Source organism: Rhododendron vialii, chromosome 7a, assembly GCF_030253575.1.
Source record: "Rhododendron vialii isolate Sample 1 chromosome 7a, ASM3025357v1".
Taxonomy (NCBI): Eukaryota; Viridiplantae; Streptophyta; class Magnoliopsida; order Ericales; family Ericaceae; genus Rhododendron; species Rhododendron vialii.
The window spans coordinates 38,918,395-39,172,500 of NC_080563.1; the positions used below are offsets into that span (position 1 = coordinate 38,918,395).

Sequence of the window (254,106 nt, forward strand, 5' to 3'; positions counted from 1 at the left end):
CAAAATTCAATGTGAATGACAAATCAAAAACAAAATTTAATGTGAATGGTGCCCAAAGGTACGGTTCATATTTGAGGGGAGATTTGTTTGGACATGGATGAATGTTATAATTTTGGACTTTATCTTGAATATTTCAAAAAATATTTTGCAAGAGATGAAAGAGAGGGTTGAAGGAGAGCCTTTCATTTTGGTGCCAAACCATGTCTCAGAAAGCGTGGAAAAGCGAAATTGATTGAGAAATTATAGAATAAGGAGGAGTGAGTGAACCGTTCATCGTCTCCTTTGACGAGTTAGTGTAGATTATGTACAACTTTGGGTCAAGTCTAGTGCAAAGCAATTTATGTGACTTCTGTTAGTATTTAAGTAGCTTGATTAGGATGCTCCAAGGCTAGTAAAAGTGAGAAATTTATGGGACTTTGTTGCGATTTGGTATTGCGACCGGAAGCGATCGACGCCGTATTTACTAACAGTAACTGCAGCAAAACCGAATCCGGTAAGCAATTTAGGTAGGAGCACTAGTTGGTGATTTAAAAAGAAGAAGAAGCTAGGACTGCTCCAAGGAGGATATCATAAAAAGTGGAGATATATACTCAATGTTTTGAAAGTCTTTAATAATTTGTTTGAAATCAATTGCTTGAGCAATTAAACCAAGTGTAAACAGATTTGTTAAACTCGATAAGTTTTTAAATCAAGTACTGTCACAAGCTACACAGGTTTAAAGACGAGAGCAAAACGGGTGAGTTTTGAGCATCTTGTCCGGATTGGAGTGACGTCCGTCCAGGGTCGGCCCTGGAATAAGCTCCACAAGTCCCCAGGCTTGAACAACCCCCCACCACGGGGCAACCAAAAAAAAAAAAAAATCCCGCAAGTATGTAATAAAATTTTTATTTGGCGCTATTATTACTTTCTTTGTCCCAGTGGAAAGGATTTGTGTGTCCATATAGAGTGTGCAGGTTCAAGTCACAATGTGGGCAGAGTCCTTATTTGTCTTTTTCATCCTCCAAGTCCCAATGGAGCTCCCCCTCCCCCCCCCCCCCCTCCTATTCTTTTTGGTCAACAAACTATAGGATCATCTCTTCTTCTTTTTTTGCTTCTTATGCCTCATATAGTCTTACTATTACTTCTTTTCCTTTTATTTTTTCATGTGACATCTACTATTAAAAAGTTAAAGGGTTTAATTATTTGGTAAATAAACTTTCCTGTAATATATCTTCTTTTGTTCTGGTCAAACTATTTTGCTTTTATATTTCTTTTGATTACAATAACTGATATAGACGTTAAAATATTTATATTGGTAAATATTACTCACTTAATTTTAACCTTATATAGTAGGGTGTTTTTTTGCTAAAAATGATTTGTAAAAACAGTTGCTTCGGCAAAGAGCAGTTTTCCTTAGTTGAAGTCACATAAAAATTTACATTTAAACTACTATGTCATACGAGAGATTAAGTGGATCGGCTATGATCTTAATTGAAAATGAGTACATCATTAAGCTTAAGTACAATAACTTAATTGAAGATTTTACTTCAAGAGATGCAAGAAGAAGTTGTTTTCTTTAAATTAGATTGTGGTAGTCAAAAATAATATAACCGGAGTTACATTTTTTAAAATTATTTTGATGTAATTCAAGCTAAAATCACAATGTAACATTGATTTTTTTTTTTACTTATATGTTTTTTATTTGTTTTTCACTGACTTAATAGTATGTGGGCAATCAAGCTTGGGGTCGGGCTTGGGCAATCCAAACATCGGGGCCGGCCCTGCGTCCGTCCAAACTGCCACCAGCTAGCCAGACTCCTGGACATATGCTGACGGTGGTCACGGCCGGTCCTGATGGTCGGGTCCGTTCTCTTGCATTTTATTACTAAGCTATTGTCGTAGACTATACAAATAAAACCTAGCTCTTTGTTTATGGTTCTAAAATATTTTTTGAGATACAAAGAGGCTAGAGAAGAAGAGAAACAAAGAAAACGGAGAGAATGGGTCAAAGAACAATGGTTTCCAGTTCCACCGTCTACTCCGAGATGATCAACTCCATAATGAGCGGCTAAACTCTCCGGCTAGGGTAACGAGGATGCTTCTCCGAATAGTATGATTGTATAGATTTTTAGTGTAATGATTCATGGAGTAGTGGTTATAAAAGTATTCATTCTTTCGATCTATCTTTCGTGTTTGTATTCGTGATCGATATCAAGTACTGTGATACGATAGTTTTCAATGCTTTCGGATAGTCTATGAGATAGACTACACAACATAAGACGGATCATGCTATTAAACAATGCACTTTGAGAGGGGTTGTTCCGATATGTTGAGAAAGTCTTTACGAAGTATGAGTCTTGTGAATCGGAAATTATTGGTAGGGATCACAACCCTTATGGTGGTAATTTTTTATGTTGAATGTTAACCCGAGGTTTAATGTCAACCATACTATGAGGGGAGGTTGAATCGAAACTCTCTACTAACTACACTTAGTGAAGTGACAAATCAATGTACAATACAAACTCATAACATATAAAAATACTTGCGTAGTTGAATAAAGCTCTATATGATAATACGGTTTAAAATATCAATAAATTGACCCTTCACCTACCCACTCCAAACAGAAAAATGAATATCAATTGATTTGCCAAATTATGAGAGAAATGTGCTGATGTTGTTTTCTTTGTTTTTTTCCGTTGGCTTTTGGCCTCTTCTGTACCTACAACTCCGAAATTGCTCGATAAATGTGCTCATCTACTCACAGTTTTTTTTTTTTTGTTGGCTTTCGCCTCTTGTACGTGTACATAAAACTCAATACAACAAACTGCAAAGCTAATTGAACCAAAGTGAAGGGTTAGCTTCAGCAAGCACAGAAAAACAATAGTCTCCACAATCCCATTTTACAATGAATCCTCCAATTGTTCAAACCATCTCAGAGTGCTTCATCAAACCACAATATCCAGTAGAAGAGACAAAGCCTCCGATCTTCTTGACCGCATGGGACATAACCATGCTCTCACTCAATTACATCCAAAAGGGTCTTCTGTTCATTAAGCCCCAAACAACAACAAATGATCAAGAAAACCTAGTCAAATCCCTCCTAGATAGGCTCAAGGATTCCCTCTCTCTCACCCTTGTTCATTTCTATCCCCTCGCCGGTCGACTCGCGACCCTGAAACAAGAAAACCCGCCTTCGTACTCCGTATACATCGATTTCAACAACAGTCCTGGAGCAAAATTTATCTATGCAACTGCAGATTTAACTATCGCGGACATTCTTTCCCCTGTTGATGTTCCTGTGGTTGTTCAATCCTTCTTTGATCACGACAGGGCGATCAATCACGATGGGCACTCGATGTCGCTGTTGTCGATTCAAGTCACGGAGTTAATCGATGGGATATTCATCGGTTGTTCAGCCAACCACGCGGTTGTTGATGGGACATCTTATTGGCAGTTCTTCAACAGTTTATCTCAAACCTTCAGTGCACAAGAAAAGAATCCTGGAATTTCTCGACCTCCAATTCTTGAACGCTGGTTCCCTAACGGGCACAGTCCTATGCACAACCTCCCTTTCTCTCACCATGATCAGTTTATTAGGCGATTTGAACCACCCCCGCTAAGAGAGAGATTCTTCCACTTCTCGTCGGAATCCGTAGCCAAACTCAAAGCAAAGGCTAATTCTGAAAGCAAATCGACCAAGATTTCCTCGTTCCAATCTGTATCCGCGCTTGTCTGGAGGTGTGTGATCCGGGCCCGTCGTCTTCCACGCGACCCGGAAAGCAATTTCAGCTGCAGTGTAAATAACCGGAGCCGAATAAACCCGCCGTTGCCGAACGAGTATTTCGGGAATTCGGTGAACTTTTTGACGGCAAAAGCCACCGTTGGCGAATTGCTTGATCACGGATTGGGGTGGGCGGCGTGGCGGTTGCACGAGACGGTGGAGGCCCACACCGATGCGGCGGTGCAACAGTGGGTGGAGAAGTGGATAGAGGATCCAGTTATAAGCACACGTGGGCCTGCTCTGTATAACCCGTACGGTGTATTGGAATCGAGCTCGCCGCGGTTTAGGATGTACGAGAATGAGTTTGGGATGGGGAAAGCGGTGGCGATTCGGAGCGGTTATGCCAATAAAATGGACGGGAAAGTGATGTTTTACCCTGGGTACGAAGGCGGCGGGAGCATGGATTTGGAGGTTAACCTCCCGCCGGAAACAATGGCCGCGCTTGAATCTGACGAGGAGTTTATGGATGGCCTCAATGGCAAGTGCTGAAGGGCACATTATCAACATTTAGAAGAATAAAAATTCATGTAGCAGGATGCTATTGATTGTGACATGTAAAAAAATAAAATTATGTAGCAGAACGCTATTGATTGTGACACAAAGCTGGATTTGGATTAGGATTGGTTTGGTTCATATTTTTGTATCACTTGAATTTTGATTTGTAATCTCTTAAAAATGTCAGTGCCACTCACTCTCTCGTTGTCTTTCTCAATGCTATCCAATTGTGGTGCGTGTGTTCGTGAATAAGCATAGCTCGAAGACAATAAAATATCAAGAGAGTTTGGATACAATGGAACCAAAATGCAACGTGAATGACTTATTAAAAATATAAACAGTAGTGCTATAGGGATCGACGGTCTCCATATCGAAATTGTACCGACGGCCGCGCCGGGCCAGCTCCGGCCACCGGACGGCCGATCTGAGCCGTTCAAAAATTTTTTTTTTAAAAAATGAGGGGAATTGCGAGAGAATCAACGGCATCTGATGTGTATAGGGTGTTTGATCCAAATACCATATTTTTCGTGTATATATTTATATACGAAAAAATGGGGTATTTGGATCGAGCTTGCACTTACGCATGTCGGATGCCGTTGATTCCTACGAGGGCCCACTCGATTTTTTTTTTTAGAATTTTGGACAGCTCGGATCGGCCGGCACGGCCGTCGGTATGATATTAGACGGTACCAATATCATTACTTAAAAAAAAATCAATGTGAATTGGAGCCCAAAATTATGGTTCACATCTGAATGGATATTTGTTAGGACATGGGTGAATGTTAAGTCTCATATCAGATAAATATGTAAAAGTTAATTCTTAACTTAATACTACTATAATTTCCAAGCGGTTGGCCCTGATCTGAACCATAGTGCTCCAAAAATTATTCAAATAAGAAACCCCAAAATTATGGAAGAGAGTCCATCCACCCCAACGATATACGAACCCATGCTTTTGAGGAAGACAGTTGATGATCCTTTTCTCTGTCTCTCTGCTGGGAACCATGCATAAGGCGATCCACAGTGGTATAATCAAAAAAGGATAATCAAAAGTTGACACATCAGTTTTTGATTATTTACTTAAGATGTTGTTAAGCTTTATAATGTTGAGCTTCACAATGGTCACTTCTAGTCCACAATCAAAATAAGGGTCCACTCAATTTCACTCTCTCTCCCTCTCTGTTTCTTGCCATTTACTTCCCTCCATTTACATTTTTTTTTTGGCAAAAATATATCGATTCCCTCTCTTAATTTTGGGGAAAAATCGGTGACTTTCTTCCCTCCTATTATGAATTTTTATTGGGAACAAAAAATAGAAATGGGAAAGAAGAGTGAAATACCTTAATCCGGCGATGATGGGTTGAATTGTAAATGATCGAGAGATATAAGCTTCCCTTTTTGAGGGAAAGAAATAGAAATAGTTTGTGGGTAAAGTGAAGGAGATATAAAGTAGGCGAAGAAGAGAAGAAAAAAAATACAAATTGAAACATGCGTGTATACAAAATTTGGAACTAGTTAACTTATGTGGTGTGGAGTCCACAAATTTTGATTATTGAAAAAGGTTGCTAGTTTTGGTTATCCAAACCCCAAAATTTGATTATTTCTAAGGATGTTGCTAAGTTTGATTATACCATTGTGAGCCATCTTTTGTACCAACATTGTTAACTTTAAAAATAATTGGCTTTTGATTATACCACCGTGGATGACCTAACAACCCATGTTTTTCTTTGATCAGAAAAGGCAATTTGTAAAATGGAGGGAAAAAAGCTTTGTATACCATAAATGCAACATTAACTAAGGCTATCTACAATGGTATAATCAAAAGTCAATTGTTATTAAAGTTAACAAATTGTTGCCGCAAAAGATGGCTCACAATATATGGTATAGTCAAACTTAGCAACACCCTTAGAAATAATCAAATTTTGGGCTTGGATAACCAAAACTAACAATTTTTTTTAATAATCAAAATTTGTGAACCCCAAACCATAAAAGTTAACTGGTTCCAAAATTTATGTGCATGCATGTTTTAACTAGTATTTTTATTCTTCGTCTGCTCTATATATTCTTCACATTACCCACAAATTGTTTCTCTTTCTTTCCCTCCAAAAGTGAAGCTCATATCTCTCGATCACAATTCAACCCATCGTTGCCAGATTACGGTATTTCACTCTTCTTCTTATTTCTATTTTATTCCTTTTTTGTTCTTCTACCTGTTGTTGAGTACATGAAGAACATTGCATTCATTTCAAAATTCAAGAACACATCTGATTGTTTTTGGTAGATTAAAAGAGTGGTGAATTTGTGATATTAGTTTGGTTAGATAGGCTACACGAATAGCGAAAAAAAAGTTTCGGTGTTGTTTTGATAGAGAACACTAGGAAGAACACCATATGTTCGACATATTTTTTCCCAAAAAACGTAATAGAGGAAAGTGAATGGCGGAAAACAGAGGGGGAGAGAGAGAGAGAGAGAGAGAGAGAGAGAGAGAGAGAGAGAGAGAGAGAGTGTGTGTGTGTGTGTGTGTGTGTGTGAAATTGTAATGGACACATTATTTTGGTTATGGACTAAAAATGATCATTGTGGACCTCAGGTTCTCAACAGTGTTAAGCTTTTAAAAACCTCTTAAATGAATAATCAAAAGCTGATGTATCTATTTTTGATTATCTATTTTTGATTGTACACTGTGAGCCATCTTTTCCAATTGACTGAACGAAAGTAAATTAAGGAGAGAGCAAGGGGGGGGGGGGGAGGAGGAGAGAGAGAGAGAAAGAGAGGAAAGATTGAACGAGAGCAAATTGGGAAGTGAGAAACGTGAAAACGTGGGGAGGAGGTGTGAATATGGACTATAAATCATCCTAGCAGGTAATGGCCTTTTCACCGGTTCCCCGTGTAGGGCTTCTTTTTGGAGGGTTGGCACGCTGTAGTTTCCACCTCATATCATTTTACCGGTCAAGAAAACAAAAAATCCAATCTATTGTGCACCATTCTTCAGCCCTCTTCTTAAGGTACATACAGGCGTTCCGGCCAATTCCTTTGTTTCGTGCTCCTAAATCATTGCATATATTTTTGTTCATGTATATCCTGTAAATTTGTTTCTCATTAATATATAACAGCTGTGGTATAATACATACGCACATATTGTGTATTGGTCTTCTTTTATTTGATTCCAATTTATTTCCCATGTATGTGATTCAGCCTTTTAGTCTTTATAAGGTCGAATAATGATCGAGCAATAAAAATGCATGATTTTCATGCAAAATGTCTTCATGATCGAATATTGATTGATCTCGCCTCGCATATTTTATGAAGTTATGAGGTGCAATATAGCATTTATTAACATGTTTAGATGTTTCATTCAAACTGAAAGAAGCATAAAACATACACAAAACTTGATCCTTAGATCCAACCAAATAGAGTCCGTCGAAACTTATATCTGTTTTTAATCTACAAAATAAAAAAACCAATAAAGTGTCAGGAATAATAAGCCGAATTCCCACAAGTATAAACCACGAAGGCATGAAAAAACTTCATCGAAATGCACAAAACCGGCCACAAGAGAGTGAGACACAAGCAATTTTACGTGATTCTCCCAAATTTGAGGTACATCTACGGGATCGGAGTCTAATTCCACTATCAACAAAAATTTTTACAAATGGGTTCATAAGAAATTCAAGGATCTCACAAACACGGTTGGAGCCTGCGGTTTTCATTGACAGAAGCAACAGCTGATGCGTCGGCTTTGGCAGTTGTTTGAGGTGAAAGCAGAAAATATATAGGGTCCTGTAAATAAATGAGTTTTTTTTTTTTTTTTTTTTATAGGCAACAAAATTTATTAGAGTGTTGATAGTCTTACCTAATGAGTCGTAATCAAAACTCCTTCAATTTCATCATTTTTGTTTTTGGCCGTTGTTTTCTATTTTACACGAACGGAGTTTTTTTTCACCCTAATTGTTCTTTTGCCTTCTGTTTGCTTGGGAATGACAACGACGACGACGAGGATGCAAACTGCTAATAGCTGCTCTTTCGTTATCTGTAACTTCCGATCTTTTATTTTTTTAGCCAAACTTCAAAATCTAAACTACTGGGAAGCTTGTTCGATTTCTTGACCCTGGTTTATACACTTATTGAGTTAGGAAAACTTTAATACTCCATCTGAAAGCTCAATAAAATTCAAGCAACTGCTTGGCTCGAATCAGTTCGTGTATCTGTATTTGTTGGTTCCGGTTTTATTTTGCAAATTAAAACGGAGATAGGTTTCCACGGCTCTATTTGGTTGGATCTAAGGATCAAGTTTTGTGTATGTTTTATGCTTCTTTCAATTTGAATGAAACATCCAATCATGTTCATAAATGCTATATTGCGCCTCATAGTTTCATAAAATATGCGAGCGAAAATCAATCAATATTCGTTCACGAAGACATTTTCAAGAAAATCATGCATTTTTATTGCTCGATCATTATTCAATCTTAGAAAGACTAGAAGGCTGAATCACATACATGCGAAATAAATTGGAATCAAATAATAGAAGACCAACACACAATACGTGCGTATATATTATACCACACCTGTTTTATATTAATGAGAAATAAATTTCCAGGATATATGGAATGATTTAGGAGCATGAAACAAAGGAATTGGCCAGAACGTATGTACGTACCTTAAGAAGAGGACTGGAGAATGGCGCACAAGAGACTTGATTTTTTGTATTTTGTTTTTCTATTTTTTTTATCGGTAGAATGATAGGAGGAGGAAACTATAGCGTGCTCCCTCCAAAAAGAAGTCCTACACGGGGAACTGGTGAAAAGGCCGTTACCAGCAAGGATAATTTATACTCCATATTCACATCTCCTCCCCACATCTCCACATATCTCTCTCCCCAATTTACTCGCGTTCAGTCTTTCCTCCCTATGTTTCTCTCCTCACGTCTCCATGTTTCTCTCTCCTCAATTTACTCTTGCTCACAACGGTTCAACGGATTTTTGAAGCAGCCCTACGGATAAATATGGATTGTCGGTTGATCCGGACAAAACTTTTTCTCAAATACTATTCGATGTTAATGCAGTTGGAGAAAATATATGCGATAGGCCTCCTATTGCACAAGGTTGAATGGTACTCCTTCCTCAAGATATATTGACCTTCAAGTTCTCTTCTGTGCAGTGAATTGAACTCACGAACCATATAGTTTCCCGACACTCGAAATCCAAATAAAATGTTGTAGCAAATATAATCTATATCGATCGGAAAATGATGGCTGAATGTATTTAATCAGAACAAAAGCAGTACGTAGGAAATATGTGATAATCATTCTGTATGTTTTTAAAGCAGGATAGAGACAGAGATATTGATAAGAGTTTTTCACCAGTGTGTTTCAGCCGAAAAGAGGGATTAGATTTATATACAGTTTAAGCAATCAACTTTTCTGATATATAGGAGAAGAAATAGGAGATAATCAAGCTAAATTGGGTTTACTCAACAATATGCTACTAATAATTAGGAGAAAAACAAGGAGACCAATTCAAAAGTATTCCCACTCCTTTATCTCTAACTGTATATATTACTACCTCCTTTACAAAACCCACGTGATTAAAATTAAATTAAAGTAAAATATTAAATTAAACCAACAAATGCTACAGATGCGTACGGCCCAATCAAAGTGAAGTTGCAAGTGTAGGTAGGCAGGAGTTTCCTATATAGCAGAAAGATGAGTTACTGCATACTGGGAAACCAATCCATTAACTTCTTGTATAGTATAGAATTTGCAAGAAAGATGGCTCACAAGGAGTAAAGAGACAAAAGGGGGTAAATTTATTACAGTAAGCTAATATTTTGTGTATCTCATTTTTCAAATGATCTGCCGGCTACAATCTTTAAAAAAAAAAAAAGAGAGTAAAATAATTGGATAGTAGAGATGCTTTCGTATATATGATTTGACATTTTGCAAAAAATTGCTTTATTAGTTGAGTTCTCCTAAACTTAAAAAAAAAAAAAAAAAAAAGTTATTTTGTCCTTATTTGAATTTTTTTTGTAATTGTTAGTTTTGCCCCTAACTTTTGTGTATTATGAATTCGTCTCGACGAGGGGAATAGGAAAAGTGAAATTTTTTTTAATTTTATCCAAGTATTTTGAGAAATAACCATTTTTTAGCAGAATAAGTGAAATAAGTTGACTTGTTTTTCTAAAAAGTGGTTATTTCCCAAAATACTTTGGTAAAAATAAATAAAATTACTTTTTCGATTCCTTTCGTCGAGACGAATCAATAATTCACAAAAATGTGACGCAAAACTAACAAATGCGAAAAAAAATTAAATAAGGAGAAAACCAACTTAAAATTTTTTAAGTTTAGGAGTGAGTCCATCACTTTTTTTTGAACAACAAAGAAGATTTTTATTAAAAGAGAGAGAGAAGAGTACAAGAGGGAAAACCAAGAACAAACCAAACAAAAATAGCATCACAAGCACAAATGACACATTCCAACGAGGTTGGCACCTATCCCAGCTCCAATCAGCTGCTCGAGAGTCCAAACAATGCTTAAAATTTTAAATGCGTTTGAGGTCTATGTAGGCAGTGGCAAAACAATGTACAATACGAACTCACTGGAGGAGGTTTCACGGGGACACCCCCGTAGTTACACTCGGAGAGAAAAAGAAGGCTAGCAACTAAAACGAAAAATAAATGTAATGGTCATGGCACCAAGAAATGAAGTTGTGGCATTAACCCTACCCTTGACATTTCCATAACATATATATATTTAAGAAAGGGGCCTATACGCGTATAAATGTAGGTTAACTACTGATTTTACTAAGCTGATTAAAAAAATAGTGATTTTATTGAAAGCGGTACAAGAAATATAATTTTTATATCACATTATGGGTAAATTTGATTCACCAAATCAGATAAACTAATAATTGCATAATTTTGACACATGGTACCGCTTAATTGGTCACATAACTTGACGAGATTTAATCGGCAAATACCGTTTCTCATCTATTAAGCCTTACAACACGTGACGATTTCTGATAGACTTGAAATATCTAAATCTCAAATATGTTAAAATTTTACTAGTAACAAATAGATATCAATTCTCAATATGGAATACATATTTATAAATTTGTCAAATCGACCATTCGTCAACTACCCACTCATCCTCCCTTTCCCCGAAATTGCTTGGGAAAATCCTATTAGCGGAATTTCTGGGTCAAGCGAATCTCTTTCCTTGGTAGCTCAGAACTTTTAACTCCACAGGCTTGGCTTAAAACTCAATACAACATAGCTAATCTTCAATTAAACCAAGGTGAAGGTTTAGCTTCATCAAGCACTGAAAAGAAAATTCTCCACAATATCCCATTAAAATGAGCCCTCCAATTGTTCAAACCATCTCAGAGTGCTTCATCAAACCCCAATATCCAGTAGAAGAGGTAAAGCTTCCAATCCACTTGGCCTCATGGGACACATTCATGCTCTCAGCGAATCACATCCAAAAGGGTCTTCTGTTCATTAAGCCTCAAACAACAACTGATCAAGAAAATCCAGTAAAATCCCTCCTAAATAGGCTCAAGGATTCCCTCTCTCTCACCCTTGTTCATTTCTGTCCCCTCACCGGTCGACTCGCTGTTTGCTCCATAACTGTGATTTTCTTTTTATTCATCAATTGAACGACATGTGGCAAGGGCAAAATTGGAAAGATAAAGGGTGACTTTGGGTCACTGTAATAAAGTAAGTTTGAATTGAATAAACTGATTAATGTCAATAAAACTATAGTAAAGTTTTAAGGATTATTTACCCGTCGAGTGGCCAGTAAATGGTATGATTCCTTTATTAATTGAATATTATATGAATTATTTCTTTCGTCGATCAAGTGACAGATGTCAGAAGGGAGTATATCCAACTTTCCCATGATCAAAGGAACAGTTAACCACGATCAAAAAGGCAATTTTCCAAACATGGATTTCTCATTGTTCGTGGAAATTATTTGCCAGAGTTTGAAAGGAGGTTCAACTGCCGCCTTGGGGGGAAGATTCAAATTCAAACTTAAGAGAGCCTCTATTTATGATCGAGATCAAGACAGTTTGAAGGACACACAATCAACGCCCACAGGCCTTTATTTTTTTATTTTCTATGAGTAGTTATAACTTGTAATTGTTCGCTCGATTATCTTAATCGGTTGTTCTTCTACTTTGGAGATTAATAAAGTCCATTTTATTATTCTTCTTCCACAATCCATCAACTTCATTGTTTGTTTCCAAAAAAGTCCTGAAAACGGCAAGGAACCAAACTCCACTTTTCACATCCACATTCCAGCAAATCACAATATAGTTTCTCCGTCGATTTCCCGTCGATTGGATAGAAATCAAAAAATTAGGTAACACTCGCGACCCTGAAACAAGAAAACCCGCCTTCTTACTCTGTGTGTATCGATTGCAACAATAGTCATGGAGCAAAATTTATCTATGCAACTGTGGATTTAACTATCCTGACATTCTTTCGACTGTTGATGTTCCTGTCGTCGTCCAATCCTTCTTTGATCATGACAGGGCAATTAATCACGATGGGCATTTGATGCGCCTGGAACCTAGCTAAATCTTTGCCATTTTGTGATTCGTTCAAATCTCTTATCTTAAGGGTATAAAAGCCTATTAAAAAAAAATCACAAAACGTTGTTATTGCATGTGAGATTTGTTCAAATATAGTAAAATATGTGCTTACGAACCAAAGTGTCGACCTATTTATAAATTAATTAAGCATTAGCCATTATTACGTAGCAGTAGTTGATGAATGGTGACTCAGAAAAGGAAGATATCATAAAAGTCTATAAAAAAAAAAAAAACAAAAACAAATCACAAAACGTTGCCATTGTGAGATTCGTTCAAATATAATAAAAGATGGGCTTGCGAACCAAAGCGTCAACTTATTTATAAATTAATTAAGCATTAGCCATTATAAGGTAGCAGTAGTTGATGAATGGTGACTAAGAAAAGGAAGATATCATAAAGTCTATAAAATAAAAATAAAAAATAAAAAATAAAAACATATCACAAAACGTTGCCATTGTGAGATTCGTTCAAATATAGTAAAAGATGTGCTTACGAACCAAAGCGTCGACTTATTTATAAATTAATTAAGCATTAGCCATTAGGTAGCAGTGGTTGATGAATGGTGACTAAGAAAAGGAGCCCACATAAGCTAGCTTCCTTATTTAAACACAACAGAGTTTCAACTAAGAGTGCTGCTTCATAAAACCACAATATCCCACTAACCATGAACCCTCCAATTGTTCAAACCATCTCAGAGTGCTTCATAAAACCACATTATCCAGCAGAAGAGATTAAGCCTCCAATCTACTTGGCCGCATGGGACATAACCAAGCTCTCAATCAATTACATCCAAAAGGGTCTTCTGTTCATTAAGCCCCAAACAACAACAAATGATCAAGAAAACCCAGTCAAATCCCTCCTAGATAGGCTCAAGGATTCCCTCTCTCTCACCCTTGTTCATTTCTATCCCCTTGCCGGTCGACTCGCGACCCTGAAGCAAGAAATTCCGCCTTTGTACTCCGTGTACATCGATTGCAACAACAGTCCCGGAGCAAAATTTATCTATGCAACCGTGGATTTAACCATCGCGGACATTCTTTCGCCAGTTGATGTTCCCGTGGTTGTTCAATCCTTCTTCGATCACGACAGGGCGACTAATCACGATGGGCACTCGATGTCCCTGCTGTCGATTCAAGTCACGGAGTTAATCGATGGTATATTCATCGGTTGTTCGGCCAACCACGCGGTTGTTGATGGAACATCTTATTGGCAGTTCTTCAACAGTTTATCACAAACCTTCCGCGCACAAGAAAAGAATCCTGGAATTTCTCCACCCCCAATTATTGAACGCTGGTTCCCTAAGGAGCACGGTCCTATGCACAACCTCCCTTTCTCTCACCATGATCAGTTTATTAGGAGATTTGAACCACCCCCGCTAAAAGAGAGATTCTTCCACTTCTCGTCGGAATCAATAGCCAAACTGAAAGCAAAGGCTAATTCTGAAAGCAAATCAACCAAGATTTCCTCGTTCCAATCCGTATCCGCGCTTGTCTGGAGGTGTGTGATCCGGGCCCGTCGTCTTCCACGCGACCCGGAAACCAATTTCAGCTGCGCTGTAAATAACCGGAGCCGAATAAACCCGCCGTTGCCGAACGAGTATTTCGGGAATTCGGTGGACTTGTTGACGGGAAAAGCCACCGTTGGCGAATTGCTTGATCACGGATTGGGGTGGGCCGCGTGGCGGTTGCACGAGGCGGTGGAGGCCCACACCGATGCAGCGGTGCAACAGTGGGCGGAGAAGTGGATAGAGGATCCTGTTATAAGAACACGTGGGCCTGCTCTGTATAACCCGTATGGTGTATTGGCATCGAGCTCGCCGCGGTTTAGGGTGTACGAGAATGAGTTTGGGATGGGGAAAGCGGTGGCTATTCGGAGCGGTTATGCCAATAAGATAGACGGGAAAGTGATGTTTTACCCTGGGTACGAAGGCGGCGGGAGCATGGACTTGGAGGTTAACCTCCCGCCGGAAACAATGGCGGCGCTTGAATCTGACGAGGAGTTTATGGATGGCCTCATTGGCAAGTGCTGAAGTGCACATTGTCAACATTTAGAAGAATAAAAATTATGTAGCAGAACGCTAGTGATTGTGACACAAAGTTGGATTTGGATTGGTTTGATTTGGTTTGGGTCATATTTTTGTTTCACTTGAATTTCGATTTGTAATCTCTTAATGCTATCCAATTGTGGTGTGTGTGTTCGTGAATAAGCATAGCTCGAAGACAATAAAATATCAAGAGAGTTTGGATTCAATGGAACCAAAATGCAACGTGAATGACTTATTAAAAAAATAAACAGTAGTGCTATAGGGATCGACGGTCTCCATATCGAAATTGTACCGACGGCCGCGCCAGGCCATCTCTGGCCACCGGACGGCCGATCCAAGCTGTTCAAAATTTTTTTTTTCTAAAAATGAGGGGAATTGCGACGGAATGAACGGCATCTGATGTGTATAGGGTGTTTGATCCAAATACCATATTTTTCGTGTATATATGTATATACGAAAAATGGGGAATTTGGATCGAGCATGCACTTACGCACGTCGGATGCCGTTAATTCCTACGAGGGCCCACTCGATTTTTTCACTTCTATTCCACAATCAAAATAAGGGTTCACTACAATTTCACTCTCTCTCCCCCTCTGTTTCTTGCCATTCACTTACCTCCATTTACATTTTTTTTTTGGCAAAAATATATCGATTCCCTCTCTTAATTTTGGGAAAAAATCGGTGACTTTCTTCCCTCCTATTATGAATTTTTATTGGGAACAAAAAATAGAAATGGGAAAGAAAAGTGAAATACCTTAATCCGGCGATGATGGGTTGAATTGTAGATGATCGAGAGATATAAGCTTCACTTTTTGAGGGAAATAAATAGAAATAGTTTGTGGGTAAAGTGAAGAAGATATAAAGTAGGCGAAGAAGAGAAGAAAAAAAATACCAATTGAAACATGCGTGTATACAAAATTTGAAACTAGTTAACTTATATGGTGTGGAATCCACAAATTTTGATTATTGAAAAAGGTTGCTAGTTTTGGTTATCCAAACCCCAAAATTTGATTATTTCTAAGGATGTTGCTAAGTTTGATTATACCATTGTGAGCCATCTTTTGTAACAACATTGTTAACTTTAAAAATAATTAGCTTTTAATTATACCACTGTGGATGACCTAACAACCCATGTTTTTCTTTGATCAGAAAAGGCAATTTGTAAAATGGAGAGAAAAAAGCTTTGTATACCATAAATTCAACATTAACTAAGGCTACTCTACAATGGTATAATCAAAAGTCAATTGTTATTAAAGTTAACAAATTGTTGCTGCAAAAGATGGCTCACAATATATGGTATAGTCAAACTTAGCAACACCATTAGAAATAATCAAATTTTGGGCTTGGATAACCAAAACTAACAATTTTTTTTAATAATCAAAATTTGTGAACCCCAAACCATAAAAGTTAACCGGTTCCAAAATTTATGTACATGCATGTATTAACTAGTATTTTTATTCTTCGTCTGCTCTATATATTCTTCACATTACCCACAAATTGTTTTTCTTTCTTTCCCTCTAAAAGTGAAGCTCATATCTCTCGATCACAATTCAACCCATCGTTGCCAGATTACGGTATTTCACTCTTCTTTCTTATTTCTATTTTATTCCTTTTTCGTTCTTCCCCCTGTTGTTGAGTACATGAAGAACCTTGCATTCATTTTCAAATTCAAGAACACATCTGATTGTTTTTGGTAGATTAAAAGAGTGGTGAATTTGTGATATTAGTTTGGTTAGATAGGCTACACGAATAGGGAAAAAAAGTTTCGGTGTTGTTTTGATAGAGAACACTAGGAAGAATACCATATGTTCGACATATTTTTTTCCAAAAAACGTAATAGAGGAAAGTGAATGGCGGAAAACAGAAGGGGGGGGGGGGGGGGGGGGGAGAGAGAGAGAGAGAGTGAGTGAGTGAAATTGTAATAGACACATTATTTTGGTTGTGGACTAGAAGTGATCATTGTGGACCTCAGGTCCTCAACAATGTTAAGCTTTTAAAAACCTCTTAAATGAATAATCAAAAGTTGATATATCTATTTTTTATTGTACACTGTGAGCCATCTTTTCCAAATGACTGAACGAAAGTAAATTAGGGAGAAAGAAACGTAGAGGGGGGAGAGGAGGAGAGAGAGAAAGAGAGGAAAGATTGAACGAGAGTAAATTGGGAAGTGAGAAACGTGAAAATGTGGGGAGGAGGTGTGAATATGGACTATAAATCATCCTAGCAGGTAATGGCCTTTTCACCGGTTCCCCGTGTAGGGCTTCTTTTTGGAGGGTTGGCACGCTGTAGTTTCCACCTCATATCATTTTACCGGTCAGAAAAACAAAAAACAAAAAATCCAATCTATTGTGCACCATTCTTCAGCCCTCTTCTTAAGGTACATACAGGCATTCTAGCCAATTCCTTTGTTTCGTGTTTCTAAATCATTGCATACATTTTTGTTCATGTATATCCTGTAAATTTATTTCTCATTAATATATAACAGCTGTGGTATAATATATACGCACGTATTGTGTGTTGATCTTCTTTTATTTGATTCCAATTTATTTCGCATGTATGTGATTCAGCCTTTTAGTCTTTATAAGATCGAATATTGATTGATGTCGCCTCGCATATTTTGTAACGCCCCACTATTTCTTAAAAATAAACTCTAAAATATATTTTATTCAAACACTTCTAGGCCATATTTTCTCCATAGATAAATTACATCACCACAATAATCTTAAGCCGCCTTCTAAATAATCTTCTACATGCTCCAAAATTATCAACTCTTCCAAGACCTCTTCAAATTAATCCTTATATGCTCCGATTCAATTTCCATTAATCCGGCTCCACTCCTGAAAAGAAATTATCCGGGAAGTATAAGATACAACAGAATAACAAAGCTCATAAGTGGAATCAATAAACGATAATCGACCATCAAGTCGAAGCAACAATCACAAGGGACCTCATACCATGTCCTTCTCAGTACATGACCAGTGACACTTCCCCAATACCTTCCTCACCGAGTCATCCTCGACCCATTTTGGCTATTGGATAGGCTATTGGTGCATGAGTTCACTCGATTCCTGTACTAAATAATTCTACAGTACTCAGCCAACAACATCATATTCGATACCAATTATTCCACTTTTCAACAATATTCCACAGGAGTGTACAAATACCATGAGATAATCAAAATGAGTACGAAATTGAGAGTGAAGAAAGGATTCCGGAAGTAGGAAGCATATCGTATACTCCTCGGATTACCTCAAATATGACCGGCCATTTTGTTCATGAATCAATGCCTTAAAAATATTTTTCCATACCAATATCCACCCTTCAAAACATCACTAACTATTTATAAACTAAACTCTCAAGGTTTTTTCTCTCTTTTATCTCTCTCTCTCTCTCTCTCTCTCTCTAAGCTAACAATTAGAATGAGAAGTGAGATGTGTGGAATGGTGTAACGCCCCGATTTTCGGAAATAAAATCGAAGGCATTAAATATTAATTTTTGAAAATTCTTTAAATTAAATTCAAAATCCAAAACGGATAATTCATCCTAAAGATTCATCTATTACAAATCATAGTAAAAGTACTGAAATTAATCTTTGTAGTATTAAACTAAACAAAATAATCGAGCCGTCTTCTAGGTTCGATACGGATCCCAAGCATATTCTGGCTCGATTCCCACCTCTGGATTCTCCTCTGCATAGAATTGCTCACCTTCGGGATTTGGTGTCTCTTCCTGATTTTCTGCAAAATCTGGCACGGAAGCCAGGCAATCCGTACCTGAGTGAAAGAGTTCACCCCGTAGTATATATAATCCAACCCAACTACCCCTCTTACTTTACAGATAGCAAGCAGCAGGATAAATATAGTACGAAGAAGTAAAACAGAGTTTGTTCCACATAAACCAGTTCATTACTATCCATTAACTTGACGTGAAATCTAAGATCTCCTCCGCGGGATCTTTCCTCCCCAACCGCTAGTCATGCTCGGTCCCATGAGATCACTTCCCTTTGCTGTCGCAGATACACCTAAGTTATGTACCGAGTATGTATCCCAATAACTACAACAAGGGGGAAAGCTTATCATGCCTGAATCACAACTAGGGTTCGCCTATCTTATATACCTCCTCACAAATCACTTCGCAATCATCACTGGACACCCGTCAGTCTATCAATTTATCACTGGACACCCGCCAGTTTTATTTTCATCAATTTATCACATGTGTTTTATCACTGGACACCCGCCAGTTTTATTTTCATCACAAATCTCAGGTGTTTTATCACTGGACACCCGCCAGTTTTATTTTCATCACAAATCTCATCACAATCATCCAAAATCCACCTGCAGGCAATCTAAAAATAAAAACTTTCCAGTTTATCCATTATCTAGCATCGTCTAGATGAATTCTAATTCGCAATACCACCCCATGTCTCTAGGGTCCAATCTAACATCCAAGTCAAGTATCGGCACAATATGCAATTAATCAATAATAATTAAAACAATTAATAGATAATGAAATCACGCAACTTATTATGAACGGGCCGTTGCCCTTAATCTTGTATAATCACAATGTCAATAATAAAGTTAGAGTTTTAAAAGGAATTAAAAGGAAAATTTTCTGGGCTCTTATTAATTAATTCTAAGATAATAGATTAATTAAAAATTAATTAAATACATGAATTAGGTAAAAATATTGAAATATTTATCATGACCTTAATAAGAGTCCTAAAGGTCCTATACAATCAATTGGGTGCCAAAAGTTGGGTTTGGAGGGCTGCGGGATTATTTTAAATAAAGGGATTAACAAAAGTTATCGAAAGTAAAATAAATAGATAATAAATTATTTAATAAATAAGATAGGTCGAAATTAACAAAGTTTCATCTTTGGAAGGTAAGGAGTCTAAATAAAATTATTCGAGAATTTATAATAAGGTTTATAGGTCGTAAGGTAATTTTAATTGGAAGCACTGTTAAAATAATAATAAATAGTAAATCAAATAAAAAAATATGAAATTAACAAGATAACATCTTTGAGGTGTGAGGAATCTAGGAAAAATAGTTTGGGTGTTAAAAATATTATTTGGAAGGTCGCAAATATTTTTCGTTTACAAAATCTTGAAAGATAACGAATAAATAATTAATAAATATCTAAATAAATAAATAAATTATGAAATTAACAAGGTATGATCTTTGAGGTGTTAAAAACAATGTTCGGAAGGTCGAAAAGTCGATTCGAAACGAAACAGGTCAAACCGCAAGGTTGGAGCAGTTTGACCTTGCGGCTGGAACCTCTGCCCCAAACTCGGCACTGGTTCTTGCCGCCCGCACCTTGCGACCGCAAGGTTCGACGCAGATTTGGTTTTTTTGGTTTTTCGTCACGGTTTTGATGCATGAGTTCGTTCGAGCTATTGGGTTACGCATAAAAACACTTAATATACTTAGAGGAGTGTTTGGAAGGGATTATAATACCTTGGTTTGGATCGAATTGATTTTTGAACAAAACTTGATTTTTGGAGAAGACGACTTCGGTTTTGGCGATCGGGGGACCTTGGGCTCGAATTGGATGATGCTTGGGGATGCTTGGGTTGAGGGAAGAGATTGGAATGATCAATTCGGGTCTCGGTTGGCTTTGGAATGCAAACCCACTTTTCTCTCTCTTTCTTTCTCTCTCTAGAACTCCATAGATTGGAGTTCGATTTTTCTCCGATTTCTCTCTCTCTCTGGACTGGTGGGGCGTGGGGAATTTTGTGGTATGCCCTAGGGTCGAATTAATGGGGTATATATAAGAGAATTTTTTTATAAAAGTTGATAAAATTGAGTTTTAATGGAATTCTAACTCTTGGCTTGAGGTGGACGAAAATAAGGATGGAGATACGATCAGGGAGAGGAGGTTGAGACAGAGTAGGAGAGGGAGAGATAGAAGGAATTGTATGCATACATGCAAGTAATTGAAAATAATTAAAATAGGATAATTCCTTTTTGTATTTTTCTTATCAAGAAAAGTAATTAATTTTATTATTAATAACACTAATTAAATGATATTATTAATAATAAAATTTTCGGGTTGTTACAAATGGAGGGAAAGAGTGAAGCCTATTTATACTAGTAGAAAGAAGATTCTAGATTATATCTAGATCAAATCAAATCAAATCATATCTTATATAATCATAACTATATCTTATAAAATCTAATAATATCTATATCAAATCTAAGAAAATCCAACTATATCTAATAATATCTAATCAAATCTTATATAATCTAACAATATCTTATATAATATCCAATAAAATCTATATAATATCTAATAAAATCCAATCTAATCTTATCCTAATCATAATTAATAAAATCCAATCTAATCTTATCCTAGATTTTTAGGATTATGAAGTAGGGCTATGGTTCTATAATAGTTGAGTACAAGAATATCAAGGTTCAAGCTATGAAAAGAATAGAAATAAAAATCCTATGATATCAAAAGGTTTTTAATGGCTAGCTCCTAAGGTTAAATTATAATACAATCACTTTAATAAATGATAAAATGATTTTTTGTAAAAGAATTATAATAAAATGTTTTTAAAAAAATTGACGTGAAAATTCGGGTCATTATATATTTTATGAAATTATGAGGCGCAATATAGCATTTATTTACATGTTTGGATGTTTCATTCAAACTGAAAGAAGCATGAAACATATACATGCAAAACTTGATCCTTAGATCCAACCAAATAGAGCCCGTCGAAACCTATATCCGTTTTTAATCTGCAAAATAAAACCCAAACCAACAAAGTGTTGGGGAATAATAGGCCGAATTCCCACAAGTATAAACCACGAAGGCATAAAAAACTGCATTGAAATGCGCAAAACCAAAAGCGAGCGAGACACAAGCAATTTTACGTGCTTCTTCCAAATTTGAGGTACATTTACGGGATCGGAGGCTGATTCCACTATCAACAAAAAATTTTACAAATGGGTTTATAAGTGATTCAAAGATCTCACAAACACGGCTGGGGCCTGCGATTTTCATTAACAGAAGCAACAGCTGATGCGTCGGCTTTGGTAGTTGTTTAAGGTGAAAGTAGAAAATATATAAGGTCTTGTAAATAAATGAGTTTTTTTTTTTTTTTATAAACAACAAAATTTTATTAGGGTGTTGATAGTCTAGCCTAATGAATCCTAATCAAAACTCCTTCAATTTCATTCTTTTTGTTTTTGGCCGTTGTTTTCTATTTTACACGGACGGAGTTTTTTTTCACCCTAATTGTTCTTTTGCCATCTCTTTGCTTGGGAATGACGACGACGACGAGGATGTAAATTGCTAATAGCTGCTCTTTCGTTATCTGTCACTTTCAATCTTTTATTTTTTTAGCCAAAATTCAAAATCCAAACTATTGGGAAGCTTGTTCGATTTCTTGACCTTGGTTTATACACTTATTGAGTTAGGAAAACTTTAATACTCCATCTGAAAGCTCAATAAAATTCAAGCAACTGCTTGGCTCGAACCAGTACGTGTATCTGTATTTGTTGGTTCAGGTTTTATTTTACAGATTAAAACGGAGATAGGTTTCCACGGGCTCTGTTTGGTTGGATCTAAGGATCAAGTTTTGTGTATGTTTTATGCTTCCTTCAGTTTGAATGAAACATCCAAACATCTTCATAAATGCTATATTGCGCCTCATAGTTTCATAAAATATGCGAGGCAAGATCAATCAATATTCGATCACGAAGACATTTTCATGAAAATCATGCATTTTTATTGCTTGATCATTATTCAATCTTAGAAAGACTAGAAGGCTAAATCACATACATGCGAAATAAATTGGAATCAAACAAAAGAAGACCAACACACAATACGTGCGTATATATTATACCACATCTGTTTTATATTAATGAGAAATAAATTTATAGGATATATGCAATGATTTAGGAGCATGAAACAAAGGAATTGGCCAAGACGTGTATACATACCTTAAGAAGAGGGCTGAGAATGGCGCACAAGAGACTTGATTTTTTGTATTTTGTTTTATTATTTTTTTTATCAGTAAAATGATAGGAGGAGGAAACTACCTATAGCGTGCCAACCCTCCAAAAAGAAGTCCTACACGGGGAACTGGTGAAAAGGTCGTTACCAGCAAGGATAATTTATACTCCATATTCACACCTCCTCCCCTCGTCTCCACATTTCTCTCCCCCCAATTTACTCTTGTTCAATCTTTCCTCCCCATGTATGTTTCTCTCTCTCTCTCTCTCTCTCTCTCTCTCTCTCTCTCTCCACACGTCTCCACGTTTCTCTCTCCTCAATTTACTCTTGCTCACAACAGTTCAACGGATTTTTGAAGCTGCCCTACGGATAAATATGGATTGCCGGTTGATCCGGACAAAACTTTTTCTCAAGTACTATTCAATGTTAATGCAGTTGGAGAAAATATATGTGATAAGAATTTTCTGATAGAATAATAATTCTAAATAATATTCATCGATCAAATTCACAAAGTTAAATAGATAGAGAAAGGAATAGAATAACCTGTGGGGGGGTCGAAACATGTGATAACGCTCTCCTAAGGAACGATATACCCCATATTGCACAGGATTGAATGATACTCCTTTCTCAAGATATATCGACCTTCAAGTTCTCTTCTGTGCAGTGAATTGAACTTACGAACCATATAGTTTCCCAACACTCGAAATTCAAATAAAATGTTGTAGAAAATATAATCTATATCGATCGGAAAAGGATGGCTGAATGTATTTAATCGGAACAAAAGCAATACGTAGGAAATATGTGTATGTTTTTAAAGCAGGGTAGAGACAGAGATATTGATAAGAGTTTTTCACCAGTGTGTTTCAGCCGGAAAGAGGGATTAGATTTATATACAGTTTTTTTTTTTTTTTTTTGGCCACAACGATATACATCAGCGGGGGTTAGTAGGTATGTTAGAGTTAGCACGGGAAACCAGAAGCTATCCATAGCCCTGACTCGCTAAAGGGCCTGCCCCCTGTGGAGCTCGAACCCAAGACCTTCCACAAAGGGCAGGCAATGACTGACCAACTGCAGTTTAAGCAACCAACTTTTCTGATATATAAGAGAAGAAATAAGAGATAATCAAGCTAAATTGGGTTTACTCAACAATATGCTACTAATAATTAGGAGTAAAACTAAGGAGACCAATTCAAAAGGTATTTTCACTCCTTTTATCTCTAATTGTATATATTACCTCCTTTACAAAACCCACGTGATTAAAATTCAATTAAAGCAAAATATTAAATTAAACCAACAAATGCTACAGATGCGTACGGCCCAATCAAAGTGAAGTTGCAAATATAGGAAGGCAGAAGTTTACTATATAGCAGAAAGATGAGTAACTGCATATTGGGAAGAGAATGATTTTTTACACCGCCGGTGTAAACATTTGTTTCCTCAAAATCAATTGCATTGCGACACGTGTCAAAATAGTGGTCCTATTTAATAAAACATGGCGACGTGGCGCAATACAATTGATTTGGAGGAAACAAATGTTTACACCGGCGGTGTAAGGAATTTATTCTCTATTGGAAAACCAATCCATTAACTTTTTGTATAATATAGAATTTGCAAAAGATGGCTCACAAGAAATAAAGAGACAGAAAGGGGTAAATTTATTACAGTAAGCTAATATTTTGTGCATCTCTTTTTTCAAATGATCTGGCGGCTATAATCTTTACCAAAAAAAAATAGTAGAATAATTGGATAGTAGAGTTCGCTTTCGTATATACTGACATTTTGCAAAATATTGCTTTATTTGTTGAGTTCTTCTAACTTAAAAATAATTAAGTTATTTTGTCCTTATTTGAATTTTTTTTGCATTTGTTAGTTTTGCCCCTAATTTTTGTGGATTATTGATTTGTCTCGACGAGAGGAATTGGAAAATTGATTTTTTTTTAAATTTTACCCAAGTATTTTGAGAAATAACCACTTTTTAGCAGAATAAGTGAAATAAGTTGACTTATTTTGCAAAAAAGTGGTTATTTCCCAAAATACTTTGGTAAAAATTAAAAAAAATTACTTTTTTGATTCCTCTCGCCGAGACAAGTCAATAATTCACAAAAATTTGGCGCAAAACTAACAAATGCGAAAAAAAATCAAATAAGGAGAAAACCAACTTAAATTTTTTTAAGTTTAGGAGTTAGTTTATCACTTTTTTTGGAAAAACAAAGAAGATTTTTATTTAAAGAGAGAAGAGTACAAAAGGGAAAACCAAGAACAAACCAAACAAAAATAGCATCAAAAGCAAAGGACACATCTCAACGAGGTTGGCACCCATCCCAACGCCAATTGTATGCTCGAGAGTCCAAACAATGCTTAAAATTTTAAATGGGTTTGAGGTCTATGTAGGCGGTGGCAAAACAATGTACAATATGAACTCACTGAAGGAGGTTTCACCGGGACACCCGAACCCCCGTAGTTACACTCGGAGAGAAAAAGAAGGCCAGCGACTAAAACAAAAAATAATGTAATGGTCGTGGCACCAAGAAATGAAGTTGTGGCATTAACCCTACCCTTGACATTTCCATAGCATATATATTTAAGAAAGGGGTCTATACGCGCATAAATGCAGGCTAACTACTGATTTTACTAAGCTGATTAAGAAAATAGTGATTTTATTGAAAGCAGTACAAGAAATATAATTTTTATATCACATTATGGGTAAATTTGATTCACCGAATCTGATAAACTAATAATTGCATATATAATTTTGACACATGGTATTGCTTAATTGGTCACATAGCTTTGACTTTTGACCTGTAAATACTTGACGAGATTTAATCGGCAAATACCGTTTCTCATCCATTAGGCCTTACAACATGTGACGATTTCTGATAGACTTGAAATATCTATATCTCAAATGTGTTAAAATTTTACCAATAACAAATAGATATCAATTCAAACCACCAAGGTGGTAGCCCAGTTGGTGAGAGTTACCACATCTCTTTAACAACTGCGTAGGTTTGAACCCCGAGAGGCATATGTGTGCAGGTACCCGGTGGTGCCATTAAAGACTTTGATTCGAACCCGTAGTTGGACTGAAGAGGGGGATTTCTCGCCACTATGCACCAAGTGGTGTTGTGGTGACGACCCGTCCCCCCGGATGGTAGCTATGGCTTGAACCAGATATTCCACGCCGGGTCGGGAGCCCCTACGGTCACGCCCAGAGAGGAGTTGCTATGCTGGTCGCCCCCTCCCACTCTTTTGATGATAAAAAAAAAAAATAGATTTCAATTCTCAATAAGGAATACATATTTATAAATCATAAATCAATGGTGCTAGTACCACACCGAAACTCACACCCACCACTCACATGAGTGATGGATCCTACACACACTACATGTTGAAAATTTACGAAATTTTGGATGAATGAAATTAGGGCTACCGGAGGGTCTTTCGAGGCAACTGTGCTGTCTCGAGTTCATTGTATCTGGATGCACCACAATCAATAGACGTATTGATATGTGGATCTTGTAACCCTCATAACCTAGCCTCATGATGGAGTATTCAATCTTGTAACCTCCCTATTCAATGGTAGAATTCATTCACCTGTTCATGGCAGCATTCATCTCCAAGAGTTACATAGGCCACCCTCACTCTATAAAAGGGGACTCACGTTTTGGAGAAGGTACAAGCAAATTCACAACATTCCAACATATTCTAATATTCGTTCTTGAGAGAGAGAGGCAGGCAGTAGTCAGTTCGCCAAGGTAGTCGAGGGTAATGTTCCGACGGTTTGCGGTTTAGCAGAGCCAACCCCGGGAGGAAGACGCCGAACAAAATCCAACAAAACCCATGGTAGGTGGCGAATCTTTCTTAAAGAGACTGTAGTATCAGACAAGACTCGGTTTGATATTCTGCAAATTCTGTTTGTATCTCGTTCTCTGTAATCTGTCTACTGCTTATGTAATCTGTAATTTGTTCAATCATGCAATTGTATTGCTATCAATGGAATTGTTCTTTGGAATTTTAAGTGATTGGCGAATTTTTCCCAACACTATACACTCTAGTGTGTGTATGGGATCCATCACTCATGTGAGTATGAGTGTGTGTTTGTGTTTGAGTTTGGATGTGTCACTAGAATTGTTGTTAATAAATTTGTCAAATCGACCATTCGTCAACTACCCACTCACTGCACCCATCCTCCCTTTCCACGAAACTGCATGGGAAAATCCTATTGGCGGAATTTCTGGGTCAAGCGAATCTCTTTCCTTGGTAGCTCAGAATTTTTAACTCCACAAGCTTGGCTTAAAACTCAATACAATATAGCTAATCTTCAATTAAACCAAAGTGAAGGTTTAGCTTCATCAAGCACTGAAAAGAAAATTCTCCACAATCCCATTAAAATGAGCCCTCCAATTGTTCAAACCATCTCAGAGTGCTTCATCAAATCACAATATCCAGTAGAAGAGGTAAAGCCTTCAATCCATTTGGCCTCATGGGACACATTCATGCTCTCAGCGAATTACATCCAAAAGGGTCTTCTGTTCATTAAGCCTCAAACAACAACTGATCAAGAAAATCCAGTAAAATCCCTCCTAAATAGGCTCAAGGATTCCCTCTCTCTCACCCTTGTTCATTTCTATCCCCTCACCGGTCGACTCGCGACCCTGAAACAAGAAAACCCGCCTTCTTACTCTGTGTGTATCGATTGCAACAATAGTCCCGGAGCAAAATTTATCTATGCAACTGCGGATTTAACTGTCGCTGACATTCTTTCGCCTGTTGATGTTCCTGTAGTCGTCCAATCCTTCTTCGATCACGACAGAGCGATTAATCACGACGGGCATTCGATGTCACTGCTGTCGATTCAAGTCACGGAGTTAATCGATGGGATTTTTATCGGTTGCTCGGCCAACCACGCGGTTATTGACGGAACATCTTATTGGCATTTCTTCGAGATTTTGTCGAACACTTTCAGTGCAGAGGATAAGAATCCTGGAATTTCTCGACCCCCATTTCTTAAACGCTGGTTCCCCAACGGGCACGGTCCTATCCACAACCTGCCTTTCTCTCACCGTGAGCAGTTTATTGGGAGATTTGGAACGCCCCCGCTGAGAGAGAGAATTTTCCATTTCTCGTCGGGATCCATAGCCAAACTGAAAGCAAAGGCTAATTCTGAAAGCAAATCAACCAAGATTTCCTCGTTCCAATCTGTATCCGCACTTGTCTGGAGGTGCGTGGTCCGGGCCCGCCGTCTTGCACACGATCCAGAAACCACTTGCACCATGACTGCAAATAGCCGAAGCAGAATGGACCCGCCATTGCCGAATGAGTACTTCGGGAATTTGGTGAGCAGATTGACGGGAAAAGCCTCCGTTGGCGAACTGCTTGATCACGGATTGGGGTGGGCGGCGTGGCGATTGCACGAGGCGGTGGAGGCCCACACCGGTAAGGCGGTGCAACAGTGGGTGGAGAAGTGGATGGAGGATCCAGCTATATACACGTGTGGGCATAACCCGTATGGGTTAGTATTGGCGGGCTCCCCGCGGTTTAGGATGTACGAGAATGAGTTTGGAATGGGAAAAGCCGTGGCGATTCGGAGCGGGTACGGGAATAAGTTCGACGGGAAAGTGATGTTTTACCCTGGGTATGAAGGCGGGGGAAGCATGGATTTGGAGGTTAACCTCCCGCCAGAAACAATGGCGGCGCTTGAATCTGATGGTGAGTTTATGGATGGCCTCAATGGATATTGCTGAAGGAAAATTATCAACATTTGTTCATCGTTATTGTAAAGGGGGACAAATTTACCAGCAATAGTCCAATTATCCTGGTTTGTACTACTTGAAGAAGACAATCCGGTGGTCAAGAGACCGCCAAGAAAGAAGAACGCCGACACCATCACCACCGATCGTCACCGTCGCCACAACGTCCTGCACCATCCCCAATCGTCACTGCCCCCTATTCATGGTTGTGTATTCAAGGCCACGAAATCAATTTCTTGCAGCAAATCAAGGATCACCTGAGGTGTATATATTGGGCATCTAATTCTTCATCTCATCATAAGTTCTACGAAATATACACTGTCCAGTCCAATATTATTCTTTTGTGAGAGAGAGGCAGATGTTCATTAAGTTTGCCAAGACAGCTTTCTAGTGGTTTTTCGATAGCCGTAGTCTAGCTATTCTATCCTCGGAGACAGACACCGGTCAACCTTCTACTCTCAACGGTACGGCGGTGAATCTATTTTAAAAAGACTAATTCAGGGGTCGATTCAATTTATGTATTCCAGTCCATTTGATATTCTGTCTATGTAACTTGTAATCTGTAATTCGAATTTATTGTTAATGAAATGTGTACTCTGGAATTCATCGATCATATTGTATTTTTTCCAACAATAGTTGGTGACTATGAAAAGAGCCAAGACTAGTAAAAGTTGACGTAGAGCACATCTTAACCCTTGGTTGAAAGCTTAATCGCATAGTTTATAAAAATATAATTTCGATACACTTTTGAAGGTTGTTTAACACATTAGAAAATTGTGTTTTTTGTCCTTTCCTGCCATGTTGACAGCCTAATTGATCAAGGAGTAAAAGCATAGACTGAGTCAGCATTGGAGGGATAGATGATTCTGCCTTGTTCTCTTCCCTTTTCAAAAAGAATTTTTCAAAAAATTCTCCCTACTTCCAACATTTTTTTCTCTATCTCTCTCCACTTATTATCCCTACTATTTTTCAAAACACAAACCAAACAAACAAGTCACACGAAACAGGACCACAATCTGATCAAGAAGTAAAAGCATTAATTTGAAATTAACATGCGTCCAAGGAAGATATGATCTTAAAAGCCTATAAATAAATAATAGGGAAAAAAACTGAAATGATCCCTATAGTTAAGTGTTTGTGTCAACTTGGTCCCCGTAATTGTAATTGGCTCGATTTACACTCTGTACTTTCCATTTTGTTTTAACTTGGTCCAATTACGAACTGCCGTTAGTCCGCCGTTAGTTCTTTTAACAGCAAAATCAAATGGCCCCTTTTTTGGGGTTAAAATAGTAATTCTCTCATTCCCCTCTTGCCCTAATATTAGGGGTGTGCACGGGTCGGGCGGTCGGGTTTGATACCCAACATGGCGGGTAACAAATGTTTTAAGCCCACAAACCGAACCGAAAATGGGTAAGAACCGTCCGCGAACCCGATTCTTTACGTCGGGTCAGGTTTGACCAAAAACTGAATTAATCTTTATGAATTGTTCTAGTCGGGTAAGAAACGCACCAACCCGGACCCCGAACCAAAATTTGATTTTTAATAGAAAATGAACCCGTGCCCGTCCGTAGCACATGTTCGACCCCATCCAGGACCCTTCGGGTCGGGTCGGGTCGCGGGTGGACGGGTTTTTTGCACAGACCTACCTAATATATTGAACCAAAACACAGCTCATTCTTCCATTCTCCATTGATAATGAGGCACTTGAGAAGAAATTTGGTTATAGTTTTCTGCAAAAAGTTGCCCTCTAATTCAGCATTTTCATGATCAGCCATGAGGCAACATAACAATTGGTATTGTCTATCTGTTCAACTTGTAGACAAATACTGAGATGCCTATTTTTCTGCATAGTACTGAAAATACATATAGAACCATGTCCAAAAGTCACAACATGACATAGATCCAAAAGTCACAACATGATAAAGAACTATGTCCAAAAGTCAGAATATTACATAAACTCAGGGGTTGTTCGGCTAAATAAGCCAAGTGGCTTCTTTTTTTTTGTTCTTATTCAATTTTTTTTGCATTTGTTAGTTTTTTTGTCAATTTTTTCGGGATTATTATTTCGTCATGACGAGAGGAACCTAAAAAGTAAAAAATTACCATCAAAATCCAATTTTTTTGAATAAATACCAAAAAATTGGCTTATTAGCTTAGTTTTATCTTTATTGGCTTATTTTTGTCTTTATTTAAAAGGACTAACGGCGGACTAACGGCAGTTAGTAATTGGACCAAATTGGAACAAAATGAAAAGTATAGAGTATAAATTGAGCCAATTACAACTACAGGGACCAAGTTGACACAAATATTTAACTACAGGGACCATTTCGGGTTTTTCCCCTAAATTAATTAAGCATTAGCCATTAGGTAGCAGTAGTTGATGAATGGTGACTAAGAAAAGGAGCCAGACCAGATACAGAAAATTGTACCTTAATTCTTATTAAGGTGCAACACTCTTTTTAATTACTATAAAGTCTAGATATGTGCTGGGAATGTTGTCAGAGTTGAGAACGTTCTCAGAACTAGGACCTTCTAAGAACGAATTACCACAAAGTCTAGGTATGTACTCAGAACGTTCTCAACTAGTATAAAATATCCATAGCTATCAGTATTACCAGGACAATTTTTTATCGTAAAAAAAGGAGCCCACAATTTTTCTTTATCGTAGCAGTAGTTGATGAATGGTGACTAAGAAAAGGAGCCCACATGTTTTTTTTTATCGTAACCTACCAGGACAATTTGATCACATGAATTATTGTTGGGTACCTTCAAATTTTCGATCTCCTACATAATAACTACATAAGCTAGCTTCCATATTAAAACACAACTGATTTTCAACTAAGAGCTTCATAAAACCACAATATCCCACTAACCATGAACCTTCCAATTGTTCAAACCATCTCGGAGTGCTTCATCAAACCACAATATCCTGCAGAAGAGGTGAAGCCTCCAATCCACTTGGCCTCATGGGACATAGCCATGCTCTCTGTGCATTACATCCAAAAGGGTCTCCTGTTCATTAAGCCCCAAACAACAACAAATCATCAAGAAAACCCAGTCGAATCTCTCCTAAACAGGCTCAAGGACTCCCTCTCCCGCACCCTCGTTCATTTCTACCCCCTCTCCGGTCGACTCGCAACCCTGAAACAAGAAAATCCGCCTTCTTACTCTATTTACATTGATTGTAACAATAGTCCCGGAGCAAAATTTATCTACGCAACTGCTGACTTAACTGTTTCTGACATACTTTCGCCCGTTGATGTTCCCGTGGTTGTTCAGTCCTTCTTTGACCACGACAGGGCGGTTAATCACGATGGACATTCGATGTCGCTGCTGTCAATTCAAGTCACGGAGTTAACCGATGGGGTTTTCATCGGTTGTTCGATAAACCACATGGTGGTTGACGGAACATCTTACTGGCATTTCTTTGAAATGCTGTCCCACGCCTTCCGTGCACGAGAAGAGAATCCCGAGATTCCCCGGCCCCCAGTTCTTACCCGCTGGTTTCCCGAGGGGTATGGCCCTGTTCTCAACCTCCCTTTCTCTCACCACGATCAGTTCATAAGCAGATTCAAACCACCCCCGCTTAAAGAGAGAATCTTCCACCTGTCATCAGTATCCGTAGCCAAACTCAAATCCAAGGCCAATTCCGAGTCCAAAACCAACAAGATTTCCTCGTTCCAGGCAGTATCCGCACTCGTTTGGAGGTGCGTTACGCGCGCCCGCCGCCTCCCGCACGACCAAGAAACAAGCTGCAGAATGGCTGCGAATAACCGAGCCCGGATAGCCGACCGAGTACTTCGGGAATTCAATGCAAACAGTGAGGGGAAAAGCCTCGGCAGGGGAACTGCTCGGGCACGGGTTCGGGTGGGCAGCGTGGCTGTTGCACGAGGAGGTGGCGGGCCATTGCGACGCGGCAGTAAGGGAGTGGGTGGGTAATTGGGTTAAGGACCCATTTATATACCAGTTTGCGCAGTTTTTCGACCCGTTTAGTTTGATGATGGGGAGCTCGCCACGGTTTGAGATGTACGGGAATGAGTTTGGGATGGGGAGAGCGGTGGCCGTTCGGAGTGGGTACGCAAATAAGTTCGACGGGAAAGTGACGTCGTATCCGGGGCATGAAGGCGGCGGAAGCATGGATTTGGAGGTTTGCCTCCCACCGGAAACAATGGCGGGGCTCGAATCTGATGGTGAGTTTATGGGTGCGGTCAGTTCTTATTAGTCACGTAATCTTTCAGTAGGACCTTTCGCTCGCGCTTGCAAAAATGGCTCTACGCTCGTCCTCGCAATCGTTAGTTTTAATACTCTTTCCTGTGAAATGCATAATATGCATTCATATGAGAATTTTCTGTTTTCTTTAACATTTTGTGCCCCTTCACCAACTTGTGTCGCCCAGCTTTCTTGCCTCATTCGGATCATCCAGTAAGAGGGGTGAAGTAACTTTTACTGGCACAGATGGTGGAATAGGATGATTAATTAGCAATAGGCATAATACAACGGACTCACATGTTCGGAGTGTGTCCAAACACAAATACAAGCACAAATGTGTTTAAAGTTATTCGATGAATATTGCTGAAGGACAAAATATCAACATTTGTTCATCTTTGTTGTAAAGGAGGACAAATTTACTCCCAATAGTCCAATTATCCTACTTTGTACTACTTGAATATTAATTTGCAAGCTCCTCTCTCTCTCTCTCTCTCTCTCTCTCTCTCTCATGAAGAGTTCTCAGCAAGCATCAGCCCTAAGCCCCTAGCATCGCTGACCTGAGGAATGGTGACAATCTCAGCACACTCCCTCTCTCTGAGTTTCGTAGTTTGAGTTTGTTTTCCTGCCCACACTGTGAGGTTCTGGTACTTTGAGTTCAATTATTAAATTAGTTAGATTAAAGTCTTGAAAAAAAAAACACTTTATTGTCTAGATCTTGGCAACCAAGCTAATCCAAGATAGGTGAATAGCAGAACAGATAAGAAAAACAGACTGAGATAGCAGTGAATGGAGAGATGACCAAGCAAACACACATGAAATCACTATCCGAAGAAGTAAGCATTTGAAATTAACATTCGTTCAAGGAAGATATTCCCATGCTGAACCTAGCTAAATCTTTGCCATTTTGTGATTCGTACAAAATTTCAAATCTCTTATCTTATGGGTATAAAAGATTTGTTTACGAAACAAATTGACGACTTGACTATCGGAAGGTCTCTTGACGTAATCGAAAGGCCTCCCGTTGATTCATTGTAACTGGACGAGGCTAGCAAACGAAAGACCTCTTGTTGATTCATTGTATCTGGACGAAACTCTTTAATTTCCAGTAGTTTTTAGCAGGTTAATACTCTCACCCCATGAAAAGTGGTTATGGCCGAATTAATTCACTCCACCTATTCAATTCCAGAGTTTTTCCCCTATTCTTTTTTTCGGTCCCGCTAATAAGGGTCCGTGGGGCAATAGTTTAAGTCATAATAAATATAGTATATTATAGTATTTAGGGGCCATTTCACTTTTGTAGAAAAAAGAACTTTTAAAAAAGAATGCAATTTCAAGTTCAAAAATTATGTATTTACGCAAATAATTTTCCCACCAATATGAATCTTATTTGATAGATCTCATTAAGATCTTTTAAACGGTGCAAAAAAAATTAAAAAAATATTTTTCATTTTCATTATATTTGAGTTTGAAATTACCTTCGTTTGAAAAAAAAAACTTTTTGGAAAAGTGGAACACCACCTTACTATACTCTACATTAACTGTTTTGTAATCAACAATAACCATTTGTTTAGGATAAATAAACAACATTAAATGCATCATTGATTGGAGTTCTTTTACTTTCCAATAGTACCCCAATACGCAAGTAAAATTTATTTCTTTTTATTCTTTTTAAAAGAAGATAAACTACATAAAACTAGAAAAGAAGAATAAAAATGTAATCAAACAATGGGATGACAACTACCACGTATCATCCTCCTCAACCTCACTGACAAAAAATGAGGTCAATGGAAAAACTTTATTAAAAACTAGTAATTCATTTTACAAATAGTTGCCCCCTTATATTACCCAAAAGTCATTCATCCTGAAAAATTACATAAACTTATTGTATTAAAAACTAGTAACGTTAAAGTTTATGCTTACATAAACTAGTAACGTTAAACTTTAACCATTTGCTGGACCAATGCCGGCAAAGCCTCGCCGGCGGGTGCTCAGCACGAAGCTGCACAACAGCTTCCCCCAGTCCTTCAATTAATTCATGTAGTTGGAGAACTCCTCATTTGCCAATGTAATTAATTACCAGCATAAGTTAAGATGGTGTTGTCCAACTTTTTAATATGCTCTAACTTATGCGCCAGGGCAGGGTCATCAACTAGCGTTTGCCTTCTTTTATTTCTCCAAAAGTTTAGGATTCCATTAATAACAACCTATATTCAATTCAGGAGTTTTTCTCCTATTCTTTCTTTTTTTTTTCCAAAAAGTTTAGGATTTTCATTGATGTGGGATGTAAAAATCCATCGGTAGGGGCGCGTTCCGCCTTAGATGGAAGCACCCGCGCGAGCAGTGATGGACGAAGCGGAAGCGAGAATGTCAGCTTGAGTAATGTAAACATTGGTGAGAATCCAATACCCCGAAAACCTAAGGGTTCCTCCGCAAGGTTCGTCCACGGAAGGTGAGTCAGGGCCTAAGATCAAGCCAAAAGGAGTAGTCGATGGGCAACAGGTGAATATTCCTGTACTACCCTTTGTTGGTCCCGAGGGACGGAGGAGGCTAGGTTACGAAGAGCTTAAAATATAGGGCTTATTCTTTTCGAGAGATAAAATAGCCGAATAGGCAAGTAGGCAATCCAAAGATCTACTCCTCCAAACCTCATACATGCATACACTACAAGAAAATCAAGATCTGCCAACGGTTTTGTTAGCGACGGTTCAAAAAACCGTTAGTAAAAATTGGGTGTAGTAACGGTTTCTAAAGCATTACTAGAACTGGGCATACAGTAACCGTTTTCAATGAACCGTTAGTAAAGCCCCACACTGTTGCCACGGCTTTCTATGGGCCGTTAGTATAACCTGTTCCTTTTTCCCCCGGCCCCAATTATTTGGGCGCGAAATAATTGGCCCGCTCCTGATTTTCCCCCAAATTAGCCCGCTCCTGATTTTCCCCCAAATTAGCCCTAAGTTTTTCCATCTATTCACTCTTTCTCACCAGCTTTAGCCACACCAAACACCGATTCAGAGAAGACGATCTAAGACAAACAGGTGGGTTACTCCCTCCTTCCTCTCGCTGTAACCTCTCTCTCTCTCTCTCTCTCTCTCTCTCTCTCTCTCTCTCTCTCTCTCTCTCTCTCTCTCTCTCCCTCCCCTCTAAACATTGTAAACATCGTTCTCTTGTTCCAGATTTTCCTTCTCTCGTTCTCTCACTAAACATCCATCTGTTTCTCCTCCACGCCACACCGCACCTGGAGAAGACGAAGACGACAGGTGTCTCTCTCTCTCTCTCTCTCTCTCTCTCTCTCTCTCTCTCTCTCTCTCTCTCTCTCTCTCTCTGTGTTCCAGATTTTTCATTGTTTGATCAATCGGTTCTCTCCCTTCGTATCTCTCTGAAATTTGAACCCTAAATCTTTCAGAGAAACTATTGGGTAATTTTTACTCTCCGACCTAGAGCAAGTTCAAAAGATGCCATGTGGGCTACAAAAATTCATTGTCTTGGTTTCTTTTGTCGATTTTAATCCACAAATCCTTCTCCCTATTTCTATGGTGAGTTGAGTTGTGTTTGCTCAACTTCAGATACAAACGCTATTTTGCTGATAAGATGACAACATATTGAAATACTGGTTGTATTTTACTAGCAACAAAATTGGTTGTATTCACTCTTTTAGCACATGCAACGCTATCATTATGCTCATTTTAGTGTCCCTTAATTTTAATGTCTTGCATTTTGGAAAGAGCAACCCAAAACGTGTTTCTAGTGGGAATCAGAGGGTTATGTAGAAGGGTTAGAGAAACTATTTGCTAATGGAGAAGGATTAAGGGCTCATATGATATTAGACTGCTGGCTCGGGATTGAAACATCAGCCCTAGGATTTTTGCCATGTAGCTGTTTTTTTCTCCTTATTTTGGTATCCATATATAGTAGTTTTGGAGACTTTCTGCTTAGTTGGATGTGTATTTTGTATGTTCTGATTATGGTATTGGAATTAGAAGTTACGAATGTTCTTATTCGAAGCTTTTGATTTTGTATGTTCTAAATGTAACAGTGATGTGATAAAATATTGAATGCCTTAGAACTACACTTTTGAAGTATATTAGAGGAACTAGTTATCTTGTCTCTTTTCTTACACTCGGAGTAGTAGTCTGCAAGCATAAAAAAAGCATAACCTCAATACGTAGTGGATTAGAAGTATTCTTGTAGTGAAAATTAAGTTGTAACGGACTCTCTGCTAACTTGTATATGATTATATTGATTTGACTGTAATGACCCAAGAGATAAAGTCCCTCTTTCTTGTTCTTGAGTGTGAATAATGATCTTAGTATATAAGTAGAGATAATGTGCCTTTCTTTTTGGTCTTTGCTTAAACAACTTTCACTGCCAATTTGCAGATAGATTTCAACAAAAGAGTTGGACTCGTGAAGATGTTACGAGGCAAAATTCTAAAGTGTCCCCATTGTTTGGGGGACGCAGTACAATAGGTTTTGGCAATGATTGTCCATTTTAAAAGTATTATACGTCATTGTTGTGAAAATATTACACGCCGTCATGTGGAATTTATAGGTTATGCCTAGTGTGGTTTTTTTTTTTTTTGGGTAAGGTAAAATTTTATTAGAAATCCACATTACACAAATTAGGGGCATACCCCACTCCAACAAAACTAAGGGGCATTCCCCAAAAAAAGCAACACGGCACAAGGCCAACCACTTACCTCATCAGAGCTAGAAAGAGGAAAAACAAACAAGTATTAAGAGTTTACAAAGACCCTGCTTGAAAAGTTCCAATTCAGGCTGAGCAACCTATTCACATCAGACTTCCTAATGTTCCTCAAAGAGCTCATATTGTCATGAATATTGGAGGCAACTGCACCAATAATCTGATTTGGAGTAGAACTCATGGCTTGGAAAATGTGCCTATTCCTCTCCCTCCACTAGTAGTATACAACTGAAGCACATGACAACTTTACCAATAGGCTTTGCAAGTTAGCACCACCCCTATGAACATTGATCCACTGAATCTCATTAAGCAAAAGGAAGCAAGGCCTGTGGATGCCATTTTTCACCAAAAAGTGCTGCCACACAGAAATGGTAAAAGGGCAACCAAGCAAGTGCTCATGGGACTCATCAGAATTTTTACAAAGCACACAAGTAGCACGGTCAAGTCAATAACTCCCCAGCTATGCAATCCATCCCTAGTGGCCAACCTCCCCAAGATACACAACCATTGGATTATAGCCCATCGAGGAATATGATGTTTAAACCAACCATTGTTGTTATGCTTTTTTTTTTTATAATCTGTGGTGATGTTATACCACTTTGTAGTCAAAGTTTACAGGTTAATTATATGTTAAGGCAGTTGCACTACAGCTGCTCCCAGAGTTTATAGGGGATACCTCAATGGATTCTTTATCCATGTGACCGTTCTTCGTTTGTACCAAAAGAAGAGTAGGATTGGTGTAAGATAGTAAACCTTTTTGTATATATTAAACAAGTGTATTATGCTTGTTTTCTTAATGAGGTAAATCTATGGAGTATATTGCGGGTTGCATATTTTGATTAAAGTTGTTGTAAGTTTCGGCTCTGTTTCGTATTTGCTTTAATCCAAATAGAGTTTCATGAAGTTTTCTGTTATATTCTTACTTCCACTTGGTAAAAATTGATGGTCATGGTTTAGTTACTATAGTTTGCTTTGAAGTCCCAGTTGAGGACTTGGTCAATATGACTTGCATTGCTTGTTTTTCAAGTATTTTGAAAGTTGATCAGTTGATCCAATAAGGTCGTCTTGGCTTCACATAAGCAGATTGCTCTTGCTCTCAGTAATTTTCTCTTGTTTGCCTTTCACTTCAATCTCTGTTAAACTGTGTTTGATGCGAGTAGAGTCTTGAGGTAGGTATTCAACAGCAAAAGTCTTTGTGGGTCATTACTCCGAAGCCATTTGATTCTAATAAAAGGACCAAGTTTCCTTGGACCAGAACTTGAAGAATGATTGCTTCATTTTTCGCTTTCCATTTATCGTTTGTTCTTGAATAAGGAAAGGTTATTGTGATGGGTAAGTCGAGTTTGGACCTTTTGTTTCTCCTTCTTTCTTGTATGCTCGGAAGTTTTCGCCTAAACACTGCTCAGATTCAGACGGGTATCAACACAGCCAATTTCACTAATAAAAGCGCATATTGGAGTAGAATGTTGGAAGCTAATTATTTTCCTTGTCTGAGGTGCTGGCTTTGGTTTTTTATTTTCTGCATAGTCTGCTGGTGTTGCTACTTTTATTTAATCTCGATATTGAATGCCTTTTAGAACTGTAATAAAAGCTGATTTAAATAGTATGCCTATGTTGTTTTTTAATTTTGACAGTCTTATTGGTCTTCATATTTTTAATTTCAAATGTTGTCTTTATCTATAGTTCATAGGTAGACAAAATGTCCAAAGGAAGAAAACTATGGCTCCAACCAAGTTTTATAGCAAATCAAGTCATACCCGATTATGAGAGAAAAAGAAATGAGAGAGTAAAGAGGAACAATGAGGTATTGAATTCTTACATCTCACATAACCCAATTCACACACACCAACACCAAAAAACAACACTCCCGAATGATGGGTGAGGAAGACTCCTAGGCCGATAGGAGAGAAACACTGGGGCAAAACAAACCAAACAAACAAACCAGAACAAACCCCAACAAAATCATACCCAACAATCAAAATGATCGGACGCCAAGAGACCACGTCGACCACGTCGCCTCTAAAAAGAATAAAGAGGACGATCGGTGGTCAAGAGACCGCCGAGGAAGAAGAACGCCGGCACCATCATTGATCGTCACTGTTGCCGCACCATCCAGCACCATCACCGCTCGTCATCGTCCCCTATTCATGGTTGTGTATTCAAGGCCACGAAATCAATTTCTAGCAACAAATCAAAGGTCACCTGAGGTGTATATATTGGGCATCCTGCTCTTCATCTCATCATAAATTCTAGTACGAAATATAGTCCAGTCTGATATTATTCTTTTGTGAGAGAGGCAGATGTTCGTTCAATTTGTCAAGGCGGTTTTCTAGTGGTGTTTCGATAGCCGTGATCTAGTTGTTATATCCTGAGATACAAACACCGGTCAACCTCGAACACTCAACGATAAGGCGGTGAATCTGCTTTAAGAAGATTAATTCAGGGCTCGATTCAGTTTATGTATTTCAGTCCATTTGGCATTCTGTCTATTTAACTTGCAATCTGTAATTCGAGTTTATCGTTAATGAAAAGTGTACTCTGGAATTCGTTGATCATATTGTATTTTTTTCAAAAATAGTTGGTAACTAAGAAAAAGAGCCAAGGGCCCAAGACTGGTAAAAGTTGATGTAGAGCACATCTTAACCTATGGTTGAAAGCTTAATCACATAGTTTATAAAAGGGTCCAGTTACTGGTACAGAAAAATTGATACAGATTTTGTACATAATTTTTTGTGGGGACCACTACGGGTCCCACACAAATGATCCAAGCCAATCATTAAATGTAGAATAGTTTTTCAAGGGCTTCTGCAAAAATTCAGCTCAATCCGCTACTTATAGGTGTTCAATCCAATCATCTAATTTTTCATTTAGATTTCAGGATATGAAAAAGTTAGATGATTAGATCGAATATCTATAAGTATCGGATTGAGCTTAATTTTTGCGAGGGCCCTTGAAAAAATATTTTACATTTAGTGAACGGCTCGGATCATTTGTATGGGACCCGTAGTGGGTCCCACAAAAAATCTATGTACAAAATCTGTACCAATTTTTCTATACCCATAGACTTTCTGTTTATAAAAACACAGTTTTTGATACAATTTTGAAGGTTCGTTAACACATTAGAAAATTGTGTTTTTTTTCCTTTTCTGCCTTATTGACAGCCCAACTGATCAAGAAGTAAAGGCGTAGACTGCGACAGCATTTGAGGGATAGATGAAATAAGCAAACACACACGAAACAGGACCACAATCTGATCAAGAAGTAAAAGCATTAAATTGAAATTAACAAATGCGTAGAAAGTCTTCAATACACACCTCTTTAAGATGTGTACCATATGTACCTATTGTGTGATTCATATTGTGCCACCTCATAAAAAATTACTTGTAGAACCGGTCATTCATAACATTTTATTCCGTATCGTAACTTTTATAGTAAAAATTCGTAACTTTTCATCAATATGATTTGTAACTTTTTAGTAATAGATTCATAATATTTTAGGAATCATAACATTTTGGTGTGTTTCAATGAGGGTGCATATGATACACACCTAAATAAAGGGTGTGCATTGTGGCACTTCCCTAACATGCGTCCAAGAAAGATATCATAAAAGCCTATAAATAAATAAATAAAACATATCACAAAATGTTGCCATTGTGAGATTCGTTCAAATATAGTAAAAGATGTGCTTACGATCCAAAGTGTCGAATTATTTATAAATTAATTAAGCAATAGCCATTACGTAGCAGTAGCAGGCCTGTCAATAGACCGAATAAATTCGAATCCGATAGGATTCAAATCTTATTCGAATCTGATAAAACTCGAATCCGAAAGTGGTAATCGGAATCCGAATTCTAAAAATCGGATTTGATCCGAAAACTTTTTTACTTCAAAAATTTTAGCAAAAAATATTTTTTTTCAAAAGAATACAATTATTTTACCAAAAAAATTTAAAAATTTAAAAAAATACAAGTTTAAAATAAAAATACAACTTCTTAAACATTTTTTTTTCAAATAAAAATTTGAAGTTTTTTTTTTAAAAATTCGGATCCAATTGATGACGGATTTAATCCAATCCGAATTCAATCCGATCCGTATTTGGATTATCGCATCGACGTTATCGGATTTGGATTGAATCCGGTTCATTGACAAACCTAAGCAGTAGTTGATGAATGGTGACTAAGGAAAGGAGCCAAGACCAGGTACAGAAAATTGAACATTAATTCTCATTAAGAAGCAACACTCTTTTTAATTACTATTAAGTCTAGACGTGTGCTGAGAACGTTCTCAGAGCTAAAAATGTTTGAGAACGTTGTCAAAGCTAAGAACTTTCTCAGAACTGAGAACTTCTCTAGGAATGAATTATATAAAGACCCGTAAATTCATAAAACTTATTTAAATGTTTTATAAGAGATGAAGGAGGAAATTGATTCAAAATTTCGAGAATTGGGGCTAATGTGATAAAGTATTATGCTTGAGGGGTGAATGTGTGATGTGTGTAAAGTGTATATGCATATATGTGTGTAGAGTGAGAGGCAGGGAATTTATTTCCCTTCTCTCCATCTCTCTTGTCCCCCCCCCCCCCCCCCCCCCCCCCCCCCCCCTTTCTCTCTCGGCTCCCATCTCTCACTCTCACTCTCACTCACACTCAAACTCCACCCAAATCACCCAAAACCTACACAAAACTACCTCCAATCTTTCATTCCTACGCGTATTGGAGCTCGTTTCTCATCGGATTAAGCTCGGTGGAGGCGTATCCCATTCGATTGCAAGCTTTGGAGCTCAGGCTTGGAAAATCATTTAAATTCGTTCTTCAATCTTGAGGTAGGGAGTTCTAACTTTCAATATATGTTTATGACTTGTTTCTTGTAGCTTGATTCTTACCATTGATTGTTGTTAATGTTGTTGTGGTTGTTGTTGTTGTTAAACTCATGAAAATCTGCTCGAAATGAATTGTTATCGATACCTTCACTACTGTTATCGATACCTTTGTGCTTCAAAACCCAGAAAATCACTTGTTATCGATATCATTCGTCATTGTTATCGATACCCTTGCGTTTGGAACCAATTTTGACCAAATGGTATTGATACCTTTGTGCTAGGTATCGATACCTGATGCTTATCTCCAGCTTTCACTATTTTGCTTCATTTTTCACCATTTTGATTTCTAATCACTTCCAACCTATCCAAACATTTCCCGAATGATCCCTTAACTCAATCACTTGTACCTAATGACTTCGTTGAATGTATCCATGACCATAATGCTCATTTGAACTTGATTTCACGAAAACTATTTTATATAAAACATTGGATTTGAATGGTACAAACATGACGATAGAGGGATTTTGAAACTTTACGAATACGGCGAGAACACTTCAGGACATCCCGATGGGTAAAGTGTCTGGCAGAGGACATCGAGGTACTTTAATTGGCCCGGCATGAGCTATATGCTCATATTTGATACTTCAGGACATCCTGAATGGGTAAAGTGCCTGGTAGAGGATATTGGGGTCCTCTAATTGGCCCAGTAAGAACTTTGGCTCATGACACATGTACGAGACACATCTTAACGTATAGTGTTTTCAAAGTTTGTTTAGTAAGACACATGATTAATTTTGAAAATGAAAGAATGGAGTCGGATTACTATTGTTGCCCCTTCCATTGGTTTTTGGTGGTCATCTTTCATCCTGTGATTGTTCCTACATTTCATTTGCATATAATGTTAGATTAGAGCTTTCTACTGGGCTAGTGTAGCTCAAACCTTATATCATATTTCAAGTACTAACCCTGGGCAGTAGTTGCATGCTTGGAGTGCTTGGGCGTAGACATGGTTTTGAAAACTAACTTGAAGAAGTTATATATCAATCTTCGTGAATCACTTTTTGGAAGATGCATTTGTAACTTCTTTTGATATTACTTTGATATGAGGATATTGTAAACCCTAATTCTTGAATACTTGGCACTTTTGTCGATTTCAGGGCCGTTGAGCCGATGATGTACCTTTTGTAAACATTTGGACTTTAAAGTGTAATTTATGGAAATGGACTTGTTAAATCCTTTTTGGGTTATTGTACGGATAATTATGAGGTTTTTATTAATGAAAATCTCTTATATATTTATGTTGAAAATCGAGTACGTGACAAATTACCACCAAGTCTAGGCATGTACTCAGAACGTTCTCAACTATGAAATATCCACAACTGTCAGTATTACACTGAAAACGTTCTCAAAGCTAAGAATATCTGAGAACTTTCTCAACGGTCAACGTCAGTTGTCAATGGTCAACGCCGATGATTTGTCAACAGTCAACAATAGTGGTTGAGGAGTATTTTTTTGGTATCTCCTTTGTCTCAATTTGTTTGTCCAATCTCGAAAATCTAATTTTTGTAGAGAACACAATGATTACCCCCCTAAAAAGTTACTGTACAACTTTCCACATTTACCCTCAACTTTTTTGAAAAAATTACTTTATTTCACTAAAGAAAGGGCCAAAAAGGAAAAATTGATTCAATTAGAAGTCAAATGGACAAATATTTTGGAATATTTAAAAATAAAAAAATGAATAAACAAATTGGGACGGAGGAAGTATAAAAATTTGACTTACCTGCGCGTACATTGCCCGACACATAGGTTGAGCCATTTCTTGATGCCCAAGGTAGATTCTTGTCAAATTTCGTCAAAGTTGGTCAAATTTCGTCAAAGTTGATCAAACGTGCCAAAGTAAAAACACGCAAATGGTGACATTTCCTATTTGTGCCAGGAAGTCAAGTAGAGCTTTTTTCCCTCCAATAATAATAACCCACTCATCCTCCCTTCCTCGAAATGGCTTATTGTTGGTACCTTCAAATTTTCTTCTACATAAGCTCCCATAAAGCTCCATTAAAACACAACTGAGTTTGATCAACTAAGAGTGCTTCAGAAAACCACAATATCCCACTAATTATGAACCCTCCAATTGTTCAAACCATCTCAGAGTGCTACATCAAACCACAATATCCAGCAGAAGAGGTAAAGCCTCCCTTCCACTTGGCCTCCTGGGACATAGCCATGCTCTCTGTGCATTACATCCAAAAGGGTCTTCTGTTCATTAAGCCCCAAATAACAAGTGATCAAGAAAACCCTGTTAAATCCCTCCTAAATAGGCTCAAGGATTCCCTCTCTCTCACCCTGGCTCATTTCTACCCCCTGGCCGGTCGATTCGCAACCGTAAAACAAGAAAACCCGGCTTCTTACTATGTGTACATCGATTGCAACAGTGGTCCCGGAGCAAAATTTATCTATGCAACTGCGGATTTGACTATCGCCGACATTCTTTCACCTGTTGATGTTCCTGTAGTTGTTCAATCCTTCTTTGATCACGACAGAACAGTTAATCACGATGGGCATTCGATGTCCCTGCTGTCAATTCAAGTCACGGAGTTAATCGATGGGATATTCATCGGTTGTTCAGCCAACCACGCGGTTGTTGATGGAACATCTTATTGGCATTTCTTCAACAGTTTGTCGCACACCTTCGGTGCAGAGGAAAAGAATCCTGGAATTCCTCGACCACCAATTCTTGAACGTTGGTTCCCTAACGGGCACGGTCCTATGCACAACCTCCCTTTCTCTCACCATGATCAGTTTATTAGAAGATTTGAAGCGCCACCGCTTAGAGAGAGAATATTCCACTTCTCGTCGGAATCCATAGCCAAACTCAAAGAAAAGGCCAATTCTGAAAGCAAATCTAGCAAGATTTCCTCGTTCCAATCTGTATCCGCGCTTGTCTGGAGGTGCGTGATCCGGGCCCGTCGTCTTCCACGCGACCCCGAAACCACTTGCACTATGGCCGCAAATAACCGAAGCCGAATTGACCCGCCATTGCCAAACGAGTACTTTGGGAATACGGTGCTCACATTGACAGGAAAAGCCACCGTTGGCGAGCTGCTTGATCAAGGGTTGGGGTGGGCGGCGTGGCGGTTGCACGAGGCCAGGGAGAGCCACTCCGATGCGGCGGTTCGAGAGTGGGTGGAAAAGTGGACGGAGAATCCTGTTATATACACGCGTGGGCATAACCCGTACGCATTATTGTTGGGGAGCTCGCCGCGGTTTCGGATGTATGAGAATGAGTTTGGAATGGGGAAAGCGGTGGCGATTCGGAGTGGGTATGGGAATAAGTTCGACGGGAAAGTGATGTTTTACCCTGGGTATGAAGGCGGGGGAAGCATGGATTTGGAGGTTAACCTCCCGCCAGAAACAATGGCGGCGCTTGAATCTGATGGTGAGTTTATGGATGGCCTCAATGGATATTGTTGATCGAAGGACAAGTATCAACATTTGTTCACGATGGAGGCCAATATTCTAATAATCTCAAAATCTAGGAAATTTATTTTATAATTTCAAATTTAGTATTTTAGTATAAAATTATATTTTAGTCAAGATTTGCTAGAAGTATTAAGTTTTCTAGTTTGTTTTGATATAATATTTCTGTTATGTAGGTTGCTTGGTCAACATTCAATATGGTTGATTTTATTTCCATATATTTTATTTTATTTTTACTTCTTCTGTCCCGCTTTGTTGTGCCTATTTTCATTTTTGGACGTCTTAAAAAATTGTTTACATCTCTCGATTTATAATATTTTATATATTTAATATGGATTTTGTTTGATAGTCTCAATTAATTCTTTTAAACAAAGTTTTCAAAATTGTAAAAAATATTATAAATTATGAGATATAGATAATTTTTTGTGAGTTGTCAAAAAGAAAACAAACACAACAAAGTTGAAAGGACGGAGTTTTAGTAATGCTACTATTATAAATTGTAATGTAAGCCTTATAGTAGGGTTAATTGTTATTAAATTAAAAAATAAGATTTATCTCATTATTGTGTGTTCGAAAATGGAATACCTCTAGTTTACTTCTTCTTTTTTTGGCAATCGATAGTAGAGATCATTACATGAGTACTTAAGAAAATTAATTGAAAGTCCCATTTCGTTAACTAAAATAAGTATAAGTACTCTTTTTTTTTTAATTTAGAATGTCGTATTATGACTTTATGAGAGAATGTTAGTCTTGTAAAATGAAACATAAGTACTTAAAAAATAAAAATAAGTATAAGCGAATGACGTATAAGTACAAGTACTTAATTGAAAGTCTCCTTTCGTTAACTAAAATAAGTATAAGTACTCACTTTTTAAATTTAAAATGACGTATTATGACTTTCTGAGAAAATGTTAGTCTCGTAAAATAAAACATAAGTATTTAAAAAATAAAAATATGTAACAGCAACATGGATGAATATAGTAGATCCATCATTTTTTTGAACAGAATAGTAGATCCATCATATCCATGTCAATATCTTACCTACTTGTTTGACCCAATCCCTCACCTACCCAACTCACCCTCGCTCCTAAAGTGGCAGATTTTTGGGTCCCGTTTCTTTTCTTGGAACCATCCTCTTTTCAACTCGACCACCCGAGCTTGACCCAAAGCTCCGTACATCACAGCTGAGCTGAGTTTCCGTTGAAATACTGAGAATCAAAGTGAAAGGGAAATCAGCTTCCATTGAAAACAATAGTCCCCACAATCCCATCTACAATAAACCATCTGTTTCTTCCGAAAATGTAAAAATTGGCCTAGAAACAGCGAGTAGTACAGTTTTAGGCCTGATGCGGGCGTGTCAGGACTGGATTGCAGTCCAAATTCGTGCTAAGGCCTGAATGCCTCAGATCTGACTTCGTATTGAGCGATTGCGTACGACCTAAGGGGTGAGGCCGTATGTGGTTCGTGGTTTGCCTTATCGGGATAAGGATTTAGAATTTTTTAATCGTGTAAAAAATGGAAAGAAAAGAAAACAAGACTGAACGATAAGGTAAATGAACTTCATTAACGGTTTAACGAAGTTTAAGTACAAGGAAATGAAAGGAAATAAAATCTAGACTGGGCTAGATTGGACTGAAAGATAAAATACTTTGCGGGAAAGTAAAGATAATTTGCATAAGCACTGGGCTTGTATGGTCGGGCACCGAAAGATAGAAGATAATTAAAAAATATATTTGCATAAGCCGTGGGCTTGATGGTCGGGGACCTTTTCCAAGGCCTTCAATTTTGGTATTTATAAGCAATGCTTCTTGAGTTGCTTGAGCTGCTTCCACAGGCCTTCATGCATGGCTGCTATGTGGCCTTCTAGCAGAGGCTTAGGCTTGAGCAGCTTCGAAATGCTCCAATGAGGGGTTGTTCTTGGACCAAAATGTGCTCTTCACTCCAAGAAAATTGCCAAAGCTTGAAAAATCCTCATTTTCTGCATAAAATTGAGTGAGCTACTTGTGTGCCGCTTGCTTAGGTCTGCATGAGTCATTCACCAACAGCTCCAAGGTCTGCATGTACGCCACTTGTCCCTGGCCTTGCATCATGCTGAAGAATGGGGTCCTACCAGTTTAGACCTTAAGCTGCTTGTAAGCAACTTACCTAGATCTGCCAAAACAAGAATATTTTAGGCCTTTGAGCTGCTTGTGAGCAGCTTGAGGCCTTTGAGCTGCTTGTGAGCATGAATGTTTATAAAAAAGGGATATTTGGGCCTACCAAAGCCAAAAACGCAGGCCTGATTGAGCTGCTTGTGAGTAGCTTATGTGATGTTAGATAGAGGCCTTTGAGCTGCTTGTCCAGGCCTAAGCTACTTGTGAGCTGCTTGGGATGTCTCCATGCATGGTTGCCACATGTCCCAAGCCTTGCTTCATGCTAAAGGATAGTAAAGACTCAGACCTTGAGCTGTTTGTAAGCAGCTTACCTAGATCTGCCCAGCAAGAACATTCTAGGCCTTTGAGTTGCTTGTGAGCTGCTTGAGACCTTTTTCCTGCCAACTGAAGGCCATAGGTGACGTTTTCTTTAAAAAGTAGGCCCATCTATTACTTGGGCCTGAACTTGAAGAGCGTCGCCTATTTTCTCTTTGTAAGCCATGCGAGCCCAAGTCCAGAAAGAAAACTTGGACTTTAACTGATTTAGGCTCACTTAGAAGGCTTATTATTTCTAAGAACTGGCCTGCGCCTGAATAAAACACTCAGATCTAGTGGGTCAACCCAAGTCTTTGGCCAATCTTGGGCTTGGGCTTGTGATAACGAAATCTTAGGCATAAATTTGGCCTAGGCCTTTAAAAACTCAACTCGATCAGTGGCATTCAAATCGGCCCGATTTCGTGGATGACTGATCATGAGGCTTTTCGAGGTCTGAGACCTTCATTCAAGGCCTTCTTCTAACCAACAAATTGATTTTCTGAATTTTGGCCAAAAATAGGTGTAAACACCATCCAACTGTTCAAATCATCGCAGAATGCTTCATCAAACCAGAAGAACAAAACCACCCCCCCTATCTACTTAGCCCAATGGGATCTAGCAATGCTCTCAGTCCATTACATCCAAACGGGTCTTCTATTCATCAAACCCCAAGCATCAACAACTGACCACCAAGAAAACCCTGTCGAATCTCTCCTAAACAGGCTCAAGGACTCCCTCTCTCGCACCCTCGTTCATTTCTACCCCTCTCCGGTCACCTCGCAACCCACAAACAAGAGAACCCACCTTCTTACTCCGTGTACATCGATTGCGACAACAGCCCCAGAGTGAAATTTATCTACGCAGCCGCCGACTTAACTGTTTCCGACATACTTTCGCCTATTGATGTTCCCGTGGTTGTTCAGTCCTTCTTCGACCACGACAGAGCGGTTAATCACGACGGACATTCGATGTCGCTGCTGTCGATTCAAGTCACGGAGCTAACCGATGGGGTTTTCATCGGTTGCTCGATAAACCACATGGTGGTTGACGGAACATCTTACTGGCATTTCTTTGAAATGTTGTCCCATGCCTTCCGTGCACAAGAAAAGAATCCCGAGATTCCTCGGCCCCCGGTTCTTACCCGCTGGTTTCCCGAGGGGTACGGCCCTGTTCTCAACCTCCCATTCTCTCACCACGATCAGTTCATAAGCAGATTCGAACCGCCCCCGCTTAGAGCAACTTTACCGGCTGAGATTAAATAGATTTATAGCCATTTTAGCTCATCAAAATAGGAAAAATAGTCCTGCACCAGAATAGCTAAACAAATAGCAAAAATAAGTTTGTGAACAGTGCTTCGGCACTTTTGGCTTATAACTGTTCATCAGGTATGTGATATACAACATTATTTTCTCTCTCCTCTCTCCATCCCTCTCTCTTTCTGTTTCTTTTTTTTTTTTAAACTGTACTTTGTTGTACTATTTGGGAAAGAAAAAAGTATATTTTAATAAATATAATAGAGAATATGTTAAATAGATAGTGTTGGTGTAGTGTTGAAAGGAATATGAGTAGATAAAATGAAAAATGTACACTGTTCATAAGGTTTTTTACCTAATTATTGATAAACTTGCTCTTAGAGAGAGAATCTTCCACTTGTCATCAGAATCCATAGCCAAACTCAAATCCAAGGCCAATTCCGAGTACAAAACCAACAAGATTTCCTCGTTCCAGGCGGTGTTTGCGCTCGTCTGGAGGTACAATTTTGTTTGTCCCAATTTGTTTGTACAACTTTGTTTGTCCCAATTTGTTTGTCCAACCAACAAGAATCTTCTATTTGTTCCAATTTGTTTGTCCAACCTCGAAAATCTAATTCTTTTAGAGAATACAATAATTACACCTAAAAAATTATGGTACAACTTTCCGTATTTACTCTCAACTTTTTTGAAAAAATTTCTTTATTTCACTAAAGAAAGGGCCAAAAAGAAAAAATTGGTTCAATTAGAAGTCAAATAGACAAATATTTTGGAATATTTAAAAGTAAAAAAATGAATAAACAAATTGGGACGGAGGAAGTATAAAAATTTGACTTACCTGCAAGTAAATTGCCCGACACATAGGTTGAGCCATTTCTTGATGCCCAAGGTAGATTCTTTTCAAATTTCGTCAAAGTTGATCAAACGTGCCAAAGTCAATTTTTGTTATCTTAACCTACCAGGACAATTTGATCACATGAATTATTTTAGGGAAATATATATATATATATATATAGTCCTCCTAGTTTCATCTGAGTCTTATTTTCATCCTCTAAGTATCAATTATAACTCTTTTGACCTTCAAATTTAGATTTCGTACCAAATTGGTCCAATCTATAATTTCTGTCAGCCAAATTAGACGGAAAAAATCAGATTGATAGCAGTTTGGACATTGCAGTTCTTACCAAGTTGGTCCAATTGATAACGTCTGCTCTCGATCTGATTTTTTCCGTCCAGTTTGGCTGACAGAAGTTATCAATTTGACCAACTTGGTACAAAATCTAAACTTGAAGGTCAAAAGAGTTGTAATTGATATTTGAATGACGAAAATGAGACTCAGGTGAAACTAGAATGACTATTTCAATAAATTTCCCATTATTTTATAGAGAAATTGAACAACAAAGTAAAAACACGCAAATGGTGACATTTCCAATCTGTGCCAGGAAGTCAAGTAGAGCTTTTTTACCTCCAATAATAACCCACTCATCCTCCCTTCCTCGAAATAGCGTATTGTTGGTACCTTCAAATTTTCTCCTACACAAGCTCCCATAAAGCTCCATTAAAACACAACTGAGTTTGATCAACTAAGAGCAAGTTTATCGATCGGTAGCTATACTACATTGTGAACAGTTCACAACTCTATTTTACCTATTAACTTTTTCTTTCACAACTACACCAACACTATTTATTTTACCTAAGTCCAATTAAAATATACATTTTTTTACCTCCTTTCACCAAAACCCAAATTGCAAATTGGGAGAGAGAGAGAGAGAGAGAGAGAGAGAGAGAAAAGGGGACGAAAAAGAATAGAAAATTGGAAACTTGATGAACAGTGCCACGGTAAAGGTACCGACGAACTGTTCATGGATGTATTTTACAGCCCCTTTTAGAGAATCTTGTGCAGCTCTCTTTTAGACCTTTTCCTAGTCAAAGTAGCTAATTTTGCATTTTGACTGTGCTGGTGTTGATGCTCTAAGAGTGCTTCAGAAAACCACAATATCCCACTAACCATGAACCATTCAATTGTCCAGACCATCTCAGAGTGCTACATCAAACCACTATATCCAGCAGAAGAGGTCAAGCCTCCCTTCCACTTGGCCTTCTGGGACATAGCCATGCTCTCTGTGCATTACATCCAAAAGGGTCATCTGTTCATTAAGCCCCAAATAACAAGTGATCAAGAAAACCCAGTTGAATCCCTCCTAAATAGGCTCAAGGATTCCCTCTCTCTCACCCTGGTTCATTTCTACCCCCTGGCCGGTCGATTCGCAACCGTAAAACAAGAAAACCTGCCGTCTTACTATGTGTACATCGATTGCAACACTAGTCCCGGAGCTAAATTTATCTATGCAACTGCGGATTTGACTATCGCCGATATTCTTTCACCTGTTGATGTTCCTGTAGTTGTTCAATCCTTCTTTGATCACGACAGGGCAGTTAATCACGATGGGCATTCGATGTCCCTGCTGTCAATTCAAGTCACAGAGTTAATCGATGGGATATTCATCGGTTGTTCAGCCAACCAAGCAGTTGTTGATGGAACATCTTTTGGTTATTCAATTTTGATTATTACATTGCAGATGCTCTTAGTAATGCTTCTATTATAAATTGAAATGTAAGCCTTAGAGTAGGGTTAGTTGTTATTGAAGTAAAAAATAAGTTTTATCTCATTATCATGTGTTCGAAGATGGAGTACCTCTAATTTATATACTATTTTTTATCAATCGGTAGGAGAGATCATTATATTAGTACTTAAGGAAATTAATTGAAAGTCCCGTTTCGCTAACTAAAATAAGTATCAGTACTCATTTTTTAAATTTAGAATGACGTATTATGAAAGAATGTTAATTTCGTACAATGAAACATAAGTAATTAAAAAATAAAAATTTCAGCGCCATCATGGAAGAATATAGCAGATCCATCGTATCCACCCTACTTGTTTGACCGAATCCCTCACCTACCCAACTCACCCTCGCTCCTAAAGTGGCAGATTTTTGGGTCCGGTTTCTTTTCTTGGAACCATCCTCTTTTCAACTACCCGAGCTTGGCTCAAAGCTCCATACATCACAGCTGAGCTGAGTTTCCGCTGAAATACTGAATCAAAGTGAAAGGGAATCAGCTTCCATTGAAAACAATAGTCCCCACAATCCCATCTACAATGAACCATCCAACTGTTCAAATCATCTCAGAATGCTTCATCAAACCAGAAGAACACAACCATCCCCCTATCTACTTAGCCCCATGGGATCTAGCAATGCTCTCAGTCCATTACATCCAAAAGGGTCTTCTCTTCATCAAACCCCAAGCACCAACAACTGACCACCAAGAAAACCCTGTCGAATCTCTCCTAAACAGGCTCAAGGACTCCCTCTCCCGCACCCTCGTTCATTTCTACCCCCTCTCCGGTCGCCTCGCCACCCACAAACAAGAGAACCCGCCTTCTTACTCCGTGTACATCGATTGCGACAACAGCCTCGGAGCGAAATTTATCTACGCAGCCGCCGACTTAACTGTTTCCGACATACTTTCACCCGTTGATGTTCCCGTGGTTGTTCAGTCCTTCTTCGACCACGACAGGGCGGTTAATCACGACGGGCATTCAATATCGCTGCTGTCGATTCAAGTCACGGAGCTAACCGATGGAGTTTTCATCGGTTGCTCGATAAACCACATGGTGGTTGACGGAACATCTTACTGGCATTTCTTTGAAATGTTGTCCCACGCCTTCCGTGCACAAGAAAAGAATCCCGAGATTCCTCGGCCCCCAGTTCTTACCCGCTGGTTTCCCGAGGGGTACGGCCCTGTTCTCAACCTCCCTTTCTCTCACCACGATCAATTCATAAGCAGATTCGAACCACCCCCGCTTAGAGAGAGAATCTTCCACTTGTCATCAGAATCCATAGCCAAACTCAAATCCAAGGCCAATTCCGAGTCCAAAACCAACAAGATTTCCTCGTTCCAGGCGGTGTCCGCGCTCGTCTGGAGGTGCGTTACGCGCGCCCGCCGCCTCCCGCACAACCAAGAAACAAGCTGCAGACTGGCTGCGAATAACCGACCCCGAATGGACACGCCGTTGCCGACCGAGTACTTCGGGAATTTGATGCAAACGGTGAGGGGAAAAGCCTCGGCAGGGGAACTGCTCGGGCACGGGTTCGGGTGGGCGGCGTGGCGGTTGCACGAGGCGGTGGCGGGCCATTGTGACTCGGCGGTGCGCGAGTGGGTGGGTAATTGGGTTAAGGACCCGTTCATATACCAGTTCGCGCAGTTTTTCGACCCGTTTAGTTTGATGATGGGGGGCTCGCCGAGGTTTGAGATGTACGGGAATGAGTTTGGGATGGGGAGAGCGGTGGCGGTTCGGAGTGGGTATGCGAATAAGTTCGACGGGAAAGTGACATCGTATCCGGGACATGAAGGCGGCGGAAGCATGGATTTGGAGGTTTGCCTCCCGCCGGAAACAATGGCGGTGCTTGAATCTGATGGGGAGTTCATGGGTGCGGTCTGTTCTTATTAGTCACGTAATCTTTCAATAGGACCTGTTGCTCGCGCTTGCAAAAATGTCTCTACGCTGGTCCTCGCAATCGTTAATTTTATCTATCTTTCCTATGAAATGCATTTCTTATGAGAATTTCTGTTTGTTCATCAACTTGTCTTGAACTTATCCCATCTTCCACCCGGCTTTCTTGCCTCATTCGGATCATCCAGTAAGGGGGGTGAAGTTGCTTTTACTGGCGCAGATGGTTGAATAGGATGATGAGCAATAGGCAATAAAATGGACTCACATGCCCGGACACAAATACAAGCACAAATGTGTTTAAAGTTGTTCGATGTGTATGAACAATATAAAATACTAATGAACTCACATGCAACAAACGACTCCAAATACATGAAATAATGGACTTCCATCAATCATCCTCCTCCGGATTGAATCCTCTTTCCTGGGGCTTGGCTAATTCAAGATTGGAAAGAATCAACCCATATATCCCCAAAGACTCCCATGCCTTTCTTGGTAAAACCAACCGACGTTTTTCTTTCGTCTTCCTAAATTGGGGAGCAAGAACAATTTGGATCTAGATTTACACATAAGCGTCTCCATCGTTTTTCTTAAAAATAGTGATGATAATTTCATCTAAAGCTGTGGGATTCTTTCAGAAAGGCAGGGCTGTTAAATAAACCAAGGTGCCAAAATAAAATAACTGGAATCGATTTCGATTGTGCAGGCCTAAAACAGGGGAGACGTACAATCAAAAAAGAATGCAAAAGAGAGCACCAAAGCTTTGAAAGGAGTAAAAAAAGAAGGCACGAATAATAAGAGAGGGCCGTGGACTTTTATAGACAAAGTCAACGTGTTCACATTTCACACCTTTTTTCTTAAGCAGCGCCAAATTGGTGTACCAGCAATCTCTATCTAATGAGTAATGATCAGTTCAGAAACAAAAAATAATGAGCAAGTAATAAGGGCGTGTTTGTTTGCTGAATAAAGAGGACGAGATTACTGAGATTGAAGTGTTGATTGAGGGTCACAAGTCTTGTGTTAAAATTGTCACTTTAAGGTTTATATCCTTAATTTGACTGTATTATTCACTGAGAGAATAACTTCTATACGGATCCTTCGTGTAGAAGCCATTGTCCACCAAGCCAATCAAAACAGGCCAATTCAGCACCAAACCCAGGAAGTCTGACCACCATTTCCACTGCTCAACAGTTTGGTGCAAAACGCCACCGTTTTCCTTCCCTTTTTTGGTGTTGAATAAATGGGCATGATTTTGTAGGATCCGTTTCGAGTCTCACAAAGATGATTCAAAATACAAATTATTCTTATAATATTTTGTTTATCAATTTCTAAAAAAATTAACTCAATCCGATATCGGTAAGGGATATTTCAGAATTTATACGATTCGTAAGGTGCAGTATGAATTCTGAAACAAGTTAAACAACCCTTACCTATATCAGATTGAGCTAATTTTTTTATAATGTTTTGATTGGCTTGGTGGACAATAGCTTCTACACGGAGGATCCGTGTCCACGTAGAAGTTATTCTCTCAAAGAGATAGTTGGACATCAAATTGGTTATTGTATCTAGGGATTAGACAGGATAGGTGGAAATCCCCTTCTGAGCAATTAGAGCAACGCAGAATTTGACCTCCCTCGACTCAAGAGAATCGGGGACAAGCAAGAACATACGCTAGCCGGATTAGTCTTATTCAACTATTACGGGGCTAGTTTATATGGGGCTTTGCAGATTTTAATCGAATTTTCCCCTAGCACATGGTGGAATTGAATCCATAAGAATTAGTCGAGTTGCACTAAACCAACAAGAACCCCCTGAGTAATCACCAGAAAAATACAAAAAAAAAGTTACACACTGCTTTGAGTTGGTAGATAGAGGAGCCTTGCTCATACTTGATCTCATTCGACAGCTGCACTTGCAATGCGGGGAGAAGGCTGATTTCGAGCTATTGTACCATACGACGTAGCTGAGTTTGATTGTTCCGACTTCTACAACAAGAGACTCTAAGGCACCTTTGTTATCACTCCGACTCGACGAGGGGAACTTGATTGTTCCGACTTCTACAACAAGAGACTCTAAGGCACCTTTGTTATCACTCCGACTCGACGAGGGAAACGATACAGAGAAGATTATGCAGGGCTCCTGAGGAGGGAAATTGTTTAGGCCGCCCCTAATGAAGGGAATTGTTAAGGGCTCGTTTTGATGCTCTCTCTAGTGTGTGGATTGGACTCTGAATTTTGTGGATCCACTAATCCATCTATTGATTGTACTTTTTGAGAAGATTCCGCTAATGTTTTTTTGTTTTTTCCCACTTCGAAGCATGTCATTTTTTCATAATACATAATTTTAAAATAAAAAAATAAATACTTATTTTTTTTAATGGAACGTGACTTAAAAGTTTTTCGCAGTACTCCAAAATCACCCAAAATGGAGTGATAAGCCGGGGGAGGGGGGGGCGGCTTTGAAAGGTTAGCCCCCGAATTAGCTCTAGTATCACATCATGGGACTTGGCTCCTGTCCAATATTGATTTGATTCCGTTTAGTCCGGTCAAATTTTGACAATTCGTTCACTTTTTAGAGCTTATCGATCAAATCGATCACGTCGAAAATTACGTTGATCGGATATCGTTTGATAAAATTTTAAAATGCATTAAGATTCAAGTAAATATGTTCAATGGATTGCAATCCAAAAATGTGCACCTTTTTTTGTTACAAGATTAATGTATTTCGAAACCATATCAAACATTATTCAATCATTGTTATTGACACAAAACGGCCTACAAAATGTCAAAACTGGACCAGATTGAATGGAATCAAAACTGGACGAGAGCCGAGTCCAGTTTTGAAATCTTGCAAAGGACACCCTCGAAATCTTGTTGGGTCACTTTAAAAAAAAAGGGACCGACCATTTGCAACCACAAATTTCCTAAACCTAGCATGTTCTAAACCTAACCCACAAATCTTTTAACAATTTTCTATATGCAACCTAACAAATATCTCTAAACTTCCAAAAATATCCCCCCACTCTCTCTCCTGGTTCTCTTTCTCTTCACGGCCAAAGCAACGCACCCGCATCCCCCCTTCACTCTCTCCTGGTTCTCTTTCTCTTCACGGCCAAAACAGCACACCCACACCCACCACCACCACACCTCACCCACACCCACCACCACCACACCTCCAGTACCGCCGCCTTCACCAAACATTCAAAGGTTGAAGACGACCACTGTAAAAATCCCCCGTAGCTTGCCTGTAACGGCATCCTGAGGATGGATCCACTATTACGGAGAGATTCTTTGAATTGAGACTGTACAATACAATTTCTGCAGTCGGAGTCTGCTGGGAAATCCGATGTCTGCGAAGGATGTCCGAATCAGGAAGTTTGTGCTACTGCTCCCAAAGGCCCTGACCTAGATTCATTCGTGCGGAACTCGCATTTCTTCGCCGACGAATTCAGTTCCATCGCGCATTAGCAAAATGCGTGATGTTAATCGTGCATTTCATGAATGCGTTACACGAAGCATGACGCATTCGGTTTTGCGTTTTTTGTATTTTTAATAGTCAGAATCTACGTTTTTAACAAAAAAAAAGAAGAAGACATGACGCATCTTCAAGATGCGTTATAAAGAGTTATAAAGTGTTCGGATATTAGAATCTGAAATTTGTAAACATTCTCAAGTTCTAAAATCCGAAATTGTCTTAAGAGTTGAAGAGGAGAGGTTGCTTACTAAAATCCGATTTTTTTAATGACATGTCAAAATAAACCTGGGCATCTACAACTTTATGGGTTTGGTTCTGGTTACCCTGTTCTTGTTCCACACCAGAGAAATCCCCAAAGTACCTAACAATGCTACATACAAACGAACAAAAGCAGTAGAAGAACTAATAACTCCATGAACGAATAACTTCGCCGCCGTGGGGCACCTGTCCGGCGGGCGGAATGAAGTCTTTGGGGCGGGGGACGAATATGTGGAGTTTGGTGGTGGAGTGGTTGTCTCTGCTCAGAAGAGAGGGTGGAGGTGGGTTGAATCTGTGGAAGAAGAAGAGATGGATCTATTCTAAACGACGTCATTTCAATGAGGGTGTTTTTGTCAAAATTTTTAAGGGCATTTTTGTCCAAAAGTAATTACATTTAAAACAGAATAAGCTTAGAAAATTTGTGATTGCAAATAGTTGACCCAAAAAAAGAATTAGTTTGTTGAGACTGTGTTTCTTTTTTTAAATTCTAGCTGTGTTACGATTGTGGTTGTCAAATGTCACTGACAACCACCGTGGAACACGACTTATTCAACCACCTTAATTCTCCTTATTCAACCGCCTCAATGCTCCTTCTTAAGTTAGAAGCTCTCGCTACAACGCCTGACCAATAAAAAAGAAGAAGTAAGTAGTCTGCTGGGTAAAAACATCTTGGTGTTCTATACTCCGTAGCTTTTAGATCAAACAATTCCTTACTCCTGGTTAGAAAACAAACACGCCTTAGATCCACAATCATATCCAGGATCTATGGAAATCTCTAACGTGGATATTCTTTATCCATAGATGTGGAAACAAAAGTCCACAAATAGACAGTCACAATTCGTAATAAACCCTTACACAAACTGAAAGTCATTACCATGTAATATCAGCGGGACCTCATTAAGCATATTTTTACAAGATAAATGGTTCAGAATATAACAATTACCGTAATGTAGAACCCACTTACTGTTAAAAGAGACCACATTTTCCACCGGTGGCCAGAATTTAATTCCATTTATGTTACTTCCTCACTGGTAGAAATCTGTCACCAACTCACTCACAATACAAGAGGCAAAATTACCAAAAGTACGGAAATGAGAGAGAGATGGGTTCAGTGATTGGCGTGAATCCGGAGGTGGGTTTTGGCTTTAGGAAAGAGAAAGAGAGAGAATTTGTAGAGAGAGACGGCGACAAGAGCCATTTGGTGAGCAGTCCAAGTGTCAAAAAGGACAAACTTTAGCTCAAATTTTTACTACTACTCCTATTATATTCAATTCTCTCTCTCTGTCTCTGTGTAAATGCTATGACTTTTTTAATTTCTCTCTCTGGGTTGTTTCTTAAATTAAAGATTTAACTGTTCCTTTAATCCACCACCTATCTCATTCTCATCTTCCCAACCCCTTTTCTCCCCCATTTGCTCTTTTGTGGTCTCCCATTTCTTCTCTTTCTGGAGAGAGGTGGTTTGGTTAATCGGCTTTGGGAATTCAGGTCCTGACCTTAGATCCACCTCCCAAATCTGTTTTCTTTTGGTGGGTAAGTTCACAAACTTGATTTTCTCTTCACCGATCACCGATTTCTGATCCTGTTCATGTTTTCCTTGAATATCTGTGTTTGGCTGTTCTTTTGTTTTGATGTTTGATTTTATCTGCCTTTTTTCTGGTTAGTATAAATTTAGATGAGCTGGAACAAAACTTTCCTTAAAATTTGTGTATTTTTTCTGTTTCTGTTACCATTTTCTGAGTTATATGTTCTTTTTTTCTTTGGTTGGATGGTTAAGGTTGTCTAGCCAGCTTACGCGCACCTCAACTAATCCCCTTCCCGGTCTGGACAAAGACATGAGAAATTACTTTCTTGCGAATTTGACTCGCTTGTTTATCCTTCTATCAATTATTAAACGTGCCTTGCTACCTTTTTGTCTTATTAACGTTCGTTAATTTTCTATGCACATACATAAACTTGATTTTTTTTATGTGAGATTTAAGAGTAGATTCATCGTAATTCATCTTTGCCAAATTTACTGTGACTAGGGTGGCTTTCGATGGCTATTTTAGTGCAATGCTCTTGACGGGTTTGTTAATGGTTGATTGTGTGTTTATTCTGTCAAAAGGTTGCATTTTTCAAATTCCAGAGTTCTAGATGCTAATGACTGATGTAACCCCTATATGACCATAGGCAGCTCTCCTATCTGGAGGAGCAGTGCGCATAATGGACTTGGATGGGTCCTGGGCTTGAAACTTGTTTCGATCATGATAAGCCTTAGAAACATTTCCATGATCGGTACACATTTGAGTAGGGGATTAGTTTCTCTTTTTGAATTGACCCATACAATGCGAATAATGATACATAATAGACCAACGCACCATAAAGCTTTTGAGCAAGTATTAGTCTCTTTTTGTTTGTTGTACACTACAGGGTTGAAGTTATTGGCTCATAAACAGCAGCATTTAGAAAGTACTCCCTCCATCCCTTTTTAAGTGTCCTACTTCGTAACTCCAACTTATTAAAAAGACATCATCATTACACCTTTCACATCAACTTTTTCCTTCACTTTCCCTACTTACCCATCATCATTACACTTTTACTCACTAACTTTTCAAAATAAAATCTACTTTTAGGGACAAAATAGACAATACACCAACTTTTACTCCCTTAACTTTACAAAATGGACACTTATTAAGGGACAGCCCAAAATGGAATACTGGACACAAAAAAAGGGACGGAGGGAGTAGCTTTTAAGCAGAAATGGTTGAGATGACAATGAGTCTGTGTGCGTGTGGAAGGACAAAGAAATGTAGGAGCAAAATTGCTAGGTCAAAATTGGAGGATTGTAGCGAATGCGTGAACATCTTATGTAACACATCACACAAGATATGAATATAGGACTATAGATAGGGGCTAAACTAGTGAAGTGGTGGCCAAAATGGCGTGAAGACTAGCTTTACGTCATTTGAGAATGATCTTGAGCTCACTCTCCGCCAACCTTCTCGTCCCAGAGGGCCTCCAAGTCCCTTTCAGATGAAGAATTTGCTGCTCCATTGAAGACTATGTCTCCAAAGTGTTGAGAGCAAGAAGATGCTCAAGGGGAGAATTGAAATCCTTTAGCTTGCTAGAGAAAAATATACCTATCTCTCTAACAAGCCTAAGAATCAGTGCTTAAAGCCTTCTAAGAAGTAGAAGGTAGTGGTTTCTGGGTTTTGAGTTTTTGTGCCTGCCCAGTTCTCAAATTGTGAGTTTCTAGGCTCAGTTTATGGTGTTTTGTAACTTCTGTTAATGTCTGCTCTATCATCATCTTGTTTTCTTGTGAAAGGTCCCAGCTAGTATTGTGCCTTATATAAGGCAAAGCTAGTAGCTGGATAAGACTTATAGCATATGGATTGATTGTTTTTTGACTCGCTTTTGTGAATTGTTATTTGGTAACCGATGGAGGTTTAGTATTCCCTGGAAATTATTCATTATACTTGTCTATTCACCTTTTCCATTTCCTATTCACGTATGATTTAGCTGGTTTTTTGTGGTTTCTACAATCTGTTGGTTCTGTTTTTCCCATGTCACTTATCCCAGCAAATGACGACACATCGTTTGGAACTGTTGGTATTCCTCTGGTGTGATGGAAGCCAATTTGACGGTACATAGAGGTCATTTATTCTACCCTAATAGCCTCTAATATCAATCAGTGCTCGCATATTTCCCCTTCAATGCTTGTTTGGTGGGAAGGATAGTTTTGGGACCCGACTGATTGTTAAGCCCATTGTTTAATAGTCAATTCCGTAACGTAGTTGTGGTTTAAGTACCTGTGATTTCTATTCTTGTGTTTTCATTCTTGGTCTTGTATCAGATAGGATTTCTGAGATTTGTGAGCATGCACAATTCTCTACTACCCGAGCTATGATCTTACTGTTTTCCCTCTAGTTCTACCAGTTATTATTACATGTCTGTATAAGTATGACTCAAAATGCCCTGAAAGAGGCACAACCTTTGTACAAAAACTCAAACCAAAAGAGCTTAACAGTCGAAAATTTGTGGGAATTTGTTGCAGAATATTTGAAGGAGATTGCATTATAGCCCTAATGCAAGGGCAGAGGAGTGGTATAGGATCCTTTCCTGGAGCTTTAAGCTATGAGCATGGATCTACATCAAGTGATGCGGGTATTGATCAGCAGATTCGCTGGAATACCATGCAGAGTTCTGCACAAAATATACAACCAAACTATATAAGTCTAGGACAGAACTTAAGTGGGTGGAATGCAGGTGAATCCAGTTCTAGTTGGACAGAAAATGTTAACAATCATCATGAACAAAAAGCAGAATACGGATGGTCTTCACAGATGATTGCTTGTGGAGCAGTTGGTCCAGTGTTAGAACAACAGCAATATGAACCAGATAATGTTCCTGCACTACACAATGCTAGCGTAAACCGTAGCAGCAATCTGATACCAAACACACCGTTATTTGTGCAAAATTTGAGTAATGCTATTTCTCAGGATCTGAACATGAGTGCAGGATTTGTAGGAGAAGGCAGTGATGATCTTCAGATGATGGACTGGTCGGATGAACCAGAAGTTTCGCAGTTCCCGTTTGCTAGTACTTCTGATTCTTTTCGGGCGCCATCTGAAAGAAATGCATTTTTTGTGGAAGAAGATGATGCAAGGCCTTCGCATTCCCTGGATGGTCGCCGCTCTTCCTGTAAGAGAAAGGTTATTGACCGAAATACTGGACAATCTTCTATAAGTGGAAGTTCGAGCTGCTTTCAGCAAGCAGAAAGTACCGGTAGGTATAATGCCGGAAGTGGCTTAAGTATATCTTCCCCATCAGGAAACATTGTTGCTGCTTCTGAAAGTCCTCTTGCTTTAAATCTGGCCAGAAGTGCAGAAAGGTCCCAGAGAAATTACCGTGGGCGAATAAGTCCGTCACGTCAACAAGATTCTGTACCTATTAATGTATTTCCAATGGGGAACACGGTCGGGCATTCTAATGTTGCGTCACAGCAGCAGTCGTCAAGACTTGTTCCCCTAAATAATTCTTTGCAAATGAGGCCACTATCTGCAGCAGACAACACTAGTTCTCAAATGCAATCTTCTGTTGTGCATGTTCCTGCTTTTCGGCCATTTCCCCGTTTATCTAGGTCGAACGGAGGTTTTCTTCCAAGTGGCAGCCATGCATCAGGTTCTGGAGATGCTGTGTCAAATGAGGAATCAAACTCAAGTAGTGTGCCGAGAAACGTTTCAGAACATCCTATGTTTATACCTGCAAATGATATGACAAATTCACCTGAAAATGCTACTAATTGGAGTTTATCTGCTGGAAATACAAGTATTGCTGGAAATGTTGCTTCTACTTCTCGAGTTGGTTCTGGTTCACGCTTTCATCAATTTTCTGGTCCTAATAGGGTTCCTCATCGCAACCCTCCTCAATATCCTAGGAGATTATCAGATTTAGTTCGGCGATCGTTGTTGTCTTCTGCTGATGCTGCATCTGGACTCCAAAGCAATAGTCATCCTTCCTTACAAGAAATGGAACTTTCATCTGGAGAGAGTAACCAAGGGCATTCTTTGTCTCGCTCTCGGGGAGCAATATCGTTGGATAGACAACTTGAAGGTGCTTTAGGAATGCCCCACTCTTTACGAACTTTGGCCGCTGCCAGTGAAGGAAGAAGCCGGCTTGTATCTGAGGTTTGTTTTAAATTTCATTATTGTCCATCTGTTATATTTCCTGACACAACTGTGCTATATGATTGTGGCATATCCTGAGAACAATGTCTGAAGATGAAATGATATTCCAGATTCATATTAGGCAATTGTATAATTGATAAAAGTTGGGTAATGGTAATTATAAACTGTCATATTTCGTTATTGTAGATATTGTAAATATTTCACTTTATCTGGTGGGGATTTCACTCCCAATTTGGACTTGTTCGCTTGAATATTTCAAAAGGGTTTCTCAAAGCTGACTTTGGTAATGCCAATTAATGATATTCCTGCTAGTGATAATAACGATTGGGTTGTTGACAACGAAAACGATTGTGTTTCCCCATGAACTTGACCATGGAAACACGAATGTCGAATTGCAGCCTTCATTATATTTACAGAAAAGACGTAAAAATGGGAGGTCAGATCACGCCCCCAGATTTTAGAGTTCTCTTGCTGTGGGTATGTTAAATTTGGTGTTCGAAAAAGATAGTTTTTGGCTAATCTCTCCACACCCTTTACATACTCCAGTTGAGAAAGGCATCAAAATAAGGTTAACTGTTTACTTTACTAGGGCAATATGTTTGGGGTATCATGCATGACATTCATTTTTGGTTTTTGTTGTTTTGAATAAGTCTATATATTGTATGATTGTTTTTTCATGAACTAGCAATTGACCTGTACAATGCACTGGATTAAATTTCTCAAAAAGGTTAATATACTAACTCCTAAGCTTTCTTGAAGGGGTATTTACTCTCTGAAATGAGAGATCAAATTTGTTTCGACGATTTTGTGTGTGGGTGGTTTTAGTTTTGGGGAATGGGTATGAAAAAAAAGTGTTAGCTATGGAAAATGAGAGTAATTATTCACCACTTTACAACCACGCGTTCCTGTGGGATCCATACACTTAGTGGTAGACCCCATAGGAATGTATGGTTGTAAAGTGGTCTAGAGTACCACGTGGCGGTACTCTCGAACTATTGTATAATTCCACATAAAATGAAGGGATAGTTGAGGCATTTAGTTAGAATAAGATTATAATTCTTATTGTGTTGTCGTTATTTTTACTATAGTTTTTATATATACATTTTTAAGGGGTGTTTTGAATTGATGTGTGCCACGATTATTTAATGTAATTGATTAGATAAACTCTGTTTGAAATTTGGATTTTTCTTAGTTGGCTTGGTTGGCGAGGTGCTCAACAACATGAAAATAATTCATTTAATTTGTGTAAAGAGCGCGTTGCTTCGTGCCTCAAACCCTAGTGTACAGATAATATGTGAATATTTTATTGAGTAACCTACAATAGATATACATCTCGTTGAGGTAATAACATTACTACCATAGTGGTACCTTCTGATTTGGCATTTAGAAAAATATAAGAACATAGAGAGCACCACTTAAAAAGTAAAAACCACATCTTTCCTTTTTATGTTTTTTTCTGCGACAGAGAAAACACAAGGGCGAATAAAATCTCCTTTTTTTCTTTCAGGATTTGTGGAATTTTGATGCATTGCTAAGATAATTAATACTACAACTGAAGCCCAATTGGGAAAATTTATTGATGATGACCATTTAAGAGTTTCTAAGTAATAGGAAAGGACAAGGGATGTATTCTTGGACTCTTAGGAAGTCTAAAAGAGCTGTATCAAATAATCACCCAAACATATTTCCTAGCGGAAACTTAGTAGCCTCTTCTTTTTACGTCTCCCTCTGGATCTTCAATACCTTCTTCCTCTGTGATCGCATAAAACCCATTTTGCTAATATCATCATTTTGCTACTCTCTCTCTCTCTCTCTCTCTCTCTCTCTCTCTCTCTCTCTGTGCTTTTAGTTTCTCACTCCTACAGCTTTTTGGTTGATCCGGTCTGACTGGAACGACGTGAAGCTAAATGAGGAGGAGAATGTAGAAGAAATATGTGCGTCTGGTTGTGATAGGGTTGATTGCATCGGCCGCTCCATACTTTTAGTTTTGCTTTTTCGTTGATTTTTGGTTGATCCTATGTAACTAGAACGAACCCAAGACTGGAAAATGAAAAGAAAAGAGTATTAAAAATGTGATTCTGATTTCAGATTGAGTTGATTGCATTGGGCTAGACATCTGTTTGGTGGGGGGTTTTGTGTGATGCATTTGTTTTCCAGGTTGAGCTAAATGAGCTCCAACCAAAACCCAATTTAATCCTAGTTTGATTTGCTATTGTGAGAGATTATGGTTCTATCATGTAATGTATTGCATGCCTAGAGGGCTCCGGATTGTAAAAACGTGGCCGTTTCAGATTTTCAATATTCTGCTGTTCCTCAATTTTCTGAGGGTAGAAATTATTGTGAAGGAAATTGTGTTCTGAGCTTTATTGTATGTACCATTTTTGTAATATTATTAGTTACCGAAGAAAATAAGAAAAAGAGTGGTGCATTTGGGGCCAAATGCCCAATGCTGTTTGTATTGTTACATAAATTACATCGTCATTCTTGTTTAATATAGAAACACTTTATTTTATTTTATTTTATTTTTTCTGGTAAGAATACAGAAACACAGTGGTTGTTAATGTATTTGTTTTTTACGATAGTTTGTATGATCCACGTATAGCGTCACTTATGGGTTGTTGACTTCCCATTTATCAATCCTCCTAGAATGTGGGAGTTAACATTCTGATTTTGTGTGGAGCAGATTCGCGGTGTCTTGGATCTTATGCACAGGGGCGAGGGCTTGCGATTTGAGGTTAGCTTTCTTGGACTTTTTCAGCATATGTATCAACCAGGACATGATTACAACTATTTGTGAAAACGAAAAATGAAGGAAACCATAAGTTAGAACAATTTAGCATTGGCATATGTAGACATGACACTCTGTCTGTTGGCTTACAGGCCCATATACTTCTTTGTTTACTCCATTCTTCTGTAAATAATTTATCGGTGGTGACTGGCGTGGTGTTAGAAATGGCTCAGAAGATTCGCAGTTGCTTTTTCTACCCTTCCCCTAAAGTTGATAACTATTCATAGCTACTACCTCGATACCTAACTATACATAGCTATTACCTTGATACCTAACTATTCATAGCTATTACCTTGATTCCAAATAAGAGTTCAGCACAGAATTTTTCTGGTTGATCCTGATTCAACATTAGAAGTATATTTGGTTTCACCCCACCCCATGACCAAATACTTTTACGTGTAAATAATGGATATTTGATTCCGTCAATCTCGGGTTGCTCCTTGTCCATCTGTGGTCGAACCTACTCAAGTTCGCTCCTTCTTGCTGGATACCAGGGTAGTGTATATACTTACACCATTGTGCAGTTGTGCTCCTATGGCTTGATTTAAGGGCTGACAGGCAGGCTTTTCTAAAAGGATAAAAAAAAAGTGCCGCTCACCATCCCGTATCTGTATTTTTCTTGGACCAATTGAATACAAACCAACAAAATGAGCAATCAATAGCATGATGAAACCACGTGATGGTAAGGCCTGTTGATTAGTCTGTTAGCTGAGATGCAACGGAGAAAGAAATTAAGGTTCCTAGAATACCGTTTGTGGCCGTAATCAAATTACTAGCCATATGAAGCTTGGTATTAATATTAATAGATAAGCCAATTTCATCTCTCTTTTTACTAACGGCTTTCTGACATCCAATGCTGATGCTATGTATTTTAGGATGTTATGATACTTGACCAGTCGGTCTTTTTTGGGATGGGCCATTCTCACGATAGGCACAGGGACATGCGGCTTGACGTCGATAACATGTCTTATGAGGTAAATGACGCAAAAAGTGTGTAACCCTCTTTCCCATACTGCAGAATAGTGTTTTCTTAATGTGATTTACTCGGTTTTCCAGGAATTATTGGCGCTGGGAGAGCGCATTGGTAATGTGAGCACCGGTTTGAGTGAAGAAAAGATTTTGAAAGGTCTTAAGCAACGGAAGTACTACTCCATCACACCGGTTTCACAGCTGGAGAGGGAACCATGCTGTGTATGTCAGGTATTGATCCATTTTCCCTGTATAGATTATTTATCACAAGAATGTTTTTTGGGTGGATTTGGAACTTGTGGGAAGAAAGAAAAACGGCAGGAGATAACTAGCAAAGAAATCCTAAAGAAGTTGGTTATTTTCCCATGGTTGTTCGAAAACATTGCGGTACTTTGTCTAGTTGTAAACGGGAAGATGAAAGAGTATAATACAGTAAAACGGCCTGCTCCTACTTCTATGGATATTGAGATGTACCGCGGAGAGAGAGCCATTATTCGACCCATCCAAAGAAGGAATATTAGGTGCCCCAACTAACAGATATTTGATATTTGTTGCAATAAAGGGATGCAAGCAGTCCCAGGAAATGCACCAATGGTTGATTATAGGAGATAGTACACAGGAGATGAGCAACCCTATTCGGGTACACACTACTCTTATGCCGAAGAAGGGCCCCTACTCTATCTCTATCTATTAGGCAGGGGAAGCCCGGCTCAGGGGGACCAGAAAAGGCCTTTTGTTTTCCCCCCTTTGTCGGCGCCTTCCTTAACAAGCCCTTGAGCCTCCTTTGCGCCGCCTTCCTCATAGAAGCCGCCGGGTTGACCACGAAGGCCGAATTCTATGGTAGAGAAGGCTTTAATAATAATTGGGCCATGAGAGACTTTATTAAGTATTGCAAAAGAAAGGGCCTGCTGATAGTGCTGGGCGGGGAGGCGATACTAGTTATCAGGTCAGTCGAGAGACGCCTGGCCCGTAAGCTGGCTCCCTTTAAAACCCATTACTTAATACAAGAAGCAAAAAGAGAAACAGGTAAAGAAAAACCAAGGAAACTGCGAAGAAAAATAATCTCTACTGATTTCTCGTCGTCTTGTTTTTTTTTCCCCTTTTCCTCTCAAAAGTGGGAACCAAACGTTAGAAGGAATTTTTTTTTCGTCGGTTCCTTTCCCTATGTTCCGAATATACCCTTAAAGTACCTTTTTCTTTTCCGTTCCCCTTTTCCTTCAGAGTTTTTGATTTGGCAATCGTTTTCGATGATTTGCAGGAGGAATACAACGAAGGAGAATACATTGGAACGCTGGGCTGCGGGCATGAATTCCATGCAACTTGCATAAAGCAATGGCTAATGCACAAGAACTTGTGCCCCATTTGTAAAACAACAGCCATGAATACCTGAAAGAAGAACAATTTTTCGGAGGCTATTCTATTACCCTCCTCCATCAAGAAGTAGACGGAGCTGTGGAAATAAGTTGTGTGACAGATTCTGTATTTCTCATTTACCTAATCTCTTTATGTTCATCTCCTTTGCGGAGAACTTATGAATTACTAAAGAAGTAGAACCAGCTTCTTTAAAATTTGCGTCAGATTACTTAGTTTATTGATTGACATCATTTGGCAGAATAAAGCGAGGTTTAAGATTAGTACCCTCCTGTCCAATTGGAACAGTCCAAATCTGGACCGTACATTTGTTGTAGTAATGAACGGTTTAGATTTGGACTATTTCGTTTGGTCCAAAACATGGACAGGAGAGGATCCAATTTATATCTAAATGCAAAATTGCTATAGAAAAAAACATGATTTATGCAATTGCGATACATTCATAATTTTTTCGATTTATAGATATTGAATCCACTCCAACTCCTCTCTTTTCCTCCTAAAATTTCCACGTCTCGTCGGCTGCCATTGCTGCCATCCGTTCGTTTTTACTAGTACTCATAGTTTACGTGCATGTAGATTAATTTTTTTAAAACTAATCTTATTGTCTACTAAGTGGAGACCCACTTAAAGTCGGGACCAAATCTCACATGGACTGATCCCATCTCTTTTCATCAAGAAGGTTACCAACGTCTATTCTAATTTCTCTCTCTAAGAACAACGTATGTCTAGATTGGAAAATTTATATGCAGAGTATGGCATAATTTCAGGCATAATTTCTTTCTTTCCACATGGGTTCACATGCTTCATGCCTGCTGTTATACCCACTTCCCACGTTCACTAACACAAATGCCATTTTTGTTTTTTCACCTTCAATTCTCACCTATTGTTTGCTTCCGAGAAATTACTTTCTACCTCAACATCCCCTGATCCACATCAAATTGCATTCTCTTCCATGGAAATCCTAGCCGTTCGTTCGACAATTTCGAGTCATTTATTATCGATGTGAAATCTGAACAATTGAATTGCCGAACAGATGGCTCGGAGGGTGCACAGCACCCACCCAATAGAGATGCTGGGTGGGTACCACATCACCTGGCCGACGTGGAGTCGAGCACTCACATTCGAGCCGTCTAAAAGTGTGTTGGACGAATTGAAGCACTATTTCTCCTTTTTCTATCTCCAAAACTGAAATGAATAGTCCGAATGTACTAAGCGGGCACCACGTGCCCCAAAATTGGCAGCAGTGTCGAGCGGCCGATTGGCTCAGATCTAGTCTAAGCACATAAAAATATGAACCGTCCATTACTCAAATTAAGATTCAAGCTATCAATTGACAAGATAAATGACCGAATCGACCGCTCGGCACCGCTGCTAAACACTCTCGCTTGGAAGCATCCCCGGGTATTATTAGCCTTAATTTTTTTGACTTTTTGAGTTAAGGAAGTTTCTAAAGTACAGTCAAAGTGTGTGCGCGTGGCACTTCTTCTTAGTTGTATCCTCGTGATTCCCAACTGTAAAGCAGCTGTCATCAGCTCCCCCATTCCATTCCTTCCCTCACGTAGTCTCCGCATCTTTACCCCTGTCGGTCTCAAACAACAGTCTACTCTACTCCATTCCACCACCGCCACCCCACCACCAAATCAAAACCTCAAACACCGCCACTCTATCACTCCTCAGAGACAGAGCAAAAACCCACATTAGGAGAGAGAGAACCCAGAAAAAATTTTAAAAATGCACATCCACGCCAAGACCGATTCAGAGGTGACAAGCCTGGCCACCTCCTCGCCCCCGAGATCCCCGCGCCGCCAACACTACTACGTCCAGAGCCCCTCGCGCGACTCGCACGACGGCGAGAAGGCCACCACGTCATTCCACTCCACCCCCATCATCAGCCCCGCCGGGTCCCCCCCGCACTCCCACTCCTCCGTCGGCCGCCACTCCCGCGAGTCCTCCTCCAGCCGATTCTCCGGCTCCCTCAAGCCTGGGTCCCGCAAGATTTCCCCCAACGACGCTGTCTCCGGCGGGAGACGGAAGGGGGAGAGGAAGGAGTGGAAGGATTTCGACGTGATCGAGGAGGAAGGGCTCTTGGATGATGAGGAGGCGAGGAGAGGCGGCCGGAGGCGGTGCTATTTGCTGGCTTTTGTTGTTGGGTTCTTTGTGCTGTTCTCTCTGTTTTCTCTCATCTTGTGGGGCGCTAGTAAGCCGCAAAAACCGAAGATCACCGTGAAGGTTTGATGTTCTAACTAGCATTGTTACGGATACAGATGTTTGACGATAATTGTCTGATCTGCAAAATGTGAGATTATAAAAATGAATTTTGGTTCAAAAAAATTCGAACCTTTTTTCTCAAGTTTCTAGATATGAACGAGTTTTTTATAATTTGGAAAAAAAAAGTTTAAATTTTTTCGAGTGAAATTATGTTTCTTTTGAAGTCTTTGTTTTAAGGACCGGATAGCGTATCTGAAATCATTCGATACATATGAGTTCCGCACGATATCTGCGTACATTTGCATTTGGATTGGACAATCATGGGTGGCTCCGGGATCTGTGTCGGGACGTCTGTGTTAAAGTCTCATAATAATTCGTGACTTTTGCGCGTTTTGAATGTAAATTGAGTCGATCATGACCTGATTGTGTGATGAAGTTGATTCAATTTTGCAGAGCATTACATTCGAGAATCTCCTGGTTCAGGCCGGTTCGGATTTCACGGGGGTGGCAACTGAAATGATCACGATGAACTCGACGGTGAAACTCAACTTCCGCAACACGGCTACGTTTTTCGGGGTTCATGTTTCATCAACACCTGTGGATCTGTCATATGATCAGATTACAATCGGATCTGGAACGGTAAGTCCCAATCTCATCTCGACAATTAATATCTCAATTAAGTGTTTTAGGATTATTATTCATCGGTTTCTTTATTTAAATTTGTTTAATTTGCATAGTTTTTGCCTTGTGTATTTAAGGATTACAATGCGTAGACATGATCAATATCTAGGGATTTTGGGTTATTGTAATGACCATTGAGGTCCGCTCAAATATAAAAAAATAAGTTAACCATTCATGTCTACATGCATCAAACCGCTTAGAATGCAATTCTGTTCAGAGTTGTGTTTGTAGACGTTTTGTTATTCATAACCCCTAATGTGAACTTGTGGTTTATCTGGAAAAATCCTAAACTAAGGTCTCATAGTCAAGGCTTTTGTAGCCGGGGTCGATTTGCCCCAATTTAAGTCATGTGAAAGGTTGCGGATTTGAGACCTATATGGGACGATTGAGGTGATCTCCGTCCCCTTTTTCTTAGATCAAGGCTAACGTTTGTTTGGCAAGTAAAATTACGTCAAACAAAATGATGTTAACAATCATACTAGCCATTAGTGATGTCCGATTACGTGTCTATTCCTATCCGATCAACTCGAATTAGGCTATTCCGATCAATATAGCTAGAGATGGAGGTCCCCCTCATTCCCCCTTGTGCCTATTCCCCTGTTCCGTGTGATCTCCTCAAGCTAGGTATTGTATGGTAGAAAAAAACGATTCATATATTTCTTTCTACAATACTATACTATCAAATCGGATTGAATATTGCCGATTCTAGTGGAATCCTAATTTTATGTGATAAAATTAATCAATTCGGATAGGGATACAAAAGAATAGTCCATTTTTTGCTCATTGCAATGATAGTATTTTCATCTTCAAAAAAATAATAACTTGCATTAGACATTACAATGAACTGTACAAGATGATACATTTCAGATCATAGGTGACCCTAAAATTCGGGCAATACAAACAGTGGCGGAACCACACTATGGCAAGCGGGGTCACGCGACCCCGCTGAGTTCCAAAATACCCCTAGAACAAGTATAGTTTTGAGGAGTATTTCGCAATTTTGCCCCAAAAGATAATATTTTTGCCCTGAAAATTCCAAAAAATTATGTGTAGTAGATATTTGACCCCACTGCAACCAAATTCTGGGTCCGCCCCTGAATTATACAAAGGCATTACAGTGCCCTTCAAATCCCAATTTCAGGGGTGTAAAGGTGAAATCATCGTACGCAGATGTGGTGCTTGAACAATAATCCTATCTCAGTCCGACGCAATTCTAATCCTTGTAACTCTAATATGTGAAACTGGGAATTGCAGATAAAGAAGTTTTACCAATCAAGGAAAAGCCAAAGATTGGTATCTGTCTCAGTGATGGGAAAAATGATTCCTCTGTACGGGAGCGGAGCGAGTTTGAGCAGTTCGTCGGGGATGACAACGTTGCCGGTGCCAGTAAAACTGAACTTCGTTGTTCAATCGAGAGGAAACGTTCTGGGTAAATTGGTCAGTCCAAAGTTCCACAAGGAGATCGAGTGCTCCATCAATTACGACCAGAAAAAGCTCAACGTTCCGATTTCTCTCAAGGATTCATGCACATACGATTAGCGAATACAGTTTTATTTGACGAACTGTCTCCTTTATTTCTTCAGTGAATAAAGAGTTCCATTCCCTGGTGTGTGGGAAAACAGGATGGATTTTGGTAGTGCCTTTTTGTGAGCCATTAGCTCCCCCAGAAACCATAGAGTGATAAATGTATTTTCTTGCTTAACACTGTAATTCATTTAATAGTTCATTACCTTATTTACAAGAAGAAACCAGCTTTGATTTCGCTATTTGGTTAAAACATTTTTCTGATGACAATATACGTTTCGCTATGGCGGCCAAATATTTCAAATCTTGAAGTCACTGGATGTTGTGTCTGGTGTTAAGGTGCGCGTAAGTTGGCTCGGAAATTCAATTAATTTAAAAACAAAAAAACAAAAGTGGTGTAGAGATTGTATAAAATAAAATAAAATAAAAGTAGAGAGAAGTGGAGTATATAGATTGTTGTAAAAACGCTTAATTACATCCATTATTTCTAACACAACCGGCTTAACAAAAATCTCTAATATGTGAAACCGGGAATTGCAGATAAAGAAGTTATACAGTACCAATCAAGGAAAAGCCAAAAATTCTCTTCTTTTCTATTCCTTTCCGCAATTTTCAAACAAAGCATTAAACAGTCCTTGAGCACCTCAAGGCTCAAGCCTTTGATTACTTCATGTAAGCCCAACACAAAGCATTAAACATACAATCGATTTGCCACATTAGCATATGAGCTCCACTTTCGTTTACTTGCTCAATTAGGACATGGAGGAACTGTTGGGACCGTGAGGGACACCATGAACACAATCCACGCAATGATTTCAGAGAAAAACTCCCTTTGATTATATATTCACACAATATACAATAAAGATGAAAAAACTCTTCATGAACCACACGCCGGTTCCTCTCCGGGAGGCCACAGACCGGCCCCCCCACGCTCGCCTCACCCTCTCCCTCACATTATGTCACACACTAACCCTAATAGGGTTTACAACTATATATAAGGGACTCCAAGGGTAAATACGCTCAACACCCAACACTAAGGGTGTTACACAAAATAACCCCACCACTATGGGTGGACCCCAACAATCACCCCCTCCACCCAGAGTGGGCAATTGTTGCATCTGTCCAGCCTCTCTAGCAAAGCGCCTGTGTCACTCCAAGTCTAGCTGCCAGCACCCCCTCACCGAAGTACTCCTGCCTGACTGAATGTCTCCTTGCAAGACTAGATCTTCCGAGGCTAAACCTGCAGCGCTGTCCGGCTGCAATACCGACATCTCAGCCAATATTTAGCACCCCCTCAATAGAGTGCTCGCACCCCCTTGACCGAAGTGCCCACATCCTTACCAGGATGCAATCTGTGACTTCATCTCTCCTTCTCATGCGGCCGCATACCATAGAGAGAATTCAATCACAAAATCCACAAAGGAAGAGATCCCAGCGATGCATCGTCTGGTCTCCATCTCCATCCCTCTGTCCAGAGCTCCCGTGAACATCTCCCAAACAACCAGTTGCCCGCCGTCTGCAGACTATTCCACACACAATCTGATTCAGTAACCGACACTCCTGTACATCTTAGGTCATGACTCCTCATACTCCAGTGCCCTTCCTGTGTGTCTCCGCAACTATTGCTTCATCTGTTCACTGTCACAAAAAACTCATACTACTTGTCTAGTACCAAACATCAGCTCTATCTGTCTGTACTCTCCATAAGCATGTATCAGCTGCCCATCATCATCCTCATGCAGTCCGAATCACAACTGCAACTCCCGATGATAGGTCTTCATCACATCTGCCACTCCCAGTGCATCCAACCACTCTCAGTCATTTCTCTCGGGTCTTCTCCTGCCACTCGGTTCATCCTCGTTCCACTCCAGGCTTTTCCTTGCAACCTTTGATCTCCGATTTGTCGTCCCTAATAAGTGCCTGTGTCATTACCAGACGAGCTCTCCAGCACCCCCCAAACTGGGATGCAACACTCGAAAGAATGTATCCTTACTCACTAGGTCTCCCACGACTGATCACGACCTCCCATGGCCGTCCGGAACCAATCCCTATGTTGCCCCAAGCCTCCTCACAACCCGAATTGTCTCTAAACTTCTGATTCCTGCTGACTGGACTGCCACGACATCATTGACTGGATGACGTGGACAGTTGATCGATGACGTGGCAGCCTCCAATGGACCCCCATTTGATGACGTGGCACTGCCACGTGTTCGCTGACATGGCGCTGCTGACTGGGCACTGAGTCAGCTTTGACCGCCCATGTGGCGTTGACCACACACGCCTGGCGTGTGCCAGCGTGTGCCAGCCAACTCCTGCCCGTGCAGCTCACGCGCTGCGTAGATCTGACTCGCGACCACGCGCCGCTGCTTCTGGCCGTGCGTGCGGCTTACTGCGGTGGACCCCGGCGACCACTCGACCGTCCCCGAGCTTGTCTCGACGAGACAAACACAGCCTCGTGCTCCAATCTTGCATCCGACCACTCCTTGTATGGGCCGCCCTTCAACCGCACCTCCGCCAACTCGCCGCCGCCTTCGACCGGCCATTGCCGCTATCTCCGAGCTCTTCCGGCGACGTGCTACCCCAATCCGTGATCGTCTCCTCAAGCTGAACACAACCCAATGCTCAAAACTTGTCTTTGATCATCCATGACCTCGGGCTTTTCAAAACAGCTTCTCTGCCCGTTGCCGACTCCGCCCACTGCAATCGAATGACCCGTGCGACCTCCTCGGGTGACAAAACATGAGGTTTGTGAGCAACTTTTTTTTAGAAATCGAACCCGTGGTTTTTTCGGTAACCCTCTTCTTCAACCCCGCTCTGATACCAATTGTTGGGACCGTGAGGGACACCATGAACACAATCCACGCAATGATTTCAGAGAAAAACTCCCTTTGATTATATATTCACACAATATACAATAAAGATGAAAAAACTCTTCATGAACCACACGCCGGTTCCTCTCCGGGAGGCCACAGACCGGCCCCCCCACGCTCGCCTCACCCTCTCCCTCACATTATGTCACACACTAACCCTAATAGGGTTTACAACTATATATAAGGGACTCCAAGGGTAAATACGCTCAACACCCAACACTAAGGGTGTTACACAAAATAACCCCACCACTATGGGTGGACCCCAACAGGAACAACCTATTTGACTTCTTTCTTCCGCCGTTGACCCATGATCAATGGCTGGACCGTGTTCTTATCTTTAGGCCCGCCCACTACCAACCTCGGGTTTTGGTATTTTAATTTATGCACTACCTAGTATTTATGTATTTGAATTGCCATGTCTTAGAATTGCTATAACGAGCCAATGTGTTTTGGACAAAGAGTAGTCTTGCGGGGAACGGGGTTTGGTGGTGGCTCTCCAAGAGTAGTCTTGCTGGGTGAGTTGCAAGGGGTTGAGGTGGGAAGAAAGCTGCTCGTGGATGGTGCCTGGAACAAAGACTCTTGGGAAGGTGCTGTAGCTTGGTGTTCGGTTAATAATAAGGGCCGAGTGAGGCCCGAAATGAGGGGAGGTAAGAGGTTTTTGCGAGTTCGGCCTTGATGGCGGAGGCCTTAGCTGTTTTGGTATGCTCTATGCTGGGCGTTTGATAGTGGGTGGTCGTCGGTTGATGTCTGTTCGGACTGCTTAGTTCTCGTGCATGGCTTTCACAAATTAATGGTTTGCATGCTTTGGTTGGAAGCATTTTGGCTGATATTAGCTATTTGGCTTGTAATTTTAATCATATTGTAATTTCTAAGGTTGTAAGGACTGAGGTTAGAGCAGCTCATGCTTCCAAACTTTCTTTTCATGCTCAAACATTCTATCATTAAAACATTTATATTTAATATTACATCATAAATAAAAAATGAGAGTTAAATAACATTAAAAAAAAAAAAACACATCATAAGTTCACACAAAGTGTACGTCATAAGTTTACTGGCAATATCAACATTATAAGTTTATGAAGTCTATCAATTCACAAAGGGAGCTTAAGTTTTTTTTTTTTTTGATCCGCACAAAGGGAGCTTAAGTTCAAACGTTCATCATCCATCAAAGAGCGCAAACAGAGCGCCTGCAGATAAATACATCACCCATATGCACACAACCCTTTGAACATCATCCTCGTTCTCAAAGATCGAACTCCAACAACAAACTGCAATTCCAACAAAAGAAAAGGGGATCAATTTATCAATTGCCGACCCTGGTCAACTGTGCCCAACAACATTTAATAAAAGCAAACTTAGCGAAATTGTAAGACAGAAAAGCAAAATCAAAAGGATATACAAACTTGAAACTTAAGTTTGGTAAAAGGATTCCTAACCACTGGGCTCTCTCGTAACTGTCCAGTGTCCACCAAGCCCTCTCATTAATATGCAATACAGGTGTTGGGTTACTGTCCACCAAGCCTTAAAAAGTCAAGACAAAGTTGCTTCATTGTTGCCAATGCGTCGTGGGGTTCCAAAAATGGAAAAGCACAATCCACACCCCACGATGAAAGACCAGCAAAAAAGCTACACGATGATAAGACCCAAAAGTGGCCACACCTGACAGACCTCAAACGCGGCTTCACGTGATGGGAGATGTTAAGGAAATAGAGTCCTACATTGCTTGGGAGTGGAATAGGTGATCACTTAATAACATTTGGGACCTCTTCACTCATTGCCAATTGGTTTTGAGATGGATATAAAGTTTCTACAGGGGTGTATCGTTGGCTGCCTCCTAGCGCCCAATGATGCCTAACACGTGCCTAAGTGCGTGTGCCGGATTATGCCATGTGCCATGCCAAGTGCCCCAAGTCCATATGTGTCAGCACCCCAGTGCTCATGTCAGCAGCGCGTACGCAACTAACACTGTGCTATGTTGAGATCCATGCACTTTTTGCTGCAAAATCTATGCACAAAATGATCACAAATAGATTGTAATACGTTGTAGTTGGTCCCTACTCCCTGCTTATTTCCTTGTATCTCGGTCAATTATGACTCCTCAAGCAGGGGGAATGTTTCCTCCTGTCAGAAAGGAAATGGCTCAGAATGCTATATTATTGGAGGGATAGTAACCAGCAGTTGTTCTACAAGTTGGTAGGTGCCTAGGCCTGAGCCGCCTAGAGATTTAGTCGGTTTTGTAGCACCGGAATGTTGACGGTGCTTCTGCTAGCACTGGTCCATAGCAGCACTCCGTAATGAGCTTGCAACTCTTCGGCAGGGCATGCAGGATATGAATAGCCGTAATACTATGTTGACACGTGCCGTTGTTGCAACAAGGAATGGCAACGGGGGCGGAGGCAACTCTAATGGGCATGCAGTGGTGACATTCAATGAACCCTGTGCTTATGGAGGTGCCCGTGATGCCAAAGAGTTGGAGTACTCACTTAGGGACAAGGGAGAATGCTCAAGGTCTGATAGCCAGTTCCGGCGACAACGATGAAGAGGAGACTTGTTACAGACGTTCTGGTCCAAGAGTGGGGCCTTCCACACGGAAAATGCCATGAAGAGGCAGACACCTAAGCCAGAAGCTGCAAAGGCAAGGTTGCTGCCTGAAAATTTGAAGCATGCTACATGAGCATATCCGATCTTGGACGTGTTTTGCTTCAGAATAGGCATCTTGTGGCCTATAAGAGTCGAAAGCTTAGTGATGAAGCGGAGGTACACAGCCCATGAGAAGGAGTTGGTTGTGATCCATTGCTTCATGTCTGGACTCTGGAGGCATTACCTGTTGGGCCAAAGGTTTCTGGTGAATAAAGACAACACAGTGGTGAGACACTTCTTGTCACAACCTGAGCTCAACGCGAGGCAAGCAAGGATGTGGCCTTTAGAGTATAAGGCCAGTGTCACCAATCATGTTACTGATGAGCTAAGCTAGAGGGTTGCGCTTGACTCATGCCAACGTGTTTCCACACCAACATGTTGAATGCTTGAGTGCATCCATGCCAATCTTGACAAGGAACCTATGACGCAAAACGTCATGAACCTTGTCGACGAGGGAAAGACTCATCATTCCTGCATACAAGACGGCTTGCTTGTGTCAAAGGGCAATCGATTCTTTTTATCTAAGGCCAGCGGCTTAAAGAAGGCACTATTGACAACGCACGATGTGGACGTGAACAAACCTTAACTCTCTTGGAGCAATGGTATTAATGGCCCTAGACGCATGATGATCTTACGTGCCAACCAGATAAGCCAGAGCATCCTAAGCAAGGAGGGTTCCTTGAGCCTCTATCTATTCCATCAAGGCCGTGGGAGAGTATATCTTTAGACTTTATCACTAATTTGCCCAAGGTTGGGGAGATTGGAGCAATTCTTTCTACCATCGATAAAATTCTCCAAGAATGCTACTTTTGTGTCTGCGCCTAAGTAATTTTCAGTGCTCTTCAAGCATATTGTCAAATATTGGGGCATACCAAAGTGTACTGTTAACGTCCGGGACACACTCTTTACCGGTGCCTTTAAGGGGACACCCCTGCCATGTCCCCTTAAAAATTAACTTAAATAACTTGACACACCACGTGGCATGGCGTGGCGTGTTGGACATGTATGTAGCCGTGTCTCCATGTAGGACACAATGATACCTCGACCTCTAAAGGTGTCGGTGCTACATAGTGAAAATGATGAGAAAGGAAGAGAAATTGTAATCTTTATAATTCCACTTTCAAATGGGGGGTTTGTTATTTATCCATTGGTTTCACACCATTTCTCATGGTGAGATTTAGCGGGAAACCTTTGTTCTTTCCTTTTCATCATTTCCTTCAATTCTAAGGGGTTGTAAGGGTGTTTTTTCAATTGTTTGGTTCTTCACATCCGCCATCTGCCACCAAGTGGTGTCACAACTTTATTGATCCTCTCCCTTGAGTGGTGGTTGTTACCCTCTTCGCCAACAAGAAGAAGCACTTATTAGTCGCTGATCCGACAGGGAGACCCATCATTCCCGTTGTTGGTTCCCACAACACCACTGTTCCATCAACATCACCATCTCACACCCCCCTAAATGCCACCACCACCTTCCCTCAAACAAGACGTGTTAAAGGCTGTGAACAACTAACTAGCTTCCTTTCCCCATGAACTCCTCAATCCTAGAAGGAAGTTGACTTTCTTGCCTCACGTTGCCGCTTCCTCGTCCGCTCATCTCAAAAAACCTGTAGACTCTAACCCTTAGAATCACTTCATTCATGGGTTTAAAAAGATTAAAAAGATTGTTTGGAGACTGGAGAGAGAAAAAGAGATGCTTCACCCTCACAAAGGTTAGGCAATTTCTGCAAGGAAAGACAACAACCAAACCCCAATCGCATTGGTCTCAACCTTGTAAAACTCAATTCATTAATCAACTCTGTTCCAAATGAAAGATTACATCCCAATTTATAATCTATGGAAAAGACTTCTCTAATTCCTAGAAGTCTAAAATGAAATGAACCTAATTAATGAACACATTTGACAAGATATTGAATGAACCTAGATATAAATGCATGCATTGAACCTACTAACATGTGTTTAATGCATCAAGATGAATACTAATGCAAGTACTAGATTCGTGGATGACCCTTGATCTATCAACCATTCTGCGATCCATGCTGCTCTTGATTAGAATCTCTGCAATTACCAAAATATCCTCATGTAGCAAAAAAAAAATTTCTTTGGTTATCCTCATCAATGTTAATGATTTTGTCACCTTATTTTGATTATGCCAGTGTAAGAGGTTCAGACGTAATGGTTTTAATCAGATGCTGAATTCAGCACAAAGATTGAGTTTTACCATTCCCTTGGTTAGCTATTGTTTTTTCTTTCCTTTTCAGGTCACTCGGCTACTGGTCGGTTTATGGTTGGGTATTTTCGATTGGCTATTTCTTGTTCAGTCCAGAAATAAATAGCTCCTCACTGAAAGAAAACCGCAGATCTGGGGATTCTGGGTAGATGATGAACGGGGAACGCGAACAGGAGCTTTTGGAGGGGTAAGAATATTACAGAGAGGGAAGAAATGTTTATGCCAAATGCTGTCGGTTGTGCCCAATCTGGATGTGAGTATGAGGAGTGGGAAGAGAACCTGTGGTTGCCCTCTGGGAATATGGTGGTTACTACGATGACTAAGAACCACAAGAGGTGGGGGAAGAGAAAGCTCAGGGCACCCAGAGAGAGAGAGATGGCAGTAGAGCATAGGTGTGTTAGGTGTGCCTTCACTGTGTATTGAATGCTTGAATTCAATGAGAGTTAATTTCTGTTTGTATAGGGCATAAGATCCTTGGAGAAGGAAGCGTGCCTCTCCTCGTTAATGTGCAATAGAGTACGGATTCCTCATTGAGTGTTATAATCAGAACCGAAGTTTTGTATCATGTAACTCTTAGAGACAGTCAGGTGATATATGGAGACCTGTACCACGTCCAAGTGGTACGTATGATACAAGCTCCCAAGTGTCAGCTTGTCAGCCGGGATGCTACAGAGATCTTCACACGTCAAATGACTTTGGTGAGCCTCTCTAGGGCCGGTCAAGCTATATCTCGCCTCTTGGAGGTCAGCCTTGACAATCCCTTTACTCTAACCTCCAAACCGCATTCCTTCTTAGGTCCCCAGTAAGGTACCTAGGCCCTGCTCCCGGCCTAGGATAACGTGAAGAGTTGTGGTGAGGTGAAAAGTCGTCGTGAGGTATTGTGAGCTCGTAAAGCTTTGGGAGGCAAGTGATGTAAATCCTTAGTGAGGTCGCCTCTTTATGTGGTATGTGACCCTGAGGATGGGTTTCAGTAGGTGGCGGTCATGGTGGCCGCCTTAATAGCTGAGGGATGAAGGATCCTCCTATGGCCTCTTAGAGGTGGAGGACCTCCATATACCCATACTAGACCTTTTACGTATATCTCTCTGTGCCGCTTGAGGAGTCTTTGAGTGCTCAAAAGAGACTTCCATCTTGAGAAGTTCGTGAGAGAAAAGAGGAAGAAAAGAATGAGGGATTTGAGTTTTTTGGAAGAGTGAAAGGAGAGAGAAGGAAGTAGTTCCGGGTAGCGGGCTGAGCTATGGCCAAGAGAGAGAAAGAGGGGGTGGTGGGTTTATCGATAATTGTGTAGCTTTTAGACGTTACACAATACAACTGTACAAGCGCAAAGCGTACAATGGATATGGAAAAAACAGAAAAAGAGGTTAAATTTAGCATTTGGAATCCACGCAAACATAAATTTGTTGACAGTAAAAGAAACATGAATTGACTACATATGCATACGAAATTTACATATGCTCATTAAACATCAGTTGGTTTGGGTTATTCGGACTGCAAAATCATCAGACCCGTGGTCCAAACCGAAAACTAAGTTTTTGTGACTTGTAACCCCGATTTCAACCGAAGTAATGGACATAACTATCCGCAACTCGACAAATCAGTTCGGGTTGGCCGGCTTGACCAGATCCTTGCTCAGACCTAGTTAGTGCATAACTGGCTAGTGATGATCAGGAAGGCACTTTGATGGTTAAGTCCTTTGTTGGAGAAGATAAAGTGCAGAGCGTTGATGTGAGTATATGCGGCGTACCTCTTAGGGTTAGGCCCCCTTTACCTTCTATATGACTCATTGACTTAACCCCCAAGTCACCTTGTGCTGGGGACATGCCCTAACCTCTCGCCATTAAGTCACGATGACGTGCCCAATCCCATATAGTTACGCGGCTTATGCCGAAGTGTCCAAGCAACACGTCCTGGCGATGTGGGTGATGTCATGGCTGACATACAGTCCCAAGGCGGTTATTATGTTGACGTGATCCAAGGATTTGTCCACAACATACATGGGTCTTCTAACTGTTGTTCAGGTCGGAGTTGATTCGGCCCAAGGAGGTTCTGTCCGGATCATAAAATGGGGAGGTACGTGCATGGGTGGTCTGAAGGCACTTGCCCGCCACATGCAGTTTGGCCCACACCTACAAGCCAGTTAGACCCGTGGACCGTCAGGCCTAAGCTGGCCAGGCCGGTTCAGCCCACTACAGGTTTCTTTTCTTTTGGTTGGTAATAGGTACAAGACATTCGCCGTCCTGCATCACCTGATTATCATAACCTAAAGGCATCAACTTATGAAACAAAACAAGTCTGAGACTACATCAAGGACGACAAACTCCCAAATATATCCCCAGTTGACACCGACACGCCTAAGTGGAACATGAATATGCCGGGGACATGAACAATTATCAAATTTTAAGAACGGGACACTTTGCTAAACAACGGGAACACACGTCTCTCAAGTTAGAGACGGATGGGACATGACTGAGGTGAATTGGATAATTCTAAAATTTTAGGAGTTATTTCTTGTTGGTTGTGATCTCTCTATGTTGGTATCTCTACTTTGTAATGCTTCATTGAAGTTTCCAATTTTTTTGATGTGTTTGTCATTTCTATTGATTATCTAACAATGTTATCTTCTTTGTTCGGTTGTGGATACAAAATCCACAAAAAAATATTTTCATTGTCCTATCCAGGCCGTGTCCTATTTTTTTGATATTGCCATGTCTTGTGTCTATGTCCGCATGCTTAGGTCATAGCATAAAGCTACACAATAATTTCTGAAGTTGTTTTACGCTATCAAGATTGAACATGAAGAGAATGCTTACTTAAGATGCTCCAGCGTAGTACAAACAAATAATTTAATCAGCGGTTTAGCTAAGAAATAGCGTCACTCAACTACCCCCTATGTTGACTTGGTTTCTGTAGATGCCAAAAGCACAAGCCATGTGGTAATGTCGTGTTTTCTATCCATATCGTACAAGCAGTAAGCCAATGAGTATTTAGTTTCCGTTCCAACTGTTGGATTGGCCCCCGAGAAGAGACATAATTATGCACTCTCTGGCCAGTCCTCAGAACTCTGGGGCCCAAAAAGAAAACCTAAAGTGGCAACTTGACATTATTAACAAATAAAAATAAATAGAAAAATGCACAACAAGAACTCAAATGGATAAAAAATATGGCGTTGTTATTCCAACAAATATTGAACTAGCACCAACAAGCATCACTTTGACACCGATTTCCCCTTCTCGCAATTTTTTTTTGGCAAAAGTACTAATTACGCTTGCATACCCAAACTTATTTGGAACACTCTAAGCAAAATTATTAATATAGTGTACCCTACTATTTTTTTTGCTATTTGAGCTAATTTTATTCTACCAGGACCATATATTCACATATATTCAATTTCTACCACCCAATCAAATTCGAAATGGGAACCAAACTTTATAAACATTTAAGAACACTATAAAGAACCAAAAAAAATTGGGTGTGGTAAGGACTTAAGTTATTACATGAGTAAGTCAATTCCATTATTTTGGGCCCTTCATCATGAAAATAGTTTTGGCTTCTGGCTTGGTATTTAGAACTGTACCTAGATTGGTTTCAGTAAAGTTAAAATCAAAGTAATTAGGGCCCGTCGTGTGATTGAGCTCAAAAAAAAAAAAAAAAAAAAGAGCTTTGTTCAAAGTCTATAACTTGGTTGGGGCATCTTTTTGGGTCACAATCTAGAGGTCCAAAAGCAGCAGCTTTGTCTCCATGCTCCCAGGACTGGCTCACAATGTAATGAAACAATGATTGGCTTTGGCCCCGTGTGGCAAACACCTCAACATCACTACAAAAACTACACACACAGACATCCAAAAACCAAAAAAAGCGGCTAAAAAAGGAGGTAACTCACATAGGCAATAAATAGAACTCAGTATTGAAGTTTGAAACTAAGTTACAAGAAAAACAAGCCTTATCAAAGGTAATCAGTGATACCTCCAAAGATGGCTCCACCAAGACTGAATCAGTTCTTCACCTCTTGATGAACCTTGCAATATAAGCAAGCTTCTCCCTTGACATATATTTTGCCGCATTCTGCACTATTACTTTTGTTCGGTTCTTCTTTACTTGAACATCCACTTTTGCAGAATACTGAGAACCAGAGATGGATTTTGCAATTTGATCTGCATTATTTGACTTCTCCATAGAGGATAAAACACCGGTTTTGAGAAAAAAAATTGAAGAAAAGTTGTTCTCGGTGTTCTATAGGCGTAACGGTCCTGTAACGGGGTGTAACGGCCATTACGCAATATGTAATGGCCGATACGCATGTAATTTTTTGCAAAGCTATTATTTTCACTAGTAACGGGATCAGGCCTTAAAATACCTGTTACGTAACGGCCGTTCATTAAAACCCTGCTGTCCACCAAGCCCTCTCTCTCATTACTATGTAACATGGGTGTTGGGTTACTGTCCACCAAGCCTTGGAGCCACAACAAAGTTGATTCATTGTTGCCAGTGCGTCATGGGGTTCCAAAATGGAAAAGCGCAAGGTGTATCTCTGGCCGCCTCCTAGCGCCCAATGATGCCTTAAAATGTGCCTAAGTGCGCGTGCCAGATTATGCCAAGTGCCCCAAATCCATATGTGTCAGCACCCCAGTGCCCATGTCAGCAGCGCGTCCGCAACTTCAACACCATGCTATGTTGAGATGCATGCACTTTTTGCCGGAAAACCTATGGAACAAATGATCACAAGTAGATTGTAATACGTTGTAGTTGGCCCCTAGCTTATTTCCTTGTATCTCGGTCAATTATGACTCCTCAAGCAAGGGGGATGTTCCCTCCTGTCAGAAAGGAAATGGCTCAGAATGCTATTATTGGAGGGATAGTAACCAGCAGTTGTTCTAAAAGTTGGAAGTCGCCTAGGCCCGAGGCGCATAGAGATTTAACCAGTTTTGTAGCACCGGAATGATGACAGTGCTTCTGCTAGCACTGGTCCATAGCAGCACTCCGTAATGAGCTTGCAACTCTTCAGCAGCGCATGGAGGCTATGAATAGCCGTAATACTGTGTTGACATGAGCCATTGTTGCCGTTGTTGCAACAAGGAATGGCAATGGGGGCGAAGGCAACTGTAATGGGCATGCGGCGAGGACATTCAATGAACCCTGTGCTTATGGAAGTGCCCGTGATGCCAAAGAGTTGGAGCTCTCTCTTTTTTATATGGAGAACTATTTCATAGCTGTCAAGGCTGAGGAGGGACAAAAGGTGTCAATGGCTACCAGGTACTTGACGGGGGATGCCAAGTTATGGTGAACAAAATATGATGAGACTAGACCGTGGGCTATGTACTATTGACGCTTGGGAGGACCTCAAGCATGAGCTCCAAGGCATGTTCTTTCCTGAGATTTGGAGTACAATGCCCATCATGCATCGCATGATCTTAGGCACACCGGCACAATCAGAGACTCTAGGAAAGCATTCTAAGAACTAATGCTTGATATCAAAGACATGCCATAGAAGGGCAAGCTGTTCTTTTCCTCAAAGGCTGCAAGCCATGGCCCCATCTTGAGTTGAACTGGTTGCGGATGCAAGACTTGAACGGAGCCATTGGAGCTGCAGCGTGTCTTGTTGACTATGCCACTGAACCACAGAAGCAAAAGGACAAGGAGTCGTCCAGAAAAAAAGGGGGATGGGGCAAGCCACAAGGACATAGCAACCCAAGAGAGGGGAAGCTGAAGGAGCTAGTCCGAACGGGGGACATAAGAACAACAGCAAGCACACAGGGAAGCACTATCATAAGGAGTCCAAGTCTAGGGGCGGTCTACTCTCTTGCTAGCTATGTCAAGGGCGGTGGGTCCCTCAAAATTCTCCCAAAACGTACAAAAAGTGAAGAAAAAAAGGAATAAATTACAAAATTTTCCCTCAATGTGTCACATCCATCCTCTATTTTGGAGGATTGGAGATGCCCTTAATTAGGGTTTTGTTGGGTTGTGAAGGGCAATTTAATGCTGTCAAATGAATAAAAACAAAAATGTGAGTACCATTGTATAAAAGTGCAATGATAAAATAGTTTCTCTATTTTCAAAAAGTATTTTTTTATGAGTGACAATTTTGACATTCTACTTCTCACCACACATCGTTGCGGAATTCTCACATTTAGTCTCGAGCCCCACAAAAAATGTGTGGTTAATTAAATAATTTTGAGAAATGATTTTGCCATTTTCCTTTTTACCCAATGGCACTGCCCTTTTGTCCTTAAATTGGATGAATTTATTAAATTACCCTTCAACGCAATAAATTTTCACAAAATGCATGAACTATTTTGTAAATTTATACACTACTCCCTCCATCTCAAATTCTTGGTCCTCTTTCACTATTTGTGTCACTCAAACAATTGATTATATCTTTTAATTTATAATATATAGATTTTGTTTGATAGATCTCCAATAATTTTATTAAACAAAGTTTTTGAAATCGTAAAAGATATTATAGATTGTGAGATATAGACAATTGTTTGAGATTAACAAAAAGTGAAAGATGAATAGAATTTGGGACGAAAGAAATTCAAGACAAAAAGGAAAGTGTCATTGGTAAAAATGGGGTTGCAAAATCCTTTCCCATAATTTTTCATGTTTCGGTATTTGTCCTCTCCCTCCTTCCTCTCTGTCTTCTCTTTCTCTCTCCTCTACTCTCCAACATAAATGACATGTTTGCAGCTCCCTTTCTCTCTCTTGCGAAAAAAATTACAGTGCCAAGCGGGTACCACGTGGTGCCCGCTCGCGCATCCGAGATATTTTATTTTTGAACGGCTCAAATTTGGAGAGAAAAGGAACGAGAAAGTGTTGGGGTGAAAAGAGAGAGGATTTCAATAGCCATCCAAAAGTGTATCGGACGGCTCGGATGCACCGAGCGGGTAACACGTGGGATATACCCGCTCTGCACTGAAAAATCAAGGGAGGGTGTTTTACGTAGTGCAATCCTTAAATTGTTTAAATGGAGTGCCCAAAAAAAAAAAAGAGGGAGAGAGAGTTTGTTATCCGAATTTTTTCGTACAAATCTGAGTGGATAGGGACAAAAAGCGTCCAATGCAAATGCTCTAGAGGTTACGACTGCGCGCTGTTTTTCGTTTCAGACAAGGTAGTGAAAATGGGACGGGGACTCAGAGCTCTCTCTCCCACTCTTCTTGTCCTTTCAGAAATTAGGATAAAACTATGATGCAGTTTTGTTGAGCCCTAACCTCCTCCTTCACTACCTTAAAACATGTTCTCTCTCTCTTTCTCCCTCCTCTACCGCTAACACTCTTGAGTGCACTACGTTGCATCGGCCACCGAGGTCCCGCGCTACGCCGGGCGATGTCTTTCATCCCTGGTACCATCACCATTCAGCCTCTGTCCAGGTATATATATATATACATTCCAACTTTTTTTGATCAGGTATATGTATCCATCCCAACTTCTTTTTATCGCATTTTCCATTTAGGCTCCAGTTTGTTTGGATACTTATTTTCCCTTGTTTGGTTGGACAAAAAATTGAAAAACATATTTAACAGAAAAATATTTTTCACAATCCAGCTGAAAATGATTTCCTTTCAAAACATTGGTAAGTTGTTTTACGGCACCAGCAAGCGAACGGATTCCTCCACTCAACTGAGGTGTCCATTGCTTTCACTCGATCAGATTGATTTGTATTTTCCGTTGTGTATTTGTGTGGCCTTTATCAAATGTAAACCAAACACCAAAAATTAAATTTGGGGAAAATAACTTTTGTAAAAATGTTTTACAATCGTAAAGATTTTACATCAAAACAAACGGAGCCTTACTGAAAGTTGGAAAAAAACAACTTCCGGCGTCCGCCAAAGGTCGATTACTCTATAGTTAGAATCGAACGTAGAAATACACAGCTATGGAAAACTTCGAAGAATGGGATGGTGAAATTTAGCTATGATGAATTTCTAGGATTTAAAAGCCTACATTTCTATTTGAAGCAGGCCCAAACTTGCAAGTTCATGGTCTAAACTGCAGGAATGCTTTGTTCAATCCCGTTCCTTCTGCCCATACCCGAAGCCCAGACTCGATTCGGGGGGCACCACGCCCAGAAAGCACCACCACCCCCAGACTGAATTCCAGCGGCTCAACTCGACCCTAGCCACCGTGCCGCCTCCATACATGCCACCTCCCGGTTGTGATTTTCGGCACTTGCTTGTTGTGATGCATGGGCCTGTAGGCGAACTCATCAGAGACGAGATCATCGACAGCTTCATTAAAACACTTGCAAAGTTTCTTGGGAGCTTCGAATTTAGCTCTTTCTTCCTCTCTTTTAGTATACTCTCTTTCAATTCAATCTTTCCATCATACGATGTCTCAATTAATGAAAGTAGTGCTCGAAACAACTCCATTACACCCATACTTGTGTTAACGAATCAGCTAATACTCGGCCTTGCCTTTTGCTAGGAAAATCATGATAATTAAGAAATTGCCTTTCTAAGATCCTTTAGAGAATTTTAATGTTCTTTATTATATACGTTTTGTTTCTTTATTTGTGAAAATTCTACAAGAACAAGAGGTGATATGTGCCTCTTTTTTTCCTTTCATAAATCTATTGGTTGCTATTGCTGAGTATTTATCTATTGTCCTGATTTTTTCCCCCGTGGTTTCTTTTCAATTTATTATACTATTTCTGGGTATTTCTATTTTCAAGCAAGGATGAGTATATACTCGGTCTCCACTAGACACGAATATGCTTTTGGAGCCGAAGTTGAGGAATTTTACGCAATTGCAATGAAAGGTATTTCTTGATGCATGTTTTGGTTTTATTTCGCATTTGATATCAAGTTTGAAACATATCTTCTTAATGTTCTACAGAATTGCCAGAAGTCCGTTGGGTCATTCCTGATGCCTATGTAGATGTTGAGAATGAGCTCTATGGAGGTATGAGACATTGTGTTTCATGTATTAAAAAAAGATACATGTACATATGTATCTTTGAAGCTCTATGCGTGAATGTTTGATTACTTTGCTATCTAATATGTTCTTTTAGTTGTGGCAGACGAGCCCTACATTAATGGACAGGCTCCATTAATGAAGGGCTCGTCTGCCACAATTAAAAGAACATATTAGATAGCAAAGTAATAAGCATTCACGCAGACAGCTTCAAAGATACACATGTACAGGTATCTTTTTTTAATACATGAAACACAATGTCTCGTACCTCCATAGAGCTCATCCTCAACGTCTACATAGGCATTAGAAATGACCCAATGGACTCCTGGCTATTCTGTAGAACATTAAGAAGATACGTTTCAAACTAGATATCAAATGCAAAACAAAACCAAAACATACATCCAGAAATACCTTTCATTGCAATTGCATAAGATTCCTCAACTTCGGTTCCAAAAGCATAGTAGTGTCTAGTGGAGACCGAGTATATACTTATCCTCACTTTCTCCTCACTGGAAAATAGAAATACACAGAAATAGTACAATAAACTGAAAAAAAACAAGGGGGAAAAAATCAAAACAATAGATAAATACTTGGTAATAGCAACCAACGGATTTATGAAAGGAAAAAAGGAAAAAGAGGGGTACATACCTCCTCTTGTTCTTGAGGAATTTCAAGAAATAAAGAAACAAAACGTATATAATAAAGAACATTAAAATACTCTAAAGGATCTTAGAAAGGCAATTTCTTAATTATCATGATTTTCCTAGCAAAAGGCAAGGCTGAGTATTAGCTGATTCGTTAACACAAGTATGGGTGTGTAATGGAGTTGTTTCAAGCACTTCTTTCATTAATTGAGACATTGTATGATGGAAAGATTGAATTGAAGGAGAGTATACTAAAAGAGAGGAAGAAAGAGCTGAATTCAAACATCCCAAGAACCTTTGCAAGTGTTTTAATGAAGCTGTCGATGATCTCGTCTCTGGTGAAGTCGCCTACAGGCCCATGCATCACAACAAGCCAGTGCCGAAAATCACAACTGGGAGGTGGCACGAACGGAGGCGGCACGATGGTTAAGGTCGAGTTGAGCTGCTAGAATTCAGCTTGGGGGTGGTGGTGCTTCCTGGCCGTGGTGGTACCTCCCGAATCGAGTCCGGGCTTCGGGTATGGGCAGAAGGAACAGGATTAAAATAAGCATTCCTACAGTTTAGACCTTGAACTTGCAAGTTTGGGCCTGCTTCAAATAGAAATGTAGGCTTTTAAATCCTAGAAATTCATCATAACTAAAGTTCACCATCCCATTCTTTGAAGTTTACCATAGCTGTGTTTTTCTACGCTCGATTCTAACTACAGAGTAATCGACCTTTGGCGGACGCCGGAAGTTTTTTTTTTTTCCAATCTTTCAGTAAGGCTCTGTTTGTTTCGATGTAAAACCTTTACGATTGTAAAACATTTTTACAAAAGTTATTTTCCCTAAATTTAATTTTTGGTGTTTGGTTTACATTTGATAAAGGCCACACAAATACACAACAGAAAATACAAATCAATCTGATCGAGTGAAAGCAGTGGACACCTCAATTGGGTGAGGGAATCCATTCGCTCACCGGCGCCGTAAAACAACTTACCAATGTGTTGAAAGGAAATCATTTTCAGATAGATCGTGAAAAAATATTTTTCCGTAAAAAATGTTTTCCAATTTTTTATCCAATCAAACAAGGGAAAATAAGTATCCAAATAAACTGAAGCCTAAATGGAAAATGTGATCCAAAAAAAGTTAGGATGGATACATATACCTTATAAAAAAAGTTGGGATGGATATATATATATATATACTTGGACAGAGGCTGAACGGTGGTGGTACCAGGGATGAAAGACATCACCCGGCGTAGCCCGGGACCTCGGTGGCCGATGCAACGTAGTGCACTCAGGAGTGTCATCGCATAGTTAGCAGTAGAGGATGGAGAAATAGAGAGAGAACAGGTTTTAAGGTAATGAAGGAGGAGGTTAGGGCTGAACAAAACTGCAGCATAGTCTTATCCTAATCTCTAAAAGAACAGGAAGAGTGGGAGAGAGAGCTCTGAGTCCCCGTCCCATTTTCACTACCTTGTCCGAAACAAAAAAGCAGCATGCAGTCCTCAGCCCGCAGTACTAACCTCCAAGAAACCTACGCAAACAGAGCATTTGCATTGGACGGAAAAAATTTCAGTGCCGAGCAGGTACCATGTGGTGCCTGCTCGCGCATCCAAGTCGTCCATTGCGTGTTTGAACGGCTCAAATTTGGAGAAAGAAAAAGGAGAGAGAAAGTGTTGGGGTGAGAAGAGAAAGAGGGTTTCAATCCGAGCTGTCCAAAAATGTATTGGACGATTCGGATGCGCTGAGCGGGTACCACATAGGATATACCCGCTCGGCACTGAAAAATCAATCGCAATGGATGCTTTTTGTCCCTTATCCACTCAGATTTGTACAGAAAAATTCAGATAACTCTCTCTCTCTATTTTTGGCACTCCATTTGAACAATTTAAGGGTTGCACTACATAAAACACCCTCCCTCGATTTGAGGGCCATAGCTGGCTGTGAAGAGCTTCCTAGCGGAGGGGGAAAGAGAGAGAGAGAGAGAGAGAGAGAGAATGGCAGGGCTTTCCTAGTGCAAGAGAGAGAAAGGGAGGCTACAAACATGTCATTTATGTCAGAGAGAAGATGAGAGAGAGAAGACAAAGAGAGAAAGGAGGGAGAGGACAAATACCAAAAGAGGAAAAATTATGGGAAACGATTTTGCCACCCCATTTTTACCCTCTCCTTTTTGTCTTGTATTTCTTCCATCCCAAATTCTTAGTCATCTTTCACTTTTTGTTACACTCAAACAAATATCTATATCTCACAATATATAATATCTTTTACGATTTCAAAAACTTTGTTCAATAAAATTATTGGAGATCTATCAAACAAAATTCATATTTGATATAAAATATATTATAAATTAAAAGATATAACCAATTGTTTGAGTGACACAAATAGTGAAAGAGGGCCAAGAATTTGAGACACAAGGCGTAGTGTATAAATTTACAAAATAGTTCATACGTTTTGTGAAAATTTATTGCGTTGAAGGGTAATTTAGTAAATTCATCCAACTAAACGACAAAAGGGTAATGCCATTGGGTAAAAAGGAAAGTGGCAAAATCATTTCTCAAAATTATTCAATTAACCACACATTTTTTGCGGGGCTCGAGACTAAATGTGAGAATTCCACAACAATGTGTGGTGAGAAGTAGAATGTCAAAATCATCACTCATAAAAATACTTTTTGAAAATAGAGAAACGATTTTATCATTGCACTTTTATACAATGGTACTCACATTTTTGTCTTTATTCATATGACAGCATTAAATTGCCCTTCACATGACAAAAGTGACTCAAGAAACAATGGTAATTAAATAATTTTACATGAATAAAAGACCAAAAAAAAAGTGACAATAAATAAAAAGGGATTGTTAAAATTATTTCCCTTAAAATATCCACAATGCTACGTATACAAAGATTCAACCAAAACACTTACTCACATGGGGCGGGACACACGTGTTCCAATTGTGGGTTCCACACCAATTCAAGAGTGTTGTGATTGGATACCTTGTAGGGAAAATTAGTCATAAGAATGAAACAATAGTTTTCATTCAGGGGAACAACGCTTTTAAAATGGTTTTCAGTGCAGGTCCTTCAACTTTTTGAGTTTTTAAGCCATAAGGCCAAAACATGTTTAGGCACTTTCATAGAATTTTAGGGTGCACTTTCCTGTTATAGGATTTTAGTGGTTTATGCACTTTCATATGGTACCCTAGCCGTTTTAGGCACTTTTATATATAGGGTACCCTAGGATTTTAGGCACTTTCATAAAGTATCCTAGCCTCCTAGAGTTTTAAGCACTGTCATAGACACATTTGTCCTTTTGTTTGATTGCAAAATGTGTTTGTCATTTTGCTCAAAAAATATATATGTGAGAGTGTACACCTCTTTATTGAAATAAAACATCCAAACGGGCCACGTTTTCTTCTCTACCTAACAACTTTCTCTCTCTTTTTTTTGTGAAAACCTAACAACTTTCTCTAACACAATTTCTTGGCATCACTTGTAACATTTGTTCTGACATATAACAGATAATTTTTTTAGAGTCTCAAATGCAGATGCCCTTGTTGTTAATTCTGAAAAACTATCTATACTTTTGCGAGGAAAAAATTTGTTTGAATCCCTCTTAAGATCATAAGATTTTTCTTTTCGTTTTAGGCATTGACAATTACGTTTCGTAATATGATGTAGTATTAAAAGATTGATTGTGAGCAATTCTGTGTTAACGATTCAAAGTCCCAGTCGGCACAGTACCTTCCATAATTGTTGCCCTACAGCCCTGAGACTGGGACCAATTCCTACAGTCCCTTCCACAATCATTTCACACGCTTGTGCATGCAGATGAGCCTGCCCAAAACATCTTACATTACCCAAAAAAATTGTAAAAATATTATCAACAAAATTATCATATAGATAATTTCGATCATGTATCAACCTATATGATTACAAAAATTAATCGTAAATAATTGCAGTACTTGCCTAGAGTATGCATCGATTTCTATTTCCAAAAAAGATATAGAACCTAGTGTTCCATCTCTAAGCCAAAATAATAACTTAAAATTGCGCTCAACTCACTTTCGTGATGTAAAAAATGCATTTACAATGTGTACCAATGATTCGAAACATGTGTTCTGAAACCTAATTCTCTTTGGGAATTAGCCTAACTTCTAACATAGCTCCAAATCCATCCACAATATCTCTACACAACAATAGAATGCCAAACCAAGGAAAGCATAATTACCTGTACTAGGCAAATGTATTTACTAAAAATAGAAGAAAGCTCTCTCCTACGTGCCTTATTCCCAATACAGTTAATTTTTTTCTCATTTTCTACACTCTATAGGATACCAAACTTTCTCTCTTCCTAAAATTTTTACATTTTAATGTTAAATCATATATCTACAAGGGATAGATATGATTAAACAAGACAAAAAAAAAATCGTTGCTTTCGTGCATAGCACGGGTACCACGCTTGTTTGTATCCATATACAACAATCAAACCCAAGGAAAAAGTAATTGGCCACCGAATTAGCATTTCCCTGAAAACATAAGGTCATATGCATACAACAAAAGAATGTCCAAACTCCAACGCATACCAAAGCGAGCCTTGTGTCCCAATCAATTGGGGTCAGCTAAGAGAATCACATTTTCTATGGAACTTTGTCTAGGACTACCTATTCACGGAAGAGTCTAATCCTTTTTACAGCCGATCCCAAGCCCGGATAAAGGAGAAAGAGCTGTGTGTTAGGCAGTTGACAACACATTAAAGCCCCGGTTTTTTTTTTTTTAAAGGATCACAAATAAAAGCCCCGTTGGATATCTATGACATGAATCCTAAATTCCTAATATGAATAAACGAAACGCATAACAATAATACCTGAGCCGAAATCTCCTCAGCAGCAAACTGCCGCCCCACGGCCGGGCACTCCAGCTTCACGTTCCCGTTCTCGTCCCTCACCAACGTGAACGTTTCGGTGGCGGCGGATTGTTCGAGAGGTTGGAGAAGATAAGAGAGAGAAGGGTTTTAGGAGAGAGAGAGTAAAGGGTTAAGTGGTGCCACGCGGACGATTCTAGAAAGATCTTTTGGGCTGAGCCTTTTTGGATGACCTGGAATCCGTTTTTCGTTTGGGTCATGAATCGGTTTGTTTGTTTAGAGGGAGAAATTTTTGCGTGCCGCGCGGGTACCACGTGATAATATTCGAAGGCGATCCCAGCCGTCCAAACGTGTTTTAGATGGTCCGAATTTAAAAGAGAAAAAAGAGAGGAGAGAGAGTAGTTTCTCTCTTTTCCCCTCAATCTATCGCTCTTTCTATCGTTTTCTCTTTTTAAAATCCAGATCGTCAAAATACGTTTAGACGGCTGAGATTGCCAACAGGTACAATGTGTGTGATACCCGCCTGGCACCCAAAAACTTCTCGTAGAGGGGGTATAGCATCCGGATTGGGTATTTGGATAGGAATTGTGGATGGATTGGACTCGGTGTGAGATTGGGTCGAGTAAAATTGATCGGATGATATACACGAAAATGGGAAAAATAACGGCCAATGACGTTTTTTGATAATTAATACCCGCCAAAGACATGCTGAGAATATTGTTAATGCTGAAAATGTTCTTGTCAAGTATTAATTTTCAAAATACGTCATTAACCGTCATTTTCCCCACGAAGATCGGATGAGTTGCATGTAGATGGGCCGTTAAAGATAGTGGAACCCACCACTCATGTGAGTGTGGGTGTGTGTTTGGGTGAGTAAATGTATGTGGTGCTAGCAAGGTTGATGCAAGTTGAAAGGCATAAGGCTTGGGTACGGAATGGTAGTCCAAATGCGGTTCAGGCATAGCAAGGAGTAAAGGGTGAAAGCTAAGTTATTTCAGTTGCACAAACACAATCATCTTTGACTTACAAAGAGCCTCCCACTGGAAACAAGTGTCGCACCAATTTCCGTCAAAATTCAAACGCGAGAAAACTAGAAAGCGCTATCGCAGTGAAGACATTTCTCCATTTCCAACCAGATTCAACAACAAAATTTCATGTATCCCTCCCGATACACAACCTTTGGCTTCCAAATGGGACACGCCCAGATTCGCTTCACTCCCTAAACGATAAAAAATGAAAACACTTCGTGATTTTGTGGGATACTTTTTCTGCCTTTCCAGGGAAGTGCCCTCCAACGATATGCAGCGCCACAACAAAATTGTTTCTCCATTTTCGTCAAACCAAATTTCATCTATTCCTCCCGATACAAAACCTTTGGTTCTTAAATGGCATCGCCCTTGATTCATTTCATTCCCTAAATAGACGATACCCCAAAAAAAAAAAAAAAAAACATGACACAAACAATACTTCATGATTTCGCAGAAGATCGTTTATGGGGAAGTGCCCTCCAACCAATATCTCCGCGGTTGAACCCACCTTGCCAATTTATTTGCTCAACTGCTTGGTAAGCTCTCTCCCATGCCTCTTCAAGGTCTTTTCCCTTGGCTGTGACACCAAGCACACGTCCTCCAGTAGCAATGAAGTTGCCATCTGAGTCAAGGGCAGTTCCAGCATGAAATACCTTAACAGATGGGACTTGTTCTGCTTCCTCAAGATTTCTAATCACAGTCCCCTTTTCATAGCTCCCAGGGTAGCCATTGCTTGCCATGACTACCACCATGGCAGAACCTGAGGACCAGTTCAAAGATACACCACTGAGTTCACCCCGACAAGCTGCTAGAAGAACTCGTGCCAAATCAGATTCCAAACGGACCATTAACACCTGCACAGCATTAAACGTGCAACATTTGTTTAAAACAAGGATTAACTTATGTTCTGTCCAATTGGATAATTCCAACAGTTGTACCCAAAAAATGCCAATGTTTCATGACGATCATAATGAATTCTATGTTGAATACTTTTCCTGTAGACAGAAAATGCTCCAAACAGTGGCTACTACATGAAGCCTCAAAAATCATTTTTAAAACCTTGTGAAAAGCACACAGCATTGTATTCAATTTCATGCATTGTCCAGTGGAACTTAGCCATGTTCTACTACACTGTCCTCGCCAACCCTTCTACACCAATCTTTTCCTAAGAAACCAAAACTAAACAAAAAAGAAAGAAAGATACTTTGCTAAGTCAACGGCTGAAGAAGGTGGTTAATGGTTATGGAGGTGGCGCACCGATGGTTTTGTTGCAAAAAAGAAAGTTGTTATGGTGGCGGTGGATCATTTTGTAGAGAGTCAAAATAGGACCGAGACGGCTTCTTAACCAAAACACTAGTCAAAGGTGAAATGGGATGACACACACAATCATCAACATTAGAAATGAACTGGAAGTTATATATACAAGAAGATTCAACCCTTAGCAAGTTTCAAAGAACTAGGCAACAGGTTAACAGCATTTTGATCACAAAATCATTATAATGCCAATTGGATATAATTTAATCACCTGGCACTCTGGATCTCCAAACCGCACATTGTACTCTATTAGCTTAGGCAATCCAGATTTCTTTTCAATCATGAGTCCAGCATACAGGACCCCAACAAATTTGCACCCCTCTTCTGACATGCCTTTTACTGTAGGAAGAATTATAGATTCCATTACCAAAGATTGGAGTTCTTTTGTTAAGATCGGTGCTGGAGAGTATGCTCCCATTCCACCAGTATTGGGCCCCGTGTCACCGTCCCCAACTCGTTTATGGTCCTGAGCAGATTCTAAAGGTATGGCGTTCTCTCCATCCACCAGAGCAAAGAATGAAGCTTCCTCACCCTCCAAAAACTCCTCAACAACTACACGGCAACCAGCAGATCCGAAAACACCTTTTACAAGCATTGAGTCGACAGCTTCATAAGCCTCGTCCAATGTCATGGCAACAATAACTCCTTTTCCAGCAGCCAATCCATCTGCCTTGATGACAATTGGTGCACCTTGGGATTTTATATACTTCTTTGCAGCAGATGGATCTGTAAAAGTTTGATACTGCACCAAATCAATCAATGAAGTTAGACTTTCCAACTATCCCAATACAAATAACTCACATAAATCTTGAGGCAAAATCGTATCTTGATCAAAACTGAGACACAGTATCACCCTTTAAACAATATGTTGTGATCACTGACCAGTGACCACTACAACTGTGACATGTAATTTAGCAGAGATCAAGATTACTTGTAACAATCCAATTATAAACGTCCTTTTTCCCATTGTCAGAGAGCAAAATTTCAAACACAATAAGGATACCAGATCAATCTTATTGTTGACTAGCATGTGAACTAATTCATTCTGACACCTGCATACTCAGCGACCCAATGATGTCACTTTTGTAGCAAAAGTGGTATGACCGTATAATAAGAACCAATAAGATATCAATTGTGAATATATCCTTGCAAGGGAAAAAAAAAAAAGAGTAAATGGAGGTAACAACAAACATTATCGAAAAAACGGACAACCTTAGCAGTGGGAATTCCATACTTGTCACACAAATTCTTCATGAAAGTCTTGGAACCTTCCAAAGCAGCAGCCTCAGATGAAGGGCCAAAAGTAGGAATTCCAGACTTAACTAAGTCGTTTGCAAGACCTGCAACAAGAGGAGCTTCTGGTCCAACCACAACAAGTCCCACACCCCATTTTTGACAGAAGGAAATCACAGCCGAGCTATCTAATATGTCAAGATCTGAGATGCACATAGCATCCCCTGCATTGGAAATCCCAGCATTTCCTGGTGCACAAAAGATCGCATTGCAAGAGGGAGACCTCTTCAAGGCATGACAAATAGCATGTTCTCTTCCCCCTCCGCCAATAACCAACACCACCACCCTTTCTTCTGAAAAAATCAGTTGAAAAGAGATGGACAATTAGATAGGCATTAGACAAATATGGTAAAACACCTCATAATTAGTAATATGAGCACCTTTATTAGATTGGTTGTCCAGATCTTACCCATACTTTAAAGCAATCACACATATTTTTATTGTTGTATGATTAAGCAAGTTTTACTTGTTGAGTACTTCCTATCTTCATCCTCAACTTCTAATTTTTTTTTTTTTTTATCTCGCCCATTATTAAATCAAGCTGTCTTCAAAAGTCCACATTTATTCAAGTTTTTCAGCAAATACTTGGATTTTAAAGCTCTCTTTATTTTCGACATGAATTTTTTTCTCCCTGTACAAAGGTTCCAACAAAACTTCAAATGCATTTTCTTGGGAATCAATTTGAAGTCCATAAATTCAAGAGTCCATCATGACATACACACTGAATTACCTTCACGTCTTCCTTTTAACATCAACTTGGAACTTACGAAACTGAAGGTACTCCATCAAAAGAAAATGACCAATAACCACAGACAAATGGGTCTATGACAATACTGCGATTTGGTTTCTAAAGTTAAAGAAAACTAGAGGAAAAACAAAAACAAAACCAAAGGACAATGATTCTACCATTAGCAATCCATGAATGTTGCTTGGATTTTCTCGCCTTTACCGTGCTTTTGATCAACCAAACAAGAGGGGGTAGAAGTTAAAGGTAAGGGTCTCTTCTCCTTACCTGCCACGCCGTTATCAGAAGAAATGCTGCTGAAGGCTGCAGAGAAGGATCGAAAGCCATTGAAGAGGGGATCATCCCGAGTGCCATGATGATACACAGAGTTCGGACGAAGTGCACCGCCATAGAAAACTGACAACGAATTTCTGAAGATACACCGGCAATGAATGCCCACAAAACGGCTCAATGAACTGTGGCGGTGACTATCAAAAATTCTTACTGAAGTCCCAATGTTAGCGGAAATGCAAGCCATTCTGCTTGCTTGCCGAAAAAAAATCCGCAAGCTAAAGGCCTGTAATATGTAGTTTGGTGAAGTATCAGTTGGTTCTTAGTTGTAGGAAACGCCTAACTTGGAGGCGCTCCCGCACGAGAACCACGAATCCCCGCTTCTCATTCAGAAACGCGATGGGAGCGCGTTCCCCTTGAGACGGGATCGCCGTCCTACCGTAGATGATGGGAGCTTATGGAGAGAGAGAGAGAGAGACTTGGCCGGAGGAGAGATCAGTCGTCGTCGGCTATGCTACGCGGATCCCTTGTATTGGGCGGCGACGAAGAAGAAGAAGAGGTAAGAGGCGTACCTTGTTTCGTCGATGTGTGGAAGCCGATATGGTCGACGCAGTCGCTGCTGCAGAACAGAACGACGTGAAGCTCGGTGGTTTTTTTCTGGCTATAGGGTTTTTTTTTTTTTTTAAAAAGCGGCAATGGTTTATTTTTAAGTATTATTTTGGATTGTAACTTGTAAAGTTGGGCTTTGTATGTTATCTAATGGGCTTTACTTATTCTTTACTACTAAATGGGCTTGTATATTTCAGCAAATATGATTAAAATGGATTGGAAAAATGACGGCCAATGATGTGTTTTGATAATTAATATCTGTCAATGACATTTTCAGCATTAACAATTGTTCTTAGTATGTCCTTGGCGGGTATTAATTATCAAAATACGTCATGGACCGTCATTTTCCCTTTCCAGTAAGGTTCAATTACTATTCTGTAACTCTCTTATACTCTTTATTTTGAAACCAACTCTTAGTTGCACGAAGTGGAAGCGGGAGCGGGGGAATGGAGGAATCTGTAAGCTCCTAAGATTGAGAGCGGCTTTGTGTATTATATTTTATTTTATTTTATTTTTAAATAATACCATATCTTTTTCTTCTTTTTTTTGGTACTTTCCATATTTTTTATTTATATTATACAGAAAATATGTATTTTATGTCAGTTTTTTAGATAATTTTTGTATGCTTCATTTTTTATATAACAAGTAGTATATCACAATTTACCAATAAAGGCAAGATAAGGGGTCTATCGAGTAATAAACTAAAACATAAGGTCTTGAAATTGTAATTTGGCCGAATACATGAACAAAATAGCGTAGCCCATCAAAAAGCTAGGGCGCTGCTATTCACAGCCCTCTATTTTCTCTCATAACCCGTTAAAAATTTTCAATTATACTCGACAGTTAGTTACCGAAAATGAGATATATTTTCAGCATCCAATTACCGAAATATAATATTTTTTTCAACAGCTATTTACCAAAAATGCATGTTCGGCAGTTGTTTACCGAAAGTTGAACATATTTTCGACATGTAGTTACTGAAATATAATCTTGTTTTCAACAGCAATTTACCGAAATGTTATTTATGATTTTCAACAACCATTTACCGAAATGTAATGGGTTATGGGAGAAAATAAAATGTTGCGAATAGCAGCGCCCAAAAGCTAATGTAGGCCCTTTTATTCTGTTGTAGAATAGTAATTGGACCTTGCTGGAAATCATAGTCTATTTCTTGAGCAACAGCAATGCTATGTACACTGTTGTACTGTACACATCCACCAACCACGAATTCAACCACACCCCTCTCTCTCATACACACATACACGTGAGTCCCATATAGTTGAATTCATGGTGTACGGGGGTGTGCCTATCAGTTTCCTACAAAACAAAGAACTTTTTTCTTTTATTGACAACTTGGTGTAACAAGTTATCATATTGTCAATTGGGAGTTGCAGTGACAAACAAAAGCATGCCTCAACATTACACCAAATTCACAGAATACATTCAACTTGGCAATAGCGCACACAAATTGAAACCCATTAAAACCCTAACTTTCACAACAATGTTTTTTTTTTTTTTTTGGGGGGGTAAGTAAGTTTTACAACATTAAAGCATTTAACATAGATAGCTAAACCATCAAACTAACACGCAGTCATGTTGGGAGGAGAAAAGAGACTGAGACCCTTCACGTCGGTATAATATATACATATTGTAATATCAAGACAAACTCATTCACGTTGTCTTTGGTATAACACATACGTATTTGATACTCCAAAATCGTACCTCTGAGTTGGTGCAAGACGGCGAGAAGATGAGAGGAGAAACGAGCTTCATGGGAGGACCAGTCAGCAGAGGAATACACGATTGAGACCCCTCCCGCCGTCGATTTCATCGGAGAGAGGACTGAGTTTGGTCGACTAGGGTTTAGGGCTTAGGAGCTTCCTCTGCTCAGCGTCTGCTTCTAACTGAAATTGCCGATTTGGATGGTGGGTTGGGTTGGGTTGAATTTCGGACGGTGGGTTGGGCTGAATGGGACGGTGGATTGGGCTAAAATAATTTGGACTGGAATTTTACATTTAATTCTTTTTTGGTAAATGACAGCTCATGACGTATTTTGATAATGAATACCTGTCAAGTACATTTTCAGCATTAACAAATGTTCTCAGCATGTCCTTGGCAGATATTAAGTGTGAACCAGATCGATTAAATATGTAGTTTGCTAGATTCTATTTTGTAATTTTAAGTGTGAACAAGATCGATTAACATTTTCAAAACCGTAACATCCGATCAAATCTTGGCACTGAAAAGCGAAATCTTCTTTGTTTTCATCAATCGAAAGCGTATTCAAAACAAAACTAATTGGAGAAAACTCAAATTTTTGGCCAAATTTGCTTTGTGAGTGGTCAAATTCTTGTTAATTTTTTTTTTTCCCGTATCGAAAAAGAATTCTTGAGTTTTTTTGGCCACAGTGAGGGGGTGAGCTTCGAATGATGGCCGTCTGGGCTACAAATAAAATGGGCCAATTGTACGGAAAAGTCCATTTCTCTCTGCAACATGGGCATGAGTCCATCTCTCGACTATCGGGCCGTGCCGGATTACTTGCATAATCGGACTGTTCATGTCTTAGAGCTCGTTAAAAAATTTAATCATATTAAAAATTATGTTAATCGTATATTGATTAATATCTAATTGCAGTGAATTTATTCTTTAGTAAAATGGGTTTGATCCGAAAAATTAGTCATTTCACGGTGCCCTAAACTTTACAATTGTGTAGCTTTTACCACAAAGTGTGTGGTATAGAATAGTTTGGGATACCACATGGGCAGTACCCCAATGGCGCTAAATAATTACTCGTGTGATCCAGTGTGGTCAAATCATTTTTTGAAACATAAATATAGAACGGGGGGCCCTGCTGTCCCAGTCGAGGGGGGTTTGCTCCGGTCTCGTTTCGATAATCGAAAACGTTCACTTCGTAGAACTCGTCGAATAGAACAACTCTGCAAAAAATCAACTTGATAGGATACATTAAGTGCTGGATTGGAACACATATAACTTGCCTATAATGGATTTGATTCTGTGTTTCGGATCCATTCTTTTCAAGATAAAAATGTTTCAATTAGGCACTTAATGATATCTGATCGGGCTGATTTTACTTTGAAAAGTTGTTTTACTCAACAAGATCTACAAAGTAAACATTTCCGATCATCGAAGCGAGACCGAAGCGGGCCCCGCTCGGCCGGGACAACAAGTGTTGTCGCTCAATGGGGACAGCAGAGGCCCTCAGTTTCATAAATACACTTTTGATCAGTATCCATCATTATTCGATTAACATGCCGTTCAAAAAAATTAGTATTCGATTAACATGGTTGAAGTTGTTGACGAGCTCTACAACATGAGCGACACTGTGTAGTCCCTATAGAAGGACCGTCGACAAGCCTCGTTTCAATCAAGGAAGAACGACTAGTTCTAAATACAAATCTGCGTCGGCTTGTTGTGATTGCTCGGAAGAACGGGCGGCAGAGATCGCTCGAACGTCGAATGAAACGGTTCAGGGCAGCAACCATCCCCGTGAGCCGCTGTACCTCTTTAATTGTCGTTGGAGCTCGTAACCGCTGCACAGCCAAAATCTGGGTAGGATCAGCTTCGATTCCTCGGCGACTCACCATGTATCCTAGGAATTTCCCCGAGCTAACGCCGAACGCACACTTCTCGGCATTGAGACGCAGCTTCCTATGTTTTAGAACAGCAAAGACCTCCCCCAGATCTCGAAGGTGGTCCCGAGCGAATATGCTCCTGCAAACCAAATCGTCAATATAAGCTTCTACTTTCACGCCGAGCATGCCAGGAAACATCTTCGTGATGGAACGTTGGAACGTGGCGCCTGCATTCTTCAAGCCGAACGGGACAACCTTGTAACAGAAGGTTCCCCGAGGCGAGATGAAAGCCGTTTTTTCCTGATCTTCCGGATCCAAAGCTATTTGATGGTAGCCCCGATACGCGTCCATGAAGCTTAAGCGCTCGCATCCTGCCGTTGCATCTACCATCTGCTCAATCCGAGGAAGTGGAAATCGATCCATAGGGCAGGCGTCATTGAGGTTTGTGTAATCGACACAGACCCTTAGCTTCCCATTTTTCTTCGGGACTACCACTGGGTTGGCAAGCCAGGTGGGGTATAGTACTTCCCGAATGATGCCAGCTTCCAACAGTTGATTCACCTCTGCTATCACAGCTTCGGTATGCGCGGCCGACGAGCGTCGGACTTTTTGCACAACCGGTCGCCTATTCGGATCCACATTCAATGAGTGCATAGCGAACGAAGGGTCCACGCCCGGCATGTCTTGTGGTGTCCAAGCAAAGACCTCTATGTTCCTCATCAGGAATTGATACATCTCCTCCCGTTCGTCCATGCTCAATGAACTCCCGATCAAAAAATATCTTCCTTCTTCTCCAGGAATGGAAAAACGTATCAACTCCTCGGCTGACCGTTGTTCGGCGAGTACACCAACATCCTCAATCACTGGGGTAGGAGCGGCAGCCACGCATTGTACCTCCATGCAGCTCTGTTTGTTCGTTACAGTGCTGATGTAGCATTTCTTGGATTGGATTTGATCGCCTCGCAGGCTCTCCTGTCGTCCGTTCCATCCGACGAATTTTACCACCTGGTGATATGTTGAAGCAACCGCTTGCATCTCGTGTAGCCAGGTTCGGCCAAGAATGACGTTGTACGGACTTGGCGAAGCGACCACGACAAATTCGATCTCCAGGATGCGTGATCCAGCTCGCACAGGGAGGGTAATCAGGCCGAGTGGCCATACCGGGGCTCCCGTAAAACTAACAAGGGGAGCTGACGCTGTCCGAAGTTGAGCGGGAGATAATCCGAGGCTCTGATAAGTGGAGAAAAACATGACATCGGCCGAGCTTCCCTGATCTATCAATACCCGTTGTACGGTTGATTTTTCAATGGCAATAGTGACGACGAGGGCATCTGCATGTGGAAGTTGCACTCCTTTTAAGTCGTCGGAAGAAAAAGTTATGGTACCGCCGAAGCTCGGATCTTCCCACTTTCGCTTTCCCGAGGCTCCCACATTGCAGACTGACGCAGAGGCGACAGCCCTGTCAATTTCCGAACGAAGTTCGGCCGCCATTCCTTCGGATACCAGCCCTTGTATCACGCTTACGAGATTGCCAACAAGAGGGGGAGGTGGAGGAAGTGGATTTTGCCGAACGTCGATCCACTGATTGAGGTGACCGGCAGCTGCTAGCTCTTCTAGATACCTTTTGAAAGGTGGGCATTGCGTGGTGTAATGGCCACGTTCCTTGTGATACGTGCACATCCCCGGTCCGCTTCCGACGGTGCCTAAGAGTACCGTTGGCCAAACAAAGAACGGCAATTTGCCAATGATGTTAAGAAGTTTATAAATAGGTTCAGTGAATACCGTACGTTCGGCGACGTATTCGTCCGGTCGGGGTTCTCTTTTCGTTTGTGTCCAGGATTGTGGCTGAGGGTGCTGAGGGGGTCGGCCCTTGTTGTTCGACTTGTTCGATTCCTGGCCCGAGCTACCCTGGCTTCCTTGCCCTTGGCGAACGTTCGATACCTGCTTCTTCGGCCCTATCGTCTTGGCAGGTTCAGCCTTTGACGTATGTCGCTCAGCCATCGCTTCTTCGTGAACGCAATCTTTCTCGATTATTGTCATGAGCTCCCCCATTGTCTTAGGTGGATTTCGTGAGAGGTCACGAAACATTGCCGAGGTTGGGTCCAATCCATTCATGAAAGACTCGGCTGCCACCCCTTGATCACAGTCGGGAATAAGGTTATAGACTTCCCAGTAACGCTCGGTATAGAGTCGCAGTGTTTCTCCCGCCGTTCTTCGCATGTTCACCAGCATTGATAACGTCTTCGGTTGAATGTTGCTGGTGACGAAGCGTTTGCTAAACTCCAATTCCAGCTCGTTAAAGCAAGAAATGGATTTGGGCTTCAACTGATTGTACCATAACATGATCGATTCACTGAGAGTGAGCGGGAAGATTTTACACATAAGAGCGTCAGAAAAGTTATGGAGGCTCATGGTTTGCCTGAAGCGACAAACGAATGCGACTGCGTCTTCTTTTGCCTCATAGCGCTTCAGCTTCGGCATGACGAATCTGTCTGGCGGCCGCTCTTGTTGAATAGCATCCACGAAGGGGGAAGCCTTTGCCTTCCCGAGCTTCGAATTGTCTTCGGCCTGCCCTTCGGCTGTGATCTGTGGGGCGATAGGGGAAAGAACATCAGTATGCCGCTCCAGAGTCTCTCTCTTTTCCCGCCGATGGCGCCGACGGTGCTCCTCTTTTTCCTTCGGTCGTGGAGCAGCTAGCATTAAGGGCGCCTGTGCCTCCCTCAAGCTCGTCAATGGGGCGTGCCGAGGTTGAAGAGCCGGGTCGATGGGTTGGTACACGGTTGGCAGGCCCGTGAATTGATCGTAGAGGACAATCGTATTATCGTGCTCCGAACGGTTTCCTCTGCTTTCTGTTCGGTGTCGACTGCCAGAGTTGGCTGAGTGTCGCCCATCGTGACGTTCGGAATCATGTCGCGATTGAAATGAATATTCCCGGTTGCTACTGGTATGGGGTCGCCGAGGTGGATCATTTAAGTCCACGGGCCTCTTCCCATTTTTCTGACTCATCCGACGTTCGGAGCGGTGTTGTGTTCGGACAGATTCGCCTCCCCTGTTGGTTCCCGCTGTGGAGCCCGTTGCCGAGGATCTAGTACTCTCGGCTCGAATGATGCTTGTCAGCCGAGGTCGTGAAACCCCCTGATCGAGGCGCTCAAAGACAGTTCGTCGTTCGGTAACAGCGAGTTCGGCCGTTTGGGGTGGGCGAGACGGTCGACTTCGTTTGTGGGATCTTTTCGGTCGACTGGGCTCGGCATGATGTTCGTTTGCAGGGGTTGCAGTCAACCCCCCGTCCCGCTCCTCTAGCCGTTGTTGCAGCATAGTAATAACCGCTGCCTGACGTTTTTGTTCGGCCAGGGCGATATCCAACTCGGTCGGTGGAAAAGAAAGTTGGCGGGCTACATGTGGAACTGCCCTAGCCATTTGACGGGGCTCAAGGTTGATAGATCCGTAGCCTTCCAACCCAAGGGTAAAGTTCTCTGGGCCCGGAGGTGGGAGATGTTGAGCCATTTGTTCCGTGCAAATATGAAGAACAAACAGGATCTGAGATGAACAAAGGCCCTCAACGGATTATGAACGCGAAGAACACAAAGAACACCCCGAAAGTTGTTTTCTGCCTTCCCCAGCAGAGTCGCCAATTGTGGGGGCGTGATTTCTTCGTGCTCCTTCTGGTGCGGCCGCCTCCGAGTGTGGGACCGTGTATGCTAACGCCGATCTTGATGTACCTGCAGAACCGGAGGGGAGTGTTCCTCCGGGAAGAAGCTCCGACGAACTAGTCAGCAAGTGGAGAAATGAGAAGTTTAGTAAGAAAGTATGGAGAGAGAGGGAGAGAGAAGTGTGTTCTTTTAGATCAGATCATCCTCCTCATCTCAGTGGTCATGCTTCTCTATTTATAGGCAAAGAGGTGAAGTGCTGAGCAAGTTGGCCACACTTTCCACGTGTCGCGTTCTGCTCGGTTGGCGCCTCTCTAGCAGGGCCATTTAATGAACACCACTTTCCTAGTCTTTCAGAGCCACATGGGCTGATGTCAGGAGGGTCACATCGTTCAGAGACGTCACTTCGAATGTAAGAAAGGACAGCCTTCTTATCAGTAGATATTTATGGAAGGTTCCACAATCGTCTAGGTTCGGCGGGACCCACGTCCAGCATACGAATTATCCGAGCGTATGATATCCCGGCCGAGGCACACCCTGGCCGAACAAACGGAAGTTCGTATCCGTGCGCTTGATGAAGCCCCGAGCGAGCTTATGTGTCGTACGTTCGGATGTTGCTTATAATTGTTCGGTGAAGTAATCGTGGTTCTGTCTATATTTCGGCCCAGCCGACGTCCAGACTTATTTGAAGGCGAATCGTGATAGCTTGGATGATGGGTCAAACAACGTGTGAACCCCCATCGCCCCTTTTGGACCTGGTGAACCTTCGGATATTTCGGCCCCCTACGGTTTCAACTTTCAAATTTGGAAATTGATTTCACACTTCCCTTTTATCGAGTAGTTTTTGGGTACCACGTAGCAGTACCAGTGCCCAACGAGCTATTCAAACATATTTTGGATGGCCCAGATTGCTTACTCTCTCTCCTATTCAGCCAACCACTCTCTCTCGGAGTACCAGAGCGCATCCGAGCTATCCAAACGTGTTTTGGATAGCCTAGATCACTCACTCTCTCCTATTTAGCCGACCACTCTCTCTCAAAAAAAATTGAAGACACCGTAACTTTTGACATAACAAAACTATTATGAGTATAATCAAAACCATTACAAGGTATAACCAACCAAGTTATGTCTTGTTATGGTTCTGATTATGCTTTGTAATGGTTCGATTATGTCAAAAATTACGATGTTTTCAAAAGGAGAGGAGACAACGAAGTAGTTCCCATACTAAAATCTGACTGAGTCACAGAAAAATTAGAATGACTGCGGCTAGAACACATACCTCTGGCTCAATTGCATCCTTCTCGGTGTCAAAAATTATGGACCGCGCTAGTGCAACTCTCTTCTTCATTCCATCAGACAACTCTGAAGGTAATTAATTGGTCCTCAACTCCCTGGCCAAAACTATAGTTTCATCCCTCTCGTCGGGATGAATAATTGATGACAAATTATAAGAAAAAAATTTAAAAATCATTAAAAAAATAATATGCAAGATAAGTTAAATTAGGCCTTAATTAGGTAATAAAAAATCATCCTAGACATCCATTAAAATTAAATGAGATTTCACTAAGACATTATCCTATTCGGTTTGAATTTTGAGAAAAGTTCTTAATAAGAGTAATAAGTGGAAAGAGTAATAGAAAAAAAAATTATTGGAGACGGTAGGGAAATCTCCATGGAGAGAATGTGGATTACCAATTGGAATCAGACTTTTGTGTTAGCCATATGATGGGCCAGCCTAAACTAGCCGAAGGATGGGCGTAGATTCCTTTTTGGGCCTCTTATAGCTAAGAAACAGCCCAGGCATATGGGCCTTCTTGTGACTTTTGTTTTTCGTGAAACAATGGGCCAATGTTTTAGCTACCCAAAAGCAATCTCATTAGCAGCGTAGAACAATTTTTATAGAAAATTAGTCTTAGATCCACTATGGTGAATTTCATAAGTCCATAAGTCCACTTATTAATTTTGAAAGATCTAAAGTCCATTTTAGGGCACCCTAGAGTAGGGTAGGGTACTGTTCGGCTCCGAAATGGCTCAAGGACTGAGCGGGCGTGCCAAGACTTGTCGCATCTAACGTAAAGGGCTGAGCGTCCCTTTTCTGACTTCTTAACCGTGAAGGCGATAGTGCTGCAAACCTAAGGGCTGAATTGCAGTGTTGGTTCGTGGTTTTGCCTCTACGAGCGAGGACTTAATAATTTTCTAACCGTATAGGAAAAGAAGTAACAACGTAGAATGACTTTATTATATCGTGATAATAAGGTCGGGGATACAAGAGAGATATGAATAACTTTATTATGTCGTAATAATAAAGTTGGGGTACAATAGAGATAGAAAACTCGAACTACTTGGTGAAGTAATTGAGTAAATGAGAGAGAAGTGAGATAATTGATTCGCTGGGAAGGCTATGGTTTTTTAAGCGTTGAGCTTAATTGGTGTGTGGACCCTTTTTTCTTTTTGTCTTTTAATATTTATAGGCCAAGAGTCTTCAAATTTTCTGCATGCAAGGAGCTTGTTGTCCTCTTTTCGTGATGACAAGTGTCCCATGTCTCTCGATTCTCTTTCCATGATGCAACGGTTGTGGGATGGTTGCTGGAAGTGAAAAACTAATTACCCACATGTTAACTGTTGATCATGGGTAGTTGAGAGAATAATGGGCCATGTAATTCTCTTCCACTCCGTATTTCCGTGGGTAATGGCCAAGTAGTGGGCCACCTCATTCTTTTTTTCTGTGGGCATTAACGAATAATTGGCCAATTTGACTGAGTCAAATAGCCATGTGGCAACCATTCCCATTTCTTCGTCCTTTTGCTCCTCATGGGTCATGTTGTTAAAGGCTAGCTGGGCCTTATTTATTCCTCAAACAACGTAGCCCATGGCCCACGACTCTTTGATCCTACATCCGGTTTGGACTAAAATTGAACGAGCCCAATTGACATTGCCTTGGCCCATTAATCTTAGCTCAATGACTCTTCATTTTATGGCCCAATTTAATTGAATAATAATTAAATAGTTATCCAACGCTTGCCCAGGACTGGGTGCCAAAAACGGGTGTAAACAGGTACCCTAGATTTTAGGCATTTTCATAAGATTTTAAGGTGCACTTTTTTATTATAGGATATGATAGATTACCCTAACATAGGGTATCCAATGATTTAGGCACTTTTATAGGGTTTTATGGTGCACTTTCCTATTATAGGGTTTTAGTAATTTAGGCACTTTTATAGAGTTTAGGGTTTTAGGCACTTTTATATGGTACCTTAGGGTTTAGGTTGTATAGACTTGTGACTTTACAAAACTATTAGGTAGACTTGTGGGCTTATGAAATGTCTATAGTGGACATATCACTAAATCTCCTCAATTTTTTTCCGTGTCCTCAAGAACATCTTCTTTTTTTTGTCAATCGATAAAAGAGATTATTTTACATCAGATATGAAGTGAGTACAAACCCAAGACACTATATCAATTATGAGAGTTCACGAAACAACCAAACCCAACAACTCAACCAATTCAAGAAATAAGCCCATTATATTATAAGGCAGAAAGAAAGAAAGAAAAGTCCTCTAAAAGAGAAGAACACGCACACACAAGTGAAGAGGACTCGAACTTCTGACCTTCTAGTGAGATGTAAGAGTTCTGGCCAACTGAGCTAACCCCAGTTGGTTCAAGAACATCTTGTTAGCAACGTGCTTTTTTTCCAACAATATGAAACGAAATTCAGTGAGAGGAACAAAATTAAGATGTATCGTAACCTACGAGTTAAAACCGACATAACTAGAGGGATGAAATTAAAATCCCATGCAAGCTAGATAGCTAGTGAACTATTTCTGAAATTTACCCCTTATTTTTTCCAAACTCTCGGTGGCTGTATTTAACTACCGTGTAATTGGTGGATAATGGTAATGAATAATGTCACAAAAATGTAAAAATTGAATACACATCTAAAAATACACTTTTCCATATTTTAGTACACTTCTCAAACCTTAAGCAATTTCAAATTCCATACAGTTTCCAACGGTATAAAAACGGAGAACTTGAAAATCACACTTCGAAATGAAGTGGAAGATGATAGCCTTATCATTCCAGCGGACTGGGGATGATGTTGTACACATTCATACCGTCTGTTTCGGCAATAAATGGTCTGGATTGTTGAGACGGTTGGACCGCTGAGATTACACAGTACGGCACCGAACGATCCAGACCATTGATTGCTGAGACGAACGGGTCCGGATGTGCACATCACCATCCCCCAATCCCATTTCAAAGGGTGAATAAAAATTAATTGAGGTAGCTTTTATCATAAAAATATTTTATGTGAAGATTCTAAAGGAATTGTATATATTTTACTACCAACCATATACATGTACTCCACAAATGCACTTTGCCTGTGGAATTTCTAAAAGCGAAAAAGCTCCACACCCTTGTGTTTAAGCTTTAATAATAATTATGTCATGTGTGTGCTACTTACAAGTAAATACAATATCTAGTACAAAATTTAGATGGTCAACAAAGTGGACTACCAAAAGAAATATGTCGATAATAAAAGTGACTTAAAAAGACTAAGCAAAGAAAACAAGACTTTCTTACTTCATCCTCTTTTTATGTTTATCAAACTTTCAAAAGCAGTGTTCAGGTTTCTAACGTAATGGCCCCCGCCAATGGACAAAGAAATTGGTATTTCTGAATTAGTTGATGTGCGCCTAAAAACTCAACTCAAACAAACCATTAATGTCGGAAATATACTTTAAACAATTGCTTATACTTCTTACAAAGATTATGACAAATGAACCTCTCTCTATGTATATAATGGTTGATACTTTTTTTTTTTGGCTCATAATATATCGCACAAAGTTTGTTGATAAAAAAAACTCTCGCCAAGCGAAAGTTCATTTGTTGCGTAGAACTTTTCCGTTATGAACTCATTTACTTCATATTAGTCACTGCACGATGAAAATTCTGGAGCCGCCCTCGGCTCCTTTTACATCGGAAACTTATTATTTGCTCATTGAGTACTGTCACGTGATATTCCGATGACCTTCTTTATCACATACACGTGAGCTACACCACCAAGTGTATGATTTTCACACAAATATATTATATAAAATGTTCATGTAATATTACGTAACGGTGCTCCAATATTACTCAAATAATCACCTCCACATCCCACGGTCTCCTTCCTTCCTTATCTTGAAGGAGACACACCCTTTATACGATGCACGTGCAGATTCCAATCACGTGCCACACAATAGCCACCACCAACTAAAAGACAAACTAGGTCTTACTATGCACACACACAGAGTTTCAAAACTAGGGTTAGGGTTTTTTGCTATTAAAGACCCAAATCATTGCACGACAAAGATTTTCTATTCCCACATGTTCTCTCTCTCTCTCTCTCTCTCTCTCTCTAGATTTACGAGCTACCACTTTCTTCTTTCTTCTTCTTCATCTTTTGCTTTCTTTTTCTTCTTCCACATGTGTGCTGCAGAGTTTCTCTGATTTCACAATTTAATAACAGCATCAAAATACACAACGTAACAAAAGAGTCAATAAAGCAAAAGCAAGTAGCAAATGCTTAGTCAAACTTTTATGGGGGAAAAACTTTGCTTGTAAGGGGATATTGGACAAAGTAACAAGCAAAAGCAATAAAAGAGAGGTCATGGCATTTTGGGCAAAACTCTTCTTTTGGTTTAGCTTCCATCCGGTGTCCATCTTGTCCAGTTTAGTCCAGTTTTCGGCCATTGGACGTTGCCTGCCACAAGTAGACGACGCATAGTGATGATCGAAACGGTTTATATAGTATAGCTCAAGTAGAAAATTTCATATATTCAAAGATAAATTCCATCGGGCATAGATGGTGATGTTAAAAAATTTACTAATGTAAGGAAAACAAACGAACTATCTAAGCTTTAAACTTATTGTACCATTTATTTTTGGTTTCGCAAACATTTTTTTGTCTTGGTGTCTATTCAAACAAATTTTTTTCGAAGAAAGGCCTTTTCAAAACGACTATAATATGAATAATTTCAATTATTATCGTGAGTTTCGGTTGAGCCCATGACGGTCTAAAACTTGACCAAACTTGACAGATGGAAACCGGGCGCAAGCTAATATGAATAATTTCAATCATTATCGTGAGTTTCGGTTGAGCCCATGACGGTCTAAAACTTGACCAAACTTAACAGATGGAAACCGGGCACAAGCTTGAGTTTCTCTCTCTCTCTCTCTCTCTCTCTCTCTCTCGAGTAGTGATTCATTTTGGTTTTGGAGTTTTGCTAGAGGGGAGAAATGAAAGAAAGAGTAGGGTTGGATCCAAGGAGAAGTTTCAACGTTTTGAACATCTCAGGCACTCAAACTAGGAAAAGGCAAAGGTTTTGTCGGGTTCTTAAAAGAAGTATAGAAGCCATTGATAGAAACGTTTCAAAAAAATCTTTTGTATTTCGCTTTCATTGAAAAACCCAACCCAACATTTTTTCATCCATAAAATTTACTCCCTCCGTTCTAATTTGTTTGTTAAATTTTGATATACGTATCCTTCGAAAAATTATTTATATCTTATACTCCATTCGTTCCAAAATGAGTGACCTTTTTGGGACTCCGTGTCATTTTAAAATGCCTATATCTTTCGATTTATGAAGTTTTATATGATTTTGAAAACTTTATTTAATAGTAGAACTAATTAAAATTATCAAACAAAATTCATATTGCATACTAACATTCATATCGAAAGATATAAGCAATTGAAAATGACACGATTTTCCAAAAAGGTCACTCATTTTGGAATGGAGGAAATAATCCTTAATGTTTTTATGTGATTTAAAATATTTTAGCTGATAGATCTAATAAAAATTTATTAAATAAGATTCATATTGAATATAAGAATTTTGCTACAAGTTGAAAAATATGAACAATTTTCTAAAAGGTCCAAAATGGTGGAAACAAGTTTGGATAGAGATCGTTTATAAGTTTTGGTATCCAAACCAAGCTTGCACGATCTCAGTTTCTAGCAAGATCTCTCACTTATTGTCAACGCAAAGTCCCCTATGAATTAACCACAAAAGAGTTGATAGTATCTAAAAGTTTTGAACCTAAAATCTAAAAAGTTGCAAACCTCTGCCTATTCGGTTTGGATTTTGAGCAAGATTTTTAAGATTAATGAGTGAAGAGAGATATAAAAAATTTATCGAAAACCGTGTGCAGAAATTTTAAGGGCTCTAAATGAACAATGTATAAGTCTCGTACATTTCATTCCCACATCTTGTAGTAGTGTAAATACTTCCTATATAAAGAGCAAGTGGAGATCAACATCTTAATGATGGCCCTTCCTTTTTAGTAGTCGTAGCATACTTGATAATGTCTTCATGGCAATTGTGGAAGTCATAATAGCAACAATAATGACCCCGATAACTAGATTTTTGGGAGACAAATTTATCAATATTTTGTGTCAGCTTCTTTTCTCATTTCAGTAATTAATTTTGAAACTCTTCTTTCTTATTGTTGTGTTTAACCTTAAGCGCTAAAAATAAAATTTTTATATTTCATCACTAGAAAAATAGAATGCAAAAATTATTTCCAATAGTTAAAGAAGTAATTAAGCATTAGGTCCCGTTCTTTTGAACTTAACTTAAATCTGAAAATTTTATTTTTATTTGAAAATTTTCAGCATTTGTTAGTTTTGCGTCAAATTTTTGTGGGTTATGAATTCGTTTCAACAAGAGGAATCGGAAAAGTAATACTTTTTTTTTTACTTTTACTCAAGTATTTTGAGAAATAACCATTTTTTAACAAAAAAAAAAAAGATTCTCAAATACTTGAGTAAAAGTAAAAATAAATTACTTTTTCGATTTCTTTTCGATGAGACAAATCAATAATTCACAAAAAATTTGACGCAAAACGATAAATACATAAAAAATTTAAATAAGAACAAAATTTCCAAATGTAAGTTAAAAGCCTAAGAGCTGCAAAACAGGAAAAGGGCCGAAAAGCCATAGTGATGTGTCAATGATTTAAAACCCTTCTCAGCTTTTTCCACACCATAAAAGAAAATCAATAAAGTCTCTCCCAAATTCAAAAAACTGATGAAACATTTTAGTATTTCCGCACCAAATTGTGGTCACTGAATAACCAAATTACTAACCAAAGTTTATGATTCCCATTAAACCGTTCTGTATTTTTGGGCCCAAGTGAATCGTTCAGTGTTGAACAGTTAGTATTCAAAATTGTGTATTAAACAGTATTGTATTTGCGGGTCCACGTGAATCAAACAGTCTTGAGCAATTGTATTCTTTTTTTTGATCCGCCTTGAACAATTGTATTCGAAATTGAATTTTAATTGCGTCACTAGCAGCATTGCTACATCAGACCCACAGAGGAGGGAGAGAGAGAGAGAGAGAGAGAGAGAGAGAGAGAGAGAGAGAGCACTCAAACTAATTATAGTAAGGAAAGAAATACTTAGAAGAAGAAAAAAACCTCATGGGTCTACAAATCTACTGTTAATTATAGCTAACGAGGGGAAGGAGGCATGAGATTCAACCCTAAATCATCCTTCTCCAAAACCAAACGAGCTTTACTAATCTCCAAATCAGACGAACAATACTCATCCGCGTGCAATCTCTTCTTCTTCGATTGCAAATTCACCCCAAACAACTTGGTCCCCATTTCATCATCACCTACCGTCAATTCTCCTCCGCCCGAGTAGTAATCAAACGACCGGCCCGTTCCCTGAACCTGATCGTACTTCTGGACCCTCGGTGGCGCGGCAACAAGAAAACTAGTACTCCTGCTCGGGGCCACCGGCTTCACGTGGTTCTGCACGAAGTAGATGATGTCGTTGTACAGTTTTCTCATGTGCGCGATTTCCGACATTAGCATGTTGTTGCTCCGCCGCAGCCTCTCGTTTTCCTCCGACAGCGCCGTGGCCGAGGTGGTGGTGGTGGTGTTGTAGCAGCTGATGCCGTTGGTGGCCGTGAAGGGTGGAGAGTCTGACCACTCCTCGGAGGAATCGGGCGGCGAGGTGCTGAATTGGGTTGGGTAATTATAGAAAGTGGGGCTGAAGGCGGTGGGGGAATGGGGGTATTGGTGGTGGTGGTTCGCGGCGATTTGCGTGGGGCTAGAGGTTTTCCTCCGGTGGATCTCGCAGAGCAGTTGTTTTTCCCCCTTCTTGAAGAACTCGTTCGCGAATTCCCATCTGTCTGGCACAATCTTTCGGAAACCCTATATTTAAAAGAACAAAAATCAGCTAATATGATGATGTGAACATAAACGATATATACACTAATAAACGGTATCAAATATATCGAACGATACGTAGATCAGTTTTAACGGTAGTGTCTAATCTGCCATAGCCACAGTGAACCAGTCTGAATCGAAAACGGACCTCTACGTTACAGGAACCGACGGATAAAGTTTTTCAAAAAGAACTTTTGCAAAGTTCACATTCCCGCGGTCAAAACAAGACTTGCAGTGTTATCAGATCCATTTTCTTTTCTGATCGGCAAACAATCAGACCTTACCACTTACCAGGGACATGGACCAGACTGGAGCTCACCGATTAATATATATCAGGATGAAAGTGAATCGGAAGGCACAAAAACCGATGAGTATTTGTTTGTGCTTGGTACGCTACGCATAAATCAATATTTAAAACCTTGATATCGGCTCTATGTATCGTATTATTACTACGTAACCATATTTTACTAACTTATCGGCCAAAACTGTATAATAATGGCCGATAAGAAGCCGTATCACTGATACTATTACCTATCCTAAGATAGTGATTTAGAACACTGATCGCTGATACAAGTTGAGAGAGAGAGAGAGAGAGAGAGAGAGAGAGAGAGAGAGAGAAAAAAAGAGAGGAGTTGAGTGTGAAAGGTTGCGAAGTTGCATACGTAGGTGTTGAGCTGGCGGACGAAGCTGGAGAAGTTGTTGTGCTTGAAGTAGTTAGGGAGGAGGTCGCGGGCGAACTCCGGCGGCCGCCAGACGACGAAGGTGGCGTCGTCTTCGCCCCAGGAGACTATGTGGTCGGTGGCGGGGTCGTCTATCAGATGGTATGTTTTCGTGAGGAACGGGGCCGGGACTGAAGATTTATGCTGTTGAGGGTCTAGAGAGAGCAGTATGCTCTCACAGTTGTCCAGCATCAGTGACATTTTAGAGAGAGAGAGAGAGAGCGAGAGAGAAGGAAATGAAGAGATTAGGACAGTGAAAATACATTGGGCCGGGGAGAGTATTTGTGAAGGGGTTGTGATGTGGAATTGATTTGTTTATTTTTTAGAACTACTTATGTTTCCGAGAAGTTTTTAGATGCCGGACAGGTACCACACAGTCACACATGTAGTAGGAGAGATGCTGGGGACACATCAGGTGTGATACATCTCAATCACACCCCTCTCACATATAGGTGGGGGCCGTTTCAGTGGGCTCCACTTGTATGTGAGAGGAGTGTGGCTGAGGTGTGCCACACCCGATGTGCCTCTAGCATTTTTGTGTAGGATTTATCAATGATCCCAACCGTCCAAATGTTTTTTTGGACGGTTCGTATTTTAGAGAGAAAAAAAGGAGAGAGAGTGGTGGGGTGAGAAGAGAGAGAGAGAATAAATTTGAGCCGTCCAAAACACATTTAAACAGTTGGGATCGCCGATGGGTACCGCCACGTGCTATCCACCCGGCCCCAAAAATTTCTCTGTATTTTCTCGCAATAATGTTACGGATACATTACTCGGCCACACCCTGACCACATCACAGCTCTCACTGTCTCACATACGTGTGAGTTTCATTCCACAATTAAATCTGTATGGCCCATACGTATGTGAAAGTGATGTGATCGAGGTGCGACCGAGTGTTGTGTGTAGGCGTATTCATTTCTTGAGTTGTGTATTAATTTGGAAGGAAAAATAAAATTAAAAGTAATCTAGTACGGACCGATATTTGAGTCGCAATGGAACCGGATTCTAAGATACCGGATTTGCATAAAAGTGGAACATGCACTGGCTATTGCGGTGCAAGATCTAGAACCCTAGTTTCTAAAGAGCAAAATGTGGTTTGGACAGACTTGCACGCACATCACAATGATTTAAGGACCCTGTAAAATCATTATCGTGTGAGTAGCTTTTTAAAGGGGCACGCTTATAAAAATCGTGTTGAAATAGGGCAATTGTGAAGGTTAATTAAAATCGTGTTGAAATACAAAAATAGTGTATAGCTTGTATAAAGAGATTTGTGCATCATTAGTTATGTGAATGTACAATATTATTCTTTCATTAATTTACCTTTTCACACTTGAAACCAACAATATCGATTAGCGATCGTATTAGTCCATATAAAAGGGAACATTAAAGGCCCTGTTTTCACTAAAGAAGGTATACTTTTTTTTTGAATTAAATGTGATATATTGTGAGAAAATGACTAATTTCAAAACATAAAAAATAAGTAATTCAAAAATAAGAATCTTAATTGAATGGAATCTTAAGTAACACTATGGGAGTGAACTTCAATTAGAGCCCGTTCCAGAACGCGAAAAAAGTTCTTATTTTTTAAGAAGGCAATTTCAAGCTCAAATATTATGGACTTATTGAAATTTAAAAATATGCAATATGGATCTTGTTTGAAAGAACTCATCGAGATCTTTTATACGATGCAAAAAAAATTGAAAATATATTTTTCATTTACATTATTTTTGAGTTTGAAAATGTGAAATAAGCTGCTTATTTTTTAAGAAGGTTTCTGGAACGGAGCCTTACTCCATCAACGATCATCATAATTGGAAAATAATAGTACTCCTCTGTACTCTATAGGAGTAGTACTGTTTTTCCTTGATTACTGCGAATATTATTCTACCACTAGTATCAAGTGAATCTTGCCTGTTTTAAGGGGCAGTTCGGTCATTTACCGATTCGCTCTGTTTAAAGGGGCGGTGGCCGTGGTGGTGGTAACAGTACTTCACGTCAAACGAGGCTGCTCCTTGTTTTTCTTTCCATTTTCTAGTCTGTTTCTCATTTGTTGTTTAATGGAACCCGAACCAAACACTCCAGCCCCCAGTTTTTCGAATCTCCCCCCCCCATCCATCCATCCATCATTTTCAACTTCTACGAATAATCTCCAAGCCAAATGGATACATCTCGAACTACGTTAAAAGCCTGCAGCATGGGGTGACGACATTTCTCTTCTTCTTCTTCTTCTTCTCTTCTTCTACAGTTCGACCACTCCTACTTCTATTTCCTTCTCTCTCTCTCTCTCTCTCTCTCTCTCTCTTGCTGTCTCTTGCATGCATAATCTTCCAAACTTCGATATTTTGATACAAAGAAAAGACATGCATGCTCCCTGGTCACCACCTTTACTGAGAACTCTGTACATCCTACGTATGCTTCGATACATATATATACTAGAATTGTACACGTTCGATGCACAAGACATTAGAAAAAAAAAAAAAAAGTTTACATTGATTCCTTTTCAGTTGTTATTCATCGAATTGGCATAATGTTAGTTATATTTTTCAGAATAAATTGGTCGGACCATGCAACTTGGAACCAAAAGTGTTGTTCCCGTTTTTCCAGGAAAGACTTGTATCTCCTTCTACGAATTAAAATTTTAAAGTGTAAATAAAATTAACTCAGATTAATTCACAAGTGTAAACACTATATAGGATAAAATGACCCAATAATTCCATGCAAAATGTGTTTATTATTCATGTAAAAATTATATGAATTGATCGAGCATGATTATTTACTTGAACGAATTCACATGTATGCTTAATTTTCACTTTTGACAGGATATAATTCCTTGAAGTCTTACTAATTATCGATCGATCATTTTGAATTTTGTCACGTATAATAAAAAATTAAAAAATTCTACAAAAGGATTGTTTTGATCGTCAAGTAGAACCATGGTATAGTACGGTTGATTTTGCGTCACATTGCAAACTACTTGATAGAATCTTGATTCATTTGAAGACGTATCTAAATAAGTTGGTGTTTTTATTACAAAGATGGTTTAATTTGTCGCATTTAGAGGAAACGGAAAGAGATAGCTTTCTAGTTTCACGTATATATATACAGATTTAAAAATGCAGAAAATCACGAAGTCAAAAAAAATAGCCTGGAGAACTGTAACTTTAAAAACATAGGATTTTTTTTTTTTTTTGAAAACGAAGTTAAAAAAGCTTAAAAGGGGGACGTTTTTAGACACTGGAAAAAGGAGGCTAGCGCGTTGAGCCTCCAACTTTGGCTTTTTCTTTGACTAGCCTTTAATTGTTGATGTGGCTCTGGTAGTTGAAATACTGGCACAAAGTTTCCACGAATATATCTCGAAAATATTTACTACAGCTTTTTCGCTTACATTTTTTTTTTCCTTTTGCACTGGACCTAAGAAAAATCAGCCTTTTGAAGCCCTATTTTTTATAACTCGGGTATCCAAGCCAAGACTTCGCACAGCTTAACTAATTTTATGACTCAATCCCACTATCCACTTGCAAAAAGCCCAATTAAAGATGAGTTGATCGCACCTGAAATATCTCGAACCTGAGATATTTTTTCTTTTGGTAAATAAACCTGAGACTTTATAAAGGAACAAATTCTTATGTCTCATTCTTTATTCACCAACCGTTGGGGTTCGCTTTTCGGTCCTATTACTAGAGGAGGTATGAACTTTCGTGCCCCTTATGATGTAGATTCTGGGGCATTTCCGCTAAGCATTAATTTAAAGACTATTTCTTGTAGTTCATGAACGTGAAGTTGTTTCTACTAAATTATGAGTTGTAAATGTGTCGGATTTTTGTGAGAGAAAATGTGTTGAATGTTTTAATTTGATGAAAACAACTTACTTTTTAGAAATTTTTTAATTTAGTGTGAACAACTTTACAAAAACTAATAAATTATAGTACAAAATGTTTAATTCGTGGAAACGGGACCCTCAATAGGAAAGGGGTCGATTAACCATTTTATATTTGCTAATAATTTGTTCAGTGCTTTCTACGCCAGAAAATCTCTCTCTCTCTCTCTCTCTCTCTCTCTCTCTCTCGTGCTTTCCATTTTCATGCATGCAGTTCACACCCTCTGCACTCTGCAAAGACTGGCATGGAGACGGGTCCAGTGGGCCACATACATTTTGACATATAAGTTAAGTGTGTTCCTGTTTATCGACTTCTCACGTGATTCTTGTTTTGGCCATTTTCCCCATTACATGTAGAGTACTACTCCTTTACTGCCACAACTCCATTTGCATATTTGCATTTTGGTTTGAATATTTCACATCGAGAGTTAAAATTCATGACTATATGACTATATTAGTTTCTTGGAAGATGATTTTGGCACGCATTTCTCGTCATCACCTGATTCCAAATATCCGCACATAACGTGTATAATTGTTACCGCACATCATGTATGTGCCTATGAACAAATATAGATCCCTTCGTTTGACGGGACTAATTGTAAATGAAGTAGTATATTTTTAATAGACTATGATATTACATGTCTTACGCATTGTCTCGTTATATTGCCGACGAATATTTAACTCACCGATATAAAATTTAACCGACACCTACATAGTCTCTTAATTTATAGCATCTCTGCATCTCAAGAAGAACTTTTAAATATCGAATACCAAAAAATTTGAAGATTTATGCAGGAATTTAGGTGCTCCAATGGACTTTACAAATATAAGAGCACCCTTCCAGTTTACATACATATGGTTAGCATACTTCCAATGTCAAATCAAATATACAATAAAATCTTATTTTCAAAACATAAAACGAGTATCCGTTGGTGTTTTTTTTTTTTTTTTTTCCTAAGCAAAAAGAATTTATTAATCTTTATAGAGAATTACAAAGATTAAAAAGATCAATGACACACCGGAAAAAGCCACCCGAGACCTAAAATGCAAGACGCCAATTGAATACCAAAGAAATCCACATCTACAAAACCTCAACAGCCAAAAATCCAAAACAAGCCTCACACTTTATACCTAAGCCTCCATCCACAACAAGCCGAAAAGCCAAACAAAAAAGAAATAGCCAAAACTAAACCAAATAATAGCCAAATCAAAACCACATAGCCACTAAGCAAAACCAAAATAAGCCAAACACTTCAAACCCACCCAATCTTGAGTTCAAAAAGCCATAGAGAGAGAGAGGGAGTATCCGCTGGTGTTACTCTTAAATGTATCAATAGTACGTCCAGTTCAGAACTCGTATCAGATCAAACAAACAAGTTCGTATCGCAAGATAACACTGGATCTCTCCCCATACATGTTGAAGAGGAGAGTGATCACCAAAGAAGATTCTATTCTAATAATAATTACATATCCCACCCACCTCTCTCACATGACTACAACCTAGACCTTTCAAAAGGACACATTTTATATTCTCAAATGAGAATTTCAAGGAGAGACAGCAGCTTAAGACACAGACCAAATAACAATATTAAAAAACAAAATGTAATTTAATAAATTACAAAGTTGGACTGACATCATCTGTAATTATATGCTCGTAGATATTCTTTTATTTGCTCCAAAAAACGAGAAGGAAAGAATCAAAATCTGGGTAATACAGGACAAGAGGTAGCTACAAGCCTACAAGGTTCTTTCTTTCTTTCTTCTAGCATCTCTTTCTTATACTACCTCACGATCTGTTTTGTCTGCTTCACTGAGCCCTCCCCAGTTGGGCGAGAAACACAACACACTTTTATTATACCCTTATTTTATGTTCAAACTTGAAACAATCCTCTTGATTTAAAATTAAAAAAAAATTGAATTTCTCAATTGCCCCCATGAAATGATGCAATTGGACGCAATGTAAGTTAATCACAGTCTGATGATTTATTTTTATTTTTTTATAACTTATTGTCTGGCTAGCTTTGACTCAATCTTGGATAACCAATATCGCAGTCTCACATTAATGACTTGAATTGATCATATACGTACTAAAGTTGGCTACTGATCAAGAGCGGAGTCGGGATTTTGGATATGAATGGTCAATGCCTGAAACAATGTTTGATCTTGTTTATATTTATTATAAACTGATATAAGAGTGTTAATGATGCAAAAATGCTAACAATTGCCTTTTAGAGCGGCTGTTAAAATAAAGAAAAACTCTCGATATTTGTGGAAAATTACATGAAAATACATGAATATTTGTTTTTATATATTCGGGTGTGTAGAATTCATGTGCGTTGAATGGCCAATGTTTAGGCAATTTCATTACCCTACAAGAAATTTGGGATCTCCTAACGGTTTTTTTAGTAACGCTTGAAAAAACCGTCGGTATAGATGGTGTATAGCGACGGTTTGCAAAACGTTACTAGAAATAAGACTATAGGGACTGTTTTCATGCAACTGTTATTAGATTACAAGACTATAGCGACGGTTTTTAATAACCGTTACTAAAAGCTAGACTATAGCAACGGTTTTCAATAACCGTTACAATAAACCGGACTATAGCGACGGTTTTAATAACTGTTACTAAAAATTGGATTAAGAAAAATCTAGTTAATATAGTATAAATATTAGTAGGTGCTTCAATTTACACGTGTTGTGCTAGCTCAATTGTTGAGTGGAGAAATTCAAGAGCCAGTGGTCACTTGATCCATGCTCCCTCTATGCAAGGCACTAATCCCTTACAACAAAATAAAATTGATCGAACATTGATAGTCACTGATTCTAATAGTCCTTCGTACAAAAATAGTTGCCTTTCAAAAATCAGGCTAACATGATTGACAAGATGGGGGAATTCACCAATGGAAGTTGGACTAGAATAGTTAGTAGAGGTTTCGGTTACCATGCAAAAGTTACTTTAAAAAAGCAAATATATGTGGATTTATTTGTATGGACTTTGCATGGTTGATTGCTTCTTATCAAGTAAAGAAAATCCCTTTTAACACACTTTAGGGTTACATCAAAAGGAGAGAACAACAAGTCATGTCTTTCCTTCACTAATCTTTCTTCCTTTTTTTCTTTCCTTTTTGTCCACCTTTTTCTTCCTTTACTTGTACAAGACATCTTTCAACTCTAGTGATGAATATACCAGCTAGACTCTACCCAAAATTTCAGCTGAATAATACATAGACAGTATGTCAAAACTTTTCATGAAGATGATTTATGCAAGTTATAAGATTGGACAATGAATCCCTGGGGATATGATATAAAAACCATAATTTAAAGACGTGTTATTTAAAACAGAACACAGATGGAACTAAGTATTTCAAAGATATCATTATCGAATAATTTAAAATTGTCCAATTTATACTTGTAACTCCTTTTCCATGCTTCTTTTGACATGCTTTTCAAGAGCTATGGCCCCACCTCACATGTCTTAAACTTGGTTTAAGTATGGTAAAACATAGCATTTGCGTGATATATATGACCTAAACCGTCTTAATTAATGTGTTGGGTCAACAAGTGGACAGTGGTTTTCCGAATTAATCAGTGCATCAAGTCGGATATAATCAGTAGTAAGAAAATAAGATATTGACCTAAACATGATTAGTTAACCAAAAAGTATTATCACCGAATGCCAATAAAGTAGAAAGGGAATAGTAGTGAATTTAATTGCCAAAATATTTGGGATTAGAATAGGGAAAAATAAAAAGGCTGTTGGATCACATGCACGTCAACTCCCTTTTTAATTTTCTTTCTCTCCTTTTTATACTGTGGCTGATTTCTGTTAAAACAAAACAAAAAAAAAAAAGGTGTGGGGGTGGGGGGAAGTGAAATACTTAATTAAAGTGAAATTCAAAGGGTCCCACGTATCAAGGCTGCTTCTCCAATTCCTCAATCCAAGGGATTCATAGTGATGATCAAAAGCCCAAACTGGGTCCCACATGATGATAATGACGATCATTTCTTACATAATATGAAACTTCTCGCCAAAATTCGAGGTGTGACAGCTTTAGGATGAGAAAATAATCCCTTCTTTTTTGGTAATTCTTATAATAGTTAAAAAAAAAAACCCTCATCTCAAATATTAGCTTTAGGTCTTCGAAAAATCAGGGTTGGCCTACTCCGGGCCCACCTCTCTCTCACACGCAGATACACACATAAATATAAAATATTGTTTAAAGTAAACTTTTAATTGTTTCGAACTTATGATAGCCAATAATGCATGATTCAAATTTGAAGAGATTTTGAAAATAGGATTTGCATCGAAATGTGGTGAAATTAATGAGATGGTGATGGATTAATCATTTGCAGTGGTTTATTTTATTCATGTTTTGTTAATCATGGAAATATTTTTAGCCAATCATTTTGTAGAAATTACCTTTTTCCAATTATTTGGTACTCCATTGTTTATCACCACTCCTATTTTTGCATTTACCATCCTACCCGGCACAACTCAAATTATCGAAAACTGGAAATGTGTATGTATAAGCCCCTTATATTACACCCCAAAATTCTACAATGTTCTAATAGATTGGTCGATTGCGAGCATAACTGCAAGTAAAATATTTACGCTCTTGAGATTGCCAGTTCAACTCCCAACGGTATAATAAATATTCTCTAGTAAATCAATGAAGGTTTTCCGCTCTTCAAAAAATAATGAAGGTTTTGCTCGTCATTAACTTCACAATTCAGAAATTAGAAAAGTAGCACGTAAATTGGCCCAAACCAAAGTTATTCAAAAAAAAAAAAAAAACAATTTTGAAGGGAATAAAAAATTTGAAAATAATATAACATATACATAGATAGATGGTACAATACGTGCCACATAAGATGATAAATAAAGAGACTTGTACATGATCATGACCATATATACTATTGCTCATTATAACATACAAAATGCTAAGTACACTACACATTTACACTACATCCATGTGGAGCCCACCGTGATTCCAAAAAACACAGAAAAATGCCCATAAATTTTAACACATTTTTTAAGGATTGATGTGTGCACTCTCCCTCAACTGTTCGTGCTCTTGTTTTTTTAATTCGTCTGAGCTTACTTTACAATTACCCTGTGATATGTGAAATGGGGAACTAAAACATTGAATGATAATATTATAATCTCTCCTGAATTTAGACAACAGATCAAAGAGTATGGATCGACAAATAAATGGCCGAAAATGCTATGGCCACTCACGGTGGCTTCACCGATCTTGCACCGGCGGCCGCATGGTGTCTGATCATTTAATCTGAATGAAAAATGGGAAGATTAGATCGAGGAGCACCCACACATATCGGATTAAACTGATTTTCACCTGGTCACTCAATTTTTTTTAATTATTGAACAGCTCGGATTTTCTGTAGGAAACCCATAATAGGCCTCGCACGGCCATCGGTGAAGCTAACGTCAGTGGCTGTAGTTACAAGGATTCATAATAGAAGGCGGAAAACGAGCCCTGGCTTGTGCATGAGCATGGGAATGTACATGATTAATGGTGGACCGGCTACCAGTACATGATAGAAAGGAAGTGACATTTTTTTCTTTCAATTAATGAAAAGAAAAATAGAGAATTTGACATCTGGGTTCGAAAACAAAATAAAGATCGGCAAAGTGGAAGTTAAAGCCTTCCAGAGGGAATTATCCCAGAGAGAGAGAGAGAGAGAGAGAGAGAGAGGAAAATTGATTGGGATACAATTGTTTAAGATTGGTACTGGATGATGAGACCTTAGTAGAAAAGGGAAAAGGCATGACAGAGTTCAAATTAAGAGATGTGTATGGTGGGTTAAGCAGTACTGGTAGTGGGGAGGGAATAATGGGAACAACAATAATAGAGAGATATTGCAAGGATATACTCCTTACAAGGAGAAATTTTTCAATGCCGGGTGAGTACCATGTAGTGCCCATTTGGCGCATTCAGACCGTCAATTTCATTTTTGGACGGCTTGAATTTGTAGAGATAAAAAGGAGAGAGAGTGGTGGGTTGATAAGAGAGAGAAGATTTTATTCTGAGCCGTCTAACACACTTTTAAATGGCCCAAATAAATTGCTCGGGCACGTGGTACCCACCCGGTACCAAAAAATTTCTCACTTACAAGAGAGTAAATAACCATGAGGCAAAGCATATTCACTTTCCTCTTTGTTATCACTTTCTAAGACACGATTACAACCCAAAAGGAAAACTTTTTTTTTTTTAATTCAATCTTCACCCCATCCTAATCAGAAAATGAAAATGGAAAAAGCTAATACTTGCTTTTACCATTCCATGATACAAAAGTGAAGTGTAAGTCTAATTTTTCATATATAAGGATCGGATTTCTTTTTTCGTAAATAGTATGGGTTTCGTTTTGTGCAATATCTTTCGATTGTCCTAACAGTTTTCACCTTGATGATGAAAATGCTGCTCGATCTATTAAGAAATCCTTGGGTGAAGATTATTTGGGTGTAGATGAGGAAGCTTTAAGTTAAAACATGATTGATTCTTAGTCATCTCAGGAGCAGGTGATTGTGTCTTGAGTGTGTTTGTTTCTTCTTTGAGTTTTTAGGCCTTGGTGACTTCTTGCCATTAAAGGGTGGTTATTTTTCCCTCCTGGTTCCTAGCAGCATATGATTGTCGGAGTTCTTTTTGCTCTGCTTGATGCCGCGTGCTTTGGATCCTTTTAATTTTTATAATTTGTTTCTAAAGATTAATAAATTTTTTTTGTTGTTAAAAAAAAAAAAAAGTTTGGATTATCGCTAGTTTTTACTTTTAGACTTGATCAGATAGGGCGAGATCTCAATCATCTATCTCGATAATCAATAGTAGAAAATTGATGTTAGTCTCTTTTCGACTAGGAGACTATTAGCAAATCCAAATCTATTGGTTGTCTATATCAGATTGAGGTTCATGATTTTCCGGTCCAATCCAACTCCAGGGTGAGGAGGATCCAATTCCATGTCACAAAGAAGCAACAGTAATTAATCTGCGGAAATACTTCAACTGTTTAAAAGTCGTTAATTAGAGTTTACTTTTTAGTCCATTTTTCCTTTTTTGAAACCCATTTGGTCCACCCAACTACTTTGAAATCCACTAGCTCTACCTTGACAAAAATACCGTTACATTTTAAATAAAAATTATTTATCCCATCCCACCACGTTATTGCCAGAAAGTTGTCTGGAAAAGTCACTGGCGCCGGGAAGTTTCACTAGAAAAATCACCGGTGCCGGTGCTGGTGCTGGTGCCGAAATTGGTCGTCGGTAATCGGCGCCGGATATGATGCCCAGAGATGGTGACCGACTGGGAAAGAAGATGTTTTGACAGATTGAGAATAAGATGTTGAGTGGACCTATTAGGTTTCAACATATAAACAATGACTAGAGACTATTTTTGTATTTAATTTCCGGGGAAAATGACGTCCTGGGCCGTCATTTTCTCTTATTTCCGGCCTTGGTCACCAATTGGGCTTTGTCGGATTTGGGTGGGCCTTCTTTTAGTTGCTACAGAACAACAGTTTCATCTGTTGGGCCTTACGTAATTTAAAATCTGACAAGGATTCTCTAGTGCGATCTTCACACAATGAGGCATGAGACCCACCCAGTTCATTTGAATAATCCAACTCTGAAAAAAAACAACCTATTTTCGTCAAGCATAGATAGCCGTCTCAATTAATTATATAGAAAATTGAACAATTAGAATTCTGAAAGTAAGTTTTCAGTAGTGATTCATTACCCAAAAAATTGATATTGTTCAACCTGACATTTTCCGATATCCAAGTAACCTGAATGATTTACGGATTGGCACGTACGCAAGGAAAAGTTCAATATCAAAATGTGATCACAATAGACTCATTTCCCCTGCAGTCGGGATACGCGCAAGACTGCCCGGACATTCGGTTATCAGAAGAAAATAAAAAAAAGTAATGGTATGCTCAGCTTCAGCAAACTCCAAAGACATTCACAGGAAGTTATATATATGTTGATCTACTGCATTCCTTCGCATGTGGTAACTTGAAAACAAAAAAAAAATATCAAACGAAATGGCATTCTTGATCCTTCTTTTACGTTTCGTTTTTCCTTTTCGACACAAAAGACTGAAAGCAGCAGAAGCAGAAAAAAGCAAAGACGCAGGGGAATGGCTAGCAACCACAAAACAAGAGTCCCATGAGGGGAATCAATAATTGCAGAAACAACTGCGGAGATGGAAAATAGGGTCCTTTGTAAAAATTTATGCCTGATCTCATCAAAAGCGAAGGCGGCAAGAAATTCTATGAAGAAGCCTAAACATTAGTACAAGCTTTCTATAACAACACACTTCAGCGGCTTCAGCCATGGAAGGAAAGCTGACTAGACTGGATTCCCCTTTATCTGCCCATCCAATCGGTTAGCTATACAACTCAGATATAAGGATCTTTCCCATCTTCTGATATTTGTTAAGGATCTGATGGTTGATGCATCAACGAACTGAGTTGAGACTAATCCATGCATCGGAAATATAGTTGCCGTCAAACGCCGGACATTCATTTACCTTCACTCACATCGGTTGTCATTCTATCAATGCCAAACCTTCAAAGAATCCTGTATTAGCAAAACAAAATCACAGCTCAAATGTTTGAAGGAAAATATCCCTCATATTTTTCAAGGCATAGAAAAATGTGATGATTGCACAAATACAGGTCTATAAGCATGTATTAAATCACTAATATACACAGTAATCTGTATCTGAATGTTGTGAAACGGCACAACTCAAATCCTCTAAGGATACTCATGATTCCATTGACGGTTCAGGCACTTCACACTACACAAGAATATACTGCGACAAAAAAACATAACCAGATTTGTTCGATATCAGTGGGACAAGAGAATGCATCAGTCAAATTACAAGAAGATGTCAGACAAGTTCAGTGTTTGTCTAACCTACAACCTTCAAAGCGATATATATGTAAATAAACTCACAAATCATGATGTCATGATGTTTCTGTATACGAAAAAATGCGACACAGCTGTTTTATCTTCTCAGGTAGTTAATCGTTTTAGCGGTGACTTTATCACCTCAAGCAACGAATGCTGTTTAAATTGATACAAGGCTTTGACCAAAAAAAAAAAAAAACCCACCAAGAATAGTGGTTTACCTACTGGATGAGGCACTAAAAAGCAGGGCAGGTGAAGCAGCCACTCAAGGAACTAATCTGGCGGGTCTGGCGGAAGGATAAGACCTTGTGGGATGACTTCGTAAGTTGATGAGATTGATTGCTGAACACCGAACTCCTCATTTCTTGGGCCTTCTTTTGAGCAGATCTCAGTTTGCTCATAATCCTATCCATGGATGATGACCTCTTCTTTTCAAGCTTCATCTGAATCACATGTTTTCAGTTAGCAATGCTAATTCTCAAAATCCTCGGGCAATTTCGTTCGAGTAAGGCTCAGAAAATGCAGATCTTGAAAACAATCACCGTCAATGTCATAGCACCATAATAAAGATAAATATTCTATGTTACTAATTCAGTGCAATGCTCAATTGATTCCTGCTTGACAGATCTCTGAGAGTTATTTGGAACGTTGTGCCCATAAGATGAATGATGGACAAGTAATGACAGTTCTCCACAGAATCTAGAACTGCATAACACATGCTATCGAGAAAGATTTTAACAAACCTCTAGTTTCCTTATCGCTGCCTCAGCTTTTGCCTTCTGAAGGTTCTCCCATGCAGTGATTTTAGCTTCCTCCCTCTTCATTCTGAATGAATGGATGAACTTAAGAGTCATTATATATCTCACCATGCACTTTAAGAGTATTTCATCAAGAGAAAGTTAGGTGCTCAGCAAAGCTTAGGGTCGCATAAATCAGGAAATTATATGAGATTATGACCTTAGAACACCCAAGAAAAAAGACGATTCTCACTTATTGGAAGGGATACTTCTGAACTCTAGCAGATTAATCATCATCTACCAAAAAACATGATTGTGATCTTCCATCCACAAAATCTGACTACGGTTGAACAAGGAGCCAACAAAAGTACAAGACAAGACAGCGTCCTGAAGAAAACAAACATAGTACAGAGGCCAAACTAATGGTAATGTAACTCTAAGCTGAGATACCTCCTGACATAATCAAGTACAGCTACACAAAATGGGTCCTGCAAACCTATCTAAGTGAATTGCCCAGCTCAGCTCAATTAACTTAATCAAACAAAGAAGCACAACAAAGTGAATTACTTTTTTTTTTGATAGGCTGTAAAAAAAAAAAAAATTTGATCGGTAACCAAGTGAATTTCTGTATAAGCTGTTCCGTACTATTTTCACTTGAACTGAATTACAAGCAGAAGAAGTAGGATTTTGATTAGAATAAAATATGCATACTGAGAAATGCTTTTGGCTGCATCTGAAACTCCCCAAGGACAAGATAGAGCATCCACATCTTTCTTCTTCCATACATCAACAATATCAGAGCCTTTCACTGAAAACCGAGCTCTATGTTTCTTGGACCACCTAGTCATGGTGACCCGTTCATCAACCTGCACATCCCTGACTTCTATCTTAGCAGACTGGACACTTTCCAACTCCACCGTGGGATGGACATAAGGAGTTGAGGGGGAGAAAGACAGCCTGCATCTGGGAGATGAGTGTTGGCTACCCTCTGGGCTCATCTGGGTAGCCATATCCCTTCTTGAAACAGCACAAGAAATATTGTTGTCTGCATCCTCATCATCATCAAGTATCGCATCTGTATGATTCATTTAATGGCAACAAGCCACAAGCGGATATAAAAAACGATAACTTTACCAATTACAAATCAGGACAGAATACGGCTCTAACTGGCTACATATTAAAACAGGAAAAAAAATTACACTGGTCATATTCCTTGCAATCAATGTCCTTTAACACTGTTAGTTTCAGTGAACAAGGATGTTTGAAGTCGTGTTGACGTCAACAAAATGATGTTATGGCATCTTATCTAAAGTAAAAACAATATGCCTCCCTTCCTTGTCCAAAAAAGAAAGCCAAAACTGTAAAGCATAACAATAAATCCGTTATTTCTCCAAAGTCTGCAGACAAGACGTCAAATTTCCAATCAAGTGCAATCAGCAAAAAGTCCATAACACCAACATCAATGCCACAGAGCTATCGTTTAATCTGTTTTCCCCAATTCTCTATGTAACGACAAAGGATGGGCCCAATGAAAGTATGAATGATAACACATTGTTGATTGTAATCAACTATGAATCAGTTCATGTTGCTTTGTTTTCATCCACCAATTGGCAGCAATAATGTACAACCAATTTTCAAGAAAAGTGCATGACATAATTTTCTTTTCACTTAACCCACTCTAAAGTTGAAGTTAACCAACAAGTTAGAAGAAATGGAATAATCAGTACCTTGGGGGCCTGGCAACGAGGATTGACATAGCAATTCAGAGCATCCATGCATGCTAACTGATCTTGCCATGCAAGGCTCCATTCGTGCTGGATAGATTCCAGCTCCGTCATTGCCTGCACTGGAACGAATTGACAGACCATTAGCTGCCATTACACCGGCCGAGAAGGGAGACCCAGCCATATAATTCCCAACACTCCCTCCATCAAACATGTGCACCGCTGGCGAATATAACGAGTAACAAGCAATTCCAGGTGGCCCAAGAGGCCCACTCTTGGACTTCGGCCGCCTCTGCGGCTGCTGAAAGGAAGGTCTCGCTTGACCATCACCGGAAACCGGACTCAAGATCCACCTCTCAGCGTCTTCCCATTTGGAAGGCAATGTCCTTCCATTATTATTATAAGGCAACAATGCACCATTCACGTGCTGCCGGTTTCCATTGGTGTGCAACGGCACGCGTTCTGAGCTCCAACCTTTTTGCATCCCAACGCTACTGTGCTGGTAATTAGGCGTTCCAGGGCTAGGAAATGTCCCAGTTTGGCGAGTCACAACAGAACTCTTCTTCATCCCTCCAAGCCGCGGTGAAGAACTTGTGGCATTGGGTATAGGATTGTTCAGATCTACCGAACCAGGTCTTCGCCTGTGTGACTTTTGTATTACATTTTCAGATCTGGATCTCTGTTCTTGACATTCTGAGTCAAAACATGGTGAGGTTAGGGTCTCAAAACAAGAACAGAGTATAACGTAAAATTTGGATAGAGGACAAATTGTTCGTCCACCTTACGGTTGGATGAACATTACACTCGCTAGTTATTGTCCATTTGGCTAAAACAGTGGAGTCCACGGTACTCGCCCCAATTGTTTGAACTAATCACAAGTGAGGGTAATGTTCACTAGAGGAAGGGACTTTCGGGCAATCCTGCGGCTGAAATTGCACGTAGGGCTGCAAACAAACCGAGCTGCTCGCGCTTGAGTTTTTATCTCGTTTAGTACACAAGCCGAGCTCGAGTTCGTCGTAACTCGGCTCGTTTGTAGCAGCTGGCTTGTTTATGAGGACTTATCTAGTCAACAAACCGAGCTAAAAAAACCTCAATATTAGACGAGACGAGCTCGATTATTTTGGCTCGACTCAAGTATGAGCCAAGCTCGAGATAGACAAATTTTGAACGAGCCGAGCTCAAACACTTCAAAGCTCGCCTCAGCTCCAGGCAGTCTAATTGCATGGGAAAAGAGGTACAAAGACAAATGAGTACAGGTGACCTCATGCCCCTGAATTGGGCAGTTTTTTTTGTTTCGTAATGTACCTTTGAGAGCTTGAGAGAAAGAGCTCCTTGCTGAATCTAGGTTGTCATTTACATCCTCTGTCCCAGAATTGTTTTCTTCTCTTCGAACTGCACGTAATCCGTTAAAAAACAGGGAGTTTAGTCCAACCCCGTAGTTGGTTTACTTCTTTATGGGGATGCAAAATAATCTCAAAGACTCAAATTGAGGTTGAGATAAACCTTTACCTTTACCTTTGTCAATTTTGCTGGTTTTAAGGCTCCTGTTCCTTTGTACTGTGTTCTTGTTTGGATCTGAATCTGGACCACTCGAAATATCACGCGGAGCATGTCCTGCCAAATGCTGGTCCAAATTATAGATTTTAACGCTTTGTAATTTACGAAATCTCAAATATACAACCTAAATTCCTCTCTTTTCAACAGCAAATCCTCTCCATTTCCAAAAAGAACAGAAATCACCGAACATATGAATTTTCTCACTCCTTCAACCATTTCCTTACGCCGAAAACATAATCTTTCGTACGTCCCAAAAAGATTGTCCGGTTTAAAATGGATGCCTATTTTGTCGAAAAAAATCCAATCTTTTTGCCACCAGTCACTTAAAATCAATGAGTTCTTTCAATTTACAGAACAAAAAGTTAGAATTTTTCTTCATAAAAATGCAACTTTTTTAAATATTCGTTTTGCCGACAGGAAAAGAGAAATCAATATCCATAACATAGTCTTTCAATAGGACCTCCGTTCCCGCTCTCAATTCTCGATCTGCATTCAGGCTCTTAATCTTCGCTCTTAGGAATTTTAGTTTTAGTAGTATGAGAAATCTATGAAAAAACAATTTTACGCTCGCACTCCGGCACTCATTACGCTGACTCAGATCCGCCTTCTTGAATCTGAGCTCATTCACGAGTCAGTAACGGTCAATAATTTCCATATCCAACTGCATTGGGGGGAAAAGGGATGAAAGCGGACCTGAGAGAGTTCAGAGACAATGGAGTCGTGGTCGTGGGCATCGGACGCGAAGGAGCAGCGCTCGACGCTGGCTGAAGCGGAGGAGAAGAGGCTGAAGTTGGATTCGTTGGTGAAGATGACGGAGTCAGGGCTGAAGTCTCGTGCTCTGAATCCGGATGATCTCTGATGGTGATGATTCTGGTCAACAACCAACCCTAGCTCCGACATTGTTCTGTGCTGCTGCTTCTCATCAGTGTCTCAAACCCAGAGAGAGAGAGAGAGAGAGAGAGAGAGAGAGAGTATTAGTAGAAGGAGTTGTTGGTTAGTGTGTTTTTTTTTTGTCATTAACGAGAGAGAGAGAGAGAGACGAGAGAGAGAGAGAAATGAGATTAAGGTCATGGAGCAACTGCTACTTTTTTTGGGTTTAGTTGGAAGTGCTTTTTGGCCTTTTATGAAAGGCAGATGCTCTGTACCAAAAAATTTTGTGTCTCTGTGTTAATAATTTTTTTAATAATTAAATTTTAAAGAAAATTCGCCCAATTCAAAGGCCAAAAATCCCTCTAGACAGAGGCACAAAAATTTTCGAAACCGAAGAAATCAGTCCCCCTTTTATTTATGAAAGTTAATTGATGTTCTCGAGTCTATGCAGGCTCCGTTCCGAAAATTTTTTTAAAAAATAAATACTTATTTTGTCACTTTTCGTTAAAAAATAAGAAGGGTCATTCCATATAACCTCAATAAGAAGTTTATTTCACATTTTCAAACTCAAAAATAATGTAAATGAAAAAAAAATTCAATTTTTTTTGCACCGTATTAAAGATCTCAATGAGATCTATCAAACAAGATTTATAGTGGTAGGAAAATTATTTGCGTAAACACATGATTTTTGAGCTTGAAGTTGCCTTGTACAAAAAATAAGATTGTTGCTATGATAATGGGTGCCGGCGGAGGAAAATCGTACCGACGGCCGCGCCGGGCCATTTCCGGCCACTGGACGGCCGATCCGAGCCGTCCAAAAATTTTAAAAAAAAAAACCGAGGGGGCTGTTGTGGGAATCAACGACATCTAAGGTGTGTAGGGTGCTTGATCCGAGCACCCCTTTTTCGTGGTAGGAAAGTTATTTGCGTAAACACATGATTTTTTAGCTTGAAGTTGCCTTGTACAAAAAATAAGATTGTTACTATAATAATGGGTGCCGGCGGAGGAAAATCGTACTGGCGGCCGCGCCGGGCCATCTCCAGCCACTGAACGGCCGATCCGAGCCGTCCAAAAATTCTAAAAAAAAAAACCGAAGGGGCTAAAGCGGGAATCAACGGCATCCGAGGTGTGTAGGGTGCTTGATCCGAGCACCCATTTTTCGTACGAAAAAGGGGTGCTCGGATCAAGCACCCTACACACCTTAGATGTCGTTGATTCCTGCGATAGCCCCTCGGTTTTTTTTTTTAGAATTTTTGGACGGCTCGGATCGGCCGTCCGGTGGTCGGAGACGGCCCGGCGCGGCCGTTGGTACGATTTCCCTCCCCGGCGCCCATTGGTACCTATGTAAATTCTGAAAAAATAAGTACCACCTTCTTATTTTTTTGGAACAACCCTTATTATTGGACAAAAAATAAGTTCTTATTTATTTTCTGGAACGGACTCGTAACAAAACAGAAAACGAAGGTGATTGAACACTTCTACGCATACCTTTGGGCACCACCACATGGATTGCTTAGGACCTTTCAACATCATACATTTACTCGAGTTCCAAAAATACCAACTATTCAAGACAATGAATTTCACTTAATTGGTATTGTCCAAACGGTATTTTCGATACTTGTATAAAAAACAACTGATATTTTGACGTCTATCCGAAAACAAAAATATATAGTGTGAACTCAACCTAAGTGTATTGGTCCCATAAAGATGTGATGTTGGATACGTTTATAAGGTTAATGGAGCAACAACTACTTTTTTTTTTACTATTTCAAATGCACTTTTTATTTATTATCTTCCGTCCGTTAGCATTTTCCTTTTTATTTTCGTTATGATGATGTGTTCAAACAAAACTGAAAATAAAGTGGAGGGAGGGATCTATAATCTTTCTTTGGATTTCATTGACAGTTTGACAGTAAATGTTGACTGGAACATGAAGGTGGTTGTGGGGGCCCCCGGCTTTCACGTTTTTTTTTTTTTTGTCAAGCGGAAAATCACCGGCTTTCACGTTTTGTCAGACCAGGAACCTTACAACATCGAGAGATTATCCAGTATGCTTTATGCTCCAGAGCTTTTATGGTGCACCGTCAAGCTCATGGACCCCTCACACAGTCTGCAAACTAAGGCGCCGTTCCAGAACACCTTCTTAAAAAATAAGTACTTATTTTACATTTTCAAATTCAAAAATAATGTTAATGAAAAATAATTTTTCAATTTTTTTTTGCATCGTATTAAAGATTTCAATGAGATCTATCAAATAAGATCCATATTCATAGGAAAATAATTTGCGTAAGCACATGATTTTTGAGCTTGAAATTGCCTTCTTAAAAAATAAGTACTTATTTTCCTTTCCGGAACGGTTTCTAACTCCCTCCCTGTACAGCGTTGCAGATGAATTCGGATCGTTCAAAAGTATTTTCAGTCATTCGAACTAAAAACAAATTTTCTCATAAGAAAATTATTTTTTTTTTGAAAGAGTTTGTTTTCAATCTGAACCACTGATTGTTAGAATGGACGGTCCGAATGCCCCATGCAAGGCGCTCTATAGGGAGCTGTTTTATAACATCCCCAGGTCCGGTCATACATATTACTAGTTTAGTATTTGAATTCTTTTCTCTGTTTTGATTCAAGAGATGTTCAGACCAACTTATACACACCTTAATTATTTTCCTTTTGACCTAGACAAGGTAGACTATTCACACCATAATTAAAAAATTCACAAGATTTTTGTCTTGCAGCGTGATCCCAAGAGGTGTGAAGGGGATCTAGCCGACCTGGAGCACCGCATATTTTTATTTTCACCGCACATGGCTTTGGGAGAAACACGCTTGGTAGAAAAAATCTGATAGTAGCATAAATCATTTTCTTAAGTCAAATTTATTCTTTCTTTTTTTTTTTTTTTTTTGTTGTCAAGAGGCCTTAAAAAAAGACTTCCAATGATCAAGCTTAAAAAAAAAAAAAAAACTTTGACGTCATTTCTAAAAGGAAGTTGGCACAAAAATGGAAAAATTATTTGGGCAAAATACGGATTAACTCCCTGTGGTTTGAACGTTTTGCAGATGACCTTTCTGTGTATTACAAATGATCACTTCGCCTCTTTATGGTTTTGGAGTGAAGAATTGTCTGTTTATTACAAATGATCACTTCGCCTCTTTATGGTTTTGGAGTGAAGTGCAATTCTAACTCTGTTCGAATTTCGTGAGAAGATGCGTATAGACTATGGGTGTGAAGTGTAAACATTGCATAAATTATGTAGTCGAATTTTGTGACATGATTGCATATATATTGTGTTGGAAGTTGATTCTCAACAAACAACTGATTCAATTGGTTCAAAGGCGGTCGGACGAGTATCAAAATGTGGGAGTTATCGTGGTGGTCATCCTATGTCTTCTAATTGACAGGTTCCAGGAGGCGAATACGAGTTTTGTGAGGCGGAGTGGAAATGGGGTTGCCCGTAGCATTGCTCAAAAAATTGTGAGAGGTCGTAAGTGTTCAATGTAGGAGTTCAGGCCTCCGTTGTGGTTGTCATCTTCTCTTCATGGAATGGCTAGGTGGGATGCTATGGGGAAAAAATTCTTATCTGTTAATTTGTCAATTTTTATCTCGACAGGTTGTGGTGAAGTATTCTTTTATTTTGAGATTTATCGTGATTGGTAGACCTTGAATGCTCCCATTAAACGTAAAAATCTTGATTTTCTTGGGCGGAAGTACCAAAAAGATACGATGATGAATCACTATCAAAATAAGTGAATCATGCTATTCCACCTAACGCAATGGCTAGGTGGGATGCCATGGCCGAATTAATTCGACATCGCTCTCTGGATATTTGTATAATTATTCTACTATAGTCAGTCAAGAATTTTATTTATTTTAACAATTATAGCATTTCCACTATTTATAAAAATAAAATAATGGACAGCCTGTATTTTATTATGGTCAAACGAGATCACATGCTTAAAAGGCAAAAGTATAGCGCCATTTCACACACCGGGCCCGCCGGGACGTGATTACTTTATTTTTGGGGATTGATAAAATTTAAAGAACAAAAAAGAAAAAGAAAAAACTCGTTTTAAATAATGAAAGTCTCTAGATATATATATTTCATGTAAAAATATTTCGATAGGTTGCCAGTGGCAGAGGGACTTGAGTACAAGTATATATGGTCACTCGACCCTGCAAATATTTGATCATTTGCAGCCGAATTTTACAATTTCGACCCTTGAAGAAATTTATAAACTGCCTAAACTCACTTCAATTGCAAAGCAACCACAAACGTCTCTTCTTTTGTAGTGTTGAGATAGTATTACGTCTTTGAGACCAATTATGAAGCAAAATATGATACGCTTGACATAAGTTAGATGCAATTGGTGAGGTAGATATAATCCCGAAAACGTAAAATACACTCGACGCAAGAAAAAAATAACAGGATGGGTAGAAGAGGAGGCATAGGTTTCTTTTGGGAACGAAATCTCTACTGTACCATCAAATTTTGGGATGAAAAGTGGATTTGAGGATCTTCCACGAACTGCACCGTTTTCAAAGTATATAAGTTCATCCCTTCATAGAATCTCGTTGTGACACATTTCCAAAAAAAATTGGCAGGGGAAGGGGGGAGAGAAAAAGGTAAACCTTGATATAGATTTCATCAAAATAAATAATAGTTCAAAAAAGTCGGCGAGTAGCAGTACTGCAAATTAGATTCTCTGAAGGACCATATGTCTCTCTTAATTTTGATTTTTTATCGTATTTCTGTTGTTGACATTATGGCCGTGTTTTAGTCTCGGTGCTTGGGCGCTTCCGTGTGCAATCCCAACACGAAGATACGTAAGTTATTCGTTCCTGCCATTTTCCTCTTCGAATCCATGACCCAAAACATAGCCCAAAGGACATCAAATTTGACTCATGCCTGAAAAGAAAGATTGAAAACCTCAAAACCAATGCTAGAGAAAAACTAGATGACATAAAAGTCTGTTCAAACCTGGGGTCCCTTCACATCATAGCTACAAGAGTTTGAAACAAAAAGGAGGGAACCTCCAGTACTCCACTACATGTGAAGAAATAGACACTTTCCACAAATCCAAAAGAAGAGTGGCATTATTAGCTCCCTCAATAGAAGCAGTAATTCTTCGGTGCTCTTTGGGCAGCGTCATGTGGTGCCCCAACACTTTTTTTCACAACATATTTTTGAGGTGTTCATACACTTAGTATATACTAAGTCTCAAAGAAATGTGTGGTGGAATTAGGGTGTCGGGTATAACAAGCTTAGAAACAGAGGCAAATTTGACGACGGTTTGAATTCTAACGTTATTACCTCCGAAAATACTTTTACCGGTTTGAATTCTGACATTATATTAGTACTGTTGGAAACACTTTCATCGACGGTTTTGGGGGTTTTACCGGCAGTTATTAAATGCCGCTAAAGCTAAAATTTGTCGTTGTGTGTATTGGGGGTAATTAATTTTATGGAACTTGAGCATTTCAACTGGAAAATGCACAGGTACTATTTCGTACGTAACCTACGTGTACCTATAGCATTTCCAGTAGAAGTTATAAATTTTAGCATCAAAATGTTATTCACTCAAACAGACTCTAAATTCTTTTCTTTTGTATTGTTATGAATTTAAAACATAAGTTAACCTTTTCTCAGACATGCTATAATTTACAGTTGCCATCTAATTAATTAAAGGTTTTATTCTCAACCACATCTCACCTACTTCTGCTACTGAACTCATGTTCAGATTAATAGAAGAATCTGGGGAGAACAAGGTGGAAAGGTTTAAAATATAGAGCAGTGAGAAAAGGAGTAAGCAGTAATAGTCAACATTAGATGACAGGAGGATGGAAACATCAAAAGATATTAAGAAAAATCACTGCAGAAATTTTGGAAGGATGGAACATTTGCAGAGTACTCTTTTGAGAAGCAAGGGAATGCTCTATCATTTTGGAGAAGGCAATCTTCAAGACAGTCATCACAGTCACAAACATCAAAATATGTATGGGAGAGTTTCCGGAAGAAAGATTCCAGAAAAGCGGAAGAGCAACTAGCAGGAGAGCTCCTGGTCAAGCAAAAGAGCGACTGAAAGCGATTCACTGGATTGACCGACTTGTTTTCCTCCCTGATTGGCTTTATTGCCTGGAATGACTTCCCGAAGGAAAGGACTTAGTGCTGGTAGCAAGGGGAAAGGCAGAACAGGAACAGAAGTTCGAAAAGATGTTGGCCGGGTTGAACCATAACCATCAGGATATTGTTTCTGGATTCTGGAAATAGTATACTGGAAGGCCAGATGGTTGAAAGTGGCCATGGAACGAAACAAAAAGCACTGGTAAAAAAAAGAGAGAACAATTTTATCTGACATTTGCAGTTAAACTTCACCCTTCCAATTCGAAGAGTGGGTCAACAGGGGATAGAAATTTGAAGACTGGTTTAGCATTTTAAAGTTCTGCCGAAGCACTTAAAGTTTTACTAAACTTTCAAATTTGATACTCGATTTGATATTTGTTACCTCTGCATGCTCGTAAAATGATCTGCATTTGTTTCTTCATGTATGAGAAAAAGCTAAGGCCAATCATGAATTTCCGTGGATCAAAAAAAAAAAATCCTAAATTTCCATCCCTCAAAGGCTACCCGCAGTGGCGGAGCTAGGATTTTGACCCAGGGGCCGGGGCGGGTTTTTACTGATAAAGGACTGGCCATATATAATATGCTGAATCACATATAAACTACACAATGACCTATATGTTTGCTCCTTGGTCCCTTCTACTTCTCTAACTATGCAGTATGTTTATAGACAAGGCAGAAAGACTTCACCAAAACAGTGAGGACTAAGCTGCAACAAAACTCTCTTTTTATCTACAGTGGATACATGTTTCCCTTGCATATATACATCTAGCTACCATTTATCTACGTATATACGGCCTTCACCATGGTCCGGTTAGTGTTCGCCTCAGGCATCGTCTCTTACCTCCCTGCTGCATACTCCTCATCTCTGAAACCTGAATAGTGAAAAAAAAAAAGCGGAGAATCAAATTAAGTTCAACCATTTAAAAGAAAAAAAGTCTCGAGTTGCAAGGATAATTTGTCGTCGTGTGAAGAAAGAGGGAGAGAGTAGAAGTGCAAGTAGGATGGAGTGGATGCTTGTGAACCTGTGTTATAAGTACAAATGTGGCATTGTACTGAGAAGCATAACTCATAGCCATAAAAAAAGATTGGGCGTCCATCGTTTCTAGAAATTTCTCAAAAAATGTACATATCAAAAGATGCTAGTACTCCACAACCAGCAACGCTTGTGGGATGAATGCTGTCTGATTAACAAATTGAAAATGGTGAGGGCACCGTCTGGCTCTAGCTAAACTACACAACAGGAACGCGAAAATGAGTCATTCCACCTTTCATTCCCCATGCCAAATGGTCTTTTGTTTTGTTTTTTTTAAACCAGAGACACCTTTACAGACTACATGGGTATGAGTAAAGGAAATGTGTACAGCATGTCTAGTTGGGCATACACCCTCGGTGCATGGCATCATATAACAATTCGTAAAGCTGATCCTTCTTAGTCTGTAATCAACAGCTCACCCTTACAACATAGAAGAAAGATGTCGAAAAAATGGAATACGGTAGTGCTTGGTGTCCTTTGACATGAGTAGTCGAATCCAACACCAAGATACGTACCTGAACCCACCACTCATACCAGGTTCATGCTGTCAACAACCCCAACAGCATATGCAGAAAATGGTTGTGTTTTTACCGAAAAAAACTTAGCAGTCAATTACTAAAGCACATGCAACTTAAGTCCGAAGCATTGCAACATGTTTCTGAAGCTTAAAAGATATCAGAATCACAGGTTCAAAGAGAACCAAATCCCGATCCTTCGTCAAAACTACAATCCAAAACGTGGGAATCGAGAATTTAGCATCTAAAATGGATTAAAAAGCAACTATGTGCTATGTTCGGTTAATTTTAGGTGCGTGAAACAAACAATTAGAGTGTCAGTATGAAGAAAGTACAAGACACAGGCCTAGCAACATTTTAAGGACCAAAATAGTATGCAATGAAGGAATCAACATTCAATTGATTCTTTGAAGGGGATGTGGCAAAGAACGATATTTATGACCTAGCCAATCAAAATAAAGGAGCTGGAAAGTATTACTGATGACCTAAGAAGAAAGTAGGAGAAGATAGGTATGCATATAACTTTATAAGAGAAACTAGACAGCCATAACTTCATTAGTGATCGAATCCACATTTACGAAAAGGCATACGCAGCATACCTGATTTTTCTGCCTCTCGAATATTACTGCCTGTTAACATTCAAACTTTTGTTAATGATGGTTGCTACATGGATCGGACGCCGGCACAACTACCAAAAAGTCAGAGAACAAAAAGTAGCATATGGTGTGTCAAGAGTTACCTGTTTCTTGCGTAATTCTTCGTTTTCATTTTTCAGGGTTGCAACTTCTGCTTCCAACTCAGTAGTATAGGCCTGATAACAGCCGAAACAGAATAAGTACAACAAATTCTAAACATTTATTCTGATCAAAACAACATGATCGATGGTGTTCTTAAAATAAATCATAGTTCTCCGTGGTCACCACTTACCAGTGTTCCGTATACATAGAAAAAGAGTTAATTGGTTCTAAACTAGTTCAATGTGTAGACAAATTCATGCCGCAAAGTTTCAATCAATATTATGGTATTAGGCTTATACCCATTACCTTGAAATGAATGAGATACTAAGAACTTTTCATGGGAGTAGCCTCTCAGAACTTTTCATCTCTTGTTATATCAGATTGCTATCACATTATCATTCTGCTGCATAAGATATCCATCCATTCTCTCGCAAACAGTGGTGCAGCATGTCCATTTGTGATAAAAGCAGAGTGTTAACAGAAGCAAAATTCAAAAAAGCTACAAGAACACGGAATTTATCATCTTTTTTTCCTTTTTACAGTGCCAAAGTTTTGGTTTCCTTTGCACAGTATCTGCTAAGATATTTAAAATATATAGTTGTTAAATTGGAAAAATAAGGCATCTTCCTTGGTTCAAAAATTTCAGCTTCTTTTTTCTTACTCCAAGCGCATCATAAACACAGGCCAACTTTGCAGTTGTTCTGTCCGGGAAGTTACATCACCAAAATATGGTGGCACTACTGTATCAAGAGCACAATGAAGGTGAAGGTATTATTACTCAACGATCAACATTGTCGACTAGAACCATTATTAAGCATGGCAGAAAAAATCAAGAGAAAACTGGTTGTAAATTCCAATGACAACACAAAATACTGAAACCCAACACTAGAAAGTATTCCCAGATAACCAGGCGGTCCTTAATCCGCCTTGTTTCATAAATCCATCTCTTATGATGATCATTCAATACTGTTAGAGCAGTTGTAAAGCCATTTACAAACTAAACAGCCCTAAACTGCCACTATGTGTTTGTGCAATTGAGTATCCTATGTTTTCGGGATGTGATACTATGTTTTCGAGATGTTAACAGAAAGGGGTTGGATCAAAGAAAGAAGACAATCCACAAATGAATATAACTCAGTAGGAAGTAGACTTAGACACATGAGAAAAGTTTATCTGTTTATGTTTATCAACTCGTCAAATACCCATCGAATCTTTCCAAAACTCTCGGACTTTTCGTTGGCGAGAATCTCATGGACAGCATTGGTTTGAGAGACAAAACAAGTTCCATAATCATGCGATCACTATGAGTTCTAAAGTAAGATTTACAGTTGATCCAGTGATTCCACAATTACATCTGGAGTACCATTTATTTAAATTGGATAAAGTGGCAGGTCCATTGGTGACCATCGAAACTTGTAAATGTGCATACAAAAGTCAGAAGATTCACTCTATACTCAAATCAAAGAAGCAGATACATGAACAACAACAACAACAACATGCTGATATATAAGCTAATGGCATTCACCTGCTTACGAGCCCGTGATCTTGAAGCCGATTCCCTGTTCTTTATCATCCTTCTCTGTCTCCTCTCAACAACCTTCTCCACATCTCTACTGCATCTTCGTCCCCGTAAACCCCCATTATTAAACACGTAAGGAACCGGCGACACAGAAGAGGTATCCCCTCTAGTCTTCCCAAGCCCATCTGAAACCGGGGAATCCACTGCAACTGCAACTCCACCAGGCCCCAAACCACTTATCCCCCAATTACCATTTATCGACTGTTCCGTAATTCCAACAATCCCACCCCCAATTCTTGGGCTACCCAATTGAGTACTAATTGGTATAGCCATGGGGTTGGCATAAGCCAGATTAGATTGCTTGGGAAAAAGTTGTTGCTGCTGTTGTGGCATGAAAATCTGCTGCTGTGCTGATCTAACCCCATTCACATTCACTGGTAATTTAGAAGTTTGCTTACTAGCATCAGGAATCCTATTTCCCATCAATCCCAAGTTTGGATTTGCGACATTCATCTGTTGAAACCCGAATCCTGAGGCACTATTAGCACTAGAACGCAAAAAATCCCCAAACAAAGCACTATTATTTGGTTTTCCCTGAAATTGAGCGTCCTCCCTCACAACACCAGCTCTCACCAAGAACTCTTCAAGTGTGATCTCTCCCAACGTTCGTTGTCTCTCTGGCAAAATCGATCCTCCTCCTCCAACACCACCACCACTACGACCACCATTGGCTTCGTTCCCACCACCACTTTCCTTACCTAAATCTCTCCAGACTTCATCGACGGTCTTCTGACTCAGGGTCCGGGGCAACGTTAAGGAGCCTTGCCTCTGCAAATACCCACTAGGGGTATCTGCTTCTTGCCCAATATTAGCTATCCCCATGGTGGTTTGGATCTCCTCAGCACTCCAAATGTTCTTCAACAGTTCATCCATGTTCATTGACCCAAAATCCTTTCCACCCCCACCCAAGGAACTCTGAAACTCATCAAATGTTAAGGTATAAACCGATGATTGTCGCGCCAAAGGGAAAGTCCCCGGTGGCCTCCCACCACCACCGGCTCCCCCGTCCCCCAGCGGCTCATTTCCAAATCCAAAGTTTCTAAAGTTCATATTTGGGTTCCCTTCACTAAATTGTCCGAAGTCAGTTTCAGAAGCTGATCATATCCAAGCTTAATCAAACGGATTCCATGATCTCTCTCTCTGTCTCTGCCTCAATATCTATGTTTCCACATAGGATGGGTGTAAAGCTAGGCAAATTGGTTCTGCGCCAAAGAGCATACGATTGTGTTGGTTGCAAGAGATGTGAATCTGCCTGTCCAACGCGTAATCATGAACAGATTGAATTGAACAAGAAGAGGAGTAGAAATTTCAGAATTGTTTGCTTAAACCCAATATGACTACAAGCAAGAAACTTCTGTACCAATATGCAAATCCATACATCATACATACAAGCAGCAAGTTTAGAACTCAAATCCCATATGCATGTCAAATTCAAACCATGTTCACATGTATACCACTCTCTCTACATTTCTAAATGCATATGGTCTTCAAAACCATAAACATAACTAGAAAAATTTACAAAAAAGGAAACGAAAGCAGAAAAGGAAGGAAGAATGCGATTTTACCAAGCCAAGATCCAAGAACCCAACTTTCCTTTTTTGAACTGACCAAAAGACCAACCGTAGAAAAAAAGTTTTGCTTGAATATGAAGGGACAGTTTTTATTACCTGTTTTTTTTTTCTTCTGCGACCTTTTTTCTTTCTTTGTAGGAATGGCGAAAATGGTGGGGATAAAAATGGAGTTTATAGAAGGCATTAGAGAATATCCAAAAAGCAATAAGGTCGTTGTGGGGGGTAACGTGGTCCAATCGGGATGAGGTATAAATGTGACCTTTTAATCAATCATAGTCAATAATATGGAAACATACCGGCCGTCCACGTTTCTTGATTTGAACGGTTTTAGGTGACTTTTTTTTTTTGTTTGTTCAAAAAAATTCGCATTTGTTAGTTTTACGTTAAATTTTTGTGTATTAGTATTAATTTGTCTCAACTAGATGAATCGGAAAAGTGAATTTCTCTTTACTTTTATCCAAATATTTTTAAAAATATTCAAGACAAAATTCAAAAAGCCTCAAAAGCCCATTTTTGTATGCGGGGTGGATACTCACGCGTGCATGTGAAGGTATCGATCGAGTAGGTGAGATAAGATTTTAGACGAGTAGACCAAGTAGGTGAGATGAGATTTGACCGGAGCAGAGAGTCGACGACGTGAGGTTAAGGCTGTAAACAAGCAGCAAGGTAGTTGTGGGTGGAAACGTGGTCCAATCGGATAAAAAAATCGAGTTTAGAAAAGGAAAGCATTAGAGAATATCCAAAGGCAAAAAGCATTAGAGAACGGTTTTAGGTGACCTTTTTTTTTTTTGTTTTCGAGATGACTACTGGTAGAGTTTAGAGTCGACTTCTGGTGGAGTTTAGAGATCTCTTTGGGAATTTATTCTATTTGTACTTATTTCCTCCGTCTCAAATTGGATGTCAATTTTTGATATTCGTGTCAATTTCAATTCTTTATATATTTGAATATGGATATCAAAAAATATGCAATATGAATTTTGTTTTATAGTTCTCGATTAGTTCTATTATACAAAGTTTTCAAACACATGAAAAACATTATAGATTGAAAGACATAAGCGACGAAAAATGATACGAGTTTCAAAAATTGTCATCCATTTTGAGACGGAAGGAGTACAACTATAAACAATAGCATCAGGATGTATTGCGCCAAAAAACGACGCCAAAAACCGTTCTGAATACATACTCATTATTTGTGAGGTTCACACGCGCACACACTAAACAGTGTATAATAAGTCCCATAGATGATATCACTATGATATCATTATGTGCGCATTTGTGTGTGCCTATACTTTTTGGTTGACTGTCGTTTTCGAATTTGTAAAGAACCTTGACAAAAATAGAGGATAAGAGTAAATAGTTAACTATTGCTTTTGCACTCTACCTTAGCTCCCGTTCAGATAACAATAAATGATGGGAAATGATGAAAAACCAATTTTTATCACAAATTTTGGCATGTTTAGTTACCAAGAAAATAGTGAAAATCTCAGAAATACTTTTTTTTAGTAAGACTCATTTTCCCCCAAAACGCATCCTGCAAAAAAAGTAGTAGAAATTTATTATTATGGGAAAATTTCCTCACAATCAAATAAATTTTCCTTTGTCAAGTGAATGCTCATAGAAAATTTTTTATTTTTTATTTTACTTCACTTCAATTCACTTTTTTTAGGATTAACTTCCCGCGTAACATTTTTGACAAATGAACAAAGACCGAGAGTTGCTCTCTTTTTGGACATGGCAATAGTTAATGGGTCAGTGTGTTAACAGTGGTAATAGGGGAAATGGGCTAGTGAATTTTGAAATCACCACAAGTACACGAAGCATAAGATTATAAATACATTGTGTTATTAGATACAATTGATGCTTGTTATATGATTGAGGGACTCATCACATGTGGATGGTGTTAGAAATATGTTTAGCTCCAATAAAAGGTTATAAGTTTGTGTCTGGTTTTCTTCAGTTGTTTGTGGGCTGCTCCGGCAATGGTGCTTCTCGCCGGTTTGTAATGGCTGCTCCTCGGTGTTTCTCCTTTGTCCGCGTGTTAAGGGGATAGTAATGACCAGTGATGGTAACGTCCTCTCTCGGCTTGGCGGATTTCATCGGCTCGTGGGTTAGCCGCTTATGCCCTTATCGTTTTGTGCGCTTATTGTAATCCAGGATTTTGATTTTTGGAGTTTTCGATGCTTGTTCTTGGGGTGATATCCCCATACTTGTGTGGTTTTCTCTGTAATTGATCCTCTGGATCTTTTTTCGATAATGGCAATCAAGTTTGTTGTTCAAAAAAAAAAAACATGAGTATTATCCAAAAGTCCAAGTTTTCAGCCTTAACTATCAAGCATGTGCTAACTGTCTTCCCCAAACCTACCAAAAAAAGGCAAGAGATCAAGAAATTTCACATCATACAATCCAGCATCAAAGATAAGCCCAAATTAAGGAATCCAAGTTGGACGGTGAAGTATTTGCCAACTCTACAAAAGACAAAAACTCTTTCCTCTCCTTTTCAAAGTGTTTCATTATTGCCCCTGGACAAAGATGGGACTAGGAAGTATAGATGCTCCTACGATCAGGGATGTCCTATTAGAGTATCCACGATTGACATAACCAAAAGTACCAAGTTTTTAAAATTAATAATGTTGCTGTAAAATATGACTCATAATGCTATAATCAAATTTAACAACCTCCTTAAAAATAATCAAATTTTAAATTTTGGATAATCAAAACTAACAACATTTTACCAATAACCAGATTTAATGAACCTTACATTCTCAATCAAATGCATACATCATTACAAAAAAAAAAAAAAAAAGTTCTATCTCTTCCCTTTTCCCCTCTCTCTCTCTCTTTTTTTTTTCAACAATGTTTTCAAAAAAAATATTTTACTTATTTTTTTTTTAAAAACTGTTTTCCCCCAAAAATTATTTTCTAACTATTTTTAAAAAATATTTTTATACAAAAGAATTGTTCTGTTTTTTAAAAATTGTTTTGTATAAAACCTTTTCTTATATAAAAAATATTTTTTCAAAAATCGTAATTACACAAAAGCTATTTTTCTTAAAATTGTTTTTCTTTTTTAAAAAAAATCCAAAAAAGGTTAAAAAATTATTGTCTATTTCTAATAAGTAGTTTTTATTAGTCTCAAAATTATTTTTAGAAAAAATTATTTCTATGTTCACAGTTATTAGTTTTTTTTGTAATTTAAAACAGCGATGTGACAACTTTTGGTTATTCAATTTTGATTATGCCATTATGGACCTCTACATTGCTAACCTTAGCAATCTCTTAAACGGATAATCAAAAGCTGATGTGGCAACTTTTGGCTATCCATTTTTAATTATAGCATTGTGGATACCCTTAGGTACTTGTGATATCATGTATATTATCTTTTTATGTTTTATGTTTTTTAAATCATTGTCTTATATAAAAAATTGAGATCTATTAAATATGATTCATATTGCATATTTTTAGCAATATACGTCGAGAGATATAAGTAGTTGAAAATGCACGCAAAATCGTAGTGGACAATTAAATAAGGACGGATGGAGTATTTTTTAAGCACTTATTTTTCACTTTACGGGGACAGGTTATTCTTTCATAATACATCACATCTAATTCAAAAAATAAGTACTTATTTTACCGATTAGAAAATAAGTACTTATTTTAGTTAGTAGAACATGATCTAAATCTTCCAAAAATAAGTTAAAGTGTACACAAAGTGACTGGAACATCCGTTATTACAAAACCATTGAGCCTCCATCCTAATCAGTTATACTTTATATTTACATAATCGTTGAATTTTATCCAAGGGAAATGATTTTGCCACACCATTTTTTGATAATGCCACATCCTGTAAGTGTATTTTTTTGGTGCAAAAAAATACCCTTGTAGGATGTAAAAAAAATACACTTGTAGGATATGACATTATCAAAAAATGGTGTGGCAAAATCACTACCCTTATCGAATTATCATGATCTTTTGCAAATACTTTGGCACATGGCTTGGTCTTTGTTCTTCAATTGTTGTCAGGTTCTTATTGTATAATCAGAGACCTCTCAAATCAAAGATACGTGTCTGTTTTTTAACGTGGTTAGGTAAGATACAAAAGATGGTCGGTTTGGTGGTTATTGAGCACTGAATTGAATAATCCCCTCACACCCAAATAGTAATATTTAGCACTTTCCAGTTTATTTGGACACGTAGCTAGGCCTTTAGATAATTCAGACCACCACTCAGACGATGACACGTGTTTTAAATTAAAAACCAATTTTTCTACCCGCGTTAAGGTCAATCAAATCCCATTACTTAAACCGAAACGCTCACGAGCTTTTATCATCTGATATTATGCAACGAGGAGGATATGAACTAGTAATGAATCGAATTTCCCTAAATGTCAATAGAATATTTTATCATTGCGTTGAGGAACTTGAGGAAGCTGTGAAAGAACTTATGAAGAAGTTTTTCTTCGCTTTTTTTAGACATGAGGAAAGTGTCTTTAATTTTTCCATAAGCAGAAACCGGAAAATAAGCAGTTAATGTATCAGTCGAAGTACGCTTAAATTGACCCGAACACCTGTTCTGATGTTTTCACATGGGCTCATAAGATTCATAACTGTAGGCCCAATACTCATATTCATTTTCTGATAGCCCACAAGTGACTTTAAAAGTCCATGAATCCAAACCCCTATTTTGGTGATCCTATAGCCCAGTCTAAAGCCTCAAAAAGCCCACAAACAAAAAAAGATTCACTGCAAATCCAATTACCACTATCATACAAGTTAAAGCAGATTTTTTAACTTGGCCCAAAAAAAAGAAGTTAAAAGCAGATTTCTGACAATTTTTGCAGCGGAAAAGCTACAACAAAAATATTACTGTACAATAGGAAAAAGCAATTGCGTGTTTTTGGCATCGTCACGTGGTATTCTAACACCCTTATCCACCACATATATATTCATGTTACGCTCAGGACTATAAGTGTATGAACCTCAAATAAATTTGTGGTGGAGAACGAAGTTCAGACGTCGCGTGTCTCAGAACCACTGGTTAGGTTTTTTTTTTGGTAAGTAACCACTGATTAGGTTGCCAGTTGATACTTGTTTCCAACCTAACCATTTGTACTTGGGGTACACAAGGTCATAGACTGCATGGTTTTTGTTTTTACTCAAATGGAAGAGTTGCTTCAAGAGTCTACTACTAAGGACTTGTTTGTTTAGGGATATGGAGATGAGAGATTGAGAGGAGAAGACGAAGGAAGATGGTGGAAAAGGGGGAAATCGAAAGTCAATATTATTAAAATAGTTAAATTAGAACATTGGAAAACGAGTTAAACTCCTACCTCCAAAGACCTAAGTGCACATCCTGATGCTGTTGGCCCGGACAGGATTAGAAGGATAATATAAGTGGAGCAGATTTCATATTGCCTCCATCAAGAACGTGTACTCTGAGACTCGAGAGAACCTAGCTAATAATTGGCCACCAAATTAACTGCGTCCATACAAAAGTACTACTAGGGATTAGTACGAGAACAAATTCAGAAATGAATGCCATGTGTGGTTATATCACAGGGAAAATTTCAAAAAAATCCATGAACTTTCTGACAACTCTAAAAAAAACACCTGAACTTTCACTATTAACAAAAAAACACCTAAACTTAGCATTCCGTTAACAATTAGACCCCTGCCGTCCAATTCCGTTAGTTTGTAACGGATGGAGCTAACGGAAGGCGTAAACTTTTTTTTTTTTACTTTTTACATTCAAAAATTACTTTTAACTCTTTTTTTTATTGGTAAATAAATATGCAATAAAGTTCTTTTTTTCTTATTATTTATCGAAAATTACTTTAACCCTATTTTTTATTTTCAAAGTTAACGCCTTCCGTTAGCTCCATCCGTTACAAACTAACGGAATTGGACGGCAAGGGTCTAATTGTTAACGGAATGCTAAGTTCAGGTGTTTTTTTGTTAATAGTGAAAGTTCAGGTGTTTTTTTGCGAGTTGTCAAAAAGTTTAGGGTTTTTTTTTGAAATTTTCCCTATATCACAATCAAAACAGAGACATTTTCTCCATTTATTGATGTCTTTCTGCATCAGTTGGGGGAAAAACACCTTTCCATAAGATATTTGTACAGTAGTTGAAGATCTTGTGGGATTCTTATTCTTCTAGTAGTTAAATTAAAGATCTTATTGACAGATATTTTGTTGATAAAAGTTTGGTAGGAAGTACAAAAGCTTTCTGATATTTGTTCATTTAGGATTTATCTGTCAATCAAATAAAATAAAAAAAATCCAAGAAACGGGAAGTTTTCGCTGAAATTACTAGAGAAGATTCCTTTTTTTTTTTTTTTCTTTTTGTGAATGGAGAAAGCTCATTTCAAAGCCGAACGGTACTCAATGGAGAAAATTCCTGAGCCGTCATTGAGTATCTTTATCAGATTGAAATTCCTCGTCATTTAGTGTACAACATTACATACGTCAATAATAGTATTTACGTTATCGTCACAATACAAGAAAGATACGTACCACGAATAATTGCACACATTTTGCCACATTAAGTTAATAGTATTCAGATGATCAACCATATTATTAACCCAAATGAACCAAAATGCATTGACTATATTATAAAGTTTCTCTTGACAAAGCGTCACGATCACCTCAGCCATTCCTTGTAGAAAATACGTGGGATTCTTATGCTAGTTAATTAAAGATCTCATTGACAGATATTTTTTGTTGATAAAAGTTTGGTAGGAAGTACAAAAGCTTTCTGATATTGTTCATTGAGGATTTATCTGTCAATCAAATTTAAAAAAAAAATCCAAGAATTGGGGAGTTTTCGCTGAAATTACTAGAGAAGATTCCTTTTTTTCTTTTTTAAACGGAGAAAGTTCATTTCGAAGCCAAACGGTACTCAATGGAGAAAATTCTTGAGCCATGATTAAGTATCTTCATCAGATAGAAACTCCTCGTCATTTAATGTACAACTTTACATACGTCAATAATAGTATTTACGTTATCATAACAATACAAGAAAGGTACGTACCACGAATAGTTACACATATTTTGCCACATTAAATTAATAGTATTCAAATGATCAACCATATTATTAACCCAAATGAACCAAAATGCATCGACTATATTATTAAGCTTCTCTTGACAAAGCGTCACGATCACCTCAGCCCGCCCTTGTAGAAAAGAAATAACCTACCGTAAGTCCCATATTAATAATCTCTATATATAGCACATACTATATGCAGATGAAAAATATCTCATTTTCAGATTACTGGAATAATTAATTAATATTGTTGGTGATATATATGCTTGTCACTATCTCCTTTTTAACAAACATCAAACACTTCAGCTTCGAAGATAACGTACGTTTGCTTCTGGTATATTCCACTATCCATTTATAGAATTATTGTTTACAGAACAACTCTATAAATACTTGTCCTTGATGGGCTCCATTGGGTTTGGTGCAATTAATGTGTGCATTCTAGATAAAAAATATCTTCACTTTTAAGTTAGATTTAGTCACTTTCTAGTTAGACTAGAGACAAGTACATTTGTTTCAAGGTCACACACTCACATAATTCGTGGACGCAGGTATGACCTGGAGCGGGAGCGCGATGGTGAGCATGAGAGCATCTTTAAAATCACATCTCAAGCTATTGAATTCTGCATGAGTGGAAATTGAAAGTATGAGCGTAGTGTGAGAATTGATAGTCATAACGTATAATATTATGATGAATTATGCAACTTATAAAGTCACACTACATAGGCTTGTTTTGGCTTAAAGGGTTAACTAACCCTTTTTTTATGTCTTTATTTATTTATTTTTTTGCATTTTGTTTTGAGTCAAATTTTTGTGACTTATTGATTCGTTTCAACGAGAGGAATCGAAAAATATAAATAATTATGATTCTGAACTCATACTCCCTCCGTTCCACTTTGTTTCGCCTGTTTCCTTTTTTGGACGTCCCAAAAAATTGTCTATATCTCACAATCTATAATATTTTATATATTCAATATGGATTTTGTTTGATAGATCTCAATTTATTTTATTAAACAAAGTTTTCAAAATCATAAAAAACATTATAGATTGTGAGATATAGACAATTTTTTGGGATGTTCCAAAAAAGAAACAGGCAGAACAAAGTGGGACGGAATTTTTTTGAATAATTTGACTTATTTTTGTCTTTTTAAAAAAATATACGAGTTTCAATAATTTTTTTTTTACTTTTCCGATTTCTCTCGATGAGATGAATCAGTAAGTCATAAAAATTTGACGCAAAATTAACGAATACGAAAAAAATTGATAAAGACAAAATAAGTCATTTTTACTTATATTAAGCCAAACCGAACCCTGCTACACACACAGATAATCTGTGCACATATTGTGCACAGATTTTATTGTGGGGCCCACCACGGGTCTTACATAAATGATCCGAGCCATTCATCAAATATAAAATATTTTTTCAAAGGTTTTCACGTAAAATAAGCTCAATCGGATACCTATAGATGCTCAATCCAATCGTTTAACTTTTCATTATCCTGAAATTTGAATGAAAAATTAGACAATTGGATCGAGCATCTATAGATATCGGATTGAGTTGATTTTTCACGTGGACCCTTAAAAAATATTTTACATTTAGTGAACTGCTCGAATAATTTGTATGAAATCCGTGATGGGCCCCACAATAGATTCTGTGCACTAATAGTATGTGTGAACAGACTTACTTAGAAGCCAAACCCACCCTTATATCATTCCACCCCATGTCAAGATTCAAGAATTTTGCCTCGCTGTTCCAAGCGGAAACCATCAAAATAACTTACCATAAAAGGCAGGAAAAAAGCAGAGATATTTTACGTTCAAGAGGAAGAAGTTTGTGATAGTTTATCACCCATAGATAAAGTAGCTTGGGATATTTTCCAGTTTTTTATTTTATTTTATCGAAGGATATTTTCCAGTTGAGAACTTCAATTTCGGGATATTTTCAAGAAATCTCACATGCAATGTCCCAAATATCCAAGAAATATCTACTGCCTTCGATTACTCCCTGAACATTAGCGGGTGACATGGCCACTTGATGGGCTCTTGACACGTGTTAAAGCGGTGGACAACTGGCGCGTCTCTTCTGTCCCACCCCTTCTCACAGTTTTCCTCATTCGGCTGTATATATTCTTCTTCACCAAAATACATTCCCTTTATAATTTGATCCAGAAGCCCCAAGAGAAGAGAGAGTCAAACTGAGTTTTGTGGGTTTTCTCTCTCCTAAATTTTCAGCATCAATGGGTTGTGAAACTCTTGCGTTGGATGTCACTGTTGATTACGGTTCAACTAATTCTGCTCGACCACGAGAGACTCTGAGTCAGGTGAGCAGACTCATACGGACAGAGGGAGCGTGCTGTGCAGCTTGTGCTGCACAGCGTGCTGCACAGTCTCCGGCGAGGCTTTTCCGGCATCGGTCCGACGATCGAAGACGTTCACCGCGTAGAGTTCGTCGAGTTCTACATGTGGACCAAAAATCAGCTTGATCAAATATCGTTAAGGGCCTCATCCGAACATATATAACTTGAAAAAAAATGAATCCTAATGGATACGAAACACTGGATCAAAACTACTAAATTCATTTTTTTCAAGTTATATATGTTCGGACGAGGACCTTAACAATATTTGATCGAGCTGATTTTTGGTGCACATGTAGAACTCGACGAGCTCTACGCGGTGAACGTCTCCGATCGTCGGACCGATGCCGGAAAAGCCTCGCCGGAGGCCGTGCAGCACGCTGTGCAGCACGAAGCTGCACAGCACGCTCCCTTCCTCAGACTCATACATATGTTTATGATTTTTGTATGTATGGGTTTTTGTTTGTGGGTTGTTTGGTTGCTCTGATTTTGTTTTGTTGTGTCAGGTGTGTCTGCTTTTCTTGATTAGGAGAGTTGGGAGTAGAAGTATCATTTTGATTTAGTGGGTAATTATTTTGTTGATGATCTTTTTTTTTTTTTTGATGATCTTTGTCGGTTGTGTGAGAAAATAAAGTAGGTAACTTGAGTCCTTCGATGGGTACGGGATTTGCACCGCGTTGTGCAGGATCTCACTTGGAGTCCAACACAAATGATGAGAGCCGCCGAATTTTGAAGGAACCCCGAAAAAAATCAGCTCTATTAGATATCGGTAAGGCTTGATCCAATCTTTGCTTAATTTCCTGTCAGAAAATTGTGCAAAGAACTGATCAAGCTTTTGGTAAAATCGGACCGAGCATATTTTTTATATAGATCCTTAAAAATACATTTTAAATAAATTGAGCGACCCGATAATTTGTGAGAGATCCCGAGATGGGTCCCCTACACAACGAGGTATGCATTTGGTGTACACCAGTACCCATAGTTTTATTGAATATATATTTTGATCTTTGCGGTTTTGATTATTGTAGTTGCATTCTTCAGGGTTGCTGAATTCTGTATTGTCGTATAAACCCTTAGCCTCCATTTGTAATGCTGTAAATTTTGAGATAAGGGAATTCACCTTATTATCCATATAGCTCACATTTAGCTCTGATCTTTTGCAAAGGGATGTTGGGTTTTGGAGCTTTATTTTGATGGGTTTGATAGGAATAGTAACATCTTTCATGTTAAGGATAATAGAGATAGATCCCAATATGGTACATCTTTTCTGCCTCCGGTCCATTTTCCATGCACTAGAGTTTCACAAGGCAAAACTCAACCCTTGATTTCAAGTCCACACCGGAATCCTATAGTGTTAGGATGTGTTTGGACTGTGGATTGGTTTAAGATGCATGACCGAAAAGAAAATACTGGTAGATAATGATAGGGGAACCTTTTCGCTGATAAAAAAAAATTTGTTTGAGTCCTTCAATGGGTACACCATTTGCACACCGCGTAACACAAATAATCGGAGTAGCTTAATTTGTTTATTTTTTTTAAGGATCCTTGTTAAAAATTAGCTCTCTTGTATATTGGTAAGGGCTTGATTCAAGCTCTATTTTTGCAGGGATCCTTAAAAATGCATTTTAAATAAATTGAGTGACTCCTATAATTTGTGCGAGATTTCGAGATGGATCCCACACAAGTACCCATAGTTTTATTGAATGTATATTTTGATGATCGTTGCGGTTTTGATTATTGTGGTTGCATTCTTCAGGGTTGCTGAATTCTGTATTGTCGTATAAATCCTTAGCCTCCATTTATAATGCTGTAAATTTTGAGATAAAAGAAATGAATAATGATGGGACTATGTAATAGGAATAGTAACATCTTTCATGTTAAGGATAATAGAGTTAGATCCCTATATGGTACATCTTTTCTGCCTCCGGTCCATTTTCCAGGCACTAGAGTTTCACAAGGCAAAACTCAACCCTTGATTTCAAGTCCGCACCATCCTATAGAGCGTTAGGATGCGTTTGGACCGTGGATTGGTTTAAGATGCATGACCGAAAAGAAAATACTGGTAGATAATTAGGCAAAGAATCTCAATTCGTTATTCAATTTTAGTTGCTTTTTTTCTTTAAAGGGAGACATCCCCTCCATAGGAGCTGAACCCAAGGTTTCGCCCAGAAAAGGAGCTACATGACTAGCCGGGCTGAGGCCACGGTGGAGTCTTTGGCTTATTGGCCTTTTTGCTTAGCTATGTTGTATCTGTCTAGTCTATAAATCCACAAAAGGGCATCTACCTGTCAAATATCAGTTTAAAAAAATGATCTTTTTTCATTAGATTTTATGATTCTTATTTTCAATGACTTGATATCAGGACTCTGCGGTCAGGGAATCACTGTCCACAGAGTGGACAGATGAGAAGCACTGTTTGTACCTGAAGTCCATGGAAGCATCCTTCATTAACGATTTGTATAATTCCGTTGATACACTCGGCTGGCGCTTACAAAGACAGCTTGGGGAAAAACGTCCCAACACTTGTATATCTTCTGGCCAGGTTTGATGTCTAGCCACTCTGTTTTATCTCCTGATTTTGATTAGAATACAGATCCTATTTTGTGATTATGTTTTCTAGAACACTATTAGAAAGATCATTTTATTGCGGAAACTTGTAATTAGGAATCTTTCTGGGAAAGAACTCATTTTGTAAGAAAAAACCTGAAAAGATGTTTTCAAGTTGTAGGAAACCATTATCGCTGAAACTGAAGAGTATTCGGGTATAAACAATTTTTGAAAAGTTATCTGAATTCTTTTGATTCTAGAACAAAAACCAAGCATGGACATTACATTTTCCAGGGCTTTTTTGTTCTTATCATTCTTGCTTGTCTTTTATGATCTTTGTTGTTCTCATTTGCAGTACAAGGTTGTTCGAGGTGGCTGTTGGGAAAAGGTCAAGTTTGAAAATCAAAAACCGCAAACGAACAAAGAAAACGGGCCTCGTGTTCTTTTAGCACATCCATGGATTCAACATTTCAGTTCCGCATGCAGAGAACAAAATGTATTATCTTGTGATCTACAAGAAAGAACATCATTTGGAAATCTGGAAGTTCGTGGCATTGGGAAGATGGCATTTGCTCCTGCTGATTTAGCTGCCAACATGAAGCAGTTTTCTTTGTGTCGCAGTGATTCAGTTGGTAGCAATACAGGTAGCTCTCAACTATCTTTTGCCGTTTTTTCAACAAAAATCTACTTGTCCTTGGCTTGCATAGTTTACTTTTGCAGTTGTGGGTTCGTGCTGAGCATACATCTCTCTGGCATGTTATTTGTACGTGACAGTGATATAGGTCTAATGCAGGGCTTCAATATAGCACATGTTGGGATACGTAACTCGGTAACTGTATCGGTGGTACGACCATATAATGGCCAATAACTAAGGGGTATCGGTGGTACGACCATATAATGGCCAATAACTAAGGGTATTGGATGTCTAAAATCCCGTTGCATGACGACTGATAATATTAGTAAAGACCTATATTAACAACCCTAGGCTAACCACTTCCAAGTAATAATGACATTGAGAGTGTTAAGTGGATAGCACTATAGAGCGTCAGGGACTTCTATAGTTCTGCTAATTGACATATACCCATCCAATGGATTGTATTTCTCTGTTGTTCTTCCCCCTAACTCATCGCAAACAAAGTATTAGATTGTTAATCACCAACTCATCTAAAAGCTTTAGCTGTTAGATAAAGGGGCAACTTTATTATTTATATTCTCAACATGCCCCCTCACGTCTAGCTAGACTCTCCTCCATAAGCGGGCTAAACACATGTAAATTTTAATTATTAGGTAGGTTATGAATTTCGAACACAAGATCTATTACCTGCTTTGATACCATATTAGATTTCTTAGAGAATTCCAATTTAAAACCAATTGATAATAGGTGAAGTAATCTTTAGAATATATTAACAAAGTTTGGGTGGCTTAAATGAGCGATGTGGGACAAGTCTAACACTTCCCTTCACGTGCAGCCCGGATGCATGTGGAGGTGACAGTCTAGGAGCTGAGCGATTGACTCGGGTGACAGAGACTTTTCCACGAGAGGTAAGGCCACCCAAGACCTAGTTCTAATATCATGTTAAAGCAACCTACTCAAGGCCAATTGGCAATGATTGTAGAGGTTTCAAATGTTATTAAGTGATGGAAAATTTTAAAATCAGACCATTGGGCTGACAATAGTAAGTGTGTGAATATATATTAAAGGGTGTAAAAAATGCATAGAAATACGTGTTTTTCTTATCCTTTAGTGTGTTTATTGTCAGCCCACTGGGCTGACAATAGCAAGACCGTTAAGTGATCACTCATTTCACTCTAAGCAATGTGAGATTCTATTTCCTTAACAGGATAGTATAGATCTTAGGATCTTACTATGGAATTTAGTCTTTTATTGGAAAATGTTTTATGCCCATTTATTGCCTTCAGTTTACAAAGCAAAATATGTACTGAATGTAAGAGTTGTGTGTGTATTGCACAATTGGTCATCAATTGACAATACGTGACTCTTACATATTTGTTGCAGAGGTCACGGGCCAGAACTTTATTGATGAGGATAGTGAAGGAGAGAAGGCAAACCATGTATCCAAAGCAAAACGGAGGAAAACTAACGATGGTCTCACTTCAAGCAATGATCAGGTAATGGTTTTAGGAAAACACACTTGAGTGCAGAAAATTTCTAGAGTTGCCATTTCTGTTAGGAAAAAGACAGAAAAAGATAGTTATCTTATGGCTGCTTTGCCTGAAGCCACATCATGTATTTCTGGTTGTTATGTCATTTCTCATGTTATAATTGTTCAACTTTCAACGATTATACCATCGTATGCCGTCTCGATTATATGAATCTCACCATTGCTCGTTCAGGTTGTTCCTTTCGGCACACATCCTTCAACCCAAGTTGTTCCCAAAAAGTCTTCTTTGCTGGGAAGGAGAGGCCCTAAAGCGGCCATGATTTGAAGTCCGAAAACAAGATCAATATTCACAGGATTCAACAGATGTTCTAACCGAGGAGACTAAGGGATGATTCCCGAGCCCTATTAGCGACTGACCTGCAACGGTAACTCGAAACTCATATCATGAGAGAGAGGCTAATTTAGGAATCAGGGTGATTGGTCATATGTTGGACAGGTTTTGATGAGCATGGTGTGTTTGTATTGCACAGCTATGATCGAGGTTAGACTAGCATGTTGCATTGTTTTTGAATTTTTTTGCCTTCCTTTTTTGCCCCCTTGAATTGCTATTAAAGGGATGTGAAGTCTAGTAGAATATGTATAATGATTATTCTATCTCAATGCGTTATGTTGCAATATGGACATCCTTCATTCAAAAGCTTGCAATAGTTTCTGATTTCCTTCTTGTTTGAAGCTGGGGGATTAGCATTTCGAACCCGAGTTTGGCATTTTTTGCTCGGAGCCTGAGTGAAAGATTTATCACCTTATTGGTTTGCCCAGTAACTTATTAGGAGCAGTTTGGTTCTGTAATTTTACATTTTTAGAACTTAAAAGGCTGGATCCAAGAACTGATCTAGTTGAGAACGCAACTGGTTATTTCATTTTCCTCATTTACAAAGAAATAAACCGTGACTGTAATTATTGATATGCTTGCAAATAAGCATCACTGATGTTCTAATCAATTTCTGAGCAGATTTTGGCTCATTTGAAACCGTTGAAGAAAACCGGTAGCTACTCCTCTCTTCTAAAATTCTTCAGCCCTCCAACAAACACCTTCTCATCACATGGGTCTCGTTCGGTTTTCGCGTTTGTGGATCTCTTAACACAATGGACCTCATCGTGTTGATTTTGCTACGCTTAATGAAAGACGAGCCGCTCTTCCATTTGAACCTTGTTTAACGGGTGGCGATTTGATAGTGACGAACACAAGGACCTGTGAAATGCAAGCACATTTAGCCACATAGTGGCTGATAAGGGTAGATACCCGGCCACCTTGGTCAAATATGTGGGAGAGAGCTGAACTTATGCTATTCACAATGGCATAATCAAAAGTAATAGGTTCTTAAAGTTAATAACGTTTGTACAAAATACGACTCACAATGGTATAATCAAACTTAGCAACCCTCCGCTCCAATTGAGACACGAGCTTTTGGAAACACGAGAATCTATTTTATGTAGAACATAATGTAACAGTCATAATCCTCCGCTCCAAATTGTCTACAAACAAGTAGCAATCATCGATTGACTTATTCAGAACATTTTTCCACTCCTTTTTGTTTTCAGAAAGTCTAAGGTTCTCGACGGAGGAATCCCGACCAGATTCCTGACGGCGTGCCGGGCCCACTCCGGCCACTGGACGGCTGATCCGAGCCGTCCAAAAATTTTATAAAAAAAAACCGAGTGGGTTTACCCGAAAATCAACGGCATCCGATGTGTGTAGGTGGCCGATTCAAATACTGTATTTTTGTGTGTATAGGGAACTGTAGCACCTCTCTTTTGTTTTTCCATCGGTATTCAGAACATTTTTTTTCACTTGACGTACTTGATAAACCAGTTTAATATGTCCTCATGGGACTCTTGAGCAGCGCTCTTGACAGCCGATTCACCACCGTTATTGTGTTTTACTAACCATCCATGATGTACGCCAGGGAATATTTTCACGAAGCGCTATCGACCTGAAAAATACGGGGGAAAAACAAAGTGGACAAATTAAGAAAATCACACGATTCAGTTCTCTCCGCAGAGCCGATGAAAAGGGTTCTAACTGTTCAATTGGCTCTCAGTTTCAGTTCTATTTTATGTCTGGACTAGCAACCACTGCACAAGCGATGCACGTGCAATTATATATATCATGGTTAACAAATAAATAATAACACTGTGATGCAAAAGAATTCAATTCAAGTCAATTTTAGGGCACCAACTAAACAATTAAATTTGAGATCATTTTAAGGAGGTGGCTGTTTGGGATGCTCGGGCTCGGGATGCATCTCCGTTGGGTGGCCAGTGGTTTGCGGCGGTGGCTGCCCAGTGGTGGGGGAGGGCGGTGATCTTGGGTAGGTTTTGGTGTTCTTTGGGCTGAACTGTAATGTATTGATCTCGGATTTCTGGCTCTTTGGGTGTTTTTGAGCTTCATTGTATATTTGTATTAATCTGGGTATTTTGGCCATTAGGTGTTGTTCTTGGCTTTGTCCCTTTGGGTGTACCCTTCAACTTTTGGTTGGAATCCTTCTCTTTTCTCTCTTAATAAAATGTTGCTTTTGCTATCCAAAAAAGAAAAGGAAAAAAAGAAATAATTTTAAGATAGATGATTATTTTGTGAATGGTGTAACACCGCTAAGAGAAATTTTAAGAAAATGTAGAAAACACTTTTGCTTACATATAGATGCATATCTCATAGAGTACTCAATCATGGCCATCCACTTGGCACAAAGAGAATTAAAAAGGCATTATATTTTAACAGTGATCGATCGACGAGAACCTTCTTTTGAATGGCGACGACACACACACACACTCAGAAGCAGGGCAGCCACTGCTGGCTAGGGTTTCCGTTAGGCTGATACAGAATGATTTGGTGAAGAGAGACATCACTGTTTTTAACATTCATGACCAATTTAGCATTGGGGTATGAAATGGTGCCGTCGGCATTGAACACCCAACGCTGGTTGCCCACCCCTTGGCATCTGAGGATGATGATCACGGCCGAGGAAGAATGGCCATCGGACGTTAGGCACAGGTTGCGGTTGCTGTGTACCCGAATGGTGCCATCGCCGTAGAGCGCCCATTGTTGCTGTTGCCTGCCGTCCACACAAGACTCCAGCCATACACCGCTGTCTTCGTCGCTGTTAGCTTTGCATGCACCACTAAGTTTTGAGAAACAAATAAGAGTAAGAGGGAAGAAAAAAAAACAATCACAACATCAGCACCATAAATCATTTTACAGGTGAATAATTGTATCCATAATGTAACGGCCCGTTGGCAGGAATGTGTTTTAAGAAATATTTTTTTTATAAGTAAAAGTAACATTTTATTAGAAGATCTTGACAAGAGTACATCAAAATAGGGGGGGTGGGAGAAGGAAAATCCAACCAAAGTTGGACAAATAGCAAACGAGACGTAGCCCGAAATACCTATGGGCCTAGAAAGTGCCCAGATAATAATACAGTAAAAGCTCATAAACAATCACCTAGTGTTCGTTATTTCTTCAATCCCTATGGTTCTACCTCACAAGATGAATAAACACACACACACATATCTATCTCGGTGAATGAACAAGAAGAGTAGAGTACTACTCGTGCTCTTCATATGTGAACGAGAAGAGGGAGAAGTCATTCTCTTTAAATGAGCAGAGGGTGAGAGTGGTTGATTTTATGCCTGATTTTAATACAACATAACAAAATTAAGAAATTCATTAAGAATGACATGGTAATCCGGCGTGGGATACAACAATGCTCTTCACCTGTGTTTCCACTTATTAATTATTTATAGTTACGGACTTTTATATGGATGATTAAAGGGCTTTGTCCTTTAATGTCATTTGGTTCAAGGACATAGTTGTAATTTTACAATTTTTGTTTTGTTTCAATTTTCTGGTGCACCAATTAAATGAAAGATATTGTTTTATTTGCAGCATGTTTTAAAATATGTTCTTAATCTTGCACTTTATCCTCAAAATTTAAAAAAATGGTCACGATCAATATGGTACATCCATCCAAAAACTCATATGACGATTTGAATCCTACTATGTGAAAAAAAAAATACAAATAATGTAAGCTAAAGTCCAAATTAATTGGGTCGGTCAAACCCATAATTTAACCCTGTAAGAATGTCTTCACAATTGCATCATCACTACATCTAAGGAGACATCTCTATAACACCAACGAATGAAGAGCAAATTGTCCTTCTTCTTTTTTTTGTTTCAAAGTAGAATATTTCAACCTAGAAGCTTTTTTAGTGTCATCCATAATCATGCATTAATTCAGGTCAAAGGAGACATCTCTATAACAACAACGAATGAAGAACAAATTGTCCTTTTTTAAATTTGTTTCAAAGTAGAATTTCAACCTAGAAGTTTTTTTAGTTCATCCATAATCATGCATTAATAAATATGTGCAGAAGTAAAGCTTCTATAAATTACTATATGCATATATTGATCCAGAAATTGATGATAAATTGATTTAGAGGCGGATCAAGAACTTTGTCACCCATGAAGTGGAGGTGGTGACTTGAATGGGTGGCTATGGTACAGGTTGAAGTGGCAAAGGCGGTGGGTGATTGCAGCGGTAAGTGACTTACGAGCGGTGGAGGTAAGTGGTGGCCGGAACAGACAAATTTGTTTAGATTATTGTCATAATTTATTCAAAAAAATTTACCATCCATAACAATTTTTAGTTTTTGGATTTCTCTGGTCGAAACGAATTACTAGTATCCAAAAAAAATGACGCAAAACAAACAAATACAAAAAATATTAGAATAAACTTTATAGAAATAAGATAGGGGCTTAACATATATGCCCTTATAAATTTTAAGGGTAATATTTGTAATTTTTCCAATCATTTAGGGCCTGTTTGATAAAACTGAAAACTGAAACTGAATGCTGAAAAATTAAGTACTGAAAGCTGAATGCTGAAGTTTTTAATTTGAAAAGCTGTTTGGTAAACATATTAAGTACTGAATTAAAAAAAAATGATAAATTAATTTTAGTTCTGATTCTCTTTCAATTTACTAATGGTTACAATGTACTTATAATAATAGTGGAATGGTGATTGTGGTGGTGGTGTATTGGTGGTGATGGAGTGGCGGCGGCGGCGGTGGAGTGATGGTGTAATGGTGACAGTGCGTGGTGTTAGTGGAGTGATAGTTGTGCAATTGTAGTGGTGGCAGCGGCGACGGTGTGGTAATGGTGGTGGTGATGGAATGATAGGAGAGTGGTGGTGGTAGTGGTATGGTGATTAAGTGCAAGTACACAAGAATTCAGCCAGAATTAAGTAGCTCAAAGTTACTTATTTTTTTTTAACTTTTTAGCCTACATTTTAAGTAGCACTTAATTTGTTAAGCAATGTATAATGTCGTTATCAAACCTACCGAATCACTTATTACTTAATTGATTTAGTTTTAAGTGCTGAATTTAGGTTATTAAACATGCCCTTAGACGGAAAGAGGCTGTGGAGTTAACGGTGGGGACCTTTAAAATACAAAATTGAAACATTGGGGATCAATTTTGTGCAGTTGGTAGGTTGGGGACTAAAACGGAACACAAGTAATATTTGGGGACCAAAAATGTTAATAAGCCTACTTATATGTGTACTTGTGGTATTGTCCATAAAAGGGCAAAAGGTTGGCCTGGGGAAAAGAAATAAAGTTTGCCGAGCAGGGTTATAACCAAAATACATAATTTTTTTTATATTTTAACGATAAATTCGAAATGGTACCCGGTAGCATATTGGTACCGATACGTACCGTTCTATTAACAAATTTGATACCATATTAGAAACGGTATTTAGAACCATGGTCCCCACTCCCCCTTTCTCTTTTCTTTCGCATGTATTCTCTCCATCACATAAAAATTGTCCCATCCGTTGAATGAGAATTTAGAAATGGTTTTGTTGGGTTAAGAGTTTAGTTTAATTTAGTTTTAGTAATGGTGAAGAGAGAAATATGATAATAATTGAAGAGAGGGATAATGATTGAAGAAAAATAAAAAAAGATGAGAAAGTAATAATTGGAGAAATATGATAATGATTGTAGAAAGAAGTAAGATAATGATTGAAAAACTAAACTAAAACTAAACTAAACTAACTTGAGAACCGAACATAAAGAATGTATTTCAATAAAAAATTCCAATTCATTTTGAGAAATTCATTTTAAAATTTTCTTGATCAATTTTTTTTTATGGTTTCGATCAATTTTTTTTTATGGTTTCGATTAATTTATGCACACATCGACTAATTTTTTAAAGTTATGTCGAGCACAGCAAGACTTGAAATTCAACAAAGAAATTACTTTTTGTGCAAGAATCGCACCGCAGATTCAACTAAGCTGCGAACGGCGGAGAATATTTGGGGATTTCTCGATACTAATGGCTGCCTTTCAAAGATTCTCAGTTTTTACATTTTCCAGGATGCGGTTGGAGGAAGCATTTGGAGGCAGTTAGAAGCCATGTGCGATCAGATCCTTTAGTCCCTTTCGCTTATCACAATCCACCTCATATTTCTTCAAGTACTCTTCGACTCATAATTTCTTTCTTTCTTTTTTCTCGATTACGGATTTGTCCTAGCGATTGTGATTAGGGTTAGTCTTAGTTCGATTGATGATTAGGGTTTCCAACTGTTAATTGGACAAAAGATAGGGGCTTCGTTCCCAATGAGGTTGGTTCATCGGCTGCTCGGCATCCGTGTTATTTTGATCCACCATCGACTTGTTATTATTCCACATTTTTTTTTGATAACTCAGGTCTGGATCAGCTTACGCACAACTCGACTAATCCTGAGGTCAAATCCCACGCCCTGGGGCCGACGTGTGGGGAGTCCAATTAAAACCAGAGCAATTGCTCCGTATAGACTGCCCCAAAGGAGTTGACCTTAGCAGGGAGCAAACCTCTACGTCCCAGGCCTTGACCACAAGGGGGTTTATTTTTATTCCACATTACTTGGGTATGGAATAGGTAATTAGAATGTACACGAGGAGCCTCTTCAATTGATATTATCTATATTTGTTGTTGGCTTTGAAGTTTCTATATGGTGTACTCATTTCATCTCACATTGAAAGAGTTTAATCTATGCTACCCATTTCATCTCGCATTGAAAGAGTTTTATCTATACTAGGAAAAGATTGGACGATGATAAATTCACAATAGGGTACACGTGACATACCTAGAAACGGGTGCACTATCAGAAATGTTAGAGAATATTGTCCACTGTTGCTTTGGCATGGAATATGTGACTTCACCTAATACCTTAAACTTAAGGGTTGGATTCAAAGTTCTACACCATTTCTTATGAAAGATGCTTTCTGTTGGATTCCTCTTTTCGTTGATTATGAATTTGTGTAGTTATACTGATTAATTTCTTGCCAAACTTGAAACTAGGTCGAGGAAGACATTCCTTGTGAAAAGGAACTTTTGGTATTCAATCAATTAGGGTTTTATACCGTTCATTGACGAAAAACTAGTGATTCTTTTACGATGAGGTCGGCTGTCTCGACGTGGAAGGCGTTTGGCTGGTTAATTTCACAGCGGAATGGCAGTAGATGCTTGACAAGATATTCTGGGAACTATGGGGCATTGGGAAGTTGTGTTCAGATACGATGGTTGAGTGGCATTGTGGGAACTGAAACAATGCTGGTTAATAAGGACATTAAAGCTTTTAAGGACGACAATTCATTTCGGGTAAGTGGTTGCAGTAGCAACGCTGCTGTTCAGAGGAGGGGTTTTCTTGGTTGTGGGGACGGGGAAGAGGGCAGCATGGTCTCCAAACTCCATGAAGAGCGGCGTATTTTGGGGTATGTTTTTTCTTATTCTACTTGTTAACTCCTTTTGTTTGTTGGCTTTGTGTTTGTCTGAAAGGTTACGGAAAAGAAGAAGTTTCTATTTCTACTAATAGCACTGAAATTTGTCACCAAACCATATCATGTTTCTTATGCCATCTCTTAATATAACACGTGCATTTATTAGTTATCATCTTGTTTATCTCTATTTCCATTGTACATGGTACAAACTGCTTGTGTGTGTTGGCATGCTTAGTACCTTCCGTTGACGGTCAAAATTATTCGGATTGGCGCTTAACTATCTTATTGAGATTGTCTTAGCGGATGAGGGCAATTTTGTTTGCTTCTTTCTCTACCTTATGCTGCAATTTGGTATTTGCCTTTGCTAAAACTTCTCCAAAACTTTAAATATTTGAACATGTTCAAGATCTGATTTTCTCAGGAGTGCGATTTAAAACATGTTAACTAGTTTTCTTTTGGTTGCATTTTGACATCATCCATGTCCTTATAGCACTTGTATAAGTTATACAAGTTAATATAGGTTATCGATAATAGGTATTCTCCTGAGCAATTATTCAATGTGGTTGCTGCTGTTGACTTGTATCAAGATTTTCTCCCCTGGTGCCAGCGATCGGATATAGTTCGACGCTACCCTGATGGATCATTTGATGCTGAGCTGGAGATTGGTTTCAAATTTCTTGTTGAAAGCTATGTTTCCCATGTTGAATGGAAAAGGCCAACATACGTTAAGGTAAGTTCTGCTTTAATTTTCTTGCTCTTACGTTTAAGATCTTGTTTAAGATCTTTTTTAACTCGTTAGAAAAAATCTGTCAAATCTAAGTAGATGCACAACAGAGCACAATTTTATCACAATGACTGCAAAACCTTTTCTTGGGCCGCACCCTTAACTCAAATGGAACTGAGCTACACTCAAAAGTAGTTGAGCGATATAAGAAAACCCCTCCGTGACAACAGTGTCAGAATTAAGCTCTTGCAGCAACTTTCCCCGAGATGAGTGGGCAATATCAGGCTGAGCATTTGGTGTTGCGATTGAAGTTTTCCCCAAAGAGGAGGGGAGGGATTTCTGGGTGTGTAGTCATCCAAAAACAACCATAGACATATGCGGTCTATGGATCTGACACAGTTTGAACAGCCCAGTGTGAAAATTTTGGAAAAAGTTTGATAGGAAGATAGGTAAGAGGATGGCAAGTTGGCAACTAATTTAACGATATTCCCAATTTCTTGGTTATACTTGTACCTCAAAAGCTATGTGGGAAAACTGATGTATATTGCATGGCCATGACCAGTTACAACTTACAACATGATTTGCTAATTTCTGCATCATTCTACCTTTGAAGATACAAAATTCTTATTCATGTCTCCTCCTAGCTTCCTCAATAGTTTGGAATGTTTAATTTTAGATTATATTGTAGCTAACAATTTATATCTAGCGTTTTTTGTTAGAATTATCAACATATCCAAGATATGCAGCTCAGCTTACCAAGAATTTATGTTTAAAATAAGTATTATATAAATATGCTTGTCCCTGTAACTTGGGTATGTGTTTTAGACTTTTAGTGTTCTGTTCATCTATGGACATTGATCTATAATGAGCTACTTCGGTTATCATGTAGGACTATGACTGTGTTTGGTGGTGGGATTGTTGTCATGTTGATGTACTTATTACCATCCCTCCTGTTTTTGTTCCAGTCAACTGCATCAGAAAGTTCTCTTTTTGATCATTTAATAAACATTTGGGAACTCAGTCCGGGACCCAATCCAGGAACTTGCAACCTCTATTTCTTTGTGGATTTTAAGTTCAACTCACCGCTCTATCGACAGGTAAATGTACCTTCGGACAATTTTGTTGTAGTGCGCAACTTTCTTCGTACTACAGCTAATGCATGTAATGTTGAATTTTCACTTTATTTGAGGTGGGCATGGCTTAGGAAATTTTCCTAACTTAATGTAGGTGATTCATTTAGGAACTTATGTGCCCGATTTGATCTTGCATGTTTGACTCTTTATGGAATAATTTGCAGTATGGAATATTATTGTACTCCGCTTAGGTGCCACAGTCTGTAGCATCACAAACATTTCCATCTCACTACTGCAGGGCCGACCTTTATCAATGCAAACCTAAGAAGCACAGACATAGGAAACGACAATTCTAAATAAATGGGAGACACGGACATAGCAAAAAGATATATCCATATACATATGCATATTTATTTTTAGTTTTTCATATGAATACTGTACCCAGAAATAGTCAAAACTCATGGAACTAGCACAGTAGCACTTCAGAAAGACAAACCGTGTGATACAAGACAGTATTATTACCGTATCCAACACTGAAGCAAAACCAATGAATATCTTAGACTATTAATAGTACTGATACAATCCAAAAAAAACCAAAAAGCATTCATTCAAATATTCAACAACCAACATTCATCAAAGCAACCAGAAAAACCATTTGTAAGCCTCCCAGCCTTTAAAACATACACTGCCCTGTTCCCTGACATTTCTATATTTAGGGGTCTCAGAAATGTTGAAACTGTGTCCAACTGGAAAAACCTAATAACCTTAAATGGATAAACGACTGAGCGTGTCTCATATGTATTTAGGTGCGTCCTTGGAGTGTCCGACACGGGTTTGGTGATCTATTAGGCGGGTCGGTGCTTCATAAATGCAACAGAAGTGTATAGTTGCTGCGTGCTTCATCAGCTCCTCCTTGGCTGTTTATGTCTATTACGGATGCAGTGCACTGTAGCGGTCCAACCACCAACGTACCATTTCCTCGTACTTTCGTAGAACTTCAACCCACTGTGGCCATTCTCATGAACCCACTCTCTTCTGAGCTTTTGTCTCCATTTTATTCACCACGCTGCCTTTATCACTGCCACGCTGCCACTACCCTACAACCAAGTCTGTTGTCGTTGTTGTCAATGCTACTTGACTACTTTCCCATATCTCGATCCAAATATGTGACCGATTAACTAAACCAAACCTACTTAAACTGCATATTGTGTCTCAATTAATGATATGCTACCCACTTTGTTTTGCAAATCTCACCCAATTCTTAGATTATTCAGCATTCTTATTCAGAATTTAGCATCCATAACCATTTACTGAAACATTGCTTTCATGGAAATTGAAAAAGGAATTTGTTGTCTACATGGAGTTGATTCTCTAACTGGCTCTATTCAAAGCCGTTTCCTCGGTTAATGTTAGGGAAATCATGTCTCCCAGCTTTATCTTTCTAAATCCTTTCCTTTGGCACTTTTGGACCCTTGTCTCTTCTTCTAGGAGGTAGAGATGGTCTAAGTTTCATGCGGCAATGCCTTTTATAACCAACATTCTCTTCATTCTTCTTTTGGTACCATTTTTAATATCCTGCAAAGCATTAACTCGTGTTGTGCTTTCTTTTGAAACAACTCACGAGTCTTTAGTATCTTTAATGTAAAAGGTCCTTTGTTCTTCTTTTGAAATGCTTTTTGACTTCCCATGAATGCATCTGTTTCTCGGTCCAACTTAGTAAGACTACTCAGTATCTTTCAACGTGAAAGGATTTTCAAGGTCACAGCAATTCTGCTCAATCAATTTTTCTCTTCACTTCAAAATTTTCTGAAAGAATTGTTTAATGCGACTAAGTATGTTATCTGGGATGATGCTACATGCTTGCATACATGTTTGTTTGTTTAGTCGGTGTAATTTATTATCTGTGCAACTGTCGTAGACCCCTATTCTTTTACATGGTTTGGAGTTTCAAAAGTGAATTTTCTGCTTTGTTGTGTAATATTAGTTTGAAGCGGTCTAACTTGGTCAATCACTTTATGCTGGACAGATGGCATCGGTGTTTTTTAAAGAGGTTGTCTCTCGACTTGTTAGTTCGTTCCATGATCGTTGTCGTCAGGTATACGGACCTGGAGTCCCCGTTCTTGAAAATACTCACAAGCATAGGGCTTGAAAGTTTGTTTTGTATTTGTGACATATTGTACTCTCCAAGGGCCAAATGCAATTCAAACAGATTCCAGAATGGTAGGATCAAATTGTTTACCATGCCATGTCTTCCGGGTTTTATTTTGAGCAGCGTTGGTTACTCAATTGTTTTTTGCGGGTGCAATTTTGGGAAATAGCAGAACTTAGTTGGTGGACTTGGCATCGTCGTTTTCTTGCAATATTTATTTTACTAATTACTATTTTAAGATCCCTCTACTCATAAATGGCGAGATTGATACGTAGTTGGATGAAATTGGTTTCATTGTTGCATCTCCTGTACAATAATGTTGAAACTGATCTGAATTCTTGAAATGGGCATTTGGGCTGAGCAGAACTGAATTTCCTCTTTGGCTTATGGTTTTTTCCCCTTTCTTATTTGCTTTGCTTTGCTTGATTATTGTAGCCTAGTAGAAACGACTAGAGGTCTTTCGAATCTTGCGATGGAGATCTCGTGCCAATGGGATCAATTTTGTTACCCACCTCTATTATTGTTTTAAATTCTACTTGAAAAAAAAAACTATTACACTTTGCTTCCTTTCATCTTTTAAACTCTTGCGAAATTTTGTTTTCTAAATGGACATCTCCAATAGATTCGGAATTTTTTTTTCACTTTTCGACCAACAAGGCAATTGCGTATTTTAATTCAAAGCCTGAAGGCGAAGATTACATCACAATAATAGGAGTGAACCAAAACTACCAACATTTAAGACACGAGCATTGTTGAAAGCGCTATAGACTACAGGTTCTATGATGCGTATTGGTGAAGCAGACCAGCCAAGGTGCCGACAAAGGAGCTATCTTTGACTTTGTAGTACGAGTATTCAGCGGAAAATCCAGTGCAAATCATAGACATGAAACATTGATGCAATTCTCAATAACTCACACAAAATTGCTCTCTGAACATGTTGCCGGTCAGCTCATAGCATGAAGAGTCACCGACTGAATTAGTGAGCCCTCGCAGCCATGAGCAAATGGATGCCACTCCGGACAAGCCTCCACTGTCATGGCGATTGCATGCAATTTGCCATGAACCTCACAAAAGAAAAATCATTAGGCCGTCCTGGATGTATTATGTGACATTGTTACACGATATTTCTAGTAAATGGAAACCGCCATGCATATTATGTGAGTTATCTCTTGTCAACTACAAACCTAATAGAGGATAGTATATAGTTCATTTTCTTTCACTTGCTTAATTTATGACTACGTTGTTTGTCAGGAGCATAACGTAGACAACAACATGTAACTTGATAACACTCCGGGAGTATGGAATAAGAATAGTCATTGGCCCATGGAAGTTCAAGAAAGCTGCCCAGAATTTAAAATCAATACTTGAAATTCACTTTCTTTCGGGTAATTTCTCCAGAAAATTTTGGGAGAATGTAGGAGGATTGATGGGATATTTACCCGAAATGGGAAACTACTAGCTGCCAAGTGTTTGATGAATGTGGGGCTGTGAGCTCTTTTAACTTTTGAGCAACGCTTGCGGAGTATCACTCGACATTTTCATGTGATAGTCGTTGAGTTACAATCAGATAAATAGTGACTCATAACCTGTGTTGTGACAGTTTATTGGTTAAGAGTATCACGTAAGCGAAGCAATTGACCAATATTTTTTTGATTTAAAAAGCAGCCAATTATATGTACCTTTCGATCTATTAGTGAAAGTTCTTTTGTTTTTTTAAGCCAATAATTATTAAAATAAAAAAATATGTTAGTAGTGGTGACCGGCAAGTGCCCATTTTTTCCTGAAATGGGATTGCGTGCCAATCTTTCATTCATACTAACAACGTCAGTATCATGCACCAAATGCCATAAACATTGAATTGCGTGTCATATTAACACCACACACGTCCCGCAACTTGGAGTGATTGTTAATCAATTACTATTATTCAACCATCAATACACACTTTACACACAAACTCATGTATTTTGGTGAGATTCATATACACTAAAGGTGCAGTGCGTGTGGGCCTTAATGTAAATATGAGTAAATTTATGAAAATATTTATGTAAGTGTTTATACTTGTAGAATGATTGATTATTAATCGCTCGTGTGGTGTTTCATCAACTTTCTTCATCACACATTAATACACATTACTGTGAGAGCTACAAACTTGGTAGTGAAACACACACCAGTTGGGGCTGCAAATCAACCAAGCTGCTTGGCTCGCAAGCAGCTCGTGGCTTGCCTAAGTTTGTTTAGTAATCGAGGCGAGTTTGAGTTTGAGTTTTTCGCTCATTTATTAAACGAGCCGCTGAGCTCGACACTCAAAAGTTTAGCTCGACTCTCACAAACTAGGCTCGTTTGTATAGGCTCTGCTCATTTAAAGAGTCCCATTAAGTAAAATTAGCTAGGCTTGGCTTATTAAGAGCTTGAACACTCCGAAACTCAACACGCCTCGTTTGCACCCCTTGCACTAGGCAACGTATAGTGGAGGAGGAGTTGACAGGAAGCACACGGCCGGTGCTCTACGAGCAATTAATAATTGACAAAATTACTTAGAGACCCCGCATCTATATGTTTTGGATAAAACACCACTAACGTTTAAAACCGCTCATTTAGACCCCTTCATCTTACGATCCTACCTTTTAAAAATCACCCACATTGACCTCTTCATCTGTAAAAATTGTCCACGTTGACCCTATCATCTTAACGGTTTTTTTGATAGAATGGTGCTGATTGGTTAGCGGTTATAGATGAGGGAATCTGAATGGACAATTTTAACAGAAATGATTCGTGCACAGACTGCTGTGCACAAGCAGCTGTGCACAGCAGCCTTTTCCTCCCGCCCCGGTCGCACAAAGATGATCGGAGCCGCTCATTTTGTTCAAAATATGTCGTTTAAGGTCTCTGTAAAAAATGAGCTTCGTTCGATATCGTTAGAGGCGTTAACAAAACACCCAAAATCACTTCAGAAATTAGGCTTGTGCACAGCAGTATGTGCACGTAGCATTGTTGCAATTTTAAACATTTGACTGTTTTCGTGTCCAAAATGTACAGATGACAGGGTCTCCGTGTAATTTCACCGTAATAAATTCCCCGACAAGTCGGTTGCAGTTAATAAAATTGGTTATGGCGACCCGTACGCTCATAGATGGCTATATCCAACTACCTGCGATTCAATTCACAGTAGTCCGTCGAATCCAAGGTTTCCCTTTCGTTCCAATCCTTAACCTCCTCTCCCCCTGCGCAAAATAGCAAAATGGCAAACTCGACTCAGCTCAAGTCCGGCGCCCTACTGGAGCAGATGAAGCTCCACCTCTCCACCGACGCCGGCAAAGAGATCACCAAGAAAGTCGGCCTCGTCTATCAAATCAACATCGCTCCCAAGGTCTCTCTCTCTCTCTCTCTCTCTCTCTCTCTCTCTCTATAGATATTTCATGTTTGTAAATTTGTGGTGTTACTGAAATCTGAAATTAATATGATTTGTGAAATTTATTCTGTTTGTTGATGACAGAAAATTGGATTCAACGAGGAGATCTACGTGGTTGACCTTAAGAAAGGAGAGGTTACGAAAGGTTAGTGTTTTAATTCAATTCAATTTTGTTGAATTCTTTGTTTCTTCTCGCTTCCTAACTGATGGTTGGAAATCCGGTTTTCATAATGATGAATATGATGGCGTCGTCTCTTCAATATCTATCTGGAACGGTAGAAACAATTCGAGTTGCGTTAGGAGAACACTATCCTAAAGATAGAATTTGCCCCCACCAGATGGTGTGCATCGGGTTACAACAAATCCGCCTTTCAAGATACAACGAATCCGAACTCTAGGTTGTTTCTGTCTGCATTTGCACAAGCAAAGACAGACAGAATATCCACTATGTAAATGTAAAGAACCAAGATCGCAGAATAACAGAATATGAGTATGGCAAAAATTCTAGGGAGAGAGTGTGCAGAGAGAGAACAATCCAATATGAAATTTTCAATGTGTAGAATAACTTAACCAATGGCCTATTTATAGACTTAGCAGCGTTATGTGAAAGGTTGTCTTTAGTAAACACGCATTAGGAAAGGTCATGTCTTTTGAAGACATTCAATTAAAAGGAATCATGCCTCTTAGTAGGCACCCTTTCATGAAAACATTTATTTAGAAGGGTCATGCCTCTTGGAGGCAATCCCATGTTTCATATCCCTTTCCAACAAACACAACTCTTCCAACTAAACACATCCCAATTTAATGGGTGCTATAACATTTCACATAAACTCACAACTTATGTGAAAATTAAGGTGTTGCAACATTTCACAAAAAACCTCTCTCAATACCTTTTAAAAAATAACCTAAATCAAAACCCATTTATTATTTTGATTTGAAAATCTCTAACATTGATTTCATATAGATTTGTTACTGATTACTGAACATGCGATTCATTAGGGGTAATTGTAGTCTTTGATGCTCGTTGAATTTAAATGTATGGATGATTGGAAATTTCAAATCTTGTGCTTGTACAATGCGTTTAGTCATCTAATTAAACTTGTAGTAGCTAAGAATTGCTTCAAATGTTGTTTCTGTATATAGGTTGTTGATTGGTACTTTCAAGGTTAGGAAAGGAGAAGTTAAGAAAAGTTAAGGTTTTAAGTTGTGCCACCATTTTTTTTAAGTTTGTCAGTAACTTTTTGTAATTCATATTTTGTGTGCGCGTGTTCGTGTGTTTGTGTTCGTGTTCGTGTTCGGTGTGTGAGTTAAGCCGTTGATACTCGTTGTACTTACATGTTGTGATATTGAAGAATAAAAATTTCAAATCTTACATGTGTCCGCTTCCCATTATCGCCTAATCAATCTGGTAGGAATTAAGGATGGCAAATACTGTGAGTAATTATTCATTGATTGGTACTTTTGGGGTTTTAGGGCCATATGAGGGCGGGAAGCCTGATGCCACCTTCTCTTTCACGGACGAAGATTTTTTCAAGGTTGCCACTGGCAAGATGAATCCCCAAATTGCTTTTATGAGGTACAATATTTACTGCCTTTTCTTTTTCTTTTTTTCTTTTTTTTTTTTTGTGTGTGTGCGCGCGCATCTTTTTGTTTAATTCAATTTTTTTTTTTTGCCGTGATCTTATTGAAATTGGATTACTTAACTGGTTTTGTGATACACTGGTGATGCAGAGGTGCAATGAAGGTTAAAGGCAGTTTGAGTGCTGCGCAGAAATTCACACCGGACATTTTCCCCAAGCCTTCTAAGATGTGAGCAGACATGTTGGCATGTTAGTTGTTTGATTCACTTTACGTGATTTTCAATGTGTCCGATGCTAATGATTTGTAGACTTGAAAGAATATCAGGTAATAGAAAGGGATAAGAACCGTCAATCAGTATTTCTGATAAATGGGTAGTCTTTGTTTATGGATTATATACAGTGGGGCTGAATGTAATGCCCTTTCTTTAAAAGCAATTCGGAATAACAATCGTGCTGCCAACATTTAATTTTCTGTTGTTCTTTGCTTATATGTTGCATGCCCTTCATTTGTTATTGATCATATTGCTCTCGAAACGATGTCTCATTGGTCTCGATGTCTATTTGCTTACTCTGCGTTTGTTGGGCAAAGCTAGAATTGCAAAACCCTTCACTGGTTCTGTTACCCCCTCACTATTCCTAATTGTTTTATGTTTGGAAATTCAGAGGATTTTCCTCATAGTTTTTACGTCTCTTCATTAAAAACTGCTCATCAAATAAATTAGGAGATGCGAATTAGACTAACAGTGGAGAATATCTTTCTTCTTGTTTTTCCCTCCTACTTTCTGCTTCATTTGAGTAACTTCGAAAGTCAGGTCTGCAAATTGCTTTACATCTTTTCAAGAATGAAACTGCTAGCAGCTAACATGACTAACGCAACTGCAACTGCAATAGCTTAAGAGTGGTAGAGGTCTGGCACCTTTTCTGTGAGGAAATGTATCCAACTGAACGTTAGTACGTTACAGCTTTAGTAGTTAAAAAAAGTTGAACATGGTTAGAGACGCCTACATAAAGTTTACAGCTTCTTTCAAATCGTTATGGAGCATCGCGGTTGAATAGTCCTGTGCATTGGATACTTAGAAATATGAGAAAGAACATGAAGAACCTTTTTCTGCAAGTAGTCACTATTCTGAGCTCTTTTTTTATTTTTTTTTATTTTTATCGGCCTATTCTGAGCTTAACAAACAGAAGATTTTGAGAAAAGACCAAGGGGTTGGCCTAGTGGCTGTGACACTCCCTTACCAGGTAAAATGTCTGGGTTCAAGTCTTATCGTTGCAAATTGTAGCACCTTTTTCCCTATCCCCTCCTATCGATTGACAAAAAAAAAAAAAACAGTGCATATTGAAAATAGAAGACTGAAGCTTCATTCCCTGGTTATTATATATCTTTTTCGAAATGTATTGATACTTTTAGTAGAACTGTATCTGAAATGGCAAAGCAAATGCTGAGCTTTAGTTTCATAGTAGCAACTTGATGGGATTTTGTTGTGTGCTTTCATTGTGAATGAAATAATTCTGATGGTGTTTACATTGCTAACTTCTATTTCTGAGTTAGGTTCTTTATTTTTATTTTTAGAAATCGAAACATATATTCATAATCAAACAATACAAAAGACCCAAAAGATCCGAACAAAAACAAGAAAAACATATAACAACAAAAAAATAGAAATCCGTCAAAAATAACAGCTGCGATGTTGGAGACCACTGATCCACTCGTGGATGTGGTTGAGGAAGTTGGAGAAATCATATCGGCACTGGAGCTCATCGTCCCCCTTCGTCACACTGCAGTCGTTGCTGCTTGGTGCCACCACCGCGACTGCTAGATGACTGATCAGATCCGAGGGTCAAATAACCCAGATATAAAAAACTATATATGGGTCACCACCGTCCAAAAATGATCTTAGGAAATAATTTAACAAACCAAGAAAACAAACAGATTTATTCACAAAGAGGGATTAACTCCGAGAGAACTCCAAACTCTTTTCATTCAATCAAATGTGTAAATAATCTCAAGCAAAATCGACGTTCGGACAAGCAATACATTACAGAACCACCTAATTGTCTCCTTCCTCAACCAAGCACAAGAACAAACTTAATCTTAACATTCCTTCTGAGCCGTCCAGCCAAAAACAAACCACTTTTTGCTACATTACATAGATCTCCATCAACGTATCATACAGAACAAATACACTCACTCGCGCACAATAGAGAAACTCTTACCGAATTTACTGTGTTACTCCCGAAAATAAGTGGTGCAGCTTACATAGACTTGGCAGCCTGTGCCTTCCTCCTGGCCAAAAACATGAAAACCCGAGGGAAAAACGACCTCTTCTTCTTCTTTGGGACCTTAACTTCCGATGAAGATTCAGTTTCACCGTTACTAACTGAAGATGCGTTCAGACTCGACCTTTGATGGGTAGATAATAAAGACCAGGCAACTGGACAAAGTTATTTGACTCCATTTTTTCCTCAGGTTGGTTCACTCCTCCATTGCCTGATTCGCCCGCTTTTCGCCTTTCTTCATTTTCAGCCCTCCGTTTTCTTAGTTCCTGTTCTACCCACAACTTCCCTTCTTTAGCCTTCTCAGCCTTTTCCAGTGCAAATTCCAGTGCTTCCTTTTGTGCTGCCATTTCAAAACGTACTTTTTCCATTTGTTTCAAAGTTCTCAATTCAGACTCCTTGGCAACCTCGATTTGGGAAATGGCACTGGCCACTCTCAACTTAGCCTCCTCCTCCGCGTCGTAAGCCTGTTTAGTGAGTTCATAGTACTCCTCTAAAGAAATTGCTACACCAGCCGGTGGATCCTCACCGTTGGTTGTTTGAGCTGATTCGCTCTCCTTCAAAGCATTGATGGCTGATAACGCCAACTTCTCAGAAGCCCTAGCCGCCTCTATCTCCTTTATAGCCGCGGTTATTCTACTCTCCATTATAGTTGCTTCAGACTTTGCTTTCTCAGCTTCTTCCTTTGCCTTGCAAAACTCCTCGCGATACGTTTGAGCTTCTGACTTGGCTTGATCGGCTTCTTGAGCCGCCACCTTTAATTGCTTTGGCAACTCCACCATCCTATCTCTTGCTTCTCCCTCCCTCATTCGCAAATCAGCTATCTTCGACCTGGTTTTGGTCAGCTCCGCTTCGAGAGAGGCCACTGCTACCGATGCCATTCCTTCTCTCTGCATAGTATTGGCAAATTCCAACTTTTCCGTTTCTATCTCTGACTTCAATGACGTGGCAGCCTCCTTTAGGCAATTTACTTCTGCAATGGCTTTATCAACGTTGAGTTTCACGTCTTCAAGTTGCTTCTGGGCCAAAGCGACCGCTTCTTGTATTTCAGCATGTGTCCTCTTCTCCATTTCCCCTCCCTCGCCTTTCGGATGCCCTCCCTCATCATTTTCAAATTTTGTTTCCATGTAAGCTGCTAATTCAGTTTTTAACTCCACAAGTAACACTGAAGCAGTATCTAGTTTCGATTTCAGATCCTTTGTGTACAAAATCTCTTGGTTTAGTCTCTCTAGTTCCTCCTCAGCCACCTTCAATTCCCTCTCCCAATTTAAAATATCATGCTCTTTCGCCATATCTAGACCGATTCTTCTCTCCTCTGCCTCCAAATGAGCCACATGTGCAGAATCCAAAGACTCTTTTGTATTAATTAGCTCGATCGTCAGTTCTTCAACTTTCTTCTCGACTTCTTTAGACACAAGAACAGCTTCCTCAGCTCTCTTAACCGCCAAGTCTTTCTCGATGGACAACGAATCGTTATCTTTTTTGAGGAGTTCTAATTCGCTTTTCACAGTTTTGAGCTCTGAAACGGCAGCAACATACCTTGCTTTGGCCACCTCCAGCTGTGCCTTTGCTGCCACGCTGGACTCGTCTGCAATACCTTGTTCTAATTCTTCTACCCTGAGGTTGGCGAGTTCCGAGTCCTGTTTGGCTTGTTGCTCTTCTGTTTGTGCTCTCTCTAGGTTGAGTTTTAATTCTTCTATGAGTCTCTTTGTGCTGTCTAGCTGTTTTAAGGCTTGGCTTTTCGCGACTTCTGCGGCCTGAGACAGGTTCTTGTATATCGGAATCTCCTCTTGTGCTTTCTCTAGTTCTTCTTCTATCACTGCTCGTCTCTGCATACAAAAGCACAAGTTGGAAGACATAGTCAAATTGTGAAGCAAATAAAAGAAGTATTAGCAAAATTTCTTTTCTTTTTTTTTTGGTAATATATAGTATAATTTCTTTATGTACTTCAAGGCTGTATTTGGATCAAGGATTTGCAGAACGAAAAGAAAGTGCAAGGGATTTTCCTTCGCCGATATGAATTGTGTTTCCCTTGCATTGTTCTTTTTCCCCTTGATACATCACTCAAGAAATCCTTGATCCAAACACACCCTAAGCAACGTCATGACACTGGAAGATGTAAAAGTGAGAGCAGAACAAATCCATCAGTAAAATACAAACACATTGTTTCTTTGCTCTCTTCATTTCTGACCATTTCTAGCTGTATCGAAAAAAGTCTCGTGAAGTAGATTAGTGCAACAATGAAAGTAATTTTCTTATTTAGAGGACAAATAAGACAACCAAGGTACAAGAATACAGTTAGAACAACAATCCAAGTATTAAAAAAGAACGGAATTGGTGTAATATTATACCTGCACATTTCGACTTCTGCGACACAGAAACAAAAGTTCATTTCGTGAACCATTTGAATCGAGTAGTGTAGTGACAAACATGGTTCTCAGAAAGACCGAACATATTATACCTCGGAAAGAAGAAAAATAAGAAAAAATAATTTCGGAAATATTATACCTCCACAGTTTGAACTTTGTGTGCTTTCCAATCAACAATTCCTCCGAACTTGGAAACAGCAGCTTTGACAGATTCAAATGGAGCTGCTGTATCGATCTGGCCTCTTTTTAGATTGACCTTTTTAAGATGTTTAGAAGGGTCTATGGCCTCCGGCATTTCAATGGCACTGCCGGAAACCTCCACATGTGGTTGAGCAAGTTCATTTGACGAAACAGCGTGATGGCCATTTTCAACATCCTTTCCTGTTGAGGTTGAAGCAAAAAGTGTGGTGATGTTATCAACTTGAACAAAACCATCTTCACCATCCTTTGGTTTATCTTCTGAGTTATTTGATGAGTTTTCCCCAATATGAGGCTTCACTACGCCTGCTTTATCGGTTGATGCGATAAAGAAATCTTTCTCAAGTCCATCGGATGTACCATTCGATTGAAGATGAACGCTGATTACATCCTCGCGGTCTAGAGATTGATTCAAGGCATCGGTTGGTCTCGGTTCTGATATTGGTGACGGAATGGATTCTGGGAGACCTTTTACGTTTTCCTCTTCTCGAGTTTCCAATGTCTCTGGATCCTTTTCTGATAGATGGGAATCCTTTTGTTCAACTTCGGCTCCATCAAAAATATGTTGCATAGCTCTAACACTATCAGAATCTTCTACCAAAGCATTGTGACCGTTAATGCTTTTTTCATCTTCGGTCAGTAATTTTGAAACATCGATAACTGATCCCTTGTGATCGGGCTCTATCTTTCTATTTTCGGCCTTGTTTATTGGAGCTCCATCGATGGAACGATCCTTATTCTCGGAGGAAAACGATGGTGCTGTGGAGGCTAACGGTGGAGAATTCTCCTTAGCGTTTCCCACATCCTCCATTCTACCAAAGTGCACAAGAAGCCAGAGTACGTATCTGAAATCTATGAACACATATTACCAGTTATGCTAACTGAGAATTTCTTTTTTCGCGAGTAAATCAAAATGGACAATCAAGGAGAAAAATCCAACAATATAAACCAACACAAGCATGTTTACAACTAATCTTGATAACATTTGACACGCGTTATTTTTTCCATTTTTGTAATTCGGTGTTCAGCCGAGGGGACCGACTAATCCAGCGGACCAATCACACAGTTTCCTAGCGGACGACTCAATTAAAGCCGAGAAAAAGTACCATATGACCCAACACAGAAACTAATATTACGTGGGAGTCGAACAACAGGCCAAAGGCTTTCCTGAGAGGCTGAGACCCCTGATTGTCAGGTGATTATCATGCGCTACCCACCCAACCAAATTGCCATAGATACTTCACCAATTTCAACCATTAATAGCACTTCAAAGAGAAGCCCTTTACCCTCCAAAAAGGAAAATCAAGGCAATATATCATGGTACCATAGGAATCAAGCGAAATTTAAGCGAATTTCCTAAATTAAATCCACCATCACAACAGCCAAAACTTGATGCTCAGATAGTATCAAACTTGAATATCTTGTACAAGATGACAGATGCAACAGTCTATCAGAAGAAAACCAGATTATAAATTCAATGGCTTTCCTTTCTTTGAGGAAGTCATTGCCATGGTTCCAAGGGAAGGGATTGACCGGCCTATTCCGCCCGGGGGAATTGGCCATTCGTCAGGGAGATTCTGAAATTGCGGAGGCTTGGTTCGATCAAGCCCAACACAGAATTTTCTGAGTACCATTTCTATTTATTATCCCAGAATATTTTTCGTCATAATTACTACATAATAGAATCGATTACATTAAACTGCTCTGCAAAATAACATGCTAATTTATCCATTGGATTTCCAAAAAATCGCAACACAACGAAATACTGAATTTATAAGAAAAAGGATTATATTGATTCTTTGAGTCAAACTTTTCTTTTCATTTCCATCATCCAAACAAAGCATAAATGCATATATGCAAACATATACAAAAATGACATGTATCGATTGTATCCATGAGAAATTCGAATTGAAAATCGAAAAGCGCATTCTGTTTGTTCGACACAGAGCTTTCGAATAATAATTCAAAGTCCCCCCTTGATAAATGAACAAACAAACATGCAGAAAGCGAGAGTCGTTAGCGCGACTTAATCACGAATTATATGCAGATAATTCAAGCTCCATTAAATAAGAGAATGATCAATAGGGAATCGAGAAAAAACAAGAAGAAGTAAAACAGAGGTGAGAGAGAAGAGAGAGAGAGAGAGAGGTACCCGGATGTTCACCAGAAACAAAATTGAAGAAGTCAAAAATCTAAGACGATGTTTGATGCTCTCTGTTTATCAAACAAAAAAACTGGGATTAGAATTGAGATTTCATCATTATTGGCTTTACAAACCAGAAGGTTAAGAATCACTGCTAAATTTAGCAAACGAATGAGAGAGGGAGAGGGAGTCAACATTTTCAAGAGACTTTTTTTTTTTTTGTTTGAAATGATCTCGAAACAAGAAACAGTCTAACAGATGTGACAAGTCCACATGCATATATTATGGATCATCGGACGGCTCCGATTACATACGTATCCAGGCATGCATCCGTGTCCATAGTGCGCGTTTACTACTCCACAAAAGGTGACGTAGAGCAGGGCTGATAAACAAACCAAACCCTTCGCGTTTGAGCTCGTGTTCGCTCATTTAAAACTCATTCCCAATTAGCTTGCTATATAACAAATCAAGCATGAACATTATTGTTAAGGTTTTAAAACTATTTGAGCTCGGCTCGCCTCTCTAATGAGCTAGGCTTATATATGTTTTAAAAGCTTGTTAAATTTTCAAATCAAATTTGAACTAGCAATCGGTCGGCTCGTTCAACTCATTTATCAACCGAAAGCCAACATTTTGCGGAGACTTTTTTAAAAAGAAGATATTCATGCAGAGACTTTCCTCCCTCATCACATACAGGAGACTTTCCTCCCTCATCACATACAGGAGACTTTTATCCTTTATTAATTATACAGAATACTTTTTTTTTTTTTTTTTAAGAGGCAAGAGGGTAATTTCACTTAACTACTATACGTGAATTCACCAGCTTTTCATCTCTATTTTGATTGAAGAATAGTTTTGAAAAAAATCCAGCCAGCATTAACAGTCACTGTCATTTTGATAATTTACATGCATCTTTCAAGTCATTGCCTTTGAAAAATATTTTTGTTAACATTTGGGCTTTTAAAAATAGTTCGCAGGATTAGATTTTGGAATGATCCCATTTTTATGATATTCAATGTCCACATAATATTATAAATAGATGGCGTCAAACACGAAAAATTATTATGTGCGATTGAAGCACCGTCACGTGATGTTTCAAGACTGTCATCCACCACACATCAGTGTGGGTAATGAGTGATGGGGAAGAAATCTGGAGCACCATATCACGATGTTTCAGGAGCACTTAAGAATCACTCAAACAGTATTACACGGTGTAAAAGTAACTTGTATTCCGTACGAATGGTGAAAAACAAGAAAAATAGTACTCAAAGAGAATAGATTATGGACCAACGAAAATTCATCATCTCTCTTAATTTTCCAACTCCTTTATGGATCCAAACAAGGGGTTTATATGCTTGTGAGCTGTTGTTACTTTTGAACGAGTGTGTTCTAGCTCACTGATCAAGCACTCTTGCGCTAAAGATGAACATTGCCAAGCAATCTGCCAAAGCTATAAATGTAGCATTCCGCCACAAGTGAAAGCGGCGATGGACTAACCAGATGTGAGAATGTTTGCTTGACTAACACAAACATTGGTGCGAGACCAATGCAACTGAACCCAAGGATCCCTCGGGACCTAACATCATGCCAAAAGGCATAGTCGATGGCGTAACTGGTGAATATGCTCATACTCTAGCTGTAAAAGATGCTGCCTATATACTAACCTTTAGACTACAATGGAATCCAATACGAAAAGTAATACTGAGCACCTATGAAAAACTCAAGAAAAGCAGAGGTCTCGATATCAAAAAACAGAAGTCAAAAACTTGTGTTGCAGGAAAATTTGCAAATCATGCATGATCTTTCAAAAACAAAATCCCTGTATGGAAGCATTGGGGTTATTCAGACTCTAATGCTATTGCGTTGGGCTTATTCGTCATTAATACAACTCTAACGGCATATCAAAATGATCAAACTGTACAGTACAGTTCAGTACAAATGAAATTCAAAAAATTGCAATCTTTCCCTGAGTCACATGTAAGTTCATGTGGCATCCTCCCTATGTTTCTTCCTCTGCTATTGAGACCATCATCTGAACATCCGAAAAATTCGTATCCTTAGCACAAAGACGCGCGCACACCCACTATGCTAGATGCCATAGAAACATGCACTGTGTGTGACCAACTGTAAATCCTCTCATATGGTCAGTAGAGCTTCTGCATCATGTGTTCATCACCTCTTGTATGTGTTGAGAATGGCTTTTGCCCGGTGGGATAAAAATCAAATCTTCCCATCCAGAGTTGGTCTTATTCATCTGGCATCAAACAACTAACAAGGTATGTGACCACAGATTCCAACTGAAAAAATAGAAAAAGGAAAACAAACTCAAATCCAGCAGTCAGATGCTGCTACCTCCATTTTCTTAAGAACATCTTCCAAACTTCCCACCTGTTGAAAGAAATAAAAACAAATGACTACGACGTTGAAGCAGACGAGTAACAAGTTGATCCCCCAGTTTGGTCAAAATAAGGCGTTCTAATTCACAAAGGTATATATCTCAGAAACCCCGATTCAAGGCATGAAAGGTGAGTACCATTCTTAAATCTTCAGAATCTCATCGAATTTTGTAAATTAAAACACATCCGTGACCGTACTTCTGCTACACTGTGAACTAGGAATAAAAGCATGAAAACCAAGACCAAGTTCAAGATGTTTCAGAGTACTAAGTGAATTTTGGACTGCCAAACTAACTGTTATATATTTCCTTTTGACCGGCAAAGCCAATTTTCATTCATCACAAAGGATAAAAAACTGAAATCAATACCATAAGAAAATAACAGCGTTGAGAGAGCCTAAGAAAGTGCACACTACTCTCCTACTACTGATACTCGCAAATTCTCAACCTACATCACAGCCTCATGAAGATTTTTCTACACAAGTAAATGCGTGAGCCACAACAAACACCACCCGAAAAAGCCTAATTGATTACGTGTTCGAGCATGATCCCCGGAAGCGTCAAACGAGGCTTTATTGCCAAAGAAAGTTGGCATCTCCAGCACCCATTGACCGAATGGGAAGCATTTCGGAAATGACAAAACAACCTTTTTCATATCACAGCCCATTCTAAGAGCATCCACACCGGTGTTTGCCATTTCACCCTTGCCATTCTCATTTTTGGCCAATGAATAGTGTCATTTTGGCACACAAATGGCAAGGGCGCTACACCCATGTATGCCATTTTGCCATTCTCATTTTTCTCCCTTTCTCAATAAAAAATGGAAACTTCGACATATATTTTCTCAAATTTGGCAAATAAAATGGCATTTGCTCTATTTGAGAAACTTTTGAGTTTGTGGGTGTGGGGTGGTAGTTGCCAGTTCTTTTGCCATTTTTGAGAAATTGAAACAAATTTTCTCCAAAAGCAACTGGTGTGGTTGCTCATAGAAGGCTAATCCTTGTGACTTTTCAGCATGAAAGTGAGGCTCCTGGTTTCACATTTTCCACTCTTCACCAAATCCAAGTGTTAAGCACTCATTTTTAAACAGAGTTAGAATATTGAAAAAACCATACCAATTCAAGCACTGAAGTTCTGCTATTTCTTGAAAAACCAGATCTGATTAGTTGAAACTATCTCAGAATAACTGTAAAGACATGCACACACTCACAAGCGTGCGCACACACACACAACACCAAAAGAAAAGTAACGGCAGGGCTGATGATCAGGAGTTGATACCATAATGTGTTTAGAAACCCCTGATCCTCTTGATGCCCTTGAGACAGTTGAGAGTTCCTTTTCTATGTCTTCCTGTCAAAGCCGCCAGCATAAAATAAAGTCGCATAATCGTGATTGCATCTCAAAGCTTGGTGGGGAAACAAACCTTTCGGAAATATATCGGGCAGTAACGTCTGTTCCTCTTCTTCACTACCAGAAGGTCCGACTGTGGACATATAAAAAATAGTTGCCATAAACAAATGGTAGTAGTTCAGAATACAAGAAAACTATCGATTAACAACTCATTTCTTCTGAAACAAACAGAAAAGCCTTTGTCCCATCAGAATCCTGCGACAATGCTAGTGAACTATGAGTGGACTCACAAGTTAATTGAATCATCCAAAAGCATCTATGACCTCACGCTGACCATATCCATGCACACATGCACACTATTTCTTCCCACTTTTTCATAGATGTAAACATATTAACTTGATTAAAATACCATGCCACTAACGTACAAAGCATACAAAAGCACTAAACCTCTACATCAGAAAAAAGAGCTTAGGGGTTATGCCTATTAGCTTATCCAGCCAAGTAGTACACTTGTAAAAAAATCTGAAACCGCGGCAAGGAATTCTAAGCTGTTGAAGGGCCAATATGTCAATCTCTTTGTGCTGATCTCTTAAATTAAAGTAACAACCAGTAGACTTATGTTCTCTAAATCAACAACTTTTTTAACCATTAATTTGAGTTTCTGGAGATCATTTTTCGCAGCTTGCAGCTGGAGCATACATGCTTGCAAGTTTGACAAAACACCTCCTATATTTCTAATACATGTAACAAGAGTAGTATCAAATGAATGGTCCAACACCTAGCCTTACCTTGGTGTGCTGCTGCTGGTCTGCAGGCATCTTCATTGATGTTTGGCAAAGCTTTCAATATGATTTCATTCTAGTAAAAAATTTATCAGGTTGGGGTAATCACTCATTAGATTTCCCAAGGAACAATGCTGTCCTATGTCATTTCAACAAGCAACAACCAGCTTTGTTGTGGTTACAGCCTTTGTAATCCTTCTGTCAGTAAATTCTTTGATTTGGTGTATAGAGGGGTGCATAGGGCTTTTCACCTTCTCTTGTTTATTCCTCACTTTCTTTTGTACATGGGAAGCATCCCCTTGAAGCTTCTTTAATAAAATTTTATTACTTATAAAGAAAAAAGTAATGTTTACAAACACAACACTTGAAGGCTTTGTTTGTTAGCTGGACTATTTGGTTGGATAGACAATTTGCCCGGATTAGCTAATCCGGAACTATCTAATCTGGTGTTTGGTAGGCACACACACCCGGACTATATATGCCCACCTCTAACCCTGTTCATAATTAGTCCACCTTCCCCAATTACCCAATGGTCCCAATTGTCCCTACCCACTTCCAAACTCGGACATTAAAAGAAATTTTGAAGGGCAAGCAACTAATAGAGCTCTTTTTGCAAAATCACCCTAATTTTATCCACCCATACTAAGTATGGGTAATCTCCCCTTCATAATTAATCTCTCCTTCTACCATATTCTTCTGAATCTTCTCTTATCTGGTCTTCTTATTTAAACCCTCAAAACTTGTCCGGCTACCAAATGGGCTCTAAGTGCATTTTCCTCAGATTATTACTTGAAAGCAAGGAAAAGGTTGGATTCAAAAATTCACAAGACAAACCTGGAAAACAGGAACTCCATCAAAACCACTCTTTGCATTTGAAGCTTTCAGCTGGCAAGCATGAGAATTATACATGAGTCAAATGTGTACTAAACAGGGTATATAGGATAGTTATTAATCTTAGTAAACTAACAGAGGAATGGGCTTCAAAAGGAGTCCTCAATTAAACTCTAGATGACAAAACCATGTAAGGAAAAATCAAAGCAACTCAACAGTTCACACGTCAAGATAGGGTAAACGCAAGGCACAAATTTGCAAGAAACTAAAACTACATTTTTGACACAACCACACCGAAGTTTAGACTTTAGACTCGATAAAATTAATGCACGATGAGAAGAAAACAGGTTGTAACTAGAAGAGTTGATGATTTGCATTATATATCCTTAGGTCTAGTAATTCTTTTGACCTTTGCTGCTTAATCGCTATGACATTATCCTGAATGACTACTGATTACAAAAGAATCAAGTGGCCTGGGCAACCATTTGGCTGGCTGAACTGAGGGAAATTTCCAACGGCTCTGTCATTGGCAAAGGCTAAAATGGAGATCGGACTCAGTAGAGCTTTGAAGGCTGTCCTAAAGTCGGATAACTTGCACCGTTTTCATAAATAGAACACTTTTGAGGGACTGATCCAATAATAAAATCAATTATAAGTCCAAATGAGTCAAATGACTAAACGTAAGAACCTCAATTGATTGATGTTGTGTTGATAATATTCCAGACTCAAATCAGAAAACAAAACCAAAAATAAAAAGACAAACCTCTAATGCATTCTTTATTTGAACAGGATCGGGTAAAAAGCGAAATGCAATTCCTTCAACATTCAACATGTAAACCTGTAAATCAAGTGAATGAGGAAAAAGAAGATACTTAAGTCAAATTGCTACCAGTGAGACCTATCTAATTTAAGCAAGGAACTCCTTTACTTTGCCCATCTAGTTGTTGCTCGTATTATAATCAAGACAACAACAATAAAAGAATAACATAACACATCTAGTCTCCAACCATTAGGGGTTATGAGCGGGGGAGGATTGGAGACCGACCTAACCTTCGGCAATATATGCACAAAGTAGCTGCTCTCAGAATACCAATGAAAAAGTGGCCCCCTATACCTCCAAGAACCAAGAAGCTAAAGGGATGTTTTGCTGCAGAACCATGCCCCCAAATCTAAGTTGAAAGGCATCAGAGAGGGCAAGTCAAGAGACCCATATCAATTTCTGTGCACATTACCATGCTTCCTTTGGCCGAACCAACAAACATACAATACGCGAAGAACAAGCAAGGAAAGAAATAGAGAACGCAAGACAAAGATATTTAACGTGGTTCCCCAACTGTGTAGAACTTAGAGCTTATATAATCAACTACCGTAATACCACTGTCTGGGTTTCAGGGGCGCTGAATAGGCAGTGAAGCGCAGATTAGACTGAATCAAACTTCACAAACCCAACAAGAGCGTTTATCACTGCTCCTCAAACTGCAAAGCTGAACTCTTGGTGTCATTGCTAGCAAAACCTTGTCCTAATTTTCAGTTGCCATTCAATGTGAAGTTTTTCTCTTCTGATAATTATGTTTACTTACAAGTTCAACACAAGCAATTGTTTTCCAAAAACTTAAATCACAGAGACACATATAATCAAACTAATAGAATTTATATTAATCGCCGTTTTAAGCTCCAAAACAGTTACCTGCTCAAGAGTAATGGGAACTACCCTAGCCCTGCTTTGCAACTCCCCCCTCCGTAACTTAACCTGAAAAATCACATTAACACAACAACATAAATCAACTCTACAATCTAGATATATTGTAGACAGGGCTGCAAACCAGCCAAGTTGAGCTTCGAAGTGTTCGAGCTCGACTCGTTCAAAACTAGTCTAGCTCAAGCCAAGCGTAAATAATCAAGCTCGAACTCATCTGGTTTAGTATTGAGGTAATTGAGTTCTGTTAGTCAACTAAACACAATTAGCCTCTCAAGTGCAGCTCTAGGATTTCAGTTTAGCGGTCACCAAAATTTTACGTAAATTTTGGTGAGATACAAAAGCACTCTATAAAGTACAGTTTTTTCTTTTCTATTTCAGCTAAAAATTTATAGGACCGGATTTTCTTGTTCGGTTGTACTATCATTTACTTAGTCACAATTTTCAGTAGGTTTTCATTTATTTTTGAATTCGCACAAAATGAGTCAATGCAGATGCAGAGAGAATAAAATTACATTAAAAAGATACAAAATTTCATTGCATTCTTTGAATTCAGGAGTTCCTTTGAACCCCTGAACACCGGTAGAGACGCCCCTTGCCTCTATAAACGAGCCGAACCACAACTAATTCGAGCCAGACTCTTACTAAACGAGCTTAAAACTCGAGGTCAAGATCGATTCGTTTACTAATGAGCCAAGCCTAGCCAATCAAGAGTTAGAGCCTCTATGAGAGAGAGAGAGAGAGAGAGAGAGAGAGAGAGAGAGAGAGACTTGAGCTAGAAAGGCTTCGGCGTCTTCTTTACGAAAGCAAAGCAATCCAATGGATTTAAGGCTACAGGGATCGGACACGAGCACGAACTCGTTATCCGAATTGCTGACGGTGTAAACCGAGGTTCCGGCGAGGGTCTTCGAAACGACATCGGAGCTCAGAGCGACGTCGAACACGTGACGAGGAGCCGCCTCCTGCTGGGACACCGAAGCGAAAGGCGAAGAGGGGAGAGAAGAAGAGGTTGGTGGCGATGATGATGATGACAACAGACCAACGCGTTTCTGACGCGGCGGCCAGGTGGCGGCGAGTCGATTCGTGAGTTCTGCGCCGAGTCGGTGGCAGTGTTGGTGGATGAACGAGGAGAGGGAGAGGATGGGGTTGGGGGAGCGTAACGAGGGTTTTGGGAAATCCATTGGAACGGAGAGAGAGAGAGAGAAGGGGCGAAGTGTGTTTTTCTGCTTCGAGTGTGAATGGTCTCACGCGCGGGTGGATTGTATATTGACCAAAATGCCCAATCAAGCAGGGTTGGAATTCGTGAAAATTGGGGAGCTTCCGGGGGACAAATTCGTCAAAATGCTTCGTTGTGGTAACCATCTGCGCGTGATCGTAGGGATGCAAATTAATTAAGCCGTTTATGAATTGTTCGATGCTCGACTCAGTAAAAACTCGTTTAAAGTTTGATTTGGGTATTAAACGAATTGAACATGAACTTCAATTTAGACTTGTTTAATAATAAAGCCAAATCTAAATTTGATAATATTCGGCTCGATTAGATTTGTGAACCTTGAGTATATATAATCTCACAATAACTTCAATTCACATATCACCTTGAATATGTATAAACCTGTACATGTATACAACAAAATTTTTTATAACTTGTACACGTATAAACTTTTAAAAGTATTATAAACTTAAACTTTAATATGTATTTAAAAATTTATATATGTATGAACTTATATATGTACAAAATCAAAAGTTTGTTTGCAGTTTTAGACCTGCACGATAGTGTAAACATCTAATATTTTTGACTCGTTAAGGCTCATGAATAAATTCAAACTCAATTCAAACCTAAACAAGTTCAGCTCGTCAAATTTTTATTGAGTTGGAGATCGGTTCAAGTTCGTTTAAAAACTTAACGAACGAACTTGAACATTCTAAAGTTCGGTTTGATTCGGTTCATTTACATCACTACGTGTGGGTATACAATGAACAATCTTGGAGAAGTTGGGACTGGGTTCTTCTTATTCCTTTAGTGGCCCAATTCTTGTTTTACATAGGCCAAAGATATCCCAGTTCAATCCTCATAAGGCCTGCTGGGTACATCCTATATTTTCGGCCCAAATGTACTCTACAGATTTGTCAAGTTTTGCAGCATTTTGTTTTTGTCATCCGTCAAGTTTTGAAACATGGAAGACATTTTGACAAGGAAAACTGTTTTTTCCGCCTAAAGCGAAAAATAAGTATTGAAAAAGATAATGTATTATGAGAGAATGACATATCTCATAAGATTAAAAAGTAAATATTTAAAAAGTAATAATCTTAACGGAACGAGACCTAAGTACAATAAGAACCAAATGCATGGAGATAGCTTCGATAAATAAACAAGGACTCATCCAGTGTTGGACTCATCCATTGTGGGGATTCAAAACCGTTTCTATACTGTAACATTATCTAACCCTAGAGAATGAGTTCAATAATGGAGATTAATCATGGAACATCGACCGACCTTTACCCTTTGAATGTGCTTTTTCAGAGATATGCTACATAGCTAAATCAATGGCCCTCCAAGTTGATACGCTAGCATCGACCGACCTTTACCCTTTGAATGTTCTTTTGGGGTTTTTTTTTTTTTTTTTGACCATGCTTTGTATTCTTTGAAAAGGGAAATTCTTTCAAAGGTTCATATAGTTAGGTTAAGGATTCTGGGACAATTAATTAGTTCACCTAATAAGAATTCCAAACTAATCTAACATTGTTTCGATGTCTCTCAAATGAAAGTATAACGATCTAGATCATACCAAAAATTTCACAAATAGTACGCTTTCTCTATCTCTAAGGGGCGTTTTTGGTGGTGAATAAGTTTTAAGAAAGTATTCATTGCAATCAAGTTGTTTGCTATTTCAAGTAGTGAATAAGTTGTAGACGGGTATACGAATGAAAAAATAGTTGAGAATTTGTAATTGACAAGTTGTTAGTTAATGTGAATAACAAGCTAAAATGCCAAAACTTGTTGATTAGTGTGAACAAGATGGTAAATTGACCAACGTTTTTTCACCAAAAATTTAGTGGAAACGCCCTAAAAACGTTCTATGCATGCAAACTCAAAGAACATGAATTATTTCAAAATCGTCCAAACATTCTCCCTTAATGTGGCTCCTCTTGAGTTCATCAAGCCCTAGTTCGCACCTGATCACAGAACATATAAAGTAAGTGGAATATGCTACACGTACAAAGGCCACTCTACTCTTGCAACCTAGACCGCATAAAAGCAAGTGGAGTGGTAGCTAGTCAAGAGATAGACACTATGTACTCTCATGTATTTGACAGGAGTTTAAGCTTTATTAACTATAACTAACAATACTAACTTTTGTCAAGAAAAAAGCCTATATATACTTCGCAAAAACTTTTTCCTAACGTGGTGTTACAACTTTACAAGCTAGCAAGACTCTTCAGTCCCATCACCTAGGCACACTATTTTTTTAGTAATTTTTCTCTTTGGTTTCACCTATTCACTACTTTGTTGCACTATAAAATGACCTTACTTGGTTCATAACCACATAAACCCCTTCTTCGATATATCCTCTCGGAGTTGGAAGTACAAGCACAATTCTACCAACAATTAAAATGGCAATTTGGGTTATCAGAAGTGTTAGTATTTCTCTATCGGAAGACCAACTCAAGGGTCTGCTCAAGAGGTATGACACCAATGGCGACGGGCGACTGAGCCGAAAGGAGCTGAAGTTGGCCTTTCGTAGTTTGGGACTGAAACACAGCGGTTGGCGAGCGAATCGCGCGTTCCAACATGCCGATGCCAACGGAGATGGTTTTATTAGCGAAGAAGAGCTGAATCAGCTAGTTAAATTTGCTTCAAGATGGGGATTCACCATTAATTAGGTCGTCTACTCCTGGATTGTAGAAAAACTAGAAGATTTGAAGCCAATCCAAGCGCTGCTATACTCTGTTTCTTTTTGGGGTGTGCCTTTTGGGCTAGCTAGGACTGTAGTTTCTTGCTGCGTACTCCATTAGTATGATAAAAAGATGTAAGTAAACATTTTCTCTTGTTTATATCCCGCCAAAAAAAAGGGGTGCTTGGATTAGTATGTAACGCGTGTTTGTATCTCTATCCATAGCCATACGAGAGATTCGATGAAAAACCGTAGGCCATTTTAGCATATTGTTCACACTATACTAATTAACAATTTTTGGTATTTTAGTTTGTTGTTCACACTAAATAATAATTTGTTAATAACTTCTTTCTCAACAATTTTTTTCACGCACGTATCCATATGCAACTTATTCACCACTGGAAACAACTAATAACTTGATTGCAACAAATTCTTTTTCAAAACTTATTCACTACCGGGAACGCCTCCGAAGTCTGTGTGTAGAAGGCACCTTAAGGGAAGGAGAAATTAAAATAGTTTTCTAGAAAAAGCCCACTTGTTATCAAATCCTCACTACAACAACATAACATAACCCATCTAATCCCCAATCATTGGGGGTATGGGCGGGGGATGATTGGAGACAGACCTAACCTTTGGCAATATATGCACAAAGTGGCTGCTTTCAGAATACCACTAAAACAGTGGCCCCCCTAAACCTCCAAGAATTGAGAAGCTAAAAGGACATTTTGTTATAAAACCATGCTCCCAAATCAAAGCTAAATGGCATCAGAGAGGACAAGCCTAGAAACCCAAATCAATTTTTGTGCAAATTAAGGTGAAGCCCTCTGTCCAAATACGTTTTGGAGCAAAGGAGAAATTTTTCAGTCCCAAGCGGGCACCGGTCACATGGTGCTCATCATGGTGCTGAGCACGCATCTCGGCCGTCTAAACATGTTTTGGACGGTCCAGATCTCTTTGGATTTGAAGAAGTGTTTTGATAATTTTACACCCAAATTTATCCAAACAGACGTGTTTTGGGCGGCTGAGATGGTGCTCGGCACCACGTGGCCGGTGCCCACCCGGCACTGAAAAACTTCTCGGAGGAGAGATTAATCTTGAGATATAGTAATTATATGAATGGAAACATATCGAAAGAAGCAGAATATATGCAAATTTGGGTAAAGAGGACCTGATTCCAAGTAGTCCTTTGAACACTATCCAAAGAGTAAATATATTTGGATGACGTCTTGCCAGTGACGTATTAAGAACAAATCCAAATCTTGATCATAGTTATCTATTTCATCGTCAGCACTGAGTCACATAATTCGCGTGGGCGTATGCAAGTGGGAGCGTAAAAAGTATTTTTAAAACACATCGCAACTTACAAAAATTTGTGAAAGCGAGAATTGGGAGCGCGGGCACAGTGCAATAATTGAGAGTGAGAACACTGTGCTTTTTGAAGGGTTGTGTGACTGAAATCTACCCCCTCAGCCATGGGAATTCAATAATGGAGAGCAATGGGAATTCAAAAATGGAGATGGACCCGGCTAAATACAACTGCGAATTTACTACATGTAACCAATTCATAAAAGGGAATTAAAAAATTTTCTTTTATGAATTGACTATATGTAGTAAATTCGCAATTGTATTTAGCAACACCCATAGATATTCCTGGAGCATCGACCGACCTTTACCCTTTGAATGTGCTTTTTACCAAAAATGCTAAATACCAGTAGTTGTGGTCCTCCAACTTTGTTGGGCTTTCGATAAACCCCATGGTAGAAGAGTGGAATAGTAATAGAAAGAGAGAGATATCTTATTTTGGTTCTTTTGACCATGATTTATATTCTTTTTTTTTTTAATCAGAGATTTATATTCTTTCTATTTGTAACTGGAAAAGCGTAACACTTTGTTCTTTTAATAGTTTTGAGAAAGTTTTTTTTAACTCTCTACACGGTTCTCAATAAGTTTCTTTCTCTTTCTCTCCATTAATTACTATTCATTATATCAAATTTTTTCTCCTCAAAACTCAAAACCAAACAAAGTTGCATGTTCCTAAAAATAGGGCACTTTTGATCCTTGTATTGGGCCTATGGCTTTTGCTTACTTGTTGCGAGTGGCGAGTAGGATCTCTTCCGGTATAAGTTTTCAGAGTTCATTTTTTTTAACAACTCAAGATGTCTGGGCTAATTTACATGTAGCTAGGGCGATTATTTTTGGGAACCAATGTAGTACTATTTGCTACTGTTCTTGCTATGTTACGTTGTTTTATATACAATGTAATTGCGTGAATTAAAACGGAAGTTCTTTTCTAGACCATAGAACTAATTAATTAAAGGATTTTTTAAAGCTAGATTCGATCAATTCAACTTGATTGATGCTTTACTCGTAAAGCATATTTACTTTTGACGCTTGGGTCCCATGCATCAACTTGGGTGCACTTATATAAAATGATCTCACTCAGCTAATTGGTTTATAACCACAAGCCTTCCTCGGTTTTCTCCTCTCGATTGAACTAACCAAAGCACAATTCTCGATTGAACTTACCAAAGCACAATTCTGGTAACGTATCAAAATGGTATTTTGGGGTTTCAGAGGTGTGAGTATTACTCTATCCGAAGACCAACTCAAGGGTCTGCTCAAGAGGTACGACACCAATGGTGATGGGCGACTGAGCCGAAAGGAGCTGAAGTTGGCCCTTCGTGACTTGGGACTGAAACACAGTGGTTGGCGAGCGAATCGCGCGTTTCAACATGCTGATGCCAACGGAGATGGTTTTATTAGCGAAGAAGAGCTGAATCAGCTAGTCAAATTTGCTTATTCGAAATGGGGATTCACCATTAGCTGAACTTTACCAGGTTGCCAGTTGGTGAGGGGGTTTTGTCCTGAATTTTAAAATACAAGAAGTTTTGAAACCATCAATTAAACAACTGCTACTTTTTCTGTAGTGTTTTCTCTCTCTCTCTCTCTCTCTCTCTCTCTCTCTAGGGCTGCATGTGTGTTTTAGGGTTGGGCCTTTACTCTCTTGTAATGTAATCAATATTGGAAAACAGATGTAACTGTGTGATCAACCGTTTTCTCTTCTTTGTTTCTATTAAGTGTGGAACTTTGTTCTAAAATTCCAAGTTCGTAACCATTTGTTTTTTTTTTTTATCAGCAAAAATTAATTTCATTAACTCATAAACACGAAGTTACAGAGATATTAGGAATTTGGATACACCAGCCTGACCATCCAAAGCCCTCTTCTCCAAACCACACAGAAGAACTGAGATAGGCTCAAGAAGCTGAGCCTAAACCAGAAAACACTTATTGAGATAAGCTTACACCTAAAAAAGGCCAAAAACCCAGATCAATACAAATCACCACAAACAAAAGCCAAACCCAGACCAAAAAACAAGCCCGGCCCAAACACCACATTCTAACCCTAACCCAACTGATGGCCAGCAGGAATAGAAATGCATTAGCACCTTCGTCTGGCGAGATCTAAACCTAGCAGGACCCCGGTGGGTGACCGAGCCCAGACACCACATCTAAGGCCCAAAGGGGCCCAACCCAGCCCTAAGCCCAACACCCAAACTGCTCTAGAAACAGTTTGGATTCGCGTACAGAATTAACTACTGGATACGTGTATTACACAATCACGTTTCTTCCTCGGACCTAAAAAGTGGCCATATTTACTGTTTTTTTTCCCTGTTATCAACATGAAAATACAAGTTCGTGTCTCCACTAAGTACAAACACTACGTCTGCCACCGTCTATAGCATCGATATATGCCTTGGGTCATAACTTGTTTTGCTAACAAAATAGTCCTGTTTTAAAGATTACCGATCGAAACCTTATACATAAGAAGCATAGAATACAAAGAACTTTGAACAACAAGATTTTAGAATTGGTACTTACATATGCAAATCAAGCACCAAGCACCGGTATCAGGAAACACATACAAACACAAGCAAAAAAAGAGAAGAAAAGAAAAGAAAGATACGAAAAATGATCAGAATACAAAAAATTACGATCTAAAGTTGGATATATAACAATAACAAAAAAGAAAGGTTATTGATATATATATATATATATATATATATATATATATTTGCTAAGCAAAAAGATTTTATTAATCTTTGAAAAGGAAACAAATATTAAAAGGATCTTGGGCATACCGGCAAAAAGCCACCCAAGTACCAAACCCAAAGGAAGGGAAAAATTTTCAGTACCGAGAGGGTACCATGTGGTGTTTGGTCGGCGCATCCGAGCCGTCTATTACATTTTTGGACGGCTCGGATATAGAGAGAGAAAAAGAAGAGAGAAAGTGTTGGCCAAGAGGTGAGAGGGAGTTTCAATCCGAGCCGTCCAAAGGTGTATTGGACGGCTTGAATGTGCCGAACGGGTACCATATGGGATAAACCCACCTGGCACAGAAAAATTTCTCCAAAGGAAGGCAAAAAATCAACCAAAACCACAAACAAAGACCAAAAACCGCTCACCCTAAGCACAACCAACACCTACAACCGGAAACAAAGTCAAAACCTACAACCAAAAGCCTAACCGCCACAATGGAAAGAGACCCAATCCGGAACACCCTGAACCGAAAAAGAAAAAACCTAAGGACTGTTGCCCATCAAAGAACTCCTATAGACGCCAAGCCACTACTACAAACTAACTAGCACCTCGATATTAAAAGGTTAATGATATTTGTTGACTATGTAGTATCAACACACCTAGAAAGTTGTTTTATACGTATTGGCCCTATTGGGCACTTTGAGGACATGCGTCACTCTAGAGACACGTAAATGTATGGTATATACAGGGCGCAGGGACACACATGGACAAGGCATGTTGACTTATGCAAATTTATAACTCTTTCTTGGGATTAATATTTATAGGGAAAGTCTACGACACACATCCCTTAAAATGGTGTACCATATGCACATATTTTAAGGTTCATTCATAACATTTTAGTGTGTTCCGTAACTTTTGTTCTAGAATTCATAACCTTTTAGCAGTACGATTCGTAACATTTTCATTTTAATTCATAACATTTTAGTGTATCTCGTAACTTTTATACGCTTTGTAACTTTTTAGCAATACGATTCATAACATTTTCTCTATAATTCATAACATTTTTTGGGGTGCATATAATACACACCCAAATAAGGGGCGTGTATTGTAGCCTTTCCTATATTTGTAACTTCAAAAGTTTTGAGCCAAGGGTGTAATATGAAACCTAAGCGTATGTCGGTAGGCAATACATCACCGATCGAGCTCTAACCTAAATATTTGGAGGTTACAATGCATGTAAAAAAAAAAAATTTTAAAAAACTTATCGTATGTGCCTCTTGTCGCGTCATGCCTCAATTTTTTGACAAGTATGATATTTCTTATTTGTGTCTTTATCTGTATCCGTACTATATGATCTGTGTGCCTGAGGAGCTCTGGGAAGAATTGTATCACTAAAGCCATCTTCTATTTGAAGCTTACCAAGACGGTGTCTTCAGTCCTTCAGTACTATATAATGGTTGGGAAGCCTCCAAGTTCCAAGCGTATTGTCTATTGATCGAGGGACTCCCACGTTAATATTCTTTGAAGAGAAGGAAAGGTGTGTAGTAGGCATCTTAAGGGAATTAAGGAGAAAATAAATCAGATAAAACCCCCACTTGTCATCGGATCCTCACGAGAACAAAATAAATTAAGGTCACGTCCTCTAACCAAATATGTTCTATTTTGGCGTAAAGATCATGTAGAAATCTACAACAAACCGGAATGGAATGGAGGATGCTGTCGAGCATCCTCCTGCAGAGCGGTCGATCCGGCCGTTCATCTCGACAATCGACGGCTCGGATCTTGATCGAATTACGATGGACGGTTCAATTTTGTATGCGCTCAGATTGAATCTGAGTCGTCTGTGTAGGCATGAACAATTGGATTGGTTGCTCGACACCGCTCTACAGAGGAGATGCTCCCCTCTGTCTTTGATTTTTCGTGGCTACTTGGTTATAGAACGAGACATTTACCCAAAAAAAAAAATACACACATAGCAATCTCAAGATATAATCATATGAGTGAAAATATATCCAAATCTTGAGTCCAGAGGACCTGATTCCAAGTAGTCCTTTAAAGACCATCCAGAGAATATTAATTTGGATGATGTATAGCCGGTGACGTATTAATAACCAAAGCCAAATGATCTCATAATAGTACGTATCCCTACCATTATCTAGGTACCTCAAGAATGTGAGAATTCAATGATGGGATTCATGGAGCATCGACCGACCTCTTTATACCCTCTTTGAATGTGCTTTTTTAAAAATGCTGCATACTTTATTGTGGTTCCAATTTGTTGATACTTGATATATACTAATAACTTTGAAAAGTGCTACAATATACACCTCTTATTTGGGTGTGTATCATATGCACTGATGAGTGCTTAAATGCGTCTATTTAATCTCCTTAACCTATACTATGCTTGCCAATTTATATAGTTACTTGGTACTTTTTATGCGATTTCCATGATTGCAGGTCACTCAGATCGTTTGCGTAGAATTTGGCTTTAAATTAGAGATATAGAGATTTGAAGATGTGACTGGATTGCGATTCGGGAAAGCCCAACATATTATTTGGAGGCTTAACGCGCTAATGGGCTTTACATAAGTTTGATTAGCGCAAAAGTGGGTGATACGAGAAATACTCTTGGTCTTTATGAAAGCTGTGCACGTGGGAGCAAGGCTAGAAGCCATTGGTAGTGGGCCAGATCAATGAATTGCAATTGAAAGTTAATAATTCTTTGGGGGAATTTTAGGGCTGCCAAGTATAATTGGTAGCATTATAAAAAGAGAGAGAGGGCTGCGCCATCGGGAATTGACAGACGGGGCTGCCGAGATCACTGTTTTACCACAGACAGAACTTCTTTCCACGGAGAAAGGACGGACGGGGCTGCGCGGCACATATTGTTTAGTATTTTGTTTCCTTTCAAGTTTTGAAACTTTGTTTATTTACTCGCACTCCGGCAATTCATTTTAATTTCTGTTCTTAATTAAAGTTATTCGCTGGTTTTTGATTAGTTTATATTTCGTGTTTATTTTCCATCTTGCGTAATAGAAGCATGTTTCAAAATAGGATTTCTTTTGTTTCTTGCATGTGCAATGATTAGTGAGTAGTCGTATAGGTAGGATCGCGGGGTGATTAACACACTGTGATCAGTTCGGGCACTGCTTCTATTTTCAAACAGTAAAGAAAAGGCAATTTTATGTTAGTAAAGAACATTCGTTAGACGAACTCGGGCATTGTCGGAGCCCATGTGAACGGGAGAATGGGGGACCAAAACTTATTCTCCGCTGCGCATGGGTAAACGATGACCATAAAGGTTCGCATCTCTCGGGGTATCTTTTTCTCTCTAAAATCAAACGTTTTTAAGAACTTCAAATAGAGCAGGTTAATCCGGACTAGTTATAAGTGTTATGAACCCTACGACCGTACCTTTCTTTTAATTATCTGAAAAGTACAATCAATTTGTTAGGTTTTAGTTAATCTCAGCATCAAACTACAAGGGGTGGCTACCTAAGAGCCCATTTAAATTATAACAACTCGAGTTTTTAGTCAGCACCCATCACCGTCTTTGTGGATTCGACTCCGGTCTTACCGGATATTGTGCTACGTCGGTCTCCGCCCTACGCTTGGGGCAACCTATTATTTTAGGTCTAGGAAATCATCAAGCATGCACCCTTATTAAAATACACCAAAATGTCATGAATCCCAAAATGTTACGAATCTATTGCTAAAAAGTTACGAATCATATTGTTCAAAAGTTACGAATTTTTAGTATAAAAGTTACGATACGAAATAAAATGTTATGAATGACAGGTCCTACAAGTAATTTTTTATGAGGTGGCACAATATGAACCACATAATAGGTGCATATGGTACACACCTTAAAGGAATGTGTATTAAAGACTTTCCCATACTTTGTTTAAGGGCTTTGGATAAACCTCATGGTAATGGAGCGGAACAATATATATATATATTTTTTGCTCGGCAAACGAAATTTATTAAAACTCGAAGGGGTACATCGAGGGGAGAAAACAAAGACAAACAAACAACGCAAGACCATCCAACAGAAAGTTGGACAGTTACAATGCCTAAAGAAAAGAACTACAACTTGAGCTTTCGAATACCATCCAAAAACAGCCTAAAGTCCTTCACCGAGTAAAACTTAATCTCTAACTTGGGCTTCATCCACATTGCTACTCTGGTTTTAACAATCTCTCCCACCTCCTCGACACTAGTTGTAGCGTTGTTGAAAACGTAGTCATTCCGAACTAACCACAAGGACCAGAGTGTAGCATAAAAAGAAGCTTCCTAGTATAACAAAGAGGAATATCTTCTTTTAATTGGTTCTTTTGACCATGCTTTGTTCTTTCTATTTGTTGGAAACACCATGCACCGTTCAGTTATCGGGAATATTATACAGAAAATTAGTCACTCCTAAGAGAAATAATAAGTTTCCGGTAGTGAAAAAGTTTTGAGAAAGAATTTGTTGCAATCAAGTTATTAGGTGTTTTCGGTATTGAATAAATGCGAGTGAAAAAATTGTTGAAAAAGAAGTTATTGACAAGTTAGTTAGTGTGAACAAAGTAGCTAAAATGCCAAAACTTGTTAATTAATATGAACAATATATTTAAATGGCTTACTTTTTTTTCCAAAAAACTTAGTGGAAACTCCACCTAGAAGTCTGTGCGTGTAGAAGGCACCTTAAGGGAAGGAGAAATTAAAATTATTTTCTAGAAAAAGCCCACTTGTTATCAGATCTCCTCACTAGGAAAAGGAAAATTAAGGCGAAGCCCTCTATCCAAATAGTATAGATCATGTAGAAATCTAGAACACCGGAATCTTGAGATATACTAATTAATTATAAAATCTAGAACATCGGAATCTTGAGATATACTAATTAATTATATGAATGAAAATATATCGAAAGAAGAACATATGCAAATTTGGGTACACAGAGAAAGTTTTTTGGTTCTTTTGACCATGATATCTTATTTTGGTCATTTTCATTTCCTGCAGATTATGGATGTTCCTAAAAATAGGGCACTTGTGATCCTTGTATTGGTGGGACTTTGGCTTTTGCCTAATTGTTGCGAGTGCAGAGTAGGATCTCCTTCGTTCTTGCAAGAAAATAAAAATTTTCTGCACTTTTTGTGAGAAAAAGTAAAGCACGTTTCCTAGCTTTAGAGGGTTGTACAGAAAAGTTTGTTTTCTACTATCACTTGTAAGGACATTTTTGTTAAAAGTACATTTTTTTCCCTCTTTCTTGCACTTTCTACAATTATCTCGCTAATCAAACGGACCCTAAAGATTTGATAAAGCAAGAATTCTAAACTAATAGGTAATCTGATTTTGGTTATAATCTAACAAAGTGTGCAGATGTGTGAGTATTCCTCTATCCGAAGATCAACTCAATTACTCAAGGGTTTGCTCCAGAGATGTTATACCAACGGCGACAAACGGCTAAGTCGAAAGGAGCTGAAGTTGGCCTTTCGTAGCTTGAGACTGAAACAAAGTGGTTCACGATCGCGTGACGCGTTCCAACATGCCGATGCCAATGGAGATGGTTTCATCACTGAAGAAGAGCTAAATTAGCTAGTCAAATTTGCTTATTCCAAATGGGGATTCACCATTAATTAAACTTTACCAGTTTGCCAGTTGGTAAGGGGGTTTGTCCTGAATTACAAAATAGGAGTACAAGAAGTTTTGAAGTGCTACTTTTTCTGTAGTGTTTTCTTGTTTTTGTCTCTCTCTCTCTCTCTCTAGGGCTGCCTGTGTGTTTTGGGGTAGGGCCTTTACTCTCTTGTAATGTAATCAATGGAAAACAGATGTAACTATGTAAGCAACCTTTTTCTCCACTTTATTTCTAACAAGTGTGGAACTTGGTTCTAAAATTCCAAGTTCGTAACCATTTGTTGGATGCGCGTACAGAATTAACTGGTGTTCGGATACGTATATACACAATCATGTTTCTTCCTCGGACCTAATTAACAAGTGGCCATAGTTACTTTATTTTCTTTTGGCTGTTGTCAACATGAAATTATAAGTTCGTGCCTTAACTAAGTACAAACACTGCATCTGCCACTGTCAATAGCATTGATATATTTTCTTTGAAAGGCGAATTTTTTTATTAATCATTGAATGCATGGTTTGCATAGAATAGCTTGGAATGGTAGAAGTAAACTGACTGGACTAGGGTAGTCCGACCAGAAAGCATAAGATTATTAGAAACCCAACCAGCTAATCTGCTCTGCACTTTCTCTATAATGTGGTTAAAATCTTGTTTACTCACTCTTTTGTGAAACAGAGGCACACCTAGGTATTTACCCAAATTATTAGTAAGTTAAGATGCTACGGTGTCCCTGGTCATTTTGGGGACACCGTAACTTTTGGCATAATTAACCATTAACAGCATAACAAAAACCAGTGATGTGCATAACCAAAACCTTACAGAGGCATAACCCTCAAAATCCCAGAAATTTTGGAAATTTTGGGGGTTATGCCTTTGTAAGGTCTTGGTTATACACATCACTGGTTTTTGTTATGCTTTTAATGGTCGGTTATGCCAAAAGTTACGGTATTCCCAAACGGCGGGTGGACACCGTAGCATTTCCCGTAAGTTTTATGCCACAAAAGTCATTCTTCTAATGTTTCTAGCTTTTCTCCTGTGAACATTAGGGGACACAAAAGGATGATGCTATGGTGTCCCCGGTCATTTTGGGGACACCGTAATTTTTGGCATAACTTTACCATTAGGAGCATAACTAAAATCAATTACAAGCATAACAGAACCCAAACAAGGCATAACCAAGGAATATCCAAAAAACCAACCAATGCATAACTAAACCCAACCAAGGCATAACAAATAAGTTATGCCTTGCTATGGTTTTGGTTATGCCTTGCTATGGTTCTGTTATGCTTGTAATGAGTTTTGGTTATACTCATAATGGTTTTGTTATGCCAAAAGTTACGGTGTCCCCAAAATGACCGGGGACACTGAAGTCATTCCCGACACAAAAACTTTGGATTTATCCAGATTAATAGTTTGTCCAGACATACTACAAAACTCATTTAGCACCCCCATCGTGGCTTTAACAATGTTCATGATCATATTATCTTGCCCAAATAAAATCAAGTCATCAGCAAAGAAGAGGTGCTCATTGAATCTGAGCCGTCTGTGCGCATGCGCAATGTTAGACTTTGTCTCACATAGCTCATCTAAGCCACCAAAGCTTGATTAATATATTCTAGAAGTTACTCTACCTATTGCCAATTGGTTTTAAGTTGAAACCTTCCAAGAAATCTAACACGCAAGATGAACGACCGGATCAACCGCTTGTCACCGCTCTAAAGAGAGATGTGTAGCAGCATCCCCCGTCTTTGATTTTTCGTGGCTAGTTAGTTATAGAATGAGAAATTTACCAAAAAAACACACACAAACAGGAATCTCAGGATATAATCATATGAGTGAAAATACATCCAAACAAGGATATATACAACTTTTGAGTAGAGAGGACCTGATTCCAAGTAGTCCTTTAAAGACCATCCAGAGAATATTAATTTGGATGATGTATAGCCAGTGATGTATCAAGAACCAAAGCCAAATGACATACCACAATGGGAATGACTTTGGTGCCTCCATCCATTTTGGAGACACCGTAATTTTTGGCATAATAAAACCATTATGAACATAACAAAAATTATTATAAGCATAATCAAAACCATTACAAGCATAACCAGAAACATAACAAGGCATAACTTGGTTGCTTATTCCTTGGTTGGTTTTTGGTTATGCTTTTTTATGATTCTGTTATGCTTATAATGATTTTGGTTATGCTTGTAATAGTTTCGTTATGCTAAAAATTACGGTGTCTCAAAAGGGATGTGTAGACACCCCATTCTTGACTGTCCAGATAACGTTATTTGTCGATCTTTTATTCCCCCAATGATGATTATGGTCGAGAACAGTCTAAGGACGAGGGTGTGTTTGAGCTTTGAGCGTCCCAAACCCCTTTCAAACCCATTTCAAACCCTTCAAACCAGAGCCAAACAGCCCCAGCAAAACCCAACTGTCCTACGCCAGTTATCTGCCACGTGTCAGTCATCGGCTGTTGACCCAGTTTTAATGGCGCACGCCAGTCCAAATGTGACGCACGCCAGTCAAATCAACTTTATTCAGCCACATGGACAAGACTTTGGTGGCCACCCTGACGTCGGCCACAGTATCCCTGATGATTACTCTCGGCAGAGGCGTTCCCTCTCTCTCCTACACCCCCCATCAAGGCAAGTCCCATGCATTTAATGCATGGGAGGTTCCCCTCTTCAAGCAACCAGCCAAACAAGGCCCTAGATCAAACTGATCTCAGTCACTCCCCCTCTATAAATATCCCTCTCGCATTCATTTGCAAGGGGTTAGCCTCATTAAGAAGCATAAAGCTCCCTTCTCCTCTCTTCTTGCTCTTCTTCTTCTTCCATTAAAAGAGAAAGGAAAGAAGTCTACTTCCATACACCCACTGATGTTCAGTCACCATACAACCTCCATCTTCAACCTCTAAAGCTCAACACAACCTCCAAACCTCAATACCAAAAAGGTATACCACCTTTACGTCCTTTCCTGTTTTCAGCTCCTGAGGGGAGCCAGCAAGGCATAGGCTAGTAAACAATACTAGTCCTAGCCTTGAACTGGCAAAATACAACGATCGTATGAGGTGATACGTGGCGCACGCTAGTTCTCTTATGCCGTACGCCAGTCATGGCGGTGCGAGCACAACTGGCGTGGGGAGCATGGATCACCGTTTCTGTCGTTTTATCTTTCTGTCAATCACCCTTGCATGCTAAATAACCAGTTTACCACTTTTTGTGTGTTTAGAGCTGTTTAGATGTAGTAGTTATTGCCTACTCTTTGCTTGTTTAAAAGGCCTCTGGAATCCTTCTGGTCATGTTCCAGAGCTCAGATGATGCAAAGCCAAGCATTGGATTAAGGTCAAAGTGGCGTACGGCTATCCATAAGTGGCGTACGGCAGTTTGGCCCAGGATCCAGTGGCTGGCCCTTGCATCTTAAGCTTAATTTTGGCCTCTTTCATGTCCCCACTCTGTTTAGGGGGTTTCTTGTCTATTTTCGTGGCTTCAAGCCATTTCATCTGTCTATAAATATATATTCTGCTTTATTTAACTATGTGGTTTGTCTTGGGTGCGCGCTGGTCCCTTTCCAGAGCCCAGAGGGTTGAAAACAAAGACTGAGCAAACAAACAAGTGGAGTACGCCAGTTGTATGGTGGCGTGCGCATGTTTACACAGCATGCAGTGGCTCGGCTAGTGCATGTTGGCACAGAATTTGCTCACATCCCCGCAGGGCAGCGTACTTCAAATTATCCAGTTTGCTCAGTGCTTGTTCTCAATCTATGTTTAGCATTGCAATCAAGTCATCCATAAACCATTTTGCCACATAAATCTGCAACTTGCTATAGTTTTAACCCCCGTTAACTGTTCCCCAGCCCTAACTGGCTAAAAAAATGATCAAATGAGAGAAAAATGCAAACGTTTTATAAAATGCCCGAGTAGAGATCGATCTCCGGATTGGGCGAGAGGGGTGCCATAAAACCCTTCCTCTCTCGTAACCTGGCTCCCGAACCTCAGATATCGAAGGTGATGACGGACCAGTCTACAAGCCTTTTTCAAAATCAAACAAACGTGGCAAACGTTTTCGAGTTCGGTTCCTTGGGTGATTTCATCGCTAAAGCCCGAGTGGCGACTCTGAATCGAAGCGTTTCGCTGCGCTCTTCTAACAAAAAGGGCTGCACCCAAATTTTGCAAACTGAATTTCCGAGTAGCGTGCCCACAGGATGAAAACACCGAAGTCGTTCCCTACTACAATATATATCCATGTCATTCCCTATATCCACACCATTATCTAGGGGGAATGACTTTGGTGTCTCCGGTTATTTTAGGGACACCGTAACTTTTGGCATAATAAAACCATTATGAGTATAACCAAAACCCATTATGTGTATAACCAAAACCATTATGAGCATAACAGGACCATAGCAAGGCATAACTTGTTTGTTATGCCTTGGTTGGGTTTTGTTATGCCTTGGTTGATTTTTTGGATATTCCTTGGTTATGCCTTGTTTGGGTTCTGTTATGCTTGTAATGGATTTTAGTTATGCTCATAATGGTAAAGTTATGCAAAAAATTACGGTGTCCCTAAAATGACTGGGGACACCATAGCATCATCCTTATCTAGGTACCTCAAGAATGAGAATTCAATAACGGGATTCATGGAGCATCGACCGACCTCTTTATACCCTCTTTGAATGTGCTTTTTCAAAAATGCTGCATACTTAATTGCATGTGGTTCCAATTTGTTGATTCTAAATTTCTAATGGAGTCCTTGTTTAGAAGGCTTAATTTGGATAAGCCTCGTGGTAATGGAGTGGAAAAGTAATATTACAAAGAGGAATATATCTTCTTTTTGGTTCTTTGGAACAAGCTTTATTCTTTCTATTTGTTGGAAACGTACCGTGCTCCACCCAATTATCAGGAATGTTATGCGGTAAAGTCACTTCTAAGAAAAACGAATAAGAGTGAAGTGATGGCAAATGAAAATTATTTTTCTTTGAGTGTTCATTTGACAAAAGAATTTTACAGGAAATCTAAAATTTGGTTGTTCATTTGCCATGAAAGGGAAAACAATGGAAAGAAAAAAGTATTGACTGGCATCACTGATCGAGTAAGGGAAAAAGATAGTCATGCGACCATGTCACTCCCACAAAAAGGTCATGTGATAGTTAGATTCTAATTTTATTTGTTGCAATTTAAGCAAAAAGAATTGATTTTGACACTACTCATTTTGCAATTCACAGTCCCTTTTTGTCTTTATCCACTTGAATTTACTATTTTGCCCTTTATTCAATGCATTTTTTTACACATTCGAGCACAATATTATAAATTCATGTGGATAAAATTAAACAAAAAAGGAATGTGAATGGTTAAAAGGGGAGTGTGAAAATTATTTTCCTTACGCAAAATGCAAGAGGCAAGAAGGGCCAAAAAAAAGGAATTGGATTCTTGTGTAAATTTATTTTGGCATATTGATAGGCCCTGATTCTTGAAACTTTGGCCTTTGGGTTGATTTGGAAGAGACTTGGAAGAAGCTTCAATTTGAAATGAGCCATTCCCATCAAGTGGTTCAACCTATCTTTTCTAGAAACTTTACCCCGTTTGTTTTGAGATTTTGGATTTGGATTTGTAAGTAATGAGTGTAAAGAGAAATATATAGTGCAATAATTAAAAATAAGGATAATAATTGGAGAGAGATAGAAAGAAAAATGAAAGTACTGATTAGAGATAAATATGATAATAATTAAAATCCAAAATCCTTAACCGAATACTTTGGTGACCATCTCTTGTTAACCACATTTTAAGGACCTCATTTAATGCTTATTCCAAGAGCAAGTAGGTGATTATAATCTACAGACAGGATCAGTACTATAAATAGTTGAGAGGCTTTCACATACACCATTGCCACTGCTTCTATTTTCATCACATAGCTAGATTAATGCCGACTTATAGTCGCAAGGGTGCCCATGTTGCTTGACCGATTTCTAGTCATAAATTAATGAGTTGTCCTAAGCGTAGGGCTGAGACCAATGTAGTACAATATCCGGTAAGACCAGAGTCGAATCCACTAAGGACGGTAAAGTGTGCTGACTAAAAACTCGGGCTTAACTAGTTTAATGGGCTCTTAGGTAGCCACCCTTTTCCGGTTTGATTGAGAGATTAACTAAAACAAGAAAATTGAATGTGCTTTTTAAGAAAATTAAAAGGAGGTAAAATCGTAGGGTTCATAGCACTTGTAACTAATCTGGATTAACCTGCTCTGTTTGGAGTTATTAAAAATGTTTAATTTTAAATTGAAAAAGATACCCCGCAAGATGCGAGACGAATGGGTTTTGGACCCCCATATCCCCGTTCACTCCGACGATGCCTGGATTCGTCCGCGGGAAGTATTTTTCAATCGAAAATCGTTTAATTTAATAGTTTGATAAAAGGAGCAGTGCCCGAATTAGCCACGATGTGCTAATCACCCTGCGACCCTACCTATAAGACTACTCACACATTATTAAACAAAAAGCAAAATAAACCTTAACTTGCATTAAAATATAAATAAAAGATCTAAGTTAAATAAGGATCAACGAACAACTTTTATAAAAAACAAAAATTAAAATAAATTATCAGAATGCGAGTAATTGAACAAAATTTTAATAACTTGAAAAGAACAAACTTGAAAGAAAACTGTCCGGAGCAGAAGTGTTGCAGCCCCCGCTCTTCGTTCTGTTCTTCGTGCGTGATCCCAAGAAGATATTACGGCAGCCCCTCTCTTTGTTTCGTCTGGGGAATAAAATAAATCGTCCGTCAGAAAAAGGTCGTCGCTGTGCGCAGCTCCTTTTTCTTCGTTTCTCTTCCGAACCTTTTTCTCCAAGTTTTTTTTTTCTTTCGTGTGAATTCTCCCAAAAGCTGCTAGGTCAGTAGGGAATAAAGTTGTTTAAATAGGGTTTGAAAGGTTTAATCACACAAAGACTCTTGGACTTTATGAAATAATAAATCAATAATTCATCTTTAAACACTTCGTATTTAGACCTCAAGTTTTTTGTATTTCCGCTTTAATCCAAAATCTCAAACAACGAACTCGAACAACCTATAAACAACAAAAGAACAAAATAAATATCAATTAACAAAAATAAATGAATAACAAATGTAGTTTGGAGGGCCAAAATATGTATATTTTGACACTTATCACATGTCGATGGAAAACGAGAGATGACCTTGGACGAATTTAAAGAGTGGATAAGGGGATTCGATAAGGACAAAGATGGTTGAATAAGTAGAGATGAGCTCTGAGAAGCAATCCGAACTGCCAGAGCTTGGTTTCCCGGTTGGAAGGCCAAGCGCGGAATCAAGGCTGCAGACGTGAATGGAGATGGTTTCATTGATGACGCTGAGATCATGGCCCTCTGGAGTTTGCTCAAAAGAACTTGGGCATCCGAGTTATGCCATAAGAGACTCGGTTCTTAGAGTCTTCTCTCTTTGGTGTCTCAAATGTTTCCAAATAAGGGCGTCTAAGTTCTATATATATCTCTCTCCCAAATATGGTTACCGAATAAGGTGCAACTTTATTATGCATGTATCGTATCGGGTATTAGATCAACAATACATAGGCTTCCAGCTACCATAAACCCCCCCCAAAAAAAAAAAAAAAAACTTTGCAATGCTGAAAGTACTTCCTTGGCATCTATGTTCTTAGTGAAAGCTTTATATGCGGCAAGGTGGATTGTTGTAAAAAAACTCTTGGATTGTACGTTCCAATCCCCAATGTAGTACTATAATCGCGTCCAAAAGCCTTTCGCGATTTTTAGCAAATTTTCATTTACATGTCCAATAGCCTATCTTAAACATTTTTTTCATCCCTAATATTGCACAGCACTTATCTCACACCCACCCTTATGGTTTTGTCAAGCTAATGGTTTGGTTTGGTTTTCAATTTTCAAAAAAAAAATATGAAACCGGTTTCTGTCACAGCGATGATTGGTTGTATCACATTATTTTTTTCATTCATTTTGTAATGCTTATCTTCCAAGAAAGTTTGTGATACGTAATTCGTAGATAAGGCCAGGTCGTATATTGCGATAGAATTGAAGTGAAAGTCTATCTCAGAAGCTCATAAAGATCAAGAAAAATTCAAGTTGGGTTTTGCTTTGAGTCTTTGGTGTTAGGTGTCTTTTTGGGAGTGGTATTTTTGTTGATTTCTTCCCAACCTTGGGCTGTTATTCTCTCCCCTTGGGTCCGTGTTGGCTTATGATTGCGGGAGCTGTTGTTTTCCATTGTGGGTTTTTTCGTCTCTAGCTTGAAGCTGTTGTGGATCCTTTTAATTTTTGTAATTTGTTTTCAAAGATTAATAAAATTTTCGCCTTTCAAAAAAAAAAAAAAGATCAAGAAAAATTTGTACCTGAGTGAACCCTTAAGAAGAAATTCAATTTCATTCAATTCTAAGACGATGGACCAGTTATTTATCTGAACATAAAACTTTTGTTAAGGTAAATCAAATTTTAAGAAAAAAAAAATATGACAAGTACCCACTAGGCATGGTAATAGCAACATTAAAAGGCTTCGCGCTGGTGTGTCTTTGATCCGTTTAATCTTTGTAATTTTTTATAAAGAAATAAAATTCTTTTGCTGTTGCAAAAAAACATTAAAAGGTATCCGACCGAGCAAGATAGCGTAACTGTAGGATGAAAGGAATCTGTAAGCTCCATAGGCCAAGCTTATTTTTTGTTGGCACTTTCACGACGGAAAGTCACATTTGCATGTATTCTTTATTATTGAGTTATATGTTAATTTAATAGATCTAGAGAGCGCCTGTACTAGGTTGTGGAAAGGAATCTCATATGTGTGTATTTATTTTTCGAGCGTGGTAGTGGTTTAGTTGTCATATAAATAGAGATGAGCTCCAGGAAGCAATCCGTTCCACCAGAGCTTGATTTCCCGGTTGGAAGGCCAAGCGCGGAGTCAAAGCCTGCAGACGTGAATGGAGATGGTTTGATTGATGACAATGAGGTCATAGCCCTCATGGAGTTCGCAGAAAAAAGAGTTGCACTTCACGGGTTTCAACCTATAATTAATGGAGGAAACTCTCAAAGTTGAGAAATTTTTCGGTGCCGGGTGGGTATATCCCACGTGGTACCCGCTCAGCACATTCGGGCAGTCCAATACACTTTGGGATGGCTCGGATTTAAATTCTTTCTTTCCTCACCCCAACACTTTCTCTCTCTTCAAATCCGAGCCGTCCAAAAAAGCAATAGACGGCTTGGATGCGCCGAGCGGGCACCACGTGGTATCCACCCGACACTGGTTTAGATGGCTTAGATGTCTCGAACCCTAGCCGCCATAAGTGTTTTAATAATCTTCGAGACACGTAAAACCTCTATGTTGTTCACGTACTAATCTTCGCCACAAGTGTTTTAAATATCTCGTGATATTTTTACCCATTTAGGGTTTTTCACATAAACCTCTATGTTGTTCGATTGTTTGCTTCCGTTTATGTGATTGGTCAAAATATCTATTGTGGGTTGATTATTGAAGAAAATCGAAGCATAGCAAATTAAAAAGCCTAGGCAAGTTAGGGTTTTTTCAACCGTTTTGGGTGAGGCCTAATGGTCTAGTACTTCTTGTATATATAGAGATAGGGTTTAGTCGTGCATCAAGGGAAGTGAGACCGATCTTCGAATAATGAATAGTATAATCCATATCATTTCCGTTTTCGCTATCAGCAAATTGTGTACGAGCAGCCCCGTTCCGCTAACAAAAATAAATAAATAAATAAATTTCAAATAAGTACTTATTTTTTGAATTAAAAGTGATGTATTATGAGAGAATAATCTATCTCGTAAAACAAAAAATAAGTACTTAAAAATAAGAACCTTGACAGAATGGTGTATCATTGAGCAAGGAAAAAAGATAGTCATGCGATCATGTCACTCCCACAAAATGGCCATGTGATAGTCAGATTCTATTTTTATTTGTCGCGATTTAAGAAAAATGTAGCAGTCAAGAAGGGCCACAAAAGGGGAATTGGATTCTTGTGGCCATTTCAGCGGAATTTTTTTGTGAAAAGATGGTCGGATTGAATTCGAATCAGAGGAATCTTTCACTTAATTTGAACGTATCGCACTCTTTTTTTTTTTGGTTGGAATTTAACTACGAATGGTTGTTCCGTATGGATAACCTTTCTTATGCAACAATTCTGGTCGAAGAAAAGATGCTATAGATACAATTCTAGTTTCTTTTTAAAATTGGGAATTTGGGTCAACCAAATAAAGCACTTGAGTTAATAGCAGTACAAAGCCCTTAACTAAGGATTTTTTGAAATGGAGTTGAACCTACCAGTTTTGAAAAATAAGCTGTGAGCCCCTTGCCTTTTGTCGTACTCACACTCAAACAACTCCATTAGGTTGCCTTAATGATTATGTTCAGGTGTACGAGTATCTTTGATTTTGGAGAGCCTCTTTAATAACCAGCGGCGGAGACAGTGAAGGACCAGTGGGAGCACGGGATTCCTCTGAATTTTTGGGGTTTTTTTTTATTGGCATTCGAAAAAAAAAGTTTTAGAAGTTTTAAAATAGTAGCACCTTTCAAACAAGAAAAAAATATTGATTGCTTTTGGGGCATTGCTACATGATGTCCCAACATCCTTCTCTGTTACATATTCATGTGGGACTCGTTTGACAAGAATATATGGTGAAGAATGAAGTTGGGGTACCATGTGCGATGCCCAGAACCATTTAATTGTTCACAAGCAAACCCTCCATTCATTGAATTATTGCCTCCAAACTACCGGTGTTTACTGAAGCTCCTTTTAACCTTCTCCCTTAGGCCTCGTTCAGTTGTCAGGAAATGATGGAAAAATCAACTTTTTCATAAATTTTGCAGTGTTTAGTTGCCAGGAAAGTAGTGAGAAACGTGTTTATAAGTTTTCCTGCAAGATTTACTTTCTTGCAAAAGTGATCCGGCCCAAAGCATAGGATTTTGCGGGAAAGTTTTCTCCATTGTGGGGCTAAAATAATTGGCGGGTAAGAAAAAAAGCAAACGACGCCAATACCAAAAAAATACGAATTAAATTCTTAGAAAAGCACTTTGAGATTTACGTGAGTAACAACAATTTTGACTACTGTGGTACTTTCTGAGATAATTGTTGTGGAAAAAAAATTAGTAATTGATTTTTTTGTATTTATTTATCTTGTCATTAGTCTTCAGTTTTGTTTTGTACTTACTAATCATCAGTTTATCAATGAGTTTTTGTATCGGCAACTAATCAAGCATAGTTGTTTAAAATTTATTTATTTAGTTATCATCTACTTATTTTTTAAGCTTCATGTTAAGGTTTTGCATTAGATAAAATACATTTTTTGGTATGTGTTAGCTCTCAAAGTTACTTTAAGCCATGAAAAATAAAGAAGTTTCTCATAAGTGTCTTTTCTCGACAAATGAACCACTAAATTTGAATTTTTCTGCAAAATTTTTTTGTCAAATGAACACTCACAGGAAAATAGATTTCTTTTTCCTTTACTTCACTTTACTTCACTTTTTCTGAGAATAACTTTCCTGTACAACATTCCTGACAACTGAACGGAGCCTTAGTGATCTCTTTAATTCTGCTCCTCAATCTATCAATAACTCATCTCTCCTTTGTGTGGAAGATGATTTGTTTATAACTAAACATTAAATGATTTTACTCACCGAAATTATAAATTTATATGAGATATAATGTTTTTTTAATTTTTTTCTTAGATATTTAAAGAAAATATGATAGTTAAACACTTTTGAAATAGGAATATATGTTGAATGGAGTAGATCAAAAGAAAATCAAGGTATGTTAGATTCTTAAAAAAGAGATGGACAAATTTCTGGCTATGCCACTATTAATAACTCAACGGTTTGTACCAACTTATGTAATCTTGACTAATCATTGTGAGATCAATCTTAGGATCTACTAGCAGTGAGCTAGTCGAAGACAAAGTATATGTGAACCGGCCCCATGACTTGACAACACCAAAAGATTTCAAAACTTTGGTGAATCCTTGGGTTGATTTGGGAGACACTTGGATGAAGCTTCAATTTCAAATGAGGCATTCCCATCAAGTGGTTCAACCTATCTTTTCTGAAAACTTTAGGCGATTCTAATTTTGAAACTTGTTCCTTCAAAAGGAGGAATAAATAAAACTTTGCTTTTTAAGGACCACTTAAAATTTAATGCTTATTCCAAGAGCAAGTAGTGATTAAGATCTACACACCCAGGATCACTATATATAGAGAGAGAGAGCTGAGTGGCCTTTCACATATATACACCATTGCCACTGTTTCTATTTTCACCACATAGAATGCCGATTACAAATTATAAGGCCAAGGCTGTCCGTTTTGATGGAAAAAGAGAGATGACCATGGGCCAGTTTAAAGAGTGGGTAAAGCAATTCGACGGGGACGCAGATGGTCGAATAAGTAGAGATGAGCTCCAAGAAGCAATCCGTTCCACCAGAGCTTGGTTTCCCGGTTGGAAGGCCGGCCGCGGAATCAAGGCTGCAGACGGAAACGGAGATGGTTTCATTGACGACAGTGAGATGACGGCCCTCATGGAGTACGTAGAAAAAAATTTGCCCATCAAAATTATGCCATAAGAGAGTCGTTTGTTCTTGGGGGTCTTTTTCTCTGGTCTCACTCAAGTGTTTCCAAATAAGGCCGCCTAAGTACTATCTCTCCCAAATATAGTCACCGAATAATGTGCAACTTTATACATGTGTGTATTTTAGCGTGTTTGTTTTGAAGTATTTGAAAGGCGATAATACTATATATAGACCAAGTCGCGTTTAACTACTCTTGTGTTTGCCCCTTTTTCTTGGTTAAGATCTTACTACGAATGGTACAAGTGTTGTAGAAACATCCCTCTAAAAGAGGTTGAAGGAAAGATGCCATAGATGCATAGAATTACCTTAACGATTGCTTTATTTCCCCTTTTTTCTTTTTGAACGGCGAAGAAAGATTTTATTGGTAAAAGACAAGAGGAGTACAATGGAAAAGGCTAGAGATAAAAGCATCACAACGCTAAAGTAACATCCTTATTATGTTGGCAATTTACCCATCGACAATCATCTGCTACGCAGCCCACAAGTTGATAAAGAACCAACCAAGAGAAAAAAATAAAATAAATGGAGTGCAACAAAACAACCCAAATTCCCTGCATGTTTTTCCTTTTTAAAAACAGGGAATTAAACGGGTCAAGCAAGTAAAGCCCTCAAGTTAATAGCAGTACAATGCACCAAGGATATTTCTAAAATAGAGTTCAACCTGCGAGTTTTGAAAAGCAAGCTCTAAGCTCATGGCTGTTTGACGTACTAACACTCGGGCTAAGTTTCGTGGGGTTTTTTTATCTTGGATATTTCAAAAAATGTTAGGGTAAAAATCAAAAAATTTCTTTGGACGAATCAATAATCTTAAAAATTATCGCGAAACGAACAAACACGAAAAAATTTGAATAAGAGGACAAAACAAAATAAATTAAAAAATCCCAAAAAGCTCTTAGCAACTTTATTAATTTAAATACATCTTAAATAATCATTGTGATAATTGATATCAATCTCAGGGTTCACTAGCAGAAAAAAGTGCATGCGAACAGGCCCGACAAGAATTGATAACACTGAAAGATTTCAAAACTTTGGTCAATCCTTTGGGTTGATTTGGGAGAAATTTCGAAGAAGCTTCAATTACCAATGAACCAATATTTCCCATCAAGTGGTTCAACCTATATATTTTATGGAAAACTTCACAGGATTCAACCTATATAATTAATAGAGGAAACTCTCAAAGTCTCTCTCCACAAGTTAAAACAACCTCTCTCGTAATCTAGCTTATGTAGTTTTGAAGTGTTCTATTCTAACCATATGAACAACTCTGACCGGATGGATGGACTTCGTCCTGACACAGGTTGGATAATTACTCCTGCAAGTTTCATTTTCGGTCGAGGACGTCTGGACCCTGGACAGTCGAAACCCCTGTCCGGACAAAATCTGTTGCAAGATTCGAAAACGGCTTTTAATGCCCAACAACAGTCAGGTGCAATTGAGAAGAGCCACAAAAAACGAATTGCATTCTAGCGTCAATTTCTTGTGGCATATGGATGGGATGGGCCCCCTGATTCTATCTTGTGGCGATTTCATCGGAACTTTTTTGTCAAAAGATAATCTGATCCGATTCGACTTTGACGAATCTTGTACAACTTGAGACTTGCAAATAATAATCATCATTACTCCCTCCTTTCTCAGTTGTTGGTCCTGTACAAAAGGTCGATGTGAAATTTTCGGGGATAAAAATAATGTACTTCCGTGCATAATTTTTTAAATTTTTTTGACACCTAAATAGAGATCTAATTGAGATCTCTAATTTTGTATCAAAAAACATACTCCAACTATGCACGGAAATATTTAATTTTTTATTCAAAAATTACATGTCTTTTCGTATATATGACCAACAATTTGGAACGGATGAAATATCATTCTTATCCAATTAAATTTCCAGCTCTTCTCCTCTTGTGATAGCTTCTCCTTGAAGCAAACAATTACTGGACCACTTAGAAATTTATGCTTATTCCAAGAGCAAGGAGCGATTAGATCTACACACATGCAGGATCACTATATATACCCCTATCTGAGAGGCCTTCACATACACCATTGCCATTGCTTCTATTTTCACCACATAGAATGACGATTCCAAATAACCCAAACCGTAGGGCCATCGTCTATAAGCCTGGCCATTATGATGGTAAAAGAGAGATGACCATGGACGAGTTTAAAGGGTGGATAATGAGATTCGATACGGACAAAGATGGTCGAATAAGTAGAGATGAGCTCCAAGAAGCAATCCGTGCCACCACAGCTTGGTTTCCCGGTTGGAAGGCCAGCCGCGGAGTCAAGGCTGCAGACGCCAACGGAGATGGTTTCATTGACGACGGTGAGATCACGGCCCTCATGGAGTTCGCAAAAAAAAATTTGAACATCAAAATTATGCCATAAGATCGAGAGTACTGTTGGTTCTTGGGGTCTTTTTATCTTTGGTATCACTTAAGTGTTTCCAAATAAGGCCACCTAAGTACCATCTCTCCAATATATATATAGTTACCGAATAAGGTGCAATATATATATATGCAGGTGTGTATTATAGCGTGTTTGCTTTGATGTATTTGAACGGTGATAATTCTGTATAGACCAAGTCACATTTAATTGTTGTGTTCGCTCCCTTTTATTTTTTTGGTTTAAGATCTAGCTACGAATGGTACAAGTGTGTTCGATCGAAACATCCCTCTAAAAAGAGAGGTTGAAGAAAGATGCTATAGATACATAAGAGTTACCTCTTAACGATTGTTTTCGTTTTTGTTTTGTTTTGTTTTTTTTAAAAATTGGGAATTTGGGCAACCAAAAAAAGCCTTGAGTTAATTGGAGTACCAATCCCTTAAGGGCTTGATTGGATGTGGGATGAGTTTTGAGGGTATTATTTATGGAGGGGATAAGATAATATGAGGTATATTATTTATGGAGAGTGGATAAAAACGTTGCTTCTTTGGATGAAGAATAAAATAGTACTTGATTTGGATGAGGAATAAAGATGAGATAAAATTATTTTGTAGTTAAAATGTTCGGGATAAGGTGGAGAGAGGGGGATGAGGAGGGGGTATTATTTTTGCCCCCATGGGCTTGATTGGATACGGGTATAATTTTTTGCTCCAAAGGGGCTAATGGAGGATAAGGGGGAAGAGTTAATCCCGGTGAGGAATGGTTTGCCAAACTAAGTAAAATATGTCCCATCACCCCCACATCCGGGATAAATGGGAGACTTAAATATTCATCCTCAGATCTCATTCCACGTAAGAATTCATCCTGGTCATTTTAAACAGTTATGTTTCCATCCTTTCATATGGTGAATTACCTATGTTACCCTTTTAATAATATATTCATATATGTTTTATTAAATTGACATCCTAAATTAGTGGGATTCAACCACTTTTTAATTTAGTAGGATTCAACTATTTCCTAATTTAGTGGGATTCAATCTCAATAATTACGGGAGATAATTATGAAAGATGATTTCAAAGCTTAAAAGATTAGTAATAACCAAATTTCACCGATTTTCATTCGAAAATCATATTTATTTTTTCATTTATACCATGTATTATCCTGAAACCTTTTGGAATATGGTGGATTGACCATATTTTTATTTTTTTGCAAAACTATCATAAAAAATATTTCAGAACATATATAATATTCGAACTGATCATGTTTTTCATGGTTAATTTGTCATGAAAATAATAAACCAAAATCATGATTTCTTGGTGGAACTTAAAAACCCATAACATTCCGAGAAAATAGCCCTTTTTGGAAACATGGTGGATTGACCATGTTTTTATTATTTGCAAAATAATCTTAAGAAATATTTCGGAACATACACAATATTCAAACTGACTATGTTTTTCATGAAAAACAATAAACCAAAATCATGATTTATCGGAGAACCTTGAAAACCCATAACATTCCAGAAAAAATAGCATGAAAAAACATGAATATAAAATGTTTTATTTGTGAATATACGCCACGAAAAAATATTTAATATACAATGTTTTATTTATGAAAACTCAACAATATGAAAAATACATCATATTTGAAACAAAAAACACCATGAAATGAAAAAGGTTCAAAACTAAACGGAGCTAACCAGCAAGAACACGAGGAGATGGAGGAGGCATCATGGACGCATGCGGATCGGACGGAAAAGTCAGGGTCGCGGAGGCAGCGGACAGTGGAGGGGAGCTTCGAGAGGTGGGAGGTAGTAGGCAGCAATGAGTTTGTCTTGGGTTAGAATCACCTGTGGCGCGGCGGAGGAATCACCAGTGACAGCGAAGGAGAAGACGACAATGAATCAGAACCGTTAGAGAAAAATCCACTGATGTGGTTTGTCAGACCCAATAAATAAAGCAATTGCCATATTTGATTCCAATTGCAATGTGAAGATACTGTTATATATCTTTATCATTTGTGATCCTAACTTTTAGGCGTACAATAAGGGATTTGTTCCCATTTAAGTGAATCCGAAAATCAACGGTTGCCATGTTCGGGATTTGGTTTTATATATATATATATATATATATATATATATATATATATAATATTTATAAGGGATTATCTTAAAATAGGATGAAATTATAATTGTTTAAAAAGTGCAGGATGAATACTTACGTGGGATGAGTTTTGAAGATGGATAATTAAAAATTCCATGAATTAAATCCCCTGCCATATGCAGCATCCAATTGGAGCCTAAGTAAGGATTCTTTTGACACAGAGTTGAAGCCGCGAGCGTTGAAGAGTAATTAAGCCGTAAGCCCTTTGCTTTTTGTCGTACTCACGCTCAAAACAATTCTACTAGGTTGTCTTTATGATTATATCCAGGCGAAAAATCTATGAGTACCGACCATTGGGGGAGAGAAAACGTACCGACGGCCGCCGGCATATCCAGGTGTAACAGCAAGGAAATTCAACGGAATCTTTTTGACACAATTAAATCCAAATTACAATAGATCATTTTTTTTTTTAACATGTGAAAGGTTCTTTTCATTTCTCTATAGCCTTTCAAAAGCTACGAAAAGACGATGTGGTCTTTGTAGCTAGGATTTTGACGATGCCAAACAGATTCCGTCGAATTTCCTAGCGGTTACAACATGACAAAGGGTAATCTATAATCGGATTGGATTCGACTTTTAGGAAGCTTTCACTTTGAATGTACAATTTGAGACTTGCTAATATTAATCTCCTCTTATCCAATTAAATTTCCAGGACTGCCTCTCATGTGATAGTGCTACAAAATAACCATTCGTTCTTATCTTGATGACAATTAGCTTCTCCTTGAAGCAAACAATTACTGGGCCACTTAAAATTTGATGCTTATTCCAAGAGCAAGTAGGATCACTATATTTGAGAGGCCTTCACATATATACAACATTGCCATTGCTTCTATTTTCACCACATACATAGAATGCCGATTTTTTATGATACACAATTACGAATGTTGTCGATGTTGATAGAAAAAGAGTGATGACCATGGACGAGTTTAAAGAGTGGATAAGGGGATTCGATAAGAACAAAGATGGTCAGATAACTAGAGATGAGCTCCGAGAAGCCATCTGTGCTACTAGAGCTTGGTTTTCCTATTGGAAGGCCGAGCGAGGAGTCAAGGCTGCAGACGTCAATGGAGATGGTTCCATTGATATTGACAGTGAGATCACGGCCCTCTGTTTACACCATATTTCACCGTCTGTCAATGATCAACCGAAAGGTGGTAATTATAAGAATGCTTCCTATTTTATTATTATTAAGTATTCGTATTAATATTAGAACTAATATTAGTATTCCTTTTATTATTATTTGCATGCAGGACACTTGGCTTGCTCCTACACATGTGGAAGTTAAAAGGACACTTGTCATCCTCCTACACATTTGAAGGGAAGTGGGAAGTTATTTTGACAAGTGGAAGCAAAAGATTGAATGAAGACTAGTGGAGAAGTTAGGAGGAAGTTATTTCCTACGTTTGTTGTTTTCTATAAATAGTCTTTTAAGACTTCATTGTAATTCCTCTCCAACAAATCAAAGTCTATCTTTATTTGTCTTAATTTTTGGCATTACTAACCCATTCGGGTTATAATTAGGAGTAGGTGTAGAATTTCATATTCTAAGCTTAACTTAGGATCTTCGATGTGTCGCTCATGGCGATAGATCAATCGTTGAAGATTAACGGAAGTCTCTTCCATTTGTCTTCAATTTCGTTCTTAATTTCACATTTGACTCGACTGTCATTTCTCTTCCGGTGAAGTCCTGAAATACGGCGTGGAACCACGGATCCGTCTTGTGAAGACATAGCCGCATTCGCCCTTATTTTTGTTGTTGGCTTTATTTCCTGAAATCTCTGTCGATTTCGATCGAGGGAAAATTGGTAAACACCCTCATGGTCCGGAGTTCGCAGAAAAGGACATGTGCGAACCTGAATTATGTCATAAGAGAGTTGTTGGTTCTTAGAGTCTTTTCTCTTTGGTGTATCAAGTGTTTCCAAATAAGGCTGTCTCAAACGTACTATCTCTCCCAATTATGGTTACACAATAAGGTGCTTATAGACGAAACAATTTCAGTATTCAATGCTTATAGACGAAACAATTTCATCTCCAAACCAAACGGTTCCAATTAAGTTTCATCGCTAAAGGGTTGTTACGTAAGGTTCCCCTCAACGCGAAAAAAAATTATTAGCCTTATACATACATACTATTAGCGATGAAAGTCATAGACTTGTAATCAACAACAGCAGTCTTTCAAAGTATCGGTTTACCCTACGGTCACCATGTAATAACAAGAAACATGTAAACTAGACCTAAATTGATTTGCACTTGTCTTTTCTTGATATAAAAAATTAAAAAAAAAAAAATACATAGGCTCCCAAACATACCACACACACACACAAATAGAGAGGCTTGATCATGCAGTCATATGATAGTCATGTGCTCATGTCACTTCCCACAGAATGGTCATGTAATAGTCAGATTCTCTTTTTTATTTATTACTGTTCAATTTAAGAAAAATCTAATATTGAAGAAGAGCCACAACAATGAATTGGATTCTTGTGTCACTTTCTTTTGGCATATTGATGGGTCCTCATGATTCTTGTATACCAATTTTATCGAAACTTTTGAAACGATGATCAGAATGGATGAGGAATCTTTCACTTAATTTAAACCTATAACTTGTTGTGTCAATTTCCTTTGGAATATAGCAATTTCATCGGAACTTTTGAAAAGATGATCGGATTGGATGAGGAATCTTTCACTTTGAACGTGTAATTTGTTTCCATTAATAGAAGAAAGACAATTACATCTGGGGGAGAGAGTTCCCACATACAAATCTAATAGTGAAGAAGAGCCCTGATTCTTTTGGCATATTGATGGGCCCTCATGATTCTTGTATACCAATCTCATCGGAACTTCTGAAAACATGATCGGATTCGATGAGGAATCTTTCACTTTGAACGTATAATTTGTTGTGTTTGCCCCTTTTCATTTTGTTAGGATCTAATTACGAATGGTACAAATATTGCGGAAACATCCTTCTAAAAGAGAGGTTGAAGAAAAGTTGCTATAGATATATACTCTTTCCGTTCCAAAATGTTTGTCCGGTCCGCAAAACAGGGTCTTAAAAATAATACTATTTTTACAAGAAAAATTTAAAAGTTTTTTAACAACTTACTAAATATCAATGAGTTCTTTTAATTTGTGAAAAAGTTTGAATTTTTTCTTTAAAAAATTGCATTATTTTTACGTTATCGTTTTACGGATCGGACAAATAATTTGGGATGGAGGGAGTACAAAGTTACCTTTGGAAATTTGGGCCAGCCAAATAAAACCCTCAAGTTAACAGCAGTACAAAGCCCTTTAAAATTAAGTTGGCAAGGACCTTTGTTTTTGTTTTTTATAGTGTTGAACCTGCTGAGATTTTAAAATTAAGTTGTAATAAGTCCCCTGCCTTTTTCTAATACCTCAATGTAAGATCAAATCTCAGAGTCCATTAGCTAGGAGTCAGAGACAAAATAAGTATGAACCGACTCCACAAGAGTTGATAACAGGAAAGATTTCAAAATTTTGGAGTATTCTTGGGCTCGATTTGAGAGAGACTTGGAAGAAGCTTCAATTTGAGATGAACCATTCCCATCAAGTGATTGAACCTATCTTTTCTGGCAAACTTTATTGGATTCCAATTTTGAAACTTGTTCCACCACAAGGACGAATAAATTAAAACTTTGCATTTTAAGAACCACTTAAAATTTAATGCTTATTATTCCAAGAGAAACTAGCAAGTGATGAAGATCTGCACACTCATTATCACTATATATATTTGAGATTGATCGAGAGGCCTTCACATACACCATTGCCGTCGCTTCTATAGTCATCACATAGAACTATAGAATGCCGATGATTTATAAATCCGATCGTAAGGGTGGCCCTGATGTTGGAAAAAGAGAGATGACCATGGACGAGTTTAAAGTCTGGATTTTGAGATTCGATAAGGACAAAGATGGTCGAATAAGTAGAGATGAGCTCCTACAAGCAATCCGTACCACCGGAGCTTGGTTTCCCGGTTGGAAGGCCAAGCACGGAATCAAGGCTGCAGACGTGAATGGAGATGGTTTCATTGATGACAGTGAGCTCAAGGCCCTCATGGAATTTGCAGAAAACAACTTGCGCATCCGAACAATGCCATAAGAGAGTCGTTGGTTCTTGGAGTCTTCTCTCTTTGTTGTCTCATGATGTGTTTCCGATTAAGGCTATCTAAGTACTATCTCTCCCAAATATAGTTACTGAATAAGGTGCAGCTTTAAATATGTGTGTATCATAGCGTGTTGGTTTTCAAGTATTCGAATGCTTATAGGCGAAAAAATTTCATTTCCAAAGCCAAACCATTCCAAGATTGATAACTAAAAGGTTGTTGCGTAAGGTTACCCTCGATGGAAACAATAGTCTTGCCGTAATACATACTAATAGCGACGAAAGTCATAGACGGAGTCAAAAATAGTAGTAACTCAGAAGTACCAGTTCACCCCACGGTCACTATGTAGGAGCAAGAAACATGTATGCTAGACCTAAATTGATTAGCACTTAGCTTTTCTTGATGCAAATAAACATTACATACGCTTCCAGACAAACCAAAAAAAAAAGAAAAGAAAGAGGCTTCATCATGTCATCATCAACTTTGCTGCTGCAAAAATTCCAACTGGAAGAAATGAAGGGCAATATGTGTTAAGTAGAGGATATAATCAGGAAATCTAAAGCGTCACTTTAGCAGAAGTTAACTCCAAGACTGTAACTAAGAAAAGAATCAATCATTCAAAGGTTGAAGGCAGACAACTTGTGAATTTCACAGAACGATAGAGTTAATTAGAAAGAAACTAGAGCTAATTTTTGCAATATATATTTAGGAATCAATGATACGTCTGTTGAAGATGATGACAAGTTTCTCACATATTGCGTTCAGATTTAGATGATCTTAAATCTTTAGCAGTAAGCCACTTTTTTCTGTAAAATTTACTCTCTCGGATATCCATCGAATTCATGTTTAACAGAAATGCCAGACTTTTAGCGCAAGCCCTCTATCAGCAGTTCATCAAGCAACATCTATTATCACAGATGGGAACACTTGATCTATTTCATTGGGCACTCGATTATGTCTCTGTAAGGCAGATGACATCACTTTTGAGACTTTCGACATGAATCGCATGGGGACAAAGACAATGAAACCAGATAAGCAAATTATGGGGGCATAGTTCGGTAAGGTATTACCGTATTTGAAACGGAAATAAGCAAATTATGGGGACAATAAAACCATGAGATGAAAATAGTAGAAGCAATGACATAGAGGCCACTCTACCTGCGCATTGGTTCATTTGGCCTCAAGTTCAAACATTAACACAGAGTTTTCAGAGATTGTCACCCTCTTTCATGCAATTTGCTGCCCTTATAATGTACACCTATTGGAGGGAAGAAAGATATGTAAGAAAAAATGTCAAATATTCAAGTACCTAAACGGGCGAGCTATATCAGAGTAATTCTCTTGGAATTGAGTCGTATAGCTTCTCAAAAACCATAATTTAATTAATGAAAAAAGGAGAATGGACTCCATTTCTTGTCTTTTAGTGAAAAAATTACAAATAAAAGTTTCACTCAAGGACAAAAATGGAGTGCATTTATCAAAAACGGAGTGTGAAAACCATTCCGCAAACAAAATCAAGAACAAGAAAACTACTACTGTATATGACTTGATTTCTATTCATCACCTTGAGTTCTGTAGGACGGATTAGTTGGAATACCACTGCATCGCCATCAACCAACTCATGAACAACCGCGAAACCTTTCCATCCACCGCTTAGCCCATTCTTGCGAGCCAGGTACACTACAGGGTATTCTTCTCCCTCTTCATCAATCAGTGTAACAGTTTCATCACGCTTCGGAAGGTTCTTACGACAGAAATAGCACGGAAGGCCCTGCAAACAGAAAAATGTAAATAGAAATGAGAAGGAAAGAAGAGTGAATACAATAGTCCGGGAGTACCACCACATGATATGACCATTTTACAACCACATATTCCTGTGGGGGGTCTACCATATTCCTGCTATGAAGTGACATAAGAAAATACTAAAAATGGTTCTGAAATTATTCAGATGTCAGGTGAAACTCAAATCCTATGCTCAAAAGAATTAGGTAAAATGAATCTGTAACATGGGTGCCAGAAACAACCACCTCTTTAAATCCAAGAAGGCAAAAGTATTCATCAGTAGAAATACATTTTCGTCTAGTTTGGTGGAACTTCACATAAATTATTTGGACAGTGCTGGTTTGAATTCCTATGCAAACCAAAAGTCACTTACCAGCCAAAATCCACCAGTCACATGTGATTGTGTCATAGGCTTCACAAACGTCGGATAATCCGATTCAAGACCCGATTCCAGTTCTTCTGCTCTGGATATTGCCCAGTCCCTTGCTTCGTCGGAGGCATATACCCGGTTCGACAAGTCCCTTTTAGAGTTCCCATTCATGTTCCTGTACCTGTCCACATTTTGTATGTCAAATGTCCAAAGCAAAATGCACAATAATGAAAAACAGGGAAACAGATGAGTCATTGAACTCTAATCAGTTGATCGGGCTGAGAAGAGTACCTTCTAGGAAACTCAGGACGCTCATAAGTCACCTGTTGTAAAAGATTAAAGCCATTTGTCATTACTCTTTTCTTTCCAAAAAACAGAAGACCTTGTTTTTAGTAAGCTGAGTGGTGATCAAAGATATGAATGGTTAAAGAACTTGATTTGATATTAACCACCCCAGTTGTTATTCACCAAATCTCTCTATCTTTAAGAATCCTAAACTCCATCAAACGCATTTTTTCATTTTTATGAAAGAATTGCATGCTTCCATCCTTGCTCTTTCAAAAGTTTCATAAATCTTTTAACCTTCCTTAGTAAAAGAGGAGAAACTCTTTTTTTTTCTCAATTTCGTATCCCTAGAAATCAAAGCAACATTTTTAAATTCAATTATTGATTTAAATCCGCCCTCTATATCCCCCGTCGGTGAAGGTTTGGCGTAGCGATGATATGCCAACCCTAGAAATCGAAGTAATTGTAATGTATAACCAACACATGATTTCTCAGCTCCAAATGGGCTCGACTTGGCTCATTGGGAAATGAATCGAGCTTAGTAACCGAACCAAGGTCGAAGACCTCGATAATAAAGGAGCTGAGCTCGACTATTTAGGGCCAACTCAAGCTCGACGAGATGAACTCGAACACGTCAAAGTTTGTCGTGGCTCGGCTCATTTGTAGCCCTAAACTGATCAAAGCTATTTCATTCCAACAAAAAAATACCCCTTTTTTAGTAAGAGTGACGCTCAAAGATGAGTCCTTTACCCTATCTTTTACATATTTCATCAAATATCTCATCCTCAAAATCTTTTGTGTTTTTCACATCAAACTTAAATTTGACGAAAGGATTGGTGTATGTTAGAGATATCTAAGAAATCAAAGGTACATACGAGTTCTTTGTAAACAGGGACAGGCTGATTGGAGATGCGGCTCGATCTTCTCACGGCAATCAACTCCTTCCGAATGACTCGGGCCGTCCCTCGCTTCACCTTTTAATCCATACCAAAGGAATAGAGTAAAACGTCATCAATAGCAACACACACAAACACACACACAGCCGTACGCGTATATTAATGGAGAGAGAGAGAGAGAGAGAGAGAGAGAGAGAGAGAGAGAGAGAGAGAACCGGAGAAGGCTTGGGAGAGAGTTGTTTCTTGAGAGAAAGAGAGAGGAGGGGGAGATGGAGCTCCTCCATTCTCTTCTTGTTCTCCTCCACCCTCTGCCGCCGTATCTCTTCGTACGCTACCTTCGCCTGCACCATCTCTGTCTCTTTCTCTCGACAAATTCTCGCACAAATTTTTGAGCTTAGAGTCCTCTCTACCGTAGAGAGAGATTTCCTTGAGGAAAATTTGAATTTGAGCGAAGAATTCGAAATGGAAGACCGTAGAATCGGGGGAGGAGAAGTCGACCGTTGGGACTGCACTGTGTGGAGGGATGATCACGTTACTGTTAACGCTGAGGGTTTTAGCTGACAGGTGAATTTTGATTGGATGATGCAGTAAAAAAGCCCAACGATGCTACCCACACATATAAATAGGTACATATTTTACACAGATTTTTTGTGGGGCTCACATCGGGTCCCACACAAATAATCCGAGCGGTTTATTAAATGTAAAATATTTTTTCAAGGGCCTTCGCAAAAATCAGTTCAATTTGATACCTATAGATACTCGATCCAATCATCCAATTTTTTATTTTGATTTCCGGATAATGAATAGTTAGATGATTGGATCAAACATCTATAGATATTGGATTGAGGTGATTTTTAGAGGGAGCCCTTGAAAAAATATTTTACGTTTAATGAATGTCTCAGATCATTTGTGTGGAACCCAAGGTAGACCCCACAAAAAATCTGTGTAGAATATGTACCCTATTTATATGTGTGCTTAGACTTTTCGAAAAACGCTTAATGGTATAGTAAAAAAATTTAGGGTGTCGGTACAGAATTACAACGTCAATGTGCAGTCCAATCAACCGCCATAATTCAAATTTGGAAAGACCCGTTTGGCTTCCACTAAACACTTCTGGGATATGAAATTAAAATATTTCTGTTTAATTTTTTAAAAATATCAAAGAGTTGGATTATAGTACTCCATTTCTCATGTGGAATTTTTACATCGAAGATTAGGAGTAGTATAGAATCATGTAGACAACGACAAACTTCTCGTTATAATGCAGGACAATTATCAAAATAAGATGTGACTCTTTGCTCATATGGCAGTACCCCTTGGTTTATAATAGGATGTCTAAGATTCCAATCTACATAGAGATATTGAACCCCCTTTGATTGCTATAACCCACTAATTCACCTCTAGCATCCCACGTATATATATGTTGGCAAAAATGAAAATGAGTTTTACTAAGGGGGTGTTTGGGAGCCTACTTTTTAACTTTTCATTTTCCACTTTTTGTCTTTTCGGCTTTTGAAATTATTATCAGAATGTATTTTGTTTTTGGTAGAGTGTTTGGATGATATGTGCAGAATGCATTTTGCAGCAGGAGTAGTGTTTGGGAGATATGGAATGAAAATGAATTATGGATTGGTTTTTTACTATGTTGCCCCCGGTTATTAATAATGTTTTAATCAATTTTTTTAAAATTTACTTCCGAAATTACTTCTTATCCACTTCAATCAACGGTTGGATCTTCATCAACAAAAAAAGGGCAACGGTCGGATCTTCATCAACAAAACAGCCAACGTTGGCGGAGATCAACCATTCAACTTTTTTTTTTGGGTAAGGTCAACCATTCAACTTTACTCTCTCTCTCTCTCTCTCTCTCAACAGAACCGAGAACCAGACCCCCCTCGTTCGTACCCAAAATCCACTTGCAATTCCTTCACCTTCCACTTCTCTTCTTTCTGTAACCAAGGCGGGTTCAGAAATGGGTCTGGATTTTGCAAGGTTCAGATTCTCAATTTTGCAAAACGGAGGGTTTGGGATGGCGACTGCGAGGGTCCAGTTCAGTCCGTTCATGGCGATGCTGGCCGCGAACCCGACGTTCGTTTTGGACGGCGACACGATCCAACCCCTTTCGGAAATCAGTTTCCGACAACCTTCCGGCGTGTTCTTGCGGATTCCGGCGTGCTCTTGCAGATTCCAGCTTCTTTCCGACGAAATCAGGTAACTCCGGCTGTCCAAAATTCTGGTAGAATCAGTTGGGGTGATGAGCTGTCCATTATAGTTGCAGATTCCGTTTGTATTTTAGCAACTGCTTTCCATCCCCCATTGTGGATGCTCTTATGTACATGAACTGGTATGTGAAGAACTGTGTGCGAATTTGAAGGAAAATCCAATTGAGAGGATAACGTTCAACGAGGGCTTTTGTGGAAATTATCCCAACAAAGAAAGGGTAGGAAAGTCTTTTTGGCATGGCAGGTGAACAAAATGAGAAAATGACAATTGGAAAAGCTCCTCCTATCTCTTTCTGCCTTTTATTTTAGAAACCTCAAAACGGAAAACCCATTTTCCGGAAAATCCATTTTCACTCTTGCAGCCAAACAGTCAAAACCCAATAATGAGAAGTGGAAAATGGGAAAAGGAGCCATCCAAACACCCCCTAAGTACAGTAAAACATCAACATCAAATTAGTTTGATGGTATTTTCATCAAATTGTTTGGGCATCTACGTGATTGTCTTCTTATTAATTTTAACAGTCTATTTGTTACCGATCAGAATTCCCAAAATAATGAAGTAGGAGAGGGATACGATAAGTGACATTAAGTGTGCCAAATTTGGGTACTTGTTTTGCAGGGATATGGATGTATATGAGCAGGTGAACGGTTTTTTTTCAAACTAATTGATAATAGGAGTAATATTTTTGTAAATCGATACATGATGTAGAGGGGCACAACGGCGGAGGGAGGGTAATTTTATTAGGGTAGATTATCTAGTATCTGAATATTGAATATCGAATGGTCCGGATTGACATATCTGGGCTAGGTTGGATGTAGCCTAAATACAGTAAAATATGCATCATTCCAGCCTCCGTCAAACATGCGATAATCTATCACACGAGGAATCTAATCCATCAACTCATTGCTAAAGGATGTTAGGTTTGTCCATAGAAGTCGAACCCTAGACCTCACGCTCCAAATTACACGACCATTGGGTCAAACTCCAAGGTCACCTAAAGGATTTTTAGCAGTACAAGAATGTAAGAAAACTAAACATAAGACTCATATCCATATGCCGGAGGTGTGGGCCTTGATGGGTAACCTCAGATGGACTAATAATAATGGTGGAATCCCACGTCAAAGCAAATAGTAGAGCTGCGAGACATAATTCTTGAATTGTCTGTCCCAAGCCACAGTCCCAGGACTCTGGTTATCCCTTCCAAATTACTCCAACAATCAAACTTGACTGTAATTTCAGTCATAAGGCCAGTTCATGCAAAGTATGAAAATATTATGCATAGTTTTCCACCAAAATTGATTACTGCAAAAGGTTTAATGCCCAATTCAAAATGTCTCATAATATTGCCCAAGTGTCTTGTGTCCGACACGGTGACACCATATATTTCGAAGAGTCCACGTAATTCAAGACAGGAAGTTGTCGATGGACCAAACCGACTGTTCCACTCAGACGCTGCATTCACTATTGGAAACGATGAGCTAGTCCCAGTTAATCATTGGAAGTGAATTAGTGTGCACTAGTAACTGCTATTGACTGATCTCAAGTATCAGCTTTTCAAGTGCTTCAGTTGCCAGAGGAATGTACAGGCAATCCTGGCCGTCCGAATGTCTTCTGATCTTGACCAACTCGTGATCTTTGAATTCTGTCAAATGGGAATTCAGTGTCACCTGGCTACTCACCAGGAATCGCTCTCGACAAATTGTGTACAAATTATTGACTGGCATCCCTGGTATAATGAACAGATTCACACAACCATATAATCCGCATTATGATAGATAATACTCCAACAAGAAAAAAAAAAAAAAACAAGAAGGGGAAGCAACTTCTTGCCTTCTTCATCAGGGTGAGCCAGTTGATGTTCTGCAAGAACTTTGAACACGTTTTGGGCATTAGGAGTCAAACTCTGTAACACTATTGAAGCTGTCTTGACAGATTGGGAGGTGCCACCATGTGTGAGAATCAATGGATAGAAGGTTGCTTCAACTTTGTATGGAGCAAATGTCGGGACATGATACCAACACCAGTTGAATTGAGTGTGAACCATCTTCTTATCCCACACTAGTACAGAAAAAAGATTATGCACCATAAAGTCAAGAACTGTTAATACAGAATCCCATGATGCCACAAGTTCAGCTACAATGAAGCATCAGAAGGCAAGTTTTTCCTCTTTTCGTTCTAAGTAGGAGTCGAAATTCAAAAACAGATCCATAATTGTGATATTAAAAACTGAGTTTTTTTCCTTATTTTGGAAAAGGGGAAGCTGGATAATTTTCTACTCATTATAAGGACAGTCGCCAATCGCCATAGCTATGACATCAAAACACTACCGAATGACACGATTTACCCAATGTCAAAGCAAAATGGAAAAGGAAGAAAAATCAAGCAAAAGGATTCCAAATATGCTCAATATTGGATCTTTCTCTATCAAATAAAGAACAAAAACATAAAGATACTTACAAAGAGGTGCATTCACATGATCAATAGAAGCAACAACACATATATGAGAACAAGCAGCCATTCTGGCTAGATATTGTTGTGTCTCTGAGTCTCGCAATCCAGGCCCATCAATGTTGTGAATGACAACACAAACAAAACATTCATCTCCCTCCACTTGGGGTCCATCCAGAAAAGCAAGAAGATCGTCTACGGATCGGGAATTAAATGGTTGTTGAACTTTGGAGGAGTTTCCTGAAGGAGTTCTTCTCTGGATTTTTAACTGATCCCACAGAAGTTCAGCCAATGCTATCAACATCTGTAAGGTAAAACATTCATTTGACATTTAAAGATGTTTTATGTGCTCAATAGATAGGCAAATGCAGCGGGGCGATTCAACCTTTACATTATGCATGCTCTAATCATTGGTCATATTTAATCACTCACCAAATGCTAACAACGTATCTTTTGACTTGAAGTGAAAGACTTTATTTTCCACGTGTGGAAAATCATTATACCACTTACCTGTTTAAGATTAATTGACTGAAGATAGCCATTGATTACGAGAACACCATACTCAGTTAACGTCGTGGAAGCAAAATCTTCAATCAAGGCCTTCTTTGATCCAAACCCATACATTAACAGGCTAAAACCACACCTGGGTCATTGCAACAAACAAATGTATAGCACCTCCAGCGTCTTACATTGACAAAATAGATCTACTAATAATAATGTGAGCACATGCCTTAGCTCAAAAGCCCACTTTGAGTATGAACTTCTGTAACTGTTCATCAAAGACGCAATTTCACTCTCATGCTTAGGCTCAATATTGGCCATGGCCTCCCTTAGCTCCTGCATGATCAATGAACATATTAGCACAGGTACATAACAATTGTGTACAATGTGGGTGGGATAGTCAAGAGGGTAAAGAGAGCACCTGTTCGTCGACAGGATCAATGTCGGAGAGCTTGTGAGTTGATTTCTTTCCAGAACTTCCCAACTCTTTTGCTAGAAAATAATTTCTTGAGAACCCGAACTCTTCATCATCAACATCATTGGTATCCATGATTTTCAATCCCAACTAGTCTGAGGAAAAGGGCAAGTAGAGCAAGGTTGTTAGTAAACATGTGTTTACTCTTTGTTGTTTATGAACCTTTTTAATTCAGGCAGTTGAATTCATGGGGAAGCCAATTATACTTTATTGCTTTCCGTAGCTCTAACTCAGTTAGATAACCACTTTAAAGATGGCTTTTTAACTTTATAAGTGTCATTTTTGTCTTTCTGTTCAATTTTAGGTGTTTCCCTTCTTTAAATAAAACTTCAATGGGATCATAGACTCAAAGGACAGGATACTGATCATACAGTAGAAGAAAAAAGAAGGCATGAAGAGACCCTCCTGGCCCAACCCTAGACAGTCAAATTGGTGAGTTCTTTGAACTTGAATAGATCTTTAAGCAGGCAAGTGTTCTCCAACGAAAGGCTCCTACATTTTTCCCAAGTGAAGAAGAAACAACTTTGCAAATCAATGCAAGATGAAGGTTTTGTTTTCTGCTCAACTAGAACAACACACTCTGTTAGCTTGTTTTATAAGCTGTAAGTTGGGTGTACCTCCATACCCAATGCATGTTAGTCAGTATACAGATTCAATAGGAGTTCGAATGGTATGTGGACTTGTTCTTCCATCTGAACTATGTCAAAGGGTCTCAATGGTGGCAAACATATCGGTCAGCCGTTTATGTTTATATGTGCAGTATCACCGAAATTACTAACCTTGCCTTTGTTTCTGATTTCATTTCTCCTACCCTCTTTCCATTGTGTTTTGTGTGTTTGGGAAAACTTAAGTGCATTGCTTACCAGAACGTTAAGGGAGAAAACAAAAACAAAAGAAGCATGCCATGCTATGCCATTGTCTTGTGTTGTTATTGTTGCTATTTTCTCCAAGATCCATATAGGTGTATGGATATCAAGACGAACCAATTCAATAAACAGGTCTTTATTTGTGTACAAGAACAATGCAGTGCTCAATGACATGGGCCTTGATATCTCTAGCAGTCGGGAAGTTATCAGTTTTCATAATGTTGCAGATTACGAAAACCACTCTAAGCTGGTTGTTTCCAATAAAACAAAAACACATCTATTGTCGAGGCACAAATTTCGTGTCAAGTGGATGATAGATACATCAAGAAGCCATCGAGTTTCATTACCTCCTAATTTTATCGGCCCAGCTATTTTCGTCATGAGTTTCGAATTCTGTTCCTGAAAGGCGTAAGGCCCTGTAGGCATTTAATTTCTACTGAAAAGTTACCCCTTCTGCGTTTTAACTAAATAACATATGCGTGAAAACAGTGAGACCGAGAGAGGAAAACACTTATGATTGCACTTTACTAGCACCTATTAACATACATACTTCAAATACACATTACTAGAAACCCCAAGGGGTTGGCTAGGTGGTCTAGGCCCTAGATTTAGGGATTTGCTCCCTCTAAAGGTATCAAGTTCGAAACCTCTCTTGTGCTATCAACTCCTTTAAAGAAGTCCATACGGAGCTTTGTTCCAGCTTTAATCGACTCCCCACAAGTCGACCGTTGGAATTTGGGCATGAGGTGCGCATAAGCTGGCCTGGACACCTGAGTTATAAAAAAAAAAACTACACATTACTAGAACGTAATCTGAGACAATATTGAAAACCATTGGACGCGTTAAAGAAATTATTCCGATTAAGGTGATTATAAGTTCCTTTACTAGTTCATCACATCAACAGTGAATTTTCCTGGAAATTATGTTTAATTTGGATTCCGGAATGAATCTTGATGATTAAATTCCCAATTAGGACAACAATTTTGTGTGTGTGGTACTAGGATGTGGGCGAAAGAGATACAAGAAGAGGACGAGCAATCACAAAAGAGTACAAGTGTAAGTGTGTGTGTGTGTGTGAGAGAGAGAGAGAGACGGCTTACATGTCGATTTGGACGGCAATGCGCGGCCTGGGTGGAGAGAGAGAGAGAGAGAGAGAGAGAGAGAGAGAGAGAGAGAGAGACGGCGGTTGGGGAAGAGGCAGAGGGAAATTGGAGGGAAACTCAATTGGGCCATTTGTGGGCAAGTGAGAACTTCCCACTGCTGACCCGAATGGAGTGTCTATGTGGGTCGGGTTATCTTTGGGTAAATTTCACCGCCACCCCTGGAGGTTTTCTGTGATGACAGAAATCTCCTTAACGTTTGAGAAATAACTATAAAATCCCTGTGATTTCAATGTTTATTTCATCGACACCCAACCAACAAATCATTTAGCCAAACATGTGATAGGAAGTTGTCGAAAGAAACTTACATCGTCAAATTCACCCGTTTTGATTCAAAATGAGTGAGAGTTGAGTGAACTTTTAGATATAAGATATTTTTGACTTATTTCATCACGTATTTGAACAGATAATTGTTAATTTGAATATTAGTGAAACACGCATATAGAAATCACAAAGGATTCATTGTCATTTCTCATGCGTGAAGAGGTACTTGTCATTAAGAAAAACCTCATGGGTGTTTACCCTTTTTCTTTCTTCAGGGTAAGATATTACTCCCTCCGTCCATTTTTTAGTGTCTTGCTTCGTAACTCCAACTTATTAAAAAGACATCATCATTATACCTTTCACATCAATTTTTTCCTCTACTTTCTCTATTTATCCATCATCATTACACTTTTACTCGCTAACTTTTTAAAATGGAATTTACTTTTAGGAACAAAATAGACAATGCACCAACTTTTACCCACTAATTTTACAAAATAGACTTTATTAAGGGACAACAGAAAATGAAATACTGAACTCTAAATAAGGGACGGAGGGAGTAGCATATAAATCGATATTGATATTTGGAATTAAAAAGTATTCAGTACACACTTCTACGAATTTTTGTTGCTCATTTACAAAATGGGTGGCTCAATTTATGCATGTTTTGTAGCTCCTTTTTGTTTTTGAGTATACAGTAGACCATCTACCAATTCTGTGGCTTATTTTATGAAATTTTGTTGCCAGAGATATGAATTTTGTGGTGATTTATTACACAATTTTTTGTGGTCCAATATGCAAGATTTTTGGTGTTTAATTACGAGATTTTTGTGATGGTTTACAATGTAATTTTCACTAATTACTTAATTACTCCTATATGTAAGTCTATGGTGTTTTGATTAAAAGAAGAAAAAGAGAGAGATATAAAAGTAATATTAAACAGTGTGTGAGACGAAAAATTGAGATGACCAAATATGAGTAGTTTATCATTTCTCTGCCTCCGTTCAAAAAAAAAAAAAAAATTTGATTTCCTCCGTTCAAAAAAAAAAAAAAAATTTGATTTCTCTGCCATGTATATATGAGACCCATTTGATAGCTGGTAGTTGATCTTGATCCTGCACTGGAGCCATGCACATTATACACACGCGTAGGTACTCTACAACAAGTATCCCAAATTGTTGGACGACTTTAAATGGACTCGGGCTTGTAGTGTGCGATTTGAGCCTTTCCAGTCGACAATCAATTAATGGTTTATAATTAATCTCTTCTCCCACTGATCTAAGTTGTCGATTACCGAGATAAAATTTAAATAATAAATAGGAAAAATGAACGGCTCGAATTATGTTATATATATATATATATATATATATATATATATGAGGAATTTTCAAGTGAGGGATCCCTCATTTTAACAAAATGAGGGACTTTCATTTCCCGATCAAAATTTGAAAATCCGAACCGTTCAATGTGTGCAGAACGTAATTTTAAGGGTCCTCGCGAGAAATCAGCGAAAAAAATGACCGGGAAGGGCTTCATCCGAGCAGTTTTTTTGAACCGTTCAATGAAAACTGCTCGGATGAAGCCCTTCCCGGTCATTTTTTTTGCTGATTTCTCGCGAGGACCTTAAAAATCACGTTCTGATCACTTTGAGCGGCTCGGATCATCGAAATTCAATCGGGAAGGGGAGTCCCGCATTTTAAAAAAATGCGGGATCTTCATCCGAGCAGTTTTCATTGAACGATTCAAAAAAAAACTGCTCGGATGAAGCCCTTCCCGGTCATTTTTTTCACTGATTTCTCGCGAGGACCCTTAAAATTACGTTCTGCACACATTGAACGGTTCGAATTTTCAAAATTTGATCAAAAAATAAAAGTCCCGCATTTTAACAAAATGAGAAATTCTTCACTTGATAATTTCTGTATATATATATATATATATATATATATATCCCTGTAGTGCAGCTAGTCCTGCACTATAGAAACCCCGGTTCCTTGCACATTAATTAACATATAAGGACCAAACACTTGGCTTCTTTCACCGCGAGACACGACTTGTTAGTGTGAATTTATGACCATTTTGTAACATACAGACAAGAGATTATGTTTGTTTATATTATGTGTTGCTTTCATATCGACCCTTAGAGTAGAAAATGAAAGTAAACAACGAAGCACTTTTTCGATGCGACATTTCAATTTGACCCTATTAGTGAGAGATTAATTAGTCGGTTGTGCTCTTTCAACGTGATTTACCCCTCCCAATTTTGTGTTGCATCTATAGTTGCCCTCACTCTTCATTATGCTTTTATTATTTTATTTAGAAAAAATCTACTTACGTTCTGTTCCGCTAATTAAAACAAAATCTTATTTTTCAAATAAGTTGAAAAATAAGAATTTATTTTTTAAATTAAAAAGGGAAAATGACAGCGAATGATGTGTTTTGATAATTAATATCCGTCAAGGACAAACTAAGAACATTTGTTAATGCTGAAAATGTCATTGAAGGTTATTAATTATCAAAACATGTTATGGGCCGTCATTTTTCCAATTAAAAATGATGTATTATGAGAAAATAACGTGTCTCGTAAAACGAAAAATAAGTATTTAAAAAATAAAAATCTTAGCAGAATGGAACCTATAATCTCGATAAACGGGGGGGGGGGGAGAGGAGGAGTTCGGCTGGTAAAGGTGTGGAGTGTGGACCCATTTTCTAATTTTTATTTTTGAAAATTCCTTACCTTTGGAGTAAGAGAACGAGAGGGAGGAAAAAGAGGGAGGCCCCCCTCCACAAGGATCATTGGCTGGTGGGTGGGACCGTGGGAGTAAACAGAAAGTCTACACACATATACAATATGCGCACAAATTTTATTGTGGGGCCCATCACGGGTTCCACACAAATTATCCGAGCCGTTCATTAAATGTAAAATATTTTTTCAAGTGTTCCCGTACAAGATAATCTCAATTCGATATCTATAGGTGCTCGATCCAATCATATAACTTTTCATTATTCAGAAATCTGAATGAAAAGTTAGATGGTTGGATAAAACACCTATAGGTATTAGATTGAGCTTATTTTTTACGGGACCTTGAAAAAATGTTTTACATTTAATGAACGGCTCGGATGATTTGTGTGAGACCTGTGGTGGGTCCCAAAATAAAATCTGTGCACAGATTGCTGTGTGTGTAGCACAGTTCGGGAGTAAAATACCAGTACGTATGTGAAAAGCCGACGTACGGGAATTTTAGATTTGTGCTTTCTTTGGTTCTTTTAATTTCAACTCATATTGAACCTATTTTTAACCCATTTAAATTCATATAAGTATGGGTTTATATGGGTTCAACATATACCAACCCATTATATAATATGGACATGTTGAATTTGGTTATAAGTGGTCGCAGGTCGGATTAGGCGGATTAAAAAAATATGGGTTGAGATTGTTATCTCTAGTTGAAACTATAGTCAATTTTTTCAAATATTCGAAATAGTAATTAAAAAGAGACTAGCAATTTGAGACAAATAAAAATGTATAAGAATGTATGGAACCCGACCATACACCGGCCGGTCTGCGGCTGCTTGGTGGTCTGCGGCTTACTCTCAATGAATTTGAGCTCAGGAGACCACAAGATTGAGTCGTGCTATCAACGCTTCTTGCGACCTTGTCCTCCAATCCCCTCTCAACTGTCACTTGCCTATGTTGGGCGAATTTGAAATCTCTATGGTCCCTCCGGATTCCGGAAAATCAGTGCTACGTACTAGATTTTATAAAAACTCTTCCAAGGAAAAGTTTAACTTTTATGGATAAGAGCTTGAGCGAATTCTGACAATTTAGTACTGCAATGGATGGTAAAAGATTGGTTGTGTATTGTGTTTTACACAACCGTTATGTGAGTAGCACTTTTGTTATTCGGCCCCCTGTTCATTTTGATGATCAGAGGAAATAATAGAAATTCCTAATAAGACACAGTGTCTGAAAACGTGGACTACCTGTTTTTGAATAATTTTCCTTACATGCATTAATAAAGATTTGTTGACAAGTGATGGCCGGCTTTAATTTCAAACTTGAATACTTACCTAATAATACAAACATGCATATATATAGGACCACCAAGAAAAATACTCCCAAACTCCCAAGTATGATCGATGTACCCACAAACAAGTAACCAAGTGATGAGCTAATTACGTACCCCCAAAAATAAAATAAAAAAAGTAACCAAGTTTAGAGATCGACGAGAGTGCTGGAAAAGTTATTTGATGGTATTGGGGCATCGTGGCCACAAACCTCATCAACACCCTATATTTATTTTTGTGAAGTTTGCTGTTAAGTGTATAAACCCTAACTACAAAGATATATTCGTGATGCTGAGGCCCCGTTCCAGAAATCTTCTTAAAAATAAACAGCTTATTTCATATTTTCAAACTCAAAAATAAAGTAAATGAAAAATAATTTTTTAATTTTTTTTGCATCATATAAAAGATCTCATCGAGATCTTCCAAACAAGATCCATAATGCATATTTTTAAATTTCAATAAGCCCATAATTTTTGAGCTTGAAATTACATTCTTAAAACATAAGTACTTATTTCCGGTTCCAGAACGGAGCCTGAAACCACTTTGGGTGTCACATGACCACTAAATTAATAATCTACTCACAATCACAGGGACCATTTCATATGGTCATAAACTTCTGATCGATCGACTTCCCCAAGCTAGTAAAATCTCTCCCTCATCTCCCTCTCAATCTCTCCTTCCCTGATCCACTCTCTTAAAACATTGATTCAAGCAAACGATAATTAGTATCCCATTTCCCATGAGATTCCACTTTCCACCTTACCTAAGGATGCGTTTAGTTGGATGGAATGAAATGTGACTAAGAAATGAATTAAGAATGAAATAGAATTGGAGGAATTGAGAATGGAATAATCATTCCCATTCTCATGTTTGGTTGTGTTTAAGAATAGTCATTCTCATCTCTAATGGAATAGTGTGAAAAAAGTAATTTTGTAGTGACAATAACATTTTTTGAGTGGCAATAGTAATTTTTGAGTGGCAGTAATAATTTTTGATGTGGCAATAATGAATGTTGGAGTGACACTAGTAATTTTGGTGTGACAAAGAAATAAAATAACAATTTCTTAGTTTTTTAGATGGAATGACAATTCATTTACTAAGATGAATAGTGATTCCATTTAGAATCATCATTCTATTATTTAATGGTGAACCAAACATTGGAATAAGAAGTCATTGAAATAACTATTCCATTTCAACTTTAATTCCATCCAACCAAACATACCTTAAGAGTATACAAAGACGGAACTGTACTAAAAGGCACCGTGATCACACCGGTGTCTCCGGCAGGCTCTACCGGCTACCGCTCTACTCTCACACCCAATTAATGTTCCAAGCTGCCTGCTCTTTGTCATTTACTTTCACAGCGGAGCTGTCTCCGGCTACCGCTCTACTCTCACACCCAATTAATGTTCCAAACTGCCTGCTCCTTGTCATTTACTTTCACAGCGAAGCTAGCTACTTTTTTTCATCCCATCAACAGCTGACCCAAAGTACTGTAAAATTATCTTGTAGTCCGGGATCACCTTCGCATGGTGCTCCAGATCACTCCACGACCCTGCATTCTCATGGAATCTACAATTAAGTGCATGAATCACACATAAACAAAGCCGATCCTGAGCTAAAGCAAGCCTTGCGATCAATTTAGGCCCCCTAAAAAATGCGAATTTTAAGGGCCCTACATATTTTAGTACCCAGAAATGCTACTGGTACAGCAAGTGCTGTACAGACAGCGCGTACAGCGCTCTTTTGGGTCTGTCTCGGGTCCAACAAAGATAATCAGAGCCGCTCATTTTATTCAAATTATTCTTTTTGGGGTCTCCGTTAAAAATCAGCTCCATCCGACATCATTAAGGGCGTTTACGAAACGTCCAATTTCGCTTCAAAATTTAGGCTATCAATTTAGCAAATATGGACATTTCATAAATGCCCTTCACGATATCAGATGGAGCTAATTTTTTTCAGGGATCTTAAAAAAAATATTTTGAACAAAATGAGCGGTTCCGATTATCTTTGTTGGACCCGAGACGGGCCCAAAAGCCTGATGTACACGCTGTCTGTACAACTACCAGTAGCACAGTTCTTTAGTACCCCTAGGTATCTTGAAATATTTGGTTATTGTTATAGGTTATTTCTTATTGATGAATACTAGTATTTGTTCTTGGAAGGGTAATTTACCTACTTACATTTTGTTCATTAAGATTTCGAAAAGGACCGTCTTTTGGTTTTCGCTTTAAGCCTCCAAAAAGTCAGGACCAGCTCTGCACATAAATAGATGATTTGAAATAATTTGCAACACTACGTGGCGGTGCCCCCGGACTACACTCGTACCATCACTCCAGGACTGGCTCAAGACTTGCGGGGGCTGGAAGCACGCTTCGAAAATGAAGCCTTTATGCATTTTTCTATTCCTTCCGCCCCAATTTATTTGTTCAATTTTTGACTTTTACTTGTCTCAAAATGTTTGTCTACTTTAGAAGACCAATGGACCAAACGCTACAAAATTTCCTTTTTGTCCCTCACCATTTGAACTAAAGTAATTTTTTTCAAAAAATTTGGAGGGCAACTTTAGGAAAGTTGATCATTTATTGGTGCAATAATTGTATTCCCTTAAAAAGTTGTAGTTTCCAAATTGGACAAACAAATTGAGACGGATGGAATAGTATTAAAAGAAATCAAAACAGCAAATTCGAAACAAATAAAAGAATATGTATTTTGCTATGGAATATGCCTTATTTTCTTTCTTTTTTTTTAATGCCTCAGTATTTTTAATGAGTAATTCCACAATTTGGGCCTATTTTAATTGTGGTTCATAAATTTCAATAGGTATTTTGTGTAAATGAGGCTAGTGCAATTATATATATATATATATATATATCCTAAAAATTTGGGGCCCTCGTTTTTAATTTTTTTTGGGGACCGGAAGCGCAGGCTTCCCGGCCTTGGCTTTAAGCCGGCTTTGCATCACTCTCTCAACTAAGGTACTAATCCCCAGAGCCAACGTCATCTTCTTCATCTCGGTAAATTACCGAAAAGCCTCCTGAGCACCCGCTTCCGGCCGCCTATATATGGCCCAGTCAATTCAATGCACCGGCAAATTAGTTGTTGAGGAAGGAAAAGATCTCACCGACACTTCAAAAAAAAAAAAAAACCAAAGACTAATGTCATAAAATAATACTTCTGTAGATGGAAGGTCGGACCGTGCATAAACGATTAAATGTGCATGCATGGTTGGTTGGAAATAGTACAGTACTAATGTGTAAGTGGTGATGGGGACATGAAACTAATTAAAATGATCCAACAGAGTCTCTCATTTACTTTTGAAACCTGTTAATGGAAGTGACAAAAACTTGGGTGTTACCTAGGTCGCGTAATCTGCATGCGCGTGCGTTAGCAAAAGCGGAAACGCGAGCATGAAAGCGTATCCGAGTCACATGTCATATAATTAAAATCCGCGAGAATATATTGAGAGCCCTGGCACAGTGCAATGATTGAGAGCGGATACGCGGAACATTTTGAAGAATTACGTGCGTGACTAAAGGTGTTACAAGTATATGGTGCGTTGATAACAAAAAACGAATATACAGTGTGGGAGAAGGAAGACAAAGGTTATGAAATACTAGTAGGAGTGTGGTATTAATTCTCTCAGAATCCCAAACAAAAATTTGATTATGCATGCCCTGTGTATATGAGACTCACTTGTTATGTAGACTGTAGTCGGTTTTGAACCAAGTCAAATAATGTGTGTGCATGAGCGTAGACGCGATCGTGATCAAGGCATCTTTCGTAAATATTATACACTACTAAAATTTGTTGGAGCGAGGATTGAAGAAGCTGTATTGAATGAGAGGACTATATATATTAGCATGGTTTAGGATCACGAATTTCATGCCTTTTTTGGACAAAAAAGGTAGACGGCTTCAAACAATTAGGATCAAAGGCTTGGCATGTTTTTCAACACGAGTGTTAAGTTTGAATTTTTGACCATTTTGGTAAATCTACATGGGATTTGAGTTAGTAGTTATGTGTTGCTTTCATGTTGATCCTGAGAAATTAAGAAAGTGAACCACCAAAGTACTTTTGGAGGTGACTTTTCTCAGTCATTTCGGTATATAAAGAATGACTTTGACTCTATTAGAGCATTTCCACCTTTCATTTCTCCATATCTTCATTTCTTTTTTCAAAAAAGATGCAAAAAAAAAAAAAAAAGTGTTTTGGAAAATGTATTTCTCCAATCAATCATTCATTCCTCCATATCTCCATATTTGGATCCTCCAAACCTTTTTTAATTATGAAAGATGGATTCCAGCAAATGAATCCCTTAAAACACCAGTTATTTTGAAAGAGTTAGCAAAATATGAAGATATAGAAGAATGAATGGTGCATTGAAGATGCTCTTAGTGAGAGATTCAATAATTGTACGAGTACCCCCTTGTGAACTGATCCATAGTGATTAGCTCGTAGATCGGTCTATGAGACCCATTTTAAGGTCTCCCAAAAATTAGTTGAGTTGTTAATTAAAATAAAATTATTTTCTGAATGGTCTTGCATGGAGCACCGTCAGAAGCAATCAATAATTGTCCCTAATAAGAGATTGTGTGAAAACTTGTACGCATAGCTTGTTTAATTAAAAATAATTTCCCTCACGATGATCCAAACAAAATAATGGAGTAATAATTTTCCTCAACATTAAATCTCTTTTGACAAGTGATGGCTTTTCAAACTTTGGCTTACAATTACGTACCATGCATCATCCTGGGCCACCATGAAACTAAAAATACTCCCAACCACCAACACCCAACGACCATGCTTCTCTCTCTCTCTCTCTCTCTCTCTCTCTCTCTTTCTCTCTCTCTCTCTCCGATATTAATACTCCCAGCTATGCTCTCTCTCTCTCTCTCTCTCTCTCTCTCCGATATTAATACTCCCAGCTATGCTTTACCTACAAACAAGTAACCACACCAAGCGATCTTTTGCTAGCAAAAACTAGCTCTCTCTCTCTCTCTCTCTCTCTCTCTGTGTGACATGGATTCAAGCAAACAAGAGGTAACCCATGAGATACCACCCTACGTAAGAGTATACAAAGACGGAACCGTAGAAAGACTATTTGGCTACGAAATTGCACCAGCAGGCTTTGATCCTCAAACCGGCGTCGCATCGAAAGACACCGTGATCACGCCGGAGACAGGCGTCTCCGCCAGGCTCTACCGCCCTAATCTCGCACCCGATGTTCCAAAACTGCCCCTCGTCATTTACTTCCACGGCGGAGGTTTTTTCTTGTCATCGACTGCTGACCCGAAGTACCACAACTCTCTCAACATACTAGTCGCCAAAGCCAACGTCGTCCTCGTCTCGGTAAATTACCGAAAAGCCCCTGAGCACCCACTTCCGGCCGCCTATGAAGACTCATGGGCAGCTCTTGAGTGGGTGGCTTCGCATATGTCTGGTGGCGGTAGTGAGGATTGGCTCAGGGGCAAAATCGACTTTTCAAGAGTGTTCTTGGCCGGGGATAGTGCCGGGGCGAACATGTCCCACCACTTTGCAATCCGGGTCGGGTCAAACCCGATTGGAGATTTGAAGCTCCGCGGAGTTATCATGATCCACCCGTACTTTTGGGGCGAAGAACCGATTGGGGAGGAGAAAAGGGACACGGTTAGGAAATCGATGGTGGACGAGTGGTGGCGGTTCGTTTGCCCGTCGGATAAGGGAAACGATGACCAGCTTATCAACCCATTTGTGGATGGAGCCCCGAGTCTCTCTGGTTTGGCTTGTGACCGGGTCATTGTTTGTGTTGCCGAGAAGGATATATTGAGGGATAGGGGGAGATTGTACCATGAATCATTGGTGAAGAGTGGGTGGAATGGGAAGGCTGAGATTGTGGAGATAGAAGGGGTGGATCATGTTTTTCACATCATGGATCCAAGTTGTGAGAAGGCTCTTTACATGGTGAATTGTTTAGCTAGGTTTATAAATCAAGAGTGAACTTGAGAGTCCTTTTGTTTGAAAGGTTATTGGAGCTGGGTCTATTTTAATAATTAAGTTTCTTGGTCAGCTTATACGTTCTTCAACAAATTTAGGGGAGTCAAGTCTACTGATCATATACAAAAAGTCCAAATTAAGTCAGAATAAAGCTCCGTATGCACGGCAAAGTTACTAGAGTTGTTTGTGTGATTTTGTTTTCAATATATTGTTACTGTGTTCGTGAGTTAAATTATTAGAAATGGCCAACAGTACTCTATTCTATTGGGTTTGCATTTCACTTTATAAGAGCACTTCTCTTTATCAATAGGTCGTAAATGATTCGAGCAGCTCGCGAGTTCAGCTCGGTTTAACTTGTTTAGTAAACTAATCAAGCTTGAGCTCGAGTTTTTCGGCTCGTTTACTACTCGTTTAGTAAACAAGCAGAGTGGAGCTCCGATCGTTCGATAGAAGCTCCACTCTGTATACCTGTTTGATTTCGAGTCAATTGGTGACCAAAGCAACGGGGCAGAGCAATTGTGGCTAGTGACCAAGATCAATCAATGGCGAAAATCACAGTGACCGACTTCCACCGCCACTTAACAATGTCAAGTGCCTCGATTTGAGACTTCAAAGCAACTGCGCTCTTAGGGTTGGTTGAGAGAGAGAGAGAGATCGTGGAAGCGAGGTTTCATCGGGGGTTTATTTTGGGCTGGATTAATTATATTTTGGTATTATTTTGGGTTGGATTAGTTAGGTTGAGGTACCACGCGCCCACATATGGCGCCATTTCCTCCACACAAAAAAAATCCATTCTTCAATGACGCATATAAGAAAAACTGACATTAAAAAAAAAATAATTATGTAATTATTTTAGAAAGTGACATCATAAATATATTAGATCACAATTTATGAGAAACTGACATTAAAAAGTAAAAATTGTAATGTCACTATTTTAGAAAGTGATATTATAAATATATTAGATTACAGTTTTTTTATGACTGACATTATTTACTTGTTGTAATCTTTTTAATTACAGTTTTTTCAAAAAGTGACATCTTTTTTCTTTTTCAAGCGTTATCTTTTAAAAATATTGTAGTAGTGCATGGTTTAGGATCACGATTTTCATGCCTTTTTTGACAAAAAAGTTAGACGCGCGGCTTCAAACAATTAGGATCAAAGGCTTGGCTTGGTTTTCACCACGAGTGTTAAGTTTGAATTTATGACCATTTTGGTAAATCTACATGAGATTTGAGTTAGTTATGTGTTGCTTTCATGTTGATCCTGAGAAATTAAGAAAGTGAACCACCAAAGTACTTTTGGAGGTGACTTTTCTCAGTCATTTCGGTATACTCCTTCCGTCCCAATTTATTTGTTCAACCTCGAAAATTCAACTTTTTTAGGGAGCATAATAATTACACTTAAAAAGATTCAACTTTCCACATTTACCCTCAATTTTTTCAAAAAAGTTACTTTATTCCACTGAAGAAATGGCAAAAAGGAAAAATCGATCCAATTAGAAGTCAAATGGACAAATATTTTGAAAAACTTAAAAGTAAAAAAAAAAACAAATAAATCAGGATGGAGGGAGTATAAAGAATGACTTTAACTCTCTGGTAGAGCATTTCCACCCTTCATTTCTCCATATCTCCATACTTCTCTTCCAAAAAAGAGCAAAAAATAAGTGTTTTGGAAGATGTATTTCTCCAATCAATCCTTCATTCCTCCATATTTGGGTCCTCCAAACCTTTTTTTTATCATGAAAGATGGATTGGAGCAAATGAATCCTCCAAAACACCAATTATTTTGAAAGATCAAGCAAAATATGCAGATATAGAGGAATGAAGAGTGTATTGAAGATGCTCTTAGTGAGAGATTCAATAATTGTATGAGTACCCCCTTGTGAACCGATCCATAGTAATTAGGGCATAGATCGGTCTATGAGACCCACTTTGAGGTCTCACGAAAGTTAGTTGAGTCGTTAATTAATTTAAAATTATTTTCTGGATGTTCTTGCATGGAGCACTGTCAGAAGCAATCAAATTGTCCCTAATAAGAGATTTTGTGAAAACTTGTACGTATAACTTGTTTAATTAAAAATAATTTCCCTCACGATGATCCAAACAAAATAATCTCTTTTGACAAGTGATGGCTTCTCAAACTTTGGCTAATAATACAATTACCATGCATCATCCTGGGCCACCATGAAACTAAAAATACTCCCAACGACCATGCTTCTCTCTCTCTCTCTCTCTCTCTGTCTCTCTCTCCCCGATATTAATACTCCCAGCTATGCTTTACCTACAAACAAGTAACCACACCAAGCGATCCTTTGCTAGCAAACACTAGCTCTCTCTCTCTCTCTCTCTCTCTCTCTCTCTCTGTGACATGGATTCAAGCAAACGAGAGGTAACCCATGAGATACCACCCTACCTAAGAGTATACAAAGACGGAACCGTAGAAAGACTATTTGGCTACGAAATTGCACCAGCAGGCTTTGATCCTCAAACCGGCGTCGTATCGAAAGACACCGTGATCACGCCGGAGACAGGCGTCTCCGCCAGGCTCTACCGCCCTAATCTCGCACCCGATGTTCCAAAACTGCCCCTTGTCATTTACTTCCACGGCGGAGGTTTTTTCTTGTCATCGGCTGCTGACCCGAAGTACCACAACTCTCTCAACATACTAGTCGCCAAAGCCAACGTCGTCCTCGTCTCGGTAAATTACCGAAAAGCCCCTGAGCACCCACTTCCGGCCGCCTATGAAGACTCATGGGCAGCTCTTGAGTGGGTGGCTTCGCATATGTCTGGTGGTGGTAGTGAGGATTGGCTCAGGGGCAAAATCGACTTTTCAAGAGTGTTCTTGGCCGGGGATAGTGCCGGGGCGAACATGTCCCACCACTTTGCAATCCGGATCAGGTCAAACCCGATTGGAGATTTGAAGCTCCACGGGATTATCATGATCCACCCGTACTTTTGGGGCGAAGAGCCGATTGGGGAGGAGAAAAGGGACACGGTTAGGAAATCGATGGTGGACGAGTGGTGGCAGTTCGTTTGCCCGTCGGATAAGGGAAACGATGACCCGCTTATCAACCCGTTTGTGGATGAAGCCCCAAGTCTTTCGGGTTTGGCTTGTGACCGGGTCATTGTTTGTGTTGCCGAGAAGGATATATTGAGGGATAGGGGGAGATTGTACCATGAATCATTGGTGAAGAGTGGGTGGAATGGGAAGGCTGAGATTGTGGAGATAGAAGGGGTGGATCATGTTTTTCACATCATGGATCCAAGTTGTGAGAAGGCTCTTTACATGGTGAATTGTTTAGCTAGGTTTATAAACCAAGAGTGAACTTGAGAGAAATTGGTGATGTATTCCCTTTTGTTTGAAAGGTTATTGGAGCGGACCCGGGGACCCTGCCGAGCGGCACCCCTGCCGAGCGGGTGCCGAGCGGCCAATCCGGCCGTTCATGTCAAAATCGACGGCCCAGATCGAAACATCTTTTCCTTTTCCTTTTCTTTTTTTTTTAAATCCATTCGGTATCTTTGCATCCGGACCGTCCAAAACACTTTTGGACGGTCGAGATGCGCCAGGCACCCCTGCCGAGCACCCCTGCTTGGCAGGGTCTCCCAGTCCTATTGGAGCTGGGTTTTTTTTTAATAATTAAGTGTTTAGGTCAGCTTACATGCTCTTTAACAAATTTTAGGAGGTCAATTCTACTGATCCTATACAGAGAGTCCAAATTAAGTCAGAATAAAGCTCTGTATGCACGGCAAGGTTACTAGAGTTGTTTGTGTGATTTTCTTTTCAATATATTGTTACTGTGTTCGTGAGTTATATTAATTATTAGAAATGGCCAACAGTACTCTATTCTATTGGGTTTGCATTTCACTTTATAAGAGCACTTCTCTTTATCACTAGGCCGTAAATGAACCGAGCAGCTCGCGAGTTCAGCTTGGTTTAACTTATTTAGTAAACGAACCAAGCTCGAGCTCGAGTTTTTCGGGTTGTTTACTACTCGTTTAGTAAACGAGCTGAGTGGAGCTCCGTTCGTTCCGATAGATGCTCCACTCTTTGTGGGAGGTTCGGCTTTATTAAATAAACTTGTTTAGTAAATAACTAAGCTTGACTCGTTAAGGACTTGACTTGTCGAGTTTTTGGCCCTATTTATCACCTTAAAAACAACTTAGCTTTGGTTGTCTTAATAGTGGATTTTTCCAACCATGCTTCTTTGTATACTGGTGGTGTCCCATCCTTTAACCAGCGCAAAGATCAACGCTACAATGGCCAAGCACGAGTTCATAAAGTATTCAAAAATGAACATGAATTTGCGCAGCTTTCATTGACATCTGAGTCATCCGACAGTGTCCGACATACGAGCACATTGACGAGGGCCTGCTGTTTAGAGCCGGGGCAAGATTTGCATAGGCCTGTTGATAGACCTAAGAAGTATCGAAACTAAAACATAAAAAGGAGCAAATTTCTAAGTTACCAGGTTCAAGAAGCCGTTACAATTCCACCTCGTTTCATGTTTTGCTAATGGTTCTACACAATGCGCACACCTCTTTTTTCCATACCAGCGCAGTTCCATGCTACGTAAATGCAAACAAATAAAATGATATACGACATGGAAGTAAATGAGACAAGTGGTGGGAAATATGAGTGCCTTGAAAAAGTAAAAGGATGGATGAAGAAAAAAAATGTGAGATGAGAGAAGTGGAGGAGTTGATGTGAAAATTTGTGTGATTTTCTTAAGAAAATGGGGAAGCTAGCCCTAGGAGTACTACCCCCCTTTGGTACTATAGTATAGATAGATAGGAGTTAAGAGTGTAGTGGAAAATCATTTTTTAGGCATCCGAAACATGAAAAACATGCTTCCACCATCCCAAATTGATCGCCCCTACGATAAGTCGTGCAATTTTTGGAGCAAAAACTATAGTACTTTCCGTGCATCATTTTTAATTTTTTTGAGGCCAAATTAGAGTATTTCTGAATTCTTTTAATACGGTGCCAAGAAATTTCAAAAATTATGCAAGAAAATACTTTATCTAATAATCTCCAAATTGCACGACTTTTTCTAAGAATCCAACAATTTGAAAGAGTATTAATAATTACGTTAGCACCACACACAAACTCACACTTACGCACTCGCAGACTAAGGGCCACACAAGCATTGTGTAGCAGGCCGAAATAACGGCTCGTGCCCATGCCAAGCAAGTACCTAACCTCCCGCGAACGGTCCGTGCAGATCCGAACCTTGTTGTTGGTTCGGCTTGGCTTATACCGACGTTTGGTGGGACCTCCTCAGAAGTTAGATGGAATCGTCGGCCGAGCATGCCGACCCTTTGACGATCGGACTCCACGTTCAGCCTTGAACGGACGTGGGGACCATGCTTCCAACTCACCCACGTGGGGACAACAGCTTCAGTCACGATGACGACTTTGACGTCATTCGAACGGTTACGCACTTGGATAAGGACGAGGGCACGTGAAGGTGCCACCGTGCCAGCTCACCCCATTAGCAGTTACAGTTACAAAATCCTAATGTGACGATAGGGTGACATCAACCGACGCATGACAAGCACATGTACAGTCTTGGAGGCCAAGCTAAGGAGTGCCCTATAAATACCCCATTATGCCAACCCTAGAGAGGTAAATGCTCTTCCATACTCAAACCCTAGTTCTTGGCTTTCATCTCTAAACACTGTACTCATTCTTGCACCAGAGGGCCATTTCAGAGATCCTCCAGTGTGGTCTTTTAGTCGTGATTCCTTGTGCAGGCTAGGTGGAAGCCGGGAGCCACTCTCAACCCAACCACGATCCAAGTGCGAGCGAACTAGATTCATCGGAGCCCCACATATTGCATAGGTTTAGAGTTTTTCAAAAAACATGCAATGCTCAAAAGTAGAAGAGTTGGTCCAAACAGCTTAGCATTTTTGGCGAAATATCCACAAAGCTTAAATTTTGAGACAGTCCAAAGAAGGCTTAGAAAAGCTCGCCCATTGGACGCTAGACTTGAAAGAGAGTAACAGCACTTTTCGTCTGGCAGATGCATCTGCAAAAAAGGCTATATGAGTTCAAGTCACAGCTCTATTTTTGATGCAATGTTTAGATCCAGAATTTACCGCGAGAAGAAAGAAGCAGACGAAAATCTAATGGAGTTGCTGAAACAGTTTCCATTAGACACGAAGGAACATAAATCAATCATAGAATCTCAACTAGAACAGGACTCGATTGAACCAAACTAGAAAAACAAATTGGTAGGAACTACATCATACGGGAGTCGCTTGCGCGTTTTCGTTTCCTACCAAAATCATGAAGCATTTCTAGCAGTTCAAGGAGTTGATCATACCCACATCATCAATTTAACTTCGGCTGAAATAGAATTGAGTGGA

General features: G+C 38.9%; 23 protein-coding genes, 2 long non-coding RNA genes, 2 other non-coding genes and 3 pseudogenes across 47 annotated transcripts in view; 17 read left to right on the top strand and 13 right to left on the bottom strand.

Moving 5' to 3' along the window:
* Window positions 1-2,650: 2,650 nt before the first annotated feature.
* On the top strand, window positions 2,651-4,472 carry LOC131334655 (uncharacterized acetyltransferase At3g50280-like). Its single transcript, XM_058369786.1, has one exon. It carries the CDS (start codon window positions 2,885-2,887, stop codon window positions 4,247-4,249), a length of 1,365 nt encoding a protein of 454 aa, XP_058225769.1. The 5' UTR covers window positions 2,651-2,884; the 3' UTR covers window positions 4,250-4,472.
* Window positions 4,473-13,300: 8,828 nt separating this feature from the next.
* Window positions 13,301-14,977, top strand: LOC131334656 (uncharacterized acetyltransferase At3g50280-like). The gene has a single exon (XM_058369787.1). The coding sequence runs from the start codon at window positions 13,511-13,513 to the stop codon at window positions 14,873-14,875; it is 1,365 nt and encodes a 454-aa protein (XP_058225770.1). The 5' UTR covers window positions 13,301-13,510; the 3' UTR covers window positions 14,876-14,977.
* Window positions 14,978-27,073: 12,096 nt separating this feature from the next.
* Window positions 27,074-29,218, top strand: LOC131334658 (uncharacterized acetyltransferase At3g50280-like). Its single transcript, XM_058369790.1, has one exon. It carries the CDS (start codon window positions 27,247-27,249, stop codon window positions 28,597-28,599), a length of 1,353 nt encoding a protein of 450 aa, XP_058225773.1. The 5' UTR covers window positions 27,074-27,246; the 3' UTR covers window positions 28,600-29,218.
* Window positions 29,219-31,461: 2,243 nt separating this feature from the next.
* Window positions 31,462-33,298, top strand: LOC131333199 (uncharacterized acetyltransferase At3g50280-like; annotated as a pseudogene).
* A 2,423-nt stretch (window positions 33,299-35,721) lies between these two features.
* On the top strand, window positions 35,722-37,673 carry LOC131333431 (uncharacterized). Its single transcript, XR_009201800.1, has 3 exons — window positions 35,722-35,849; window positions 35,988-36,071; window positions 36,218-37,673. It is a non-coding gene; the product is annotated as an uncharacterized LOC131333431 (long non-coding RNA).
* A 6,748-nt stretch (window positions 37,674-44,421) lies between these two features.
* Window positions 44,422-45,893, top strand: LOC131333109 (uncharacterized acetyltransferase At3g50280-like). The gene has a single exon (XM_058367451.1). The coding sequence runs from the start codon at window positions 44,455-44,457 to the stop codon at window positions 45,805-45,807; it is 1,353 nt and encodes a 450-aa protein (XP_058223434.1). The 5' UTR covers window positions 44,422-44,454; the 3' UTR covers window positions 45,808-45,893.
* Window positions 45,894-47,839: 1,946 nt separating this feature from the next.
* LOC131332998 (uncharacterized acetyltransferase At3g50280-like) lies at window positions 47,840-49,522 on the top strand (annotated as a pseudogene).
* Window positions 49,523-51,512: 1,990 nt separating this feature from the next.
* Window positions 51,513-52,116, top strand: LOC131332999 (uncharacterized acetyltransferase At3g50280-like). The gene has a single exon (XM_058367299.1). It carries the CDS (start codon window positions 51,520-51,522, stop codon window positions 52,114-52,116), a length of 597 nt encoding a protein of 198 aa, XP_058223282.1. The 5' UTR covers window positions 51,513-51,519.
* Window positions 52,117-52,522: 406 nt separating this feature from the next.
* Window positions 52,523-54,146, top strand: LOC131334101 (uncharacterized acetyltransferase At3g50280-like). Its single transcript, XM_058368978.1, has one exon. It carries the CDS (start codon window positions 52,668-52,670, stop codon window positions 54,018-54,020), a length of 1,353 nt encoding a protein of 450 aa, XP_058224961.1. The 5' UTR covers window positions 52,523-52,667; the 3' UTR covers window positions 54,021-54,146.
* Window positions 54,147-58,787: 4,641 nt separating this feature from the next.
* On the top strand, window positions 58,788-68,793 carry LOC131332453 (probable E3 ubiquitin-protein ligase RHG1A). Of its 4 annotated transcripts, none has more exons than XM_058366678.1 (6): window positions 58,788-58,953; window positions 61,786-63,418; window positions 66,102-66,152; window positions 67,082-67,180; window positions 67,263-67,406; window positions 68,434-68,793. In XM_058366678.1, exons 2-6 carry the CDS (start codon window positions 61,817-61,819, stop codon window positions 68,563-68,565), a joined length of 2,028 nt encoding a protein of 675 aa, XP_058222661.1. In that variant the 5' UTR covers window positions 58,788-58,953; window positions 61,786-61,816; the 3' UTR covers window positions 68,566-68,793. The 4 variants fall into 4 exon arrangements, with proteins under 4 accessions (XP_058222661.1, XP_058222657.1, XP_058222659.1 ...); XM_058366674.1 differs by having other exon boundaries at window positions 58,873-59,282; window positions 66,099-66,152; XM_058366676.1 differs by having other exon boundaries at window positions 58,873-59,282.
* Window positions 68,794-70,031: 1,238 nt separating this feature from the next.
* Window positions 70,032-73,212, top strand: LOC131333969 (uncharacterized). The gene is made up of 3 exons (XM_058368819.1): window positions 70,032-70,775; window positions 71,208-71,393; window positions 72,690-73,212. The coding sequence occupies exons 1-3, from the start codon at window positions 70,278-70,280 to the stop codon at window positions 72,972-72,974; spliced, it is 969 nt and encodes a 322-aa protein (XP_058224802.1). The 5' UTR covers window positions 70,032-70,277; the 3' UTR covers window positions 72,975-73,212.
* A 3,591-nt stretch (window positions 73,213-76,803) lies between these two features.
* Window positions 76,804-95,301, bottom strand: LOC131333910 (uncharacterized). Its single transcript, XR_009201964.1, has 4 exons — window positions 95,095-95,301; window positions 93,972-94,064; window positions 84,660-85,397; window positions 76,804-77,097 (listed from the first exon to the last, which is right to left on the bottom strand). It is a non-coding gene; the product is annotated as an uncharacterized LOC131333910 (long non-coding RNA).
* Window positions 89,365-89,700, top strand: LOC131333908 (multiple organellar RNA editing factor 8, chloroplastic/mitochondrial-like). Its single transcript, XM_058368722.1, has 2 exons — window positions 89,365-89,448; window positions 89,526-89,700. Exons 1-2 carry the CDS (start codon window positions 89,367-89,369, stop codon window positions 89,669-89,671), a joined length of 228 nt encoding a protein of 75 aa, XP_058224705.1. The 5' UTR covers window positions 89,365-89,366; the 3' UTR covers window positions 89,672-89,700.
* Window positions 95,302-96,192: 891 nt separating the features above from the next.
* On the bottom strand, window positions 96,193-102,339 carry LOC131333597 (phosphoribosylamine--glycine ligase-like). Of its 3 annotated transcripts, none has more exons than XM_058368202.1 (5): window positions 102,049-102,339; window positions 99,739-100,027; window positions 98,646-99,019; window positions 97,645-98,175; window positions 96,193-96,973 (listed from the first exon to the last, which is right to left on the bottom strand). In XM_058368202.1, the coding sequence occupies exons 1-5, from the start codon at window positions 102,121-102,123 to the stop codon at window positions 96,560-96,562; spliced, it is 1,683 nt and encodes a 560-aa protein (XP_058224185.1). In that variant the 5' UTR covers window positions 102,124-102,339; the 3' UTR covers window positions 96,193-96,559. The 3 variants fall into 3 exon arrangements, with proteins under 3 accessions (XP_058224185.1, XP_058224186.1, XP_058224187.1); XM_058368203.1 differs by having other exon boundaries at window positions 102,073-102,338; XM_058368204.1 differs by lacking the exon at window positions 102,049-102,339 and adding an exon at window positions 101,936-101,953.
* Window positions 102,340-115,991: 13,652 nt separating this feature from the next.
* Window positions 115,992-117,824, bottom strand: LOC131332538 (heat stress transcription factor B-4-like). The gene is made up of 2 exons (XM_058366845.1): window positions 117,472-117,824; window positions 115,992-116,794 (listed from the first exon to the last, which is right to left on the bottom strand). The coding sequence occupies exons 1-2, from the start codon at window positions 117,727-117,729 to the stop codon at window positions 116,084-116,086; spliced, it is 969 nt and encodes a 322-aa protein (XP_058222828.1). The 5' UTR covers window positions 117,730-117,824; the 3' UTR covers window positions 115,992-116,083.
* An 11,732-nt stretch (window positions 117,825-129,556) lies between these two features.
* On the bottom strand, window positions 129,557-135,441 carry LOC131333884 (uncharacterized). Of its 3 annotated transcripts, none has more exons than XM_058368686.1 (8): window positions 135,043-135,441; window positions 134,302-134,416; window positions 134,098-134,184; window positions 132,796-133,485; window positions 131,780-132,143; window positions 131,075-131,156; window positions 130,553-130,774; window positions 129,557-129,998 (listed from the first exon to the last, which is right to left on the bottom strand). In XM_058368686.1, exons 1-7 carry the CDS (start codon window positions 135,247-135,249, stop codon window positions 130,568-130,570), a joined length of 1,752 nt encoding a protein of 583 aa, XP_058224669.1. In that variant the 5' UTR covers window positions 135,250-135,441; the 3' UTR covers window positions 129,557-129,998; window positions 130,553-130,567. The 3 variants fall into 3 exon arrangements, with proteins under 3 accessions (XP_058224669.1, XP_058224668.1, XP_058224671.1); XM_058368685.1 differs by having other exon boundaries at window positions 134,296-134,416; XM_058368688.1 differs by lacking the exon at window positions 134,098-134,184.
* A 6,444-nt stretch (window positions 135,442-141,885) lies between these two features.
* LOC131333344 (ABSCISIC ACID-INSENSITIVE 5-like protein 5) lies at window positions 141,886-146,986 on the bottom strand. Of its 5 annotated transcripts, none has more exons than XM_058367810.1 (5): window positions 146,869-146,986; window positions 145,148-146,453; window positions 143,625-143,696; window positions 143,485-143,514; window positions 141,886-142,209 (listed from the first exon to the last, which is right to left on the bottom strand). In XM_058367810.1, the coding sequence occupies exons 2-5, from the start codon at window positions 146,249-146,251 to the stop codon at window positions 142,135-142,137; spliced, it is 1,281 nt and encodes a 426-aa protein (XP_058223793.1). In that variant the 5' UTR covers window positions 146,252-146,453; window positions 146,869-146,986; the 3' UTR covers window positions 141,886-142,134. The 5 variants fall into 5 exon arrangements, with proteins under 5 accessions (XP_058223793.1, XP_058223796.1, XP_058223795.1 ...); XM_058367813.1 differs by having other exon boundaries at window positions 145,148-146,449; window positions 146,869-146,909; XM_058367812.1 differs by having other exon boundaries at window positions 146,767-146,875.
* An 8,708-nt stretch (window positions 146,987-155,694) lies between these two features.
* Window positions 155,695-161,552, top strand: LOC131334004 (cold-regulated protein 27-like). Its single transcript, XM_058368872.1, has 5 exons — window positions 155,695-156,127; window positions 158,523-158,702; window positions 159,063-159,351; window positions 160,725-160,837; window positions 161,063-161,552. The coding sequence occupies exons 1-5, from the start codon at window positions 156,044-156,046 to the stop codon at window positions 161,153-161,155; spliced, it is 759 nt and encodes a 252-aa protein (XP_058224855.1). The 5' UTR covers window positions 155,695-156,043; the 3' UTR covers window positions 161,156-161,552.
* A 2,108-nt stretch (window positions 161,553-163,660) lies between these two features.
* On the bottom strand, window positions 163,661-168,076 carry LOC131333000 (ribosome-inactivating protein SNAI-like). Its single transcript, XM_058367300.1, has 2 exons — window positions 168,018-168,076; window positions 163,661-164,009 (listed from the first exon to the last, which is right to left on the bottom strand). The coding sequence occupies exons 1-2, from the start codon at window positions 168,074-168,076 to the stop codon at window positions 163,661-163,663; spliced, it is 408 nt and encodes a 135-aa protein (XP_058223283.1).
* On the top strand, window positions 167,107-172,977 carry LOC131333542 (uncharacterized). 4 transcript variants are annotated; one of them, XM_058368110.1, is made up of 5 exons: window positions 167,107-167,364; window positions 168,233-168,645; window positions 169,186-169,381; window positions 170,341-170,472; window positions 172,475-172,977. In XM_058368110.1, the coding sequence occupies exons 2-5, from the start codon at window positions 168,329-168,331 to the stop codon at window positions 172,595-172,597; spliced, it is 768 nt and encodes a 255-aa protein (XP_058224093.1). In that variant the 5' UTR covers window positions 167,107-167,364; window positions 168,233-168,328; the 3' UTR covers window positions 172,598-172,977. The 4 variants fall into 4 exon arrangements, with proteins under 4 accessions (XP_058224093.1, XP_058224096.1, XP_058224094.1 ...); XM_058368113.1 differs by lacking the exon at window positions 167,107-167,364 and adding an exon at window positions 167,400-167,513; XM_058368111.1 differs by lacking the exon at window positions 167,107-167,364 and adding an exon at window positions 167,599-167,809.
* Window positions 172,978-175,697: 2,720 nt separating this feature from the next.
* On the top strand, window positions 175,698-178,053 carry LOC131333572 (sterol carrier protein 2). Its single transcript, XM_058368159.1, has 4 exons — window positions 175,698-175,964; window positions 176,091-176,151; window positions 177,480-177,582; window positions 177,738-178,053. The coding sequence occupies exons 1-4, from the start codon at window positions 175,836-175,838 to the stop codon at window positions 177,817-177,819; spliced, it is 375 nt and encodes a 124-aa protein (XP_058224142.1). The 5' UTR covers window positions 175,698-175,835; the 3' UTR covers window positions 177,820-178,053.
* A 1,485-nt stretch (window positions 178,054-179,538) lies between these two features.
* LOC131333972 (protein WEAK CHLOROPLAST MOVEMENT UNDER BLUE LIGHT 1-like) lies at window positions 179,539-184,720 on the bottom strand (annotated as a pseudogene).
* Window positions 184,721-186,411: 1,691 nt separating this feature from the next.
* LOC131332518 (protein TIC 22, chloroplastic) lies at window positions 186,412-192,871 on the bottom strand. Of its 4 annotated transcripts, XM_058366807.1 has the most exons (8): window positions 192,398-192,865; window positions 191,619-191,681; window positions 190,695-190,769; window positions 189,935-189,985; window positions 188,392-188,451; window positions 188,247-188,318; window positions 186,926-186,961; window positions 186,412-186,827 (listed from the first exon to the last, which is right to left on the bottom strand). In XM_058366807.1, exons 1-8 carry the CDS (start codon window positions 192,806-192,808, stop codon window positions 186,735-186,737), a joined length of 861 nt encoding a protein of 286 aa, XP_058222790.1. In that variant the 5' UTR covers window positions 192,809-192,865; the 3' UTR covers window positions 186,412-186,734. The 4 variants fall into 4 exon arrangements, with proteins under 4 accessions (XP_058222790.1, XP_058222791.1, XP_058222792.1 ...); XM_058366808.1 differs by lacking the exon at window positions 188,247-188,318 and having other exon boundaries at window positions 192,398-192,868; XM_058366809.1 differs by lacking the exon at window positions 190,695-190,769 and having other exon boundaries at window positions 192,398-192,867.
* Window positions 191,072-191,179, bottom strand: LOC131334954 (small nucleolar RNA snoR100). Its single transcript, XR_009202354.1, has one exon. It is a non-coding gene; the product is annotated as a small nucleolar RNA snoR100 (small nucleolar RNA).
* Window positions 192,872-196,241: 3,370 nt separating the features above from the next.
* LOC131334969 (small nucleolar RNA snoR100) lies at window positions 196,242-196,349 on the bottom strand. The gene has a single exon (XR_009202365.1). It is a non-coding gene; the product is annotated as a small nucleolar RNA snoR100 (small nucleolar RNA).
* A 30,257-nt stretch (window positions 196,350-226,606) lies between these two features.
* LOC131334100 (B3 domain-containing protein Os06g0194400-like) lies at window positions 226,607-230,345 on the bottom strand. Of its 3 annotated transcripts, none has more exons than XM_058368977.1 (7): window positions 229,979-230,345; window positions 229,743-229,841; window positions 228,874-228,905; window positions 228,586-228,763; window positions 227,995-228,201; window positions 227,589-227,688; window positions 226,607-226,916 (listed from the first exon to the last, which is right to left on the bottom strand). In XM_058368977.1, exons 1-6 carry the CDS (start codon window positions 230,111-230,113, stop codon window positions 227,638-227,640), a joined length of 702 nt encoding a protein of 233 aa, XP_058224960.1. In that variant the 5' UTR covers window positions 230,114-230,345; the 3' UTR covers window positions 226,607-226,916; window positions 227,589-227,637. The 3 variants fall into 3 exon arrangements, with proteins under 3 accessions (XP_058224960.1, XP_058224959.1, XP_058224958.1); XM_058368976.1 differs by having other exon boundaries at window positions 226,607-226,919; XM_058368975.1 differs by having other exon boundaries at window positions 226,607-226,934.
* A 2,922-nt stretch (window positions 230,346-233,267) lies between these two features.
* Window positions 233,268-237,498, bottom strand: LOC131333008 (origin of replication complex subunit 2-like). 2 transcript variants are annotated; one of them, XM_058367307.1, is made up of 7 exons: window positions 237,377-237,498; window positions 235,357-235,505; window positions 235,165-235,271; window positions 234,945-235,077; window positions 234,444-234,738; window positions 233,817-234,044; window positions 233,268-233,712 (listed from the first exon to the last, which is right to left on the bottom strand). In XM_058367307.1, exons 2-7 carry the CDS (start codon window positions 235,483-235,485, stop codon window positions 233,513-233,515), a joined length of 1,092 nt encoding a protein of 363 aa, XP_058223290.1. In that variant the 5' UTR covers window positions 235,486-235,505; window positions 237,377-237,498; the 3' UTR covers window positions 233,268-233,512. The 2 variants fall into 2 exon arrangements, with proteins under 2 accessions (XP_058223290.1, XP_058223291.1); XM_058367308.1 differs by lacking the exon at window positions 237,377-237,498 and adding an exon at window positions 235,812-235,968.
* Window positions 237,499-246,630: 9,132 nt separating this feature from the next.
* On the top strand, window positions 246,631-248,002 carry LOC131333061 (probable carboxylesterase 2). Its single transcript, XM_058367382.1, has one exon. The coding sequence runs from the start codon at window positions 246,785-246,787 to the stop codon at window positions 247,739-247,741; it is 957 nt and encodes a 318-aa protein (XP_058223365.1). The 5' UTR covers window positions 246,631-246,784; the 3' UTR covers window positions 247,742-248,002.
* Window positions 248,003-249,986: 1,984 nt separating this feature from the next.
* On the top strand, window positions 249,987-251,586 carry LOC131333062 (probable carboxylesterase 2). The gene has a single exon (XM_058367383.1). The coding sequence runs from the start codon at window positions 250,106-250,108 to the stop codon at window positions 251,060-251,062; it is 957 nt and encodes a 318-aa protein (XP_058223366.1). The 5' UTR covers window positions 249,987-250,105; the 3' UTR covers window positions 251,063-251,586.
* Window positions 251,587-253,872: 2,286 nt separating this feature from the next.
* LOC131332451 (26S proteasome non-ATPase regulatory subunit 14 homolog) overlaps window positions 253,873-254,106 on the bottom strand; it is a 7,055-nt gene continuing 6,821 nt past the window's right edge. Inside the window, exon 6 of the mRNA XM_058366672.1 lies at window positions 253,873-254,106. This exon is cut by the window's right edge and continues 209 nt beyond it. The gene's annotated coding sequence lies outside the window, so the exon portion shown is untranslated.

Excerpts from the sequence above, each read along its gene's own strand:
- LOC131334655 (XM_058369786.1), top strand. The coding sequence starts at position 2,885 with ATGAATCCTCCAATTGTTCAAACCATCTCAGAGTGCTTCATCAAACCA.
- LOC131334656 (XM_058369787.1), top strand. The coding sequence starts at position 13,511 with ATGAACCCTCCAATTGTTCAAACCATCTCAGAGTGCTTCATAAAACCA.
- LOC131334658 (XM_058369790.1), top strand. The coding sequence starts at position 27,247 with ATGAGCCCTCCAATTGTTCAAACCATCTCAGAGTGCTTCATCAAATCA.
- LOC131333109 (XM_058367451.1), top strand. The coding sequence starts at position 44,455 with ATGAACCCTCCAATTGTTCAAACCATCTCAGAGTGCTACATCAAACCA.
- LOC131332999 (XM_058367299.1), top strand. The coding sequence starts at position 51,520 with ATGAACCATTCAATTGTCCAGACCATCTCAGAGTGCTACATCAAACCA.
- LOC131334101 (XM_058368978.1), top strand. The coding sequence starts at position 52,668 with ATGAACCATCCAACTGTTCAAATCATCTCAGAATGCTTCATCAAACCA.
- LOC131332453 (XM_058366674.1), top strand. The coding sequence starts at position 61,817 with ATGCAAGGGCAGAGGAGTGGTATAGGATCCTTTCCTGGAGCTTTAAGC. Across the intron at positions 63,419-66,098 it reads GAAGCCGGCTTGTATCTGAG|CAGATTCGCGGTGTCTTGGA; the intron begins GTTTGTTTTAAA and ends TTTTGTGTGGAG. Across the intron at positions 67,181-67,262 it reads TCGATAACATGTCTTATGAG|GAATTATTGGCGCTGGGAGA; the intron begins GTAAATGACGCA and ends TCGGTTTTCCAG.
- LOC131333969 (XM_058368819.1), top strand. The coding sequence starts at position 70,278 with ATGCACATCCACGCCAAGACCGATTCAGAGGTGACAAGCCTGGCCACC. Across the intron at positions 70,776-71,207 it reads AACCGAAGATCACCGTGAAG|AGCATTACATTCGAGAATCT; the intron begins GTTTGATGTTCT and ends TCAATTTTGCAG. Across the intron at positions 71,394-72,689 it reads TTACAATCGGATCTGGAACG|ATAAAGAAGTTTTACCAATC; the intron begins GTAAGTCCCAAT and ends TGGGAATTGCAG.
- LOC131333908 (XM_058368722.1), top strand. The coding sequence starts at position 89,367 with ATGAGTATATACTCGGTCTCCACTAGACACGAATATGCTTTTGGAGCC. Across the intron at positions 89,449-89,525 it reads TTACGCAATTGCAATGAAAG|AATTGCCAGAAGTCCGTTGG; the intron begins GTATTTCTTGAT and ends AATGTTCTACAG.
- LOC131333597 (XM_058368202.1), bottom strand. The coding sequence starts at position 102,123 with ATGAAGCTCGTTTCTCCTCTCATCTTCTCGCCGTCTTGCACCAACTCA. Across the intron at positions 100,028-102,048 it reads GATTTTGGAGTATCAAATAC|GCCTTTAGCTTGCGGATTTT; the intron begins GTATGTGTTATA and ends TACATATTACAG. Across the intron at positions 99,020-99,738 it reads TTCTGATAACGGCGTGGCAG|AAGAAAGGGTGGTGGTGTTG; the intron begins GTAAGGAGAAGA and ends TGATTTTTTCAG.
- LOC131332538 (XM_058366845.1), bottom strand. The coding sequence starts at position 117,729 with ATGTCACTGATGCTGGACAACTGTGAGAGCATACTGCTCTCTCTAGAC. Across the intron at positions 116,795-117,471 it reads TCCGCCAGCTCAACACCTAC|GGTTTCCGAAAGATTGTGCC; the intron begins GTATGCAACTTC and ends TTTTAAATATAG.
- LOC131333884 (XM_058368685.1), bottom strand. The coding sequence starts at position 135,249 with ATGTCGGAGCTAGGGTTGGTTGTTGACCAGAATCATCACCATCAGAGA. Across the intron at positions 131,157-131,779 it reads GCAGCCAAAAGCATTTCTCA|AATGAAGAGGGAGGAAGCTA; the intron begins GTATGCATATTT and ends CCATTCATTCAG. Across the intron at positions 130,775-131,074 it reads CAGCGATAAGGAAACTAGAG|ATGAAGCTTGAAAAGAAGAG; the intron begins GTTTGTTAAAAT and ends CATGTGATTCAG.
- LOC131333344 (XM_058367810.1), bottom strand. The coding sequence starts at position 146,251 with ATGAACTTTAGAAACTTTGGATTTGGAAATGAGCCGCTGGGGGACGGG. Across the intron at positions 143,515-143,624 it reads AAGAATTACGCAAGAAACAG|GCAGTAATATTCGAGAGGCA; the intron begins GTAACTCTTGAC and ends GAATGTTAACAG. Across the intron at positions 142,210-143,484 it reads TCGAGAGGCAGAAAAATCAG|GTTTCAGAGATGAGGAGTAT; the intron begins GTATGCTGCGTA and ends TTCACTATTCAG.
- LOC131334004 (XM_058368872.1), top strand. The coding sequence starts at position 156,044 with ATGGGTTGTGAAACTCTTGCGTTGGATGTCACTGTTGATTACGGTTCA. Across the intron at positions 156,128-158,522 it reads CACGAGAGACTCTGAGTCAG|GACTCTGCGGTCAGGGAATC; the intron begins GTGAGCAGACTC and ends ACTTGATATCAG. Across the intron at positions 158,703-159,062 it reads CTTGTATATCTTCTGGCCAG|TACAAGGTTGTTCGAGGTGG; the intron begins GTTTGATGTCTA and ends TCTCATTTGCAG.
- LOC131333000 (XM_058367300.1), bottom strand. The coding sequence starts at position 168,076 with ATGCCAAAGCAACAGTGGACAATATTCTCTAACATTTCTGATAGTGCA. Across the intron at positions 164,010-168,017 it reads GATAGTGCACCCGTTTCTAG|TGGTGCATGCAAAGCTAACA; the intron begins GTATGTCACGTG and ends CTCAAAACTTAG.
- LOC131333542 (XM_058368110.1), top strand. The coding sequence starts at position 168,329 with ATGAGGTCGGCTGTCTCGACGTGGAAGGCGTTTGGCTGGTTAATTTCA. Across the intron at positions 168,646-169,185 it reads GAAGAGCGGCGTATTTTGGG|GTATTCTCCTGAGCAATTAT; the intron begins GTATGTTTTTTC and ends TATCGATAATAG. Across the intron at positions 169,382-170,340 it reads AAAGGCCAACATACGTTAAG|TCAACTGCATCAGAAAGTTC; the intron begins GTAAGTTCTGCT and ends TTTTTGTTCCAG.
- LOC131333572 (XM_058368159.1), top strand. The coding sequence starts at position 175,836 with ATGGCAAACTCGACTCAGCTCAAGTCCGGCGCCCTACTGGAGCAGATG. Across the intron at positions 176,152-177,479 it reads GAAAGGAGAGGTTACGAAAG|GGCCATATGAGGGCGGGAAG; the intron begins GTTAGTGTTTTA and ends TTGGGGTTTTAG. Across the intron at positions 177,583-177,737 it reads CCCCAAATTGCTTTTATGAG|AGGTGCAATGAAGGTTAAAG; the intron begins GTACAATATTTA and ends CTGGTGATGCAG.
- LOC131332518 (XM_058366807.1), bottom strand. The coding sequence starts at position 192,808 with ATGGATTTCCCAAAACCCTCGTTACGCTCCCCCAACCCCATCCTCTCC. Across the intron at positions 188,319-188,391 it reads GCCCGATATATTTCCGAAAG|GAAGACATAGAAAAGGAACT; the intron begins GTTTGTTTCCCC and ends CGGCTTTGACAG. Across the intron at positions 186,828-186,925 it reads ATGTTCTTAAGAAAATGGAG|ATGAATAAGACCAACTCTGG; the intron begins GTAGCAGCATCT and ends GTTTGATGCCAG.
- LOC131334100 (XM_058368977.1), bottom strand. The coding sequence starts at position 230,113 with ATGGTGCAGGCGAAGGTAGCGTACGAAGAGATACGGCGGCAGAGGGTG. Across the intron at positions 229,842-229,978 it reads TCTCTCCCAAGCCTTCTCCG|GTGAAGCGAGGGACGGCCCG; the intron begins GTTCTCTCTCTC and ends ATGGATTAAAAG. Across the intron at positions 228,764-228,873 it reads CGTCCTGAGTTTCCTAGAAG|GTACAGGAACATGAATGGGA; the intron begins GTACTCTTCTCA and ends AAATGTGGACAG.
- LOC131333008 (XM_058367307.1), bottom strand. The coding sequence starts at position 235,485 with ATGGATACCAATGATGTTGATGATGAAGAGTTCGGGTTCTCAAGAAAT. Across the intron at positions 235,272-235,356 it reads TTGATCCTGTCGACGAACAG|GAGCTAAGGGAGGCCATGGC; the intron begins GTGCTCTCTTTA and ends TTGATCATGCAG. Across the intron at positions 234,739-234,944 it reads AGTCAATTAATCTTAAACAG|ATGTTGATAGCATTGGCTGA; the intron begins GTAAGTGGTATA and ends TTTACCTTACAG.
- LOC131333061 (XM_058367382.1), top strand. The coding sequence starts at position 246,785 with ATGGATTCAAGCAAACAAGAGGTAACCCATGAGATACCACCCTACGTA.
- LOC131333062 (XM_058367383.1), top strand. The coding sequence starts at position 250,106 with ATGGATTCAAGCAAACGAGAGGTAACCCATGAGATACCACCCTACCTA.